This window comes from Apium graveolens, chromosome 1 (assembly GCF_009905375.1).
Source record: "Apium graveolens cultivar Ventura chromosome 1, ASM990537v1, whole genome shotgun sequence".
Taxonomy (NCBI): domain Eukaryota; kingdom Viridiplantae; phylum Streptophyta; class Magnoliopsida; order Apiales; family Apiaceae; genus Apium; species Apium graveolens.
Window position 1 is genome coordinate 197135760 of NC_133647.1, and position 285240 is coordinate 197420999.

Sequence of the window (285240 nt, forward strand, 5' to 3'; positions counted from 1 at the left end):
AAAAATGGTCGACAGGCAATATAGTCCAAGTAGCTTCATGCAAGCCCCACTCTGCTTATGTTGCTGGGTCACAGACAACAACATCTGCAATATAAGATTTGACGCATGTTTGTAAAGTCACCCTATTTTCGTTTTTTTATTGTCAAGCAGTTACCAAACACAAGTTAATCACTATCATCTGCAATGTAAGTTTATCAAGTCAATCCCGCGTACTGCCCGTGGCCTCAAGTGTGTAGATATCTCTGAGTTCTCTAAACGCATGTTTTTTAACTCACATTGTAACGATAATTTACTCGTTGGCAATGACGGAAGACTGGAGATTTCTATTTGGATATACAAACATTACAGTTAATGGGGTGATTCTCCTCATGATTTTGTTCAATTTGTTGGTACATAAGTTGCAGCAACTTCAAGAGGCGGAATTTGTTAAAAAGAACAAACGGTTCAAGTCACTGTCTACTCGAAAATTGTGTTATCGATTTTCAATTCAAGAGATACAGCGAGCGACGTCTAATTTTGATGAGGATTTGGTGATTGGAGAAGGGGGGTTTGGGAAGGTCTACAAAGGTATTTTTAATCCTGGACCAACTGTGGTTGCTATAAAACGGTTGCAATCTATGTCGAAGCAAGGATCAGTGGAGTTCAGGACAGAGATTGAGATGCTCTCCAAATTTCGACACAGTCATCTAGTGTCTTTGATTGGTTACTGTGATGATGGTTATGAGATGATCCTGGTTTATGAATTCATGCCAGTTGGCACATTAGCTGATCATCTGCATAAAAGGGTGAGACAAGGTGATACTTCTATGCTACCTTTGTCGTGGATTCAACGTCTCAAGATCTGCATCGGAGCAGCACGTGGACTGGATTACCTTCACACTGGTACTAGCACTCAGCACAGAGTGATTCACCGTGATGTGAAGACTACAAACATATTGTTGGATGAAAACTTGGCGGCTAAGATAGGAGACTTCGGATTATCAAAAATAACACCATCTAATCAGGCATCTATATTTGTAAGCAGCCATGTCAAAGGTACATTTGGGTATTTGGATCCATATTATTTCTTGACTCATAGACTCACGATGAAATCTGATGTATATGCATTTGGAGTGGTGCTATGTGAGGTTCTAAGTGGAAGACCAGCAATAGATCTGAGTTTGGACGAGGAGCAACGAGGTTTAGCTGGATGGGCTAAACGCTGTTTCAGAGACGGACTCTTGGACCTCATAATTGATCCAAGAATAAAAGGATTGGCCTTTCATGGTTCCCTAGATGAGTTTGTTAAGATTGCACTTCAGTGTTTAAAAAATGAAATATTTCGGTGTTAGGTTTGCAAAAGAGGACTAATGAGAACAAGAGAATCAACGATAACAAGAGGAATGAGGACTTGCTGAAAAAAGTTGAAGATGTTGCCCAGAGGAAAAGTCTAAAATTACGAGTTTTTACATTAGATGAGTTGAGAAGATCAACAAGATTCTTTGAAACCGGTATGCTGTTGGGTGGGAGAGAGTATGGAAGAGTTTACAAAGGATGGGTTCAGGAGAAGACGTACACCCCGTCTAGGCACGATGTTGGAACAACCATTGCAGTTAAGAGACTCGGGCCTAAAAGATCTCTGGAACATAGCAAATGGGAGGTAAATTGACTTTGAGCTACACTATTGATCTTTATTCTAATATTTCTCAGTCTTGTTTGTGATTATGTGGTTACAGTCAGAGATTAAACTCTTGCAAGAGTATAAGCATCCCAATCTGGTTAAGATCTTGGGATATTGTAAAGAGGATGGGGAATGTTTCATTGTTTACGAGTACATGAAGAGCGGGAGCTTAGATACTCTTCTTTTTGGTAAGCTGCAATTAGTATAAATTTTGGTAAACCATACAAAAATGTAATTTGAGCAGATCAAATGAAGTATTTGCTTCTTGCATCTTGAATTTGCAGATGGTGTGAAGCCACTGTCATGGGCTGTTCGGCTTAAAATATCGATAAGTGCAGCTCGATGCCTAGCTTACTTCCACACATTAGAGAAACCAGTCCTTCATGGCAACATTCAGGCCTCCAACATATTGCTAGATGGGGTACATTGTGATTGTATTAGCTCAAACATACCTTGTTTTCAAATTTGAATGTATTGAATCCATAATGATTGTCATTTACTGTTTCTTGGCTTTCTTGTAGGAATTTAATGCAAAAGTTTCCGGTTGTGGGCTGGCAGAATTTTGCCCAGTAAATAGTGACATATCTGCACCATTCGATTTTAGGGGGAGCTATAGTTCCGGTGCTCCTGAGTGTGTGTTGCTTGGTAAGTTTCTGTTTTGTTAATCTTACTGTAAGCATTTAAAATTATAGCAACTCTTGACCTCCCGCAAGGAGTACAAGAGTTCAACCACTGCACCAGCAGAAACTGACATATATGTCGGTTTCTGCCATTCAAATAGCTACAACTACAAACTCTGAACATAAAATCACTCAAAATGTGATCAGGTGATATGAGTCTAAAGAGCGATGTTTACGGGTTTGGAGTTCTATTGCTGGAACTACTCACAGGCATGCGGGCCTATAACGAGAAAGATGAGTTTTTGATAGACTGGGCAAAGTCTTTCATAGTTGATAGAAGAAAGGTGAAGAGAATTCTAGATCCCTCACTGAAGCCTGATTTCAGAAACATGGCGATGCTGTCAGTTGTATCTTCGCTTATTCTACAATGCATCAGAAACAACCCAAAGAAGAGGCCATCAATGGTAACAGTTTTAGAGACCTTGGAAAAAATTAATATCATGAGAGAGTATAATTTGTACGATAAAAGTGTGTGATTTATGCATGTCCTGAATATAAACTAGATCATGCAATTCAAGAGCCATCTGTAGTCACAAATTTCATTCCAGATTCAAGAATAAATTCAAATATGTACTGTGTTAGAGTATAATTTGGTATTGCTGTTGCTGGCAGCAACAAATTTTCGCTGAAAAGCAGTTAAAAAATTGTTTGGTAAAATTCAAAAACTGTTTTTTGGAAAAGTGTTTTTTTACCTAAAAACTGTTTTTCGGGAAGCAAATGCTGATTTCACCATCAAACCTTATAAAAAACATTATTATTTTTAATTTTTTGCATCAGAACATATACATATCAAAAAAATTACCAAACAGTCATCTGATTTTTACAACATTGTTTTCAACAATACATTTTCTAATAGCAAAACGATTTTTTAACAGTAATCTCAAACAGAGCCTAAGTTAAAAATTAAAGATATTGATCAACCTTTATGCACAATCAACACTCTGTGGAATATTTGTTATCCTAATGTTGTGAGATTGATTGGGCTAGATTTTATAAAGCTAGAAATGAAAATTCAATATAAACTTACCAAATTTCAAATGCAGTAGCTAGTTTTATGATTAACTCTTACTGATTCATAAACATCTTCATGAGTTTCAAATGAAAGCTTTTACATTTTAGAATGAGCAGAGAGAGGTTAGGTGGGATAGTAGTGTACTACTGTAATGTTCATACATATATGCAGATTACTGATTCTTCATCTTCATCAGTTTGATTGTATATGTTCTCTGTATGCAGAAGACTTGATCTTCATACTAATTTACAGTAAAAATTTCATCCAGTTTTACGATTTTCTGTATGTACATGAGTACTCTTTCTTACCTCCAATCATAATCTACAAGACAATTACAACAAAAGCTGTTGCAAAGATTAAACTACAAGTGCAAATAGATAAAACTATTCAGGTGCATTTCCACCTTGAACCCTTTTCTATGCTCTCTCTCAAAAGATCTGATAATTCTGACTTAATTAAGATCTCATGCCTGCCACGGGAATTTAAGTGTTTCTTCTCCTCCATAATGACGATGTATTTGGACCTGGAGGGTTTCCCTTATACTACTGTCCGAGTTCTACAAATTCTGAAGCTTATCTAATTCTTTGACCACCTGGTTTGCATCAGGTCTTATTTTGGGATCAATCGAGAGGCATTTAAGGACGAGGGAAGAAGCTTGTAATGCTGTTCTGACGGTATACTGGCCTTCAATGCGCACGTCCATTACATTTTTAATCTTACGCTTGCTGGTAAGGTGAGGCTTTGCCCAAGAAACAAGGCCCTGTGTCTGTCCTGGAAGGTTCCTGTCATTTACCCTTCGTCCAGTCAAAATTTCTAGGAGAACAATTCCAAAGCTGTAGACGTCGCTCTTCGTTGTTATGTGACCTTCATAAGAAGAGTTTGGCTTATATTAGAAGAGCTAAAAAATGAGAATGGAAAAAAATAATTCAGACAGATTATACAACAGAAAGAAGTATGCGCTTCATAGTGTTAACTGAGAAACATATAATATATGTGCATGGACATCGCTCTCCTACTTTCCCTGCTTGACTCAAGATACGGTAGTTAACCTTGAAGCTTATATTGTTCTCAGCCTATGACATTGATGCAAAGAAATGAACTTTAGATGTTCATGATGATCGCGATCTACTATACTCTTATCTTTAAGGGAGAGGAAGAAGGAGAATGTACAATGTTTTATTTATGTTGTGGTTGTGCAGCTGGTGAGGCCAAGTAACAAGAAGTACAATAAACTTTATCCAGAAAAATAATATCATGTTTGCATTACTGAACCATTTTTGACATCTGATTATGTGGAACAATCACCTGTAACCAAATATTCAGGAGCTACATAACCACAGGTTCCCATAACTCTTGTAGAAACATGGCTTCTTTCATTTTCTGGCCCGTCTTTTGCCATCCCGAAATCAGAGAGCTTTCCTTCATATTTCTATCAATTGATAACAGAACGTTTGTAAGACAAAGTAACTGGGAACACTAGTTGATCTTAATTTTAACATAAATTTGTTCTACTTACAGAATCAATCAAAATATTGGATGTTTTGAAATCACGATGAATCACATTTGCTTCAGGACTGTGAAGATACGCAAGCCCCTTTGCTGCACCAAGAGCAATACTTATGCGAAGATTCCAAGTAAGCAGTTGATCAGGACCCCCTGTTTTATTTACATTTAGTAGCCACATTACAAATCAGTTAATCTATCTGTATTCAGTATTTTATGGAACTTCAAGTCAATTCCAGATTTGGAGATGCATAAAACAGGTAATGGCACTTGATAATAACTGGTACTAGCCACATAGATATCTATAATTTAACTGGTTTAGCCAATAGATACTTAAAATTAATTCTTCTGAAACCCTGGTATCCTAATACAGTTATGATCAAACCTGTAAACTACGGGTCTCATCTCTTGTTTAAATTTAATCACTTCCATAACTTCTATAAACATACTAATAACATCGGTCTAGAAGGGAGCACTTGACTGAATAAGCACTAATGACACTGAGAAACTCACTTCTGAATAGATGATTGTCCAAGCTGCCATGAGGCATGAACTCATATACTAGAAACCGTAGCTCATCTTCTAAGCAGTAACCGATCAATTTCACAAGATTAGGATGACAAAGAGTGCCCAGGCAACTGATTTCTGCCTGTAGTCAAAGAGGTGGCAATATTATTTTAATGCTTACTTAAAATTTGAAAAGTAAAAAGTAAAATCTAGGACACACTGCAGATATTACAAAGTAAATGATTACCAGCCACGCTTCGTATCCTTGATATCCTTCTATTCTTAATCTCTTCACTGCAATAGCCATGCCAGTACCCCATTTTGCGGCAGCAAATGTGTTCTCGTCAATCCAACCCTTAAAAACACTACCAAAACCTCCTTCACCTATCATACTGTCACGACAGAAATTCCTGGTAGCAATCTTAAGATCAATGCACGCGAAACTCTTGAGATTTGATGACTTCAAAACATCATCCTGATTCCAAGGTTTTTGTACATTCGATGTCTTTGCATGTCTTTTGACTGAGTGAGAGAATTGTAAGTCATATAGTACATGCTCGAAACATTGTAATGACAAGTAAAAGGATAAAAATATAATTAATTCTACAAGTTTTTCTCATTATGTCATACATAGAAAACAACACTGCAACTTTTCTCTTGGTAAAACTGCATCTGTTCAGAGAATAATTTTGTTTTTTGAATCGCTTGCAGAGTTGAGAGAGTGTGACAATATAGTTTTAAAGATTAAAATGAGGAGATTATATCTTGGCTTGATGACCTTTCGGCCCCTAAAGTATGGGCCGTTATACCTATCGGCCCCAAAATTATGAAGTCATACCTCTTAACCCTGTAGTATTAGGTATCGTTCCTTTTAGCCCTTTTCGGCAATAAAAGGGCATATCGGCCAATGTTGGAGCTGATAGGTATAACGGCCCATACTTTAGGGGCCGAAAGGTCATTAAGCCTTATATCTTTTTCACAAAATAACAACAAAATGGTTTTTGGAAAATATCCATAGAAACAAGTACAACCAGCAGACATACACATCATCTTCTTTAAAATCTTCAAATCCTCATGGCTAAAATTATTAAGAATATCATATGGACAATGGCATCATTGACTAATTGCCACAACTAGTAATCTTCTTGTGGATAAGTATTGATGCAGAAGGACTTTAGGTTTACCTGAAAACACCCGAGCTGTAACTGAAAGAAGACCACCGATTTTTTTTGTCAATGTTATCTTCTGCTTTTTCCGTTGTGAAACATTAGAAAAATTTACAATCTTTTCTCCTGTAAATTCATGTTGCAGTTGTATTTAGAATTTCTTCCTTCAAGAAAAGAGCAATCTACAATTTCTTCGGTACTGTCTCAATCAAAGAGCAATATGTATCTTTTTTCTTGTAAAGTTATTGTATTCTATTTCAAGATAGGTTGTATGAACATATTGACATATCAAGAGTTTAGGATTACCTGAGAAAGCCTGAGCTGTAACTGAAAGAAGACCGCTGATCCTTTCTGTAAATGTCATTTTCTGCTTTTTGCTATGCCAACCATTAGAATCATTTACAGTCCCTACTCCTGTAAATTCATTTCCTTGGTTGTGGTCAATATTCTTCACCTCAAGCATTGAACAATCTCCTTCTTCCTGGGGATAGTCAGTAGGTAAAATCTCGAACAAAGAATAATCTCTACTCTTAACTTGCATTGCCAATGCAGACTCAAGGCCAACAACAATCTCAGCCATAGTAGGGCGGCGCTTTGGTTGGTATTGTAAACACTTGATGGAAATGTCCACATACGCATTTAAAGAATCGGAGGAAATGTTCACTTTAAGCCTAGGATCAATTATCTGGTCCAAGAATCCCTCTTTGAAGCAGTGCTGTGCCCATCCAGCTAAGTTCATTTGATCTTCATCCCGACTCATATCCAATGCTGGTCTTCCACACAAAACCTCAAATAACACTACACCAAAGGCATAAACATCAGTTTTCCTGGTTAATCTATGAGTTGACACATAATATGGATCAATATAACCAGGTGTGCCCTTGACGCGGGTGCTTACATAAGTACACGTCTGATTTGCTGGACCTATTTTGGACAATCCAAAGTCTGAAATTTTAGCTGCAAAATTCTCATCAAGCAAAATGTTTGTAGTCTTGACATCTCTGTGTATAACTCTGTTCTCAGTGCTTGTACCAGTGTGAAGGTAATCTAGTCCATGTGCTGCTCCAATACAAATCTTGAGACGCTGCTCCCATGACAAAGAAGGCAAAGAACTCTCACCTTTTCTAACCTTTTTATGCAGATGATCAGCAAGGGTTCCGCGAGACATGTAATCATAAACTAAGATCATCTCCTCACAGTCATCGCAATAACCAATGAGAGACACTAAATTGCTATGTTGAAACTGGGAAAGCATCTCAATTTCTGTCTGAAACTCCTTGCTTCCTTGCTTAGAAAGTAATTTCAACCGCTTTATCGCAACATCTCCCTGATTATAATCAATAATCCCTTTATAAACCAATCCAAAACCACCTCTCCCAATCACAAATTCTTCCTGGAAGTCATTAGTAGCGCATTGGATTTCTTTAAGTGAAAATCGACGACATAATTGTCGTACAGACAATGGCAAACGCTCAGTTTTCTCTGCTTCTCGGAGTCCAGTTTTTCGAGCTTCTTGGAGCTTGGTTTGAGCTTGTTGAAGTTGAGTTTGAGCTTCTTTAAGTTTAGTTTGCACTTCTTGAAGCTTGTAAACCAAGATATTCAACAGAGTGATAAGAATCGCAACACCATTCAAGTTGTCTGTCATTGAACCAGAGATTATGAAGAGTAATGGTCAAGTAATGTAAGAGTTAACTAGTGTAAAGGATCAAACTCATTTGATTAACAACAACAACCAAATTCAATAACAAAAATTATGAAAGATTTAGGTGATAAGATGAACTCTTGCTTCAGGAAACACGGGGTTGACCAGCATACTCATAAATTATGCAAGCCGACAGGTGACCTATAGTGCGAACGCGTAAAAATCTAACCAAAATTAAAATTAATCTAAAAACTATAAAAACTTTACTGTTTTTAAAAGTTTTTGAAATTTAAACGGGACATCCAACAAGGATAGTGTAAAGAAATGGGTGGACAGAGATACTGTAAATGGATTGCAAGTTTGAAACCGGTGTTACTCTACTCGTTTGACAACTAAAAGTGCAAAAAACAGTTACTTTATTTCAGTGAGATCAGTAGCTCTTATCTGCAGTCTCAGCATCCGAAAAGATTCTAGCTTCATATCATTAGTCATCACTCTCCAGCTTGCTCCTGAGATCAAGAAGTGATTGATTCTTAGATATCCGTGTGGACCATGTCACTGCCCCGGAACATCACAGAAAGAAATACCACTGTTTTTAAATTGCATTAAATTGATTTCGGTTGCAAAAAAACCGTATTTTTGCAAGAAAATTTGAAAAAATAGTATGTTTGCAAATAAAAAGGTATTTTTGTATTTTTTTAAAAAAAATGAATGTATCCTTAAAAAAAATTAAGTTTGAATATTTTTCAAAAAAGTCCTAAATTTCACTAGCATGTCAAACATTAGTGTGTTCTTTGCAGAAAAATCAAACCAAAAAAATATAAGGAGTACTTTTTATTCTTACTAAAATTAGCTCTATGGCATGGGTTCACAAAAAACCCGGACCCGAAAATCTGACCCGACCCGATCCGGTCAAAACTCGGTCAAGCCCGACCCGGTCAAAGCCCGGTCCCGACCCGGGCTTAGGGCCTTGACGGGCCCTATATTTTTAGGCAAAACCCGGCCCGACCCGGTTAAAAGCCCAAGATTCGGCCCGACCCGACCTGATTAAAAGCCCAAAAAACCCCGGTTAAAACCTGATTATTCTAATATATTTTCTTATATATTTATGAATTCACATTTACTATAAATATAAATAATACTTTAAACACATATATATTTACATATTTGTGATTAATAATATTATTTATATATACTTCATTACAAGAAGATATAATAAATACACTATATATATTTGGATAACAATGATAAAACATATTATTCTATAAACATGTTTATTTTTTGCCGAACTTAAATGTTTTCAACGAAGTAATGTTTTCATAAAATATTCCACGTAAACTAATACATTTTTACGATGATCTAGTTGCTAACATATGTAGTTTTCGGAATCTCTAATAAAACTTGATCCAATTTAAATTAGAAAAAGCCCCGCCGGATCCGATCCGGCCCGAAAAAAAACCCGGTTAGACCCGTCTCGAGAATCCAAACGGGCTCTGACATTTTCGGAAAGCCCGGCCCGACCCGGCCCGGTCAAAGTCAAAGCCCGAAAAGCTCGGCCCAGTCAAAGTCCGGACCTTTTAAGGTCCGGTCAAAACCCGGTCCGGTGGGCCTTTTGTGCATCTCTAGTTTTGGTTCCAAGGCACCCTGAGCCCAGGCTATAGGTCCGCGGTCCGCCCCTGTTCACACGCCTCACCAGGTCATTTCCTACACCTTCTCAATTTAAATTTGATAGACATGCATTATTTTCCTGCTAAGTGCATGTTAATTAGCTTGTAACAAATCGGTGATCTGCTTGTAAATTGTTACTGTCCTGTTAAACTATATTGATAGTTAAATTGTTTAAAGTCTGGTAAAAACTACTCCCTCCATGCCACTGAATTTTTTACATCGGGGAAAGAGGGATCGTGGGATCAGCATGTATTTTAAGACTTCCGTAAATTATGGTTATCTAAATAATTTTAAATATTTTTTTCTTTTAAATAAAAATATAATATTTAGATTTTTATACAGAAATAGAAAAAAAATTAAAATAAATTACAGGACTATATTTATAATAGTCTTAAAATGCGTTCAAGAATGAGTAAAAAATATGTAAAGAATCGGGGTGATGGAGGGAGTAATCACTTGGGTTGTCAGATATACCTTCCTGGAAGGCTCCATTTTGCATAGCTTTGGTCACTTCAGATTTAAACATGTGTTATTGAACTCCCTGTTGCCTAGAAACATAAAGTTCAAATTGTTTCTTGTCCTTGCTGATTGTATTGTTGCTGTTTGTTTTATTCAAATTGCATTTTTGCTATATTGGCTCTTAAATGTTCATGTAATTGTTATTTGTCGATTCACAATGTTGCTAAAATGCATGAGTTGTTATTTCTTTTTGTATGTGTGATGGCTGACCTATAATTTATTTTTATTATTCAGATTTAGGCTAAGAAATTGCAATTTTTACGACACACGTATAGCTTATAGTACGATGATATTATTGAGAATATCCTTTTATAGTACGATTTTCCCTTCGTTTTATTTGTTCCTTCTCAACAATCATGGATATTTTTTTGGAGAAAATGGAGATTAACTTTTTTGTAAATTGTTCGCCAACCTTTTCTTTTCATTCTTGGGATGATTGAGAGATAGATTCTCTGGCATAACAATTTCTTTTAATTTCTTTCGAGTCTCTACTTTTCCCTCTCAGCTTTGAAAAGTCAGCACACAGTTTGTGCAGAGTTGGGTCACAGTTGTCGACTGTGGTGGTCTTAAATTTCCGAGAAATTTCTGAGAAACTTCTGTACTATGATTCTCATTTGTTGTTGAATTGGTCTTCTTAAAAAGTCGAACAAATGATCTTGATGATGTGCACTAATAACATTTCAATCCGTGTTCTAGTCTATTTCTGATCAAAAAGCTTCTCTTACATAGATTCTTATTAGTTTGTCATACAAAGATTCCTTAATTGTGTTCCATTCTATTGTTCTCTGGTCCAATGACAGACAACTCAAGTGGGCTGGTGATCCTCATTACTCTACTGAATATCTTGGTTTACAAGCTCGAGAAACTCAAAGAAGCGCAGCAAACCAGTTGCTTACCTTTGTCTGTACGACAGTTATGTCGTCGGTTTACACTAAAAGAAATGCAGTTGGCAACAAAGAGCTTTCAAAAGGAACTAGTGATCGGAAGAGGAGGGTTTGGAATGGTTTACAGAGGCATCATAGACTCGGGAGAGAGGGTTGTAGCAATCAAGAAGTTAAAAGCTATGTCTAGGCAAGGAAGAAAGGAATTTCAGACAGAGATTGAGATGCTTTCCCAGTTTCGACACAGCCATATAGCCCCTCTTGTTGGTTACTGTGATGAGCGTGAGGAGATGATCCTAGTTTATGAGTATATGCCTTCTGGAACCCTTGCTGATCATCTTCATAAAAGAGTAAAAAATGGTGATACTTCTTTGCCTCCTTTAACATGGGAGCAGCGCCTTAAAATTTGCGTTGGGGCAGCACATGGACTTGATTACCTTCACACTGGCACAAGCATTGAGAACAGGGTTATACACAGAGATGTCAAGACTGCAAACATTTTGCTGGATGAGAAATTGGAAGCCAGAATTTCAGACTTTGGATTGTCCAAAATAGGTCCGGCAAATCAGACGTTTACATATGTAAGCTCCCATGTCAAAGGCACAACCGGTTATCTTGATCCTTATTATGTCTCAAATAACAGACTGACCAGGAAATCTGATGTCTATGCATTTGGTGTCGTCTTATTTGAGGTCTTGTGTGGAAGACGGGCAGTGGATACGAGTCTGGATAAAGAGCAAACAAATTTAGCTGGATGGGCACAACACTGCTTCAAAAAGGGATTCATTGACAAGATAACTGATCCTAATATCAAGGGGGTCATTTCCTCGGATTCCTTAAACGTGTATGTGGACGTTGCTATCAAGTGTTTACATTATCAACCCAAGGACCGTCCTACTATGGCTGAGGTTGTGGTTGGTCTAGAGTCTGCATTGACATTGCAAAGAAAAAAAGCACATTATCCTTTAGTCGAGATAATGCCTGTTCATTTAACTGAAGATATAAATTGTTTAATACCCGAGGTGAAAGATACTCACCAAAGCCAAGTACATGAATATGCAGGAGAAGGGATAAAAAATGTTTCTAATGGTTGGAACCACGGAAAGCAGTCTTCTGTTAGGATAGCATTCAGAAAAAGAATTACTGGCCTGCTTTCAGTTACAGCTCAGGCATTCTCAGGTAAACCTAACCTGTTCACTAATTTTATTTAACCTGTGAAGCCATCTTCCAGTTGGGATCCTAAATAAACTAATTAAGAGAAAACATTGGATTTTGACATTTCAAATGAAGTGAGTTAGCTTTTTATATTTGTCGAATGTGCTTGCATATGTGTATGTGTGTGGTATGCCATTGATATATTTCCTGAAATCAACACGTTATTGGTGAATATTACAACCCATTTGCATTAAAAAATATCTTTCAAACAATGTGAAACTCGAAACCAATTTCACCTTATTTACATGCAAGAGATCCCTAAATGCTATGAACAACAGTACTTCTAGCAATTACTAGCATGATATTATCGAGATACAGCGGTCTACTGTACTTTTTGCTAATTTTTATGCTGTTCTGTCAGTTACGAATAATAAATCAAGGGCCACCAATCATAAAAGATTCTTACCGGTACATCCATCAGTGAGACGGGAATTATTGGACCATAAAAAAGTTCTGCAGTCATCGAAGTTGAAGAGTTTTACCTTCTATGAGCTTACTGTGGCTACCAGGAATTTCCATCCTACCACTCTGATAGGGCGAGGAGGTTTTGGTTCTGTTTTTAAGGGCTGGGTTAATGATAACACATTTGCTGCTGCAGAATGGGGTACTGGACTGGCTATTGCAGTAAAGAGACTAGATGATAGAAGTGTCCAAAGTGACTACGAGTGGTTGGTTAGTATTTAGTATTAACCTTCTCTGAAATTTGAATTGTGTTAGCCTGTCACATTGAGTTTTGTTTATCTTATCTAGAATGTGCTAGTTTATTATTTTGATCTTATGTTCAACTTTCCTTTTTTCTTTTGATAATTAATCACACACGCACATGCCAGAAGACGAACTCGTGACCTCCCGCAAGGGGGGACACGAGCTCCACCACTGCACCAACACTTTGTTGGCCGCTTCTATTCAACTTTCAAGTAAGCTAGCTGAATAACTTTGTGTCACCTCTTTAACTACAGGCAGAAATCAACTTTCTGGGGAATCTTTGTCATCCTAATGTTGTGAGATTGATCGGATACAGTTTAGAAAAGAATCATCGACTTCTAGTATATGATTATATGCCTCATGAGAGCTTAGACAAGCATCTACTAGACAGTGAGTTCTTAATCTAGTAGTTCTGATGCAGTCAATTGTTCCCTACTAGAATCATGTATATGAAATATATAGCACCTCAGAAGGTGCTGAAGTGCTTTAGTAATTAGGGACTAGAAATTGTTACAGTAATGGAACAGAAAATAATGATTTGTAGATGTGAATCTATATCTCGATACACATGTTACCTTTCTTGGTTATAATTGAGTTCAATTGTTGTTGCCTAACACTTGATTTATTGGCATTGAAGTTTGGACAAATGAAGAAAAAAGACGGCCATTGGATTGGCCAATACGCTACAACATCATAAATGGTATAGCTAGAGGGATTCTCTATCTCCACCGGGACTCTAGACCAACAGTTATTCATAGAGATCTGAAAGCTAGCAATATTCTACTCGACTCTGAGATGAATCCAAGAATTTCAGACATTGGACTTGCAAGGATTTTGGGGGAAAGTGAAAGTGAATTAAGCACGTTATGTATTTGTGGCACATAGTAATTAACTAAACCAAACTTTCAAACTCTTTCCTTCCACTAATATGAATTAGCTAACATATTCATTGGGTTTCTGCAGTGGCTACCTGTCTCCAGAGTACGCAATGTGGGGGAAATTCTCAGTTAAATCTGATGTTTATAGCTTTGGCGTAGTACTGCTAGAGATAGTAAGCGGGATAAAAAATTCACTGTTTTATCGTTTAAATTCCCACCCAGCTGACCTTCCAAGTCATGTAAGTGCCCAGATTTTGTTCAAAATTAACTATGGAATGTGTAAATCCTCATTATATTTAAATTTAGAAATCACATTCATTGTATCCACTTATAGGCATGGAGACTCTTTCAACAAGAAAGATATTTGGAACTGCTTTGTGGGACAACCATTGGATCTTGCGATCAATCTGAAATGTCTCGAGCCATTCAAGTTGGGTTATTGTGTGTGCAACCAAGTCCAGAAGACAGGCCAAGCATGTCAATGGTAGTTTCGATGCTGACTAGTGATGTAAAACTGCCTAAGCCAAAACGGCCCGCTTATTCACCAAATTATTTCGATGGGTATAAGAATAGCACTCAAGGATCTTTACCAACGACCGGTGAATTCACTCCTAGGTAGCATACACAGGCAGCTTCTGGTATATCAGACATGTACACTATTAGTCTACTCAATGACATGTGTAATAACAAAGTCATTATTAAAAGATGTGCTTACTGTGGTTTAAAATGGTTTCTAATTTAAGGAAGTATCTCATCAATGACTTTGGATTCAGAGCTGTGCTGTTATTACTAGAGGAAACTAACAGGCTCTTATCATTGTGTTTTCGAGGATGGTGCTATTGCTTCTCACTTGAGCAGATGCAGCGGGCAACATCTAATTTCCACGACGGTTTAATGATCGGAAGGCAGGTTTTGGGAAGGGTTGCAGAGGAACTATTGAGCATTGATCAACTGTGTCTGCCATAAAGCGGTTACAGTCCATGTCCAGTCAAAGACCGCAAGGGTAGCCCTGATAATAGCTGAGCAAGACTTCCGCCTAAGGCTCCCAAAGCTTGAATCCCCAAGGTTTTCAAATTCATCATTTCGATTATTTACAACCTCAGAAGCTCACGAGGAAATCCAAACTCATAGACTCACATAAAGTCCACATTACGATGTTCAGTTATTTCGATAAAAAATATTTCCAAAACCATCTATTACTTGTATGTTTGAAAATATTTGAAAACGTTTTAATATCATAAATCTATATCTTTATCATGCATCTTGTTGTTTGATAACACTTAGTAGCCTCTTAATGGTTATTTTACTTATTCGGTTAGAGGTTTTTATTTTTTAATTGATTATCAAACATGCCGAAAGAAAACAAAACACACTTGTGTATGTTTTTTAGGATAGATGTCTATACCCAGTACCGAAAATCAGTTAATTTGATGAGATGTGTTGGAAATTTGAATGAGCTTTTACACCAACACTTTGATTAACACATGAACAACAGAACTCAAGTACAACTATATATTATATATTTGATTTTACACACTGGTTACGCCAAAGATAACGCCCTTGCATGAAGCTCAAGGTCCCTCGACCGCTTCTCTAGTAAGCTCGCCTTCTTTGTGTTACTATCATTACTACCTTTTAGTAAACCTATCTCTTCTGTTAGTTCAAGGTTTGCCTCATTTAATTGCATAGTCTTGTTTTCTGCAGCATCTGCCCGATTTTCTGCATCATAAATGTTTTCTTTCAAAGACTCGATTGTATAGTCCATTTCCTGAATATGCTTTTGATATTCTTTATTGGATTCGTTTGCTTTCTGCAGTTGTGACATAGATTCTCTCAGTTTTTCTTCGAGAATATCTACCTTTTCCCTTAACGTTATAACTTCAGTACCATTTGTCATAAGATGTGGTTCGCTAATGCTAAGCTTTTGGCCTTTTGTATAAGAATTTCTTTGGCTTTCAACTGTTCTATGCAATCCTGAAGTTTAAGTTTCATCTCCTCTTCTCGTTGAACTGAACCATTGCGATTGAATTGGACAACTTGAAGTCGCCCCACCATTTCCTTTGAAATTCCTATTAGTACCTCTGCTGTATTGCCTGCCTCTGTATAATCCACCCCAAACAACCTCTGTTCTTGTTAAATGTATGATCTTATTCGGGTCTTCCTCTAACACATTAAGGTTTTTGATGAGCTGGTTACTCAACATGGTATCAGAGCTTAGGCTGGCGGGAGAACTAAGGTTCGATTCTCAGCCACCCCCAACATTCTCAGCCACCCCCAACATTCTCACAATTTATTGTGGACACTAAAGGCAATTAATGCCCCAAAGATGGGCGCCGGTGTTCCACTCTTCGACCCATAAATGGGCTTTCGAGTGAGGGAGAGTGTTAAATATATGATCCTATTGGGGTCTTCCTCTAACACCTTAAGGTTTTAGATGAGCTGGTTACTCAACAAAACTTTACATTTCTCTGCAAGTTCCACAGTTTATTGAATCTGCAATTACAACAACCTCCGCTGCTTCTTCCATGAAAGATGATAGCTGCTCGGTTAGTACTGTTAGCTTTTTCTCAAAATCAAGCTCTCGTGCAAGAGACTTTTCCAACATTCTTAAAACATGTCTCTGTTCAGCTGTTTGCATTTGTGGCCTCGCAATTGACCCTTGAGAATCATCTTGCAAACCTGTGTTACTGTTGTATTTCCCTGTTAGAAAGCAAATATCAGAAATAATTTAGCATCATACATCTTCCCTGCTGATACACAATTAATATGTTTCTTTGTTGTCATTATTGCTTAACTTACAATCATTAGAATTCAACGCCAAAGAAGTCATTTGAAACTCTTACGATAATTATGTGTTATGTTCATACCCAGCTGCCAATACTTGAAAACCATGATTTACAGGAAGCTTATTTCTTGAATATAAACCTGTAGGATGAAATATAGAGTACTAATAGTTAATTATAGTAGAAATTTAGGAGTCTGTAATTGTGTTTCCAGGAACCTGGTGATAACAACTAATTATAATTCATGTAGTTCTAAGTATAAATATTGCATTAGATATGGAGACTGCGACTTAGGCTCAAAAGAAGCCTAGAGTGGTCTGAAAAAATGAAAACATTATTAAAACATTTTGAGAAGCGTGTATTCATGAAGCATCTGAAAACGGAAGGCAGGGTAGCAATCTTAGGCCACAGTCTGAGGAAAAAGTGAATAATAAAACAGGGCCTGTTTGGCGACAATCAAATAAGTTGCTTATACTTATAAGCCCGTACGTACTTATTGAGAAGTGTTTGTCGACCCAACTTATAAGTTGGATTTTCAACTTATAAGCTGATAAGTTGAATGTTAGTAACGACATACTTTTTCTCAACTTATTTTGATTTTTTGCCTTTTTATTAACTTTAATTTTAAATAATATATTTTTAAATGTTAATCTAATCTAAAATTCACCAATTAAGATAATTATATTTAAAAATTATTTATTTTGATTTATTTTAGTAAAAAAATCTGACTTATAAGTAAGATTATCCAAACACGTATATAACTTATAATGATTCATCTACTTATCACTTATAAGTCACTTATTTGTTTTAAGTCATAAGTTATTTATTTTAGGATTCCCCAAACAGGCACTAAAAAAACTCATAATTTTGTTGTTGACTAGAGACAAGCAAAAAATCGTTATGATTATACTAAATACAAGTATCAAGCTTGACGCAGACTAAAAAATAAGACAGGAAACTTCTATGATGCATCAACTAACATGTTGAACCTATCGGAAGAAGAATGGAAATAATAAATAAAGGTTAATTCTTTTTCTTTTTCATAGAAATCATTCGTAATTATATCATATTAATTTCCAATATAATTTAGAGAATTTACAAAAAATACTAACTTTTCTAAGTTTTTTTGCGATTTTACTATCTTCTGATTTTTTTTTGCAAAAATACGGAATAAACTAAAATTAACCAAAATCAACGAGATATGCAACTAGTTGAATAAAGTTTTTTTGGTTGATTTGAGGTTGCATGTAGTTGCAGAAACTCGTCAAATGTTACATGCAGTTGATTCCAGTTGCCAAAAAACCGTATTTTTGCAATTTTTTTTGGAAAATAGTATTTTTGCAAATTAAAAAGTATTTTTGCAAATTTTTTTAAAAAATGACAGTATTTTTGCCAAAATGTTTTTAGACATGGGTATTTTTCAAAAAAGCCCTATAATTTATCCTCTATTTTTTTATACAGGCAAATCTAAAGGCTGAGCCCTTAAAGACTTCACCTTTACTATTTCCAGACCTTTGTACTCAACTATATGATGATTTTACAGCTACCGGCATAAGCAGTTGGGGGCCTACAGCTAAAAAAAATAGGTTTAATTAGAGTCAAGAATCTGAGGTTCATGAAGTGGTCAATAGTCCTATTAATGTGGAAGGCCAGGACTTTTATTAACCTATGAATACTAATCCTATATTGGAAGAAGAAACACTACAAGTGCCAGAAAACAGAAACACTCCAAAAGAGGATAGTCAGAGGTCTAAATCCAAGCATCTGGTAACAAAATCCATTAACAACGAGTTTGAAGAAAAAATGTCAAAGGCGTTAGATATCATAATGCAGAGAAGCAATAGACCAACTAATAAAGAATGCATAGAAAAATTAAAAGGTCTAGAATGGTCGGCGGAAAACTCATTGTACCAACTAAAACTTGGAATTTTTTTGTCAGAGTGAAAGTCATAGAGAAGCATGGATGAATCTCGATGACGATGATGCTGAGAGCTGAATTAGAATGATTTCGCGAAAGTTGGGCCTATCCGTTTAGATTTCATTCTACAGGCTACTTAGTTTAATTTTCTTTGGACCTCTATGTTTAGGATTTACTATTAGATTTATTTTAGGATCTTGCTAAACTACTCAGCTTGTTTATTTCTTTGGACCTGTATGTTTAGTTTTTTCGCAAAATTAAATTCTGAATCTTTTTAGTCAATTCACCAGTTTAATTTTATTTATATGCGTGATTGTTGGACATCATAAAATTATATGTATTAATTTCATTTTTGTTTTATAGGTTGAATATAGATATCTATGATATATTGTTCTACATGATGATATATTATTATTTCACTCGACATCAAAAACAAAGGAGACCAAGAAAAAGAGACCTTACTTCTGCTTTCATAGGGCATGCTTCCACATTAAAGTTGTTGAGTGGTTTAGGCACATAATGCCATGATTTGATGTACTTATCTTGGACTGCATATATTCGACTATGTGATCATTTTAGACAAAAGAATTGGTTAAAGGATAGTCGCTATATTACGGTTGAAGAAAAAATGACAATATTTTTATAGTCATTGGACATAATGAACGCTGACAATATTTTTTATAGTCATTGGACATAATGAACGCTTTCGGGTGCTCAAACATGATTTTCAACACTCTTCTCAAACTATTCATAATTGTTTTCATGAGGTATTAAATGGAATGATGGAATTTGCAAAAAAAATTATAGTGCCAACCTCATTTGATCTGAACCCCGATGTTCCACGCAATCTAAAACATTAAGAAGAATTTTTCAGGTAAATAAATATTCTTTATACTACTCCATTGATACGTTATATTTATATATTCATATTTTTATATTACCATTTTTTGTTGATATAGGGAGCGGTTGGTGCACTGGATGGTACACTTGTCCATGCAATTATTCTTAATAATCAACAAACCTGTTACAGAGGAAGAGGAGGAGGTGAATGCTATCAAAATGTCCTTGAAATATCTGATTTTAACATGATTTTTATCTTTGTTTGGGCTGGTTGGGATGGAGTTGCACATGATTAAAGAATTCTAACAGAAGTTGCATTTGATCCGGACGCGGGCTTTCCCTTTCCTCCACCAAGTATGTAATTTTTTGTATACTTATTTTAGAATATACAATTATTATTATTTTTATTATTATTTAATATTCAAACTTATTGCATACAATTACAGACACAAGATGGTTTATGACGCCATTTCGAAATACAAGATATTGGGTAACAGATTTTAATGGTCAGCGTCCTTTAACAAGACAAGAAAAGTTTAATCATGCACATGCATGACTCGGAAATGTTATTGAACAGGCATATAGAGTGTTAAAATCAAGATTCTGATCCTAAAATAAATGTCTCCATATCCTTTTTCCATACAAATAGATATAGTTATAGCTTGTTTTGCGGTCCATAATTTTATTAGGATGGAGAAAATTGATGACACTTTATTTGTTGAATATGACAATGCCGCAAGTTCAGACGATGAAGAAGAGAAAAATAGAATTGAAGGTCAGTTGAATCGAGAACAACATTGTAGACAACAGTGGGGGTCTCAAGGAGTGCAATATATGAATAATCTTTGTGATCAAATCTCAAATCAATTAGAAAGAACGTAGATTTCATTACTAGTTCTTTTTTCTTAAGTACTTGTTTCACGTTGTAATAAATCATTCTAGATATTTTATGACATTTTTTATAATATTACATTTGGACTAGAGATTTAGAATTAATATTTTTTCAGTTCAATCGCTGATCACGTCAATCAGTATTAAATAAACAAGTTTGAGGGTTAAAACAGTAAATATATCATCATTCATATATTTTTACATGATTGTTATCAAACATTATTTTTCCTTCAGTAATTTTTTCATTCTGATTAATTTTTCATTCAGTATATTCAGATAATTTAATGTTTAGTGTGAAGGGGCGAAATGTATAATTTGAGTGTAATTTCTTTTTTTGGCTCAGACAATTTTATATACATTGCACTAGAGATTAAAAATAATATTAAATTATTATTTGCATAAAATTAAATCACATAATTCGTATGAGATACAGATCAAAATATAATAAATAAATGTTGTTAGATTATTTAGTTAAAAAAAATCAAAGTTAAGTGTAATTCTGAAATTCCAACATATAATTTTAGTTATGCACCTAACTATTTCACTTATATAAATCTAACAAGTTATCTCTTACTTATACGATTATTTAAAAGTAAATCGACGATTGGATATACACTAACAAGTAAAAATTAAAGTGAAAACAAAATTTACAAAGAATAAAAGTCAATTCATGTTAGTTGAAATTTATTTATATAAATTTTTAAAATTTGTTATATAATTTTTTATTGAGTACCAAAATTTGGTATTTCTGTGTTTTTATAGAACATGGTTTCACTTATTAGGCACATGGTTTCGCTTATTAGTAAAAACAGGTGATAACCGTGCGAAACACGTGCTCGAGATTAAAAATATCGAATTAGTATTTGTAGAGAATTGAATTCATAATCCGTACGAAACACGGATTAAAATTAATATATTAATATTAAATTGATATTTGCAAAGAATGGTTATGTAGGTAAACGAAATTGAATAAGTTATGAAATTTTTCGGTGTAATTTCTAGTTATGCGTTATTTTAATTGTTATAGAAATCTAACATATTAGTTTTATTTTTTTGTGAAATGAATTGTATATTTATCATATGAACCAAATATTTGTTATTTTAGATAATTTAATATTATTTAATAATTATCTTATAATTAATTCAATATAGTTTATTTAATATTACCTAATTATTGATAAATATTATTTTTCAAATTAAAAGTAAATATATGTTATTATACTTAATTTAATATTACTTAATATAATCCACATACTATCCATAAATTTGTTATTGTTAAAAAATGTTTTTTAACTTAAAAGTAAATAAACGTTGTGATGGAAAGTGACAAAACAATATTTAAATCAATGATTTTCAGTTTAAAGGTTGATGAATGTCATTAAAATCATTTACTATTACTTAATTATTTTTAAAATAAAATTTTCTAATTTAAAAGTAAATTGATGCTAGAATAGACCATAACTAATTAGAAAATAAAGTTTACGGAGAATAGACGTCAATTTGTGTTAGTATTTTACTTAGTAGCTAGTTGTTTTTCAAATTAAAAGTAAATATATGTTATTTTACTTAATTTATTGTAATTTAATGGATCTTAATATAATTCACAAATTCTCTTATTTTTTTTGTTTTATAGAATTAAATAAACGATTGGATGGACACTAACTAATTGAAAAAAAAGTTAAATAGATAATAGAAGTCGATTTGTGTTGAAAACTAAGTTTATAGAGAATATAAGTCAAATTATGTCAGGTGAGTACCAAAATTTGATAATTTGATACTTCGGTACTTTGATACGGAAGAAGTGGTTCGAAATGAGATAAGTAGTCGGTTCGAAATGAGATAAGTAGTCAGTTGAGGATGGCAGATGCAACATACCAGTGTACTTATTTGGGGCTTCCAAACAATATGGGTCGCAACAAAAGTGTCATTCTGGGATATTTGAAGGACAGAGTACGTAAAAGGATTGAAAGTTGGAATGATCAATTGTTTCTTATAAAGAAGGGAAGGAAATTCTTTTGAAGACAGTTGTTTCAAGCGATACCAACATATACTATGAGCATCTTTTTATTATCTATGCAATTGTGTAAGGAGAACGAGCAGCTCATGTGTAATTTCTGGTGGGAGTCGGAGACGAGAATGAGGAAGGGTAATCACTGGGCTAGCTGGGATGTTTTGTTTAAACCAAAAAGCATGGGTGGCATGGGATTCAGGAAATTACATGACTTTAATTTGGTTTTTCTTGTTAACAAGCGTGACGACTGTTAGGGGAAATACACACAAATATATAGGCAAACAAATAATGCAAAATACATACACAATATATGATGTAGAAAAATTCACGTCCCAGCTTATATTATTAATCCAATCAATTATCAATAATACAATCAATCTCTCCAAACGGTATTCACTCAAGCGATACTTAAGTCAAACAATACTCAAGCATACCTCAAAACAATAACATGACTATGTATATATAGCCATCACAAACTTAGCCAACAAGACATACCTAATCTGATTACAATAATAATTGTCTACCCATACAATTAGTATCCATTCCCATTATAATAATAATTGACAACACATACAATTATTACCCAACTCAATTATGACAATAATTATTTACCCATACAATTATTACCCAATCCAATTATGTTTTCTATCACCAAGCTCATACTACTTATTGGGTTTAACCCCAACAACAGCTTCCAAACAATTAAGAGTCCCTGGTTACAAAAAATTTTAAGGCCCGATACTTTCCTAAATGCTCTTTTATAGATGCAGAGTTGGGTAGTAACTCAAGTTTCATCTGGAGGAGTATATGGGCATCTAAAGAGTTGATTAAAAATGGCTCTCGATGGAGGATTGGTTCTGGGGATAAAATCCGAGTGCTAGAAGATGTTTGGCTGCAAGATTCGGAGCATCCGTTTGTCACTAGTAATCATCCTGCTTTACATAATCAGATGGTTAATGGTCTAATGAAAATGGGTCAAAGGAGTGAGATACAGAGATAATCACCGATCTTTTCAATGAGAGGGATCATGAGAGGGATCATGCATTGATTCTTGGGACGCCTCTCAGCTCTAAACATGAAGAATATATCAGATATTAGCATAAGGAAGGAAGCAGTCGTTACTCTGTTAAAAGTGCATTTCGGTTAGTGCAAGAGATGAAAGAAGCCTGGATGTCAAATGCTAATTCTGGTTTCTAAAGATCTCTATGGAATTTAAAAATCCCGCCTAAAGTCAATAACTTTTTATGGCGAGCTTGCAGTGAGTACTTACCTACAAAAGTTGCTTTAAAGATGAAACATCTTCCTATTGCATGGATTTGCCCTTTATGTAACGTTTGTGAGGAAACCACATTACATGGCCTTGTCAATTGTGGCTTTGCTCAGTGGTGCCTAAAAGAGATAGGCGTTGCTAATAATACTGAATAATCATACAAACTTTGCAGGTTGGCTGAAGATGATTGTTAGTGTTTGTGCCCTAGAGACAACACTATGATGTTTTAGTTTAAGACATTTGAATTATTAATGTTTATGTTATATCGATTATTCCCTATATAATTTATTAATTCTTAATATACTGCGATATAAATGTTAGATTAATAAATGTCCTTGGAATATGATATGCAATTCTATATCTCTAAGTACGTGACTTAGAAATGAGATTGTGAGAATAGTATCAATATTCTTAAAGGTCCCTAATCAAGTATTATTATTAAGGGACAATAATAATGCATTAAGACTGGTGTATTTGTTGACTGATGATCATATCTCATTGATCATAGGTATAGTGATACTAAAGTTAAAGACACAGGCATATGTATATGTACATGGTGCTGGACAGACCCAATGTGAGATTCTACATGTTTGTTGTGTCATAAGTAATTCTCACAGTGATAATGATGTAATGGTCCTTAGACCTGAAGTCATTATATTTCTATATGAGAATTAATATACATTAATTCCATTAAAGGTTATCCTTGACCGGGTAATGATAAAGTCGACATTAGGTATATTATGAATCGTATGAGAAATATGAATGATCTAGATGAGATTTAACCCTCCTATTTTAGGAGTGATATTATTGGCCTCTTGTGTGAGCTAGACTATGAAATGCGTGGTCACGCTCAAATGTTGATTTGATATGATAGTCTACTTATTGATCAAGGAAACCTGGATTAAACATTGATGAGGATGACACATTACATGTATCTAAATTAATCTATAATATGTGGTTAAAGGGATTATATTACATTGTACATTATTCACAAAATGTTTAATCGATCACCGATTGAATTATTATTACTTGGGTAACAATGATGTATTACTAGATACCGCTCATTGTTTACGATTTTAAATTAGATTTAAAATTCATTGCCAACATAATAATAACCTATAAGGTCACACACAAAGAATGCTTGAAGGATTATTTAATTTAAATTGGATTGAAATTATATTAAAGTAATTCGAATTATTTATAATATTCATTAAGTATGACTTAATTAATTAGATAAATAATGATATTCAAATCTACTAATATTAATTATGAAATTCAGTTGTTAAATAATTAAGTGTGACTTAATTATTATACAAATAGGAATTTAATTAATAATAACTCCTAATTAGTTAAGAATTATAATTCATTTTTCTACTCTCTATATAATATCTCTTGTGGATGATTTTAAAATAGAAGACTTTAACCTGTTGTGATTCAGAATAAGTTTGATGTGTTGAATGCTGAGGAATTTGTTCGTCCGAGTATTTTAGACAAATCAGGTACAGAGGAGGATGTTGTTTTGGATGGTAAGGAACAGGGAGGCCAACATAATTTGGATGGGATGGGAATAGAGAAGAGTGTGGATATGGGTGAGTTACTTGATGATAGAGTTAAGGAGTATATTTATAGTGGTAGTAAAATATCAGATGCTGAGAAGTTAGCTTTGGAGCATAAGATTGATAAGGCGGAAAAGGACCAAATTAATAGAAAGCATCAGGAAGTGGTTTTGTGTACTACTAATATGGAGCAGGAGTATAGTTTAGTGCAGGATGATACAGATAATTTTATGATGCAGGGTATTTCTATACAGGATAAAGATGGGGAGTTGGATGATTGGATTTCAGAAGAGGATTCTGATGGAGGGAAGCTGGAGATTTGAATTCATTTGGTGCTGGTATCTTTTTTCTGATCTTATGGATAAAATAGCTTGTTGGAATGTTAGAGGGTTTAATCAACCCACTAAAAAGAAAGAAGTAGAGAATTTGATTTTAGATAATAATATTGGTTTGTGTGCTCTTATAGAAACCCATGTGGCGAAATGTCGTGTTAATAATGTGTTTAGTCGTTTATTTAGAGCTTGGGACTGGATGTCGAACTATGAATGCTGTTCGAAGGGTTGTAGAATAGTTGTGGGATGGAATCCAGCTGTGTTTGAGGTTTTAGAGATGTTCTCTACAGACCAGGTAATTCATTGCATTGTTACGGTTGTGGAAAGCAGGATCTCTTTTCATTGTTCCTTTATTTATGCTGCTAACAAGCATGTTAATAGGAGAGAGCTGTGGCATTCTATTAGAGCTTATAGTATGTTGGTTGAATCTTCTCCGTGGATTTTAATGCTATCCTGTATGACTCGGAGATGGTGGGAGGGGTTGGAGATAATGTTGTTGCCACGCAAGAATTCAGGGAGTGTGTGAATTTCATTGAAGTTCAGGATATGGTGTATTCGGGGATTCAATTTACTTGGACGGGTACCCCAAATGGTATAGGAGTTGCTAAGAAGCTGGATAGAGTTTTAGCTAATTCTCACTTTTTCTCAAAATTTCAGGGTGCTTCTGCTAATTTTCTGCCTAGAGGAGTGAGTGACCATAGTCCTGCAGTGGTTTTCCTAAGTCAGGAGGTTAGGAGAATCAAGAGATCTTTCAAATTCAACAACTTCCTGGCTTACCGTGATAATTTTGTGGATCTGGTGGCTGGTGAGTGGAAGAAAAAGATTGTAGGTGTCAAAATGTTCCAGGTGACTAACAAGTTGCACAATCTTAAAAATATTTTTAGAAGCGAATCGTGGAAGGGAGGAGACTTATCAGAGAAAGGGGCTGGGTTGAAATCTCGGTTGTTGGAAGTTCAAAAGCAGCTGGATATTGTGCCGAATGATGATAGATTGAAGTTATTGGAATCTAATCTTTATAGGGAGTACCGTACTTGTAAATTGGAGGAGGAAAGACTGTTTAAACAGAGATAAAAAATTCACTGGCTTAGAGTGGGGATCATAATACTAAATTCTTCCATAAAAGTCTTAAATCTAGGAGGATGAAGAAGGTAGTGTTGGATATCTCTGATGAGGAGGGTCATTTGATTCAGGGGGAGGATTTGCCTTTACATTTTGTGGATTATTACAAAAGGCTGCTCGGGACCAGGGATGTTTGTGATAAATTTGTAGGATTGGAGGAGTATGCTAAGAGGATTGAGGCTTCTGCTGCTTCTGATTTAATCAGGGAAGTTTCTTCTGAGGAAATTAAGGCGGTGATTTTTGCTATGGGTGACGATAAAGCGGCTGGTCCGGATGGTTATTCGGCTTGTTTTTTCAAGAAGGCTTGGGATGTGATTGGGGACGATATTTGTAAGGCTGTGAAAGAGTTTTTCAGGAAGGGTAAGCTTCTTAAAGAGGTTAACGCTACGTTGATAGCTTTAATTCCGAAGGTGGAGCATCCTACTGTTGTTGGGGATTTTAGGCCTATTGCCCTCTGCAATGTTCTGTATAAGATCATTACAAAAATTATTGCGGATAGAATTAAAGGATGTTTGGGGAGTATAGTTGATGATACCCAGAATGCTTTTATTCCTGGTCGTAGGATCAGTGATAACATATTGCTAACGCAGGAGCTTCTTAAGAATTATCATAGAAAGGCAGGGGCCCCAAGATGTGCGATGAAGGTGGACATCAAGAAGGCGTATGATAGTGTGTCGTGGGAATTTTTAATTGATGCCCTTCAATTATTTGGGTTTCCGGATAAGATGGTGGGATGGATTAAGGAGTGTATATCGACGCCTTCTTACTCTATCATTTTAAATGGTCAAATGCATGGGTTTTTTCGAGGGGAGAAAGGTTTGCGACAAGGAGACCCTCTTTCTCCTTACCTTTTCACTTTGGTAATGCAGGTTCTTTCCTTAATGATTAAGAAGCGCATAGTAGAGGAGGGGAATTTTAATTACCACCCTAAATGTGTGAAGCAGGAGATTACACATTTGTGCTTTGCGGATGATCTGTTCTTATTTTGTGCGGCCAAGCCTTATTCCGTTCAGATTTTGAAGGATTCCATGGATGAATTTGGTAGGTGCTCTGGTCTTTGGCCTAACAACGAGAAAAGCAATGTGTTCTTTGGTAATGTTGATGCGGATAGTCGTTTGTTGATTCAGAACATTTTAGATTTTAAGGTTGGTGTTCTTCCTATTAAGTATTTGGGAGTTCCTTTAATTTCAACCAGACTTTGGGTGAGGGATTGCAAGCCGTTAATTCAGAAGGTGAAGGATAGAATCGAGTCTTGGGAGAATAATTGGCTTAACTATGCAGGGAGGGTTCAACTAGCCACGTTTGTGCTTCTGTCCCTTCAGGTGTACTGGGCTTCGATTTTTTTAATCCCTATAACAGTGACAAATCAGGTAGAGAATTTGATTCGGAATTTTATTTGGGGTGGTAAATCTGATGCTAGAGGAAAGGCCAAAGTTGCGTGGAAGGATATTTGTGTGCCGAAGAAGGAAGGAGGGTTGGGTCTTAAGTCGTTGAGGTGTTGGAATAAGGCTTTGATGTCTTACCACATTTGGAATATTATTTCAAATAAGTGTTCTTTATGGGTTAAATGGGTGAATGAGTATAGGATAAAGAAGAGAAGTTTTTGGGATATTCAAGTAGCCTGGGATTCATCTTGGAGTTGGAAGAGTATTCTGGAAGTCAGGGAGGATATTAGGCCTTTTATTAGATCAATTATTGGTAATGGTGAGAACACGAGTTTCTGGTTTGATATATGGTATCTAGATCAGCCTCTGTTTCATTTTTGTAGTCATAGAGAGATAGTGGAGATGGGTTCTCATAAGTATGCGAAAGTGGCTGATTATTTTCGTGATGGTAGTTGGGTGGGGCTTGTGGATATTATTAGGAAATTTCTGGGGCTGAATAATGTGCAGGCTCATTTATCTGAAATTAGTGATAAGGTTGCGTGGATCTCGACTGCTGGTACCCATAAAATGTTTACTGTTCATCAGGTTTGGGATGATTTAAGATCAAGAAGGACTGAAGTGGATTGGTGGAGTCTGGTTTGGTTTTCGAAGTGCATTCCAAAGCACTGTTTTACTCTGTGGCTTGCTTTGAAGAATAGTTTGCTTACTCAAGACAGATTAAAGGTCTGGCAAATTCAGCAAAATACCGTTTGTAGCTTCTACTCGGATTGTAGTGATTCGCGTGATTATTTGTTCTTCTCTTGCGATTTTTGTCATAGAATTATGGTAGCTTTTCAGCAAAAAGGATATTGCTTAGAATATCAGGGTAGTTGGTTGGAGTTTATTCGAGAGACTGCTATGCATTGGAGAGGGCGCTCTTTGCACGTGTTAATTAACAAGCTCGTTTTGACAGCTATTGTCTTTCATATTTGGCAGGAGCGAAACAGGAGATTGTTTCAAAACAAAAGTAAGAATCCCTGGCAGATTATTGCGGATGTAGAGGATGATATTCGTAAGAAGATCCTTGGTTTAACTGTGGTCAGGACACAGAGAGTTCAATTAGAGGTGTTGAATTGGGGCATAGATATTAATTCTTGTTCTCTTTAATTTATGGAGGGAAAAGTATTGTTTTTGATTTTCTGTGGGTTTTTGGTCTGCTTCTTTGTTAGGAAGGTTGATTTAGGAAGTTTCTCAGTGGGTGGTGAGGCTGTGGTTTATGTGTGGGATTTTATTTTTAGAGGTTCCTTCAATCCAAAAGGTGTGGTGGGGATTTGTACAGAGGGTTGGGATGGTTTTATGGTTAGATTGGATTATTATGCTGGTTCGTTCGGCTTTCTCAGGACATGTGTGAGGGTTAGTTCGGGAGTCTGGTTTTTGATTATCTGGAAGTTTATTTTAAGGAGTTTTATTTCTGGTGGCTTGAAGATCTTGCTGGATTTTTGGTTTGGTTTTGTTAGGAGACGCTGTTGGTTTGAATGTCTGTGGTGTAAGAGAATTCAAGCAGGGAGAGAGTGGTTCTTCTCAGGAACTTTTCATGGGGCTGAGTTTGCTGTTTGTAATTTTTGGGAGGGAATTCAGAGCTTTTGCTGCAAGTATTTGGCTGTTGGTCTCTTGGTTGTTATCTAGTGTGAGTGTGTTTGTGGAATGCGTGAGTGTGTGGTGTGTGTGGCTGCGTGTGAGCCTGTGTGTGTTAGTGTGTGTGTGTTTGAGCATGGGTGGAGTCTTGGGGCTGGGTGGGGGTTGTCCTTTCTGGGTAGAGAAGCTAGGTGGTGCTGGTTTCTGTGGGGTGGGTTTGGTTTTATTTTGCTGGTTTGGAGGGGTAGAGGGTGGCATCTGTTGGGGTGGGGTTTTTGGGAGTGGTGTGGGAGGTTATTTCCTTGGTGGGAGGATGGTGGTGAGTGTCTGGAGGGGGTGGGGTTTAAGGGTAGAGTTAGGCTGGGGTCTGCTTTTGTAGTTAGATTTAGGTGGAAGTTTTTGAAAGGAGGGTTGTGTGTATTGGAGCGTAGGAGGTGCTGTAAAGCTGCTGATTTTCTGCAGGTCTGGGAGCTGCTGCTTCTGTTCTGCTGGAATTTTCAGGGCGGGAATCTTTGCATTTCTGCTGCTATGGGTGGTTATACAGGAGGGGGTGGAGTGTGTGGAGTCAGGGAGTTCAAGGAGCATGGTGGGGACTGCAATTCTGGCAGAATCAAGGTGTTCTTGAGTGGGCGAAAGTACTCGGAGTTGCATGTTTGCAGAATTTTGTTGTTGTTTTTATTAGCTCTAGCTGGGTTCTGCTCTCTGGATTTGGAGTTTGCTTCATGGTGTGGTCAAGTATACTGCTGTAGTTTTTATCTCCAGTATAGCAGGGGTAACTCAATTTTGTTGATGCGTGTTTCCTGCTTCGTGGCTTTTGTTGATGCGTGCTTGTTGATGGAGTTGATTATTGCTTTTGGTATTGCATTTCTGGAGGTCTCTGTGGTGTTTTTGTTCTCTGGAAATTTGAATGCCAAGGTTTATTGGGCTGTGTGGCTTTTTCAGTTGGTTTGGGCTTGCGTTTCCCTTCTTTGGGTTGGTTCTATTTTGTGCTTATTGGGCTTGGTTAGATTCTCTTTGCTGGGCTTGTTAGTTGGACTTGGATTGTTTATTTTGTTTCCTTTGATTTCGATGTCTTTGTATTTTATTTTTGATTTTTTTCTTAACTTTCTTTGGAGACTTGTTCCTTAGAAGTTTTGAAAAGGGTCGCCCTTTGTACATTCTCTCCCCTTTTAATTTTATATACGAGGCTTAGACCTCATTTACCCCAAAAAAAAAATAGAAGACTTTTACTAAAACCCTAGCCACCAAGAGAGAAGATGGTGAAGAAAAAGAAGAAACGAGTTTGTGCCAGTACACATCCAATCCTTGAGTTCAAGCATCCGTGTGGATACCGATAGAGCGTAAATCGCGAGGGGGGGATGCGTGGTGATTGAACAATCTTTGAATCTCAATTATTTAACCAATTTGTAAAGTTTCTTAAGGTAAACAATCTGATCTACGAATTAAATATCTGTTTTTCGTATGGATCCTGCGGTGGGTTTCAAAAATTCTGACTTTTCACGTTTTTAATTACTGTTTCCGTTGCGTTTATGTGCTCGAAACCCTTCAATGATTATGGGTCAACACACAAATTCTATGATTCCTAAAATAACAATGCTTTTGTGGTTGGTCTGGAAAGCTAGAGACATGGTGGTCTGGCATGATAGATATCAACATATCGAGGAAGTTGTTAGAACTGCACAGTTTACTCTCGATCAATGGATTGAAGCTGAGAAAAAGAATTTTGTTCCGTTTATTAAAAGTCTTCACACAATGGATGGTAAGGAGCTCTAGACGAAACTAGATCAACAAACAATCGAGATAAATTTGGATGCAGCTCTCTTCGACTCTGATAACAGTGTTGGGTATAGATTCTGTGCTCGAGATCAATATGTAGATTGATAGAAGCCAGGGCGGCGTGTCAACAGGCAAGGACCTCTGCTGAGCTAGCCGAGACAATGACATTCAAGAAAGCGCTGAGCTGGATTAAATCGAAGCAATGGCACAATGTCCTTATGGAAATAGATTGCTTGAAAGTGGTACAATCTCTTCGCAGCTCTTTGACAGTTACATCTCCGTTTCATTTGGTTATTGTAGACTCCAAGCAGCTAATACAAGAAATTGCTAAAGTTGCATTTTATTTTATTAAATGATCAGCAAATATGGTAGCACATTGTTTAGCAAGGCAATTCATATTTCTTTCCGATCATAGTTTTATAGAGGCCAATGCTCCTCCTGAAGTGTTGTATCTCTGTATGAGTGATTTATTAAATTAATGATTGTGTTCTTCTTTTCGTCAAAAAAAAATCTCCGTAGAATTCAACCTACAAATTGTTACACTTTCCTTTTGAGACGTACTATCCAATTATTAACATTTCTTAGAATAACTTATTTTTCTTCACTAATATTAGTCTGTCCACTAACTTACTCATTTTATTCTTATATTTTATTTACCGAGAAAATGCAATTTGTACCAGTAAATAAATCGTACGACCTTGTAATTAGAAATGCATAAAAAAATTGATTCGAAAAGTCTGACCGATCCGATCCGGATAAAAGCACAACCTTGTCCGATCCGGTAAAATCGCGGACATAAAACTGGTCCAGATTTAATTTCGATCCAAACAAAATTACGACCCAATCCGGCCAGATAAAAACCCGAATTTTTTGGTGATTTTTAATTAATGTTCGAATAAAATTTTGAAAAATATATCCTATCCAATTTTATTTTATAAGTGAATATAATTTTTAATAAAAATCTTAAATTTATAATAAACTTTTTCAAGAACTGATATGTTTCACATCTTTTGTTTATATTAAGATCGAATTACTGAGATACAAATTTTAAATTTTATATTTTAAACTATTCTAAGATATAATATAAATAATTTGTTCTAAATTTTAATCAAGAGTTTGTACGTATAAATAAAATTTTAAACTTGCAAATACAATCACACATAAATACAAAAATTGTATGTTATTACTAAAAAAATAAAATAATTTAATATTAAAATTATTTGAAAAAATTATGCGCAACCCACGGGTAGAGCCGGCCAAACGAACGGTTTGGATCGGCCCGCTCGCGATTCGGCTCGCCAGAAATTCGTATAGGTCACCTCATGACGTGCCGATTCGACTCGAAATTAAAATTACGAACCAAGCACGAGTTGATATTCTGGAAACCGTAACTGGCCCGGAACCGGACCGGCCCGGCACGCAGAACACGCCGACGAACTCGAAGGCGCGAACCAGCACGGCTCGGACCGCGGTTAACCTGCTCGGCCCGCGAGTCCTGGCCACGCGCTTCGTCTTTCATTTTGCAACGGTCACCTGCTCGCTCACAGTCACAGAGCGGTCACCTGCTGCGCAACAATGTTCATCCAAAGACTAAATTCTCAACGTTCCTATTAATTTTCAAGCTCAATAAATTCTCTCCTCACTCTCAATCGCTCTTCACTCTTAAACTCTCTCTCGATCTCTCACTTCAATTCTTTTACAACATTAGCAGTCCATATTTATACACTCAGTTCACTATTAATTTTCTCACTTCAGTTCCACATTCACACACACTCAGTCACATATTTTCAGGCGAGGTTTCTTAATTTCCGGCGAGATTTTTTATTTTCCGACGAGTTTTTTAGGCAACATTACAGTTTTCAGGCAACAGCTTCAAGTAAATGGAAGAAGGGAGGGGCACCCAGTCATCCCAAGGCTCGAGTCAAGCCGGTAAGATTTATATATTATGTTTTTGTTTTTGGTAAATGTAATATCCCGTATTTTTTAGAATTAGATCAATAATTGAATAATAGAAAAAAAGGAGATTAAAATTAGATAAGGACTAAGATTTAAAATTAAATTAGACTAATGGGCCTAAAATTTGGATAAGATTCTAATATGGATAACTTGTAGGTTAAGATATAGGATTTTGTATCGTTATAAATTCACCATATTCGTCTTCCTTATTTTTAATATTAAAATTCGTAGGGCTTTTAGGTACAAAAATCAGCAGTCTTGTAAAATTCATATAAAATTCATCGTAAGTCAGAATTCGTTGATTCTGAACTTTTCAGAAAGGTCTTTTTGTTCTCTACAACTTTCGTGTTTTGTATTTTTCAAGATAACATCATTTAGATGGTCAAAAAGGGTAAATTTAGATCTGGCCAGGTTTTGAGGTAAGTTTTCGATTGATCTTGCTAGTGTTTTCAAAATTATCAAAATATGGGCTAAGTGATGATATTTTTGAAAATATTATATGTTACAAGTGTAAGTATTGTTGTATCTCTGTGATGTCTAGATGATAATTCAGAATCTCTGATTTGTGTAATGGTTTGTGAAAAAATCGAATAAGAACTTAGGACCGCAGTCACCGGTTTATAGTGACAGTTTTGTGAAAATTTAGGACCGTTATCACCGAGTTGTAGTGGTCGTGGCATGAATTATTGGTTTTGAATTATTGTTGTTTATATGTTATGTGTATTGTGTTTATAGAATAAGAATAAGAATAAGATGCCAGCTACTGGCAAAGTGTGGCCGTAGATCAAGACTGTGATATTTATAAGAATTATCGTTTCGTTCTGTTTTACTTTGTTCTAATCTGTTATAAAATCTGCTATGTTCTGTTTTAAATTCTGAATTTTAAAATATAAAACTTTGGGTTGACTTTATTTTAGAAAATATTTTACAAAATTATTATTGTTTTGAGAAAAGTCGTTTTATTAAAAATACCCATTATTTTTCAGGTAAATAGTTAGTCAATTTGTACTTGCTGGGCTTTGTAACTCACCCCTTTCAATTTCAGATTTCATCATAAGATTCGAGTTGGAAATCGTTGGAGTTCGAGGACTTGGAATTGGGGCATATTAACTGTTGGACATCCGTTAGCTGCGTTTTTGTAATAGTCATCTTTGTAATATAATTTTTGATTAATAATTGGATTTTGTATTAGTTTTGATTTAGAGTTAATAGTCCAGAAGTGCGGGTTGTTACAGTTGGTATCAAGAGCAGGCTGTCTTTCGGAGTGTATTAGGTATGAGACTAGGACATTCCCTAGGATTCGATCATGTGGACCATAGTTAAGTTTGACCAATAGGAGATTAGGGGGAGTAGAAGTATAGGATTGTTGTGAATTTGGGGACCAAATTCTTTTTAAGGAGAGTAGTATGTAATATCCCGTGTTTTTTAAAATTAGATCAATAATTGAATAATAGAAAAAAAGGAGATTAAAATTAGATAAGGACTAAGATTTAAAATTAAATTAGACTAATGGGCCTAAAATTTGGATCAGATTCTAATATGGATAACTTGTAGGTTAAGATATAGGGTTTTGTATGCAGTCTTGTAAAATTCATATAAAATTCATCGTAAGTCAGAATTCGTAGATTCTGGACTTTTCGGAAAGGTCTTTTCGTTCTCTACAACTTTTGTGTTTTGAATTTTTCAAGATAACATCGTTAAATGGACAAAAAGGGTAAATTCAGATCTGGTCAGGTTTTGAGGTAAGTTTTCGATCGATCTTGCTAGTGTTTTCAAAATTGTGTGATACATGTACATTTTATTATCAAAATATGGGCTAACTGATGATATTTTTGAAAGTATTATGTGTTACAAGTATAAGTATTGTTGTATCTCTGTGATGTCTAGATGATAATTCAGAATCTCTGATTTGTGTCATGGTTTGTGAAAATATAGAATAAGAACTTAGGACCGCTGTCACCGGATTGTAGTGACAGTTTTGTGAAAATTTAGGACAGTTATCACCGGGTTGTAGTGGTCGTGGCACGAATTATTGGTTCTGAATTATTGTTGTTTATATGTTATGTGTATTGTGTCTATAGAATAAGAATAAGAATAAGATGTCAGCTACTGGCAAAGTGTGGCCGTAGATCAAGACTGTGATATTTATAAGAATTATCGTTTCGTTCTGTTTTACTCTGTTCTAATCTGTTATAAAATCTGTTATGTTCTGTTTTAAATTCTGAATTTTAAAATATAAAACTTTGGGTTGGCTTTATTTAAAAAATATTTTATAAAATTATTATTGTTTTGAGAAAAGTCATTTTATTAAAAACACCCATTGTTTTCAGTTAAATAGTTAGTCAATTTGTACTTGCTGGGCTTTGTAGCTCACCCCTTTCAATTTCAGATTTCATCATAAGATTCGAGTTGGAAATTGTTGGAGTTCGAGGACTTGGAATTGGGGCATATTAACTGTTGGACATCCGTTAGCTGCATTTTTGTAATAGTCATCTTTGTAATATAATTTTTGATTAATAATTGGATTTTTTATTAATTTTGATTTAGAGTTAATAGTCCGGAAGTGCGGGTTGTTACAGTTGGTATCAAAAGCAGACTGTCTTTCGGAGTGTATTAGGTATGAGACTAGTACATTCCCTAGGATTCGATCATGTGGACCATAGTTAAGTTTGACCAATAGGAGATTAGGGGGAGTAGAAGTATAGGATTGTTGTGAATTTGGGGACCAAATTCTTTTTAAGGAGGGTAGTATGTAATATCCCGTATTTTTTAAAATTAGATCAATAATTGAATAATAGAAAAAAGGAGATTAAAATTAGATAAGGACTAAGATTTAAAATTAAATTAGACTAATGGGCCTAAAATTTGGATCAGATTCTAATATGGATAACTTGTAGGTTAATATATAGGGTTTTGTATCGTTATAAATACACCATATTCGTCTTCCTTATTTTTAATATTAAAATTCGTAGGGCTTTTAGGCACAAAAATCAGAAGTCTTGTAAAATTCATATAAAATTCATCATAAGTCAGAATTCGTTGATTCTGGACTTTTCGGAAAGGTCTTTTCGTTCTCTACAACTTTCGTGTTTTTATTTTTCAAGATAACGTCGTTTAGATGGTCACAAATGGTAAATTCAGATCTGGTCAGGTTTTGAGGTAAGTTTTCGATCGATCTTTCTAGTGTTTTCAAAATTGTGTGATACATGTATATTTGATTATCAAAATATGGGCTAAGTGATGATATTTTTGAAAATATTATGTGTTACAAGTATATGTATTGTTGTATCTCTGTGATGTCTAGATGATAATTCAGAATCTCTGATTTGTGTAATGGTTTGTGAAAATATCGAATAAGAACTTAGGACCGCAGTCACCGGATTGTAGTGACAGTTTTGTGAAAATTTAGGACCGTTATCACCGGGTTGTAGTGGTCGTGGCATGAATTATTGGTTTTGAATTATTGTTGTTTATATGTTATGTGTATTGTGTGTATCGAATAAGAATAAGAACATGTATCGAAAGTGTTTGTTTCGTATGTCGTATATCGTATCGTATTTTGTTATATGTGTTCATGTTACTTGGACGACTAGTTGGATCGATTGGTCCCTTGCTGGGTTGTATAGCTCATTTTTACAATTTCAGGTTTCGCCTAAGAGTTCGAGTTAGATAGTATTGGAGTTCGAGGATTTAGGTTTGGAGTAGATTGACTTTTGGACTTCCGCTTTTAGATGAGCTTTCGTATTGTAACCTTTGTAATAGAATTTTGGATTAATAATTGTATTTTGTATTAGTCTTTGATTTAGAGTTAATAGTCCGGAAGTGCGGGCTGTTACAGTAAATTTATAAATTTGTGTTTTTTTAAAATATTAAAATCGATTATATGTGTTATTTTGATCTTGTGATTTTATGTATTTTATGATTTTTATGTATTTTATGATTTTCTAAAATATAATTTTTAAAATCGATTATATGTGTTATTTTGAAACAGGAGAACTGAGAATTGTATGTTCGAAGGTTGTGTGTGATTTTCAGAATTTTGTATTTTTTTGATATTTTTATTGAAAATTCAAATACTTTGCTAATCTGTTTTTATTAAAAATTTGCAGGGAGTTCTGGTACTTCGAGACATTCCTCGCATGTTTGGAATTATTTTTCGAGACAAGCAACACCGGACGATCCACAAGAAGAAGAATAATTTGAATAGTTGATAAAATATTTTTGCCATCTATTTTTAAAATTTGTTATGTTTTGTATTTTATTTAAAATGTAAACACGGTTTGTTCCGTTTTTTTAGAGAGGAGTCCTCTCAAATCAATTGTAACATTTTTTAATTAATAAAATTTATAGAGGTACCGTCCTCTTTTCCTTATTAACATGTTAGTTTTATAAATTCGAGAAAAAAACACAAATTTGAAAAGAAAAATTGAAGATAGAAAAAAAAATAGGTTCCTCTTTCTGCACCTTCAGTAATATAGTCACTCATTGCAAAACAAACTTTGTTTTTCAAAAATAACAAATTTGTTTTGATTATTTTATCAAATAAAAATGTTAAAATGTGTTAAAAATCGAAAATGATATTAATTGAACATAATTGAAAATGTTATCTAAATATATAATTTTGATTCTAGCCGTACAAGTTTACATAAATAAAAATATATATTTATCATTTTGTGATTGAATCACAGACACAGTTGACACTTGATAGTTTGTACATGTACATTCATAATAAAAAAAATTAAAGAAACAACTGAGTGGAGTAGGGGACCACTTGCTTTGCTGCCACCAGTTGCCACTTGCACTACCATTTTCTGCCATATAGAAACAGTCAACAAGCACCACAAACTCGTCTGGATTCGCCAATTCGCGGTTAACCGGCTCGTATTCGTGTAATTCGCCTAGCTCGCCTAATTCACGAGCCGATCCCGGATTACCGTTTTATCAAACCGGCACAGCTCGGCCCGGCTCATTCACTTCTACGTGCCGTTCACGAGTTACTTGGTAATTGAATCGTACCGCGGAAACTCGGCACGGCACGGCCGGCCCGATCGTCTGGCCACCTCTATCCACGGGTGGAAACGAGTCTTATCATTTTGAACGAAATTAGGCACGACCGACCCAATTTTTAAAAAAGCCTGAATATGTCTATTATGCCACGTTTTGGCATGACAAATACGCAGGAAGATATCACAACGCTCAGATTAAATCAGATAAAATTGGTAATTACCATATTAACGAAACTTATCCCTAAAGTCTCTTAAGGATAAGCCCAAATTTCACAGAACTGCGTAGGCTTGATCCAATATAAATTGGTACGCAGGCATCTTGGCAAAGGGATCCGATACAACGAGACAAATCGAGACACCTCCCAAGTCCAGCCCCTCTTTTTCATAAACCCTAATCTCACAATTACACACAAATCGCTCTAATATTCCAGTATCCCTCTGATTTCGTGTTGTTACGAAATTCCTCCAACAACATTTGGCGCTAGAAGGAGGGGCCTTTAATTATTCGTGGAGGACTGATAATATTTAAAAAATTATACACACATGATTCCACGCTTTGGGTGAATGACACGGGGGATCGATATGGGCGGCGGCTGTCCTACACGCTGGTGAATGACGTAAGTCCGAATAGGTTAAGGCGGTTGAATAGTATCAAAGTGTTACTCTATGGTCAACCAGGAATGACGGCTACATTAAAATAAAAAAAAGGCAACGGCGCTGATTTCAATTTCGGACCAAAACTCACCGGGGAGTCAACAAGGTCGATGCTTCAACAAAACATTATTACGTACACGGACAAAGGAAAAAATGAGATAAAAGTTTATGGTGGCGGGACCCAATAGCAAGAAATTGCTGATAAATAAAGGAATTGCTCAGGTTATATACCACCGGAAGAAAAACAAAGGAAAAATACCAGCAGCTTGGAGATTGGCGATGATCAATTCGCATGGAGGTGGCTATCACGCGATTCCAAAATCTTAGCAGCCCACTGAAGTCGACGAAAAATAAAGATAAGTTCAATATTAATTTATTTTTATTGTCCGATTTATTTCTGCGTATTAAATATTATGTAATCATGCATTAATATTATGTTTTTGAATATTTTATGCTAACAAATATTTATTATTTAAAATTCGGCGCGGGTGATATTTGTTGTAGTTAAAATTATTGCGCCATTTTAATTTTAGACGACGCGTATATTTTTGAAAATATCGTACGAGATATTTATTTGAGAGAATTGTTGATTTTTAGAAGATCGTACGAACTGCATCTTTTGGAAAAATATATTATATATGCGTGATGCATAATTTTGGGAAAATATTTAAGAAAGAGCATTATTTTTGGGAAAAATAAATATTGCGACAATTTTAAATTGGCATATTTATTATGTTTGAATTGCGTTTAAAATATTTTGCATATATTGTCGCGATAATACATATATGTCGAAAAATATTTTCAAACTTGTGAATGGAAATTGCTATGTTGGGTAGCTGAGACAACCACTTGGAACGATATACACTACCGATTGTGAACTTGTATTGTTGACACCTTACGCCTAGATAGGCAGAAAGATTACAAACGGAAAGATTGAAGGTACGAGCTCACCTTATCTCAAGTATGGAAAGAGATTCAAGGTGCGAGTTCACCTTATCTTAAGTACAGAAAGAGATTGAAGGTCGGGAGTTCCACCTTATCTTTTGCTGAAGGCATGTTTGTTGATTTTGGTGCATTCATATAATACTAGTAGTTCACCTCAATAATACTATTTTACAATCGGCTGTTATATCTATCTTGAAGTGTGTACCAAGGTCCAACTTAACATCATTGTTCGCAATGGATTTATAAATTTGTGCTCGCATAACCACAAACAAGGAAAATATGTGTCTTTTTCGGATCTTGCATGGTCTCGCACGTGCATTTGCATAATTGTTTTGAGCACGAAGGTGCTCTATGTTATGTACTAAACTCTGATTTTTAGTTGTTTCAGCGATCGAAGAATGTTTAGTTCTCCACTGCAGCAAGCTACACTGAAGAACTGGGGGTAGTTGTTATACCACGTTTTGTCATGATAAATACTTTTTAATAATTTTATAATTTATTAATTATTAATTCTGTTTAATAATTAATTGCTTAAGGCCCAAGTTATCCTCTCTCTGAAACGAGAAAAAAATCAATTTCAATAAATCAATAACGGAAAATATCTTTTAATGATATTCTTCAAATCAGGAAGATATCACAACGCTTAGATTAAATCAGATAAAATTGGTAATTACCATATTAACGAAACTTATCCCTAAAGTTTCTTAAGGATAAGCCCAAATTTCACAGAACTGCGTAGACTTGATCCAATATAAATTGGTACGCAGACATCTTGGCTAGGGCTGTCAAAAAAATTCGAAAAATCCGATATTCGTCCGAAAAATCTGCATCCGTATCCGAGAAAAAGCGAATATTATTCGTATCCGAGAAAAAACGTATATTATCCGTATCCGAATTCGGCATATTCGAATCCGAAACTAAATACATATATGATATTTAAATTATATAAATATATAATTATATATAATTTAAAATTTATTTTTTTAGTTTATAGTGTGTGTAAATGTATTAAATAATAAGTTTATACAAATTTTATATAATGTACACATACTTTATACATATATAAATATATTATTTGTATTTAATCATAAAAAATATTCTATTATCATCGTCAAAACGGTAAGGGCAACAAAAAAATTCAAAAAATCTGATATTCGTCCGAAATATCCACGTTCGTATCCGAGAAAAAACGGATATTATCCGTATCCGAAATAAAGCAGATATTATCCGTATTCGAATCCGACGATTGCGGATGCGGATACAGATATAGGCATATCCGTATCCGAATTATCCGTTTGACAGCCCTAATTCTTGGCAAAAGGATCCGATACAACGAGACAAATCGAGACACCTCCCAAGTCCGACCCCTCTTTTTCATAAACCCAAATCTCACAATTACACACAAATGGCTCTAATATTCCAATAACCCTCCGATTTCGTGTTGTTACGAAATTTCTCCAACAACAATGTCCTTTTAAAAATCCGGATTTTTTAAAATCTGGCTCATCCGATATCAATATTTGTGCATATCCAAAGTGTAACATATAGATTTAATATGTGGCTGAGTTGGGCTGAATGGAATATGGGCCAAACAAAAGAAATCAATGGCGCGTTAATGTCTTGGCGCCTTTGTTAGTAAGCCCCCGCTTTGTAATTTTATAGGAATAGGGTGGTAGGGTGGGTTCCTTCGAGAGGGAGAGAAACTCGCTCAGTGACAGTGGGTCAACTCGGAGAACTCGCTCAGTGAGCAGACTCGGGAGAGAATCGTGTGATGACTCGAATTTGTACGAGGAATGAATAGGGTGATTGAGCAACTCAGTGTGTGGACTCGGACTGAGTCGGTTGATTTTCTGGTGCACACCACCTGTTTGAGCAAGTGTCTCAAAGACAAGCGAGGTTGGGTGACTCAAGATGATATATTCAACAAGCTGAAATGGATGAGTTGCTGAGTCGACTCGTTTCTCATCTGGGTTTGCCGATAGTTTGGACTTTGGTGCAGCGGATATAGTGAGAAAGCAATGAGATAAACCGGGAAAAAATACGAGGTTCAATGAGATTTTGAATAATATGTTCTGCGATTTCCTACTCGTAAACTGTACGTGTTTTGCAAATTTTTATTAAAATAATGATGTTTATGCCAGATGAATCACAAAATAATATATCTTGCATTATTTCACGTAATATTTAATAATTACAGAACTTAAATATATTCCACGAGTACACGAAAAATAAGGACTCCATGTAACTTGACTCGTGATATAGATAATGTCCGTTTTAACTAGAACCATGCTTAGTTAGTTAGTTGGAATGTTTTAGTTTTAGTTTTAGTACTAAAATATGAAAAGGACAGAAAAAAGTTGCATGACATGTCTTCAAGATTAAATTAGTTGACTTCTAGGTTTTAGTCTACCCCGCGTTTTGCAAAAGTTGATCGACTTGAGAACTGGTTCTTGTTTTTGTGCTCAGTCACACAAGATTTGTTCTGTACAGAAACCAAGTCTTCTGGATTGTGTTCCATTCTATTTCAGTATTAGCAGCGCGAGAAATTCTTGTTTTAAATTATTTTTTTTTAAAAACTTGTGTTCGAATGACAGAAAATTCTAACGGGATTGTGATTCTCATCACTTTATTGAATGTATTGGTTTATAAGCTCCAGAAACTTCAAGATGCGCAGCAAACGAAAACGAAGCTCGAAGAAGCAGAGAAAACCAAGCTCCAGGAAGCAGAGAAAACAAATGTCCAAGAAGCAGAGAAAAGCGATGGTTTGCCGTTTTCTTTACCAACATTGTGTCGTCGTTTTCCACTTGAAGTCATCCAGTCGGCAACAGATAACTTTTCGGAGGAACTGGTGATTGGAAAAGGTGGCTTCGGGAATGTTTACAAAGGGACGATGGACTTTGGAGAGAGAAAAGTTGCTGTGAAGCGGCGGAAATTAGATTCTAAGCAAGGAGTTGAGGAGTTTCACTCGGAGATTGAGATGCTTTCCAAGATTCAACACTGTAATATAGTCTCCCTTATTGGTTATTGTGCTGACAATGAGGAAATGATCCTAGTTTATGAATATATGCCTCGTCAAACCCTTGCAGATCATTTGTATAAAAGGACCAGAAAAGGTGACAAGTCTTTATCCTCGTTATCATGGGTGCAACGCCTTAAGATTTGCATTGGGGCAGCTCATGGTCTAGGCTACCTTCACACTGGTACAGGCACCGAGAACAGAGTTATACACAGAGATGTGAAGGCTGAAAACATTCTGCTGGATGAGAACCTTGCAGCTAAAGTTTCAGACTTTGGATTGTCCAAAACAGGTCCAGCAAATCAGACATGTACATATGTAAATACTGGTGTCAAAGGCACACACGGTTATCTAGATCCGTACTATGTCTTAGCTCACAGATTGACCAGAAAATCTGATGTCTATGCATTTGGTGTACTATTATTTGAGGTCTTATGTGGAAGACCAGCATTGGATAAGAGTCTGAACGAAGAGCAAATCAAATTAGCTGAATGGGCCCAACACTGCTTCGGAAAGGGACTCCTGGACCAGATAACTGATCCCTATATCAAAGGGGACATATCCTCTGAATCCTTAAATGTGTACGTGACCATTGCGATGAAGTGTTTAAATTTTCAACCCAAGCTCCGTCCAACTATGGCTGAGGTGGTTGTTAGTCTTGAGTCTGCATTGACATTTCAAGAAAAGAGTAAAGAATATACTTTAGTTGAGATAATGCCCGATGATTTTATGGAAGATGAAGATTGTTTAATTCGTGAGAGGAAAGACACTAATCACAAACATGAATATACAGGAAAAGGAAATACAGATTTTTCAAATGGTCTGCATCACAAAAAACAGACTTCTGCTACAAGAACATTCATGAAAAGGGAATATTTAGGAAAAGGAAATATAAAATTTTCAAATGATTGGCATCGCAAAAAGCAGTCTTTTGCCACAAATAGGATCAGTTGTTTCCCTTCAGTTGCTACTTGGATATTCTCAGGTAAAACTAAACTCTTTATTTATCAATTGTTTACTCATATGCTGGGTGGCTGAAGGATTATTAGTGGTTTCAGTTGACTAGCCTGTGAATCCATCTTCCATTTGGAATTTGAAATATCTTTAACCACAAAAAATTATAAAAAAAAGGTAACCATATAAAGGAAATGATTTGGCTCGTTATACTTATAGAAGAAGATTATGTGGATCCTTTGGTTGTATGCCATGGATATATTCGAGAAACTAATCCCTTAGTAACGATGGTAAAGATGATTTACTTATTTGTATTCTAAGATTATCTTAGAACACTCTCCAAACTATGTAAAAGTAGAACAAAAATCTCCCTACTAAAACTCTCCAACAAACTTCTCCCTAGAATTCCCGAAACTTAAGATGAAGATGACAAGATACCAGTCCATAAACACAAGTATTTCTACCAGGAAGAATAATGCTAGAGTAGTATATAGTATATACTCTTGTTGACAACTTACAACAGTAATTTTTTTTTTCTCTTTTTACTTGTCATTATGATATTTTGAGCATTTACTGGAATAATTCTTGTTAATGAGGTTAATTCCCTTTTTCAGTCAACCAAAATGCAAAGACATTACGAAACAGCACGGATGTGCTTCCAAGTACCACACTTGGGATCCAAGAAGAAATTCTGCAGTCATTAAAGTTAAAGAGGTTCACATTCAGTGATCTTAGTGCAGCCACCAGGAAGTTTCATCCTGACAGTGTAATTGGGAGAGGTGGTTTTGGTCCTGTTTTTAGGGGTTGGGTTGATGAAAAAACATTAGTTGCTGCAGATTGGGGCACTGGCCTTGTTATTGCAGTAAAGGAATTATCTTCAACAAGCCGCCAAGGTCACTTGGAGTGGCTGGTTAGTAGTGTTCTTTCTTTCTACTCCTACCGTGCTCTTTTTTTTAAGATATGCAGCAAAAAACACCTCAAGTCTTGGGTGTGAGAACAGATTAATCAGTAGAGTTTAGAGTAGATCTGCCATTAGTCAAACTTACCCTTATGAGCAAATATTATGATTAAGCTTTAAAGGATTATTAAAAGGCTAAATGACCTTTTAGCCCCCTTTTTACCGTTACCGGTATAAGTCGGATGGGCAAAAAAGACATTTACCCTCCGAGTTGTACCGTTATGGGTCAAAAGGTACATTTCTCATAACTTGAGGGTGAAAAAGTACATTTCTTACATATTTATCATATCTATTAGCCCTTAAAATATATTATGGTGTACCTTTTTTTTGCTAAATTACCTTTTAACCCTTAAGGTATAAGAAATGTATCTTCTTTTTTTTTTGCTAATAAGAAATGTACCTTTTAACCCTCAAGATATAAGAAATGTACTTTTTGACCCATAACGGTACAACTCGGAGGAGGGTAAATATTTTTTTTGCCCCTCTTATTTATACCGGTAACGGTAAAAAGGGGGCTAAAGGGTACGAAATCTCATACCTTTGGGTTTAAAAGGTACGAGTTCAAATATTTAGGGTATATTGCTTTATATTTTAAGGGTTAAAAGGTCATTAAGCCTTATCAAAATTCAAAAATATGTCATATTTGTACTAAACTTTAATGAGACAATCAAATAAATCTTAAAATTCTATATTTTGAATTCTAGAAAAATGTAATATTTATATATGATTTAAGAAAATTCAATATTTGGATGAATTTTTTTATTTAACAAATTATAGGATGTCAAATCAATTCTATATGTTCAAATCGTCAACTCAAAAAATATAGTAGGATATTTTTAACTTCATTTATTGTTGTTAATGCATAAGTAATGATGGGTCTTCAATTAATTAAAACTTGATATGATGAAATAAAATAACCTTAAAAATTAATAAATTATTCATCTTTTATATAGTATTTTTATATTAATGCATGGTCCATTACATGCAAGAGATTTTACAAATTTTGTGGATTAATACATGATTTTTTTTATGTAATTATATAGTTGTACAATCTTTTTAATTAAATTTTTAGATCCTTATCAAGCTCAAATTTTGAAATTACATTTCTTTCATTGACAGTAAAACCTAAACTTAAGAACTAATCTAGTAATTTGAGTAATTTTAAATAGGTGCTCAAACTTAGGGGTGTTTTCTTTTTGTAAGGAGGGGTATTATTATTATATGTCAAGAGTATTTGAAATTCAAGTACGCTAGCTGGATAACTCTGTGCCATCTCTTTGACTACAGACAGAAATCAAATGTCTGGTGAAACATTCTCATCCTAATCTTGTGAAATTGATTGGTTACTGCTCAGAAGAGGATCATCGACTTCTTGTATATGAGTTCATACATCGAGGAGATTTTAATAATCATCTATTCAGGAGTGAGTTTCACAATCATATTTCATCTAATCCAGTCAAATAATTCGTTTTAGAAAACCATTATGTATGTGCATAGACAATATCTTTTCCCGATATAGTTGAGTTGTGACATAGCTACTTTCTACTTGATTCAATTTGAAGCAGGGGGGTCTGACATTCAACCGCTCTCTTGGAAACTTCGTATGAGTATGGCACTTGGAGCAGCAAAGGGGCTTGCATATCTTCACAGTCCAGAAGTAAATGTGATTCACCGTGATATCAAATTATCCAACATATTGATTGATTCTGTATGTAGAACAGATGATGGTTAAAATTTACTGTCGACCAGTGTTCCCATAAAAAATACAGTATTCCCTTACGACTTTCTATTACTAGCAGAATTACAATGCAAAGCTCTCTGATTTTGGGTTGGCTAAAGACGGACCAGAACATGAAGAAACCCACGTGTCTACACTTGTTCGCGGAACATTTGGTTATCTAGATCCGCAATATTACCATTCAGGTTACTATTTCACATAAACTTATGTTAAAAAATTTAGCACATTGCAATTATATATCGCACTTTTGGTGGACAGTAGATTGCAATTATCTGGAATCATGCAGGGGGTAGAAAGATGTCACAGCACGCACTCCATTCAGTTTGTAGCTTTCCTGATCCCCAATCTCTTCTGATAAAATAGGCTCTATAACGATGAAAACCGATGTCTATGGCTTTGGAGTTGTCCTCCTGGAAATTTTGACAGGACGAAGAGCAATTGAGCACGACCTTCCAATTGAGCATAGGTCCCTGGTTTCTTGGGCTCACTCCCGCCTCAGCGAAGAGCATGTGATTTCAGATATAATGGATGCAGACATCAAAGGCCAATATACTGTCAGAGCAGCGATAAAAGCTTCTTCCCTCGCACTTAAATGCACCTCACTACGTCGCGAATCAAGACCTGATGCAAAGCAAATCGTAGAAGAATTAGAGCAGCTTCTAGATTTGGTGAACTTGGAGAATATGAACAACCAAGTAAACCCAACAGAGAACGACTTGAGCAAGTCAAGTGCCTCTTCTTCTACAGTTAAGATATAAACCCTTAACATGTCAAGACATACCGAATAGCATGTGCGCTAGACTAGCCCTAATTCATAATTATATTCAGATGGAAGATATTATTAATACTTGAAACTTATCAGCGTATTCTAGGATTTGCTTAAAAAATATATTTAGATAATATTCAATAAGGATCCTGGTCCAGGTCCCGAGCCATGTTCTAGGTAATAGATGGTGTTATGACTGTTAGATCAGTATTTTAGCAGCTAGAATTAAAAAAGATTTTCCAGACGGAATTTACTAAATTTTTGTGGCTCGTTTAACGAGCCTTGATAATTTATTTCCAGATGGACTGTACTAGATTATGGCGGCTCGTTTAACGAGCCATTATAATTTAGCATGGCTCGTTTGGGTCGGGTTTTTACAATGCTCAGCCAGAAACACAAAACAACAATAAAACATTCAAAGGGCGATAAAAGGCCGAATCTTCATTTTATTTGATCCAACAGGTATGATTTTTTTTTTGTTTTAGTGTATGTATATATGTATTCATGTACATTTCTTGGGTAAGATGGGTAGTAAGAGTCTTGTTGCTTGTGTATGTTTGTTGCTTGTATATGCTTGTGTATAGTACAATCTCTCAGCAAGTGGGAAGCATTTTTTAAACACGATATTATTGATTTGCCACAGCCTTCTCAACATGTTTCCCAGCCTCCCGATGTTGGTTTTACTTCCTCCATCAGGCCTTCAAAGATAGCATCACATAAAATGAGGGAGGGCAAGTGGAGCATCAAGAAGAGTTTAGGTATGAATAAGAGGGCTAAAATTAATGAAGACTGGGGATGGGGATCGAAAGAGAAGGTGAATATGCAAAGAGGAATCTCTCCATTAGGGCACTTTTTATCTGAGCGTGCGATGATGAGCCTAGCTCCAGGATCATGGGTTGATGACAGGATTGTCTACATGTATATGGTATTATTTTTAACTTGTTTCACACATTTATCTCATACTTTAGACTATTTGTTTTCATCATGTTTTTTGACATGTTTTTATGTTTTTTTGTCAGGCATTGTTACATCAGCGAGAGCAGGATATACAATATGGGAATATATGGGAAAGGAAGTCAATCTACTACTTCATGGATCCGTATTTTATGGTATTGGGAATGAAACATGTTGAATCCATTAAAACAGCGAAGAAGGGCGATAATGAAGAGAAGAAGGCATGGGATAAAGCACAGCATAACTTTAGTGGTTTTGTCACAGCCACCGTTGGTCCCTCGGCTATCGAGGCTGACTACATCTTCATCCCATGTTGTATACGGGAGGCTCATTGGGTGTTATTCATTTTCTCGGTGAAGTCATTTGAAGTTGTTCTTCTTGATTCAATGAACGACAACCCGGATTATCCTCGGGAAAAAGAAGTTGTGGTATGCCCTTGTCCTTCATTTTACACACAGTACCATGTTTGCTACTGAAATCGTCTTTTATCCCTTTCTTGGCATTGTTTTATATTATCCCCCTTATTGTATAGTTACTAATTTGCAGACATGGTTACTACCAAAATTGTTTGGGAAGCTGTATCCTAACCATGGCATTGAATATGAATGCGTACCATGTCATTTTGTACGTGACAGGCCTACGCAGCAAAACAGCGATGACTGTGGTGTTTTTGTGATGAAATACATGGATTTCATGCTTCAAGGTTATGATATAACGACACTAGAACCTTGGTCACAAGATTTGGTGGAAACGTTCCGGTATCGTATAGCAATGGAGCTTCAAAATGGGAAGGCAAGACAAATATCGAATGACCGTATGCGCAAGCGTCTTCAAAATTTTAACAATGGATGATTTGTAATTGACATTTGGTTTCATAATTACAAGTATATTGGTGCAAATCTTGCTGTTCAAAAGGTCATTAAGCCTTTATATTTTACCTTTGGTTTCGTATTTTACACTCCACTCCTACAGTTCTACTTTATGTTAATTTTTGAAATGCCAGCGAGATTTCTCACTTTTATGAAGTAGTCAGTGCGACGTTCTACCATTACTGAATTTGGTTGCTCGTTAGCCACATCATTCGCAACTACAAAATCAAGTGTTTTTATTTATTACACATTACAAATACAATGAGCATCTACAACTATTTCCAACTGTGCTAGTTGCAATCGTGTTGTGTATGTGTTTTTTGCTGGCAATGTGAATGGATTTGCATGGGTTTTGTTGGTGGCGGTAGGGCAGTGGGAGAGAGAGAGAGAGAGAGAGAGATTTGGAGAGAGAGAGATTAGAGAGCGAATTTTAATCTGCAGTTAAGGAAATTACGTCCAGAGAGAGAGAGATATGATGAGGGAGAGAGACAGGGGACATTGGTGGTGGTGGTGGTGGTGCACCAAGTGCTTGATCAATTGCCTCAAAGATTTTTTTGTTTTTTATAAATAAAATTAGGTATTGAAATTAATAGGTATGGTTGTGGATATTGTTCAGTCTCCTAATTTCTGGCAGCTATAGTGTAAGTTAGTGTAAATTATTATTTTTTCCGTTCACACGAAAATTTACATAAAAAGTGGTGGTTTATGAAATTTATCAAGGTAAACTGCATTTAAGCGACAGCCTCCTCAGCCCTGTGACCAGAATAGTTATCCTGTTTTTAACCAACTGAACCACCTTAGCGGACAATTTGCGGGTACATTTGACTTCTAAAATTTGTAAACCACTGTACTTTATTAAAGAGTCTGGACGCCATCATTGACTTCTTAGACCATCTCTGACTTTTCTCTCTGCTTGCTGGCCTTGCCCTGTATTTGTAAAATATAAGTGATTAGCAAAAAAAATTGGTTTTTTCTGATAACTATTCATTCCTCTGTTGCTGTTAGTATTGATCTTTGTTGCTGTTAGTATTGGTTCTTTTATTGTGCATAATCAAGATTATACATCCTGTGAACTGTGTTCTAGTCTATCTTAAGTATTAGCAGCTCTAGTAGTTCTTGTTTTCGATTAGTTTCCTTGTTTTAACTTGTGTCCTAATGACAGAGACTTCAAATGGCATTGTGATTCTCATCACTTTATTGAATATCTTGGTTTATAAGCTCCAGAAACTCCAAGAAGCGCAGCAAAAGAAAATCAAGCTCGAAGAAGCAGAGAAAACAGATATCCAAGAAACAGAGGAAACCAATAGCTTATCATTTTCTGTACCAGCATTATGTCGTCGTTTTCCGCTTAAAGTCATCCAGTCTGCAACAAACAACTTTTCGGAGGAACTGGTGATTGGCAAAGGTGGATTTGGGAATGTTTATAAAGGGATCATAGGATTTAGACAGAGAAAAGTTGCTATAAAGCGGAGGAAATTAGATTCCAAGCAAGGAACCAAAGAATTTCACTCAGAGATCGAGTTGCTAACCAAGTTTCAGCACATTCATATAGTCTCTCTTGTTGGTTATTGTGATGAGTATGAGGAAATGATTCTAGTTTATGAATATTTGCCTGGTGAAAGCCTTACAGATCATCTCTATAAAAGGGCCCGAAAAGGTAAACCATCTTTGCCTACGTTATCATGGGTGCAGCGCCTCAAGATTGTGACCGGGGCAGCACGTGGATTGGACTACCTTCACACTGGTACAGGAATTGAGAACAGAGTTATACACAGAGATATAAAGACTTCAAACATTTTGCTCGACGAGAATTTAGCAGCTAAAATTTCAGACTTTGGATTGTCCAAAATAGGCCCTGCAAATCAGACGTGTACTTATGTAAGCACCCGCGTCAAAGGGACAACTGGTTATATTGATCCATACTACTTCACAACTCACAGATTAACCAGGAAAACAGATGTCTATGCCTTTGGTGTAGTGTTATTTGAAGTCTTGAGTGGGAGACCGGTAGTGGATACGAGTCTGAATGAAGAGCAGATAAATTTAGCAGAATGGGCACAACATTGCCATAAAGTAGGACACTTGGATAAGATAACTGATCCCAGTATCAAGGGGGACATTTCCTCTGATTCGTTAAACGCATATGTGGATGTTGCTATCAAGTGTTTGCATTCTCAACCCAAGCACCGGCCTACCATGGCTGAGATTGTGGTTGGTCTTGAGTCTGCATTGACATTGCAAGAAAAGAGTACACATTATTCTTTAGTCGAGATTTTACCTAGTGATTCGACCATAGAAGATGAAGATTGTTCAATACCTGAGGTGAAAAGTACCAAACACAAACTTGAACAAAGTAAAGAGATGATGATAAATTCTTCTAATGAATGGCATCGTAAAAAGCAGTCTTCTGCTAGAATGAAAATCATAAGAAGGGTCAGTGGTCTTCTTTCATTTACAGCTCGGATATTCTCAGGTAAGCCTATACTCTTCCTATATCAATGTATATACATATTTCTACTTGATAAAGCAACATTGGTGCTGTTAATTAGTCTGTGAAACCATCGTCTTTGTGGAATCCTCTCCATCTTGCCATGAGGATTTGGCTATTAACAGGAAAATAGTTTTTGCGACTGTTGGTTTTTACCATAGATATGAAAAAGTAACTTGTTATTGGAGGACAGATGATATAATCATTTACTCCTATATCTTAAAATTTGCAGAATTACAAGCCACTTTCTATCTTATTTGTAAGAGATTTTTCGAATTAAATGTAACATTATCAAATTCAACTCTGTCTCCCCCCTCCCTCTCTCTGACAATGATTTGGTATACCACTGATATTTTTGCTCCTTCTACCTGTAAGTATAAGTAGTATAGCATTTACTACCTGATCATGTCTCAAGAGTTTATTTCCCCGCAGTCAATGGAGATGCAAAGACGTCAGGATACAGGAATCATAACAGCTTCTTATCCTTACATCATTGGGTGAGACGGACACCTTCGAACCAGGAAGAAGTTCTTCAGTCATCAAAGTTAAAGCGATTTTCAATAAATGATCTCAATAAAGCTACCAATAATTTCGACAGTGTGTTGGGGGAAGGAGGTTTTGGTCGTGTTTATAAAGGTTGGGTTAAAGAAAATACATTTGCTGCTGCTAAATGGGGGACTGGACTGGGTATTGCAGTCAAGACATTACATGAAAGTAGTAGACAAGGTTACAAGGAGTGGGTGGTAAGTATTTGTTATTTTCACATCTAAGCTTTTTTTCCTGTTAACTTTTGCTCTCTCTTGTTTAAAGTTTCAAGCTGGCTTAATAACTCTGCGCCACCTCTGACAACAGGCAGAAATCCAATTTCTGGGGTTACTTAGTCATCCCAATTTATTGAAATTATTTGGGTACTGCTTAGAAGGTAGACACAAACTTCTAATTTTCGAGTTCATGCCTCAGGGAAGCTTGGCCAACCTTCTCTTCAGGAGTGAGTTTCTTGATATTCTCATCTCTTATCCAGTCAAATACTCCCTACTAGAGGACTATTATATGATATCTAATTTAAAATTTTGAAAGTATACTACGATGTTGCAAAGGAGCTACTCTAACTTTTAGCATTGCAGAAGGTATGCAATTGAAAAAAATTAATTGATTATAAAACCTGTCACTCTGGCATGACACTACTGTTACATTGTAAACAATGTAAAAAATGTGTTACGGTAGTAGTAACATATATGCTTTTGTAGATTTACTGATTTATGATGTGAATACCTGATTCAATTAAAAACAGGAGATTCTCACTTTAAACCACTCTCTTGGAAACACCGTACAAGTATTGCTCTTGGTGCAGCAAAGGGGCTTGCATATCTTCACGGTGCAGAAGCAAATGTGATTTATCGTGATCTCAAAACCTCCAATATATTGATTGATTCTGTATGTGGGACAATTTCATTGTTAAAATTTATCGTCATCTTGTAAATTAGACTTATAATTTGCCTGCCAAATTTTCTTTGACTGATTGACAGGGATACAATGCAAAGCTCTCTGATTTTGGTTTCGCAAAATTTGGGCCTGAAGATGACGAATCCCACGTATCTACAAGAATTGCTGGAACAATTGGTTACTTGGCTCCAGAATATGCAATGAGAGGTTATTTCTTCACATAACCAAATGGTCAAACTGGAAGATGATTATATTTATATATACGTTATTATCGTTTTTTAGCAAAAAAATGTTATAATCTTCCTTGAGAAAGTTTGATCACTCCTCTTTAGTTTCTTCCAGACCGTCTCCCTTGAGGACAATGAGTAGTATAATTTGATTCTTCTTTTAAACATCCTAGGCTGAGAAACTATTAACGCGAACACTTGCCAGCAATTTAATTTCACTTTCCAGCAATTTAATTTCATCCGCATTTAATTTCCAGGTCCTGTTATTGCAGAGTCTTTATCTCAACCTTTTGCTGCACTATTTCTAGGACTACTTAGTTTGTCATTTTGCTGAACTTTCTGTTATGTTATTGCCTGTAAAAGGAACCAATCCTTATCATGTTTAATTGTGTGGACTCTCCGCTATGTATGCAAGAGCACAACAACTTTTAGATCTCGAGTAAGGAATTAAATTATCTGTCTTGTGCTCTCCAGTCTCTTTTTTCTCAACATTGCATTTTATAAGCTCAAATACTCAAGCTTATTAGGAACCAGACTAGGGTTTAAGGCTAGCTTCTGTATCTCTGGTCAATCAAGGGTAGTAGTACACAAATCTCCATGTCCTTGTTGCGCATGTTTTCATATCTCTCACTTAACTTAAAACTAATAAAATGTCACAGATTAGGTGTAAGTTGTAACCCTTAGTCTCACGACAAAGTACGTGGGGGCATTGAGTTCAGTTTATAAGCTTAGGTACCACTACCATCAACTACAACAAAATGGAGGTCTGTAGTAGGTCACTCTACCAGGTTAGTGGGTTAGTGTACTTTACACTTATGTTCGATTCGAATTTGGATACTTTACACTTGTGGCTCCATCATATAGTGGGTCATTGTACTTTACACTTATGTTCAATCTGAATTTGGGTACCTTACAGTGAGCATCTCCAATAGAGGCACCCTTTGGGGATGCCAAACATGTCCAACTCATCATAAATAATAATATTTTATTTATTTCTTCATTTACATCACATTTAGCACCCTTCAAGTTCAATAGTTGGCACCTCATGTGAGGTGCCTAGATAGTCCCCAAACAAATAATATAAAAAGCTATATGTAATATAATGGATATAGACAATTTATACTTTTAATGCAAGTTTTGAGATTTTTCCATTTAGAGAAGGTGCCAATAGGGTGCCAAAAGTTGGCAACTTTTCTTGGCACCCCTTGGGCACCCTTGTAACTCCAATAGGAAGGCACCCAAGAGTGCCATGCCACGTGGGATTTGGCACCCCTCTTGGCACCCCTATTGGAGTTGCTTATGGCTCTTTCAGGTTAGTGAGTCGGTGTACTTTACACTTATGTTCAATTTGAACTCAGGTCTCATAGTAGTCCACTGAACTACCTAGGTTGATTAGTATAATTTATGCTTATGCCGGATTTGAATTCAGGACAGGACCGATTTTTCAAGCAAGACTTGCTACTTTAAAAGTTGTCGTATAGGTATATTTACGGACTCTAATCTTGAATATGTTAGGAGTTGTCCCACATCGTTTGTGGGAGGGGCAGTTTGCTAGAATATAAGCAGTCAGATAACTCCAATTAGAATGAGGCCTTTTGGGAGGTGCCCAAAAACAAATCCATGCGGGCTCGGCCCAAAGCGGACAATATTATACTAATGTGGAGTTAAAGCGAATCCCAGATATACCCAAATCTTTGATTAAGGATCAGGATTCAACCCAGTCTGTCACATTACGGAATACAGATCACACACACTTTTGTATAGTCCACATGCATACCTTTGTTCCTTCTTTATTTTGTAGCTCTCATTAGTGTGAAGCTAATTTAGTTACTATTCTTATGCAGGCTATTTGACAAAGAAAAGCGATATCTATAGCTTTGGAGTTGTTCTCCTAGAAATTTTTACAGGACGAAGTGTAAATGAGAGAAATCTCCTAGAGACAGGACAGGACCTTATTTCTTGGGCAATGCCTTACCTTACCAGCGAGAATGGAATTTTGTATGTTATGGATGCAGACATCAAAGGCCAATATACTCTAAGAGCAGCACTAGCAGCTACTTCCCTTGCAGTCAAATGCATCTCAGCAGATCCTAAATCAAGACCAGAGGCAAACGAGGTGGTGCAAGAATTAGAACAGCTCCAGGATTTGGAAAACTTGGAAAATATCAGAAGTGAAACCCTGCAGAGAGTCTTGTAGCATGGTGGTATAAGAACCTCTCTGGTCCAATATATGCCAGGCGTCTAGATTATTAATGGAAAATTTTGATGTTAATTGAGCTGGAAGTGTGGGATTCACTGATATAAGGATTATGAAGAAATAAGTATTTCATTTTTTTCTGATTTCTATTAGATTTAAATTTGTGTACATTATATAATGTATAATTTGTGGGTACATTTGACTTCTAAAATTTGTAAACCACCACTTTATTAAAGAGTCTGGACGCCATTACTGACTTCTTAGGCCATCTCTGACTTTTCTCTATGCTTGCTGGCCTTGCCCTGTATTTGTAAAATACTCCTTCGGTCCCCGCCGATTGTTATCATTTCTGAGAGAGCGTTTGACATGCATTTTAAGATGAATATAAAGTATAGTTTTATAATTTTTTAAAAAAATTTTCTTTTTCTGAATAAAAATAAAATGTTTAAACTTTTATTCAGATAAAGAAATTTTTTAAAAAAAATTATAGAACTATATTTTCTATTCATCATCTTAAAATGTGTGTCGGACACTCTCTTAGAAACGATAACAATTGGGAGCTACGGAGGGAGTATAAGTAATTAGCAAAAAAAATTGGTTTTTTCTGATAGATATTCATTCCTTTGTTGCTGTTAGTATTGGTCTTTGTTGCTGTTAGTATAGGTTCTTTTATTGTGCTCGATCAAGAAGATACATTCTGTACATAAACTAACTTTTCTGAACTGTGTTCTAGTCTACCTTAAGTATTAGGAGCTCTAGTAGTTCTTGTTTTGGATTAGTTTCCTTGTTTTAACTTGTGTCCTAATGACAGAGACTTCAAATGGCATTGTGATTCTCATCACTTTATTGAATATCTTGGTTTATAAGCTCCAGAAACTCCAAGAAGCGTAGCAAAAGAAAACCAAGCTCGAAGAAGCAGAGAAAACAGATATCCAAGAAACAGAGGAAACCAATAGCTTATCATTTTCTGTACCAGCATTATGTCGTCGTTTTCCGCTTAAAGTCATCCAGTCTGCAACAAACAACTTTTCGGAGGAACTGGTGATTGGCAAAGGTGGATTTGGGAATGTTTATAAAGGGATCATAGGATTTAGACAGAGAAAAGTTGCTATAAAGAGGCGGAAATTAGATTCCAAGCAAGGAACTAAAGAATTTCAGTCAGAGATCGAGTTGCTTACCAAGTTTCAGCACATTCATATAGTCTCTCTTGTTGGTTATTGTGATGAGTATGAGGAAATGATTCTAGTTTATGAATATTTGCCTGGTGAAAGCCTTACAGATCATCTCTATAAAAGGGCCCGAAAAGGTAAACCATCTTTGCCTGCGTTATCATGGGTGCAGCGTCTCAAGATTGTCACGGGGGCAGCACGTGGATTGGACTACCTTCACACTGGTACAGGAATTGAGAACAGAGTTATACACAGAGATATAAAGACTTCAAACATTTTGCTTGACCAGAACTTAGCAGCTAAAATTTCAGACTTTGGATTGTCCAAAATCGGTCCTGCAAATCAGACGTGTACTTATGTGAGCACCCGCGTCAAAGGGACAACTGGTTATATTGATCCATACTACTTCACAACTCACAGATTAACCAGGAAAACGGATGTCTATGCCTTTGGTGTAGTGTTATTTGAAGTCTTGAGTGGGAGACCGGTAGTGGATACGAGTCTGAATGAAGAGCAGATAAATTTAGCAGAATGGGCACAACATTGCCATAAAGTAGGACACTTGGATAAGATAACTGATCCCAGTATCAAGGGGGACATTTCCTCTGATTCGTTAAACGCATATGTGGATGTTGCTATCAAGTGTTTGCATTCTCAACCCAAGCACCGGCCTACCATGGCTGAGATTGTGGTTGGTCTTGAGTCTGCATTGACATTGCAAGAAAAGAGTACACATTATTCTTTAGTCGAGATTTTACCTAGTGATTCGACCATAGAAGATGAAGATTGTTCAATACCTGAGGTGAAAAGTACCAAACACAAACTTGAACAAAGTAAAGAGATGATGATAAATTCTTCTAATGAATGGCATCGTAAAAAGCAGTCTTCTGCTAGAATGAAAATCATAAGAAGGGTCAGTGGTCTTCTTTCATTTACAGCTCGGATATTCTCAGGTAAGCCTATACTCTTCCTATATCAATGTATATACATATTTCTACTTGATAAAGCAACATTGGTGCTGTTAATTAGTCTGTGAAACCATCGTCTTTGTGGAATCCTCTCCATCTTGCCATGAGGATTTGGCTATTAACAGGAAAATAGTTTTTGCGACTGTTGGTTTTTACCATAGATATGAAAAAGTAACTTGTTATTGGAGGACAGATGATATAATCATTTACTCCTATATCTTAAAATTTGCAGAATTACAAGCCACTTTCTATCTTATTTGTAAGAGATTTTTCGAATTAAATGTAACATTATCAAATTCAACTCTGTCTCCCCCCTCCCTCTCTCTGACAATGATTTGGTATACCACTGATATTTTTGCTCCTTCTACCTGTAAGTATAAGTAGTATAGCATTTACTACCTGATCATGTCTCAAGAGTTTATTTCCCCGCAGTCAATGGAGATGCAAAGACGTCAGGATACAGGAATCGTAACAGCTTCTTATCCTTACATCATTGGGTGAGACGGACACCTTCGAACCAGGAAGAAGTTCTTCAGTCATCAAAGTTAAAGCGATTTTCAATAAATGATCTCAATAAAGCTACCAATAATTTCGACAGTGTGTTGGGGGAAGGAGGTTTTGGTCGTGTTTATAAAGGTTGGGTTAAAGAAAATACATTTGCTGCTGCTAAATGGGGGACTGGACTGGGTATTGCAGTCAAGACATTACATGGAAATAGTAAACAAGGTTACAGGGAGTGGTTGGTAAGTATTTATTCTATTCACATCTAAGTGTTTTTTCCTGTTAACTTTTACCCTCTCTAGTTTAAATTTCAAGTAAGCTGGCTTAATAACTCTGTGCCCCCTCTGACTACAGGCAGAAATCCGATTTCTGGGGGAACTTAGTCATCCCAATCTATTGAAATTAATCGGGTACTGCTTAGAAGGTAGAGAAAAACTTCTTCTAATATTCGAGTTCATGCCTCATGGAAGCTTGGACAAGCATCTGTTCAGGAGTGAGTTTCTCAATATTCTCAGCTCTTATCTAGTCAAATACTCCCTACTAGAGGACTATTATATGATACTTAATTTAAAATTTTGAAAGTATACTATGATGTTGCATAGGAGCTACTTTAACTCTTGGCATTGCAGAAGGTATGTATTGATAAAAAAAATTAAATGAGGTATAAAATCTGTTAACTTGGTAAGACTCCAGTGTTACATTCTAAACAATGTTAAATAATGTGGTAAGGTGGTGGTAACATATATAATTTCAAAAGTATCTCCAATTTTAAGCCGAGGCTGTTTACAAAATGTATGCTTTTGTAGCTTAACTGAATTATGATGTCATTACCTGATTCAGATAAAACAGGAGGTTCTCACTTTAAACCACTCTCCTGGAAACATCGTACAAGTATTGCTCTTGGTGCAGCAAAGGGGCTTGCATATCTTCACAGTGCAGAAGCAAATGTGATTTATCGTGATCTCAAAACCGCCAATATATTGATTGATTCTGTATGTGGGACAATTTCATTGTTGAAATTTATCGTCATCTTGTAAATTAGACTTATAATTTGCCTGCCAAATTTTCTTTGACTGATTGACAGGGATACATAGCAAAGCTGTCTGATTTTGGTTTTGCAAAATTTGGGCCTGATGATGATCATACCCACGTATCTACAAGACTTGCTGGAACAATTGGTTACTTAGCTCCGGAATATGCACTGAGAGGTTATTTTTTCACATAATCAAAGAGTCAAACTGGCTGAACATTATATTTATATATATGTTATTATCTACTACTACAACAAATCATGGAGGTCTATAGTAGGTCACTATACCAGGTTAGTGGGTCAGTGTACTTTACACTTATGTTCGACTCGAACTTGGACACTTAACACTTACGGCTCCATCAGGTTAATGGGTTGTTGTACTTTACCCTTATGTTCAATCTGAATTTGGGTACTTTACACTTATGGCTCTACCAGGTTAGTGGGTCAGTGAGCTTTACACTCATGTTCAATTCGAACTCAGGTCTCATAATAGTCCAGTGAACGACCTAGGTTGATTACTGTACTTTGTGCTTATGCTGTATTTGAATTCAGGACAGGCTTGATTTTTCGATTATACTTTACAAGTGTTGTCTAGGTATATTTACGGACTCTAATCTTGAAAATGTTATTTTGCTAATATCAGCTTTGTTACCCACATGATACCTCTCATGGCACAGAACACCTCATTTAAAAAACAGTTCTATCCGTTTAGGCCTGACGATGATGTCATTTAGAAAACAGTTCTATCCGTTGGGGCTTGCTACATTTGGAATAATGTACTTTACGCTTCTGTTTTATTTTGATCTAAGATAGACCCAAATTTGTGATTAAGGATCAGGACTCAACCCAGTCCGTCACATTATGGATCACAGACTCTCTGCTTTAGTATAATCCAAATGCATACCTCTGTTCCTTATTTTGTAGGTCTCATTAGTGTGAAGCCAATCTTGTTACTATTCTTATGCAGGTTATTTAACAAAGAAAAGCGATATCTATTGCTTTGGAGTTGTTCTCCTAGAAATTCTAACAGGACGAAGTGTAAATGAGATAAATCTCCTAGACACAGGACATGACCTTATTTCTTGGGCTATGCCTTACCTTACCAGCGAGAACGGGATCTTGTATGTCATGGATGCAGACATCAAAGGCCAGTATACTGTAAGAGCAGCCGTAGGAGCTTTCTCCCTCGCACTCAAATGTATCTCAGAAGATTCTAAATCAAGACCAGACGCAAACCAGGTGGTACAAGAATTAGAGCAGCTTCAGGATTTGGAGAACTCGGAAATTATCAGAAGTGAAATCCTGCAATGAGTCTTGTAGCATGGTGGTAACCTCTCAAGTCCAATGTATTCCAGGTGTTTAGGTTGTTGATAGGGGTAAAAAATTGATGTGAATACCAGTAACTGGATCAGAGTTGTCTGGTAAACTCTAAAGATAATGAGTTATATATTTATGAATATATTAAAATTAAATTAATTCTCTAATTTCTTTTGTATTAATGAATAATATAAAAAGGATTTGAAAACTTTAAGTTTACTATATTTTTTTTATTATTGCACCTAAATTGTACAAAAATAAATTGGAAAACTCTAATTACATGTTTTTAGAACAGGTTCAAACTCAAACTCTAGATCAGCAGTGGATGTGTTCAACTACCGATGTGTTCAAATGTAGAGGTCAGAGCTACTTTTCAAATATGAAATAATTCAATTAGAAGTTTCAGATGTCCTTTACTTTTACTTTCTTGCATGCTGTAAACATTCTGTCTACGTGGGCTCATCTATACTCTTTATACTCTTTGTTAATAAACGAAACCATGTATAAAATGTTTTAGGTTCTGTAGCCTGTGTCATGGGTTTGAATGTTTGGAATCGTCACATTTGACTTGTCTTAAATTTTTAAGGTTTATAATGTTGCCTGATCTGAGTTCAATACTGACTTGTAGTGTCAGTCAATTACAGGTTGATATTTTTAAAGAGTTGGTACCCTTTACTAATTTCCATGAAGTGAATCTTGTATCATTGTACAGAGAGTGTCCAACTGTTCTTATTCTGGCTGCACTTGTGGTACAAATATTTCGGGGATCAATAATCTGTCCCATTGTCTTCTCTTCAAAGCAGTGTTGTGCCCATCCAGCTAAACCTATTTGTTCTTCCACCATAAATTCATAAACCAAAATCATCTCATTACCTTCATCACAATAACCAATCAAGACACTAGATGGTTGTGTCGGAGCTTTGTGATCATTTGAATCTCCACCAAGAATCACCTTCCCTGATCACTAATTTGTCGTGGAAGTTACATGTTGCTCGCTTCATATCATCAAAGGAGAACCAGTTACCCGATTTTGAATGGTAAGTCCTTTTCCCAATGACTTTACACAGTTGTGAAACCACGATGTTCAGAATCGTAATGAGAACAAGAACTCCATTAACAATGATGCTTGTCTAGCCAAATAGAAATGCTGAATTTTGTGTCATTGCACCAATATTACAACAATAATAGCTATATCAATACAATCTTCAAGTAAATTTATAATCAAAATAAACTGGAATAGAATCTCGAAGAGTTATATGATGTATGTATCAGGAATATTATTCGTTTGACAAACAACACAGGAAGCAGACTGACCAAAGAAAAATTCAACAATTTAAAATAATTCTACAAGTTAAACAAATATGTGGTGCTCTCTTCTCTCGAGAATGTTAAAAATAACAATTTTAATTTTTTGGTGCAAATGGCTGAAAATACTCATTCTGCAAGTATATGGCTGAAAATACTGTTTTGGATACGCATTTGTCATTTGGGTATCCTGTTTTGTACTAGATATCCATTTGTCAAATGAGTATCCAATTTTTTTTTAAGATACGTATTTGACAAATGCGTATCTCAATGGTAATACCCAAACTAAGACTGCGTATTTTTAATAATTTTCTTATATACCCCAAAACGGTATTTTCAACCATGTATTTTGAAAATGAGTATTTTCAGAGCCATTGAACCCCAAAAATGAGTATTTTTAAACGTGACCCTCTCTTCTCTGTCTGGTTTAAAAGTAGGCCCATGACATTCTGTTTTTTCATACTTTTTCTTTTCTCTTTTTTATGCTAATGAAACTTTATTTCATACTTTTTCCTTTTCACATTTTCGAAGTGTGATCAGATAACTTGAGTGATAAGAGTACATTGTGATCGAATAATTAATATAAGTGAAATAATTTCATTGTTGACGTGCCGTGGGTCAATCTAATGATACATGAATAAACTTTTGTTAACCTCCACACAAATTTGATCTTGTGCACTACTTCACTTTACCAAACCAAGTACTATATTCTGTTTATCTTGATTGTTGGGGGTTTTAGCTGTAGTGTTAGTGATTGTACTCTAAATTCAATGACACAAACTTGGGGATTTCTATTTGGATATACAAACATCATTGCAAATGGAGCAATTGTTCTCATTACCATCTTAAGTATCGTGGTTTATAAGTTTCGACAACAACAAGAAGCAGAATTCTTGGCGAAAAAGAACTACCTTTTATCATTGTCTGTTCGACAAATGTGTTACTGCTTCTCTTTCTACGAGATGAAGCAAGCAACATCTAACTTCGACGACACATTAGTGATCGGGAAAGGTGGGTTTGGAAATGTTTACAAAGGGACTCTTGCAGTTGGAGATACACCAACTGCAGTTGCAATAAAACGGTTAAATTCCATGTCAAATCAAGGATCCGCGGAATTCCTGGCAGAGATTCAGATGCTCACAAAACTCCGACACAGCCATCTAGTGTCTTTGATCGGTTATTGCGACGAAGGTTGGGAGATGATTTTGGTTTATGAATTTATGGCTGGCGGAACGCTAGCTGATCATCTGTATAAAAGGGTTAGACAAGGTGATACTTCTCTCCGACCTCTGTCATGGGTTCAACGCCTCAAGATTTGCATTGGAGCAGCACAAGGACTGCATTATCTTCACAGTGGTACAGGCATTCAGCACAGGATTATACACCGGGATGTAAAGGCCACTAACATTTTACTGGATGAGAATTTTGCAGCTAAGATTTCGGACTTTGGACTATCTAAAATAAGTCCAGCAAATCAGGCAACTACATATGTAAGCACTCGTGTGAAAGGCACCTGCGGTTACTTGGATCCCTATTATTATCAAACGCTTAGACTAACATGGAGATCTGATGTGTATTCCTTTGGTGTTGTGTTATTTGAGGTCTTGTGTGGAAGACCAGCCGTGGACCGCACTTTGGAGGAAGAACAAATAGGTTTAGCTGGATGGGCACAACACTGCTTCGGAGAGGAAATAATTGGGAAGATTATTGAACCCCGAATGAAGGAGGAGGCATGTCCTGATTCCTTAGAGTTGTTGGTGAAAGTTGCAATCCAGTGTATAGATATTAGACCAAAACACCGTCCCACTATGGCTGAGGTCTTGGTCTGTCTGGAGTCTGCCTTGGCCTTGCAAACAAAGAGCACAGAATATTATTTACCGGAGATAATACCTAGTCATGATGACCAAGTAGAGAAAGATAGATCAGATTTTGAGGTGGAAAGTGAAAATTACGGAACAGGGAAGGATAATATTGCCAACATTAGGCATCAGAAAAAGCAACCTTATGCTATGCAAAGGTTTGTTGCTTTTCTTTCAGTAACAGCTCAGACCATATCAGGTAAAGTTAAATATATCACAGGAACAGATTTAGAATTGTGCTAAGTCGTTTGATTCTCTCTATAATAACAACTTGTTAGAATTGCGATTTTGTCCTCCTACCCGTCAAAATCTTTCAGGAATATACTATAGGATTCAAGTTTTATGAGCTCATTTTCCTCATTCAGCCAGTAGAGAAGCAAAGACAGCGAGAGACAATGGTGTGCTGACAGCAATCCTCAAGTCATCGAAGTTGAAGAGTTACACATTCAAAGACCTTAATTTAGCTACGAGGAAGTTCAATACTGATGGTGTGTTGGGGACAGGATTTAACCACAGTGTTTATGAGGGTTGGGTCGATGAGAGCACATTTTCGGCTGCAAGATGGGGTACTGGCATGCCTATTGCAGTCAAGAGATTAAGAACAGAATCACGCCAGGTGGACAAGTGGTGGTTGGTTAGTATTAACTTTTCAAAATTTTCTTGGCAAATAAAACTTGGAAAAAGAGTTACAGTAGCATTTCCCTCAACTTAATAGTTTTTGTTTTAGACTTTGTCTTACAGTAGCTAACAGTTTGCCGCCTCTTATACTACAGACAGGAATCAATAATGTAGGGAAACTTTCTCATCCTAATATCGTGAAATTGATTGGATACTGCTGTGATAAGAAACATCGGCTTCAAGTATATGAGTACATGCCTCAGGGAAGCTTAGACACGCATCTCTTCAAGAGTGAGTTTCTCAATCAATTAATTCCTACTGAAGGGCCATAAGTATTATTTTAAAATTTGAAACTATACTATAATATTGAAGAAACATGAAGAAGGAACAGACCACTGAACCACTCTCTTGGAAACTTGTATTTTGTAATCTAAACTGATTTTTAAAGTAGCTACTTGATTCATAACAGGGGATTCTGACTCTCAACCACTCTCTTGGAAACTTCGTATAAGTATTGCTCTTGGAGCAGCGAGGGCGCTTGCATATCTACACAGTCCAGAAACAAATTTGATTCATCGTGATATCAAACCATCCAAAATATTGATTGATTCTGTATGTAGAACCGGTTATGGTTAAAATTTATTGTCAACCAGCGTTGTCTGTAGGTTAAGAACAGTTTTATCTTACAAATTTTCTATTACTGACAGAATTACAACGCAAAGCTCTCTGGGTTTGGGTCGGCTAAGGACGGACCACGACATGAAGAAACCCACGTGACTACACTTGTTCAGGGAACATTTGGTTATGCTGATCCTGAATATTTCATGACAAGTTACAATTTTACTTTAACTAATTTAGCACATTGAGATTATGTTATTATTTTCTTTTTGAAATTGATCACACTTTCTGTGGCGGAAGATTGCAATTATCTCGAGTCAAGCAGGGGGTAGAAAGATGGCAATTATATTATTATTGGTTCCCATTCAAATTTGGTAGCTTTCCTAATCCCTGATCTCTTCTTATGAAGTAGGTCAGGTAACGACGAAAAGTGATGTCTATAGCTTTGGAGTTGTCCTCCTGAACATTTTGACAGGACGAAAGGCAATATTAAGAGCAGAGGAAATGAATCTTGCTTCTTGGGCTCACTCCAAAGAGCATGTGATTTCGGATATAATGGATGCAGATATCAACGGCCAATATACTGCAGGAGAAGCATCAAAAGCTTTTTCCCTCGCGCTTAAATGCACCTCAGAAGATTCCAAATCAAGACCTAATGCAAAGCAAGTAGTAGAAGAACTAGATCAGCTTCTTGCTTCGATAAACCTGGAAAATATTAACAAACCAACAGAGAGCAACTTAAGCAAGTCAACTGCCTCTCCTTCAACAGGCAGGAATTGAAGCCTGCAAAAAGTTAAGATAAATAACTCATTATATATGCAATTAATGTATTCTATTCTTTTCATTTTATAGATTTATTGTACGAAACTTTTATTCTACCTCCTTCAAGAATGCTTTTCTATACCTCAATTAGTTATCATTTTGCTCTGGAGAAACTTGCACTAAAAATTTGCTTGTTACTAATTAAAATTTTATTATATTTATAAGTAAAAGATTCAGTGTTTTGTTTGCATTCACAGCTCGGGCATTATCAGGTAGACTTGAATATAGGCTTTAATCTCATATTGGTTATTGAAGTAAGGCACATGTATCAATATCTTGATGATACATATCGGGATCTCTAATGCACCTCTTTAGTGGCCGATAATGACATTTCCGTTAGTACTAAATGTAAATAGTGTTAAAGAGTATAAGATCATGTTCGGGTTTCCTCTGACACCTTAAGGTTTTGAGTTAAAAGCCTGTTACCAGGAGTTTGTTCAACGTATTGAACAATTCAATCTTTCAAATAAATAATAGTAATAATACGTAACACTAGATGATTTCATTCCATTACTTAAGTAAACTCAATGTCAATGATATTAAAATATAATTACAATGCTGAGGACTTTGAGGAGAATCATTACATTCTAACAATCTTAATACATATAAGAAAAATAAGGTTGTCACAATTGAGTTGCCTATAATAGTTTTTTCAGTTTAGAGTTAAGCAGCCACCAGGTTGTCACACTTCTGGTGTGTTGTTAGCACAGGTTAATCTTATACGAGTTGTTTCTTACAAGTAGTTCTTCATCTTGTTTCGAACTTTGCTTTTGGTGATTTTTTCATCAGACAAATGATACTGGTTCTGTCCCTCAACTCTCTTTTGGTCATATTTCTGGAAGATATTATGCGCGTTTAGTCTCCGCCTGTATTCTGGTGCAATGACACAAAACTGGGGATTTCTATTTGGATATACAAACATTATTGTAAATGGGGTGATATTACTCATCACTATCGTGAATCTTTTGGTTTATAAGTTCCAACAACTTCAAGAAGCAGAATTTGTGGAGCAAACCAACCGGCTTTTATCATCATCTCTTCGAGGACTATGTTATCGGTTCTCACTTGATCAGATGCAGCAAGCGACTTCTAACTTCGACGAAGCATTGGTGGTTGGTAAAGGTGGATTTGGGAAGGTTTACAAAGGTACTCTTGAACTTGGACCAGCTAATGTAGTGGCCATTAAACGATTACAATCCATGTCCAGACAAGGACCAACAGAATTCCGGGCAGAGATCGAGATGCTTTCAAAACTTCGGCACAGCCATCTAGTGTCTTTGATTGGTTATTGTGATGATGGTTATGAGATGATTCTTGTTTATGAATTTATGCCAGGTGGAACGCTAGCTGATCATCTGTATAAAAGGGCCAGGAAAGGCGACAAATCCCAGCCATATCTGTCATGGCTTCAACGCCTCAAGATTTGCATCGGATCAGCAAGAGGCCTGTATTACCTTCACACTGGTACAGGAATTCAACAGAGAGTTATACACCGTGATGTGAAGACCACTAACATTCTTCTGGATGAAAATTGTGCAGCTAAGATTTCAGACTTTGGACTATCTAAAACAAGTCCAGCAAACCAGGCAACCACGTTCTAGATAGTCCATGAGCACTCATGTCAAAGGTACCTTTGGTTATTTGGATCCATATTATTTTTCAACTCGTAGACTAACGTGGAGAGCTGATGTGTATTCCTTCGGTGTGGTGTTATTTGAGGTCTTGTGTGGAAGACCAGCAGTGGATAGAACTCTTGATGGGGATCAAATGTTATTAGCTGGATGGGCACAACACTGCTTCGGAAAGGATATATTGGACCAGATTATTGATCCTAAAATAAAAGGGGAGGTGTGTCCTGATTCTGTAGATGTTTTTGTTAAAGTTGCAATCCAATGTTTACATAGTGGACCAAAACAGCGCCCTACTATGGCTGAGGTTGTGGTTCGTCTCGAGTCTGCCTTAGCATTGCAGGAAAAGAGCATGGAGTATTATTTACCTGAGATAACAATAACTAGTGATTTCAACCAAGAAAACAGAGACTTTTCATTACATGAGGCGGAAAATGGAACTTCTGAGAAGGGTATGTTAGATGTTCGTAACGGTATGCATCAGGAGAAACAGTCTTCCCCTAGAATTACTTTTACAAAAAAAGTTGGTGGTTTTTTTGCTCGGGCATTATCAGGTAAACTTAAAAAATATGTTCAAGTACTAACATGTTAATATACAGAGTAATGGAGGTTGAAATGAGAGTTGTTTTAGAAATGACTTAATATTGAAAGAGAAGAGAAGCACAACTCATATGATTAATTGATTCTGATTCTTTAAGTTGCAGTACAAGTTATTTCGATTTTAGGTGTTTTAGATTTGTTGGAATACTAATATTTCGAGCTTGAGAAAACCGTCTCATAGGAGCTCACAAATCACAAATCAGTGTTGCTATGTGCTAGAGTAATTTTGTTAGTCATTGAGAACTCTGTTCAGAGTTATGACTTGATACTTCTTCTAGTGGATAACTTGCAATTATAATTGTTAAGTGGTATAAGATCTTGTTGGGGCCTTCCTCTAACATCGTAAGGTTTTAGAGCGGCTGGTTACTTAACATGGTATCAGAGATGGCATAAGATGATGTCGGGGCCTTCCTCTGACAACAATAAATATGTTTCTGGTATATTATAAGTACTTCATGTTTTAGGATGTTTTTTCTTTCTTGCAGGCAAGACCTCGAAAAACAGTACTGGTGCACTGTCACTGATAACAAGTTTGAAAGAGTTCATATTAACTGATCTGGAGAGAGCAACAAGTAACTTTGAAGAGGTGTTGGGCGACGGAGGGTCTGGAAAGGTTTATAAAGGTTGGGTCCAGAAGAACAATTATGCCTCCTCTACTCCTGATATCGGGTTGCCCATTGCTGTTAAGAGATTCATTCCAGAGCGTGCACAAGGGCAGATAGAATGGCAGGTACTTCACTTCCTCACTTCCCTAATTACAGGTAACTGTATACATAGCAAACCTGTAATTGTGCTGTAATGAAGCCAAGAACTGGGTACTGAGAGCTCTACCTCTACAGCACTACAACTGACTAAAGATTTTTGAGCATCCATACTGTCTTGTAGGGCTGAACATTCAATCCGCTCAACCGCAAAAACCACCCGTAACGTATCCGCATATAACGGATAACCACAAAATGCGGGTGGTCATGGATGCAATTTTAGATCACCGTTAATTTGCGATTTGGTTACGGATTCATTATTTTAAAAACCGTGAAAATCCGACCGCAACCGCATATATATAAAAAAATAATATATTTTAAAACCTGACCAAGTTTCTTGTATTGATTAAAACTTGACCAAGTTTCACACCAGTTTTTTTGTTTATGATGGTCCTTTAGATTGTTATTAATTTATGTATTTTGAATATTTGGTCCTTAAGATTATATGTGTCGGTTAAGTTTCCGACGCATATAACATGTACAGGCTACGGCTCCCTATAGAAACTGACACAAAAAGTGCGACGCAGAAAAGCATTTCTGACTTAGTGATGGATATGTGTGATTTATATGGCGTCGATTCATTTCTGACCTAGCGATGGATATGTGTGATTTCTATGGCGTCTATTGGACAAAATATAATTTCGTTACTATCTAGTGATGAATATGAGTGATTTCTGTCGTGTCTATTGGACTAAATTTAATTTCGTTAATACAAATCTACATTGTTAGTGCAGATGGAGATAGACCTCTCGAGAGTGTATAGTCATCCGAATTTTGTCAAACTTTTGGGATTTTGCTCGGAAGGCCAGGAGCGTCTTCTTGTTTATGAGTACATGCATAATAGAGATCTGGATCCTCATATTTTTAGTAAGTGAGAAATACCTCCAGAACTTGTTCAATAATTGGGTTTAACGGATGAAATTTGTTTCTTTTGGAACATATATTTTGAAACATGCTTGATGAGTTCTATTATAATTATGGTATTGCTACGGAAGTGCAGAATCGTCAAGTCGAGCAAAGAAAAACATAAGAGAATCACTTCGCTGGGAAGTTCGGCTAAAAATATTGATAGGAATAGCTCGGTGCCTTGCTTTCTTCCACACTGCAAAACAGATAGTCATCTGTCATGATTTCAAGACATCTCGCATCTTGCTCGATGGGGTACTTAGCGTTGTTTTTGACTAATTATTCTACTTGTCAATCATCATAAAGCCGGTCACTGGGCTTTAGTTAGTTCATTAACAGGTTACTTATTTGATGTTTCCAAAATTGATTTTTCCAGAATTTTAATGCAAAACTCTCCCCCCATGGATTGGCAAGATTAACAGTACTATCTAATAGAGACACGGAAGTAACTAGACGTGCTGCTTCGACACTTAGTTATGCAGCTCCTGAATATCTAAACTCTGGTAAGTTTCCTTAATCAAGCTTTTGACCAGAGGCATGGCATAAATATCCTATTTCCAATAAACAAAGTTCAATTTTGCCTCATACTTGCTGGTGTAGATGTGCAGATATACGATTCACTTTGATTAATATCGCATGGACTTTGATAAATATGGCATCTACTTTGATACAGAGTTTTGCATAGACGACATTAAAACATCAACACATTTGCAGGGGTAAGCAGTTTAGAGACGGACGTTTATGCTTTTGGCGTGGTATTTCTGGAAATAATGACAGGTATACGGGCAGATGAAATGCTGCACTTAGCAGACTCTGTTACATACTATAACGACAAAGAGAAGTGTTTGGTAGATTACGCAACTTCCCTGGATACTTATTTGGATCCCTGGTTGGAAGATAGTTTCCCAGGAGGTGCTCGCAGTCAACTGCTTCCTTTCATAGCTTCGCTTATTACTGAATGTGTAGACAGTAGTCCTAGCAACCGACCTTCAATGTTACAACTCTTGGAAAGCTTGGAACGTCTCGCTGTTTCTTGTGAGCAAAACTTTAAAATCTCTTTACAGGAATGAATTCGCCTTGTTTGACATACATGTTCATTTAGTTGCATATTTATATTTGCAATGGAAGAAAATGTGTTATTCTAAAATACTTTTGTTTTGACTATAGAAGGCAGTTGCTTTGCTTCATCAGAGAAATATTTATTTCGTTGTTGCATACAACGACAACCAGCATCACTTCAAAAATAGTCATCTACATTACTTTTATCATCGACACTACTTTTAACATTACAAGAAAACAAGGCTAAATACAACCGCTTAAATACAACCGGGGTCAAATTCAACCACTTTCGGTTAAATTTAAGGGGGGCGGCTAAATTAAACCACATGCGGTCGTATTTATTTACGGTCGTATTTACGCGGTCGAATTTAGCAACAACTACGACCGTATGCGGTCAAAATATTTATGAATGATCCAATCATAAGGATGTCAAGATCTATATATTTTAGTGATATGACAAAAATTTTAGAAAAAAATAAATGAATTTGGTTTGCTATTTTAACAGTCAACTAGTAGTTTGACCAGTACTTTTTACTAGTGTTTAGTCTCATACCGATGTTTCAAATTTTTACAAAATATTTATGAATGATCCAACCATAAGGATGTCAAGATCTATATATTTAAGTGATATAATAAAAAAAAATTAGAAAAAATAACAAATTAATTATAATTTAACATAATTCTAAATTTCACCGCATACTTTTGTGAATGGAATTTATCATAAAATCGATCAAAATCATGATTTCATTTCTTTTTATTAGAATAATGAGTTGTAAAAATAAATTATGATATTATAATATTTTTTAAAAAAAGTTTAGCAAATAACAATATTTTATATATAAATTATCCGAATTTTAATTTTCATAACAGAAAATACGTAATATATGAACTGATTTTATAAATTGACACTCCTAAATTCAATTGACTGCGGTCGTATTTAGCTCGGCCAAGTTAGCGATCCACATGATTTAGATCCAACGTGTCAAATTTAAGCACTAAAAATAATCCAACGGTTTGTATTATTTTTTATACAAAAACTAAAAAACAATATTCGCTTGTCATCATCAAAGCGCCCGCTCTCCTCTCCTTCCTCATCATCTCTCCCCACCGGAAAATGATTAAAGGTGCCGTCTTTACGTTTTTTTCAACGGTTTCTCTCCGCGATTTGATTGATTTGTGTGTGGATTCGTGTGAATTGTGATTGAATTATGTTTTTGTAGGCGGTGGAGATGTCGTCGTCGACGAACGAGAATCGGTCGGCGTCGGAGAAAACCACTCACAGCATGCCACCACCACCATCGGTGGTGGCTTCGTCAGTTCTCAGATTGCATACAATACGCGGACGCACTCCGATTGCTCCGATTGTAAAACAACTTAAATCAGTTTTGTAATGTATTGTTATGTTATAAATTGATTGGATTGGCTCTGCAGATTGATTGATTTGCTAAATTATGAACTGATTTGATTTTCAATATCGAGTTTTACATTTCCGAGTTTGACCGGAATATTTGTCATTTTGATCGGAAAATGGATTTTTTTAAACTCACCGGAATATGAGAATTTTCCGGCGAGTATTTTTTTTTAAAAACTGGTGCTCGTTAAATTTACCGCATTCGGTCGAATTTAGAAATAATATTTTGAACCATATACGGTCGAATTTATAATTTAGGCGGACGTTTCAAAAAATTTCAAAAATTCAATTTTTTTGGGCGGGATTTTCAAATTTTAGGTGAAAAACAAATTCGACCGTTTCGGTCGAATTTAATCGGTCGAATTTAGCCGCATGTATACTAAATACGACCGATTTACTAAATATGACTCGAGCGAATGAGACCGGTCCAAAAACTGGTCGTATTTAGTTAAATACGACTGTTTTCGGTCGTATTTAATAAAATACAACTCATTTTTAATCGGTCGTATTTACCCGTTTTTCTTGTAGTGTAACAAGTACACCACTATTTTTCTCCACAGTAAATTGCAACCAGAATTTATGACCTTGGAATGCAACATAAAATGCAATCGGAAATGCAGTTTAAAACAGTTACACAGTTTACACTAAATTGCAACTTATTATGTAACATCGTATTTTTGCAAATATTTTCAGAGTAAAATAGTATTTTTACAAATCTTTTCAGAATTTAGTAAAATCGCAAATAATTTTACAAAAAAAAAGTATTTTTGGTAAATTCCCTAGATTTAATATACATTTTTTGAATTAAATCTAGAAAAATGACAAAAAATAAAATACATCAATTACAGTTTCCTTTTTGGGATGTCCCATCCAATTATTTACATTTCAAAACTTACCAAAATTAGTGAATGTGGGTCCTACCACTTTCCCACTTTTCCTTCCTTTTCACGTTAATTTTACTCAACTATCTTCCTTTTATACATTAAAAGTGCTCAAACTAAACGTAAAAAATTGGTTGGGACGGAAGGAGTACATATTATTAACCTCTTAACTGTCGAATGACAGACCGTTGACTTGCTCTAGCTCCTCAACCACTTGATATGCAGAGGGTCTTGATTTTGAATCTCTTGAGGTGCATTCCAGTGCGAGGGAAAAAGCTTTTAAAGCTGCACTTTCAGTATATTGGCCTTCAATGTCCTTATCCAAATAGTATTTTTAAAGCTTTTAAAGTTTGTTAGACAAAATAGTATTTTTTTAATAGGAAAACTACTTGATGATAAATTTAAACAATCAACTTATCTTCATACAGAATCTATGAATATGCTGGATGCTGCAATGTCACAATGAATCACATTTATTTCTGGACTGTGAAGATATGCAAGCCCCTTGGCCGTACCAAGAGTAATACATACTCGTTGTTTCCAAGAGAGTGGTCGAAAATATGAACCTCCTGTGTTCAGATTACATCAAGTTAAAAGTAGCCTGATCATAAACTGGCACGCACCAGAAAAACTGATTTACCGTATGTAAATTACGTATACAACCTCAATTTTAATACTGATAATACGTGTAGGAGAAAAAAACTCACTCCCGAATAGATGCGTGTCCAAGCTGCCCCGATGCACGAACTCGTTTACTAGAAGTCTGATGCTGATTTTCATAGCAGTACCCGATCAATTTGATAATATTTGGATGATCAAGTTTCTGTAGAATTTTGATTTGTTCCTGTAGTATGAAACGTGGCAGAGAGTTACTCAGCCAGCTAAAATTGAAATCGTATAAGCAAAAGTAAAAAAGTAGTAAAAAAATGTAAGTTACAAAAAAACTACTGTAGATTTTGAAATGTTGAAACTAACCCCCCACTCCTGACATTCAATTCTAAATCTCTCTACTGCAATAATTAGTCCAGTACCGCATTGTGCTGCAGCAAATGTGTTCTCATGAACCCAGCACTTAAAAACATCACCAGAACCACCATGTACTATCAGACTGTCAGGATCGAGATTCGTACTAACTCTGACTAGCTCATCAAATGAGAACTCCTTCAACTTTGATGGCTGCCGGATGACTGGAAGTACACCTACATCGTCTTTTCTATTGTATACCCATTTTGTTGGCAGAAAATCTACATCATCATCGCTATAGTTTTTCAGCCATATCCATGGCACTTGCAGGTCACCTACACCATCATTGCTATTGTCTTTACATGTTGTTGTTGGCAATAAACCATCATCTCTGTATTTCAGCAACTCTGGCAGTACACCATCATCGTTGCTGGATTCCACCGTCTCTGGCAGTACACCATCATCTTCATCGCCATAGTTTTCCAGCCATGTCCTTGGCACTGGCAGGTCACCTACACCATCATTGCTACTGTCTTCACATGTTGTTGGCAATAAACCATCATCGCTGTATTTCAGCAACTCTGGCAGTACACCATCATCGTAGCTGGATTCCACCGTCTCTGGCAGTACACCATCACTGATATTGTATCGCTTTATCTTTCTATCTCTATTTCCTGAAAGATGTTATAAAACATTATATGACAGGTAAAACTAAGGAGAATATAATTATTATTCTAAGTTCGTCATATAAAAAAAAGGGACAGTACTCTAGCACATCTTTCTTAGGCTGAGCTGCTTCCAATCGTACAAGGAAATTTTGACAAAAATATGGTCTCTATTTATACATAGACTGTTAAGTGTTCAACATATAATAAAAAAAAAATAAAAAAAATCATAGATCTACTACATTTCAAAGCTCCTAATTCCAGTTAACAACATAACGTATGTCGATTTCTGCAATATATATCCCAAAAATGTGTTGTCTGATGAACTTAAATTAAAGTGTACCTGACAGGGCCCAAGCAACAAATCTTTTTATAGCAGAAGATTTCTTTTCCTGATGCTTATTGCTGCCAATATCATCCTTTCTATTTTCGTAATTTTCACTTTCCACCTCAGTATCTGATTTTTCTTCCTCTTCTTGATTATCATCACTAGGTATTATCTCAGGAAGATAATATTCTGTGCTCTTTTCTTGCAAGGCTAAGGCGGACTGGAGAACGACCACAACCTCAGCCATAGTGGGACGGCGTTTTTGTCTAATATCTATACATTGGATTGCAACTTTCACCAACGCCTCTAAGGAATCAGGACATGCCTCCTCCTTAATACGTGAATCAATAATTTGCCCAATCATATCCTCCTCGAAGCAGTTTTGTGCCCATCCCGCTAAACCTATTCGTTCTTCCTCCAGAGTGCAGTCCACTGCTGGTCTTCCACACAAGACCTCGAATAACACAACACCAAAGGAGTAAACATCAGATCTCCATGTAAGTCTAAGTGTTTGATAATAATAGGGATCCAAGTAACCGTAGGTGCCTTTGACACGAGTGCTTACGTATGTAGTTGCCTGATTTGCTGGACTGGTTTTAGATAGTCCAAAGTCCGAAATCTTAGCTGCATAATTCTCATCCAGTAAAATGTTAGTGGTCTTTACATCTCGGTGTATAATTCTGTGCTGAATGCCTGTACCAGTGTGAAGGTAATCCAGTCCACGAGCAGCTCCAATGCAAATCTTGAGGCGTTGAACCCATGACAGACGTGGGAGAGAAGTATCACCTTGTCTAACCCTTTTGTACAGATGATCAGCTAGCGTTCCGCCAGGCATAAATTCATAAACCAAAATCATCTCATAGCCTTCATCACAATAACCGATCAAAGACACTAAATGGCTGTGTCGGAGTCTTGCAAGCATTTGAATCTCCACCAGGAATTCTGTGGATCCTTGATTAGACATGGATTTTAACCGTTTTATTGCAACTACAGTTGGTGTATCTCTAACTGCAAGAGTCCCTCTGTAAACATTTCCAAAACCACCTTTCCCGATCACTAATTTGTCGTGGAAGTTAGATGTTGCTCGCTTCAACTCGTGAAAAGAGAAGCGGTAACACAATTGTTGAAGAGACAATGATATAAGGTAGTTCTTTTTCTCCTTGGCTTTTGCTTCTTCTTGTGGTCGAAACTTATAAACCACTAAATTCAGGATAGTAATGAGAACAAGCACTCCATTAACAATGATGTTTGTATATCCAAATAGAAATGCCAAATTTTGTGTCATCTCACCAAAACTACAACCAGAATAGCTACAGCTATACAATTTTCAAAAATTTATATATGAACCCAGAAGAGTTATACAGGATCAGGAATATTATTCCACTGATCACAACCAAGAACCATCCTATTGCCGCAGGAAAAACGCGGGGTTGACTAACTGAGAAAATATAAACAATTCACCTAATACCATATTTGGGCTCAAACAAATACACAATATACATGCAACTATATATTTAACAAGTTAGATTAATATTATTAGGGTCCTGTTAACAACAGTTTATGTGGATAAAAACTTAATTTTCAACACGTGTCACGTTATAATTTGTAATTTGTGCTCATATTGTGTATACAAGTTATATTTATGAAAGAAATAGTAAATTTTGATAGAAAAAACACATGTATTTAATGCTTAAATATAGCCCTAGGGTTGTGGTTAACATTTCCCATATTATAGGCATGATGATTAATTGTTGAACAAGGTAATTAATCAAATATTTATTTTTAATATTGGAATGCAACAACTATGCATATAATATTCATAGAATCAATTTTTTTATGGCCGTCTCTGCCGTTCACTCTAAAATTCCTTGCGCGGGAGCGTATTTTTTGGTCGAAAAGAAAATCACGGGCAACCATTTTTGGACTCAAACTGGACTAGGGTCAGGTCTCAAACAGGACTAGATGACCCTGCCCACCGAGTCTTCTTCGGGCTGAATCTAGCTCTATGTTAAGTAACCAATTACTCTAAATCTAAATCCTTAAAATATTAAAGATGTCAATTAACCGACCCCTCTAAACTCTTAAAGTTTGATTCCACTTTAAACACTTTCTTTCTGGCTAACTGAACACTTTAGACATATCCTTTTCAACTTTGGTAACTAGTTTCAACTAAATTAGAATTTAGAAATAACAACTAAAAAAGAAGTGCGGATGTATGGTTAGGAACAAGGGTTTGTCGGGGACCATCTTTACTTAGCAACTAGCGTTGTACAAACGAGTTGATATTAACTAGAGTTAAGATTCAACTCTTTGGTCAATAATTTTGATGATTACATTAAAATATTTGTCTAATTGCGTTGAAGAATGGGTCAGAACCATATGATTACTGCTCAAAATAAAGTTGAATCAGCTCCTATTAATTCTCCAGAAATACTCATATTAACTATATACAAGTTCCTATTAATTCTCCAGAAATACTCGTATTAACTATACAAGTTGTTGTATTTCATGATTAATAAATACTTAATGACCTTGTTTAACAACCAATCTACCTGCCCATAATAGTATTATAATCTGTTAATTGTATAGTTTCATGTTTGCATTCGTTTGACTTCACTACATGAAAAAAGGTTAAATTCGACTGGAAAAAATCGGTCGAATTTAGCTTAATTCGAACGCGCGCGGTCGAATTTACCTAATTTCGACCGATTTTGAATCGGTTGTAATAAAGGGAGTCGAATTTAGAAGTTCGGTCGTATTTAACTAAATTCGACCGTCTAATTACGACCTGTTAAATTCAACCGAAAAAATTTGATCGAGGACAGTCAAATTTAAATTTTCGTTTGAAATTTGAAATTCCCACTCAAAAAATGAATTTTTTGAAAAAATTGAAAAGCCCGCCCAAAACTTGAATTCGACCACATCTGATTGAAAATACAATTCTAAATTTAATCGTATTCAGTCTATTTAACTAACACCAATTTAAAAAAAAAAAGTTATTAATCAGAACCCAGTTTCCGGTCATGTGTTCCGGTAACCGCGAACAAGTACTGAACAAGTTTGTTTTGGCATCGAAATGAATTGGTTGCTCTGTTTTTCTGTCCATTTTTATATAATGGTAACATAAAGACAATCAACACAACAACAAACAACAACCCAACAATCAAAACAACAACAAACAACAGACCGAACCCAACCTTGAATCCAGCTAATTTCAAACAAAAACCGGTGACAACTTCGGAAAAACTCAATTTTTAATTGAATCTTAACTAAAAGCAATAATATCAAATTGTAGTTTACAGTCATACAAAGCTATCACAGGTGTAGAGTCCTATAACTCTTCCCTAGGAATAACTTTAACAAAATCTATTCTAAATTACAACATAAATAGATATATGTGCGTAGATAAAAACTGCGAACACCTCGAAAATCAGTTACTCATCTTCAAGCAAAATTTCCAAACAACCAGTTAACTTGGTGAATCGTCCGAGTCAACTCAGTGAGTCGGCCAAGTTGACCCATCTAATTGTGTTGTTTTGGCTCTGATATTCATGTATCTGCCATTTTAGCTTCTTAATCCATCGATTTCTTCTTCATTCTTCATTAATTCTGCACAAAAACACTCAAACGGAAATTAGGGTTATAATAATTTGAACATAAATCTAGTCAAAATATACATATATCTGTGTAATCGTGTGTGTGAATGTTGATTTCGAATCAAACTCAAGTTCTATCGATTAGAACTCAAGTAGATTTGATCGAAAATTATTCGATCTTACCAACCCAGCCAATTTAATGAACGATTCAACAGATATTGCAATTGAATAACTCGAATAGAGTATATAGTATCTGATAAAGAAAGATTAATTGAGATTTGGTTGGAATCATTGATGAACTCGTCGGAAAATAAAAAATATCGGCTGAGTTCTTTAGAGAAAATAAGAGAGAATTGAGACACGGCTGAGAGGCACATACACACAACTGAATTGTAAACCCTATTTTTAATGTATATATTTTGTTTTTGTTTTTAAGAAAGTAATTTTCAAAATGTTTTTCGAATAATATATTATATAAAATATAATTTTGATGCCTTTTATGTGTAAGAATATTTAATTTATATTTAAATAAATTTCTTTTCAGTGCACTTGATCTAACCGTAAGGATGTCAATAGATATATATATTAGTGATATAACCAAAATTTCATATCAATATAATTTTATTTGGTTTGCCAAAGTCAACATGAGTTTGACTAGTACAACTAACTAGTGCTTTTTCCTGAATTTGTGTTTCGATTTTTTTAAAATATTTTTCATTGATCCAACCGTATGAATGTCAATAGATATATATAAATATTAGTAATATAACTAAAGTTTTATATCAATATAATTTTATTTGGTTTGTTATTTTAACAATCAAACATGAGATTGACTGTACAACTAACTAGTGTTTAGTCCTGAATTTGTGTTTCGATTTTTTTAACAATATTTTTCATCGATCCAACTGTAAGGATGTCAATAGATATATATAGTAGTGATATAACTAAAGTTTCATATCAATATAATTTTATTTGGTTTGTCATTTTAACAGTCAAACATCAATTTGACTAGTACAACTAACTAGTGTTTAGTCATGAATTGGTGTTTCGATTTTTTTATAATATTTTTTATCGATCCAACCATATGAATGTCAATAGATGTATATATTAGTGATATAACCAAAGTTTGATATCAATATAATTTTATTTGGTTTGTCATTTTAAAAGTCAAGCATGAGTTTGACTAGTACAACTGACTAGTGTTTCTGAATTTGTGTTTTGATTTTTTTAATAATATTTTTCATCGATCCAACCATAAGGATGTCAATATATATATATATATATATATATATATATATATATATATATTAATTATATAACCAAAGTTTCATATCAATATAATTTTATTTGGTTTGTCATTTTAAAAGTCAAGCATGAGTTTAACTAGTACAACTAACTAATGCTTTGTCCTGGATTTGTGTTTCCATTTTTTCAAAAATATTTTTGATCGATCCAACCATATGGATGTCAATAGATATGTATATTAGTGATATAACCAAAATTTCATATCAAAATAATTTTTTTTGGTTTGCCATTTTAACAGTCAAACATCAGTTTGACTAGTACAACTAACTAGTATTTAATCCTGAATTGGTGTTTTGATTTTTTAAAAAATATTTTTCAGGGATCCAAACATATGGATGTCAATAGATATATATTAGTGATATAATCAAAATTTCATATCAAAATAATTTTATTTGGTTTGCCATTTTAACAGTCAAACATCAGTTTGACTAGTACAATTAACTAGTGTTTAGTCCTAAATTGGTGTTTTGATTTTTAAAAAAAAATATTTTTCAGGGATCCAACCGTATGGATGTCAATAGATATATATATATATATTAGTGATATAATAAAAGTTTTAGATCAAAGTAATTTTATTTTGTTTGTCATTTTAACAGTCAAACATCAGTTTAATTAGTACAATTGACTAGTGTTTAGTCCTGAACTGGTGTTTTATTTTTTTTTTATAAATATTTTTCATCGATCCAACCGTATGGATGACAATATATATATATATATATATATTAGTGATATAACCAAAATTTCATATTGTTAGGTCACACACACTGTAGAAGGGGGTTGAATACAGTGTTTACTACAATCAAATCGAATATAAGAACTCAAGTAATAGAAAACAGATTTTATTCAACACAATAAACTCTGTTACAATATGGAACTGTCCTCTCTCAGTGATGAACAAATTATCACGAGAGCTGTTAGGGTTATATCAAATAATGTTCTCGAGATTGATAACACATATAGTGTAAACCCTATGTCTGTGTTTATATACTACACAATTACAAAATAAGTTCTAATTGATATGGAATATAATTCTGCTTCCTAAAATATATCAATCAGTTATCTTTTCTTCCAAGTATTCTATTCTTCATAGAATTCTTCTCCATGCATATCTCTTCTTGTTTTAGTCTTGATCTTCTTTCCTTTCAATCAGTCTTTCCTTCACTGTTTGTCCTTCCGCACTTAAGTTCTGATATCCATCTTCTGATAATTATCTCCTGATAATTTAAGTACTGATATCCTTAAGTCCTGACTTCCAGTAAATGCTGATTTCAGTTAAGTACAAATATTTCCTATTAGTTAAGATCTGAAAACTAAACATGAAACACATTAGACATGACATTATCAAAAATATCTAACAATCTCCCCCAACTTGTAAATTAGCATAATATACAAGTTCAATTAGATATTTGATGATGTCAAAAACATTAAGTACAAATGCATGAGAATATAACTAGATAACTACAACTTACGGTCCTTAAAGCTATACCAACTTTATCTTCTGTATACACATCAGAACTTGATTAGTTGTAGATCTCGACTTGGCTTCAATTAGTGATCTCTCTGATGTCAGGAGTTGTTCTGAGATAGTTCTTTAACAAACATCTCTCAGCATATTTGAGTTCATCAATCATCCTCCTTTTAGCATCTTTAAGCTCTGCAGTACCTTCACCAGTTTGAAAGATAGCATATCTGAGATCATTAATTTTTGCTTTTCTCAACTCCTGATCTAGTCTGATGATATATGCTTTGTCAGACTCTAAATTGAACTCAAGCCCCTTAATACCAAGATAAGTTTTGATCTCTGCAGTATTAGGCTTCATCTCAACAATATCACCCTTGTGATCTCTGTACTTAGGACAATATGAGCTGTCAGACTTTACAGAGTAGAGCTTCTTCTGCCTTTGAATTTGAGTCTTCAAATAATCTGCAGCACTATCTGTAAATCTGTTCTTCACCTGAAGTAAAAATAATACATGTTCTAGTTCCTCATAATACTTCAGTGGTATATCTCTCTGCCTAATATGGTATACTCTTCCATCTGTCATAAAATATAACATGACATATTCTTTCAGGAATGTATGATAAACCATTTGTACAGATTCCAATAGGTTCAATCTTTCAGGAGTTGCTCCCATACCTGGTTCACTCAAGGAAGTTGGATCATTGGTAGTGTTGTTTACTCTTTTCTCTCTTGAACTACCCAACCCAGATTTATCTTTTGCTTCCTTTCCTATAACAACCCTTGCTTCAAAACCACTTGTTGCAGTATTCAAAGGTTGAGTTTGTTTGGCTTTAGTGAATCCTGGTAGAAGACTTGCAGTAGGTTTAACATGAGCAATGTCAGAGATTAATTTACCTTTAATGTATCTTCTGATATCAAGCCAACTTGAGCTATGTCAGAGGTTGCTTGCTTCACAATCATATCAGAACTTGCTATATCTTGCTTCCGAACAACTTGAGCCATGTCAGAGGTTGTTTGAGATATCTTCTTTGAACCCAGAGTAAGACTAGCATTTTCAACAGAAATTTCTTTATTCTCAGGAGGCACATAAACCTTTACAGGTTCACCAACTTTTTATTTGCCCTTGCACCTTGGATCTATCTCCATTTGTGATTTGGCCTTAATTGCCTTAGGATTTGTCCTTTCTCTTATCACAATGCCTTTAACCTTAGGAAGTTTCTTTTCAACTACAGAAGCTTCAGTTTTGGAGTTGACTTTTTTTAACTTAAGTCTAGCTTCTTCTTCCTTTAGATTCTCAAGGTCCATTCCTGGATTTTCTTTCAGAAATAATCGTCTTGATATTTCTTCATCAAGATCCAAAAGTTCATCAGAACTAATCCTTTTACTAGTATCAGAAGTAATTCTTTTCCAGTATCAGAACTTGTTCTATGTCTTGTAGCTTCAGCTCTTCTTGATGAGAGACTTCTACCTTGACCATGACCTCCACCCATTCCAGAGTTTCCCTGGTCGTCTTTTTCATCATCCTTCCCCTCCAGTGTCTTAACAGTTTTGCATTTGGACTTAATTACCTTCTCCCCCTTTTTGGCATCAGCAGGTAAAAGAAGAGAGACAAGCAATTCCACCGAGGATTGGATTTCATCGAGTTGAGATTGCTGAGAAGCTTGATTTTTCAAAATGTCATCAATCTAAGATTGTTGCTTCTGTTGAGTCTTCTCAATGTAAGCAACTCTGTCAAAGGTAGGTTGGAAAAACATTTTCTTGTCAAGTTTCTTAGTCATTTCTTGCTTGAGCAATTCTTCCTGAATTTTATGCACCTCTGCATGAGTTGTTGAATGTAGACCATAAAGATGTCTAGTACTCAATGCAGTAACTCGAAGCTGTTTCTTGAAATCATCATTAAGTAACATCTCATCAGCTTTTTCCAAGTGCTCAGCAAGAGTTTTCTCATATGGAACAAAAGTGACTGTGTTCCACTCCTTAGTCCACTCCTGTCCTCTAGGAGTTTCACTCCAAGGTACTGGTGCTTCCCTTGTAACAAACTTCTTAACTATTTCAGATTTAAGAACAGTTTGTTGAGGTGCATGTCCTGATGGACCAGCTGCATGATCAGCCTCATTTGTAGCAGTATCACCAGTATCATCAGTATTTGCAGCATCAGAGCTTACAGATTCAGCTTCCTCTGATAAAAGAACAGTATGAGAAGCTATGGAGACTTCAACATCATCCTCTAAGTGCTGATCTGCTTCCAAGTTCTGATCAACAGCCATATTCTGATGCTCACCTATAATCTGATCATCAACGTCTAGATGTAGAGAGGGTGTTTTAGACAATTCTGGAGTATCAGTAGCATCAGGAAGTGGTGTTGTTGATGGATTGAGTGGAGCTGATGGAGCTTCTAAGTAGAGAACCTCAGGCACAACCAGGTTGTTAATATCAATTTCAGCACTTGTGTCTGGGTCTTCAGTAAATACTGGTTCATGTACATGAGACACAGGTGGTGTAGATGCTTTATCTGTAGCAGTAGCTTCAGCAATTTCTGGCTCTTGTGAGATCAAAGATTCCTGATCTCCTTCCTTAGCTGCTGCGTCCTCATCATCTAAAACTGGCCTGTGAGCTCTCTATTTCTTTCTTTTCTTTGAAGATGGAGATTCCTTGGGAGTTTCAGCATAAGACATTCTTCTAAGCCTTTTGAGAAGCTTAGATCCCCCAATTCCAGTATCCTTCTGAGAAGAGACCTTCTCAGCTTCTGTGATAACAGGTTCTGATACAGGAACCTGTTCCTCACTGTCTGACTCATCTCTCAGAACAATTCTCCTTCTCTTCTGTGGTGTCTGAGGTACAGTCTTTGTCCTCTTGGGCTTGGAAGATGAAGGCTTCACATTATGTGCTGATGATGAAGGTTTGAGATGTGTTCTGATAGAGGGTTGAGTAGGTTGAAATGTATGTGTGGTATGTTATGATGGTTGTTTTGGTGTCTGGGATGTGCTGGTGGGTTGTATATCAGGGTAAACAGATCTGTAGGTTAGAGGATCAGCATTTACCAAGATCTATTTTACAGACTGAGGTATCAGTAAGGGTCTAACCACCTTTTTCTTAAGGTCAGCATTTACCAAGTCATTAAAAGCCCGTTTTACAAGTTTAAAGGGTGGAAATAAAGAACTGGCTAGTTGAGGTTCATCAGCACAACAAAAGTTATATATAAGCTGACAGAATCTAGCAAAATATACTACATTTCTATCCCCTGTCATCCTATCCCCTATAAAGCCTAGCACATCACTTGCAAAATTAAAATGAGTTTGGTTAATAATAGCATACCCAATTTGCTGACTCATAATAGGAATGGCATCAAAGTTGGAACACTTATTGCCGAATGCTTTAGTGATGCAGTCGAAGAAAAAGCTCCATTCCTTTATGATATGTGCTCTTTTCAACTGTCCAAGCTTGGCCAAACTCTTCTCATACCCCAAATTTGCCATCAGCTGCTGTAGAACTGGTTCCTCCGCTGTTGAGAAAATGCGGCCTTCTGGTAAATGTAGAGCTTTGCGAACTGCTCCAGGAGTTACCACATGTTCAACATCATTTACTTCAAAAATAATGCTCGGAGTACCAGTAGCACCACCTGTTATGGATTAAAAACTAATATATATAATTGCTGTATTTAGTACTAAGGAATGTGAGCTTCAAGGCTCGTTTTGACTGCTCTTGTGTTTCGTGACTCAATCTGCCTTAACAAGATGCCTACGTACCTTGCTGATTGCCAAGGATCAAGTCAAAAAACGTAGTTCTGATCTGTGGGGTGAGGCCCCTTATATAGATGTTGGGAGTCCTTGAATTGGACTTGGTATAGGAGACTTGGTGGTCAAGTCTCTGAATTAGGATAGACTTAGGAGTCCTAGGGAGTAGGAAGCTGATTCCTTATCCCATGAGGTTCCTTGGAGGCCAATCTACAAGGATTTATATCCTCACTAGGACTTATCTTAATAGCTATTTTTCTCCCTTATTTATAAATTACGAAATTAATAAATAATCAGAGTTTTTGGGCCTTCTTTGTTCCATCAGGCCTGATCTGGTCCATCAGGCCTGATCAACATGTTAACCTTTCTGGTCTGAATGTCATACATCTTCTTATTGGGCCTAGCACCCCATACCTTGTACAATTAATGCAATATTTAATTATACAATCAGGATTTATTTATCCCTATCATTTTCCCCCCAACTTTTGGGAAACATTGATTAGGTTTCGCAGAAGTTAAGTCTATTCATTCCCTTACAGGGTTTCGTTTTTGCGTAAAGTGTGGAGCGACCTACACGTTTACAACGATTTATCTTTTCCTTTAATTCTAGGATTTTTCCTTAATTTCCTGGATTTTTCCCTAAATTTCTTGGATTTATCTTTTACTTCCTGGATTTTTCCCTTAATTTTTGGGATTTATCCTTAATTTTCTGGATTTTTCCTTAAATTTCTGGGATTTATCCTTTATTTTCTGGATTTTTCCCTTAATTTTCTTTTTTTTTCAGATTTCGACCAGGAATCCTATTCGACCAGGATCCTGGTCGAATTAACCTCCATTCAGCCCTGGTCGAAGGCTTTTCGAGGAGAAACCATTCGAGCAAGAATCCTGGTCGAATTTCGGCCATGATTTTTTCTATAATTTTTTTTTTCGACTAGGAATTTTTCCCTTTCGGTCAGGATTCCTGCTTTTTGACCGAATAAACCATCTTTTGTTGCCCAGGTCGATGAAAATTCGGGCAGGGCTCGTTCGACCAGGATTTTCCCTTGGTTTCTAGTCGACAAGGTTTTCAGGTATAGTGTTCTCGATCAGAATCCTGGTCGAGGAATAAAAGGGTCGAGGAATTAATATTTTGACTGAATTAAGCTTTCTCCCAGCCTTGGTCGATGCCCTTTCGACCACAACTCATTCGAGGAGAAATACAGCTCGTGCCTTGATCGAATTGGGTCAAGAATATGTTAATTTTTGTGAATGCATATATTTACTTTGGGCCATACGTCTGAGCTGGACTCTTTTGGGTCCTTGATTTGGGCCTGGATTTTCTTGGGCCAACTTCTTAGTGGGTCTTAATCCTGGGCCCATTTCTTAAATCTGGGTTTTGTTTGTCAACTAATTGGGCCCCTTTTTTTGGGCTGGTTTTATTGGGCTATCCTTTGGGCCCATTGCTTTCAACTGGACTTTGGCTCATGGGCCTATTTTAACCCTATTCCAACATGTTGGGCCTTATCCATGGGCCTTTCTGCCTGGGCTTTTGTATTTGTGAGCCCAAATTCCAAATTCTTCTAGGATTGTACTGGATTCTTCCAGAATCTTCAAAAAAACTCAAGTTTTTTCTCTTGAATTTTCCAGGAATTTCCTGGATAATTCCAGAAGCTTCTTATTTTTGGGCCTGAATGGGCTTTTCTAGGCCAAATTTCCTCTTTTTCCTCCTATATAAAGGTGGGGGGGAGTGTGTTTTCACTCACACTCTTCACTCTTCATTTCATTCATTTCTAAAATTCTCCAACTTCCTCCTCTCTCAACCTTCCTCCCCTAGTTTCCAGCCTCCTTCCTTTCAAAGTTTCCAGGCTTTTCCCAGCTTTACTAATGGCTGACAAGAGTTTCGAGAGGGCGGCCAAGATAGCCTCGGCTTCAAAATGAGGTAAGGATATCGAGATCCGTTCTTCGTATATGTCTTTAATCGATATGATTAACACTAGGGGGATGAATATCCCTCTACTGCACATCTCAATTCTTTTAATCATTGTAATACTTGGCACAATATAGATTTCGATAAACTAAATGCACGTTATAACGTCCTTCCTCCTCTTAGATTAGTTTCAGTCTCTGGTGGTGACCGTACTTGCCATTGGAGACCCGACACTCTCTTTATTTACACAGATGCCCTTAATGCTGGGCTTAGGTTTCCTTTCCACCCTTTTATTCCTCATCTTTTAGCTGATTTAAAAATCAACCCGTGTCAGCTTCCTCCAAACGCCTGGAGGAACATTTTATGTTTTATGGTCTGCTGCCTTAGGGAGGGCTTTCCTCTTTCTGTAGCTGTTTTTATGAAGGTCTTTCAGTGCTATAATAGCTCTTCCAATATTTGTGGTTGGGTCTATGTCAAGCAAAGGCCCAAAAGTAAACACATCTTTAACAGCGCCTCCATTCCTGATAACAACCAAAACTGGAGGAATAGTTTCATTGGGTTACGTTGGGAGAATGGTGACTGGGGCACACTCTTCCGATCTTCCTTTGGGAAGGTCAGTGATGGTAGCCTCAAATTCATTCACTTAACTCCTGAGGAAACTATTATTTATAATGGGCTTACTCAGGACAACGGCACTACTACCAGCTGGACTCTCTTAGAGGAGTTCTCCCTCATTCACGTGGGACTATCCTCTGTTTCTCAACAGGGTATTTTTCTTCCCTTATCATCTTTATTTCATTTCATGCATTATTAACATCACTTATTTTGTTTTTTGCCTTGTTTTGCAGCTGCTAAGGAGATTAACGAGGACAATGTTCCTCCCGTTGAAGAGACTGCTAGGATGAAGAAAGCTCGGCTCGCAGGCCTAGACACCCGGGGAAAGGCGACAGAGCCTATCTTCTTGAGAAAGTACAATGAGCCTATGGAGGAGGCTTCAACTGAAGGAGCTGAGGGCCATAATGCTCCTATCACTGCTGCTGCCCCTGCTGCTGCTGCTACAGGTGCCTTTCAGCCTCTCTGGGGATTCCGCCGATGGGATACCGTGGTTGGTTCCACGAAACATGCTTGGGATTGGTCCTACCATAGCGTGACTCCCAAGGACTTTACTGACGTGGTGGCCACCCCTGACCTTGAGAGGATTAAGCTCATGGGAGCCCAGTCTCTGGCTTCGGTATGCCTTCTCTCTTTTGAACTTAACTTTCATTCTTGTAGCATTTTCTTGCCTTATACTTTGTTGATTGCTTTATTTCAGTCTAACGCCTATTTTCAAGGCGCTGTGAGGCAAGCTGAGTCATGGAAGCGGGCTTCTGATAAGGCCGATAATGCTTTCAGGAGGCAACAGAAGAAGTATGCTACCCTGGAGAAGAAGCTCAAGCGTAAGGAGGAAGAACTTGGGGAGTCTAACGCCGAGCTGGTGGTACTTCGGGCGGAGAAGGATAAAGCTATAGACAACTATCTGGACTCGGAGGAGTTTACCCAGTCCATGAGGATTAGGGACGATTCAGTCTTTCCCGGGTTTTTTAGGACTGGTTGGGATACGGCCCTTGGGACCGTGAACGAGGCTTGTCCTGATATTAACCCGGCGGATTATGTATGCCCTGATGACGAGGCTTTGCTACAGAGGTTTCGTACCCGAGTAGTTGTCTCGGATAATGTTCCTCAGGATCCACTCCTTCCTCCTCCCGAGTCTTCTTCCAGACCTGCTGAGGACGACAGCTCTTCCTCCTCCTCCGAGATAACAGAGACATCCAGCGAGAGCGGAGAGGACGATGATATGGATGCCGAGGGTACCTCAGCTCCTTAGAGCTTTTTCAGCCCTGCGTGGATTATTTTCTTTATCTTATTTTCGAGACTTTATTTATCAAACTTCTTGTAATATTTATCCGATCTATTTTGTTTATCACCTTTTATGCTTGCATCCATGCATTTGGTTTTTATTTGTTAGGCCATAAACATACTTTGAAGAACTCATGAATTTCATAGAATTGTCTGGGATTCGTCCCTTACACAAGTCTTAATAAACTTCGTAATAAAACTAGAACATATAAATCCTAAGCAAGTAAAGCTTCAAGGTGCTTTTTAACCTACTCGTCATCCAGACGAGTGAGAATCGTATCCAGCTGCCCTACACATAGTAAACCTTCAGGTTTTGTGCATGCCAAGTTCTCGGGACTTCAAAACCATCCATAGTCTCTAGCTTGTAGGTTCCTCTACCCTGAACACTCTTGACTCTGTACGGCCCTTCCCAATTCGGGGCAAGCTTCCCTTTTTGTCCTACACCAGATGCTTCTATCTTCCTCAAGACTAGATCGCCTTGTTTGAAAAACCTTTCTTTAACCCTTAAGTTGTAGTAGAATGAAGCTTTTTTCTGATATTCTACTATCTTTGCATGTGCCTCATCTCGCACTTCATCGATTAGATCCAGGGCTAACCTCTGCCCTTCTTCATTTTCTTCTGCATTGAAAGCCTGAATCCTTGGAGAGGAATGTGATATCTCCACTGGAACTACTGCTTCTGCCCCATATGCCAACATGAAGGGAGTTGCTCCTGTCGTGACTCTACAGGTAGTCCTATAGGCCCATAATATGGGAAGTATCTCATCCACCCAATTATTTCTTGACTTCTCGATCCTCTTCTTTAGTCCATCCAGGATTATTCGATTTGCTACTTCCGCTTGCCCATTGGCTTATGGGTGAGCCACAGAGGTGAACCGTAACTCAATTTCATTTTCTTCACAATACTTCTTGAATTCCTCGTTGTTGAATTGTGTTCCATTGTCAGTGACGAGGATACGGGGAATTCCATATCGGCATATAATGTTTTCCCACAGGAATTGTGCAACCTGCTTAGTTGTGATTTTGGCCAAGGGTTTGGCTTCAATCCACTTGGTAAAATAATCAATGGCTACAATCAGAAACTTCCTTTGTGTCGTGGCCATAGGGAAAGGCACTAGAATATCCATCCCCCACATAGCAAAGGGAATAGGCGAGTTGATAGAGGTCAGCATCTCGGGGGGTTGTCTAACAACTGGTGCATGCTTCTGACAGCGATCACACTTTTTCACATATTCTTTGACATCAGTCATCATTTCTGGCCAATAGAAGCCTAAACGGGTTATCTTATGAGCCAAGGCCCTGCCCCCCAAGTGTTGCCCACAAATACCTTCATGCACTTCCTCAAGAGCCAAGCGTGCCTCATCGGGCCTTAGTGCTCGAACAGTTAACTTCCGTGCTTCAGTTGCATCGCTTGGCAACCAACCGGTTTGAATGTGAGCCTTGACGGGATCAATCCATGACGTCCCCAGGCCTATGGGAGCCATAAGCTTAACATCTATGCTTCGTGTCTTCAAAACACGGAAGTACACACTTCCTGAACTTTCTTCTATCTCAGATGAGGAAAACTTAGATAACGCATCTGCCTTAGCATTTTCTTCCCTTGGAATGTGTTCAACATGGCATTCATTAAATTGGGTCATCACAGCCCTTACTAGGCGGACATACTTAGCCATCGTATCATCCCTTGCCTCAAATTCTCCCTTTACCTGAGATATGATCAGTTTCGAGTCTCCACGGACCTTTAAGTTTTTGACTCTAAGTGTCCCAGCTAGGCCAAGGCCAGCTATCAGGGCTTCATATTCTGCCTCATTGTTTGTGGTTGGGAAGTCTAGCTTCATAGCATACTCAATTAAGAACCCATCAGGGCTTTGCAATACCAATCCTGCTCCACTGGAGTTTGTTTTTGATGCTCCATTAAAATAGAGAACCCAATACTCATTCTCCTTATCATCCTTCTCTTTGTCCCCATTATCGACTCCCTTATCTTGCGGTATGGTATCTTCCTGCCCCCCCGACTTCTTGGTTGGGTATGGTACATTCCACCACGAAGTCAGCTAGTGCCTGGGCTTTTATTGCCGTTCGCGGCTTATACTTGAGATCAAACTCTTTCAACTCTATTGCCCACTTAATCAATCTCCCACTTGCCTTGGGACTGTGAATGATATTTCTCAGTGGCTGATTTATTAGCACCTCTATCTGATGAGCCTGAAAGTAAGGACGCAGTTTTCTCGAAGCCATTACCAAGGCTAGAGCAAATTTCTCAATAGTTGAATAATTCAATTCAACACCATGTAGAATTTTGCTGACATAATATACGGGTTTCTGGACTTTCAGCTCCTCCTTAACCAATACCGCGCTCAAGGCGCTCTCTGAAACAGCCAAGTACAAGAATAAAACTTCATTCAAAGATGGTTTGGCCAACAACGGGGCCTGGGCCATATACTTCTTTAACTCTTCGAATGCCTTCTGGTTTTCCTCATTCCATACAAAGTCTTTGATGTTCTTTAGTGACTTGAAGAATGACAAGCACTTGTCTCCTGACTTGGAGATGAATCGTCCTAGCGCAGCGACCCTTCCTGTGAGCTTCTGAACATCCTTGACAGTTTTTGGTGGTTCCATGTCTAGGATTGCCTTTATTTTATCGGGGTTATCCTCAATTGCTCTCTTTGAGACCATCAATCCCAAGAATTTTCCAGATCCTACTCCGAAAGCACACTTCGTAGGATTCAACATCATTTTGTGGTACCTCAGGACCTCAAAAGCTTCCCTCAAATGGGTTATATGATCAGTCTTTACTAGACTCTTGACTAACATGTCATCAACATAGACTTTCATAGTCTTACCAATAAGATCCTTAAAAATTTTATTTACCAACCTTTGATAGGTGGCTCCCGCATTCTTAAGACCAAACGCCATAACAAGATAACAATAAACACCAAAGTCAGTGATAAATGATACCTTTGGAATGTCATCCTTGTGCATCTTAATCTGATTATTTCCGCAAGGCAAAGATACAGATGGATGTATCTATGCAGTGTGTGCCCCCTGTGTGGAAACTAGGGTTTTAGCCTTCTTTCTTCTTGACAAGGCTTTGATAGGTGAATGTGTGGCTTCAGTGTCCCTCCCTCTTTTGTTCTGTGTCCCTGGTTGGGGACTATTTTCAGAGATGCCCAGCAGTGGCATCAATCAAAGTATCAATCCTTGGCAATGAAAAATAGTCTTTAGGGCATGCATCATTCAAATCAATGAAGTCTATACACATCCTCCACTTTTCATTAGCCTTCTTCACCATTACAGGGTTTGCTAACCATTCCGGAAATTGAATCTCCTCAATGAAACCAGCCTCTAAGAGCTTCTCTACTTCCTGCTTTATAGCTTCTTGTCTTTCTGGGGTAAAGTTTCTTTTCTTTTATTTCACTGTCTTCCTACTTGGATCCACGTTTAACTTGTGAGTAATCAGCTCCGGGTCTATGCCTGGCATATCAGCTGCTGACCATGCGAACACATCACTATTTTCTTGCAAAAATTTCACCAACTTCCCTCTAAGGGGCTCCTCTAATGTGGCTCCAATGAAAGTCATCCTCTCAGGATTCTTGGGGTCTAAAGGAATCGAAACCAAGTCTTCTGCTGGCTTTCCTCTCTTCTCATCATTTTCTCGGACATCCATATCTTCAATAGGAAGAACCTGCCCCCCGACTCCATCTGCCCTCAAAGAGGCCACGTAACAGCTTCTAGCCATTTTTTGATCTCCTCTCTCCTCTCCAATCCCATTCCGGGTGGGAAACTTCATAACTGAATGGTAGGAAGAGGGGACTGCCTTGAAGGCATGTATCCCTGTTCTCCCCATGATAGCATTATAAGTTGAACTAGCCTTTACCACCACGAAATCCAACATCTGTGTTGCTTGCCTTGGTTCCGTACCTATGGTGGTTGGCAATTTAATTATCCCTTCCACAGGACATTCTACTCCAGCAAATCCATATATCGGCATGTCGGTTGGTGTCAACTGGGAGTTGTTATACCCCATCCTTAGAAAGGTGTCGCGGAGCAAGATATCCACAGAAGCACCATTATCCACAAGGACCCTCTTAACCGGGCTATTTCCTATTACTGGTGTTATGACCAGCGGGTCGTCATGAGAAAACTTCACACCCTCTAGGTCAGAATCATCAAAAGCCAATGTTACTTCTGTCCTGGCCCTCTTCGGGTTTCTCCAACAATATGCATAACCTCTCTAGTATATGCCTTTCTGGAATTTTTGGACAATCCAGCAGCAGTTGGACCTCCAAAGATCGTGTTTATCACAGGCCCTCGAGGTCGCGGCCCTCCAAAAATTGCATTTATAACCGGGCCTCTAGGCTGGGGGTTTCGCCCCTGATCGTCTTGGTCCCTCCTACGATCCTCAAAGTTCTTCCTTCCATTATTATTCCTGTCCCCTCCTTCTCCAGTGTATTTGTTCAATCTTCCTTTTCGAATGAGGAACTCAATTTCATCTTTCAGCTGCTTACACTCATCGGTGTCGTGACCAACATCTTTGTGAAATCTGCAATATTTGCTTTTGTCTAGCTTGGTAGGATCAGCCTTCAGGGGCTTAGGCCAACGAATATCTCGATCTTTCTCGATTTCCATCAAGATCTGGCTTCTAGGAGCATTCAGCTTAGCGTATTCGGTGAACTTTTGCCCAGGTCCTCCCTTCTTGGGGGTTGAATCAGGGTTTTGCTCGGTTCTAGGATACTTGTCCTTAGCGATATATTCCAGATCAGTTTTTCGCTTCTTGCCTCCAGTGGGCTCATTACTTACTACGGTCTTCCTCATGCTTTCTTCAACTTTGATATACTTCCCTGCCCTCTCCTGAAGCTGCAACATGCTTTTAGGGGCGCGTTTGGCCAAGGACATCTTAAAAAACTCATCCCTAGTTCCTTGTTGCAGCGCTATCATGGCTACCTTATCATCAAGGTCTGGGACTTTTAAAGCCTCCTTTGTGAAACGATTCAGGTAATCTCTCAAGGATTCCTTCGCCCCCTGGACAATGCTCATAAGAGATGCAGAACTTTTCTAATGAACTCTTCCACTGATGAATTGCTTAATAAAAGCCTGGCTTAATTCTCTAAACGACCCAATAGAGTTTGGGGGCAAGCGACTGTACCATCTTTGAGCCATACCCGACAGGGTTTGAGGGAAGGCCCGACACTTTATAGCATCATTCACGGGTTGCAACAGTAGTGCATTAGAGAATGTCCTAACATGATTAGCGGGGTCTCCCGTGCCATCATAGGCTTTGATAGTGGGCATCTTGAATTTCCTTGAGATATGGGCATTCATTATCTCTTCAGTGAAGGGCGGAGTTGGATCATCAGGATCTCCAAGGGGAAGGAGATTGCTTGGATCAGTTCTTGGGACAACAGCCCTTCTCCATACCGGACCATCCAGGTCTATGATAGGAGGAGGATTTCTCCCCCTAGGAGGTATCTGGGGTCTGGTGGCCTGGTGAGCCTCCAAGTCACGCCTCAGCCTTTGGATCTCGACCTCATGAGCCATGATCCTTTCCTGCACTTCTTGGGGATTCGCCCCTTGGGTGCTTCGAGGGCGTTGCCTTCCATCGGCCATCGGCTCTTTGCCAGGACGCCTCCTTCTTGGGGCCACTTCATCATCCGAAGATTCGGAGTCTCTCTCAGTATAAGGACCAGAAAATTCCCGATCCTCGGGGATAGGAGCCAAACCTCGTATATAGGGGGCGATTGCCCTCGTGCTTCACTTCGCCCAGCATGTCCACTTCCTCCAACCTCGGGGTAAAGGGGCATCTCATAAGGGGGGTTAGTAGTAACAACAGTTGAATATTCATACCCGACGGGTCGAGAAGTCACAGGTACATGTACTTGTTGAACTTGAGGATTCGTACCTTGAATAGTCAGGGGAGTCGTCCCTTGTGGCTGAGGTTGAGTTGCTCCTATCTGGGCTTCCCCTTGAGTAGATGCATAAGTTGAGTGGGGAGGAATCTCCACGGTTGACGAAATCACCTGGGTTGTCCCTGATGGTGTTCCTTCCTCCAGAGCTCTAATTGTTCTCCGTGTTCTCGCCATGGTTGTTGTTGTGCCTTCCCACAGACGGCGCCAAATGTTATGGATTAAAAACTAATATATATAATTGCTGTATTTAGTAATAAGGAATGTGAGCTTCAAGGATCGTTTTGACTGCTCTTGTGTTTCGTGACTCAATCTGCCTTAACAAGATGCCTACGTACCTTGCTGATTGCCAAGGATCAAGTCAAAAAACGTAGTTCTGATCTGTGGGGTGAGGCCCCTTATATAGATGTTGGGAGTCCTTGAATTGGACTTGGTATAGGAGACTTGGTGGTCAAGTCTCTGAATTAGGATAGACTTAGGAGTCCTAGGGAGTAGGAAGCTGATTCATTATCCCATGAGGTTCCTTGGAGGCCAATCTACAAGGATTTATATCCTCACTAGGACTTATCTTAATAGCTATTTTTCTCCCTTATTTATTAATTATGAAATTAATAAATAATTAGAGTTTTTGGGCCTTCTTTGTTCCATCAGGCCTGATCAACATGTTAACCTTTCTGGTCTGAATGTCATACATCTTCTTATTGGGCCTAGCATCCCATACCTTGTACAATTAATGCAATATTTAATTATACAATCGGGATTTATTTATCCCTATCACCACCATTATCAAAATGCCCAGTCCGCCAAAACGTCATAACTTGTTGGCTGGATATGAGTTGAGGCTGGGTCAATGCATGCCCAATCTCACTGTTTGCTAGAAGATCTTGCACGAAGTGCAAATCAGATGGAGCTTCATCATGGTTTAAGATTGTAGCATAGTTGTTGGGTACAAACTTGGCTCCATCTATAATCAAATCCTTAGGTGCCATGAGAAAAATTGAGAAATAAGTTTCCCTGTAAGGTGTTTGACAAAATGTCTGTATGAAAAAAAATGTCAGGAGATGAGAGAGAATACAAGTAAAGAAAGAGAGATAAAGTGTGAAAGTAAATAAAAGATTTTACAATCGTCTCTCTCTTTTACTTATACATGGTAGAAAAAGTAACCGTTGGACACATGTCAGACATGCAGCAATAAAGAATAATTAATGGGCACGGGAAAACAATAATCATTACTTATCACATGCAGTTTTTTCAAGGAAAAACCGTTCCACTCACCAAGTAATCCCATTAATTAAGATAATTAAGTTTTAATTTCAAATTTAAACTGTTCCCACTTAAAAAATTATTTTTACTGCGAGACCAATATTCTGTATAAATACACTAAGTGAGAGAATGACCAAAAAAAATAAATCAAGTAAACAGGTACTGCCACGTCAGAATCAGAACTTGATTTGTATCAGATAAAAACGGTCATCTGAATATGGGTGAATCAGGATTTAAACTTATATCAGTATTTCAAACAACTCAGAGACAAAATCTTGCAAAAATATAAAATTTCATTAATATATTGAGAAAATACATTCATGAAATTGAAATTTTAGCACAAAATTACAAGATTGTCCTAAGCTACAAATCTTAACATCAACAGCCTTGGTCCTAAGCTAAGAAGCCTAATGACTAACTCCTTCTGCTGCTGACGAAAAGCACTGCAAGACGGATGATCCGTTCTTGCTGACGAAGAGCACGAAGATGAAGATCGCATTGAACAGTCAACAGATCATTTTAAATGATCTCTGGAAGTTGAATCCAGAGATTATGAGGAATGTTGGTGATAGGATACGTAATCGGAACACCATTTTGAAAAATGTGTAGTGTGTCAGTGCCATAGTTATAAAACCAACCAAACTGAGCCATTATTTGAGAGAAGATGAGAGATGTATTGGCTGGACTCAGATGTTGATTTATATAGGCAATAGAATGCTAAGAGACGTAAGGAAAATTGAATGGTTATAGATATAAGTAATTCTACCTCGTCTCCCTAGACTGATGAGAACAAAAACAGACATTGGAAGTTTAAAACAGGATTAAATGCGCACATGAAACAAGTAAAAATTACTGTGTATATACGAATACCACTAACCCAAAATATGTGACTGTTTATATCTCACCTAATCATATTCAGATTTAAGAAAAGACTGTTTCAGATTTTAAACACAAATAAGTCAAGTAAAAAATCAGGATTTAATATCAGAACTTAGACTTATATCAGAACTTAACATTCATCAGAACATGACTCCTTAACTCGAAAGGTGAATGTTTTATTCTTGTAATTCTTCACACAAATTCTGATTTCCTTTCTTCAGAACTTAATCATCAGAACTTCCGTCATAATTTGTCCTCAGAATTTATGCAACTGACACTTAACCTGTTCATCTTAAACAACATTTATCACCACGGTAATTTTCATCATTCATATGGAGTTTATGTGTGTGCAGTAAGCTAAATATCAGATAAAGATTAAAGTCTGATTCACTTCAGTACATCTTAGAAATAAGGCATAACTAAGAACTGTGCTTAAAATCTGTCATGATTCTGAAGTCTACTTTAGATTGAGTTCATGCATGAGTCCACCTCAACTGTTTTGTGCTCATTTTATGCATCTTTTGGAATTCCTTTTTACAGTGGCTTCTCAGTGTAAGTGAGTCACGACTGCTTATCAGAATTTATGCTATTATCAGAGTATTTCTCCAGTAATCATAGAGTGTGAAAAGTCACCAAGAAAATATTTATTATGCGATGCATATTACTTAATACCAGCAATGCACTTGGGTCTTCCCTTCCACATTTTTACTCTAGATCTCAAAGGAGTACCTGATTTTTCTTTTCTTTTCTTTTCTTTTTCTTTTGATAAGTGTGGCTTATCGGCACTTAGTACATTCACCAAATTTACTAACATCAGAACTTAACAGATAAGAAGCACTATTCTAGTTTTTGACTTAGTAGCAAGATACACAAAGTAAACTTTAACTAAGCTCAATATCATAATTTTCTTGTGTTAAGAGATTTCCACATAAACAATTACTTCATACATGGGACTTTTAGTTTATTAGAGATTACTAGGTCAGCATCTAGCACAGTTATCCTCATTGGATTGAATAGTCACAGAAACATTCATATCACTATCAGAGTTTTAGAAATTCACATCAGATAACAATCAGTACGTAAGAAATTTTCAAGTTAAGCACAGAATTCACAAAGACTGTAATATCTGTAAATACTGATCACTAAATCTGATAAAACAGAACATAAACTGAGCAGACTTAGAGAAAGAACCTGAAAACATTCCAAGTTCATTTACCAATCTTGTAAAAGTAGCTTCACACAGTGGTTTTGTGAAGATATCTACTAGTTGTTGATCTGTTGGAACAAAGTGCAATTCCACTGTACCTTCATCCACATGTTCCCTTATGAAGTGGTACCTAATGCTGATGTGCTTTGTCATTGAATGCTGAACTGGATTACCTATCATAGCAATAGCACTTTGATTATCACAGTAAATAGGGATTTTGAAGTATGTTAACCCATAATACAGTAACTGATTCTTCATCCAAAGAATCTGTGCACAACAACTTCCTGCAGCAATGTATTCTACTTCTGCAGTTGATGTGGAAATTGACTTTTGCTTCTTGCTAAACCAAGAAACCAATCTGCCTCCAAGAAATTGGCAGCTTCCACTTGTGCTTTTCCTGTCAATTTTGCATCCTGCAAAATCTGCATCTGAGTAACCTATTAGCTTAAAGTTTGATTCTCTAGGATACCACAATCCCAGATCAGCTGTACCCTTAAGGTACTAAAAATTCTTTTTACAGCTGTTAAGTGAGGTTCTCTTGGATCTGCTTGAAATCTAGCACAAAGACAGGTAGCATACATGATATCAGGTCTACTTGCAATAAGATAGAGTAGTGAGCCAATCATACCTCTGTAATCAGTAATATCTACTGATTTACCAGTATCCTTATCCAATTTTGTTGCAGTGGCCATGGGAGTGGATGCACTTGAACAGTCTTGCATTCCAAATTTCTTCAACAAATTTCTGGTGTACTTAGATTGACAAATAAAAGTTCCTTCTTCATTCTGCTTGACTTGAAGGCCCAAAAGATAGCTAAGTTCTCCCATCATACTCATTTGATATCTTGACTGCATTAGCTTGGCAAACCTTTTACAAAGTTTATCATTTGTAGAACCAAAAATGATATCATCAACATATATCTGTACCAAAAGTAAGTCCTTGCCATGGTTGAGGTAGAACAGTGTTTTGTCAATAGTTCCTCTGTTAAATCCACTTTCCAGAAGAGACTGAGCTAAAGTCTCATACCATGCTCTAGGAGCTTGCTTAAGGCCATAAAGTGCTTTATCAAGCCTGTAGACATGAGTAGGAAATTTTGAGTCTACAAAACCTGGAGGTTGTTCAACATACACTTCTTCCTCCATTCTCCATTGAGAAAATCACTTTTTACATCCATTTGAAAGACTGTAAACTTTTTGTGAGCAGCATAAGCCAAAAATATTCTTATGGCTTCCAATCTAGCAACTGGTGCAAATGTTTCATCATAATCAATTCACTCCTGTTGAGAATATCCTTTTGCAACCAGCCTTGCTTTATTCCTTGTAATTATGCCATCACTGTCAGTTTTGTTTCTGAACACCCACTTTGTACCAACAACAGATCTGTTCTTTGGTCTTGGCACTAGGGTCCAGACTTTATTTCTTTCAAATTTATTTAACTCTTCCTGCATTGCTTGCACCCAATCAGCATCTTGAAGAGCTTCTTCCACTTTATTTGGTTCAGTCTGAGAGAGAAAGGAGTGATAAAGACATTCATTTGAAGTAGTTGTTCTAGTTCTGACACCTGCATCAGGATTTCCAATAATTAAGTCAGGTGTATGTGCTTTAGTCCACTTCCTTGCAGATGGAAGGTTTTCTCTAGAACTGGATGCTTCCCCATGATCCATGTTATCCTCATCAACATTTTCTGATGCTCCCCCTGAAATTATGCTCTCTGAGTTGGATTCTTCAAAATTCAATTTTTTAGAATTATCAGAACTTGGCTCATCAGAACTTGATGAATCAGAACTTAAAGAGCCAGTTGTAGGTTCTGATGTTTCTTGAGATGTGGTTAAATCTTCAGTATGCCCCCCCTGCACAGTTACATCTTCCGTATTCACCACAGTTTTAATAACATCAGAGTTTAATCCATCAGAGTTTACAGTATCAGGATTTAAACTGTCAGGTTCTACAGTATCAGAATTTAAGACTTCATTTTCAAATCTCAGCTGATCATGATCATTAAAATCTTCAAGTCCTGTAATCTTCTTATCATCAAAGGAGACATTGATAGATTCCATGACAACCCTTGTTCTTAAGTTATAGACTCTGAAGGCTTTTGTGGAAAGTGGATACCCAACAAAAATTCCTTCATCAGCTTTTAGTTCGAATTTCGATAGCTGTTCAGGATGAGTCTTAAGAACAAAACACTTGCATCCAAATACATGAAAATACTTCATATTTGGCTTTTTTTCTTCACCATCTCATATGGTGTCTTTCCATGCTTGTTAATGAGTGTTGCATTCTGAGTAAAACAAGCAGTCTGCACAGCTTCAGCCCAAAAATAGGTTGGCAGCTTTGCTTCATCAAGCATAGTTCGTGCAGCTTCAATAAGAGTTCTATTCTTTCTTTCAACAACTCCATTTTGCTGTGGAGTGCTAGGTGCAGAAAATTCCTGCTTAATTCCATGGTCTTTGCAGAACTCTTCCATGATCGAATTCTTGAACTCAGTGTCATTATCACTTCTTATTATCTTCACAGCATCTTTGACCAATTTATCCAGTTGCTTGACATGATCAATCAAGATAGATGCAGTTTCACTTTTTGTGTGCAAGAAGTACACCCATGTGTATCTGGTGAACTCATCCACTATGACCATAGCATATTTCTTCTTTGCAATAGACATGACATCACTGGACCAAATAGATCAACATGTAGTAGGTGATAAGGCTCAAGAATTGATGATTCAGTCTTGCTCTTGAATGAAGATTTCCTTTGTTTTGCTTTCTAACATGAATCACAAAGGCCATCAGGAGCAAATACTGATTTTGGCCTTTCTCTCACAAGATCTTTCTTGACTAGTTCATTTATATTATTGAAATTTAAATGAGAGAGTTTCTTATGCCAATTCCAGCTTTCTTCAATTGATGCTCTACTTAACAGATAAATTGCAGAACCATCAGTACTTGTTGAAAGCTTAGCTTTATAAATGTTACCATGCTTGTATCCCTTCAGAACAACTTTGCCTGTAGATTTGCTTACAACTTCACAGTGTTCTTCAAAGAAATCCACATGATAACCTCTGTCACAGATTTGACTCACACTCAGCAGATTGTGTTTAAGTCCTGAGACCAGAGCTACTTTTTCAATGACGACATTCCCCAGATTGATATTGCCATATCCCAAAGTCTTTCCCATGTTGCCATCTCCATAAGAAATACCTGGGCCAGCTTTCTCCACAAAGTCTGATAGCAGGGCTTTATTTCCAGTCATATGTCCTGAACATCCACTATCCAGAACTAGGATGTTTTTTCCTGTTGCCCTGCAATCATAAAGACCACTAATGATTAGTTTTAGGGACCCAGACTTGCTTGGATCCTTTGGCCTTATTAAGTTTGTTAACATTTGCAGCGGATTTTACATCAGAGTTTATGTTAACATTTTTCTTATCAGAGTTTACACTATCAGACTTTGAATCAGAACTTACACTAGAAGGAACAATGCTAACTTTCTTTAAAGAAGGTTTTATTTGATAATAATCATAGTACATACTATGATATTCCTTACAAGTATAAATGGAATGCCATAAACTACCACAATGAAAATAAGGATTTTGTGGCCTATATCTAACAGACTGACTCTTAACTCCTGACTTTGAAGGTAAGGAGTTTATGTTCTTATTCTTCCTGCAAAAAGAAGCCAGATGGTTAGAACTTCCACAGTTATGACATGTTTTTCTAGGAGCATTAGGAACAGGCTTATAATCATTGCTTTTATTTACACCTTCCTTTTCATTCCTATTTTTCCTAGGTGACTTTACCTTGCTTACATTCTTAACATCTTTCAGCTTGTACTTAAGCTGCTTCTTAGTCATTAAGCCTATGTTAACTTCAGTTGACTTTTCCTGTTTTAGTTTGTCAGAAGTTAATTCCTTTTTAACTTCTGATTTCTCATTATCAGACTTTACAACTACAAACTTAACAGGTTTTATCTTTGGCTTTTGTTTAACAACTATAGGCTCAATTTCTACAGTTCCCTTATCATCTCCATAACCTAAGCCCTCTTTCCAGTTTCCACTACTTAACAGATTCTGAGTTGTTCTGCCAGAGTTAGTCCAAGTCCTTATAATCTCTCTTTTCTTTTCTAACTCAGTTTTTAGAGATTCATTCATTTTAAGTACTTCATCCCTAACATAGAAAGCATCATCTCTATCTTTCTGAGTTTGATGGAACATGACTAACTCTTTTTCTAAATAATCATTCCTCTTTTTACAAGCAAGATTTTCAGAAGTTAATCTTTCACATGTTAAAGTTTGATCTCTATAACTAATAAACATGGTTTTAAGATATCTTCCCAACTCATTAATATCATCAGTATGAAAGGCATAAGTAGTTTGAGGTACCTTTAACTCAGCAGCATCAGAACTGCTATCAGCATTTGCCATCAAGGCAAAGTTCTCCTCACTTTCAGAATCTGAAGTGTTTGTCCAGTTCTTCTGCTTTGTGATCAGTGCCTTGCCTTTGTCACTCTTCATTTTCTTGCAATAAGGAGATATGTGGCCTTTCTTACCACAATTGTAGCATTTGACATTTGAGTAATCTCCTCTGTCAGACTTTCCTCCTTTGCCTTCAGATTTTCTGAAACTCTTCTTATCAGAACTTGCACCTTTCCTGGAAAACTTCTTTCCCTTCCTGAATTTTCTGTATGCAATCTTTGTGATTCCTTTCACCATAAGAGCACACAGCTTCATCATCTCTTTATCAACATCCATCTCAGGCAAGCTTTCAGTTTCTGAGTCATTATCACTATCAGAACTTGATGACTCAGTATCAGACTTTGTGATGAGCGCTTTTTCCTTGCCTATCCTTGAGGTAGGTGCTTTGGGAGATTCTTCCTCAGCCTTAAGAGCAACTGTCCTTGACTTTCCTCCTTTCCTTTTGCTTTTTTGTTCCATCTCAAGTTCATGAGTCTTGAGCATCCCATAGATTTCATCAAGAGTTGTTTCTTCAAGATTATAGTTATCCCTTATAATTGTGGCCTTTAAATCCCAACTTTCAGGAAGAGCTAACAAGAATTTAAGGTTTGAATCTTCAAGATCATACATCTTATCAACTAGTAACAAATCATTCAAGAGTTTGACAAATCTGTCATATATATCAGTCAATGACTCATTAGACCTTGAGTCAAAGTGTTCATACTCTTTGGTGAGTATTGTCTTCCTGTTCTTCTTAATCGAATCAGTTCCCTGGCATCTTGTCTCCAAGACTTCCCATATCTCCTTTGCAGTTTTGCAGTTTATTACCCTGTTTGACATTATATTATCAATGGCACTATACAGCAAGTGTCGTACCTTAGCATCCTTAGCAATTGATGCGATATCTTCAGTAGTGTAATCACTCTTCTCCTTTGGTACATACTTTGCTGCTTCACGTGCAACTGCAATAGCGAGTTTGGTTGGCTTGTGAGGTCCTTCATTGATTTTATCAAGATATTCTGGATCTGTAGCTTCCAGAAACATAGTCATCCTCACCTTCCATATGGGATATTCAGATGGTCTCAGTATGGGAACTCTAATAGCCTCATATCGACTATGGATTTGAGTCTTTGGAGGTTCTTCAGTTTTGGTGGGCTTGGTTGGAGTTTCAGATTCAGACATGATTGTTTTTGGATCTTAAACTGTTTGTGTGTTAACAGATTGCTCTGATACCACTTGTTAGGTCACACACACTGTAGAAGGGGGTTGAATACAGTGTTCACTACAATCAAATCGAATATAAGAACTCAAGTAATAGAAAACAGATTTTATTCAACATAATAAACTCTGTTACAATATGGAATTGTCCTCTCTCAGTGATGAACAAATTATCACGAGAGCTGTTAAGGTTATATCAAATAATGTTCTCGAGATTGATAACACATATAGTGTAAACCCTATGTCTGTGTTTATATACTACACAGTTACAAAATAAGTTTTAATTGATATGGAATATTATTCTGCTTCCTAAAATATATCAATCAGTTATCTTTTCTTCCAAGTATTCCATTCTTCATAGAATTCTTCTCCATGCATATCTCTTCTTATTTTAGTCTTGATCTTCTTTCCTTTCAATCGGCCTTTCCTTCACTGTTCGTCCTTCCGCACTTAAGTTCTGATATCCATCTTCTGATAATTATCTCCTGATAATTTAAGTACTGATATCCTTAAGTCCTGACTTCCAGTAAATGCTGATTTCAGTTAAGTACAGATATTTCCTATTAGTTAAGATCTGAAAATTAAACATGAAACACATTAGACATGACATTATCAAATATATCTAACACATATCAAAATAGTTTTATTTAGTTTGCCATTTTAACAGTCAAACATCAGTTTGACTAGTACAACTAACTAGTGTTTAGTCCTGAATTGGTGTTTTGATTTTTTAAAAAATATTTTTCAGGGATCTAACCGTATGGATTTCAATAAATATATATACTAATGATATAATAAAAGTTTCAGATCAAAATAATTGTATTTAATTTGTCATTTTAATAGTCAGGCATCAGTTTAACCAGTACAGCTAATTAGTGTTTAGTCCTAAATTGGTGTTTTATTTTTTTATAAATATTTTTCATCAATCCAACCGAATGGATGCTATATATATATATATATATATATATATATATATATATATTAGTGATATAACCAAAGTTTCAGATCAGAATAATTTTATTTGGTTTGCCATTTTAAAAGCCAAACATCAGTTAGGGTACATCTAATTAATGTTTAGTCCTGAATTGGTGTTTTATTTTTTTTATAAATATTTTTCATCGATCCAGCCATATGGATGCCAATTGATATACATATATATATATATATATATATATATTACTGATATAACCAAAGTTTCTGATCAAAATAATTTTATTTGGTTTGCCATTTTAAAAATCAAGCATCGGTTAGACTGGTACAACTAGCTAGCATCAATTTTATTTTTTAAACAAATAAAGATATTTGAAAATTCTTATAGTGCATAATTTATTATTTCAAGAACTAAATTTTTTATTTGGATAACTTTTATTCTCTCCCGTATGCATAATTTCAAAATATTCACTAACATTTAAACAAATTTTTTTATTAAAAATTAAATTCTGAAAAATTATAAATACAACTGAATTTCGTTGAAATATACCTTCGAAAAGGGGGGGAAATTTCCCTTACTTTTTTTTTGAAAATTTTGAAAGTATGGGTAAATTTTCCGCCCTTTTTAAATATAAAATTTGACCGAAATCGGATGAATTTAGGAGTGCCAAATAAATTACTTTGCGGAAAAATTCCCTCCATTTTTTTTATGGCTAAATTCGACCGGAAAAATTTTTGGTCAAATTTAGGGGCTAAATTCGACCGTTTTGATTTCAACTGTTTTCAGTTAAAATTGATTGTAAATGCAACCGTTTAAATACGACCCTTTGAATTCGACCGAGGCCGGTCGAATTTAGCCGTGTCCAAAGGATTCGACCGCCCGCGGTCAAATTTAAATCAGTTGTATTTAACCTTGTTTTCTTGTAGTGCTTTGATCACAATAGTATTAGGTTAATTGTGTATAGGGCAGCAAATGAACAGAGTTGTTCGCGTACAAAACTCGGGATCGACTCGGTTAAGTGAACTCGGCTCAGTTCGTTTTTTTAAACGAGCCGGTCTTGAACATGAAAATGAACTCGGATAAATAAATGAACCGAGCCGAACTTTTTGTTTGTTCGGCTCAGACTCGGCTCGTTTAGTTCGGACTCGGCTCGAACTCGGTAACTCGACTCGGCTCAGATAAAGTTTATATATATATTATGAATAATAAATTATTACTAATCACTTAAATGTTTTTACTAGTACATTTTTTCAGCATTTATTAATAATTTAATTATTTTAGAGATTTTGTTTATTTTTCTAATTTTAACACTTACTTTTTTCATAAAAAAAACTATCAAATTGTTCTTATGATACATTCATCTTCAATTATTCATATTTCATAAACATCATTAAATAACTTGTAATTTACAAAAATCAAATTTAAGTAAAACAACAAAACATAATAAAATTTGACATCGTCATTTTAAAAAGTAATGTACGATTTATAAAGTTATGAATGTCTCAATAATTTAAAAAAAGTTGGATATATTTTTAAAATCGTCTTGAAAAATAAAATGATATAGTTAGATTAAGAAATAAGTGTAAAATGTGAGTGTGCATATATAATTTTAAGGTAAAACTAGTAGTTGATATCGATACAACTTGTAAAATTATAAATTATAATTTAAGGTTATTCGATTGAAAAATATATTCAAAATATTAGTGGACAACTCGACTCGGCTCGAGTTCGACTCAGTTCGGTTGTTCGTGAACAAACTCGTGTTTGGCTCGGGTTCGACTCGTTTATAAACGAGTCGAGCTTGAACATCACTTTCCGTTTGGTTATTAAACTTGGCTCGACTCGTTTTAAAAATAAATTAAGCTCGGCTCGGCTCGGCTCGGACAGAACTCGGCTCGACTCTGTTCGTTTGCAGCTCTAATTGTGTAGTTGCATGTCTATATTTGTTTGACTTTGATCACACTAGTTAGTATTAGTTTAATTGTTATTACTTGGTAAGTCTCTACCCCGCGTTTTACTTGTGGCAATAATTTGGTTCTTTTGTTGTGGTCAATCGAAATCTCTTAATACTACAGATATATCATATAAATCTTCTGAGTTTTATTTTAATTTATGTTGATTACAAGTTTTTAGAAGGTTGTTAGTTGTAGTTACTCTGGTTGTACTCTTGATACAATGACACAAAGTTGGACATTTTTATTTGGATTTACAAACATCATTGTTAATGGAGCAATTATTCTCATTACCGTCTTCAATATCCTGGTTAATTTTTTTTATTACAACTTCAAGAGGAAGCTGAAGTCTCGGAGCAAAAGAACTACCTTTTACCATTGTCTATTGGACAATTCTGTTATCGCTTCTCTTTTTACAAGATGAAGCAAGCAACATCTAACTTCTGATAAAGTTAGTAGACTGTTCAGTGTTAAACAAAATAAGTTTTAGTAAAAATTTACTTTGCAATAGTTGGCAAGATATGTAGGGTCCTGTATCATGATGGCAGCTGGTGTGGTCCTTGTGTTTACCCTTTCATGTGCTTAGGGGTAGAGTAGTATTTGTATTAACTTTGTTGGTAGTGCAGATTAGATGGATATATAGGAATATATATGCAATTTGAATCATTGAGCATTTCTTTTTGTGCAAGACATATTGTCTCTACTGTCTTTTTCTCAGAATATTGTAGTGTGCATTATTTCTTTTATCAATCTTTATGGTATCTGAGCTGTAACGACCGGGAAATTTACGTTGTATTATATCATATTTGTAATAAAATATGTATTAATATGTCAGTTATGTGTGATTATCTGTTAAACCCTAATTGTTATGTGTTACGTGTATTCCGTATCATTTCTGTATTTTTAAGGTATTTTTCAGATGTTTTATATCGTATTCATAGGTTTCATTTCAAACATTTTGCAATCCAAACAATGATTTTAAAGCCAGTATTTTAAATAAAATAATGGGCCTTATTTTTCATCAAACGGCTTTTACAATCGCAATATTCTGAACATCTAGATATTTTATAAATTTTCTCGTTTTACGAAAAATGACTTTTCCGGGCCCCATTGGGTGTTAAAAACCCCACAAAAATCACATTTTTATTTTTATAAAATTATAGGACTTTTATTTATACCATTTCTTTGTATTTTTGAATTATTCACAATTTTTGGGAATTTTTGGCGTATATATTGTATATATAAAATATTTATAAATTAAATTTTAATACCCAAAAATTATAAAAATTAGGGCCAAATATTTTTATTAGATGTATAATTAGCCCCTTAATTTTATTTAGGAGTATTATTTTTCATACTATAAATACCCTAATTATTATTAATTAATTCATAATTCTGCAAATTATTCCCAAATTCAGAAATTAGGGTTCTTGAGTTCTCTATTTCAAGCAAAGATTTGACAGTGATTCCGACTTCCAAATCTGACATGTGAGTACTCAATCGAAAGCTCTTGATCCCTACTTTCCAATTCTATCATCAATTTTGTGTTTTATTACGTTAATTTTCAATTCGTATTTTTAGGGTTTATGTCTGATTTAGGCGTTTTTGATTCTGGGGTCTGGAGGGCGTTACAGTTTGGCATCAGAGTTGTAGGTTTGGTCCCTGAAAACAAGAATATTAGGATTAAGATAGGATAGGGAGATCACATAAGATAGGAATAGTCAGATTAGGAAGAATAGTGTTAGGCTTTAGATCAGATTAGAATAGGGAAATATAAATCTTAGGATTGTTTAGTGACCTTTTCTTTCCTTTGGTATATTATCAGATGGCATCTTCTGGTTATTCTGCATCTTCCGAGAGGACATTCACTGGGCCAGCAGCACCAGCTATACCTCCAGTATCTGAACATATGTTTCCTCCTCTACTACTTCCACCACCATTGCCACAGGAGCCGGTACCACCAGTTCAGGGGATAGTTCATGACCCCATAGAGATGTTTGATCCTTTTGAGTTCTTTGAGCCGATAGTTCCTTTACCTATTGAGCATCAGTTAATACCAGGTATTGAGCAGGAGTTACCACCACTACCATTGTTACTTTCTATACCAGTGCATGCCCCAGAGCCGGACATAGTTCAGATGATTCCAGTCGAGGGGATGGGAGAGCATGATGTGGATCTACAGTTAGGCTTACCACAGCCGGGTGCAGGTATTCTGAGGGTTCCTTCCCAGGAGTCAGTAGGACAGATTGCTCAGCCGCATATGGTACCATACCATGAGTATAGAGTTATGAGGGATGATATGGAGTATTGGCGGGCACAGTGTCGAGAGATTATGCATCTGTTTGATCAGAGGGACAGAAGACCGTTAGCAGCCCTACAGCCAGATTACTACATGAGGCAGCGACTACAGTCAGTATTGATGAGCGCTACTTGGGAGCTTGATGAGTTGACCCATGATGGACCTTCTTCTTTTGCAGAGTTCTATCTGATATTCCGCTTGGCACAGACTTTAGTCCAGGCACTTAAAGAGGAGCTTAGGCGTATTCCGCCTGGGTTCTGAGATGGTTTGAGACGGCGACTCCAGAGTACATGTGTATATAGAGGCAGCATAGTATAAACTAGTGAGTAGTGTGTATGTGTGTATTAGTAGTTTAAAATGTAGTAGGATTTTGACTTGTAGTAGTAGTTTAACTTGTAGCGATAGTGTGACTTGTAGCCGTAGTGATGACCAGTAGCCCGAGACTTTTTGTATCAAGCATTTACACCTGAAGCTGGTGTCACATATATATATATATAAACTGAACTTTTCAAATTTCTTTACAGTTTACAGCATTTACTTTCATATTATTGTTTTACAGCTTTCCATATTATGATTCCTGTTGGAAAAAAAATAACAGAAAAGAAAAGAATAAACATTTTATTTAACTGTTTACATTTCCAGTTTTTACATTTAGTAACTGTTTTCTTTAAATAAACCATGTTATTAATACAGGATAAATTGTTTCCATCACATACTGTCAATTGTTTATTAAACTGTTAAATAAATATCACCTGTTTTATTATCAGAAGAAGATGGCACCAAAAAGAAAGACTAGGGCTGAAACCTCTAACAGCAATTCCGAAGGTCAGACTAAGGAGACCATGAACCAAATGTTCCATCTGATGCAACAACAGATGGTAATGATGCAGCAACAGATGCAGCATCAGCAACAATAGATACAACAACAAATGTTACAACAGCCACCTCGTCCTGAGCCTCAATTACCACCAGCATTACCTGTTGTTACTTTCAAGCAGTTTCAGTCGGTTAAACCTCCAGAATTTGATGGGTCTACTGATCCTATTAAAGCTACCACCTGGTTAAAAGAAATAGAGAAAGCGTTTGCACTAGTGAAGGTAGGTGAGGGCCAGAAGACTGATTTTGCTAGTTACTTGTTGAAGGGAGAGGCAAATTATTGGTGGGAATCTAAAAAGGCTTTAGAGGGTGAAGATGTTATTGCTTGGGATAGGTTTAAAGAGTTATTTTTAGAAAAGCATTTTCCTCGCTACGTAAGGAATCAGATGCAGATAAAATTTTTAGAGCTGAAGCAGGGAAGTATGTCTGTAACAGAATATGAAGCCAAATTTAATGAGTTGGCTAGGTTTGTTCCAGAACAGGTTAACACTGAAGAGAAATGAGTGCAGAGATTTCAAGAGGGATTACGACCATGGATACGCGGACAAGTTGCAGTTTTTGAATTAGCAACATATACCACTGTAGTCCAGAAAGCTTTGATCATCGAAGGGGAAAGTGAAAGATCTCAATGAGACAGAGGACAGGGAAGTTTCCAAGACCGTTCCAGCAAGAAGCTGGGATTTCAAGCCCGGGCAAATTTGAATTTCAAAAGGATAGGATAGGGTACACAAAAATCAGGTAATCATTTCCAAACCCCCAAACAGTATGGAATTGTTAAGGTTCCAGTGCCATATTGCAAAACTTGTGGACACAAGCATACTGGAGTATGTATTAAAGCAGATGTGACATGTTTCAAATGCAAGCAGAAAGGGCACTAATCTAACGAATGTCCAATAGGAAAAACAGCAGAAATCACTTGCTATCAATGCTGAAAGAAAGGGCATATCGCTAGGAATTGTAAAGGACCAGCAATGGCAGCCAGTATTCCAAAAGTATTGGCATTACCTCCGCCACCACCACCGAATCAACCCAAAGCAAGGACTTTTAACATGACAATGAAAGAGGCAGTGCAGAATGCAAGTGTAATTGCAGGTACGCTTTTGGTGAACTCCGTAGATTCAAAAGTATTAATTGATTCTGGAGCTACTCATTCATTTATTTCTGAAGAATTTCTTGATAAGTTACATTGCGAAATCGAATGGTTGGGCGAGACGTTAATTATAAAATTAGCGAATGACGACCAAGTTCCAGTAGATCGAGTATGTCCTGCATGTGATGTAGAAATAGCTGGACATCATTTCTCTGTAAACTTAATTCCTTTTAAGCTAGGAGAATTTGATGTGATTTTGGGAATGGATTGGTTAGCGTATCATAAGGCTCAAATAGATTGCGCGAATAAGAACGTGAAATTGCGAACTGCGGGAAATGCAACGGTAATATTCAAAGGTGAAAAACAGCGGAAGAAATTTCTCACTGTAGTACAGACCAAACGATTGCTTCGACACGGATATGAGGCGTATATAGCTTACGTATTAGATACTGAAAAAGGAAGTCCTATAATAGAAGACATTCCAGTTGTATGTGAGTATCTGGACGTCTTCCCAGACGAGCTTCCAGGATTACCGCCAGATCGAGAAATTGAATTCATATTGATCTAGTACCAGGCACAGAACCAGTTTTAAAAGTTCCGTATCGAATGGCTCCAGTCGAGATGAAAGAATTGTCAACGCAACTGCAAGATCTTCTAGACCGAGGCATTATACGACCTAGTGTATCCCCATGGGGTGCACCAGTGTTATTTGTGAAGAAGAAGGATGGCAGTATGCGATTATGTATCGACTATCGGGAGTTGAATAAACTCACTATTAAGAACAAGTATCATTTACCAAGAATTGACGATTTGTTTGACCAGCTAAAAGGAGCTGCATGGTTTTCGAAGATAGATTTTCGATCAGGCTATCATCAATTGAAGATTAAAGCTGAAGATATTCCTAAGACTGCGTTTCGTACGAGATATGGACATTATGAGTTTCTTATAATGGCATTCGGTCTGACAAACGCGCCAGCTGCATTCATGGATTTGATGAACAGGATATTCAAGAAATATTTGGACAAGTTCGTGATTGTATTCATTGATGACATTTTGATTTACTCCGAGACAGAAGAAGAGCATGCAGAACACTTGAGGATAGCTTTGGAAATCCTGAGGAAAGAGCAATTATACGCAAAATTCTCGAAATGTGAATTCTGGTTAAGGGAAGTACAATTTATAGGGCATATCATCAGTAGAGAAGGCATCCAAGTCGATCCAGCAAAGATTGAAGTTGTGTTGAATTGGGAAAGACCGAAGACACCCACAGAAGTTCGAAGTTTCTTGGGATTGGCAGGGTATTATCAAAGATTTGTTAAAGATTTTATGAAAATAGCAACGCCGCTGACCAAGTTAACTCGAAAAAGTGAAAAGTTTGAATGGAATGATAAGTGTGAAGAAAGTTTTCAAGAGTTGAAGAATCGGTTAGTGACCGCACTAGTACTGGTATTGCCAGACGAGCAAGGGAATTTCGTTATTTTCAGCGACGCTTCGTATCGCGGGCTAGGATGTGTATTGATGCAACACGGTAACGTCATTGCATATGCTTCGAGACAACTTAAACCTCATGAACAGAAATATCCTACGCATGATCTGGAATTGGCAGCGATTGTATTTGCATTGAAGCTTTGGAGACATTATCTCTACGGTGAAAGATGTGAAATCTACACGGATCATAAAAGTCTGAAGTATATCTTTAAGCAAAAGGAACTGAACATGCGACAACGTCGATGGCTGAAATTGATTAAAGATTATGATGTTACAATCAGTTATCATCCAGGAAAAGCAAATGTTGTAGCGGATGCGTTGAGCAGGAAAGAAAGATTGAATTGGTTAACTTCATGCGAAGAATTGACCAAGGAATTCGACAAATTGGAAATTGAGATTCGTATTCCCAATGAATCTGCAGAAGCTATCTATACTATGACTTTCCAACCGGAATTGTTAGAGAAGATTCGCCGCTGTCAAGATGAAGTGATGAGTCAAGATGACGATTTGACGGGAGAAGAGATCACAACTCAGAAAGATGGTGAAGGAATTTTACGCTTTGCGTCGAGAATCTGGATCCCTAATGTGGTAGAATTAAAAGAAGAAATAATGCGAGATGCGCACAATTCGAAGTATTCCATTCATCCAGGAAGTATAAAAATGTATCGCGGTCTGAAAGAAAACTTCTGGTGGCCGAACATGAAGAAGGAAATAGCAGAATGGGTGAGTAAATGCTACACATGCCAGCGAGTTAAAGCAGAACATCAACGTCCGAGCGGGTTATTGCAACCGTTAGACATTCCAGAATGGAAATGGGAACATCTAGCGATGGATTTTGTGGTAGGACTGCCAAGGACTAAGGAAAATCATGATGCGATATGGGTAATCATTGACAGACTTACGAAGTCGGCACATTTTCTACCAATTAACGAAAGATTTTCGCTCGACAAATTAGTGCACATGTATCTTAAGGAAATTGTAATGCGACATGGAGTTCCAATATCTATCGTGTCTGATCGAGATCCCCGTTTCAATTCAAGATTTTGGAGACAATTTCAAGAATGCCTTGGAACGAAATTAAACATGAGTACCGCTTATCATCCGCAAACTGACGGGCAAAGTGAAAGAACTATCCAAACGATTGAAGACATGCTACGAGTTTGTGCAATCGATTTTGAAGGCAGTTGGGATGAGCATCTACCCCTAGTGGATTTTTTTTATAATAACAGCTATCACGCCAGCATTGGAATGCCACCGTATGAAGCACTATACGGGAGAAAATGCAGATCACCAGTACACTGGGATGAAGTTGGGGAACGCAAGATTTTAGGTCCAGAATTAATTCAGCAGACGAAAGAAAAGATTGAACTTATTCGGAAACGACTCGATGCAGCACAAAACAGGCAACGCAAATACGCAGACCAAACGAGGAAGGATATGGACTATCAGGAAGGAGAACACGTATTACTTAAAATATCGCCATGGAAAGGAATTGACCTGATTTAGCAATAAGGGTAAATTGAAGCCACGATATGTCGGACCATTTAAAATTTTGAAGAGAGTAGGAAAGCTTGCATACGAATTAGCTTTATCGCCTAATATGCAACATATTCATAATGTGTTTCACGTGTCAATGCTTAAGCGATATAATCCTGATTCTAGGCATGTAATAGAGTATGAACCGATAGATATCCAACCCGATTTGTCTTTTGTAGAACAGCCGGTAAGAATTTTAGATCGGCGAGAGAAAGTGTTGAGAAGTAAGTCTGTATATTTAGTGCGAGTGTTGTGGAGAAATCCGATGATTGAAGAATCAACCTGGGAACTTGAAAGTGAAATGTTAGAGAAATACCCTCATTTGTTTTCATAGAAGATTCTGAGGACGGAATCCTATTAAGGGGAGGAGAATGTAACGACCGGGAAATTTACGTTGTATTATATCATATTTGTAATAAAATATGTATTAATATGTCAGTTATGTGTGATTATCTGTTAAACCCTAATTGTTATGTGTTACGTGTATTCCGTATCATTTCTGTATTTTTAAGGTATTTTTCAGATGTTTTATATCGTATTCATAGGTTTCATTTCAAATGTTTTACAATCCAAACAATGATTTTAAAGCCAGTATTTCAAATAAAATAATGGGCCTTATTTTTCATCAAACGGCTTTTACAATCGCAATATTCTGAACATCTAGATATTTTATAAATTTTCTCATTTTACGAAAAATGACTTTTCCGGGCCCCATTGGGTGTTAAAACCCCCACAAAAATCACATTTTTATTTTTATAAAATTATAAGACTTTTATTTATACCATTTCTTTGTATTTTTGAATTATTCACAATTTTTGGGAATTTTTGGCATATATATTGTATATATAAAATATTTATAAATTAAATTTTAATACCCAAAAATTATAAAAATTAGGGCCAAATATTTTTATTAGATGTATAATTAGCCCCTTAATTTTATTTAGGAGTATTATTTTTCATACTATAAATACCCTAATTATTATTAGTTAATTCATAATTCTGCAAATTATTCCCAAATTCAGAAATTAGGGTTCTTGAGTTCTTGATTTCAAGCAAAGATTTGACAGTGATTCCGACTTCCAAATCTGACATGTGAGTACTCAATCGAAAGCTCTTGATCCCTACTTTCCAATTCTATCATCAATTTTGTGTTTTATTACGTTGATTTTCAATTCGTATTTTTAGGGTTTATGTCTGATTTAGGCGTTTTTGATTCTGGGGTCTGGAGGGCGTTACATGAGCGGTAGCTGTCATCCTAAGAGTAAATTAAAGATAGTTTTTGTGACCTTGCAGATAAGCTCGATTCCCCGTGTCTTTGTAATTTTCAGTATTTGTGTCTCCTGTTTGTGTAGCTTATTTTAGACTTCTTTTTTAGTGTACTGTCTCTAGATCTAAAAGTTTGTGTTTGTTCTTGAGTTATGGCCTCTAGAAGTCGCTTCACATTTGCAGATCTTCAGAACCCACTCTTTTTGCAATTAGTGTCCCAAAACATTAAGGTCCTGGAGACTATGGAGCTTGGAGAAGTAAATGGAGATCCAGTTGGCGTCGAAGAGAAAACTGAGTTTTGTAGATGGATCTGTGACCAAGAGCACCACTAATGAGAATGATGCAGCCCAATGGGAGACTTGCAATAATATGGTAGTTTCTTGGCTTCATAGCAACATATCTGATACTATCAAAGGTTATATCTTGTTTATTAATCTTGCTAGTGAGGTTTGGAAACAATTAGAACATAGGTTTATATTGACAAATGGGTCAAGAAAGTATAAGTTAAGCAAAGATCTCTTTAATTTTAAGCAAAATGAAATATTTATTGTTGATTATTATACTACTATGAGTAGCTTGTGGCAAGAAATTCAGTCGATGAATATTTTGCCTACTATTAGCACTATGTCTGTAGAGATAAATGCTCTCATGAAAGCTATAGAAGTTATGAAAGAGGAGTCAAGGTTGTTTTAGTTTTTAAATGGTTTGAATGAGGTTTATGGAGCGTAGAGAAGTCAATTGTTGGTTTCATCGTTGCCTATAGTTGAAGTAGCTTGTGTTGCGTTACAGCAAGAAGAGTCTCAACGACAGGTGTTGAAGTTATTTACTATTTCTGAGGCAGAAATGTCAGCTATGTACAGCAAAGGTCCTCAGGACAGATTTAATGTTTATACCACGTGTGGAATGAAAGGGCACACCTCTGGGAAATGCTGTACCGTAAACGGTTACCCTGGATGGCACTACAAACATAAAGGCAGTTTGAAGGCCAACGTAGGAGCTGGAAAGTGGAATGGGAAAAAAACCAAAATGGCCAACGCTGCTCAACTAAGTAGTGAGGCTTCTGAGCAGAAAAACATTGTGTTGTCACCTCAACAATTGCAGCAGCTGCTTTCTATGATCCCTGGAAACTGTGGCAAAGACTCGAATTATGATGAAGCTGATAGCCCATTCTCTGGTATGATCAACAGTGGAGAAGGGGGAGAAGATAATAAAAGGTGGATTGTTGACTCAGGAGCGTCGGATCACATGACTGCTAGACTGAACAACTTGTTAAATGTGAGAAAATATCCACCTAATTTCAGTATAAAGCATTCTCATCCAATATAGGATCTAAACAAGACAAGTTTTAGCCGCGTGGTGCTCCGTGTGTATTTGTGGGATATCCGCCAACACAGAAAGGTTATTGGTTGCTTAATTTAATTATAAATGAAATGTTTGTCTCTCGGGATGTGTTATTTAAATAAATTATCTTCCCGCTCAACACCGATAAGTCCAGTCCATATATGCATCCACTACCTTCGGGAAATGCCTCCTGCAATAACAAATACTATCTACGATGATGTATTGATTGTGAAAGATTTTTCTAACACAGAGCGAGATGGAAATACTGAAGAAATTGAAGAAAAAGTCTCAGATGATGAGGAAGAGGCTCAACAAGTTGTTGTTCCAACAAGACGCTCTACAAGACAGACAAAGCAGCCTTATTGGACGCAAGACTATGTGTCACATCCTAATGTTCATGTTGTCACTACACAATATTTAGAGCTCCAGTTTCAATGTTTCTTATCAACACTTGTTAAAACTGAAGATCCACTCACGTTCAATCAAGTAGTGAAATATCCTCACTGGATTGATGCCATGAACACCGAGCTCTTTTATGGACCTCACTCATTGCACGGTCAAATAAGCATATTTGTGTTGTTTTTATGTTGTGAATAAAGCATGAATCCATGTAAAGCTCCGATATAAGAATTGAAGTGCTATAAGTTATTTTGAGTTTAGCCTTTATTCTATTTATAACCTTGCGATTGCTTTGATGAGTAGCGAGTCATGATTATTGATCTAGTCACGATAGTATATCTGTAAGCAGTTGCACACACGCACGTTTCTGACATGTAGGTTGATTTGTAGGTCTTAATTGATCTTTGTGCGAATAACTGCATTTGTTGAGATGTTGCTTGTTGATTGGTTTAGTTAATCTATGGGGATCGTTGCATTCATATAGTTTGCATTTATGCATTCTTGTTTCTTGTTCTTTGAGTCTGTTTATGCTTGAGGACAAGCATTGGTTCAAGTTTGGGGGTATGTTGAGGGGCATTTATGACACTTTATAACGCTCCGTGAAGCTTTGAATTGGTGTTTTATACTCAAGTTATTTGTGTTTTTGATATGTTTTTGTAGTGTTTTGCATTTCAGGCATTAATGAAAGAATCAGGAGATTTAGCCTTGTTTTGGAGCTAAATTGGTGTTAGGATGTTGCTTAGGAAGAATCTCATAGATCGCCAGCTCAAACCAGCCAAGAAAACAAGAAAAAGAAGATTTTCCAAAAGGTTAGCGCGCCCGCGCTGTAGTAGCGCACGCCCGCACCGGGATGCAGAATTACAGCGCACCCGCGCTGGTGAAGCGCGCGGCCGCGCCGTGTCGGGATCACAGAATCCTGATTCTATTATAATATTGATCAGCTGGACTTCTACTCCGCATGGGCTGCTATATATACATAGCTTATGTTCCTTTTTCATAGAGAGACGTGCCAGAGCTTAAGGAGAAGGTGTAAGAAGACCGAAGAGCACAAATTCAACCAAGGCGAAGAATATCTAGTTTTTACTTGTGATTCTTTGTTTAAGTTGTAACTTTGGATGCTAGTTTTCTTATTCGTGAACCTATACTCTTGTTTTGTACTTGGTTTTATTTAATCAGTATAAAGACTATGTTTATTATACCATGCTTTCATTGGAACCCACGTTGATGATGAGTCCGATCATGGGCTAATCGTTATTGTGGGGTGCTAGCGGATTTATTTATGGATTCTTTAGTTAATTCGTTTTGATGCCTTAGTGTGTGGTGATTGTATAATAACCTAGTATTGGTTGTGCTTATTCATCTTATGAGCGTTGCGAACTTATAAGATAGTGTGTTAATTCTTAATGAACCGAAAGTGAATTTAGGGGTTTAGAACTTGTCATGCTAGCATAGGTTCATGTAGTTGATATGCATGATTCGTAGGTAATTTTAACCATCTTACTTGCCCTGTGTAATCACGATAGATAACTTGTGCATTAAACCGTTATGTTGTCAAATTCTATAGACATATAGGGTCTCAATATAATTGGTGTCTATTCAGCTTCTATCTCTTTTGTGGATGTCTGGTAGTATGGTATTCGTACAACGAAAGTTGGCGTTTATCAGCTTCGTGTTATCTGATTAGTGTCATCACCATTACATGCTAAGGTTAAGAACAAAAAGGCTATTGAATGAAGTATTTAATAAAGTTAGGATCCCATGTTTGTCATATATATTAATTCAACCAATCTTATTCTCTTAGTTATAATTGTTAGTTTAATTCTTAGTTATAAACAATCTCAACTTGTTAATCGTCTTAGCATTGGATAATAACCATACCATTGTTGCATAGATACATTGATTAAAGTTAATTAACTGGTCCCTGTGGGAACGAACTAGAAGATATTTTATATTACTTGCGAACGCGTATACTTGCGTGAATATTAGCGTGTTTAGCGACTAACAACTTCATATAAGTATTGCTCTTGGAGCAGCGAGGGCGCTTGCATATCTACACAGTCTAGAAACCTATGTGATTCATGGTGAAGTCAAACCATCCAAAATATTGATTGACTCTATTTGTAGAACCGATTATGGTTAAAATTAACTGTCAAAGAGTGTTCCTATTAAAAATATACAAAATTGTCTAACAAAACTGTTGGGAAAAAATCACTATATATGTGAAGGCCAGTTATATATAATCACAAGAACAGGCAAAACCAAATAATGAAACAAACAATGAAGGCAAATAACGAGAAGTAATCAGCGATTAAAATTAACAAAGATCGAAAAGAAATCTTACTTTTATCGCTTTAATCAGAAATCGATAAGAGACAATTATCAACAAGCCGAGTCGCCTAGCCCTTCAAGAAGACTAGAATGTTCGTGAAGAGAATTTTGCCCCACTTACGCTGTGATGGGTTCGCAAAATCCGTCCAAGGATAAAACAGCTACAGACCCATTCGTACACAATCACGTCAAGGTCAATAGCGATCAACACCTCAGTTCAACTGAGAATACCTCTGAATTCGAGATAGAGGTCAGTTTTTAGAGAGAGTTAGAGTGGCTGCTGCTAGGGTTAGTGTATGTGTTATCCTTAGAATACCCTAATCACACACTTAAACATTAATTAAAATAAATAAATAAATATTTCAGTTTTTATTCATTTAATAAGTCAATCAGAAAATATTTATAAAATAAATTTTAAAACAATTTATGTTAAAAAATAATATTTAATTATTTTTTTAATTAAATCGGTAGTAAAATTTCTCGCCCAGGTCGCCTTGCGTACGTGAAACGCCAAGATATTCGCCCAAATCGCCCTTTTACCCGACCCGACCCGTGGAGAGGTGAGGCGGCGGCACACGTGTGTGCGCGCGAGGCTCACACTAACACCATAGACTCCCACATGGCTTAGTAGTTTTATAATACACTTGCACATATTGCTATATAAAGCCACTAAACCCACTTTACCAAAGCTATGTGGGATACAAGTTTTCATTAAGAAAACTAACCCACACACATTTCCAAGTAAGCACTTTCAACTCAAATTATATATGAATTTCACTAAAAAAAATGTCTTAGATCCAAACATGAAAGTTTGAGTCCTCATTATAATTAAAGAATAACTTTCAATCGTTAGTTTCCGAAAATTTCATCAAGAGCATATTGAAAATATGTCTCAAACTTCGCATTTTCTAACAAAAACTTCTATTACTAACAGAATTACAATGCAAAGCTCTCTGGGTTTCGGTCTGCTAAGGACGGACCAGGACATGAAAAAGAAACCCAAATGCCTAATTGTTCAGGGAACATTAGGTAATTTAGATCCGGAATATTTTCATTCAGGTTACTATTTCGTATTAATTTTTTTAGCGCATTGTTACTATTTTTCTGAAAGTTGATCACACTTTATGTAAAGTGTATACAGTATATTGCAAATATCTTGAGCTAAACAAAGGGTAGAAAAATGTCACAACAAACACTTTATGCTTTTTATATTATTTGGTTTCTCATTTGGTAGCATCCATAATCCCTAATCTCTTCTGATGAACTAGGTTATTTAACGACGAAAATCAATGTCTATAGCTTTGGAATTGTCCACCTGAACATTTTGACAAGACGAAAATCACTAGACATGTGTTATCAATCTTGTACGATATAGACATTATTATATATATTGAATATATAACTAATTCACAAGAACATTGCTAATTTTTAAATCACATAAGCATATAAGAGTTAACAATTAAATTAGGAGAAGGGTTTGAGAAAACAAACAGAGATTGGATTTAATCTCGAGTCCAGAAAACTGTCTCCTTAAAGCAGTTTCGCCCCGCTCCATCCGTGTTTAGCAACCTGCTTCCCAGGATAAAACGAGATACTAATATAATCGATAAATCGAAAATACTCTCAGCGAACTTGAACTGAGCCCGAGAACTATCACCGGAATATTTGGAAAATTTAAGACTAAAGAGACCGAGAATTAAAGAGATGACTCTTATTTCCTCGACTTGATAAAACTGGTGCCCTAAGACTTTATTTATAAAGAGAGACTTGAAAGGACTTGTTTTTTCTTTTCGATGTGGTACATGGTATTTATAAGAAAAACTAAGGAATAGGTTTGTGTTACTCTCGATGTGGTACAAATCCACTTTTCATATTAAAAGGTAAAACTTTGGAACATTAGTTCTCATTCACCTTGTACTCATTTTAAGCGTATAAATATGCGTTGGAATCCCCTCGAAGAGGAGAATATGTTCCAATAAATACACACCACTAACACATAATGTGTCTCACTCATATAGAGTCTCAAAATGATTCACAACTTAGTCTAAAATACTAAGTTTGTCCAACAATCCCCCACAAATGAGATTGATGGTCCAGTAGAACCACATAGACAGACAGACGCGGAGCTTGACTTGGTGATAGTTCCGGCGGTCAGATATAGCATACGATAGGTAGAGAATGCTCCTTGAACCTTCGCTCGAATAAGTATATCGACTTTACTGGTAGACAGTATGGCGCGATGTCCTTGAACTGTTCGACCATTTGTGTAAATGATGATATACTCATCACTATATCTTTCCTGACTCATTTAGTTCTCATGATTATGTCCATTTTGGTCCTGGAACATCGTCCAAATTCTGTAAGAGTTTATAAAGAATTGTGCCTCGCAATTCTTCTTTGAAGCGGCCATACTTCTCTCTTACATAGGTGATCTTTATCTTATAGAGTAACCCGTGTTTACTCAACCGAATATTATGTATTCAAACTTAAAATCCTTGTATTCATCAAAGATCATTAAAAGCATAAAGCTTAACCTCGTACCTTACGGGTCTCAATATTTCATCATCATAGAAATAGGCCAGGGGTTACCCCCACGATGATTTGGTCATCATGATTTAGTTGTCCCATTGAACCAAGTTCTTGGGATCTCCAGTCACCAAGGTTGGGTGTCCACCATGACGCCGTTAAGTAATAGGCAAGGCCCATTCCTCTCGATGATTTTACAACTAACTCTCGGTCTAACTAGATTCCCTTGGCTTAAACAGATTCGCTCAGTTTAACCATCTGGTTAGTGGATCCAAACATTATCATTTGACTTTACATAGTCAATCATGATAATTCTCGTTGAGAATAGTTGGTTAATGGTATTATATCCTCATCATAGATGTGAGACATACCATTTCATACACAATAATGTGATCTCCCAATTTGCAGTTTGATTACACAATATATGCATATTGAAGACAATTTTTCCTTGTCATTTAGGAATATCCTTACAAAGTGGCTATTCAGCCTTTTAACTGCATTTATTATATGCACCAGACTCGTATTCCATCATGAATCGAGCTAAGTTTAGGATTTCCATGACACGACTGCTAAGTGTGAAATGTATTCTCGAATGACTTTTAAGTTTTTAAAGTCAAATATCTAATTTACATACTATATTCACATAGTACAAATAGATATCTTTCGTATTAAAGTCCAAGCTCACGAGCACATTTCATACACCTTAATTCTCATTGCAATCACTTCCAAGTGACCAATTTTCATTGTACTCGTGCATCTACCCAGTTTACCAACTGTGTAGCCTATGTCTGATTTTGTACAATTTCAAAAAGTACAACAGATTTGCAATCCTTCTTGAGATACCTTGTTCATCTACGCTTGGATAAATATAAATCCATTCTAGCTATGACAACTTTAGCTTCGTTGATATCTTCAAGATTCACAACACCAACATGTGACATGTAGCATCTAAGACTTTAAAGTCACGAAGATTGTAATCTTCAAATCAAAACTTTTTAATCTCATCAAGATTTGCAGAGATGATCCTCTTGTCATTACTTCTCGTAATGATCAGATTACTCACATGCAATCAATTATGACTTGCATATCATATGTAAATAACACATGCACACTTTTCAATTCTCTGATTTTGAATAGTTTGACATCTCATATTGACATATTTCACATTTATGAAATAACTTTACTAGTTATTACTCAAGGCTTCCACTTGTTATTGATGTTACCAGCTTTTAGCATCCCAAAAACCGGCAATTTCAGTTTGCATCATTACCAAGTTTAAGCATCCTTAAACTGGCAATCCTTATTCACATAGCAACCAATTTTGAGCGTCCTCAAAATGGAAATCATATCGTTTATTTGAAGCCATTTCTTATCATAGCAATATCAAATTTAATATGCCATTATTTCGTGTCTATGTTGTTTCACTCAACATGATCACCGAAAATATAAACTTTCTACTCTTGCTTTATCTAGAGCAACCCTCAGCTTCATGTAAATAGATATATCTCCAAATATCTATTTAGAAAGACTGTTTCAATGTTGATTGATGCACTTTTAAATTTCACAGTATGATAATTTTAGTATCATCTTAATGAACCTTATTCTCAAAACTCGAGAATATTTCATAAATTATATAAGGTCGTCACTTTTGACTGTAATATTTTATTATCAGTCTGACCTTTTACTTCTTTCAGACCCAAATTTACTTTCCCAATTTGAAAATTCATTTGGGTCCTAATGTTTCTATCTCGTAAGAAGATCCATATATTTTTTTTAAACAAGATTCTGTCAAACAGAACCACTCTCTCTATTTCTTAACATCATTTCCCCCACAAAGGACATAGAGAGAACATACACAATCCATTTTCTAGTACACGTGCTAGAAAATCTTGATTTATTGACTTCTCAATAATAGTCAAATTTTCTCTTGATATATTCACTTATCACGGAATTATACGAGAAGCGCATTGCTTCTATTAAATTTACAGGTTTACCATCAAGCAAATTATCAAGACATTCGGGATTAGCAATTGCCCAAGTCTTTTGCTCTCTACAGGTTCATCCTCACATTTATCCAATAACTCGTAAGTTCATTTAGATTACTTTTAATTACAGATCTACTAGGAATTACTAGCTTATTGCATAAGCATTCCTAAACTCTATAATAGTATTTTTATGAATCTCAAAAATTAGATTCATATATCGGATATTATTATACTCAACCATTGTCTATGTATCCATCCAAAATATCTCAATTGATTTTGGATCTCATGTTACCAATAGAGGTATTGGTATCAAATTTCGAGATACCCTCACATTTCAATTATTTTCAAGAATGTTTCTTTATATTCCACTATTCATAGAAAATTCAATAATTTTCTATTCTAGATACCCCCGCAATTTTAATATTTTACAGAATGTCAGAAAACATTCCAAAACTAATGGGAAATTTAATTATTTCCTTTTGTGGTATCTTGTTTAAGGAACGATTTGCCCTTCGTAATTAATATCCTCAAATTCAGTGATAGTCTAAGCTGATCATAATCGTTTTGCATCTCCCTCAGAGCGCAAATCCAGCTTGCATCTACTCCATTTATTTAATGCGAGTAAGGTGCAACGACATCATGAATATTCACGTTGCAAACAGAATTCACCCAGTGATTATTCATCATTAGATTTATTCACTACCATCTTAATTATCTATATTTAGTTGGTTTTACCCTTGAGCTTATGGAGCACACATCTCTCTATTTAGCTTCAATATCGACTCGACTACGAGTACGAGTAACAAATGTTTTACTATCAAACCAGAAAATAAACACATATCATGTCACTACCTCTCATCTGAGCAGGTTTACGTCATTCATTAAAAACCTATAAGGTTTTAATATCATGTTTAAAGAACTTTCCGTAGTTCTTGTCATTAGAAATTCAATTATCGAATTTCTCTAAAAGTTTTCCATGGTTCACACAAACCTACATATCTGGCTCACCTATTGGTACAACCAGAAGAGGCCAAAAAAAAGAACATAAATTTTCAATAAACCCACATTCAGTGATCCTTGATCAACTGATGCGTTAGGGTTAACAACTTTTTCGGATTCTCTCTGAAGTTCAGCATAAATAGCTGATATCAATATTCGCCGTATTAAGTATCACATGGATCACTATAATAGGCTCGTGTGTCACTGCCGAAGCAGACCGACACCAACACGTGAAATTACTATTTAACTGGAGGAAAAATCCAACCAGAAAAATATAATTTATGTGCCGACCCATAACCTGTACTCCAGGCCCATTAGATTTTTTAATGTGGAGAATCCTGAGCAATTTTAAATCTGGTTCACTTCAGCTGCACAACTCGTCACATTGTTTAACAACAAACATATTACTTCATAATATCTAGTGTAGCACAAGTGAGAATACTAGAACAAAATTTTCCAGTCAAACTATTGTTAACTAACGAGACACATTACATAATAAAACAACTTATGCGTCCTTTAATAGCTTTCCAAAGTCTCCATATAGACTAAAAGCAATTTGTTAACAAATAAATCTATTAAAAATAAGATGTTTAGAACTACATAGTTTGCATCACATTTACTATCACAAACCTCTACTTGTAGTCTATTTTCTCCAATTAAATAGATATGCGGTAAGGCCTCTATTTATCCAGTATTATAAGTTTGTGATATAACTCCATTATTAAAGATTAAACAATAATAATTGATGTTTTCTCATCACTCAACAATGATTAAAAATTAATCACCAAATAATCAAATTTCATCTTGAAGGGTCACATCTATGTAGCCATATCATTTAATTGCATAACAATATCATATTATGAACTTGCAAACACGCATGGAAACTATAGCATATACGATTTTTGTATCAGTATACTAATAATTCTGAAATCCATTCAGAATTAAAAAACTCTAGCTCATATATATTATCAATCACCATGCTAATTAAACAAAACATAATAAGCTATCCATTAATAGCGAAAATATGGACAAATTATAAATTTGGGTTTAATCTACCAATTTATAATGATTAACCCGAGAAACAGAATTCACCAAATATGTCCACTTGAATATAAGTTGATCATTAATCAATAACCACTAAAACATCAATAGGCTTAAAAGAAAATCAATCATCCAGCAACTTTGTGCTTTTTTTTGCCTCGTACCTGTTATGCTTAAACAAAGTACCACTTAAAATCAAATTTATATTAATTTCAAGCGCATGGCAACGAAATTAATGCACTAAATTTAATTTAATTAATGATGCAAATAATGGCCACTTATATACCCATAAATATAGTATACCATTTAGAGCCTATCGGTGATAAGTATAAGGTCGTGCTCCAATTTAAACAATCAAATTGACTTTTGCGTCTACTCATAAGAAAGTATGAATATCGAAGAAAACTGCTTTAAGATTGTTATCAATCTTGTACAATATAGACATTATTATATATATTGAATATATAACTAATTCACAAGAATATTGCTAATTCTTAAATCACATAAGCATATAACAGTTAATAATTAAATTAGGATAAGGGTTTGAGAAAACAAACAGAGATTGGATTTAATCTCGAGTCCAGAAAACTGTCTCCTTAAAGCATTTTCGCCCCGCACCATCCGTGTTTAGTGACCTGCTTCCTAGGATAAAACGAGATACTAGTATAATCGATAAATCGAAAATACTCTCAGCGAACTTGAACTGAGCCCGAGAACTATCACCGGAATATTTGAAAATTTTAAGACTAAAGAGACCGAGAATTAAAGAGATGACTCTTATTTCCTCGACTTGATAAAACTGGTGCCCTAAGACTCTATTTATAAAGAGAGGCTTCAAAGGACTTGTTTTTTCTTTTCGATGTGATACATGGTATTTATAAGAAAAACTAAGGAATAGATTTGTGCTACTCTCGATGTGGCAAAAAACCTCTTTTCATATTAAAATGTAAAACTTTGGAACATCAATTCTCATTCACCTTATACTCATTTTAAGCGTGTAAATATGCGTCGGAATCCCCTTGAAGAGGAGAATACGTTCCAATAAATACACACCACTAACACATAATATGTCTCACTCATATAGAGTCTCAAAATGATTCACAACTTAGTCTAAAATACTAAGTTTGTCCAACAATCCCCCACAAATGAGATTGATGATCCATTCGCAACAAAATGATCTTTATCTCACTCATTCAGGTCTTAGAATAGCCAACTAAATGATATACATGGTACTGAAATTGGATGGTGAAAATTGCCGAATTATAATCAAGAGATTTGAACATTGTTGTTGGTGCCAGATTATATTAGGTAAACCTCAATTAATTCTTCGTAAGGCACATAATGGATTCGATTTGTCAAATTCGATTATTTTTTACGATTGAAGATTGGTCGGTCGGTCTGTCGGTCATTTTAATTATAATTGATATTAAAGTTATCTTCCGCTAACAATTTAAATTCTAATTCATATTGAATTCTGTATTATTATATTTAATATTAAAATCAAGTTTTCTATAAATTTAAATTATATTTATATTGATGTCTATATTATTCTAATTGGTACCAAAATCAACTTATGCTACTAATTTAATTTTTATTTAATAATTTCAATAACAAACTTTACTATAACAAATAATTTAATTATTATATAGATATTATAGATATCGATCTCTAATACTATCAAATGTAATTTTATCAAAATAAAATTCGACTAGCTAAAACAAAATCATATATATTATTTGTCCGGGTTAAAACAAAATTAGCATATTGAACCGGGCTTAAAAAAAATTAAAAAAAAATTAAAAAAAATAGTTAGATTTTGTCGGTGTAATTGGACTCGAGTTAAAACACAATAATATAAACTATTGATTCAGGATAAAATGAAATTAATCATCAAATTAAACCTAAAATGAAGTTAATATCAGATTAATTATAATTCAAATATTATTGATCTAAACTAAAATTTAACTTTTAATTAAAATATAATCAATTTTTGTAAAAACACGTATAAATATCAATAAAACTATATCATTCAGTTAGTATCATTGTCTCTTTCTAATATCTCTTATTAAAAAACATGAACATATACGGGTATTAATATATTTATCATGAAATTATATTATTTAAAAAATTAAAAAAAGAAAATTTAAGATTTCAATTCAATATCAATTTTTAAAAAATTATGTAATATTAAAAAAGATCCATGCATCGCACTGGTTTTAAGTTAGTATTAAGATAAATTATATCTAATATATAATTATTATAAGGAGGATATTTGGCTGGCTGTACTACCGCATAAAGCATTCGGAACATTAGATTAAAAATAAAATCAATGGTCAATATTATCTTATATTTGTTGCGAATGTGATAAGGAGAACTAAACTAAAACCACTTTCATTACGAAACAAACACTCAATACTATATATATAAGGAGACTTAATCACATAATAAATAAGGAGACATAAAGCATACAGACCGTTAAATTAAAAACAAAATCTATAAAACATAGCTAGCCTCCTCAAACCCTAAAAAAAGCTCTCCCAGCCTCTCTTTTTTTCTAGCCGCCCGTTCGGGGCTTCCATCGGTTTTCACCGGTGGAAAGCCCCAAATCATCTATTTTCCTTACTTTGGTCGTGTTTTTCAATAATACTCCTCCCCGAGTAAGGATTTTTATCGTTCAAGATTGTATTTTTGTTTGATAAAATCTTTGTTGGGTGAGATTTGTTCCCAATTTATTTGGGTTTTGTTTATTCTCTCCTTGTGAGAGCTTGGTGTGTTTTTTGGTGTGTTTTGGTGTGATTCGATGTCCAGGACGTTAGATCTGCCGGATTTTCAGAGGTTTGATTCTGTGATAAAGATTTATATGGGATTGCAATTACGATCGATAGCTCAAACTGGTTTTGGTGAAGGCGATACATGTGTATATATCAATTTCAACAAATCGCTTGATTGTGTCTTTATAAAGACTAAATTAATCAGCGATATGATCTGTTTTATGTTTGTTCGACTCGATTGTTCTTGTAGATGCCGTATGGCTTTTCATTATTGAATTAATTCTGATTTTTTTCAAAAAACAAAAAACAAAATCTATGATGAAGATTATCTGATATTTTTTACAAAGGTGGTAATAAGAACTAAACTAAAACCACTTTAATTATGAAAGAACACACCATGCTAAGTTAAATGCTAAATATTACCCTACACTAAATAAATAAATAAATAAATAAATAAATAAATAAATAAGGAGACACTAAATAACTATGTAACTTTAAGTAAATCAGAGGAGTTTGTTTTCTTTTTTCAAGGTGATTGATGTATTGGAATCTTTTCATGTTCTTATGCAAAGTTATAGAAATTTTACAACAAAATTGACATCATTTTCAAGTAATATTTTTTATTTTTTTTACTAAAAGTATTTTTTTCCTTAAATCAACTGAAATAATTTTTCTCCTCTATATATATTTTATGTGAAATAACTGATTTATTATGATTTTTGTTTCTTGTGTTAACTTTGCAAACCTGAGCAAATTCAATTTGTATTAAAATACTTTTAAATTTTAAAATAAATTATAAAGTTAATTTTTATTCCTACAAAATTTGAAATGAAATGCAAAATATTTAAAATCTCGTGATGACATCCATCATTGCTAAAATAATTTTTACACATAATTGTATAATATATTATATATTTATAGTAAAGTATTTTGTATTTAAAATATTTTAAAAGAACTTTTGAATTTTAGAATGTCGGAAATGAATTAAAAAAAGTTAAATTTTATCCCCGCAATATTTAAAATTGAATGTCAAATTAAAATTTTAAGAATTTTTGCATACCATATTTTTCTTAACTCTGCACAATGTTTAAATATTTTGTAAAGATAAAATATTTTGTAAATATTTTTATCACATATTTTCATATAAGATATTACAAAAGTTTCTTTAATACTTTATTTTTAATATATTTTTGAGAATATATTTACAAAAAAATAAAAGTTTTATTTTGTTTTTTTATATTCAAAATTATATTGACAATTCAAGAGTAAAGATGTATGGCGGTAGTTTTTACTTTTCTATCTTGCTAACATCAAAGAAATATGATAAAAGAAAGTTTTTTTATCCTGCTAACAGTAAAAAAAAATGATAAAAGAAAGTTAAAGTGTGAGGCATAACTGATCATAAAAAGGGTAGTGAGTTTGTAGTGAATAGCTATGTAGGCTGACTTGAAATCAATATAAGAATTGCAATTAAAAAACGGGTAAAATAATATGTATAATATTATAAGTCAAATATAAGTAAAAGAATAATAAAAATTATAAATTCAGAATTATAATAAATTCAAAAGGGGTGAAGCCAAAAGTTGAGGAAACGAAAGAGAAGATAAACTAAAGTACCACTTAAAAGAGTGTTTCACTTAGGTTATTAATTATAATAAATAAAATGATTATAACTATAATACAATTTCAAAAATTTTATTATTTCATTAAAATATAACTATTAAGTCATATGAGAAATAAGATTACTAGGTTGAAATCAATATAAGAATTGTAATTAAAAAATGGGTAAAATAAAATATTTAATATTATAAATCATAGATAAATTAAAAAAGAATACACGGGTGATATTTAAAAATCAAGAAGTATAATTAAAATAGTATTCTACTAATTATACTAAATCAAAATGGCTAAAAATTATATATTTTCAAATAGGAGTCTGTTACATTATTTATATTTATATATGGAATATTAGGATGGTCTGGGTATTGCTTAGAAATTAAGAAGTATAATAAAAAATATAATTCTAATAATTATTTTTAAAAAAAAATTATGATTCGAAAGGGCTAGAAAATATATATTTACGTTTGTTATAATACATCTTAAATTAGCAATTCCTAAAAAATATATATTTAGTTTGTTATAGTACATCTTGAATTAGCAATACATAAGGAAATTAGAAATATAAAGGTTAAAGCCAAAGGGTGAAACCAAACTCTCATAAGACATGTAAAATTATAATAAAAAATAAAACCAAACTTAATATAATCATAATACATGTAGAAGTATAGAAACTAAAAGTTATAGAAGAATTAAAGTATATACAAAAGTAGAATTATAAAATATATATGAAGTAAAACCAAAAGTTGGTGATACCAAAAATTGGTAAAACCAAAATTAATATTTGTATACCACTGGTTTCGCTTATTATTAATATAAAGGTTATTAATGTATAAAGGATTATTTTTATTATTTTAATAAAAAATTAAAAAAATCTACAGAAAATAGAAATATCGTAATTATAATATGATTCCAATAATTTATATTTCGTTAAAAATAACATAGAACTTTACATAAATTAGAAATTTATGGGTGATTTTGAATCTCTTGAGGTGCATTTCAGTGCCAGGGAAGAAGCTTCTAGAGCTGCACTTTCAGTATATTATTGGAATGTAGGGGTGAGCAAAAAACCGCACAAACCGCAAAAACCGCCCACACCGCACCAATCCACATCACAAAACGAGGTTTTTAATTTTCGTGGTGCGGTTGCGGTTTGAATTTTTAATAAACCGCGCGGTGCGGTGCGGGTTGTGGTTTTAAATTTTTGAAATGTGGTTCAAACCGCACCGCAATATTTAATATGTTATAAATAGTGAACTCATTTAATAGAATTTTAGAGCTACGATAGACTTAAGGTATTTTTCTCTCTTTGGTTACTTGCTCTCGTACAAGGAGATCGGTGACTTGGGAAAATGACTACTCTGCTACATTAGCTACCAAAAATATAAAACTCAATCAACCATTGTTGTCCACTAGTTATTTTTAATCATAACTTAGATTTTTGATTAGAATAATTATATCTTATAATTTATAAGTTATTTTTGTTTTGTAATTATATTCCTAAAAAAGTTCAACTTTCTAGTGTGTAATTTCTAATTTGTATTATTTTAGAATATTGGCGACTTTGTATTATATTAGTCGGAAATTTGATTAAATTTAAGTTTTGTATTTTATTTAAATTTTTAAAACTTGTAAAATATAAACCGCAGTGAACCGCACCACACCGCACCGCATTTTCGTGATGTGGTTTATGCAATTTTCGAGGGTATGCGGTGCGGGTGCGGTTTGGAAATTTGATCAAACCGCATGCGCGGTTTGATTTGCGTTTTGAGGAAAAAACCGCACCGCCCGCACCGCGCTCACCCCTACTTCAATGTCCTTATCCATTATATCTCAAATCCCATTCTCTTTCTCAAGGCAACGCTCAAACCAAAAAACAAGGTTCAGCTTCTCAGATGAACGGCACGGATCAACCGGCTCCAGCCCTGTCAAAATTACGAGGAGAACTACTCCACAGCAGAAGACATCGCTTTTCTTTGAGAAATGATCTTCATAGTAAGATATTAGTTTGAGATAAGCAAAACTACCAAATGAAAATTTAAACCAAGTAAGCGCCTCCTAATTTCTGATGACCGGTACTCTTCCATCCCTTTTTATTATCACGTTTGAAAAAAACACACATATTCAGAGGCGTAGCCAGAAAACCGAGTCAGCGGGTCGAAAAAAAATTGAACGATAGATGAAATTTTAATTATAAAAATGCAAAAAATAGTCAATTTTAACAATACCTTATATTATTGCATCATATTAACAATAACTTACACAATTGTTTCATTAAAAACACCTTCAAATACAATTTTTTCGATTTATATTTAACAAGAATATAATTAACGGTTTATCTCTTATCTGATATATTTAACCTGTTTTGTTGAACTTAAAAGATAAATTTATGCACCCCTTTACAAGTTATATTATTAAGTGGGGTCAAAAATAAAAAGGAAAATGAATTTTTTCGTCATCCAACTTATTGTGTGTTTAGAAACTTACCACTCAATTATAATTTTTTTTTGTTTTACTCAGTAATGTTAGGTTCGTATTTTTTTTAGTCACTAACGTTAGGTTCGGATTTGATTATTAGTATTTTGTCAACTTTTTATAGCATTATTAAAATATAGTGATAACTAGTAAAAAAATGTCATATGTGTCTATAAGAAAGCTTATATACGTCTGAGTTTGCTAGATGCATATGGATGAGTCGTATAATGTTTGAATTATATACATATGTTATAGGAATGACGCATATTATTTTAAACATCTGGTCAGAACAGATGTATATACATTATAAACAAACGTATAAAATCAGTTCATATACGTTTACTTTTTAGGTGGAGGTACTAAGCTCAAAACCAAAATATTAAGAAGAGGCATCTCAATCCATACTAAAATTATTGGGAAATAAAAAATAAAAAATTCAATACAATCAAATTAGCAAACTGATCATAAAGTACTAAAAACATTAAAAAATTATATATCAATATTTTACCAAACGATACTTTCAAAAACCCAATAAAATCATTAACCACGACTCCTTCATGCAACTCTTATCCTCTTATCGACCCAAAATCAAAACTATAAAACCATTCATTCTAATAGAATCGTGAAACAAGTATATATATAAACATAAAAATAGAATAATGTTGTAATAATGTAAATTTGATATTAAATCAAACAACTCTCACAAGATATTTTTCTTGCAAACATAGTTTTATAACTTTTTTTAAGATTTTCTTTTTGTATATAAAAATTTAAACGTTAAATTATTATTCAGAAGAAAAAAATTAAAATAATTTATGAAACTACATCTTTTAGGAGCCTTAAAATGTGTGTCAAACTCTCATCACTCAAGGTAAACGTCTTGGGGACATATGGTGTACTATATATAAAGATATAAACATATATTAAATCATTAAAATATTACAGACTACCACTATGTTTTAATAATCCTACAAAAAATTGACATAATGCTAATAATCAAATAACGTTAGTGACTAAAAAAAATATGAACATAACATTAGTGAGCAAAAGAAAAAAAAATTATAGTTGAATGGTAAGTTTCTAAAAACACAATAAGCTGGGTGACGAAAAAATCCATTTTCCCAAAATAAAATTTAAGTGGGGTCAAAAATATTAAATGGGGTCAAAAATATTTATTTTTTAGGGTCAATTATAAAATATTTAAATTTTATACAATAAAAATAAGAAGACACTTAAAAGTTGAGGGGTGCAAGTGACCCCTGCTTATAACATAGCGACGCCCCTGCACATATTAAGAAAAATTGAAGTATATAATTTGTTTTCATGTATATCCTTAATTATTGCATTAAATGATAAGTTTATGAGTGTATATTTTAGTTGTAAAGTAAAAATATTGGAAATAGTAACACGAGTATTGAAATGAAATTGGAGTGAGGCCACTACTTAGAGCCAAATTTTATTTTCAAAAATGACAACGAAAAAGGGGCAGAGGGATGTCTATTATTGTCACGATAATTTAGTTGAGAAGAGTATGTAAAAATGTACATCTTGGACATGGATATTACCCTCCTATGGAGGTCGGCCCTCGTTGAGAAGAAGGGCCTAGTAAAGAGTGTGTAACCACTAAGCACTAACCAGCTTTCAGCAATTTTGCATTATGTTTATATAAACCATTTGGAATTTGAATGTGGAGAATAAATACCTGTGGCCGTTTGGTAATCCAAATCATAAGGGTTAAATGTTCCTTCGAGTCTTTCAAACACTCGAAATCTTCCTAGTTGTGGTCCGTCATTTTCCCACCTGGAATGTGAGAGCTTTGCATTGTAGTCCTGTTGGAAAGAAAAAATTTGCAAGTCAAAAAGATAGTTTTTTAATAGGAAACTACTTGATAAAAATTTTTTAACAATCATTTGTTCTTCTTACAGAATCTATCATTATGTTGGATGCTGCGACATCACAATGAATCACAAAAAGGTGTTGGAACTGATCATCTCAGACACGCAAGGAGCTTTCTTACCAGGTCGGCTAATTTCTGATAACATCATGATTTCTTTCGAAATTATGCACTATCTAAAGAAAAAGAAATTCGGTAAAGAGGGGTATATGGAGCTTAAACTTGATATGGCTAAAGCATATGATCAAGTCGAGTGGAAATTTTTGAAAGATATGCTAATCAGATTGGGTTTTAGCAGTTGGTGGACTCACTTAATTATGCAATGTGTTACTACAATGGTGTATAATATTGTGCATGATCAAGGTGAGATTAGCCCTATCACTCCAACTCGAGGATTGAGACAAGGGGATCCGCTATCTCCTTATCTCTTTATTATATGTGCTGAAGGTCTTACGGCTATGATTAAAAGTTATGAGGAGAAAAGATGGTTGCAGGGGGTCAAGATTTGTCGAAAAGGCCCTGCCATTAGTCGCATGCTTTTCGCTGATGACATTTATTTATTTTGTAAAGCAGACACAACTGAGGCAGGCAAGGTTATGGAGTTGTTGGCTTTGTATGAGATGGCCTCTGGTCAGAGGGTGAATAAGGATAAATCCACGGTATTTTTTAGTGCTAACGTTATAGACTATAAAAGGATATAGACTATAAAAGGATATCGTATGCCAGCAGTTGCTAATTAAAGAAGCGGATGACACTACGAAGTATTTGGGTTTACCTAATGTGCTGGGACGAAACAAAACAGTGATGTTTGGTTACTTGAAAGAGAGATTGAAAGCTAGCATCAGAATTTGGAACGAGAAGAAGATCTCGAAATCCTCAAAAGAGATTCTTATTAAAATGGTGGCTCAGGCATTGCCGTCTTATGCCATGAGCGTATTTTTACTTCCTCTTGAGCTCACTAAGGAAATTGAGAAAGAAATGAATAAGTTTTATTAGGACACCTCCAGTAAGTCGAGGTCTAAAATTCATTGGATGTCGTGGGATAGATTAACTCGACACAAGCACGCGGGTGGTTTGGGATTTAAGAATCTTCGGGACTTCAATCTTGCAATGTTGGGCAAACAGTGTTGGCGATTAATTACCAATCCGGAGAGTCTGGTAGCTAAAGTCTACAGGTCTAAATACTTTGCAGATATAAATTTTTTGGAAGCAAAAATGGGAGGGAGTCCTAGCTTCATCTAGCGAAGTATCATGGAAGCCAGGAATGTGGTTTCAGCAGGGTCAGCTTGGAGGATTGGTACTGGAAATGACATTAATATCCTTAATCAACCATGGTTAAGTGACTGGGAGAATCCTTTTATTCTAACTCGGTCACCAGCAATCATTAATCAAAAAGTGGTGTCGCTATTCCACACTGGTACTAAAAATTGGGACTCAGAATTCATTCCAGACATTTTCGAGGAAAGGGATCAGAAGTGTATCTCTGATACGGTGGTAGAACACGAGCTCAGTAGTGATGTTCTGTACTGGAAAATGGAGACATCAGGTCAATACACGGTTAGAAGTGCCTATAAGTTGCTGCAGAAACAGAAAGGAGAATGGGGTACAACTGATAATGTGGAGTTTTGGAAAATGATGTGGAACATCTGAGCTCCTCCTAGGGTGTTAAACCTTATATGGAGAGCAATTAATTATTGTTTGCCAACAAAAACTCAGTTGCAGGCTAAACATGTGCAAATTAACAACTTGTGTCTTGTTTCTAACGAGGGCGAGGAGTCAATATTTCATGCTTTAGTCAATTGCAGGTATGCAGCTAGATGTTGGAAGTAATTCAACCCAGTTATTGACACAGACATGACCATGGATTTTCCTGTATGGTTGATATCGAGGTTGGCAAATCAGTCGAAGGAGAAGAAAGCGAAAATGCTCACCTTGTGTTGGTCAATATGGAGAGCCAGGAATAACCTGATCTGGAATAATAAGCGTTGGCAGGAAATGAGAATTGCAGCGAAAGCTTGGAAATATCTTACATAGTGGGAAGTAGCTCAAAATAGAAAAGTTGGACCATCAATTCAGCCTATGTTTCCAAGCGATGGTGCAGTGGTTTGGGCGAAGCCACAACTCGATGAAGTTAAGATATCGGTGGACGCTGCTATTTTTGAAAATCTTGGCAAGTCAGGAATTGGATGGAATCATTGCTCGAGGGAGAGAAGGTCAGTTCCTCTCAGCACAAACCAGAATTTATCCAGAGGTTATGAAACCATATTTAGCAGAGGCAATAGCTGTTAAGGAAGCATTGAGTTGGGCTAAAACGATGACTGGCACTCTATTATCATCGAGACAAATTGCTTGACTATTGCTCAGATGATTCGAAGCTCTGCTGCTATGAGATCGAGGGTTGGACAGGTAGTAGAGGAATGCCGGGATATGATTAGTGTATGAACAACGTTAAGTTGTATTTTGTTCAACGATCTGCGAATATATCGGCTCATGAATTAGCACGTGTGTCGTATATGTATCCTGATCGTATCTTTGATTGGAGGTCTGTTCCAATTAATGTTATGCAATGTATGATGTTTGATTTGGAATAATAAAATTTGCATTTCGTCAAGAAAAAATAAAAATAGTTACACAATTTACACTAAATTGCAACTTATTATGTAACATTGTATTTTTGCAAATATTTTTAGAGTAAAATAGTATTTTTACAAATCTTTTCAGAATTTAGTAAAATCGCAAATAATTTTACAAAATAAAAGTATTTTTGATAAATTCCCTAGATTTAATATACATTTTTTAAATTAAATCTAGAAAAATGACAGAGAATAAAATACATCAATTACAATTTCCTTTTTGGGATGTCCCATCCAATTATTTACATTTCAAAACTTACAAAAAATAGTCAATGTATCCTAACCACTTTCCCACTTTCCCACTTTTCCTATCTTTTCACACTATTTTTACTCTATTATCTCACTTTTATACATTAAAAGTGCCCAAACTAAACGTAAAGAACTGGCCGGGACGGAGGGAGTACATATTATTAACCTCTTAAATGTCGAATGACAGAGTTGACTTGCTCTAGCTCCTCAACCACTTGATATGCAGAGGGTCTTGATTCTGGATTTGTTGAGGTGCATTTCAGTGCGAGGGAAGAAGCTTTTAAAGCTGCACTTTCAGTATATTGGCCTTCAATGTCCTTATCCATTATATCTGAAATCCCATTCTCTTTTTTAAGGCAACGCTCAACCCAAAAAACAAGGTTCAGCTTCTCCGATGAACGGCACGGATCAACAGGCTTCAGCCCTGTCAAAATTACGAGGAGAACTACTCCAAAGCAGAAGACATCGCTTTCCTTTGAGAAATGACCTTAGTATTAAGATATTAGTTTGAGATTAGCAAAACTACTACATGAAAATTTGAACCAAGTAAGCGCTTCCTAATTTCTGATGACTGGTACTCTTCCGTCCCTTTTTATTGTCACGTTTGAAAAAAACACACACATATTTAGAGGCATAGCCAGAAAACCGAGTCAGGGGGTCGAAAAAAAAATTGAACGACAAATGAAATTTTAATTATAAAAATATAAAATATAGTGAATTTTAACAATACCTTACATTATTGCTTCACTAACAATAACTTACACAATTGTTTCATTAACAATGCCTTCAAATACAATTTTTTCACTTTATATTTAACAAAGAATATAATTAACATTTTATCTCTTATCCAATATATTTAACCTGTTTTGTTGAACTTAAAATTTAAATTTATGCACCCCTTTACAAGTTATATTATTAAGTGGGGTCAAAAATAAAATTTAAGTGGGGTCAAAATATTAAATGAGGTCAAAAATATTTTTTTTAGGGTCAATTATAAAATATTTAAATTTTATATAATAAAAATAAGAAGACACTTAAGAGCTGAGTGGTGCAAGTGACCCCTGCTTATAACATAGCGACGCCCCTGCACATATTAAGCAAAATTGAAGTATATAATTTGTTTTCATGTATGTCCTTAATTATTGCATTAAATGATAAGTTTATGAGTGTGTGTTTTAGTTGTAAAGTAAAAATATTGGAACTAGTGACACGAGTATTGAAATGAAATTGGAGTGAGGCAACTACTTAGAGTATCTCCAATAGGGGGTGCTTGCAAGGGTGCCAATATCTATGTGTCAAGCACCTTTGGGTGCCTTCCTATTGAAGAGGCAAGAGTGCTCAAAGGTTGCCAAGAGAAGTTGCCAATTTTTGGCAACCTCTTAGCACCCCCTCTTAATAGCTAAAATACATTTTGTACTAGATGTGTGCAAATTACAACTTCCTCTTTTATTGTATCATATTCATTTATTTATCAAATGTGGGAACCATTTAGGCAACTTGAAGAGGTGCTAACTATTGAAGATAAAAGTTGCTACATTTGACATGGAAGGAAAATAAAATAAAAAACTATTATTTTTAGTGAGTTGACAAGTCTTGACACCCATAGAGGGTGCCTCCATTGGAGATGCTCTTAGAGCCAAATTTTATTTTCAAAAATGACAACGAAAAAGGGACAGAGGGAGTGTCTATTATTGTCACGATAATTTAGTTGAGAAGGGTATGTAAAAATATGCATCTTGGACATGGATATTACCCTCCTATGAAGGCCGGCCCTCGTTGAGAAGAAGGGCCTACTAAAGAGTGTGTAACCACTAGGCACTAACCAGCTTTCAGCAATTTTGCATTATGTTTATATAAACCCTTTGGAATTTGAATGTGGAGAATAAATACCTGTGGCCGTTTGGTCATCCAAATCATAAGGGTTAAATGTTTCTTCGAGTCTTTCAAAAACTCGGAATCTTCCAAAAACTCGGAATCTTCCTAGTTGTGGTCCGTCATTTTCCCACCTGGAATGTGAGAGCTTTGCATTGTAGTCCTGTAGGCAAGAAAAATTTTGCAAGTCAAAAAAATAGTTTTTTAACAGGAAAACTACTTGAAAAATTTTCTTTAACAATCATTTGTTCTTCTTACAAAATCTATCATTATGTTGGATGCTGCGACATCACAATGAATCACATCTATTTCCGGACTATGAAGAAAAGCAAGCCCCTTTGCCGCATCAAGAGCGATTCCAATACGTTGTTTCCAAGAGAGGGGTAGAGAATACGAATCTCCTAAATGTTGTTTCCAAGAGAGTGGTAGAGAATACAAGTTTTGGTTAAATCATCATAAACCGGATATATTTACTTAAAAAGGATAATTCATCCGTCCCATTTTTCATTTCCCTTTTCAGAAAAATTACACATTAAAAAAACTATTTAGAAAAAAATTCACATATATCTTCAATTAATACATTAAAAAGTAAGAATAGAGTTAGGTTTGAAAAATAAATCAACTCCTATAAATGATAAATATAAGGATATTTCTAGAAAATTAATTTTATTTACATTGAAAAGTGTAAACAACAATCTGCGATTAATACATATAAAATTATGCGAATAATAGAAAGACAACAAAAAGGATATTAACGAGAAGTTTTCGAGTCCAGGCGTATAACTGTCTCCTTAAAGCTATTACGGCCTTCACCGTATGTGCGAGTCGTTAGCCTCACAAGATAAAACGAATTAAGAATTTAAAAGCCCAAGCCCAGTGGAAATTAAATTTAGCAAAATTAGTCTGTAATTATGGCTAAAATTCCACGTGTCACTCGTCGTGCGCACGCAACATTTGTCCACTCAAACTATGGCTAAAATTGACTTGACAATGTGAGACAACTACCCACATTTTCCAACAAAAAGTGAGAATAGAATTTAGTTTGAAAAAAATCAGACACCTAGAAATGATAAAAATATAGATATTTCTAGAAAATTACTTTTATATTTTTTTTCAAAAAAGAAGAGGTGTACCCTAGATAACTTTTTTAAGAAAAAGAACATGTAAAATTGAACGGGAACATGTAAATTAGGAGGAGAAAAAACTCACTCCTGAACAGATGCTTGTCCAAGCTGCCCCGATGCATCAACTCCTTTACTAGAAGCCGATTCTTATTTTCTTCACAGTACCCGATCAATTTGTGAATATTCGGATGATAAAGTTTCCTTGCAATTTTGATTTGTTCCTGTAGTATAAAACGTGATAGGGGGTTACTAAGGCCAGCTAAAATAAAACTTGAACAAGCAAAAGTTAAAAAAAAAAACTAAAAGTTACAATGTTGAAACTAACCAACCACTTCTCCTCCCAGAGGGACAGGGGACTTCCAATTTCAAATCTCTCTACTGCAATAGCTAGTCCAGTACCGCGTTCTGCTGGAGCAAATGTGTTCTCATCAACGTGGCACTTAAAAACATGACCAGAAGCACCATTTCCTATCAGACTGTCAGGATCGAAATTCCTAGTAGCTATACTAAGCTCATCAAATGAGAACATCTTCAACTTTGATGGCTGGGGGATGACTGGCAGTACTACATCATTGTTAATGTATTCCGAAGTCTTTGGAAGTACACTATCACTATCATTGTTTCTGTATTCCACTGTCTTTGGCAGTACACCATGACTGTTATTGTTTCGCACTATCTTTATATCTTTATTTCCTGAAAGACGATAATAAACTTATAAAACATTATTGACAAGTAAAAAGGGAATATAATTATTATTTTACCAAGCTCGTCATAGAGAAAGGAAAACGAACAGTCTAGCACATTTTTCTCATGCTAGAGCTGCTTCCATTCGTAGAGTGAAATAATGATAAAAATATTTATGAGCAAGCACAAAATGGTTTCTAGTTTTACAAAGAGCGTTAAGATGTTTTACACATATATGGAAAACTTCGTTCTTGTTATACTTGCACAACTAAATGAACATCATGATGGTAATAAGATTCTTAAGTGTTCAACATTCCATATATTTTCATGGATATATTACAGTTCAAAGCTCCTATATTCCAGTTACCAACATAATGTTGTATGTCGATTTCTGCAATATATAACCCAAAAATGTGTTGTTTGATGAACTTATATTGAAGTGTACCTGACTGGGCCCAAGCAACAAATCTTTTTATAGCAGAAGATTTCTTTTCCTGATGCCTACCACCCGAAATGCCTAACATCCCAATTTCTTTCTCTTCTTGGTTAGCAACAAACGTTTTCATAGCAGCAGACTCCTTTCCATTCTCGTAATTTTCACTTTCGACCTGAGTATCTGAGCTATCTTCCTCTTCCTGGTTATCATCACTAGGTATTATCTCAGGTAGACAATATTCTGTGCTCTTTTCTTGCAAGGTTAAGGCGGACTGGAGAACGACCACAACCTCAGCCATAGTGGGACGGCGTTTTTGTCTAATATCTATACATTGGATTGCAACTTTCACCAACGCCTCTATGGAATCAGGACATGCCTCCTCCTTAATACGTGAATCAATAATTTGCCCAATCATATCCTCCTCGAAGCAGTTTTGTGCCCATCCCGCTAAACCTATTCGTTCTTCCTCCAGAGTGCGGTCCACTGCTGGTCTTCCACACAAGACCTCGAATAACACAACACCAAAGGAGTAAACATCAGATCTCCATGTAAGTCTTAAGTGTTTGATAATAATAGGGATCCAAGTAACCGTAGGTGCCTTTGACACGAGTGCTTACGTATGTAGTTGCCTGATTTGCTGGACTGGTTTTAGATAGTCCAAAGTCCGAAATCTTAGCTGCATAATTCTCATCCAATAAAATGTTAGCGCTCTTTACATCTCGGTGTATAATTCTGTGCTGAATGCCTGTACCGGTGTGAAGGTAATCCAGTCCACGAGCAGCTCCAATGCAAATCTTGAGACGTTGAACCCATGACAGACGTGGGAGAGAAGTATCACCTTGTCTAACCCTTTTATACAGATGATCAGCTAGAGTTCCACCAGGCATAAATTCATAAACCAAAATCATCTCATAGCCTTCATCACAATAACCGATCAAAGACACTAAATGGCTGTGTCTGAGTCTTGCAAGCATTTGAATCTCCGCCAGGAATTCTGTGGATCCTTGACTTGACATGGATTTTAACCGTTTTATTGCAACTACAGTTGGTGTATCTCTAACTGCAAGAGTCCCTTTGTAAACATTTCCAAAACCACCTTTCCCGATCACTAATTTGTCGTGGAAGTTAGATGTTGCTCGCTTCATCTCGTGAAAAGAGAAGCGATAACACAATTGTTGCATAGACAATGATATAAGGTAGTTCTTTTTCGCCATGACTTTTGCTTCTTCTTGTTGTTCTCGGAACATATAAACCACTATGTTCAGGATAGTAACGAGAACAAGCACTCCATTAACAATGATGTTTGTATATCCAAATAGAAATGCCGAATTTTGTGTCATTGCACAAAGATTAGAACCAGAATAGCTATAGCTATACAATCTTCAAAAAAATTATAATCAAAATAATAAAGTGGAATAGAACCTAGAAGATTTATAAGTATGATATTTCAAGAATATTATTCGTTTGACAACAACACAAGAAGCAAACTAATTTCCCAGAAAAAACACAAGAAGCAAACTAATTTCCCAGAAAAAACACAAGAAGCAAACTAATTTCCCAGAAAAAACACACGAGGTTGACTGACCAAGAAAATTCAACAATTTAAAATAATTTATCATAATATCCAACAAACATGTGGTGCTCTCTTCTCTCTCCGTTTAAAACTAGACCCATGACATTCTATTTTCTCGTGCAGTCTCTTTTCACTAATTCTTTTAATTTCGAGTTTGAGCATGATTAGATAATTTGAGTGGTAAGAGTTTATGCTCTGTGCACCCTAATCATAATACTAATTTGTAAAACAAATAAATATATGTTTAAAAAAAATCTTTGAATCTCTCATTTTTCAAATTTTTAATCCTTAGCTCCCGAGTATTAAAAAAAAGAAAATAAGTGAAGAATAAGTAAATTAGTTTCACTTTCTTGCGTTGTGCTCCCGACTTTTTAAGAGTTTTTAAAGGAAGCGAAATCAATGGTTAATTAATGCAAATTTGATCATCTTTCACTCCAAACCTTTCTCTCCAAAAATTAATTGGATGAAAAAATACTTTATCTTCTAATTACTTACTTCCTTTTGATTAAAAAAATTCGGGAGCAAACTCTTATATTTCATAAGAAATGAATGTTTGTTACTATTTTGTTTTACAGTTTTACATAGTTTCTCATTTCACTAATTCTCTGGAATTGCATAAGCACTAGTGTGCACCTTGGAGATCTAACCTTTGCTATTGTGCAATTATAACTCCAGCAGTGGACCGCAGTACCCTGGAGGTAGGTTTAGCTGGACCGGCACAACACTGCTTCGAGGAGGGTATAATTGACCAGATTATTGATCCACGAATTAAGAAAGAGGCATGTACTGATTCCGTAGAGGCATCGGTGAAAGTTGCAATCCAATGTATAGATATTAGACAAAAACGCCATACCAACTATAATTAAGGATGCTGCGGTCGTTCTCCGTTACGTCTTAGACTTGCAAGAGAAGATCACAGACTACTTGTTTACCCACCGTAGATAATACCTAGTGATGATAACCGGGAAGAGGAAGATTAATCAGATATTATTATGGTGGAAATTGAAGATTAGATGATAACCAAGAAGAGGAAGACTAATCAGATATTATTATGGTGGAAATTGAAGATTACGAAACTGGAAAGGATGATATTGCCGGCGATAGCCATAAGGAACAGGAGTTCTACTTCACTTTAGTTGGATTAACCCTTTTATCTGTCTTCATGTAATCTCGCCCAAGTTTGGTCTGGTTTGACTTTTTGTTTTCGTTTCTGTAATTCAACAAAAAAAATAGGCTAGCCATTTTCTAGAGATTTGTGAAAATTTTATATTCACTTTTTAAAGAAATCAGATTCTTACCGAATCGGATTATTATCAAATCGATTTCATTTTTATACAATATATATCCATCTCAGATCAGATTGGACCTCCGGTTCATTAACAACTGTATCTAGGCACACTAAGGAACAAATTTTTTACATGAACTTAATCATTGATGGAGTTGTTACGAACACAGTGTCATTATTATAAAAATAATAATCAAATAATCAAATTGGCCTTGAATTATAAGAGTTAAATATGCTAATCTTTAAAAAATCACTAGAATGTCATCCTTCCATTTTACACCGGATGTTTTGCTAAAAAAAGTGAATGTTTGAAAAAAATATAAATAAAAATATGCAAAGCATAGTTAACTTTGAAAATATAAATTTGTATTAAAAATTAAAATGAATTATTCAGTTGCAACAATTTTTTTCTTAAAAATAAACATGTAATTTGAAACGGAGAGATTAATAAATTTTTATCTCATAAAATATTTTTTATTGATATTTTTCTTGTTAATAATGATGATATAAAAAAATTGTCACTAATAAAAATATGACATCTCATAAAAATAAATTAAATTTAATGCTTAAAAAAACTCAATACACGTAACTTGGGAGATCTGATGTGTATTCCATATTTTCATTGGCTGCTGTGTTATTGAAGGACCGGCAGGGGACCGCGGAGGAAGAGTAAATAAGTTAGCAGGAGCCATCTCAATGGAGCGAAAATTCAATATAAGTCGATATGATCCGACACTATTTTAGTGAATGTGAATTGACTTATTAAAAATCCGATCTAGTTAATGATTTGATAATAAAAAATCGAGTACAAATAAAGCGGATATGAATTTAAGCCAATCTAATCCAGTAATAATCCGATCCGGTTTATGTTATGGATTAAAACTAATATATATAATTGCTGTATTTAATACTAAGGAACGTGAGCTTCGAGGCTCGATTTGACTGCTCTTGTGTTTCGTGACTCAATCCGCCTTAACAAGATGCCTACGTACCTTGCTGATTGCCAAGGATCAAGTCAAAAAACGTAGTTCTGATTGGTGGGGGTGAGACCCCTTATATAGATGTGGGAGTCCTTGAATTGGACTTGGTATAGGAGACTTGGTGGATAAGCCTCTGAATTAGGATAGACTTAGGAGTCCTAGGAAGTAGGAAGCTGATTCCTTATCCTTTTAGGTCCCCTTGAGGCTAATCTTTAAGGACTTATATCCTCATCGGGACTCTTTTCAACATCTGATTTCTCCCTTATTAATTAATTACGAAATTAATTAATAATCAGGGCTTTTTGGGCCTTTTTTTTATTCCACCAGGCCTGATCTGGTCCGTCAGGCTTAACCTTTCTGGTCTGAATATTATACATCTTATTATTGGGTCCAGCAGCCCATTATTAATAAAATCAGGATTTATTTATCCCTATCATTTGCCCCCCAACTTTTGGGAAACATTGATTAGGTTTCACAGAAGTTAAGTCTATTCATTCCCTTACAGGGTTTCGTTCTTGCGTAAAGTGTGGAGCGACCTACACGTTTACAACGAGTTTTTCCTTTTATTCAGGAATTATTTTGATTTCCAGGAATTTTTCCCTTATTTCCGGGATTTTTTCCCTAATTTCTGAATTTTTCCCTAATTTTTCTGGGATTTTTCCTCATTTTCTGGAATTTTCCCTAATTTTTCTGGGATTTTTCCTTATTTTCTGGAATTTTCCCTAATTTTTCTGGGATTTTTCCTTATTTTCTGGAATTTTCCCTAATTTTTCTGGGATTTTTCCTTATTTTCTGGAATTTTCCCTAATTTTTCTGGGATTTTTCCTTATTTTCTGGAATTTTCAAATTTCCAGCCCTTTTTTCGACCAGGATCCTAGTCGAAATTTCGACCTGGATCCTAGTCGAAAATAGGGGTCAGCCTTATCATCCTGGTCGAAGGATTTCGACTAGGATCCACGACCTGGACTTCGACCAGGATCCTAGTCGAAATTTCGACCTGGATCTAGGTCGTCAATTCCCCACTTTTAGTTTCTGATTTTGAGCCCTTCGACTAGGATTTCGACCAGGATCCTAGTCGAAATTTCGACCTGGATCCTGGTCGAAAATTCTTTGGTTTTCTTGATTCCTGGTCGAAGAATTTCGACTAGGATTCACGACCTGGATTTCGATCAGGATCCTAGTCGAAATTCGACCTGGATTTTTAATCCTTATTTCTGTAAAATGCTTGTCTAATTCGACCTCATTCCTAGTCGAAGTTTCGACCTCAATTCAGTTCTATTTTTTCCGCTTTTTTCGTGAATCTAGTCGAAAAATTTCGAGCAGGGATCACGACCTGGATTTCGACCTGAATCCTGGTCTTTTTTCTCCGTTATTTTCGGGTGTCTGCTCGAAAGTTTTTGAGCAGGATTCACGACCTGGATTTCGACCTGAATCCTGGTCTTTTTTCTCCGTTATTTTCGGGTGTCTGCTCGAAAGTTTTTTGAGCAGGATTCACGACCTGGATTTCGACCTGAATTCTGGTCTTACATCTTTTTATTTGGGCCTTACATTTTTTAAGGCTAAAACTGAATTTTCCAAATCCTAATTGGATTTGGGCCTGGATTTCTCTATTGGGCTTTATCAAATATTACTGGGCCTCTTTATTGGGCTTTATCAAATATTACTGGGCCTCTTTACTGGGCTTTATCACAACCTGTTTAGAATGCCCTAGAATTCCTAGGAATATTCTAGAAGATGCTTTTTCCTGGGCTTTTTCTCATGGGCCTTTGTTCTTAATGGGCTTTTTGTCCCTTCAACTTCTTTTTCCTCCTATATAAAGGAATGAGGAAAGGTCACTACTCCTCACTTCCTCATTTCTTTGTTTTCTTCTTCATTCTCCTGCTAAGATTCTCAGAGCAATAACAGCAAGTCGGAGCTCAGAGCCTTTCTCAGGAGTGCTTTTTCAGGTAAGATTTCTCCCTTTGTTTTTTGTTTTTTGTTCATTTTTCCATTGTGTGCCATTTTAAGACAGCCTATTTACGTGCCTCATACCTTTTTTCAGATGGCTGACAAAAGAATGACTCGTTTGGCCAAGATGAACGTGGCTAGAAAGTCCAATAATTTTCCTATTCGATCGAGATATACTTCCTTAATCGACATGATCAACACTCGAGGGGACGAGTATCCGTCTGATGCGCATCTGGACGCACACGATCATATCAGCGCCTTACGGGATCCCAAGGAGCTGGAAAAGTTGAGCGGCTGCTTCAGAATCAAAGAACCTTTTAAGCTGGTTCTTGCAGGTCCGGCCGACAGGGCCTGTCAGTGGAAGAAGGACGCGCTATGCGTCTATAGGGATACTCTAAGGGCAGGTATTAGACTCCCTTTTCATCCATTCATTCCTTTACTTTTGGCTGATGTAGGCATCAGCCCTTGCCAGCTTCCCCCCAATTCCTGGAGGTTGATCCTATGCTATCTGTCGCAATGCGCCAAGCACAGCATCCCCACATCTGTTGCTGTTTTCAGGAAGATTTTCCAGTTCAAGAACAGCCCCGATAAAAGTCCGGGTTGGGTTTCTATCAACCAACGCCCCACTATCCCCCATATTGTGAATGGAAAATCCATCCCTGACAACAATTTGGGGTGGAAGAAGGATTTTTTGTTTATAGTTTGGGAGGGTGGAGACTGGGGTTCCCTATTTCGATCTTCTTTTGGGATTGCCGTGGATGGGAGCCCAAATGACATAGCTTTGTCTGAGGAGGAGGCTAGAGGTTTCAACCTCCTGACGCAAGACAACGGCACCTCCCATTCTTGGGATCTTATCCGGGAGACTGTCCTGGTAGAACGCGGCCTCTCGCCCGTTCATAAGAAAAGTAAGTTCCTACCTTCATCTACTTTATTTCCTGCATTTTTATTCCGTTAGTTTTCAACTGACTTTGCTTGCCGCAGTGGCTGAGAAGATTGAGGAGGCTACGAAGCCAAAGGACCTGGAAACGACCAGGATGAAGAGGGCTGGGAAGATTTTCAAAGATCCTAGGCTTGGTGATCGCTTCCCTGAGTTCCTCCTTCAGGCTATGGAGCCAAATGAGGAAGGTCCCAGCCAGGTTTTGCGCACCAAGCAGAGGCCAGGGGCCTATTTTCAACCTGCCTGGGGGATCCGGGGCAAGGACTCAATATTGGGCAGCACAGCCCTGTCCAAGGAATGGTCCAAACATTCCATCTCTCCGGTGGACTATCAAGACTTTGTCCTCCAACAGGACTTAGAGGGGAACGAGCTTTTTGGAGCCCAAGCCCTGGCGACAGTACGCACTTTACTTATGCCTTTTACACTTTTCTTTTCATGCTTCTTTTCTAAAGTTTTGATATTTCTCTTGCAGGCTAACGCCCATTTTCAAGGGGCAATTCACCAAGCTAAGGCTTGGAAGGTTGGCCTGGAAGATGCCAACAAGAAGTTGGAGGAGGCCAACCAAAAAATTGAGGCCCTTGAAGCTCAATTGGCTTCTTCCACTTCTGATCTGGAGACGGCCCGGGCTGAAAACGTAATCTTGAAGGCGCAGAAGGACAAAGCCTTTGACGGCTGGATGGATACCCAAGAATTCAAAGACCTGATGGTGGAGCATGATGCCCTTCTTCACCCAGTTAGCTACAAAGAGGGCTGGGACGCTGCTGTGGAGGCCATCCAGGATGATTTTCCAGAGGTCCTCGAGCAGTCCTCCTTTCCTTGCCCTGTGCGAGTTCCAGAGCTTGGAGGTGTTACTGAGAAGCTTGCTGATATGATCAAGGATGGAGAGGAGGAAGATTCTTCCGAAGAGGAGCTTGAGCCTGTCGCTAAGAAGGCCAGGGTGGAAGAGCCTCTAAGAGCAGCGCCTCAGCAGCCAGCATCTCCCGCAGAGGGAACCTCAACAGGGACTTCGGAGGGGACGACCGAGACGTCCAAAGGAACGACTGAGACATCCGAGGAGACTTCGGATAGTGGTTCCGAGGAATCTCAGTCTTCCAAGGCCTAAGTTTTTTTTTGTATATCTTCTTTTTGAACTTCATTCATATCAGAACTTGTTACCCTCCGGGGTTATATTTCATATGTTGCTTTTCTTGTCTCTTTCTATTTTAACTTCACAATTTTGAACTTTAAACATCCTTAGATTGAAATAATTTCAAACTCTTTAATATGAAGTCTGGTTTTCCAAAACCTTACACAGCATGGGTTCGACCCTAATCAACAATAACTAGACAATGTAAATTCTACTGGAATATAAAATCCTACGCAAGCAAAGCTTCAAGGTGCTTTTAAACCTACTTGTCACAATGACAAGTGAGAATCGTACTTCGCCTATCTTATACGTAGTAAACCTTCAAGTTTTGTGCGTGCCAGGTCCTCGGGACTTCCAAACCATCCATAGTTTCCAGCTTGTAGGTTCCTCTACCCTGAACGCTCTTGACTCTGTACGGCCCTTCCCAATTCGGGGCAAGCTTTCCTTTCTGTCCGACACCAGAAGCCTCTATTTTTCTCAAGACTAGATCACCTTGTTTAAAAACCTCTCTTTAACCCTTAGGTTGTAGTAGAATGAAGCTTTTTTCTGATATTCTACTATCTTTGCATGTGCTTTATCTCGCACTTCATCGATTAAATCCAGGGCTAACCTCTGCCCTTCCTCATTTTCTTCCTCATCGAAAGCCTGAATCCTTGGAGAGGAATGTGATATCTCTACTGGAACTACTGCTTCTGCCCCATATGCCAACATGAATGGAGTTGCTCCTGTCGTGACTCTACAAGTAGTCCTGTAGGCCCATAATATTGGAAGTATTTCATCCACCCAATTATTTCTTGACTTCTCGATCCTCTTCTTTAGTCCATCCAGGATTATCCGATTTGCTACCTCTGCTTGCCCACTGGCTTGCGGGTGAGCCACAGAGGTGAATCGTAGCTCAATTTCATTTTCTTCACAATACTTCTTGAATTCCTCATTGTTGAATTGTGTTCCATTGTCAGTGACGAGGATACGGGGAATTCCATATCGGCACATAATGTTTTCCCACAGTAATTGTGCAACCTGCTTAGTTGTGATCTTGGCCAAGGGTTTGGCTTCGATCCACTTGGTGAAATAATCAATGGCTACAATCAGAAATTTCCTTTGTGTTGTGGCCATGGGAAAAGGCCCCAAAATATCCATTCCCCACATAGCAAAAAGAATCGGTGAGTTGATAGAGGTCAGCATCTCGGGGGGTTGTCTAACAACAGGTGCATGCTTCTGACAGCGGTCACATTTCTTCACGTATTCTTTGGCATCAGCCATCATTTCTGGCCAATAAAAACCTAAACGAGTTATCTTATGAGCCAAGGCCCTGCCCCCCAAGTGTTGTCCACAAATACCTTCATGCACTTCTTCAAGAGCCAAGCGTGCCTCATCGGGCCTGAGACACCTCAAGTAGGGAACCACGAAAGATCTTTTGTAAAGAATCTCATCTATCAAAGAGTACCTTAGTGCCCGAACAGTTAACTTCCGTGCTTCAGTTGCATCGCTTGGCAACCAACCGGTCTGAATGTGAGCCTTGATGGGATCAATCCATGACGTCCCCAGGCCTATGGGAGCCACTAGCTTAACATCTATGCTTCGTGTCTTCAAAACACGGAAGTACACACTTCCTGAACTTTCTTCAATCTCAGATGAAGCAAACTTTGATAGCGCATCTGCTTTAGCATTTTCTTCCCTTGGAATGTGTTCAACATGGCATTCATTAAATTGGGTCATCACAGCCCTTACTAGGCGAACATACTTTGCCATCGTATCATCCCTTGCTTCAAATTCTCCCTTTACCTGGGATATGATCAACTTCGAGTCTCCACGGACCTTTAAGTTTTTGACTCTAAGTGTCCCAGCTAGACCAAGGCCAGCAATCAGGGCTTCATACTCTGCCTCATTGTTTGTGGTTGGGAAGTCTAGCTTCATGGCATACTCAATTAAGAATCCATCAGGGCTTTGCAAAACCAACCCTGCTCCACTGGAATTTGTTTTTGATGCTCCATCAAAATAGAGAACCCAATATTCTTTCTCCTTGTCCCCATTGTCGACTCCCTTGTCTTGAGGTGTGGTATCTTCCTGCCCCCCGACTTCTTGGTTGGGTATGGTACATTCCACCACGAAGTCAGCTAGTGCCTGGGCTTTTATGGCCATACGTGGCTTATACTTGAGATCGAACTCTCCCAACTCTATTGCCCACTTAATCAGTCTCCCACTTGCCTTGGGACTGTGAATGATATTTCTCAGTGGCTGATTTGTTAGCACTTCAATTTGGTGAGCTTGAAAATAAGGACGCAGCTTTCTTGAAGCCATCACCAAGGCTAAAGCGAATTTCTCAATGGCTGAATAATTCAACTCAGCACCATGCAAAATTTTGCTGACATAGTATACGGGTTTCTGGACTTTCAGTTCCTCCTTAACCAACACCGCGCTCAAGGCGCTTTCTGAAACAGCCAAGTACAAGAATAAAACTTCACCCAAAACTGGCTTGGCCAACAACGGGGCCTGGCCCATATACTTCTTTAACTCTTCAAATGCCTTCTGATTTTCCTCACTCCATACAAAGTTTTTAATGTTCTTTAATGACTTGAAGAATGACAAACACTTGTCTCCTGACTTGGAGATGAATCGCCCTAGCGCAGCAACCCTTCCTGTGAGTTTCTGAACATCCTTGACAGTTTTTGGGGGTTCCATGTCCAGGATTGCCTTTATTTTATCGGGGTTAGCCTCAATTCCCCTCTTTGAGACCATCAATCCCAAGAATTTTCCAGATCCTACTCCGAAGGCACACTTCGTGGGATTCAACATCATCTTGTGGTACCTCAGGACCTCAAAAGCTTCCCTCAAATGGGTTATATGATCAATCTTTACTAGACTCTTGACTAGCATGTCATCAACATAGACTTCCATAGTCTTCCCAATAAGATCCTTAAAAATTTTATTCACCAACCTTTGATAGGTGGCTCCTGCATTCTTGAGACCAAACGCCATAACAAGATAACAATAAACACCAAAGTCAGTGATAAATGATACCTTTGGAATGTCATCCTTATGCATTTTGATCTGGTTGTATCCGCTAAATCCATCCATGAAACTCAGCATCTCATGTCCAGCGGTGGCATCAATCAAAGTATCAATTCTAGGCAGCGGAAAACAGTCTTTGGGGCATGCATCATTCAGATCGGTGAAGTCTATACACATCCTCCACTTTCCATTAGCCTTCTTCACCATTACAGGGTTTGCTAACCACTCCGGAAATTGAATCTCCTCAATGAAACCAGCCTCTAAGAGCTTTTCCACTTCCTGCTTTATAGCCTCTTGTCTTTCCGGGGCAAAATTTCTTTTCTTTTGTTTCACTGTCTTCCGGCTTGGATCCACGTTTAACTTGTGGGTAATTAACCCCGGGTCTATGCCTGGCATATCAGCTGCTGACCATGCAAATACATCACTATTTTCTTGCAAAAATTTCACTAACTTCCCTCTAAGGGGCTCCTCTAATGTAGCTCCAATGAAAGTCATCCTCTCAGGATTCTTGGGATCTAAAGGAACCGAAACCAATTCTTCTGCTGGCCTTCCTCTATTCTCATCATTTTCTCGAACATCCATATCTTCAATAGGAAGAACCTGCCCCCCGACTCCATCTGCCCTCAAAGAGGCCACATAACAGCTTCTAGCCATTTTTTGATCTCCCCTCTCTTCTCCAATCCCGTTTCGGGTGGGAAACTTCATGACTGAATGGTAGGAAGAGGGGACTGCCTTGAAGGCATGTATCCCTGTTCTCCCCATGATAGCATTATAAGTTGAACTAGCCTTTACCACCACAAAATCCAGCATCTGCGTTGCTTGCCTTGGCTCCGTACCTATGGTGGTTGGTAATTTAATTATCCCTTCCACAGGACATTCTACTCCAGCAAATCCATATATCGGCATGTCGGTTGGTGTCAACTGGGAGTCGTTATACCCCATCTTTAGAAAGGTGTCGTGGAGCAAGATATCCACAGAAGCACCATTATCCACAAGGACCCTCTTAACCGGGCTATTTCCTATTATCGGCGTTATGACCAGCGGGTCGTCATGGGGAAACTTCACACCCTCTAGGTCGGAATCATCAAAAGCCAATGTTACTTCTGTCCTGGCCCTCTTCGGGGCTTCTCCAACAATATGCATAACCTCTCTAGTATATGCCTTTCTGGAATTTTTGGACAATCCAGCAGCAGTTGGACCTCCAAAGATCGTGTTTATCACAGGCCCTCGAGGTCTCGGCCCTCCATAAATGGTGTTTATAACTGGTCCTCTAGGTTGGGGATTCCGCCCCTGATCATCTTGGTCCCTCCTACGATCTTCAAAGTTCTTCCTTCCATTATTGTTTCTGTCTCCTCCATCTCCAGTATACTTGTTCAGCCTTCCTTTTCGAATCAAAAACTCAATTTCATCTTTCAACTGCCTACACTCATCGGTGTCATGACCAACATCTTTGTGAAACCTGCAATACTTGCCCTTATCTAGCTTGGCGGGATCAGCCTTCAAGGGCTTAGGCCAGCGAATATCTCTGTCTTTCTCAATCTCCATCAAAATCTGACTTCTGGGGGCATTCAGCTTAGCGTATTCAGTGAACTTTTGCCCAGGTCCTCCCTTCTTGGGGGTTGAATCAGGGTTTTGTTCAGTTCTAGGATACTTATCCTTAGCGATGTACTCCAAATCAGTTTTTCGTTTCTTGCCTCCAGTGGGCTCATTACTTACTACGGTCTTCCTCATACTCTCTTCAACCTTGATATACTTCCCTGCCCTCTCTTGGAGCTGCAACATGCTCTCAGGGGGTCGTTTGGCCAAAGACATCTTGAAAAACTCATCCCTAGTTCCTTGTTGCAGCGCTATCATGGCTACCTTATCATCAAGGTCTGGGACTTTTAAAGCCTCCTTTGTAAAACGATTTAGGTAATCTCTTAAGGATTCTTTAGCTCCCTGCACAAGACTCATAAGAGATGCTGAACTTTTCTCATGGACTCTTCCACTGATGAATTGCTTAATAAAAGCCTGACTTAATTCTCTGAATGATCCAATAGAATTTGGGGGTAGGCGACTGTACCATCTTTGAGCCATACCCGACAGGGTTTGAGGGAAGGCCCGACATTTTATAGCATCATTCACGGGTTGCAGCAGCAGTGCATTAGAGAATGTCCTAACATGATTAGCGGGGTCTCCCGTGCCATCATAGGCTTTGATAGTGGGCATTTTAAATTTTCTTGAGATATGGGCATTCATTATCTCTTCTGTGAAGGGTGGAGTTGGATCATCAGGATCCCCAAGGGGAAGGAGATTGCTTGGATCAGTTCTTGGGACAGCAGCCCTTCTTCTTACCGGACCATCCAGGTCTATGATAGGAGGAGGATTTCTCCCCCTAGGAGGTATGTGGGGTCTGGTGGCTTGGTAAGCCTCCAAATCACGCCTCAGCCTTTGGATTTCAGCCTCATGAGCCCTGATCTTTTCCTGCACTTCTTGGGGATTCGCCCCTGGGGTGCTTTGGGGGCGTTGCCTTCCATCGGCCATTGGCTCTTTTCCAGGACGCCTCCTTCTCGGGGCCACTTCATCATCCGAAGATTCGGAGTCTCTCTCAGTGTATGGACCAGAAAATTCCCGATCCTCAGGGATAGGATCCAAACCTCGTATATAGGGGGGCGACCGCCCTCGTGCTTCGCTTCGCCCAGCATATCCACTTCCTCCAACCTCAGGGTGAAGGGGCATCCCATAAGGGGGGTTAGTAGTAACAATAGTTGAGTATTCATACCCGACGGGTCGAGAATTCACAGGTATATGTATTTGTTGAACTTGAGGATTCGTACCTTGAACAGTCGGGGGAGTTGTCCCTTGTGGCTGAGGATGAGTTGCCCCTGTCTGGGCTTCCCCCTGAGTAGATGCATAAGTTGAATGGGGAGGAACCTCCACGGTTGATGAAATCACCTGGGTTGTCCCTGATGGTGTTCCCTCCTCTAGAGTGCTGGTTGTTCTCCGTGTTTTCGCCATGGTTGTTGTTGCGTATTTCCCACAGACGGCGCCAAATGTTATGGATTAAAACTAATATATATAATTGCTGTATTTAATACTAAGGAACGTGAGCTTCGAGGCTCGATTTGACTGCTCTTGTGTTTCGTGACTCAATCCGCCTTAACAAGATGCCTACGTACCTTGCTGATTGCCAAGGATCAAGTCAAAAAACGTAGTTCTGATTGGTGGGGGTGAGACCCCTTATATAGATGTGGGAGTCCTTGAATTGGACTTGGTATAGGAGACTTGGTGGATAAGCCTCTGAATTAGGATAGACTTAGGAGTCCTAGGAAGTAGGAAGCTGATTCCTTATCCTTTTAGGTCCCCTTGAGGCTAATCTTTAAGGACTTATATCCTCATCGGGACTCTTTTCAACATCTGATTTCTCCCTTATTAATTAATTACGAAATTAATTAATAATCAGGGCTTTTTGGGCCTTTTTTTTATTCCACCAGGCCTGATCTGGTCCGTCAGGCTTAACCTTTCTGGTCTGAATATTATACATCTTATTATTGGGTCCAGCAGCCCATTATTAATAAAATCAGGATTTATTTATCCCTATCAGTTTATATTTGATTTATTTATATTTATATATAATATTATATATTATATAATAAAATATTTTTTTACTGTTTCTAATTTTAAAAGTTTTGTCCTCGAATTAAGGCTCTGTACTTTATTCGGTCCGGTCTCTGAAATATAATTAATTTCTATAATCCTAATTCTTTTATCTTTTATGGCCGTATATCCTCAATATCAATTCATACATTACTTCCATTTTGATACGTCAATTTTTTTTCATTGCTAGAATCAAATACTCTATAATTCAATGATATGTTTATTTAAAATAATGAATTTCAGTTTATGATTTATCTCTAAACTTCATTTTATTCTATTTGTAATATTTTTTGAAATTATCAATTTTAAATAACTTTTGTAATAAGTTAAGTTAAAAAGTATATAAATAAATGGAGCGGATATTCGATTCAAAATTCGTGATCCGAACGGATTTGAATATAAGTCGTCTATAAATAATTCGGGATCGATGAAAGAATAAATAAATATAAATATGAATTTAGGTCGACATGATTCAAACCCGATCCATTGACGGACCTGGGCCTAGTTAGCGGGATTGGCACAACACTACATGGGACAGGATATAATTGATTGATCCACGAGTTAAGGAGGAGACATGATGTCCTGATTCCTTATAGAGGCGAGGCTTTGGTGAAACATGCAACCCAATGTAGTCCCGGGTTATTCCAAGTGCATGCTCGGATTTTAGCAAGGGGTTCGTGGCTTTGAGATTTTGTGATAGCCCTCCCCAGAATTAGTCGAGGTGCGTAAATTGACGGGACATGCTCACTATGACTGAGGTCGTAGTTGGTCTCGAGTCTGCCTCGATGGTAGTTGACATTAGCCCTTCACTTTTATCATTTTAAAACCATTTAATTACTGCTCCTTTGCAGTAGCCTATTTGATCCTTCGAATATTACATGCATTGTTTTTGTATTTCATGGTAAATAAAAACATGAAGACCTTGTTCAACAACCAATCAACCTACGCTTAATAGTATAATAACCTTTATGCATTTATTTGACTTTAATCACACTAGTGTTAGAAGATTGTATAGCTGTTGTTATTCTGGATGTACTCTTGATGCAATGACACAAAATTGGACATTTTTATTTGGATTTACAAACATCATTGTTAATGGAGCAATTGTTCTCATTACCATCTTGAATATCGTGGTTTTTATGTTCCGACAACTTCAAGAAGAAGCAGAAGTCTCGGAGCAAAAAAACTACCTTTCACCATTGTCTATTGGACAATTCTGTTATCGCTTCTCTTTTTACGAGATGAAGCAAGCAACATCTAACTTCCATGACAAATTAGTAATTGGAAGGTGGTTTTTTGGAAGTGATTCCATAGAGGTGTTGGTAGGAGTTGCAATCCAGTGTATAGATATTAGACCAAAACACCGTCCCACTATGGCTGAGGTCGTGGTGTCTCGAGTCTGCCTTGGCCTTGCAAACAAAGAGCACAGAATATTGTTTACCAGAGATAATACCTAGTCATGATGACCAAGAAGAGAAAGAGAGATCAGATTTTGAAGTGGAATGTGAAATTTACGAAACTGGGAAGGATGATATTGCCAACATTAGGCACCAGGAAAAGCAACCTTCTGCTATGAAGAGGTTTGTTACTTTTCTGTCAGTAACAGCTCAGACCATATCAGGTAAAGTTAAAAGTATAAGTTCATCTTACGTTTTGTTCTTTTGCTAAATATGACAGGAACAGATTTAGAATTGTGCTATAGGAACATATTGATTGATTCTGTATGTAGAACCGATGATGGTTAAAATTAACTGTCAACCAGTGTTCCCTCTAAGAATACAATATTGTCTTACAATTTTCTATTACTAACAGAATTACAACGCAAAGCTCTCTTGGTTTGGGTTGGCTAAGGACGGACTAGAACATGGACTCACATGGCTACATTTGTTCAGGGAACACCGGGTTATCTAGATCCGGAATATTTCCATACAGGTTACTATTTCATACTGCATTTATGTTATTATTTTCTTTCTTCAAATTGATCACACTTTCTGTGGCGGATTATTGCAATTATCTCGAGTCAAGCAGGGGTAGAAAGATGTCACAGCAAACACTCCCTGATTTCTATATTATTTGTATATGCATAATTGGTTCCCATTCTCATTTGGTAGCTTTCCTAATCCCTAATCTCTTGTCATGAAGTAGGTCGGTTAACGATGAAAAGTGATGTTTATGGCTTTGGAGTTGTCCTCCTCGAAGGACAAAACGTAATATTCAGAAACCATCTAGCACAATATGATGTCCTACTTTAATAATCTTATTATGTGAGCGACTAGTAGTCAGGGACCATGTACTATAAGAATCGTATTATGTCTTAGACTTGTAGTCAATTACAGATTTATGGTCTACAGCTAGTTTATATTGACTGTAAATGAAAAAAAAATGATGTTTAAAGTAATTAATCTGTCAGCATTTTTAGAATCGTCACATTTGACTTGTCTCAAATTTGAAAAGTTTAAAGTAGCCATCAGGTGCACCCTACTTCAGTTGCTAGGTCTGAGTTCTATACTTATTGATGGAGGCATTGTTGACTTAGGGAGCCAGTCAACTACAGGTTGATATTATAAAGAGTTGTGACCCTTTATTAATTTCCTTGAAATGAATCTTGTACCTTGTTCATCATTATATGTACTTATTCTAGTTGGATCTAAAGTTGAGTTGTAAGCTGTAAGAACAAAAATATATGTACATCTAGTGTCTTGCTGTGCTTATTCTGGCTGCACCTGTGGTACAATGACACAAAACTCGGAATTTCTATTTGGATATACGAACATCATTGTAAATGCTGTGATTCTTTTCACTGTTATCTTGAATTTCGTGGTTCATAAGTTCCGACAACTCCAAGAAGCAGAAGTTACAGAACAAAGAAATCAACTCTTATCATTGTCTACACGAGAATTGTGTTACCGTTTCTCACTTGATCAGATGAAGCGAGCGACAAATGACTTTGATGATGCATTATTTATTGGAAAAGGAGGGTTTGGGAATGTTTACAAAGGTACTTTTGAGGTTGGACCAACTGAAGTTGCCATTAAACGGCTTCACTCTGTGTCGAATCAAGGATCATTAGAATTCCGGACAGAGATTGAGATGCTGTCAAGACTTCGGCACAGCCATCTAGTGTCTTTAATTGGTTATTGCGATGAGGGTTATGAGATGATATTGGTCTATGAGTTGATGCCTGGAGGCACACTTGCTGATCATCTGTATAAAAGGGCTAGACAAGGTGATAAGTCTGTGCTAACTCTGTCGTGGGTTCAACGCCTCAAGATTTGCATTGGAGCAGCACGCGGGCTGGATTACCTTCATACTGGCACAGGAATTCAGAACAGAATAATACACCGTGATGTGAAGACCACGAACATTCTTCTGGATAACAATTTAGCAGCCAAGATTTCAGACTTTGGATTATCTAAAATAAGTCCAGCAAATCAGGCAACTACATTTGTAAGCACTCAAGTCAAAGGTACATTTGGTTACTTGGATCCATATTATTTCTCAACTCGTAGATTGACCAGGAAATCCGATGTGTATTCCTTTGGTGTGGTTTTATTTGAGGTCTTGTGTGGTAGACCGGCAGTGGACAAAACACAGAACGGAGAGCAAATGGGGTTAGCTGGATGGGCCCAACACTGCTTTAGAGAGGGACATTTGGTTGATATTCTTGATCCCAAAATTAAGGCAGAGGTGTTTCATGATTGCTTAGAAACATTTGTTAAAATTGCAATCCAATGTTTACATATTGGACCAAAACACCGTCCCAATATGGCTGAGGTTGTCGTAGCACTTGAGTCTGCCTTGGCGTTGCAAGAAAAGAGCACTGAGTATATCTTGCCTGGGGTACTCACTAGCGATGACAACCAAGACGATGTAGATTTTTCAAAACTTGAGGTGGAGAATACAGATTCTGAAAAGGGGATGCTAGTTGTTTCTGAAGGTAGCCTCGAGGAAAAGCAATCTTCTACTAGAATGCCTTTTACAAAAAGATTTAGTGTTTTTCTTGCACTCACAGCTCGGGCATTGTCAGGTAAACTTAAATATAACTTCATACATCAATAAGTTGGTACTTGGCATAATAAAACTTGAGATTTGAGATTGGAATAGATTTAGAAATTGACTTTTAATAGTTAATGAAATGAGAAGTTGAACTTCAGACAACAATCTTGATCACTTCTCTGATTCTGAATTGACATATAGCACATATTTTATATTCTGGAAAACTGAAAGATTTCTATTAGATTAATTTCTACAGACTCGTAGGCTAACTGTAAGAATCCCGGTTTTGTTAATCGGTCTCCCATGCCATCTGTAAGTTGAAGTCCTGAATGTTTCATGCATCATGAAATATTACAGTAATGTTCAGCCAAGAATTTTAATGGGTTAGGAGTCGGGTGATTTCATATTTGGGTGATACGTTCCTTCACTTGAGCGTCGACATTGGACTTGAAAATTATTGGTAAATATGAGCAGAGTACCAGAAAATCGTGGTTGCCCGTGTTCGTTTTGAAATCTGTTAGAATACCAGTAGTTCGAGGTTCAGACAGTCAAATAATAGAAGCTCTTCTTCATGTTAGGTGACCAACTGACCTTGTGCATTAGGAGAACTAAATTAATGTAAATCACATATTCTTGTCAATATGTGCTAGACATGAATTTTTTTCACTTGATGAGAACTCTTGGTAATTATGACTTGATTCTCCTCCTGGTTGTAATTTCAATTATGTTTCTGGCAGTGTATAAGTATATGTTTTACGATTTTTTTTTCTTTTATTCAGTCAATACAGATGCAAAGACATCAAAAAATGTCACTGGTTCAACGCAGCTAACTGCAAATTTGAAAGAGTTCAATTTAATTGATCTGGAAAGAGCTACAAGTAATTTCGAAGAGGTATTAGGCCAAGGATCGTCTGGAAAGGTGTTTAAAGGTTGGGTCCATGAGAAAACATATGCACCCTCTACTCCTTATATTGGATTACCCATTGCCGTTAAGAGATTCATTCCAGAGCGCGCGCAAGGACATGCAGAATGGCAGGTAATTTGACTTCCATATTCCCCTGTTTTCAGTATTGTTTAACATCACTATTTTCCACCGGAATAAAAATAGGCTCAGTTGAAAAATTAGGGTTCCTTAAAAGTAACTTTTATCTGTAGCAGGCCAGTAATATTGTTGTAATGAAGCCCAGAACTGGCTACTGGGAATTCTACCATACTGCAATGCAGTTATGATTTTTGAGCATCCATAATGTCTTTTATCTGCTGTGAGTTGATTAAGTTGTTGATTTATTATTTGTTTTATTAAGGTCCTTTATTCTATAGTCTCTCTATATTCTATAACAAGTATTGTATTCCAGTTTATTTGTGCCACAGTCGTGAAACTCTAGCATTCTGTATTCCAAAGTCTATGAAGAAGCGATATACACATGTCATGCCCAAGAACTATAAAAAAGAAGTTGCAGATGAAATGCAACGACAATAGTTCTGACACTAATTTAATAATCATCATGGTTATGTCATATGTGTGAAATCTATAATGTCTCCTGAACTGCGTTATGTACTTTTATTAATAGTAAGGTATCTTATTCTGGGTGCAGATGGAGGTAGACCTCTCGAGAGAATGTAGTCATCCCAATATGGTTAAGCTATTAGGTTATTGCTCAGAAGGCCAGGAACATTTCCTTGTTTATGAGTACATGCAGAATAGAAACTTGGATACCCATATCTTCAGTAAGTGAGAAACTGAGCCAAAAGTTGCCATAGTAATTAATTTCATATTTTTATGATGAATCTCCTAATTGCTGTAGGAAAGTTCTGAGAAGGGATTTGTATATGTGTTGTGGTATATTAGATCCTGATAATTTTAATTGTTTTATTTTTTCTCACAATAAGATGTGTTTAAAAGGGTTATGCATGAATATTATTAACGGTATTGCTGAGAAATTGCAGAATCATCACTGTGCTGGGAAGATCGGCTAAAAATATTGATAGGAGCAGCTCGATGTCTAGCATTCTTCCACACAGAAAAACCGACAGTCATCTGTCGTGATTTGAAGACATCTCGTATCTTACTTGATGGGGTATTGAGCATTGTTGCCAATTAGTAGTTGTACATCTTGAGGCCACTCACTTCCAGAATTAAATTTCATAGATCTAAATATAGTTGAGTAACAATTAGCTGAATATATGTTTCCAAACTTGAACTTTACAGAATTTTTGTGCAAAACTTTCACCCCGTGGATTGACAAGATTATCAGTATCCAGTAAAGACACAGATGTGACTACGCGTAGTGCTGAAACACTTTGTTATGCAGCTCCCGAATATGTAAAGTCTGGTAAGTTCCCTTATCCAGTAGCGGCTGGTAATCTTCTCACTTTGTCTGAAACACTTTGTTATGCAGCTCCCGAATATGTCGTCAGTAGACTGACAACATTAAGACATCAATCAATTTGCAGGTGTTATTAGTGTAGAGACAGACGTTTATGCTTTTGGCGTGGTTTTGCTGGAAATATTGACAGGTATACAGGCGAATGAAATGCTACACTTCACAGGCTCCATAACAGATTATAATGACAAAGAGAAGCGTCTGGTACATTATGCAACTTCTCTTGATACTTATCTAGATCCATGGTTGGAATATAGTTTCCCAGGAGGTGCTCGCAGTCAACTGTTTCCTTTCATTGCTTCGCTTATTACTAAATGTGTAGATAGCAGTCCTGGTGAGCGGCCTTCAATGTTACAAGTTGTGGAAAGCTTGGAACTTATCGCTGTTTATTGTGCACCAAACTTAAAAATCTCGTCACATGAGTGATTTTGTCTGTCATATATATGTTCAACTGATTATTATATATGTTCATTTGGTTATGCAAGTGTAACAGGAACAGAATTTTCCATATATACATGCTAAAAATTTAGCTTCACTTGCGAGCTAAGCATTGGACGTAGTAAAATTTTAAGCTTTTACCATCCAAGTGCTTCCGAGTTTTTAAGAAACAAAGAAGGAAAGCAGGGGAGAGATGAAAGTAGAGGGAAGTAGAAGAAGTGGAGTAAAAGGAACTTAATTAGCATTGTTAAAGAGTATAAGATCATGTCAGAGCTCGGTTTAGGGAGGGACTCGGGTTCGACTCCTCCTACCCTAGCGAAAAAGTATCGTACAATTGAGGGGGAGTGTTAAAGAGTATAAGATCCCGAACCTTAAGGTTTTAGTATAAGATCATGTTCGGGCCTTAACAATTGGAATCTAGTCTGGCCTCATATGATCCACTACTGCTGCTCTCAGCTTCAATGATCATTACTCATTAACATAAGGGCTGGTTAAAATTAACATGAGGTACGAACAATTGAATGCATAATCGGATTCATAAGAATTGAGTTAAATTCATTTTCTTCATTTACTTGCATAGATGCACTATGCAAATCCCATCCAGTGCAATGCATTTAGCTCCTCCATATTAAAGTGTTTTAAAAGCATACTTATACAAGATTTTTGTTTGCAGTTGCCTGAATTGTAACAAGATGAAAAGCATGTATTTGCTGAATCTTCACTGCTGTATTGCCTCTCAACATCCAAATAGGGAACTTCAGCATTGGTGCTTGGGACGATTCTATGGTACCGTTTGTTTTGTCTACATGATTGGTATTTACCACTCAGTGGTAGTTATTTATTAGTTTTATGTTGCAAATTGCTTACTGTGATGAGAACTTATTACTAGGAACAGATTCAACTCTGATACAAATAACTAATTGAAGAATAACTGGAAATTTATGTTGACTTCATGATATAAACAAGAATACCTATGCCCTACTTGAGGAGAATTATTGTGTTTGTACATGATTCAACAAGGTGATTTTTGTAACCTGCCATGGGTCGTCACAATTGACTTGTCTCGCAAAACAAACATAGCCTTGCATTATTAGAAGGGTTTGGTTATAGTTGAGTTTCCTTCCACTGATTGTAAGGAGATTCAACACCACAAGTTCATCTTCCAGAGATTAAGGCTCATCTGTCGTTTTCAGGAAATAAATCCAAAAGTTTTTATTAGCTGAATAAAAATTTAATCATCTGTTCCTGCATCTTGTTACCATATATTTTTTGGTGTTGATTTTTTCTGTATTGGCTAAATTATAGTTGTCCTATCCCAAAAAAAATATCTTCTGAATTCCATTCAAGTATAATCTAGTAATGAATTGTCATTGCCTTTTCACTTTCATTAGACTAGTCAAATGATAATAGCTTTTTGGCAAAATTAGTTCTTGTCTGACAGTAATTTCGATATCAGTCTGCAAATTTATTGAAAATCATTAGTATAATTGATTACTAGTTTTATATCGACCAAAATATCGGGCATGAGTAATAATCATTGGAGGTGTTAGTTCTGTAGCCACAGCAGAATGATGAAGCAAAAGTTGTAGAAATCTCAAGTACATCTAGTGTCAAGCTGCTGTTATTCTTGCAATGACACAAAACTGGTCCTTTTTATGTGGATATACAAATATAATTGTAAATGGAGTGATTATTGTCATGACAATCTTGAATTGTGTGGTTTATAAGGTCAGACAACTTCAAGAAGCAGAATTTGTGGAGCAAAACAACCGGCTCTTATCATTGTCTATACGAGGATTGTGTTTTCGCTTCTCACTTGATCAGATGCAGCAAGCAACATCTAATTTCCATGAAGAATTAGTGATTGGAAAAGGCGGGTTTGGGAAGGTTTACAAAGGTACTTTTGAACCTGGACCAACTGTAATTGCCATAAAACGGTTACATTCCATGTCCAGTCAAGGATCAACAGAATTCCGGACAGAGATTGAAATGCTTTCTAAACTTCGACATAGCCATCTAGTGTCTTTGATCGGTTATTGTGATGAAGGTTATGAAATGATTCTCGTTTATGAATTTATGCCAGGTGGCACGTTAGCTGAGCATCTTCATAAGAGGGCTAGAAAAGGTAACACTTCTTCACCACCTCTTTCATGGGTTCAACGCCTCCAGATATGCATTGGAGCTGCTCGAGGACTGGATTACCTTCATACTGGTACTGGCAATCAGCACAGAATTATACACCGTGATGTAAAGACCACTAACATTTTACTGGATGAAAATTATGCAGCTAAAATTTCAGATTTCGGATTGTCTAAAGTAAGTCCAGCAAATCAGGCAAATACATTTGTAAGTACTAATGTCAAAGGGACCTTTGGTTATTTGGATCCTTATTATTTCACAACTCGTAGACTGACAAGGAAATCCGATGTGTATTCCTTTGGTGTGGTGTTATTAGAGGTCTTGTGTGGAAGACCGGCAGTGGAAAGTAGTCTGGAAGAAGAGCAAATGGGGTTAGCTGGATGGGCACAATACTGCTTAAAGGAGGGAATCTTGGGCCAGATTATTGATCCCGGGATAAATGATGAGGCCTTTCATGATTCCTTAGAGGTGTTTGTAAAAATTGCATTCCAATGTTTGCATAGTAGACCTAGAGACCGTCCCACAATGGGTGAAGTTGTGGTTTGTCTTGAGTCTGCCTTGGCAGTGCAAGAACAGTACACAGCTTCTACTTTAGCAGAAGACTCGATTGTCAATCACGGCCATGAAATTAATGATTATTCATTTAATGAGGTATATAATGCTGTACACAACCAAGAAACTAGAAAACATGGAGCTGTTGCTGATCGTGGGTATCGAGCTGAAAAGTTTCCAAGAACAACAAGGAAACAAAAATATGTGAAGCCTGCTAATATCACTGGTTTGTCTCATTAGCCTGTGAAGTCATTTTTCAATTCTGGATCCTAAAAATTTTAACCACGAGGATTTATATGTTTTTACCATGAAACTTAGATAATTTAGATCTTTATCGTAAAACAAGAAGCTGGTGTAGTCATCTGCTGTTTGATTGCCATGGATATTTTTCAAAAACCAAAGTCATGTGTGAGTGTAACAGATTTAAAATGACAATCTTACTCCTTTAACATAAGTAGTTCTAGCATGATGAATTTGTGCAAAGCATTTATTTTCTCTCTGGTCAGTAATTTGTGCTCTTAAATTTTATATAATGTTTCTAGCCTTACTACATAATTTAGATTTTAAGAGTTTGTTTCCCTCTTTCAGTTAATAGAAATGCAAAAACGACCAGAGGCGATAATGGTGTACTTAATAGTGATCAAAGTTCTGCAAAATACCAACAATTAACAGAAAATCCACCGGTGATATCAACAGATAGGAACCGGGAAGAAATTATGCCGTCATTAGAGTTGAAGAGTTTTGCATTCAATGATCTTAGTGTAGCTACCAGGAAGTTTCACCCTAAATTTATGTTAGGGCAAGGTAGTTTTGGTTGTCTGTTCAAGGGTTGGGTTGACGAGAACACATTTGCTGCAGCAAAATGGGGAAGCTTCATTCGCAACTCCAGGAACCTGGTTATCGCTGTTGAGAGAATAAATCAAGGAGTCCAAGGTTACGAGAAGTGCCTGCATGTATTAACCTTACAAAATCTGCAGTGTTTTTTTGCTGTTACTTTGAGTTTTATGTTTTACTTTTTTCGTTCAAATCTCAGGCTGCTGAACTCTTTGCCACCTCTTTGACTTCAGGCAGAAATTAATTTTCTGGGGAGACTTTGTCATCCTTATCTTATAAAATTGATCGGGTACTGCTTAGAAGAGGAGCACCGGCTTCTAGTATATGAGTTTATGCCTCAGGGCAGCTTGGAAAAGCATCTATTTGGGAGTGAGTTTCTCAATTTATATTAAAATTAAATTTGTGTTAATTTACTGTTTTTTGATGTAGCTACTCGATTTAATTGAAACAGAGGATTCTTACTTCCAACCGCTCTCATGGAATCTTCGTATCAGTATTGCTCTTGGTGCAGCCAAGGGGCTTGCATTTCTTCACAGTCCAGAAGTCAATGTGATTCATCGTGATTTTAGAACATCCACTATATTACTTGATTCTGTATGTGGAACAAATTGATCGTTTAACCTTATTATAAATTATTGCTCCCAATATATTGGTTTAGCCTTGTCAATTCTCTATTACTGATTGACAGAAGTACAATGCAAAGCTCTCCAATTTCGGGTTGGCAAAAGAAGGACCAGAGCAAGGAAGAACCCATGTTTCTACAAGAGTTATGGGAACATCCGGTTATCTAGCTCCAGAATATGCTGCTACAGGTTATTATTCCACAAAATCGATTGTCAAAAGGTTTCAAAATGATGCATTTGTTGTTATTTCCCTTTTAAATTTATTAAACTTCCTGTGTGGACTCAATAGCTGCACATACCTGATCTCCCTTAAAAATCAGAGGACAGCAGATAGCAATTATCATAAATCATAAACTTATAGAGGCCAGAGGGTGCTTCTTTGTGTCAATATGGGTGAGAAACCATATTACGATGCAAAGGAAAATACAGTTTATCTCCGGTCAAGGAAGGTTTGGAACGAGGAGGTGCATCCACATCTATTCTTCTAATCCCGTGCCAATCTCCTTTTTATGTAGGTCATCTTACAAAGAAAAGTGATGTCTACAGCTTTGGTGTTGTTCTCCTAGAAATATTGACGGGACGAAGACTGACTGACGAGATTCTTGCAACAAGGGCATGGGCTAAGTGTTACCTTACCAGCAAGCATGGGGTTTTGTATGTCATGGATGTTCACATCCAAGGTCAATATACTGTCAAAGCAGCACTAAGAGCTGCTTCACTCGCACTTAAATGCCTTTCTGTAGATTCTAAATCAAGACCTGATGCAAGCCAGGTAGTAGAAGTATTGGAGCATCTTCAGAACTCAAAAAAATATCAGAAGTGAAGCCTTCCAGAGGTCCTGAAGCATTGAGGCATGTGAATTTTTATGTTCTAAGTTATGGCTATGGCCTCACAGCCTTTGCAAAGATCGTCAGGGTTCCTGGCGCTAAGGCTTTCAGAACATCCAGATGCCTTGCTTTTTTCAGAAAGGGCGCATGGCCTCCATGGTAACATTTCTATCTAAACGATGATTAGTGGACAATTAGGCATAACGAGAATACAAACTAGCCAGGGGAAGAGCTTTTTTGCTATGGTTTAATCTGTTCGAGTGTATGCAGCTTGTGTATCTGAATCAGAATTTCTGGTCTTCTCCTTCGGGGTCCTAGGTAGGGAGCCGCATATATAGTGTTCTTTTCCATGTCATTGTTAAATTATTAATCATCGGCATTTGAATTGTGCATGTGAACAGCTATTTGTCTGATTGAAAAAGTGCTAAATTTTGAAATTTAATTGTTCTTCCACTTCGAAAAAACCTATGAAATATTCTATTCTCATAGCTTTCTCCTGTTTTCCCATTCTTATGTTAGCTGATCACAGGTTCCGAAGTTTAGGCATATAATTGTAATTAATTGGATTTGGATTATATAATACTCGATCCCAAACCGACCCGTTGCCATCCCTGTGTATTAGGTAGTGCATCCTTTTATTTCATTCTATTATTTTTCACTTTTAGGTTGGCTTCCAACTTGGGATCCCCTTTAATGGAAACTTTAAGTTTCTCATATTTCTAGTAGAATTTTTCAAATTTTCTTGCCCCTCCAACAGGATACTATATATATTTTCCAGCCAAAAGTTGCAGACATTTCAATCTTCACCTGGAAGAAACATCTTAATGATTCAAGAACTCTATACGGAAGTAAAAATTCACGACTTATAAGAACATATCTATCATTAGCAAATTATGAAGGATATCCATGTCCTCGCCTTGTAAATATTGATAGAAAGGTTCAGGTTCCACTTAGAACCGCTTAAATTTAGAACTCTTAGAACTAATATCTGTTCTTCTAATTGAACCTAGCCCTGGATAGATATGTGTATAGTGAAAATGTATCATCATGCAGTAGCAGTACATGATTGATCATGTGTTAGATTAAAATCGAGAAAATTTGCTTAACAAATGAAACAATGAATTAGGCTGGCATTGATCTACATGATCTGCACTGCTTAAGCATATATAATGTATACTGCACACCTTGTATATAATTTGTATTCAACTTCTTATATGATTAAAAGAAAAGTTGAAGTTGTTGTAAGCGAAAGCATGTGACTGGCCTGTTGAGTTATCATCAGAATGCTTCTGAAACTCGGTGTTTGATGGTCTAGTAGTGAACCTTCCTTGCTTGTTCTTTCTTCTTGGTTGAGCGGAACGAGGAATAAATACTCCAGTTCCTTTGCATTGCTCTCTCTTACAACTTTGCTCGTAGAACATTTGTGATTGTGTCGGAGGCCTTGGATGAATCACGCGAGAAAATGGCTAGAAAAAAGGTATTAAATCAAAATGTTGTAGTTTACCAAGTAATGCATTAAGTGAAAATGCAGGAAAAAAAAATACATAAATGATTACATATCTGCTTATGTTGAATTGTTCTGTTTATTCGATAGAAAGATGCCAGGAAGAACCTGAAGAGAAGCAGAAGGATGTCGATAGCGTGAGACCGGAAATCCAATATCATCCTCATCCTCCATTATAAGAAGAGAAATCTGCTTGTTTAGCTCTGCAAAGAAAATTATCATCTTGGTCTATAACTTCCATAGAAACAGAGCTTTCACTGAAATAAAAGGTAGATATTTTGTAATTATTTTGCCTCTGAGGTTCTTTACTTTCTTTTCTGTTGGTTAGAACTGATATGGAGTTTATATAGGTATAAATAAGGAACTACTCCTTCCCTCCCCGTAGGTTCTTTAATAATGTTACATGATACGGAGTTTAAAAAAAAATGAAAGAAGGTAAAGAAAAGTTAAGAAAATGAGTTTAAGCCGGTGGAACCTTTTTATTAGCTAGTAAGGAGAAATATACTGTATTATTTAAGGAGACAGTTAAAAACGAATAGAACACTCCGAAAGGGAAAATGTTAAAAAAATTATCGAGACGGAAGATGGCTATATAATTATGAGGGAGTTGATGTACATGTGGGGTGGTAGGGTCAAGTTGCCAATCTGTTTAACAAAGTCCCTACAGAGATTTGAGGATTCATGTTAAGATTTTATCCAAATTCGAGAAATGGGGAAGGAAACAAACATCCCATATCTGATCCAAAAATAAGATAGATAGATTCATCATATCTTCAACACTGATTTGAAATTTGCATGTAGGACTGTAACACTTGCCTGCATAACACTCCACACAACTTAGAGGGGAAGCCCGAGATAAAAGATCGTATTCAGTGCACAAAACGTAACATTTTGACCTGAACACTTAATCTTACCAAAGGAGATAAACAAGTATAGCTTCATTCATAGCCTTCATAACGGTTGGGTCAAAAGTTAGTCAATATTATAAAGACACACTGTCTTTGTAGGACCATTTGAACTTAGAAGATGACTTTAGGAAACGTTGTGACTTGTGATTCATTTCTACATCAAGAACTTGACTATAATCTTAAAACATAAGGATTTTGCTAACTTTTACATAGTTTTTGGTACATAGTTACTTAACATCAACTTTGAGTAGACTTTTTTAAAGAAAAAACTCCATCTATTTTCAAAAAATCAAAGTTTGAAAGCATGGACCAATGATTGTTAATGAAGTACTCCATTAGATGTAGTTGGTCATTAGAGTGTGAAATTTAAGTTGCGAGTGTGAACCACAATATGCGATTAATACATACAAAATTATGCGAATAACAGAAAAACAATAAAAAGGATATTAACGAGAAGTTCTCGAGTCCAGTCATTTAACTGTCTTATTAAAGCTATTACGGCCCTCGCCGTATGTGCGGGTCTCCCGGAATAAAACGAGAAAACGGCGAAATTACAAGAACAACACCTTTGGCGAACTTGAACGAAACAAGAAACTATCACCGGAACAGAGAGAGGATAGGGTTTGTAATTTTAGGAGGCGGTTGTGTATATCGAAGGAATCATAATAACCCTAAACCTGATACGATAATATAACGTGTGCGCTATTTGCGTAATTAGATAAAACGCGTTAATCAAATCCGTATTGATAGAAGAATGCACAACGGATATCAATTTCCATTTCACAAGTCTCGCATTGATAGAAGAATCCATTTGTGGATAAGTTGCATGCTCTGCATTCGACAAAACTATAGAATGTCTTCGTCTTATAGAGATGGAGTGGATGTTGGGGGTGAAATGGGGATGCTCCTGAAGGCAACTCTCGTGGCAACCTAGTGGCGCAGAAGGAGTGGAGAAAGAAACTGCATTCAGTACAAGCATAGTAAGATGGATTGGAAGCAGTAATGGGAAGAATGCAGCCATCGCATCTGAACACTTTTCTGTTGTCATCGTTGTGGTCATCATCGTTGTCACTAAAGGTAAACTCGAGCTGTTCTAATGGATGGTTTTTGTGACTCCAATGTTCTTCAATTACGCGGACTTCTAATGGTAGTGTTGATCGAGTAATACTACCTCCAAGTTCACCTTGAAAATGACCTTGCAACTTGCCAGACTGAGTTACAATAAAGTCAAATATCAATTCCTCGCGAGGTAGAGGAAATTGTACCAAATCAGGTTCATTATCTGTGCCATCTGCCTCAATCTCATTTCTGAATATCACAAAAATAAAAATTAGTTAAGAGGTTAGAAACTCAGGATGACAAACAAACTAAAATTTAACAAAGAGTACTCACACGGTAGATGATTCGTCAGGCAATGCAGCACATCCCATATGCACAAAATATGTGCATAAATGACAATAATACAGCCACTTTGTTGCAGAAATACGTTTGCTGCAGATAGCGCAATGTCGATTGAAATAGAGATGCATGTCAGGAATGGAGTAGACAAGATTGAGAGAGTGATGGTGATAAACAGGGCAGGCCTCTGCATCAATGTTAGTGTGTGCTCCAGGTGACCTGGATGAGAAAGCTCTCTTTCTACAAAAGCACACTCCAAGCACACATCAAATTTACAATCGTAACATGCATAAGCCATCGAGAAGACACGACAACCACAAACATGACAACCATAACCACGTCGTGGTAGGAGAATTAGAGGGTGTCTCTTATGCTTATCAGTTATATAAGTGTTTGGATAATTTAACTTATAAGTCAGAATTTTTTTTATTTAAATGAATTAAAATAAATAATTTTTAAATATAATTATCTTAATTTATATAATTTAAGTCCCAACTGCCCAAAATACCCTGATGCGCGCGCACGGCCCAAAATACCGACAGATTGCGCATAATAGCAGTGCGTATACAACCTTCAGTTTTTGTGTAAAGAATACGCATGTGTGCTATGCGTATTCAGTTTTTGAAAAACAAGGAATACGCATGTCTGACATGCGTATTCCCTAAAAAACAAAAAACTTAATACGCATGTCAAACATGCGTATCCTTTATTAATTTTTAAAAAAACGAAATTCGCATGTTGGACATGCGTATTCAACAGGTAATTTGGGCATTCTGTCCCGCCAAATGGTATTTTGGGCACAAAGCCCCCAAATGGTGGGTATTTTGGTTTTTCACTCATCCAAATTTTGATCCAAATTTACATATTATAATAGGCAAATAACATATTAAACTCTTTATTCTTAAATTTTATATTTAAACATGAATAACTATTTATATTATATCTAACAAATTAATTAAATAAAGAATAATTTCTTTTACTACACTTAAAAAAATATTAAAATTATAAATTAAATTAGCTAAAAATATATTAATTTCATTAATTAACATCTAAAATATCATTAACATTCATTAATTAATCACATATCAATTTTAAATCTAATAACCTAAAAAAATAAAAGTAATAAAATCATTATTTTATATTAATGTAAATTTGATCAGTGAACAATGGTGATCCAAATTTGGATTCATACTATTCACTGATCCAAATTTGAATCACCATTTGGATCATTGTTGAAAGAGAATTTGGGATAATCTACCTCAAATTTGAATATTTGGATCAGTATTGGAGATGAGCTAAATGATTAAAGGAACCTTGTCATTAATAAACACTAAATTAACAAAATATTCTGCGGGGAGAATGATATTATCAAAGGAACCTTGTCATTAAATAATTATAATTTTATTTCAGTAGGTTGAATGAATTTACAAATGTCCAATGATAACTCCTACCTTTAATCGGGACCGTTCGTTGTTAGAAGCGGGAGACACCTGGCTGACGAAAGAGTCAAATTAAGTAGTTTTGGACGTGTTGCAGTCCTAGAAGGATGTGTGCTTGAAGGTTTCAAAATTTTAGTTCACTAGTTACTGTTGCTTAGTTGGCTTAGCCGGTTAAAGAGATCTTGGTCACAAATTCGAATTTGACGGTAGAAGAATTTACGATTATGCAGATTGTTGAAGTTAGCATAGAGGGCAAGTACAAAATAACTTCAAATACTTTCGAAATGAGTCTCTCCTACTAAATATATACACGAAAATGTTATTTACAGAGCCAATTTTTGTATCCGGAGCAAATAAATTTGGAAAGATGAATATGCCCCCTATATATACAATAACAAAGAAAGAAAAATAATAAGAGTAATTTCGTCTTTTTAAGATTTTTCAGTTTTGAAAACAAAATAATTGATTTGAAAATAATATTTTCCTATATATATTTTATATTTTTTTAATATAGCTAATTGTGAAGAAACTTGAAGTATGTCAATTGGTTAACTATGCTTAGTTAATTTCGATAATTCCTCCAAATTTATAACAACTTATTGGCTTATTGTATAAAATGCAAATTAATCTTTTCATTGAAAAGGCAAGTTTAATAAAAAAAATTGATTGAATAATTATTCAACCACTTTTTTCAAAATTTAACCATTTAGGCCGTGACGGTAACTCCGGTAGAAAACACTACTTTAGCGCCAAAATATAAATTTCGATTTTTAGTGCATTACGTGGTTAATAGAAATTTCTAAGATCTGAAATTAAATAAAAGAATCATCACTTCAACACATATTAAGATTTAAAATTTATATATTTAATTCTCTCCAATATTTCTATATCCATTACTCTACATGAAAAAACATAAACCCTACATTAGAATTTGTCATCATATATAGTTTTCTTTGTATCAATTCACGATTAAAATGTGACCATGGTATTTAGCAAACAAAATAATGACCATGTTTGAATGTATATTATATGACCGGTATAATGAATGTGACTATTATTTCGAATATAACGTACTAATCAATTCATAATTATTAATAAAATATAATTTCCTGAGATGTAATTCATAATTTCGGACTTCTTCGTAATATAAGATAGGGATTTCCTGAGATGTAATTCTTCGAACACCATTATCAACAATAGCTTCCACATCACAATCTTCAACCCATTAGTACGATATTTAAGATTTTTGTTTTCTTAAAATTAAAAGTAGCACCTTAATTATAGAAAACGCATATAGAATAAAACCCTCAAATCCTAAAATTCTCTAAACCTTGAAGCAGGCTCCCTATCATCTCTGAGGGGTTTCCATCGGTTTTCACCGGTGGAAAGCCCCGATCTCTTTCTATTTTTATTATTGTTAGTTCATCTCTTGTTAATCTTCAATAATTTCACAATTTATTTGGGTTTTGTTTGTCTCTCCTTGTGAGAGTTTGGTTTTATTTGATTTTTTTGCAGTTCATCATGTCCGAGATTACAGATCTGCAAAATTTTCATGGTGTTGATTCGGTGATAAAGGTTTTTATGGTGATGTATTTGTGGTCGATTGCTCAAAACAACAATTGGAGGATTACATCATGTAGATATCACTTCAAAAAATTGTTTGGTTGTCTATCCAAAAAGGAAGGATTCAACAGCAATATAATTATGCGTTTGTTCAATTTCGATTATATGTGTAGATGCCGTATAACTTTTCATTATTGAATTATTTTCATTTTTCAAAAAAAAAGTAGCACCTTAATTAAGATTGCATGCAAAGGTCGGTGCTGTAATATCAAAGCTATATTCATAGTCACCATGAGTATTCGAATCATAATCTATGACAAAAAATAACCCAATTAACATTCAATCCTGATCTAAAACGATAATTAAGAGAAGTGCTAGGACCCAAAATTGGATAAAAAAATAGTTTCAAAATGACGTGGCATTGATAATGTGTTATTTTGGATTTTTTTAGGGTCAATATTATAAAATTTATGATAAATAATCAAATTATGCTGCTAATCAATAATTTCTCTCAAATCAGCCTTTAAACTCTTATAAAAAAAATTCAAGTTCAATAAACATCAGTAATAGAAATTTATAAAGTTAGTTTTCTCCGATACTCTAATATACAGAACTCTACATAATAAATTAGAGAACATAAATTTACACAAGATTTTGGACTACTCCGAACATTTGTCACTATGTATATAGTTCTCTAAGTATTACTTCATGATTAAAGTATGACCATGTTTGTATGTTTATTATATGACTAGAGAACAGCTATAATAAGTGTGAATTATTTCAAATATAATTTTAAGTAATAATTAAATAAAATTAACGTCCGTATCATATAAGACACAGGATCCAAGTCCGGACCGTCGCGACTAGCCTTTTCGCACATATTATTAGCGCAAAGGAGTGAATCTTGACTGTTGGCATCGGTCAGTTTGGACGGTTTGGAGAAGTTAACGGTTTTCCTAAATTTCAAATCAGAATAAACTGTTATGCGAAAAAACCAAATCAAACCAGTCCGTTTAAAACGGTTTGGTTTGGTTTGATTTCGGTTTTAACCATTTTTTCTATAAAACAAAGTTAAAAAATTAAATTGAACTTGAACTTGTAAATAAGAATCGAAAATTTGTATCATATTATAGAATTATATTTTCTATTATAATCATATTCAGAAAGAATATATAAAAATTATGACTTTAAGAAATTAAAAAAAGGTAAGAAGACAAGAAAAATGTGACCAATTCTCATAATTTTATTGAATAAAAATAATAATAATAATAATAATAATAATAATAATAATAATAATAATAATGAAAACAGAACACAAATATAAATGTTAATATCTTAGAATAAAATATTAAGATTAGTTCTTTTATATGTTTTAGTTTACACATATTATAAATTATACATTTATTATTATTTGCACATTACCAATATATGTATGTTAATATTTCGTTCTAAATATGCGATCATGTTAGGTTATTTCGCTCGGTTTGAAGGTAAAAACCGAAACCAAACCGAAAAAAATCGGTTTTTAAAATGTTAATCCGAAACCGAACCAAACCGTAAGTAACCATAAAATTCAGTTTGGTCAGTTTAGATTAGGCGGTTTCAGTCGGTTTGACTAATTTATGTTCAGCCCTAATAACAAGAACAGAAAGTGTAGGCCAGAACATCAAACATGCATTCTGATCTTGAAATATGAGTGACTAGTGATCTTCATTGATCTAAACCAAATAGCAAAGGTAGTGATCTTCATTGATCTAAACCAAATAGCAAAGGCATTAATCCTAGGATACGATATTAATACTGTTATCTTACAGCACTTCCATTCTCCTGCTATCTTACAGCACTTCCATTCCCGAAAGACAATGAAAGTGTGTTTTTCTCAGCATTCTTGAGGGGAAGAACATAGCACCAAACACCACAAATGTTACGTTGTCTCCGGTCTGCAAGCTCTTTCACTTTTTAGTACATAATATAATTAAAATATGACAATCATTTTATATAATATGGAAAATCAACAATTTTCACCATCTAAAAACAGTCTACGGCAAAGTCATTGAGATAAAACGCAATACCAGAAACTGGTATGTATTCTACATTTGATGCATCCTCATGCACCAATATAAAATCCAATGACAAACAAAAACAGTTGAGCAAGCCAAATATAGTAAAAAGTTCCTCCTACTAAATAGAATGCATCGCTAGTAGCTAGTAAAGTACTTGATTGTTCTCCCCTAACTTGTGAAGTACTTGTTTGTTATCCCATGTATCAACTTCTTCTGCAGAGTCGACATTTTCTTCAAGAGCCCCTGCATTGTTCCGCAATCAACTTGTAAGTAAATCAAAACTACAGGAGACTAGGCAACAGAAATATATTGAACTACCACCAAGAAATCTGTAGAATTTACTAAAATGTCAAGAAATGTGTAAAAAACTGTGTTCACACGATTTGCGATCTCTCTACTACCTTTAACAAGGTTTTATTCTGACATAATCATTAGATGGACCTATATACGCATTCAAATATGTGTGATATAGGATACTTAAAACATGAGATGTCAATAGAAATCAGACAGGAAATTTGGTGGAAGCTTTGCATTCGGAGAAAAAGAAAAAGGGACATAGACAACTATTTAACATGATATCCCCATAACAACGATTTGATTAACTTTAAAGTTAAATGTATGTTGGTGCCAGTGGCACTTGGCAGATTTTTGTATGGATTTGCCATTTTGATAGTTAAATTCTCTCAACATCACTTTGGTGGTTTGATCTCCCATTTTTCACTTTGGTAGCTGTCGTTAAGTCATTAATAATATAAATATAAAAAAAGCTTACTAAATGGGTATGGGTTTAACCATACGTACCATCAATCATGACAATAAACCAACCCGACCCATATCATTCGTCTTCTTATAACCCAACCCAGACCAGGAATTCTCCAATGACCAGGAAAAAAAATAACTAATTTCAACAACAGGAAGTACTAATAGATCCTCAAAGATCTATACACACAAATATTAGATCGGCACCAGCTGTTTTTGCTTCTCTCTCCTTTTACTAGTTTAAAAAGGAAAGTTCTCGACTTCCGAAAAAGAGAGGAAGGTTTCCTGTGAACTGCCCGATACGTTAGTATCTATATGTATTAAATGGGTCCTTCCGAGAATCTTTATTGCATTATTCTTGATTACTTAACGGTGTTGGATAAAGATTTGACCACAGCAACCAAATTAATAGGCGGAAAAATATTTTAACCGCGAAATTCAGATAATAAAATTTAATCAGTGAAGTGGGCAGTTGTAAAATACAGCCACGGAACAAAAACATACAAAACAAATAAAAGAACATAGAGGTAATATCAATATGGTCTTCATTTACAGCAAAAATAATAGAACACTTACCTTAACATGCTTGAGGACCAGCACTACCACTCATTACTGGTCAGAGTCTTCAGGAGGTTGCTGTTGTTGCGGCCACATTTGCGGAGCCATGTAAGGACGAGGCTGCTGACCCATATACATAACTGGAGACCCAACTTGTGCAGCATGTTGTGGAGGCATATAGTTATAGTAAGGAACACCTTCAGCAGGACCTCCAATAGGAAGGGGACCTCTTGGAATTGTTGCAGCAAGTGCCTCATCTTTCAAATCATCTCTTGGAACAATATCAACCAGGAAATCAAATATGTCTGTCCTTGTAATGGCTGCCGCAATGTCATTTTTCTGAAGCGTCCTCCTTTTGTTCTCCTCTGTATGATTCCAAGCACGCATTGTCAATTCAAGGATGAACATCTCACAGGCTCGGGCAAATATGACTGGAGCTTCAGCTGATATCATTCTCACATCCTCGTCTGCTTTCATTATCTTCTTGATCCTTGCTAATGGCAGACTGTGATTCTTGAAATCAGTAACCTGCTCAATTTCTTGATACTGGTTTGCCCAGAAATTCTGGAGTTGCTGCTGCAATTGTTGTTGCTGCTGCTGGTGGATTTGCTGATAAGCAAGTTGGTGTTGAGCAAGCTGACCCGGAGTCTGCGCAGATGGAATTAATCCAGCTGGTGCAGGAGCAGAAGTTCCCATCATCTGGTTAGCTTGATATGGAGCCACACCGTATGGCATCTCAGCTGAAGTACCAACCACACCCATATTTGGGGGCTGTCCATGGCCTTGCTGGTCCATTTTTTATTTTTCGAGCTTCTTCAAATTACAAAATCAAACGAAACATAACCATTCATTAGGGTTTGGAAAAATAATAGGCAAAAAATCAAACTTCAAACATCTGTACCAAGAACTATATATTCATCAAACTAATTTGCTAAATTTACACAATACATTAAAACTGGTCTGCTTTTTTTACAGGTAAGTAGGTTGCAAGGCCTACATTTTAATCTGAAAAATCATCATGCACATATAATACGAGCTCTTGAGACTTTTGACACACTACAACGTATTCACCCTGTGATCAAGTCCATTACAGACAATGCATTCAGATTTACATTAAAAGAAACAAAATTTAACAAGTTCTTTCATTCGATCTTCTAAAGTATGATAGCGCTACCTAGTACATACTGTATGTCAGACAGGAAACCTTGATAATTCCCGAAAATGAAACGTTGAATTTCATTTTAAAAAATTTATCCTAAGGGTAAATAGGCAAAATGAGGAGGGTATTTACAATTTTGACTTGTTATAACGCGCAGCTGGACTCAAACTTATTAGCTTGGTTGTCTCTAATATTCCACCAAAATTTAATACCGCATTATTCTAGTTTGAAGTGGCATGTTTTTTATCAGCAAACTGGCCTTGTTCGACTTTAAAAGTCAAATTTAACCAGTCTTCACGAACTCAAGGTATAATGTTGTATTTGGCATTCCGGAGTGAAGAGATTTGCAATATTCCATGCACACGGACTCAATTAACATTATTCTTAAGATGGTAGAAAAAGAAACACGTTTCAACATATGCTTAATACTTTTAGCGAGAAAATAAGAGGCCACTCCTATATAAACAATATATAATATTAACTGTTTTAGCTTAATACTAAATTCGATATCATGAACAATAAAAACTCAATCTTTTAGTACTATGAAAAATAGTTGTTGCAGATGAAAACATACATGAATTAACAAAGCCATCTTTACCCTATATTGAAAAATCTTCTCGGCGTATATCAAATCATTTCCGAAATTCTCAAAAACTTCTCTATTACAACCAAAATTAAATCAAAAAGATCAAACCATCCAATCCATGTTACACACAACAAATTCCACTTTTCACCGCAAACTCGAAAATAGCCCATACATGAATTAACAAGCCTAAATCTTTACCCTATATTGAAAAATCTTCTCCACATATATCAAATCATTTCCAAAATTCTCAAAAAAATCCCTATTACAACCAAAATTAATTCAAAAAGATCAAACCATCCAATCCATATCACACACAATAATTTCCACTTTTCGACACAAACTCGAAAATAGCCCATACAGGACTAAATTCTCACATATTCCTAAAAACATAAAATTCATCAAAACAAGAACAGGCAACATAAATCACCAATCAATCAGAACAAAAAAACCCAAAAACACAAAAAATCACTTTTACACAACAACCCAATTACCAAACAAACATAAAAATCAAAACTTTTTCCTAAAAAACCTAAAAAGATCACAAACAATCACAGGAAAGTACTAAAGATCGAAAAGGGTATCAGATTCATACCTTAACAAAGCTTAATCACAGCAAAGTTTTGATCTTTCTTCACGATCCAAACCCTAAAATCAAGAAATTGAAAGTTCAGCTCAATTAGTATGTGTATAAACATCAAATATACAAAACATGTATAGATAAAGATAGTAATAGTACCTTTGATTAGTGAATAGAGAGAAGAAATAAGCTAGGGTTTATAATTTATAATAAAAAAATTGGGAATGTATTTAAGTATAAGTTGACAAGGAGAGAATAAAAAACATGTTTTGTTCGATGCGCTTCTACGTTGTTCTTTAACCTTAATTAATTTAGTTTTGTAATTAAAATAAGTTTTATGTTGTAATAAGGCTTTTAAGTAGAAAGTTTTTAGTATTGGGCTTTCTTAGGGAATAGAAATTTTTTACGTGGGCTCTAGCTACGACCTTGAAAGTAAGGTGGTTCTTACTTCTTAGCAAAGTAAGAATAAGAAGTAACTAAAAACATTTTTGGATGACTTATGTAAAAAAAATTACTTTTTCCGAACAATCAGGCTTTTATGTTTGTTCAAACAAGAGAACGGAAACTAGCCTCCTCCCACTAATATCAAGATTTTAGATTATTAATGTATTATAAAAAGTACTATCTGAAATCGAGATTCGAGATTCGAGATTCGAGATTTTAAATTATTAATACATAATAATGATGCTGTCTAATATCGATATTTTAGATTATAAATTTTTATAGTCGCCGCTCTCTAATATCAAGATTTGAGATAGTTTGATCTTTCCCGCCGAAACGCGTTAGCATTTTAGAAAGATTGCTTGTTGGCTATTTTAGAATATAATTATTTTTTGATGGCGCTCCCTGATATCGATATTTATATCATAAATGTTTACATGTAGTGTATTCTAATATCAAGATTAAAGATTTTGATTATGACGGCGTTCTTTAATATCGAGATTTTTTTATTATAAATACTTACATATTGCGCTTTTTAATTTTGAGATTCGAGATATAAATGTCTATCGACGGCGCTCTCTAATATCGAGATTTTAGATTATAAATGCTTAGAGATGGAGCTCTCTAATATCAAGATCCGAGATTTTAGATTTTAACAGTGATGGCACTCTAATATCAATTTTTGAGATTTTAGATTATTAATGTTTACAGAGGGCGCTCTATAATATCGAGATTGTTTATTATAAACGTTTACATGTGGGGCTATCTAATACCGAGATCCGAAATTTTAGATTATAAATACTTATTGACGGCGCACTTTTTAAACTTACTGATAACGCTCTCTAATATGGGTAATGGACCATTTTAGCACAATTTAGTGTGATTGTGTCCAAAATGGCACTCTTCAAACACCTGGCCCTCCACCGGCACATAACTAACGCATTTGTACATTGCGTTAAGACATAAACATATAAAAATAATGCGTTATCTTCGCTTTTCAAAAGTAAGATACAAGACTTTGAATTCAAAACGCATTTATTATTATTGTATTCACAGAAAATGCAAGTAATATATGTGTCTTAGTCAACACGTATATATTGCTCTCGTCTTCTCTCTATATTAAACTACAACTTGCATTTGGGAACGTGTGTGGCTGGGTCCACCCACGCGATTTCAGTATTTCCTCCGCGCACTTTTCAAGTAGCAAGGCGGGACCCAGTTAAAAACTAACGCATGTATAGTTAACGTGAAAAATGTGCCAGACAAGGGTCATAATTCGGCAGGGTGCTATTTTGGACGGATGCTCTTATTTTTGTGTCAATTTGGGCATTTTCTCCTATAATATCGAGATTTAAGATTATAAAGCAGAAATGTCATAGCGATCAAAGGCTTAGCTAGCCAATCGAAATAATTTTAGCCAAGCCATAATTGAATTAGATTGCAAGCCGCTATCTCGTTTTTCTCCTCACAAGATACATCGTCTTGGAATATTTTTATTTTAAACAAAGAATATTCAAAAAATGGTTATCTCCGTCAATTTATCCTTTCTTTTGTTCCTAAATCATGTATTATTACCTATTGGATAGCTCACGAGGGTTTGATTGGTAAGTTTCTGTGTAACTAGTTGTTGATCCTCCAGTATATCTTGTATATGAGAAGTGTTATGCGATGCTAATTTTAAGGTTGCAGCAGCAAACTGTTTTTTGTAAAAAAAAAGTTAGTTAGCAAATTTTTGTACTCTAAATGTGACTATCCCGACTAGCCCTTTTGACACTCACTCTCACTGTTGGCCACGAGCAAGACTTAACTTCACGTTAATATGATATCGTCCGCTTTAAATTGAGCCCGCACGAATTTGTTCGCTTTGAACCGAGTCCGCATAAATTTAATTTTGGACACATCCCAAAACATCGTACTATTAAAGTTAACATACTGCTTTATATATAAGTGAATCATCTCTTATCACATCGATGTGATACTTGGGTTGACACCACCCAGCAATCCTAACATCAAACCAAAAATCACGAATTCCGTGATTTTAACCCGCGATTAATTTGTCTACATTTTACACCACCGCAAGGAACCGACATATTTCTCAATCGTGTTCATACTGATGGAAACCACCCACATCGAACCACCACATCCTGATATCCTACAAGGTCCAGATCTGAACTTTTGGTTGTGATATCACTTGTTGGGCCGCGAGTAAGCCTTAACTTCATATTAATATGATATTGCTCGATTTGGGCCGAGCCAACATGGATTTGTATCGTATTAATATGATATTGTTTGCTTTGAGCCGATCCCGCACGAATTTGTATTTGGGCACATCACACAAGGCAAGTAAAATTAACCAACTGCTTTATTTCAAAAGAATCATCTCTTATCACATCGATGTGGTACTTGGGTTGACACCACCCAACGGCCTCGATTCCTGTAGGGAAGTCATAGTTGATCAACTTCTGTAACTAAACGTTACAAAACGCATTTCCCGACACATATTATAATTAATTATGGAGTAAATTGCAGTTTGCACCCAGTATCTTTGGGTGTTTTCCCACTATGATCTCAAACTGTGTTGGTTGACAATTTACACTCCAAATTTTAAGTATTCATTATGTTGGCACCCCTTCAGCCATTTGCCATCCAAACTTGTCGTTAACGTTAGTACTGACAGGAGTATACTTGGAAAATAGAAATAAAGTGTCTTTTATTATCCATAATCCCCAATTTGTAGTGTCGTTTTATTATCCTCTATACGTTAATTAAAACATATCCCCTTTCTTCTTGCCTAAAACATTCCTAAAGACGAAGAAAAATCGAGGTCCAAGTGACTGATTAATTACAATGTGAGGTCGTTTACGAGCTGTTGATAATGATCACACTACTTGGGCTGAAGTTTCAGACGAATATCGTATTTTGACATATGCTCAATTAAACATGGTAGGTGATTTTGGTTTGAAAGAACTTGAATCGATGTGTGTAGAAGTAGGGATGAAAAATGGAGGGTTTTGATTTATAGTATTGCTTACTGGAAGTAGACTTGTCTCATGGATTGATGTCAATTGAAAATGAAGAACATGTTGAAAATTTGATTAATATGTTGGTTTACACCAAAGTATTGCGAGTATATGCCACTGCTAAGACTATTATAAATTGGACTTGTGAATGTGATGATTTATGTTAAGCCTGGTGATTCGCCTAAGCAGCTCCGGGATTATGATTTGAGTACGATCACACATAGGAAGATCAACTCATCGGAAAAAACCGCATCTACGGTCAGGACATGATAAGAAACGATCATCAGCATTTGTCGAGATCCATGTTGTTTACTCAAATACCCACTTCCCACAGTTACACCTGCAAGCAATTAACAAAAAAATGAAGGTTAGAGAACATGTATGAAGCTTAGAAGGGATATGTATATATACTACTTTTATTTACCCTTAAATTACCTAGATAGTTGTTATAATGTAAGATTCCAGTTTTAACCTTCTGAATTCTAAACAGTACTGACGTTAATGGCGAGTTTGAATGGCAAAAATTTGAAGGGGTGCAAACTAAACGGATTCTTAAAATTTGGAGTGTAAATTGTCAACAAATATAGTTTGAAAAGAAACGTTCTCGGACAGTGAAAATGCAGCTGAAATTTTTTAAATTAAGAGTCAGATCCGTAATCTTCGTCAAGGAGATATGACTGTTACCTAGTATTTCAGTACCTTAACAAGGTGCTGGCAACAACTAGATATGTTTGAATGCATTGAATGGGATTGTACAAAGGATTCTCTAAAGTTCCAGAATATCATTGAAAAAGAGAGGATATTCACATTTCTTGTTGGACTCAACAGAAACTTGGATGAAGTTAGGGGAGAATTCTCTCGGTCAAGCCTCTTCCATCTATCCATGAAGTATGTTCAGAGGTGCGTAGAGAAGAAAGTCGAAAGAAAGTGATGTTGAAAGTTGTCTTGTCCCAAAGCCCCGTTAATGAAGGATCATCGCGGGCAACGAGAGGACATTTTGATCAATCACAAGATGAACGACGCAAGTCCAACAGACCTTGGCGTGATCACTGTCATAGAGTTGGACACACTAAGGACACTTGCCGGAAGATTCATGGAAAACCGACCAATTGGAAAGGAGGCCGAAATTCTGAAAAAAAAATTGTTATCACGTTGCTGCTGAAGAACTTATAGCATAAGCTGTTTCATCTCCATTTACCCAGGAACAAATGGATATCTTACAAAAATTGCTCAACAAAGAACAATCTAAAAGTTCACTCATTAGTAGTGGGTCAATGGCGCAAAAAGGTACAACATATCATGCTTTAAATGATACAAAAGACTATGATACCTCATGGATTGTTGATTCGGGTGCTTCTGATCGTATGACTGGTAATCCTACTCTGTTTCAGTCTTATCAACCTTGTTTTGAAAAACATAAGATCAAAATTGCTGATGGATCTTTTTCTCGCGTAGTTGGTAAAGGAAAAGTTATTTTGCCTAATAACATGGTGTTAGCCTCTGTCTTATATGTGCCAAATTTATCATGTAATCTACTTGCAATTAGCCAGTTAACACGAGACTTATATTGTTGAGTCTGAGTCACTTACCTCTTTATCTAATGAAAATGTTCCAAAGACTACACTACTGGTACTGATGTCTCATCAAATGATGCTGCACCGAAAAAAAAAGATACTCGTTTACTCACATCGTCGAAATACGGTTAATGATATAGAGTCCAAAGGAACACCTGGACACAACAATGAATCTGATCTGAAACTAGTTCATTCTGCAAATCAATCTAATGACACATTAGTTGAGCATGTTACAGAAAAAAATCTGGATGCCGATGATGGGCCAATTGCACTCGGGAAAGGTAAACGAACTTGCACACAACATTCTATCTGCAAATTTATTTCCATGGAGAAACTTTCACCAAAGTTCAAAGCTTTTACAACACAACTTGATCGTACATCAATTCCTAAAGATATTCATGAAGCACTTAAACATCTAAGGTGGAAAGCTGCGGTACATGAAGAAATCAAGGCTTTGGAAAAGAATGGAACTTGGGATATTACAGAATTACCTCCTGAAAAATCAGCAGTAGGATGTAAGTGGTTATTTACAGTGAAGTACTTGGCAGATGGGAGTATTGACAGGTTCAAGGCACGATTGGCTGCTAGAGGTTTTATTCAGACCTATGGAGTGGACTACAAAGAAACATTTGCCCCGGTAGCAAAGCTTAACACTGTTAAAGTTCTTGCAGTGAACAATGATTGGCCTCTTCAACAACTTGATGTAAAGAACGCATTCTTAAATGGTGATCTCAACGAAGAAGTATACATGACACTTCACCCTTCAACGAAGAAGCCTCCACAGATTTCTCTTTGACAAAGGACATAATGGTATGATGGCTTTACATATAAACAAGGATGTGTTTATTTATGATGTTAAGCTCCCTGTAAGCTCTATATTTGTTAATCCAAACTTCTTATTAGATTATAAACATCATACATGTGATCGAGAGCAAGGAAAACAACTAAAGGCTTCTATGAAAAGTGCAACTACAGAAGAAAGAAATTTAACAAACAAACTTGATCAGAGAACTTTCCAACTTGCTACTGCAACTTGGATACAAAACTACTCAGATTGTACTACAGGGTTACAACTTGCAAACTCTTATTCACTTATATCTACATGAGCCCCATTCTTAAAGTTCTATGCAGTCCCTTGTTTTCTTCAAGCAATGGTTGCGGTGTTTGTGAGATCTGGAGAGAAATTAGAACTTCTACTCTGTAGCTGCAACGACTGCTGGCCCTTCCACCTGAAACAGCATTAACATAAGCCGATCATAGTTAAAATTTTATAAAGAACAGAAAGTCCGTGATTTTATCTGTATGTAGTGAATTAACTCATTGATACGAGATTACTAGTACTGAATCATTAGCCCCTTGTTACCCTTGATACGACAGAACAGTGTTCAGCGAAAGACTATAGTGTGGTGGTGATTAAACTCATTCCGGAAAAAACATTGATATGCTGACAATGTTTCTCAATGCAATTGTTTTACAACATTACTAAAACAGAGAAAATTCTTGGTTGCCAATAAACTAGTTTTCTACAGAAGAAGAATAAAAATTGTCATCGCCTTAACACCGGTAGTCCACAAGGAATTTGTGATTTTGCAAACATAATAACATGATTATTAAAGAAAACATCTCAGGTAAGATACCAAGTTGGTAATTACCATGTATTTAGCTCCCCAGATTTCTTCCTCTGTAGCCGGAACAGCAGTGATCTTGTTCTTAGGATTTTCGTAACTTCTCAGCTCTCCAACATCTGTTGAGAAGAAACACCCTGTGCAATCCAATCCAAACACCTCAATTAGACCAGAGCTCAAAGTTGAACATAGACAGAGCATTAGTTACTGAATTATTAGTTAAATAGGCCAATATTGCATCAAATTAGACGTCACAATGTAATAGCAGACTATTGTACATCCTATGCAAATACCAAGTTACTAGATTAATGCAAAGATGATTACTGAACCAACCTTGAGGGAAAGAAGCAAGTGACTTGCCACAAGCCCCTTTAAGCAAGTCAGCATCATCAGCAATAGCAACATAGCCATCAGCAGTTATGCCCCAATACAGAGGAACCTTACCAGATTGATCCTGTCACCACATTGTTCTCTCGTTAGATCGTATAATTTCACATGACATAAACATGAAGAAAGACTGATTGATCTGGTACTTACAGCTGCCACAAACAATGTGGAGGTAGACTTATCAAATACAATGAACGCGAAACTCCCATCAAGATGACCAACAACATGGTTAGGAGGGTAAGGTGCGCGATCACGAAGAGCTTTATAAGCCTCAATCACCAAAACCACCTCATTTGCAGACTTAGCAAGCCCATATTGTTGCCTTAAGCTGCCTAAATTGTCAAGTGCACCCTCAAAGAGACAAAATATCTCATCCTTAACAGCAAATGATCTGACATTGCATTAACAGAATGTTGTTCAGTTCATTTGTTCATCAATTGTTCACTTGTTCTTGTCAGGAAACATGATCAGGGGATGCATTATAAGTTCCTACCAGTAAATTTCTTTAACTGCCAGTAAATGTGTATGACAATTTACCATAACAAACTCAAATCATACAGTAATGCTACTAATGATGTCAGACACTGATAGGTGGCAAACATGCAATAGAAAATGACAAGACTTCACTAACTTTTAAGGCCATCTCTCCTATCTTATCTTTGACATTATTGCACAAGCATGACTTTCAATGTTTGTCATTATTTTTCTATTGAACCCACAATGTATCTGGTCTATTTCATGATCTTTGTTCTTTATTAGTATAATACTTCCTCCGTCTTAAAAAAACATCTTCTTCTGTTTTGACTTTTTACAGTATTTATGATAAGCGATTGATTACTAATTTACGTCTAATTTAGATCAAATATAATCATGAGTGATGTTGTTCAATTCGTATTTATGAGTACTTTAATACAATGAAATTTTTATATTTAATACTAATGTAAAATTAAAAATATTAACAATCAAAATTGTGCATTGACAAACGTGTCAAACACAAAAAAGAAAAACATTTTTTTTAGGGACGGAGGGAGTATTACATTAACTAATCTTTCATTCCACCTTAAATGGCATTGTTAAAGTAATGATTTAGTCCAAATCAACCTTTTACTTTATAGAAACTATAATGTGGTGAATCATATTATTTTGATATTCAACATAGGCCACATCTTCAGACTTTAATCAATAAAAATTAACACAAATCAATTGTATTTTTCTCTAAAAATATTATATGAACCTCAAATAGCATGTTCATAACTTCATTAATATGCAGGGTGAAATATTCCACAAATTATACTCTTAATTTATCTAAATCTTCAGATTTACAGTAAGCTTTAACCGATCTGGTACATTTATTTACAAATCCCGCTAATCAATACTCTCTACGTTCCCCTCATTTCTTTACCTTTCTTTTTCACTGCTCGGCACGCATTTTAAGACTTTTATATACTATAGTTTCATAACTTATACTAACAGGGAGAGCTTGGGTTAAACGATCCCTGTTCCGAGTTCTAGTTCAGCATAAATATAAAGCACGAGACGATCTAGTAAGGCACATCGGAGAACATGTGTCCCCTAAAATCAAATTTTAAGTTTTTTTATCATTAAATTTTCTAAAAATAAATGAAAGTCCCCCGGAAAATTTAAATATATAAAAGCGTTTTCTCAAAATTTATCCGGTATCCATGAACGGAAAATCCTGCTTTCGCCCTTGATATAAAGTAGTAATAATCTAAACATGAACAAAATCATGATTTTAATTTAGAGGGACCAGATACTATTTACGGAGACCGATCCAAGTTACTTCAAATATATGTTTAAAGTTACTTTATTTTCGAAAATTTACATTAAAATTTTTATACGTTTATACGTTGGCAGAGACCGGGACTCACTCTGGTACACGTACCTCGGATTTATAGCAGATTCTTTAGAGTGAGTATAAGCCAAGTGAGCATCATCACCAATCTGCATAGAAACAGCTGAAGCGTTACTTCCAAGGAACCTTTTCATCAGAGCTGCAGATGTTATCTTCGGCGACGGTGTACGGCTGCCGGCGGCAACTAGCTCGTCCGGTGGGGAGAGTATGGAGCTACTAAACACACCCAACATGTTGATGACTGGAAAAAACACACACTCACAAGTCACAACTGTGTGTAAAAATGAAGGGAGATGACATGTGAGAGTTGTCAAAAGAGGGGATGGCCATAATATAGCAAGGGTGAGGGTAGTTTGGTCATTTTGAAATTGTCATTTGTCATACTTTATTTTATTGTTTGTTGTTTTGTGTTTAGTGGTCAATTTCTTTTTCATTAGTTGCTTTTTCAATTGCAAAATTAGATTTCACTTTGTATTTTATCTGGTTGTGTGTTGCGACTGGCTTTGTTTTTGGTTAAATTATATTCTTAAATAAAAAAGAACTAGGAAAAATGATCAAAATATATTATTTTATAATTTTAATTGTTGCAAATATCGTTCTGCGCAAGATTCCGTTTTAAATATTCATTAAATACACATGTGTAGCATGCGTATTTATATATTCTTTTAAATGCAAAATATGCGCGTTTCTTTTTAACTTTAATTAAAATACGCATTATAAAGATATGTATTCAAATGAAGTTAAAAGAAACACGTATGTTTCACATGCGTGTACTTTATTTTTTAAAAAAATGAATACGCATAAAAAAATTGAATACGCATCTCATGAGCATTTAGGACAAACACTCATGCAAAAAGGTATTTTAGGCATTTCCCGAAATGATGGGTATTTTGATTTTTTAGCCGAACTTTAATAATTAATAATTGCATCTTAGGAGCACATTATATTAATTAATCACTTTTTACGTGTTTTTCACTCTAGTTTGACATCGATAAAAGTGAACATTTTGGTTCAGTTTACGAGTATAAATATTTTTATTACTAAATTAAATGCAGTGCGATACACGGATTTACTTTAATATATAAGTATTTTAAAAAATATTTTTACAATCATTTAATATTTGTAACTTTAATATATATATATAAATTGATAAATTTATAACAAAAATATAAAATATTAAGAAATAAATTGTATTTGTATTTTAGTTGAATAAAATTTGGGTATAGTTTAGGTAGAGGAAATTGTGTGTAATAATTTAATAATTTAATAATTTAGTAGATGTAAATATATAGTACTATTTATTTTTATTTTTAAATAATAACAAAAATAAGTAAAAAATGGTTGAATAAAATTATATTTAATTTTATTTATTATAGTTTGATATATATGTAGACATGTCGTCTATTTTGAAAGACAGGGAGTAGTACCCTATTTCAAATTTGAATATGACACATGACCAAAATTTGAAGAAGAATTGGAATTTAATATTGATTGCCATATTCAAGGATGTAAAAATTGAAAATTGATTAACTCTATTTTATTTTAAAAAATTAAGTACTCGGAACTCGGCAAGTACTTAGAACGAGTACTCGGAGGACGAATCGGATATCAATTTCTTAATTATATAATAATACTAATAGCTTAATAACACATTAGCAATAACAGAAACAATATTCAAAATACAAATTGTTTCTTTGATTATTTTTGGAAATAGTAATTAAAATAAATTTAAATAATTAACCACATCATATAAAATTCGTATTTGTTTTTTTTTGTCAGGATAGCTTCAGAACTAACAAAAAAATTGAGAAAGTCAAACCCAATTTTGACTCCGAGTCTCTGAGTACTCGGAGTCAACTCGAATTTTGACCAATTTTTGATAAAATCGTTCTTACACTTGATTACTCGGAACTCGGATTGAAAGGGGCTAAAAACGAGTACTCAGTCGAGTTACTGATTTTTAAGACACTGGTTATATTATTAGAGCTCGGCAAACTAGTATCTATAAATTCAATTAATTTTTATTGAAATTAAAATATACTAATTTTAATAAGTTGGCATCGAAAAAATATACATAAAGAAACCAGTAATTATTTACCATAAAAAATAAGTAGACTACCTTTATGTAGACTTAGTTTTGTTAAAATTAAAGCTACATCAATATACATGATTACGGATTATGTGAAACGATATTATCAAAATCATACACCCCAAAAGGAGATACGTGATTAGGGGTGGGATTAGGTTTCACGAACTATGCATATCATAAATTATGTTAATTGGTCTATTTTAATGACATATATGTCTCATAATTTGATTGTATAAACGACGACTCTTTTATGATATTCCAAGTTCTATCTCAATTCCGGTGTCGATTCCAAATACCACACGGGATTAAGTCAGGGACGGAAGTACATAGGAGCTTCCCTGGGTTTAATCCAACAGGGTTTGAAAAAAACATACTATTATCTATACATGTTTTGAATTATTTCTGCCTAATTATATGTCAAGCTCGACGAGTAATTTGTTAAACCCAACTCATTTTCAATTTTCAATTCGGTCCTGGATTAAGCGAATCCTTAATTACGGTACCTAGTGTTAATTGTAATCATAAGAAAAGATTGCAACTAAATCTTGAATGTGACAACGAGTGTGAGTTTTTGGTAAGAATTAAAGAGTAAGATGATTATTACAACATAGGTAACTTTTATGTGAAGAAAATTATGAAATAAGATATTTTTCCATTTAATTTTATGTAATTTTATATATTATTATATATCACTTTAAATATAGAATATACATATTTATGTATACAGAAGACGGAGTCTTTTAAGAAAACAATTTTTTCATTATTTGAAAATTGTGACTGTGTACATTAATTATAATCTCTGCAGAAACTTAATTGATCGATCGAGAGTAATTATTTATCAAATAATGTTTTATTGAGATTCGTGCGATAAGCCTTGTAGGGTAGTAGAAAATATCTTTGGAACTAGTTTTAGGTTACAGCTGTTGATGTGGTTCTCATATGATTTATGACTTGTGAAAGTGAGGATTGATTAAGACTGTTCCCAGCAATACAAGAATTCATTACGAATTTTATAATAAATTGGCCAATTTTTAAAAATTATTGATAAACTATTTGAAAATATTTAATCAATTTAGTTAATTTCTAAAAGATTATCAAAATTTAATTTGATAGATAAATCATGAATATGCATCTCAATTAATCAGGAGATCTAATTTATAAAATATATAACCATGAAATTACCAATGAAATAACTTGAATTATGACCTTATACAGTAAACAATTTGATAGCCATTGGATGAACGACTTGTTAATTCAATGGCTATTATTGAAAAATTTAGTCACAGAAATCGCGAACAATGTCAGAGTTCTAGAGAAATTACTATTTTGATCTTTGGTCACGGACCACGCACATTGTATGCGGTTGAGACTTTAAATTGTCTGTTGATGTTAATGCAGCAGTGGAAGTCTATTTTAAATTCCAACCGCGGACGTCCGTGAACAGGGATAAAAAGTAATTTTTTGGACTCAGACAATATCCGTGGTCCTTGTGACAAATTTTTTGATAACAACCGTTGGATTAACCATCTAAGGGTTATAAAATTGTTTGTTGTATAATAGTTCCCTAACAAACCGTTGTCGCACCCTCCCCTTGTTTGTAAAATAAAATAAAGAAAATTAAACAATATCCACTCGGCAAACAAGGAAAAGTTAGCACGCGGAGTGGGACCTACATGGTAAGAGGCGATGATTCCCGTGTGTCGGCTGAGCAAGTATCTGCTGTTCCCCTCCGCAACGTTCTTATCCTACACCTGCGTACAAATTCAGCCACGCCGTGGGTAAGTAAATCGGTTTAAATTTTTTCAAAAACCGAACGAAATTATGTACGATAAATTTGTCAAAAATTATTTTATGTAAAAATTGATCGTTGCGTAATAAAATTTAAATTATCAAGTTAAAAATCAATTTTCAAAAAAGAATGTTAAAATTGACCCAATTAATGAAATTTAGTAAAACATAGAGAAACCTATTTTTTTTAAAAATATATATATATGAATAAAAAGCAAAGAAAAATATTAGAAAGTTAGATCACAAGCTCCTTTAGTTTGTCTTTCAAATGGATTCCAATTTAAAATAAATCTCATATATTTTATTGATTTCATTAATACCGTATTTCAAAAAAATCTTTATAAATGTATATTAATTTATTTATTTAAAATAAAAATAAAAAATTCAATAGGTATGTATATTGTATTATTAATTTAATTTCAATACTAATTCTGATTATTCTCAATTATCCGATTAATTTATAAAAGTTCCAATTTCCGCTTCTTACAATGTAAATTTAGAGTATCGATTTAAAGTATCGATTAAATTATATCGATTAAATAAATTTAATCGATACTTTAAATCGATTACAACATGTGTAGAATGTACCAATTATGTGTTGGAAATTTTTGGATCATTTTCTAGAACCCTGTATGTATTCTCATATTTTGCCTTGTTGTCGCCACACATTTCATTTGATTCCATGAATCTTCTAGTAAGGTCGGTATTTCATAGCTTCACGACTTAACCTGGATTTCGTAATTGTATACAAGTATGTGTCAAACTGACAATGTGATATGATGATAATTCCGGCTAAAAATAAACGGGTTTTGTAATGTCTGCCCAATATCACATAATAAGCACTAACTCTCATGAGTTTGGTGTATTTTGATTGGTACTCCGATCATAAATATTGATGGATCCTCCTCATTTACAATAACTCCGCCAATAAAAATGTATCAAACTCATAAAATTTAGTGCTTATTGTGTGCCCTTGGGCACATATTAGAAAGACCGAAAAATAAATATTATCTCCGTCCCAAAATACAAGTTCCTTTGACTTTTTACGTGTATTTTAAGGTGAATAAAAATGATAGCTCCACGAGAAATTTTTCAAATTTTTTTCCCTGAATAAAAATATACAGGTTAAATTTTAATTTTTTTAAAAAAAATTAGAAAAAAATATTCGGAACTATGACTTTTATATATCTTAAAATAGGCGTAAAAAGTCAAAGAGACTTGTATTTTGGGATGGAGGAAGTAATATACATTGAAAACATGATTTCGTGCATCTTATCAATTGATTTTTAATGGGATATACCGAGTACGTTTGATTTATTTTGATATATCTTATTTTAATAAATAAATATGTATATATAAATCAATTTTAGAATAGAAATTAGAAATTAAATAATACTTTTTTAAAATTATTTTGAAATATATCACATATGATATGCAAATCGATCTCTAAGAGATGGAGAAAAGTACAGCGAAGTCTGATTTTTTTAAAAAAACTTACTGTTGGATGGGAAAAATCAAATTAAAAATTGAGGGAAATAACTGAGACTGTGTGTGAAAATATGCAGATTAGTTGGATGTGGTGTTTTTAGGGGCTATTAGATTAAATTGATCTAATGGCTTAGATTGATTTTTAATTTTTATTTGATTATTTTCGCGCGCGCGCCCACACACAAATATATATATATATGGAGTCCACTATTTCATTGGAGTCCTTGGAGTCCATATATGTTCTGCAAGTAAAATATAACTTAAATTGTTGCAGAACGTATTATTTTTCGAATGATATTCTACAAATATCACAATTTTATTAAAAATCTTGCAGATTGCATAGATTTTATAAGTATAACGTTGCAAAATATATTATTCTATAAAACATACTTAGTTTGCAGAATATAAATGTTCATGTTACAGAACATACATATTGTACTTGTAAATATATGAGATTTGCATGATTTTATTGAAATGATTATATTTGTAAAATATGTTTTGTAAGATAACATGTTTTAGAAAATATTTTATTTGCAGAACATAGATGGACTCCGAAGAATCCAATTAAAAAATGAACTCCATAAAACTTTACTCTATATTATATAAATATAATTTCGACATTGAAAAATTAACCATTAATATGGGATAATCACAATTCGGGTTAAACCGTTTGATTCGTATAAATCGATTCAATGGTGAATCGATCGGACCGAAATCGAAACAATGATATAATTGGCAATTCCGTCTAGTTGTCAATTAACGATTCTCTGATTATTCAGCAATCAATCTGGATTTTGCTTTGTCTAGTAATAGCAAATACTCCATCCTTCCCTCTCAATTTTTTATATTAGGGGACGAGTCTCGACACACACTTTATTACTCTTATTAAATGTTGTTAAATATATTTTGTTTTAATTTTTTTTCTAAATAAAAATATAATGTACAAATTTTTATACAAAAAAGGAAAATTTTAAAAATGAGTTCCGAAACTATACTTTATACTTGCCTTAAAATGCGTGTCAAGAATTTGAAAAAAATGTAAAGAAATGAGAGGGACGGAGATAGTATATATTATATATATCCTCTACTCGATCAAAAAAATATGTTTGTAGCAGCTTGATTTTTTTGACACATAAAATTCAATTGACGGAATATGCAAAACCGTGGATGAACCACAGATTAATGAAATTCTGGTGATTAATTTCAACTTGGCTGCACGTTACACCTCCTATTTTCAATTCCCACTTATTGGAATTTTACTACTTTAAGATGATTGAACAAACATATTCCAAATTTATTATCTCCATCCCAAAATGTTATTCCCCTTTTGTCTTGTTTATGTTAAACGATCGATTACTAATTTACGTTTAATCTATAATATCAAACATATACATATTTACCCTTTTTGTTGAATTTGTATTTATGAGTTCTTTAATACAATAAATTTTTTATATTTAATATTAATACGAAATGAAATATATTAACAGTGTGCATTGACAAACGTGTTCAACACAAATAAGAAACGTTTTTAGGGACGGAGGGAGTATTAAAAAAAACTTACATTTACTTTTATCATCTTGTTGAAGTATTTGTTTAGTATTTTAAAACCCAGCTTAAGTGAGTGTCTAGTCATCTTAAGCTAAAAGTAAGGAGTAATTTCTTTCTTATCTTCCTAAGATTCTAAATTAATCATGAACATGGAATCTAATTAAATTCTACACATACTGACATGCATAGTAAAAGATATATTCTCAAATGGCGAAATGACCGGTATGACACTGATTATGAGTTTTCGACAGCCCACAATATCGTGGTAGTTTACTCCTGCTGGCCCATTGTTTTACATTTAATACCATCTGTAACACACAAACCCATAATCGAATGCTTACTGGACCCAACAACCCATCACAGGTCAATCCGAAAAAGTTGGTAATTTGTTATATATTAGTTGTTGACTTGTATCTATAAATGTCTCAAACACTCTTATTTTTATCGATGTGAAATGTTACAAACACCCCTCTTATAGAATCGACATCCTCGTCGATCTCACAAACACACGTTCGGAACCCGGACAGTGCCTCTGCACTTCTGATCGGGTAGAACTCCGATACCATTTATAACATCCAAGTCCACAACCGAATGCGTACCGGACTCAACAACCCACTACAGGTCAGTCCGAAAAAACTAACGATTTGGTACACATTAGTTGTTGACTTGTATCTTTAAAGGTCCCAAACACTCTTATTTTTATCGATGTGGGATGTTACACCATCATAAACAACTTTTTTTTTAACAAAAAGATGATGAGAAAATAAGGTGAGAAAAAATATAGGTAGTGTGTCATGTGCCCACTCTAATCATAATTTTTGAATGAAATGTTTATTTTTTATTAATGAGGATTTTTGTGTAGGATGACAATGGTTATTATAAAATCACCAATCAAAATTTGCCGCCTACTTTCTTAATGTGTGCACATGAGCCCATCACAGTAAAATCGAAAAAATAAAGTTCATTCAAAAAACATGACAATTAAAAACTTATTCGTGCAGCTTAGTTGGTTAAAACTAAGATTTTAGAATTTATCATCCTTGGCCCCTAATTTTTTTTATCAGGATATATATACTCGTTCAGAATTATGTTTCATAAAAAAATTCTTTTATTAAAATTAATTTGCCCATCTAAACAAAAAATTTAAGATAATTATGTATTTAAATTTAAATTAAAAAAATTTAAATAAGAAGAGAACAATTGTATTTAAAATTTAAGTTACTAAATAAATTTTAAGCATGTAATAAATTAAAAAATAATTATTTAGGCTTCAACACCAAGCAAATGTTTTCGGATCCGATGAAGGTGAAAAATAACATCCAAACCGTTTTGTGGGAATTGTTTTCGGGTCGGAACTAACGGTGATTTAACCCAATCAAGGTAAATCTCAATTTCTAGATGTATCTATGTGCGAAATCTTGTATAATCTCTCGTATATAATCTAAAATCATATAAAATATGGCTCGTGTTGTTTTCGAAGCAAATTTTTTATTTTCAGAGCTGAAAAAGCATGAAAAACGAAATTACTCCTCACATTGTTTATTTCTTTTGTTGTTATTGTGTATGTATGAGGGTAATTTTGTCTTTTTATGCTTTGTTCGCTCTAAAAATTAAAAATCGGCTCTGTAAAATAGCATTTTTTTATCATTTATTAAAAAGATGTTTTTTTCTAAATACCATCAGCTGTTTGATAAGATGCCTAAGCGAGCTTGCCAAAGTATCTTGTAAATGTGCATTGGTCATGGTTTATAATCACCACATTTAGTACAGTTCCGCAAATTTTAGACGAAAAGTAAGCTAAAAGTTGTCGTTATTAGTACTTGCGGAATTCAAATTTAAAACTCGGTTCATATTACATTTAGTACATTTCCGCATACTTAACATGAAACGTAAGCTAAAAGCTGTCGTTATTAAAGGCGAATTTAAATTTTAAACTCAGCTCATGTTACATTTAGTACATTTCCGCATGCTTAGATAAACATAAGCTAAAAGCTGTCGTTAGTAGTAGGTAAAGAATTCAATCATAAAATTCGGTTCGTATTACAATTTGCAATTGTGGAATAGGCTTTCATAGACGTTGAATTCCGGTAGAGTCGAGGATATGAAATACAAATGTTTGGAAGGCTAACAGCAGTTCTGGCTGTAGTATGTGAGGGTATGTCTAAATTTCGCTTTGTTTCTTCACTAACGCTTAGATTGAGTTGTTGAGGGGTTACTCCTATGATTCGGCAATGCATTTTGTTATCTATCTTAAGTCTTAGCATACAGTTCATAAACATGACTCCTATTTCGTTTTACTGGATTTGAATGACTCGTGGAAGCTACACAAATTGTGGACAGAATGTTTGTTGTATCAGTGGAACCAATATACTACGAGTGTATGTTGCACTTATGACTTATGAGCACAAGCTAAACTGTATTTCCTCGGGTTGTTCCAGTACATCCTGTTGAATGATATGAACTGAATGTAGGTTGTGATATCTTGCCTTATCAATGAAGTCAGGCAGGTATTATAAATTTGTCTACAATGCTTCGTGTTTGCTTTTTTACAATTGGATGTTGGCTGTGATGCATTTCAAATTTGGTGATTGTATGAATAAACAAATACATGTGAACCCTACTATATGGCAATCCTTCTCTAAGTCACGCATCTCTGGAGTTTTTGCTTTCTCTGACCCTTGTTTATCTGTGACAAGGTCTTGTTGTACAGATGCATTGGTTTCTAAGATTGTTATCATAATTATCGAAGTACAATCAGAAACTTAGGAACAATGGATGAGCTTGATGAAGCCTACAGGGAACCAATTGCATTACTCCTGAGAGCATTAGATGCGGCAAAACGAACAAGAGGGGATGTTCCAGATTAAATCGAAGAGGTAAAGAGAACTTTGCAGACAGTATATCATCATGGTTACGGTGTTCAATATTTTGCAATTTTTCGTTACTTTTTAGAATTTTAGGGTCTCTACTTGGGTTCTATTGGTGCTGCAAATAATAGGAGTGCTTTGAAAAGCTTGAATGTCACACACATTTTAACTGTGGCTGGTTCGATGCCTCCTTCTTATCCAGATGACTTTAAGTACAGAACTGTTGATGGTAGGTACTTTGACTTCTTCCAAATAGTATTTCATTTCTTAAATAAGAGTAATCTGTTTCTGGTCATAATATCTGATTGTTACTTGTGATGAGAATTTATAACTGTGTATCTTGAAGAAAAAAAAGAAGAAATATAATATCTTATGCAATATTTCTGTTGTTTAGACTTTAGATGTTGTCGCGAAATTTGGTACACATTATTTTTACCCTAAGATAAATATTACATAGACTAAAGTACATAGTTGTGCATTCTTATGCTCTCTCCCAAATAATATTTTTCTTATACTTTTATATGCATGGTTGCTGCCTCGCCTTTATAGTTATTTTTTTTCTTGTATAGTACAAATGTATCCAAAATAGATGAGCCATTTGCTCTTTGTTTTGGAAGACAAGAAGGCTTATATTCTGAAACATAGAAAGCATTATCTTCAAATGTTTGTTAAATGACATTTGAAAGTAGAATCATCTAATGTTTTATGAAGGTTGAATGGTTGACAGAATTCATATTTACTAAGCTTTCACAATCGATTCTTGAGCACAGAAGATTTATTTTATTCGTTTATAATATTTACTTTCTTTTTCACTTTATGCTAATGTCAGTCCAGGATCGACATGACGTAAACATAGCTCAGTATTTTGATGACTGCATTGGCTTTATTGATGAAGCTAAAGAAATGGGTGGTAACGTTTTGGTTCATTGCTTTGTAGGAAGATCCAGAAGGTGGTATATTAATGCCTCAACTCTCACCTTTTCTTTTATGATACCTGTATTTAGTTTTGCAAAATATATCACACAACAGCAATACAACATAAATTTTGCATTGTCAATATCCTTGTGATCACCTAAAAGTAGGACACCCATGCATAATCTTCCCGCACAGTCTAGAGAAACAAAATCATGGTATTAGGATTTTTTTCAAGGTTAATATCAAATGGTAGTAAATTCTGGGGTGATCTTTTTCTCTCTCTTATTCTGAGAGCGGGTGACTATATCTGCAAGTAAAGGCCAGCATAATTTCAATACTGCAGTGTGACAATTGTTGTTGCTTATCTAATAAAGAAGCATGGAATGAGCTATTCAGAAGCTTTGCAGCATGTAAAGAGTAAGCGAGCTATAGCATCTCCAAATTCTGGTTTTCTGTTGCAGCTACAAAATTTTGAAAAATCTCTTAGAGGTATGACTTCTGCCCTTCAACTTGAGATTACCTATTATCTTAAATTTTTATGTCTTAACTAATCAAATTCTGTACACTGTATATGATTTGTGGTAGTTCAGAATGGTGTCCGGTTCTAGAGGATACGGTCATCAATACTTTTTTAGTCTTAAATATCTTGAACTGGTGTGAAATTGTGAATTGCTGAATGCTAATAATAATTCTGCTGGCATGGTCGTATCCAAATTATCTAACTTAAACTTTATCTAACTTATTTCTGTGTCTTTAATAATCACATTCTGTACACTGTTTATGAACTTGTGGTAGTTCATAATGGTGTCCGCTTCGATGTTTAAAAATACCCATTTTTTGGGTGCAATGACTGAAAATACCCATTTTTACAACACATGGCTGAAAATACCGTTTTGGTTACGCATTTTGTAATTGGGTAAGTGTAATACGCATTTGAGAATTGGGTATCCAAAAAAATTACTAAAGATACGCATTTGTAGTTTGGGTATTACCATTGGGATACGCATTTGTCAAATGCGTATCTTAAAAAAAAAAAAATTGGATACCCATTTGACAAATGCGTATCTAGTACAAAACAGGATACCCAAATAGCAAATGCGTATCCAAAACGGTATTTTCAGCCATCCACTTCCAGAATGGGTATTTTCAGCCATTTGCACCAAAAAATTGTTATTTTTAACATTCTTTCTCTAAAGGATATGGTCATTAATACTTTTTTGGTCTTCAGTATCTTTAACTGGTAAAATTTTGGATTGCTGAGTGCTAATAATACTTCTGGTGGCGCAGTCAAATTTTTAGAAATACTATCTTTTGTCAAGGATAAGATAAAACTTCACTGACCTCTGAAAGAGTAACAATGTTTCATGTTACGGTTACGGGTGATTTGACCATACTAATGAAAAACAAGGATGAATCTGAAATAATTGACTAATATTCTGGAGCACCCAATTAACAAAAATCTTGAAACTATTATGTGGCTATAATATTCAATTATTTATATACAGTTTAATAGTATAAAATGGCCAAAGAACTGGGGGATCTATTGAGCTCTCCTTACCCTATCTCTAGCCTTGTCTACCTAGATTAGATCGTATATACTCTTAAAGAGAAAATCCAACATGATAGATTGGTAATCTATAGTTGATGTTTTGGTTACATTTCTGCAAAACTTCTGCATTGAGGTACTACGACTTTCAAATTCAAGTGGCAGGTTGTTAGATTGCTTTTAGCCTTATTTTTCTTAGTTTTTATTCCGGTTCCTCCTCACAACTCACCTGTTTGTTTAAGAGCACACAGTTAACTTCCTAACATAAAATTTCTGCCAACATCGTTTAGGAACTACCTGGCTTTGCTACTTACTACAAAACTATAGGGATTGTTATAGGGAGAATTTCGTATAACAATGTTGTGGAGATTAATGGGCGGAACAAAGATCAAGGACGGTGTTTGAGGGCGGAGGAAGGTTGTTTGGTGGTGGCTGAGCTTGTATGTGGACTCCTTAAGAAAGAATAGGGTTTGTTATTCTCTGTCAAGTGTCGACTCATGTCTCATACAAGTGCCTACGTACCCTATTTATAGGGATCAAGCCTTACGTAGTTCTTGGGGAACAAGTCACGTAGGCTAGGGTTAGGACTCTTCAGCCCGTGCAGCCCAAGCCCACGATAAAGTCAGGCCTTCAGCCAATTAGTCACGTAAATCTCGATCGGCTCCACACGCTTCCTACAATCTCGCGGCATCTCCGCAATCCTTCCCGTGATTGTAGGAACAACCCGTGTCGACCCCGAAATCTACGAGCAACTCAGTCATCTATGAGTCACTTTCCATGTTGTACACAAAGTCTTTCGATGCGGGCCGGCCTGGTCACCTCGGCCCGCACCGCCTTCAAACAATAAATATAATATTACCTCTGTTTCTATAAGATGTGGGCTCATGAGCTCAGCCCGCGTATGGGCAGCTAAGCCCACCTCGCATGAAGGTACCTGAGCCCAAATGACAAATATGAGCTCACCTTACATGTGTGAGCCCAGCTCGCATGTCCTCACTTGAGCCCAGCTCGCATGTTTGAGCCCAGCTCTCATGTCATGAGCCCAGCTCGCATGTTGCGAGCCCAGCCCGCATGTGCCGGCCCAAGTCATATAAATCCATGGTTCTAGCCCACACACAAGAGTCCAGCTATTTAGTGCACCCACAGGGACCTGTTTAGGGCCCATGGCCGAAAGCGGGCATAACAACTACCCCCCGAAATTCCTGGTCGCATCTTGAGGCTAGGTATTTTCTAATCTTTTTATGGCCTCGCAAGTGTGAGCCCACCAGGCCGCACCAAGCCGTCTCGCGTGTCTCGCCTCGCATGCCTTTCATCTTTGCATTCATTTTGACAGCCGTTGGACAGCTGGCGTGGGGATTCGTGTCATCTTATGAGATGACGACACGTGTCGCCTCCTCCTTTCTCTCTCCTATCTCCTATAAATATGTGAGATTTCAATTCATTTCTCACATTTTCAAAAACACTTCCTGAATTGCTGCTCAATTTGCTCAAGGATCTACCACGGCGAAGATTATCATTTCAACAAGAACCGTCTACCGGCGGCGATATTCTCCGGGACCAGATTCATCAGGATCTTCATACACCTCTCCCACAGGTACTCTTCGATTCGAGCCCGTTCTTTATTCATGCTTTATTCACGCACACCATGCGAGCACACACCACATGTTCGATACGAGTTCACACACAACCACAACGCGCGATGCGAGCCCTTTCGCTCGTTTAGATACTTAGGTGCGATCCCGTGTGAGATGTGAGGACACTTAGGTGCGATCCCATACTTTTTTTTTGTTTTCTTTTTAGGGCCACACACTAATTTTCACCATCTTTTACAGATGTCGAGTGCGTCTTCAGCCCGCTCCTATGGATCATCTCGCTCTTCCTCGAGCCCGGCTCGCACCTCTGCTAGCCCGGCTTGCTCTTTAGCTACTCCATCTCCATTAAACCAATACCCTCCTGAGCAGCGAGGCTCCAAGGACTTCCAACGCGAGCTGACCTCTCTTTCTGGTCGTCTTAGCCAACCTATCTCTCCCGGCTCGGCTATCACCCCTCAAGGGGCTTTGAACATTGCCAAAGTTGAGAACTCGATGCGAGCAGCTGGATCCGGCTCGCTTGATATTCACCTCGACCCGAACCCCGAGGATTTTACCAGGGAGAAGAATATATATAATTGGAGAAATAGGCCCGTGGACCTCTCTCATATTCCAGCCTCCCTTGGGGTAGAAGAGCTGTTAAACCGCGAGCCTGCTCCCTTGGATAAAGACCGAGCCGAGGAGATTTTAAGAGAAATGGCTGAAGAGAGGGCAGCCCGTCTGAGGCAAGCAGCAGCTAACCACCTCGACCCCATTCACCTTGACTCAGAATCAACTGACAGCGACCTGGGGAGTGCATACTATGACACCAGGAAGAAAGGAAAAGAGCCTGTGGCTGCTGAATATCCCATCCTGGGACTCGAGGGTGAAGAGGACGGCTCGCATTGGTCCTATGACTCTCCTCAGAGCGAGGAGGTGGCAGATGTTACAAGTCAGTACAAGATTTGTAACTATAATTATGCCCCCGCGGCCTCTCCTGAGCCTTATGTGCCTCCTGCCCAGCCCGAGCTCGAGGGTGAGATTGTTTTCAAAAGGCAGATCATTCCTGATGGGGAGGAGAGCTCAACTGCAAACGAGGAGGTTAAGGTGCTCGCTTGCCGCGACCTTCCTACCTCGCTGACTCAGAAACATCTGGCCGAGCACATTGAGCAGTTTCAGCTCGAGGGCCATATTGTCTTGCCCCTACCTCATATGAGATGTTATAGATTCAATCACTCGGAGAATGGAGGCAGGGTGCCTCGCATGGTCTTGTCCACCTTCCTATTAAGGCTGGGAATCTCCTCTCCTCTTCATCCCTTCATCAAAGATGTTTGCGAGTACTTCCAGCTCGCACCCCTTCAGATCAATCCAAACGGATACCGGGCCGCCCTCGCATTGTACATCATGTACCACAAATGCGGGTACCCTTCTCTAACCGCGAGGCAGCTGGGTTACTTCCTCCATTTGAAGCATTCTCCTAACGACTTTGGATATTTCTACTTCTCTGTCTGGCCGTGCTTCAACAAGAAGAACCTCATCCACAACGGGCCGAGCAACTCAGGGAAGTGGAAAAGCCCTTACTTCTATATCCACGAGGTGCCTCGAGTCCAGACTCATTTTTATTATAATCCATGTAAGTTTTCTCCTGCCCGCTCTTGTCTCTTCTACCATAGCTCATTTCCTTATAACAAGAATTCCTTTCATCTCCAGCCACCCCGCCTCGTACTGTCCTTGTGGGACAGGAAAAGATAAACGCGGACAGTCTTCTAAATCTTCCCAAGGCGGACCGGGACATCCGAAAACTCATAACGACCTCCAATCTGGTCGCATGTGGGTTTTTGAAGGAAGGAGTGAGGCTGACTCCTCAGAAGAAATCTAGGAAGAGATCCAGAAAAGGTAAGAATATTGGGCCCGCACGTCCGGGCCTGGATGCTCGCATGCGCGAGCTCGTGTGCTCACTTTTCCTGCATGCATCTAGTTTCACATCGCACTTTAATTCTCCGTATTTTTCACCTGCTCACATTACTTCTTTCCTTTGCATCATGCTGTGACTAATCTATTGCTTTGTTGTTTTCTTTTTCAGAAATGGCCATCTCCCCTATCCCCTTCATGGAAGAGGCTGAGCAGGCTGCGGCCTCGGGCCCAGTTCAGCCCGCAGCTGCGAGCACAAGGGCTCGATCTCAGGCCAATCCTCCGGCCCGCATGACTACTCTCTCCGAGCATCTCAAGGATTCAGGGCCCTCTCCTCGACTAAAGAGGCATAGAGGTAAAGAAGGAAAAACTGGCGAGCCTGAGCCAAAGAAAGCTGCTCCCTCTGATGCTCCTCTTCCCTCTTCTTCTTCTGCCAATGCGGTTGCGACCACATTCGGCCGGCTCGCCCAAGGTCACATCAGCGAGCAGGATTTAAAGGATTGGTCTTCTTCTGCTCTCGAGGTTAACCAGGATGCACTCTCCCGAGCCGCGGCCGAAGTATACTATCGTCAGTTATCTAAGGCTCGAGAGATGCGAGCCCTCAGCCAGACCAACACAAAGCTCGAGGCTAAAGTCAAGTCCCTTCAGAGTAAGGTCGCTGAGCACGGGCAAGAGAAAGTTACGCTGGTGAACAACTATAATCAGAAGATAGTTAATCTGAACGCTGCTCACGACAAGGCCCTAAGGGAGCAGAAGGAGGCTCATGACCTGGCTGCTGAGGCATGTAAGAAGGAGAAGGATGCCCTCGAGGAGAGGGTGCTTGAGCTGGAGGGATCAGTTTCTGCCCTGACCGAGGGCCATGAGGCCGCCCTCGCTGATGCTAGGAACCTGGGGGCCAGGAATTTCATGAAAGTCTTTATGAAGAAGGTTCCTGACTTCGATTGGGCGGCTCTGGGTGCGAGCACAGCGAGGCATGCTGACAAGTTGAAGCTGGAGATGGAGAGGGATGCCCAAATTGCTGAGGAGGCTAGGCTCGCGGCCGAGAAGGCCCAGGTCGCTGGTGAAAATCGTGAGGGAGCAGAGGCTGATAACCCTTAATGTAATTTTGATTAGAACTAGACTTTTGACTGGGTAAGCGGGCACCCCTCTCGCCTCGCGCTTGTATTTGAAATATTCTGCCTCGGGGCATAACTTATTTAACTTTTGTTTGTATAAAATGTCTAAGTTTTTTGTGCCCGCGTATGTCTTTACGGTGCTAGCTGTTTTTTTTTTTTACCATGCTTCTACTGACCAAAAAGTAATCATAACTCTGGCCGCTTATGGCGAGCGTTACCCCTTCACTACGAGCCCAATTTATTCAGCTCGTGTCATTTGTTCAATCAAACAACCATTGAAAGAGAATGCCAAGTGGAGCAAGCCCGCATCGACTCGCAGGTGTTGTAGGTGTGCTCGCACTAGGAGCTCGTATGTGTCTTCTCCTCGCATCATGCGACTTTGAGTATGTTTGATGGAGGGCTGGGCCCCCTGAGTCGCATTTATGGTTTTGAGGGCCAGGGTATGGGTTCGCATCGCGAGCCTATATCTCTATCCACATCTTTTATCTACTATGTGTTCGTATTTACCTAAGCGGGCCATGGCCCGGCTCGTTTCATGTTCTTGGCATCAAGCGGGTCGGGGCCCAGCTTGATTTAACATGTTAATAAAACAACTGTTCTGTCCTCGCATGGGTTCCCAAGGATGGGGTCCCCTGCTGGGTATTTAATCTATTAACAGAAGTTAAAATATCAAGTGCACAAATAGAGATCAATCGTTTATTCATAGATAATGGGAAGTGAAAGGAATACATGCTTGTGGTCTCAGGGAGGCACCTATATGGCACTACCCCCCGAGACTTAGGAATATTTGAAGATAATACTAAGTCTGAAAAGAATAATATTACTGATAATACTTGCGAAGGTGTTCCGCGTTCCAGGCTCTTGGGATCAGCTTGTCTTGCATATCATTGAGGTGGTAGGTTCCCTCCCAGAGCACCGATTTTATCTTATAAGGGCCTTCCCAATTTGCTCCCAAGACTCCGTGACTCACCACCTTGGTATTTGGCATGACCCGGCGCAGAACTAAATCTCCCACCTTGAAAGTTCGGGCTCGAACCTTACTGTTGTAATGCCTAGCTGTCCTCTGCTGATATGCCGCAATCCTGATCTGAGCCTCTTCTCGAGTTTCTTCGATCATATCCAAATAGAGCCGATGATTGACCTCGTTTGCCTCTGAGTCATAGTTGTCCCTTCGAAAAGATCCTGCTCCCACTTCAACGGGCACCATAGCTTCACACCCATACACCAAAGAGAAAGGGGTCTCTCCAGTTGTGGTTCGGGGTGTAGTGTTGTAAGACCATAGGACCTGGGCGAGTTCTTCTGGCCATGCTCCTTTCTTCTCTTCAAGCTTTGCCTTTAAGGTATGCTTAATGATTTTATTTACCGCCTCTGTCTGCCCGTTACTCTGGGGGTGGCAGACTGCGCTAAAGCTCTTCTGAATCCCCAGCTGCTCACAAAACTCTCGCATCTCCTTGCTATCAAATTGTTTCCCATTGTCAGATATCAGCTTGTAAGGGATGCCATAGCGACATACAATAGCCCTGTATACAAACTCCCTGAGCTTTCTCGATGTGATAGTGGCTAGGGGCTCAGCCTCTGCCCACTTAGTGAAATAGTCTACCGCAACTACCGCATACTTGACGCCTCCCCTGGCCTTCGGGAGTTCCCCAATCAGATCAATTCCCCACATGGAGAAGGGCCAGGGGCTCATGAGGGATGTGAGAGAGGCCACGGGGTTGTTGTAATAATTGGCATATCGCTGACACTTATCACAAGCTCGGGAGAATTCAAAGGCGTCCTTTTTCAGCGTTGGCCAGTAGTAGCCTTGACGGAGGATTTTCTGAGCTAGAGAGCTACCCCCCGAGTGATTGCCACAAATACCCTCGTGTACTTCCCTTAGGATGTAGTTGCATTCCTCCCCATGTATGCATTTGAGAAGAGGAACACTGAACCCTCTTCTGTATAGAATCTCGTCGTATATCACATAGCGGGCTGCTTTGTATTTTATTCTCCTTGCCTCGTTCTTTTCATCCGGAAGTGAACCTTCTCTTATGTATGCTAGAATAGATGTCATCCACGTGGGGCCGAACTCATTATTGAGGCTGCTCACCTCGTGCTCGGGCACACTAGGTTGCCTCTGTATATCAAGGGGCACGGTCCCTAGCAAAGTGCTCTCGCGGCGTGAGCCGAGCTTAGCTAGCTCGTCCGCGCCTTCATTCTGTCCACGCGGGATTAGTTCCAGCCTCACCTCGTTGAATCTGGCGATTATCCTCTGTGCGCACTTCAGGTAAAGCTCTGTTCTCGGCCCCTTAGCTTGATACCCCCCATTTATCTGATAGACCACAATCATGGAGTCGCTAAATACATTCAAATTCTCGACCTTCATTTCCAAAGCTAGCTTGAGACCGTTGATCAGGGCCTCATACTCAGCATCATTGTTGGTTGCATGAAAGGCCAGATGGGTCGCATGTCTGATTTTGTGAGCCTCTGGGCTGATTAGCTCGATTCCAGCTCCTGCTCCATCACCGTTAGAGGCACCATCCACATATAGGCTCCACCATGGGGCACTATTTTGTCTTTCCAGTCCAACTTCTTCTGTGCTAGGTATAACAATAAGGGCTCCCGGCTCCACTTCTTGATGAGGGGGAAATTCTAGCACAAAATCGGCCAGGGCTTGGCCTTTGATCACAGTCCTTGGCTTATAATCCACCTCGAATTGGCCGAGCTCAACCGTCCACTTCAACATTCGACCAGAAGATTCTGGTCTATGCATCACTTGTCTGAGGGGGTAGGAGGTTCGCACTTCTATCTTATGTGCCTGAAAATAGGGCCTGAGTTTTCGGGAGGCCAGAATCAGAGCATACGCTAGCTTTTCGAGGCTTGTGTATCGAGTCTCGGCATCGGCTAGCCTTTTACTCACATAATATACCGGGAGCTGGACACCATCCTCCTCTCGGACTAATACTGCACTTATTGCAAAGTCGGAGACGGCCAAGTATAGGATCAAAGTTTCTCCTGCTTTTGGGTTGGACAACATGGGAGGGCTACTGAGATGCTTCTTTATGTTCTGAAAGGCTTCCTCACATTCTTCGGTCCACTTAAAGTTCCTCCCCACTCCTTTGATTGCTTTGAAGAACTCTTGGCATTTATCGGAGGATTTTGAGACGAATCGGTTTAAGGCAGCCACTCGTCCCGTTAAGCTTTGAACATCCTTCACCCGTCGAGGGGATCTCATCTCGAGTAAGGCTTGTATCTTGGCTGGGTTGGCCTCAATGCCTCTATGGTTGACAATAAATCCCAAAAACTTCCCCGATTCAACCCCAAACACGCATTTCTGGGGGTTGAGTTTCATTCTGTACTCCCTTAGTATCTGGAACATTTCTGCCAGGTGGCGGACATGATCCCTCGCTTCTTTCGATTTCACCAGCATGTCGTCTACATAGGCCTCCATAGTCTTCCCCAATTGATGTTTGAACATCTTATTCACCAGCCTCTGATAGGTTGCCCCCGCATTAAGGAGCCCGAAGGGCATCCCGATGTAACAGTAAAGGCCCCGATCAGTAATAAAGGAGGTGTGCTCCTGATCTGGCCCATACATGGGGATTTGGTTATATCCTGAATAAGCATCCATAAAACTAAGCAGCGCGTGCCCAGCCGTGGAATTAACCAGCTGGTCGATTCGGGGTAGAGGAAAGCTGTCCTTCGGGCAAGCTTTGTTCAGGTCGGTGAAGTCTACACATGTCCTCCACTTGCCATTGGGCTTCTTGACAAGCACAGGGTTGGCCAGCCACACGGGGTAGAAGGCTTCTCTCACAAGTCCTGCCTCCATTAATCTATCCACTTCTTCTCTGAGGGCCTCTGCCCTCTCTCCACTAATCGGCCGTCTCTTTTGCCTAACCCCCTTCTTTTTCGGGTCCAAGTTGAGCCGGTGGCATATGTCATTTGGGTCAATCCCTATCATATCGGAGTGTGACCATGCAAAGACATCCAAATTCTCCCTTAGGAAGCGGGCTAGATCCTCTCTCAAGTCAGGACTTAGGTTAGAGCCTATTCTGAGTACCTTGGAGGGATCATTTGGGTCTACCAAGATCGGGATTGTGTCCTCTGCGGCCCCGGCCCTCTCGACCATTGAGGGCATTCTCGGGTCTAGATCTGCTCGAGCCTCGCTAGTTTTTTCCATTTCCGTGATTGCCAAACCTTCCGCATCCTTGAGCTTGGTTTGGTGAGCTTGGGTCGGGTTTATCAAGCGTTCAGAGGTCGCAGTTACAGTTCGAGTGATTCCGTCGGATGGGTCCATAGTGATTGTTGTTTCTTTGCGTGTCCACTTCCCTCTCCTAAGTGTTGCAGTGATTTGTTCTGGGCTCTCTTCTTCATCACTTGCTTCCTCTACAATCCCCTCTTGTATCAACATGATGGGCTGAGATGCTTCCATTAGTAAGGCCCCTGGGCGTGGTTCCACATGAATTCCCATGTGCTCGAAGTAGTTCTCGGGCAACTCCTCAATTGAAATCAAATTACAAGTCTCGTGGCCCTCAGGACGTATTCTTTTCCTGCCCTCTGCCTCTTCCATGGGGATGTCGCACTCACCTGCTTCAGCTACCTCCCTTGAGGCATTTCTTGACTCGGCCGCTTTGAGTGCCTGGTTGTAGCAGACCCTGGATTCGTATTGACAGCTCTTCAAGATGCCTACCCCCGTGGGGGTTGGGAATTTTATCGTCATATGATGGATCGAGGTCACCATCCTCATTGCCCTCATAAGGGGTCTGCCCACTATAACATTGTAGGCACAAGGCTGGTCTACGACTGTAAACATAGCGATCTGGGTGGCCACATGAGGCTCCTCTCCTATGGTCACCGGGAGCCGAATTGTCCCTTTCACTCCGATCGAGTCTCCCGTGAACCCGTACAGGTGCCCACCTGTTGAGGTTAATTCTCTATCCAATAATCCCAGTTTTTTGTAGGCATCATAAGTCAAAACATCAGCCGAGCTCCCGGTGTCCACCATTGCTCGGTGAACATTCACCGTCCCAATCTTCATTTTTATGACTAGGGCATCGGTATGAGGGTAATGCACCCATTTTGCATAATTCTCTTTAAATACGATATCATCGACCTCCCTTTCAAAGAGCTCCGGGGGCCTTTGGCTTAGATGATTGACGTTGGTGAGCGGCTTGTCCTTTGCTTCCCGGGCATATCTGTCCATCGCCTTCCGGCTGTCTCCACCAATGTGAGACCCGCCTAGAATAATATGAATACTACCAGCCCGAGGGACCCTTTCTTTGTCTTCTGGGGGTGGAGGAGGGACGGTATGATAATCCGTCCTGTGTCTTCGAACCTCCTTGACAACCCACTCCGTAAGCTTCCCTTGTCTAATCAAAGTCTCGATCTCATCCTTTAGTTGTCTACAATCAGCTGTATCGTGTCCGGTGGCCTCATGGTATGCACAATACTTCGAAGTATCTCTTTTATTGTAGTCTGTGAGAGGAGTTGCCTTCCTGAATACCCCCTTCCCAACATATGTAGCATATATGTGGTCGATAGAGGCTACCAGAGGGGTGTGTGTCTGCCATTTGCTTGTATAAGGCCTCCCCGAATCTTTTGTGGTCTCTTTGCCACGGGCAGACTTTTTCGGGCTCGAACTACGCCGATATGTCTTCCTCCTTTCGTCAGGGCTTGAGGATCGGTCCCTCTTGTCTCGATAGCTTTCGCTGATTTTCAGCTCTCTCATCGATTTCTCTACCCTCTTGAAGGGTTCGGCTTGCTCATAGAACTCGGCCAAGGTCCTCGGCTCACTCGCTTGGAGGCTCTTCCAAAATTTCGATCCTTCTTTCAGCCCTGCTATCAAGAAATTTTTGATGGTCTCCTCACTGGCTCCTCTCACCTTGGGGACCTCGGCGTTGAACCGACGAAAGTATTCTGCCAAGGGCTCCCCCTCCCTTTGCTTGATGTTGGCTAACGTGGCCACAGGAGGCGAATAGTGGAGGGTCGACTGAAATTGTCTGACGAACAAGTCCTCCAATTGCCTCCACGTTCTTATGCTAGCCGGTCCCAACTTGGAGAACCATTGTTGGGCACTACCTCTGAGTGATGCCGCGAAGAGTCTGCAACGGGTCATCTCCGGCACCTGATAGACTTCCATCTCAGTGTTAAATTGAATAAGGTACTCCGCCGGGTCGGCTTCGCCGTTGAATAGAAGGTCGGGGTTGTGCCTAAACACCCGAGGTAGGGGGGATGATCGGATAGCAGCCGTAAACGGAGAGGGGGCAGCCGAAGCAGGGGGCCCTCTCTTCTCTTGCTCCATCTCATCTAAGATCCTTCTCAGGTCCCTTACTCTAACAACTTCTCCTTCTCTGTCACCTCCCGCATTACTCGAATGATGTGAGCCCTGAGGTCGTTCGCGGCGTTCCCCTCCTCCAGCTCGGTCCTGCGACTCCTCTTCACGATTGTATCTGCGTCTATGTCGCTCCTCCCTTCTGGGTGAGGTGTGTTGACGTCTTTCCGGAGGGGTCGTTGCCCGTTCCCTTTTCGAGCCTCTTTTATCCACGGGCTCTTTCTCTTCTCTCTCCTTCTTACTATTCTCCAATTTGAGCCTGAGGTCATGTTCGCTTAGTTTTCTACCCACTCGGTCTAGCACGCTAGTTGACCTTGCCTCAGATGAAGCTGGCTTCGGCCCCGATCTCGTAGAGATTTGGCTGCCCCGCTCATCATGGCCTCGGGGTATATCTTCCTTTTCGCGTGATGTTTCTTTCTTCTGTTTGGTCTCGGTTGCCACGTCATCAAAATCGTGGATCAGCTTCTTCTGAGGGCCTTTGCCCTTCCAGCTACGCTGTGAGACCTTGAGGCGGCGTGCCTTACGCTTGGCGTTCCGGACCGAGCTTCTTTCTACCTTTGACATTCGGGCGTTGATCTGATTCATCTGATCGGCCAGCCCTTCGAGATACGTCATCACAGCCTGCCCGTCCACGGTTGCAATTGGTGGAGGTGGCGTCTGATTCTCTGGGGGCGTGTGTTCGAAAGTAGGGTCCTTCTTGCCTCCGCTCCCTGGTGTCGTTGCTTGCTTGCTTTCTTTGGTCATCTTTCTCCCTAAGATGAACGTGCCCCTCCTTCTAGCGCCAAATGTTATAGGGAGAATTTCGTATAACAATGTTGTGGAGGTTAATGGGCGGAACAAAGATCAAGGACGGTGTTTGAGGGCGGAGGAAGGTTGTTTGGTGGTGGCTGAGCTTGTATGTGGACTCCTTAAGAAAGAATAGGGTTTGTTATTCTCTGTCAAGTGTCGACTCATGTCTCATACAAGTGCCTACGTACCCTATTTATAGGGATCAAGCCTTACGTAGTTCTTGGGGAACAAGTCACGTAGGCTAGGGTTAGGACTCTTCAGCCCGTGCAGCCCAAGCCCACGATAAAGTCAGGCCTTCAGCCAATTAGTCACGTAAATCTCGATCGGCTCCACACGCTTCCTACAATCTCGCGGCATCTCCGCAATCCTTCCCGTGATTGTAGGAACAACCCGTGTCGACCCCGAAATCTACGAGCAACTCAGTCATCTATGAGTCACTTTCCATGTTGTACACAAAGTCTTTCGATGCGGGCCGGCCTGGTCACCTCGGCCCGCACCGCCTTCAAACAATAAATATAATATTACCTCTGTTTCTATAAGATGTGGGCTCATGAGCTCAGCCCGCGTATGGGCAGCTAAGCCCACCTCGCATGAAGGTACCTGAGCCCAAATGACAAATATGAGCTCACCTTACATGTGTGAGCCCAGCTCGCATGTCCTCACTTGAGCCCAGCTCGCATGTTTGAGCCCAGCTCTCATGTCATGAGCCCAGCTCGCATGTTGCGAGCCCAGCCCGCATGTGCCGGCCCAAGTCATATAAATCCATGGTTCTAGCCCACACACAAGAGTCCAGCTATTTAGTGCACCCACAGGGACCTGTTTAGGGCCCATGGCCGAAAGCGGGCATAACAGGGATTTATGATAACCTGCTAGTCTGTCTTCTTAACTGACAAAGTGAAAATGAAGTCTCCTGTGGAAAAGCATATCAAACTTTATCCTCGTCTTAGTTGCCAAACATGTTTGTAGGGCAAGCGTCTATGTCCAGCATGTTTCGACTACTGACCAAAGTCTAGATGTTTGTGGAAAAACTCCACTCTATCTTTTTGCTTGTCTGGTTTTCAAACTGTAGCAGGAAATTCAATTTTTTCCTGATTGTTTTAGGCGATTTTGAAATCACGAGACTATTATTTGATTACTGCCATAACACATAGCTTTCATCGTGGATTGTCACTGATACAGTGTTGAAATCTTACCGAGGACTGAGGAGTTTACTATGGCCAAATATATTCTATTTTAAAAAATTGGTTCCCATTTAGCTGCAAGTTAATATTTCTAAATATGAAGCCACTGCACCGTTTCCTTTTCACCACCATCTGCACGCGCTCACACACACACACACACACTGAGAGAGGTGTTGTCATTTACATGCTAATTGCATACATTTCTAATCCTAGCTTTGTTAGCTCCATATGGGGAGTTTAACAGGTGTTGTAATCTACATGCTAATTGCATACATTTCTAATCCTAGCATTTTCAGAATTTCAGCCCTATATGGTACCTTGACTATTCTTCTATGTACAACAGGGCAGAGAACAGAATGCTCATCTACTTCTTAACCAAGGAGGCTTGGTTGTTTGGATGAGAATCAAGTGAGCAGAACTATATGTTGTCTGTTAAAAAAGGTCATGGTTATTATGAACAAAATTCAAGGCAGAATAACTGTAAAATCCTGACTTTTTATTCAGGAAAAATCTCGAAAGTTTTAATTCGGTACTAATTAGATGTATCTGTATTCTCTACCAGGCAGTATAATAAACAGTCAGTTCAAGTATCTATTATTGTAAAACTGTAAATAACTGAAGGGAAATTTTCAGGAGCCAACGTTGGCCGGGATATACCAGCCGCAATGTTTCATTGTGGTAGTTCTCTGCCGCAAACCGCAATGAAACATTGCGGCTGGTGTATCCCGTTCAACGATGGATGGAGATAAGTTTCCGTAACTGAATAGTACAAATGCTTTAGAATACGAAATACATACAAGGGAGATTTGTGGACCATTTTCTCCGAGGATCATATAAGAAAATACAAATATGTATTTATTTTTTGGGGCAAAAATGAAAAGAAGAAAGTAAATGTACACAAGAGTCCCCCGGCTTATTAGGTAGCAATAAAAAGGAGAGAATAACAACATATTGTAATATGTGTGTGCGTGGTTAATTGAACGTGTGTTTCGTGATATAGTTTGGCTAGATGGCAGGTAGATAGCAGCAGGGTAATATGCATGACAAAGTAAGAGTTTACTCGTTTTTGCAATAAGAAATGCTGCCGAGTGCCAAACAAACTATACATCTATGTGAAATAAAAAAATATGCCAAACGTTCTGAAACTCAGAAATCGGTTGACTCAAACGAGATTCGGATGCTGAAACGAGTACTCGGGAAATTGTTAAATTTACTGAGTACTCCTCCGAGCGAACTGATTTTAAGAACTGCTAAGGGAATTTTTAGTTAATTCATAGTATACTTTTGATTTTTAAAACCCAAGGACAAGAATTTGATCTTGTTCGAGATCAATAGATTATATACTTCTGCTATAAATCGAAACAGGAACAAAGACAATTTTTTTTAATAATCTAGACTTGGGGTCTCATCTCAAGTATGTTCTAAGTCTTCTGTGCTAGATCTTCAGCTATATACATCGAAGAAGGCTTAAAATTCATTTCGTTCGTACCATACCACGAATCGACTCGGGCGTAATGAGGAAACTTCCCCGTTTGGTATTGTTGTTCCAAACAACTAAAGATCAAAAATGTGTTTGGTGAATTAAAAGCGCTTTAAAAGCTGCTATTAGCAAAAACATGCTTCCCATTCTTTTGAAAAAACTATTTTCAACTTTTATCGGTTTCACCATCAAATCTCTCAAAAACATTTTTTATATATATTATATCTCAAAATATGCATAAATTTAAAAAAAATTAACAAACAATCACTTTCCTTGACAACACTTGTTCTACCAACACTTTTTCTCACAATACAACAGTTTTCAACGGCACTCCCAAATGAAGCCTAAGTCAGGTGGGTCGGAAAAAATTGTACATTGCCTAAATCTTTGTTCATTAGTTGTGCATATTACCCTTCCCAGACCGATAACTATCACTTAAAACATCGATATCCGGCTAGATTTTGCTACTCATCAACAAGGCAAGGGGGGCTATGTAATGGTTGTAAGTTGATAAACGTGAGAAGTAATAATAATATAAACAAGAGTAGTAAAAATTATTAACCTCACGGGACTGCAACATACACCATTTATTAACATGCTTGATGCCTTACGTGCATGCATATAATAAAATACAATAATAACTCACGTACGTAGTCACTAGTCAGTCATAGTCCCTCACTTTCATGTTATCTTCCCCTATATATATATGTGGGTCATATGTAAAACCCAATTTATAAAACTTTTTGTTTTGCAATTATTAAGAAAATCATCATGTCTCATATTGCTGTGGAGAGGAACAGGAGAAGGCAGATGAATGAACATCTACAAGTTCTCCGCTCTTTGACTCCTTGTTTCTACATCAAAAGGGTATTATTAACCTGTATCTCCTTCGTTTCCTTTACGAGTTTATATGTTTTTAGGAAAATGTTTAACGTACTTAGCTGAGTACTTTAAACGATCGACTCACCCTCAATAATTTGTGATAAAATCGATAATTTGTCTATTAGTCGAAAGTTTAAGAATTTAAGGACGAATGAGCAAGTGATACACGATTGTCAGTTATGGGTTCTAGTTCTTGACAAACGAGTGTTGTAACCATCTGTTCGCTATAATTTTTCACGAATATGTTTGACACTAAAATATATATGAATTCAAGGGATCACGTTGTCTATCCGCTTAATTCACACACCTTCTAACATTTTTATCAGTATGCGAGAATTATAGCGGACAAATGGTTAGTAACAATCGTTTGATATAGGAACAACCTCCTTAAAACTAGTATATATTCTTGCCTTTGTTACAATATTACTTGTATTGATGTTCAGCTAGCTATATAACTCATTGTATGTAAAATGTACCAGTACTAGTTTGAATGAATCTTATTAAATATATAAAACTATGAACATGAAAATGGATTGTATAGGGAGATCAGGCATCTATCATAGGAGGAGTAATAGAATTCATCAAGGAGCTGCACCAGGTTCTTAATTCTCTGGAATCGAAAAAACGGAGATTGAGCTTAAGCCCTAGCCCTGCTCCTAGTCCGAAAGTACCACTTCAGCTTCTCAACACTCCTCCATCGGAATGTAATTCACTGATCAGAAATATTGCTAGTAGCACTGAGAATGTTAAAGAGCTTGGAGCAAGCTGCAACTCTGTGGCAGCTAATGTTGAAGCCAAGATCTCAGGTTCAAATGTTATCTTGAAAACCGTGTCGCGGAGAATTCCAGGCCAGATAGTGAAGATCATTAATGTGCTGGAAACACATTTTTTTGAGGTTCTTCATCTGAATATCAGTAGCATGGAAGACACAGTTCTGTACTCTTTTGTCATTAAGGTAATATTTCGAAACCTATCTATATCCTATCAATTCATGTTTAAATATGCTTAACCCGAAACTCTCCTTAAATCGAAGTCTGATATCATGTAAAGTAACCACACAACCGGTACCTCTAAAAACAAATCGAAGAAACCTTTATATACATTGATGCATGCATCAAACACGAAATGATAACAAATAATGCTAAATTTGTTTCATAATGTACGCACATAAGATATATTTCATCAAAATGTTAAATTATAATTTAATTGCTTTTATGTATTTATATGTACAGATAGGGCTGGAGTGTCAGCTGAGTGTGGAGGAATTAGCAGCTGAGGTTCAGAAAAGCTTTGGCTCTGACAAAGTTTAGTTTCGTAAAGGCCGTATACCATACTCCCTACGTCAGTTGGATAGTTTACGTTCACTTTTTACACGTATTTCGAGACTTTTTTTATAGTTTCATAATATTTTTTTCTATTTTTTTTGAATAAAAATTTAAACATAAAACTTTAATTTAGAGAAAATTAAAAAATATATGGAATTATACTTTAAACGAGCATTGAAAATCGTGCTGAAAAGTAACGTAAACAATTCAGTGGGACCGAGGAAGTAATATTTTAATTTGTAGCATCTGTCCTTTGTGTAATTGCAGATTTCTTTAAATTTTAAAACTGTGCAATCTATTATCTATGATAAATTGATAATTTATAACCAGAGAGTTGGAATTTGTAATCCAATTGTAGCCTGTGGTTTCAAGAAAAGTAATATCTCGTATACCTGGGGTCCATGAATAACGTCCGTTGTGATTTACTATTTACATTTATTTTGCGGAAAATATTAAAGGAGCGTTTTCGTGTCGGGAAACGGAATGAATACATAAAGGGAAAGGAGAAAAGGAGAAGAAAGAAAAAGAATTATCCTGAATTATTTTACTTGTTTTGTTCAGATCCCGAAACGGAATGAAAAAATTACATGATTATATTAATATTTGATTTTTCTAATATTATGTAATGTAAAAAGAATCAAATGTATTTATATTTATAACAATATAATTTTTTACATTAAAATAAATTAATATCATTAGTTTATAACATCTTTTATTTTTTTAATAAATTAATATATAAATCATATATCAAAATATTTTATTTTTTATAAAACTAAATAATAAATTATTTTTTTAAAAAATATTTATATATTAATCTATATTTTGGGTTGTAAGATTTAAAGTATAATTAAAATGAAAAAAAAAGAAACGGAAAGCAAATACCTGAGGAGGTGGGTAATGCCCATCGATTTTTACTAAACAAACGTCAACAAACGGAATTATACTTTGCCAACGTGTGCCTCACACCGTCACACGCTCTGTTGCCATGTTCATACCTTTGCATGCAAGTGTGCAGTAGCAGCGCAGGAATAGAACTTGCTAACATGCAAATGGGAAGGAAATCTTGTAGCTATACAACTATACAAGTGTTAATTTATGTTGCATGCAAGTTTTGCATGTACATGTACTTGTCAGTCTGTTACCCTTTCCACTTTTTGCTGTTTAACTCTTTGAACTAGTTAGCCTAGAATCATTGATAATTTGATACATACACAATATAACATCCAGTCCCACAGTGAAACACACAAAAGCTTTGATCAGAACAACATAAACTTGTGTTAAGTCCAAGTCAGTTGAATTCCCGCAAATCGAATTCCGATTTACTTCAAATTCGGATTCGGAATTCATTCATATGAACACGAACTGCATGACCCAACAAAAACCAGGTAGAAGCAAGATGATGTCCAAACCCATATTTGTTAACTTAATAAGTAATAACCATTCGTCAAAAAAAAAAGAAGTAATAACCACAGGCCAATGACAGGGTCTTGTATGTATAACAGTATACATAAACAGGTAACAAGGGGGGAAGGAGGGAGGGAGTATATATGATTAACTAATATTAACGGATTGTCTCAGGAAAACGAAACTGTATTATACAAAAGAATTAGCTTTAAGCTAAGGATCTCTCACTAATATATCTTGATCTCCATGAGCTCCTCGATGGGTTGACGACATATCGGGCACTTGTTCGATTGAAGCCTCAATGCTTTTGAACATTCACTGCACATACACTGAAACAGAGATCTTCGTCAGCAAAATTCTTAACCATTTATAAATACAAGAGGAAGATTCATGATTGGGAGACCTTTTCAAAAGGTGCATTCATTATATAGAGGAAGAACAGTAACACAGCTTTGCAAATGACAAAAAAGTCACTACTTCCTACCACAAATTAGTATCGCAAAACCGCAACCATATGAACACCAAATTTTTGGTTAATTTCGAATATCTAAGTGAATGAAGCAGTGGATAAATCTAAGCTAGTCACCTTAAGGCTGTGTCAGCATCTTTTATATTTTGAACCATCTATCCACAATCAGAATTCTAATTTTAAAGAGCAGCTATTTTCATCAGTCCTTTATTTACTCTATAAAAACATCAGCAACCCCTTATTGTGAAATGTACAGTTATGCAGGATTCACATTTGGCAAAGATAACATATAATAAAACACACAAAAATAATATACAGGGCATGAATATGTTTATTACCATGTGTCGGCATGGAAGCACAGCGGTATCACGGGGTTCCGTCATGCAAACAACACACTCTTTTCCCGAGTCATTATCATTAAAGGATTCTGCAGAGTTCCCAAGTCCGTAAATCTCTCGCAGTTCATAGCGAACCTCATCAATCCACAATATCTGTTTGACAACTCTTAATTTGAAAGGGTCCCCATTGTTCTTCTCGAGCACAGCTTGAGTAATTTGTAGGTGGGATGATGTATTAGGACAATGATCACTAAAATATATATCCATAGGAAAAGATGGCAAACATGTTTCGGCACAAATTACAAGTGGATAAACATCCTCTCCAGGCCATGGTTTTGAAAGATCATCCATCTTAAAGTAGCCTAAATTAATGCCTGTTCCTGAAGGCTGAAAAAATCTCTGCCCAAGCCCTTTCTGGAAAGGAATTTTTATTGGCAAATAAGATTCAGGAAATACTGGGACAATTTTACAATTAGCTTCTTCCTTCGCAAAGTAGAAGATGGTAATACTGCATAGCACAATAGTGAGCAAGAGTCAATTGACGTAAAAGAAAAGGGATATGTTCCATATGTCTATTCAATATAAATTATTAAATTTGGTAAAGGATTAACAAGTAAAAAAAGGTGCAAATTCTATAATGTGTCTAGCATTAAAACTTAAGCGAAGGAATAAAATATAACTCTCCTTATGCAAAAACTGATTCAAGTCTACAAATATAAGTGATTTAAAGATCTACTAACAAATTAATGTCCCTAAAGGACTCCTAGTTATTGTAATTCCTGGACACTGTAGTACTACGAGTATATTTAACAATGCTGGAAAGCTTTGAAACATATCTCCCTTCATGTAGTTTACAGCATAGCAGGGACAATATTTCAGCCAAAAATCTATCTCTCACATGCTGCATCGACATAAACATAAGCCTAACTTTAGGGATGAAAGTGATTGGAATGGTATTTACTTAATAAAGCTTCGCTTATCTTCACCTCAATATAGGGGCAACTAGTGACTAATTAAAAGAGGATAACTCGATAAGTATACATGATCAAAATTAACAAGGATTTCTTATATTTCAAAATGGTTATAAACAATACATGCAGATCCAGACCCGTTCTTACTTTCTTGATATGTCCCATATAAGACTACTATCTTCTCTTAAATGAACCATGACAATGAACAATCAGGAAGAAAAATACAAAATAAAAATAAAAATCGACTCCATGCAACAGTGAAACTGAATCCACAGAAGCAACACTTTAAACCTCTCAACAAAATAAAATACCCACAATTATACCATCCATTCTACATTAAGTCTTATTTATTATTGAGAATTTTTAGACTCACTGCTAGGAGAAACATCACAGAGGTAATGAGGGGTTTGGTATAAGGACCTTTAATCACATTTAAACCCTTAACATTCAAAATAAAGGTACTGCAACATACAGAAATAAGAAAGCGACAATGTGGAATGCCCCATTCGAGATATCAATTAGTTGCTACAGTACATTTCAGGCATTTATGTGAGACCTTCTACCATCTGGTATATAATAATGATCACTCAACAGACAAGATATGAAACATGAGTTGACTAGTTGTTACAGCACATATGAGGCGAGGCATCTTAATAAATTTATTTACAATCTTGTTGATAATTGTGATGCTCAACGGGCATTATATGAAACACCAGTTTTTATACAATATTTAGGCATTCAAATAAACTTACTTCCTAAACACCTCATGAAGCCCGTTATCCTATTCTTAAACTATTTGCGACCCAATATTTGCAACATGCACAACCTATTCCTACACTTGAACAATGACCACGTACAGTAAGCTCAATACCATAGTTCTGATCCAGTTATACTTATATATGATTATTACTACAGATATAAAATCTTAATTTAACTTGTTTATCTCATCACGCTGTAATCACTTTTTCTCATTAATTTATAATCTAATCTACCAACCATTTTGTAACTCGCAGCATCAATCCCGCAACTTAATTCACTCGAGAAATCTTAAAACTTCTCTATCCAAAATATGCAAAGCAAAAACATAATACGCCTCACAAACAAATTCATTCCAATTCCAATTCTTTAAGCTCTTAACTAAACCAGTAGAACTAAACAAGAAATTAAACCACACGGTCAACACAATATATAATGTAAACAACCCAACCCATGATCACATAATTTACAAACATATAAACGAAAAGTAAATTAAAATTCAAGCTAAATCATTACCTCCCATCAAACATTGCATCGAAAACAAACGACACCAAATAATGATCCGGGTACGCCTCATCCCTCAGAAGCCTTATCGTATCTTTATGCACATTAACATCATTTTTCACTTTCTTAGCCTCCTGATGCTCGACATAAGCTGGCGGTGGCAAAGCTGCCACTGCCTCAGCTGCCACCGCTATCGGGGCAGCCGGAATCCCAACCCAACCATTATCTTGATAACCATAACCATAATAAGGGCCAAAACTCGACATACCCATTACAGGAGTTGAATAATTACAAGCATTGTAAGCAGCAGAAGAGTAATAAGATGAGTAAATTGGTGTAGCTGGTGGTGGTGGAGGAGGGTGCGTAGGATAAGGGTATGAGGGTGTAGGATAAGGATCAAGAGGGTAACAATAAGAAGAAGATGATGAAGAAGGTGAGGAGATGTATTGAGATGATGGGTATGGGTTTTGATAATAATTTGGTGGGGTTCTTCTTCTAGAGGTGTTGTTATTGTTGCTCCAAGAAATACCCATTTGTGTTCTTGGAAAAAAGATTGAATCTTTATGGTGTTTAGAGGCAAGAAATCAAGAAAAGATGAAATCTTGGGGATTTTTAGTGTGTGTTTGTGTGTGTGTGAATTGGGTTGGAGTGAATTCTTGGTAAAAAGATTGAATCTTTATGGTGTTTAGAGGCGCAAGAATTCAAGAAAATCAAGAAATCTTGGGGAAATTTTAGAGTGTGTGTGAATTGGGTTGGAGTGAATTCTTGGTAAAAAGATTGAATCTTTATGGTGTTTAGAGGCAAGAATTCAAGAAAATCAAGAAATCTTGGGGAAGTTTTAGAGTGTGTGTTTGTGTGTGTGAATTGGGTTGGAGTGAATAGGGATGGAAGGGGCAAGAAATTTCGCAATTTGGAGTGTTTTTCTTGAATTTTGGTAGATGGGGGAAGGTAAAGGTGGGATTTTTATATGATGAAGGGCATGATTTCAAGAAAAGATCAAATCTTGAGGGTGTTTAGGATTAGGAGCAAGAAAAGAAGGAATTTTGGGTTGTTTTTAGTGTGTGTTTGTGTGTGTGAATTGGGTTGGAGTGAAGTGAAGATGGGGAAATTGGGTTGAAGATGGGGAAATTGGGTTGATTTTATGTGAGGAAATTAGAAGAATTTATGTTGGGAATGTAGCTATGAATTCTTGGAATTTTGTGATGAAAAAAGGTAGGATTTTTATATGAAGGGCAAAGGAAATAAAAGGGAAAGGGGAAAGAAGAAAAAAGAGAGTTGAATTGATGCCTTGAGATTTTGTATTTTTGAAAATATTCCAAGGTTTAGTTGGAGGACAATGGAGTTCTTGGGGAAGAACTGGAAATGGAATTGGGACAAAGTTGATGGAAATCTCAATAATGCCTAGTATTTTATACCACAAAAGAGTGCAAATAACTCTAAAGAAGAAAAGTGAAAAGTATGCAATGGGAATAACATGACTGTACTTTGAATGAATTTTTGTTTATTCTAAAATAACAATAATTGTTTCCAATTGTTTTTATATTTTCCCTGTAAATAAAACATTGTTTGATTACTGAATGTAAACATCACTGATTAACAAAACAAGCTAAAGAAAGAAAGTATTTTACTATTTACAACAAATAAATATTAATAAAAATGTGTTAGATAGAATGAGTTCATAGTAAATATTAATAAAGACATACGTTACAAAATATATTTGTTGTTTAAGCACGAGAAAATGATTGTGTACACGAGAAGTTGACATTAGATCAAAGATGCTAGATCAAATTGGTTTTTGGGTAAATATTAATACAAATATACGTTATAAAATATAGTGGTCGGTTGAGCAGTAACAGTTACATATGAGCACGAGAAGTTGGTGTTGGATGAACTATATAGATAATATTAATAAATAGCTATGTTACGTAATATATCCGTCAATTTTGATGACAACAAATTAACAACATGAACATGAAAAATTGACGTAAATTAACACGTTAAGTGATTTTCGAATATGCCGATATTAGCATTCGAACATTATTTTATCAATACGACTAAAATCAAATATTTATAAAGAGATGCCATAGATGATGCAGATGAGTTGCTGAAACAACACATAAAACAATAAAGTGGTAAAATCTACTCTAAATGAATTGCAATATATTGATTTACAATCAACTTAATTAGTAGTACATAACTACATATTGATAACATCCTACAACACACATACAAAATCCAAAAGTAACAGAAACATACAAACTTTAAAAGAGAAAATAAATAAAAATGAAAACAATGTTACAAAAAGCCGGACACTCTCTCAAAAACGATAACAATTAGCTGAGATTGAGGGAGTATCATAATTGCAGGCCCATTCACCAAATCAGCAAAACTCAGGCCTTGATTTCTTTCTGATAGAAATGCAACCTTTCAGATGATCTCTGTAAATAGTAATCTCAGAACAGTCCCTCAAGTCTTCAAGACTAATATACTGTTGCTTCACCATTCTTGAATAATCAGCACCAGTGTCATGGATCCAAATGTAAGGATGACAAGTCTCATCATAATAGTACAAGAAACTCTTTATTCCTACACCTCTAGTACCACCAACACTAGGCATATAAGCCTTGTAAATGCTCTTACATTTCAATCTCTTTGATGAGCATGGCTTCAAAGTGTGAGCTTTCTTTAGCATTGATCCAACCCTGATCTGAAGCTCCACCGGCTTGTCGCTCAGATTCCAGACTCTTGTACCGAGCCCCATCACTTGCGTTTGATCACGACATCCGTTGAAGCACCTTATCAACGATAAAAGCCCGAATCTTGGCATTTGTTGAGTTGAAGATGAAGGTGACTTGAGATGTTTTCTGAACTTGGACTTTGAAACAGACATTCTTCTCTGTTATAAATTGAACAATGTTCAATCAACTTTTGTGAAATGGAACATACACACCGTGACTTAAGGATTCAGTTTATATATTCCAATCTTGTTGATGAGGTTGTTATCATTAGGTTGTGGGTCTAAAGGTGGCTAACCAATTGACCATGCTTCTCCTTGCTTTTGGTTTGCTGACAGTGCATGCAAAGTTCTAGCAAACTTAGTGACATAGTTACATATTTCACTGGAGTAACTACATATCAATGGAAGTTTGGGCTTTGGGCTTCTACAGGAAACTTTTCGGACCCGACCCTGATACGGGGTACTGTGCACTCCACTCTGTTGGTATTGGCCCTGATACGGGGGTATTGTGCACTGAGTACGACATTTTTTTCTGACAAAGACATGGAGTACAGAATTTTGTTTGGAATGAGAAGTAACCCAGTACAGAATGCCTAGTGGCTAGTACAGATGATCACACACACAAGTAAAAATTAATCATAAAGAAAATACAGAAAAAATGAACAATACATGATAGGAGTTGGGACTCATATGGAGGGGGTCCCCAATGTACTTCCACAACCAACACAAGAAGACAGAGAAGAGCCAAGATTGTGCATCAAAAATCAACAACCAGGGGCAGCTCACTTTTTTCTTGTTCTCACAAGGACAATAAAAAAAGACTATTTAATTATAAATATAACTAACCACCACAACCATGAAAAAGCTTCATAATGAGGTATCTTTCATCATATTTTATGATGTTGCTTCACCTTTCATCATTATGTACTTTACTAACTTTTCATCCAAGTCTTGAACCAACAGCTCTGCCTCTTAAATCTCCCCTGCTAAAATTTGGCAACAATTGAACTATTCTTGTTTGTGAGTGCCCATGTTCTGCTCCACCATCAACCTATTTTTAGGCAACTTTGTTAATCAATTATGAACAGTGAGTTGTAAGCTTCTTCAACATATCCTTCTAAAATATCTGAACAAGTGAACAAACACGAATCTAAAAACTTCGAAAAGGACTCCTCTACGGAATCCAGAAGCCAAAAAAGTTAGCAAGTAAATAATTTCTAGCAACAATAAACTGACCTGTTATTGTTGAATACAGTTTTGGTTTCAGCAAAAGTATTTTCCTGTCTAAATTTACACGCAACAATAATATAAATGTACAAGGAACAGGCATCAAAACAGAAATTCCTATTCTGGAAGGTGATTTCAGATATGTCATATGTACATTCTTATTGTCTTGAGATGGATCTATCTTGACTACGTGTCTAATGCTTACTGGCTTTCAAAAATTATGGGGGAAGTGAGAGCTGTAGCGTGGGGGGATGGCTACAAAGAGTTTTCTCTATCACCTTCTATAAACAAATGTCTTATTTAAAACATGTCACATGTAGACTGAGATAATGCAATTCCAGATCTTAACATATATAATATCATGGCTCCAAGTTTAACATCAATATAAACCCAAAGCTGTCTTATGCATGCATGGGAAAAGAATCATTACACAAAATTTGCTGCTACTACTTCGTGATTTAAAAAAACTATTTCGAAATTCTCACAACACAATTCAGCTAAAGCAACCTCTAGCATATCGTCTTCTAAATAGCAAGAAAATTGCGGAGAGCCGCTAAGAAACTATATGAGCAAGATGAAATTTAGAAGTGACTTCAAGGTGCAGGGGGGGACCATTTGATTTTAGCTCCAAGGGTCGTCCCATCCAGTAGGCCCTCGCTTCACAAAGTCCATTATTGCTTGAACAGCTTCTGTAACTCTGTTAGACAAAGAGTGATTTCCATATTCAATCTCAACCTTCTCTGCACCACCCATTGCTCTACACAATCTGCATACAGTACAGGATATTATAATGGTAATTATTAGTTCAGAATCATACCCAGATGTAAATATGAAGTATTAGACACGGTGGTTAGCTTAAAATTAATGTAAGTTTTAACACACGTAATGTACACGTGATATAGAAGAGTGCACTAGCCTGTCAACCAACGCCTTCTTGTCTACGTATTCCGGTACGTACTCATCACCCATTGAGAAGATAACCTGTCACAACCAACTTCGATCTTTTCATTAAGCATGTAGGAGAAAAGATACAAGAAAGACTGGATGAAGATGTAACCTGGCATGGTGTGTTAGACATGTGTCCTAGCCTCTGTTTCAGCTGATCATCACTAAGGTCAGAGCTGAATAGGTCATCGTCACCCATGTATGCACAGAGAGAATGATATCTGCACAAGAAATAATGTTTCGCTATTTACAACTGAAAACTTAAAAGGCGGCGATAGCATAAATGCTAATCTCTGTCAAAATATATGATAATGTGTCTTTGCCACATCTTCAAACTGAATCCCTAAAAATGAAAGAGCTTTGCGCATAAGTAAGCATCTCTTTATCTATAACAATGGGATTAAAAGTTTTCGGCATACGGAAACAACAGGAAAGTAAAAAGATGAGCACTAACTGTTAGAAACTTCTTCGGTTCTTAATAAAAAATGTTTCATAGCATTGTCATGCTATTTCAGAAGAATTAAATTTTCACCAGTTACCTATAGGCAGTTATTGGTGAATCTGGATTTGCTTCCCTGGGCATTAATTCAGACCCTCGGCTTTCACTAATCATCTTTGAGGCCAAATCAATCATAGCTGCGGTTTCAGGAAGAGTTGCTTTATATTCCCGATCACTAACTGGAGCCTGAAACATAAACAAAATTACAGTTAGGCCCAATATAATGCATACTGTAAAGAGGTCTAGAAGACCAATAATATACTAAGCTAAAGGTAAAATCACGTCATCTTCTAAAAACAATTTTAACACGTCATTGTGGCCAGAGTATAATTTTTAAATTCTCTCTCCCTTTTATGAGCTCTGGTTGTTTCTAATTCTTCTCTATTCAGATATATTAGAGTAAATTATCAACCGATTAACATATAAAATACAAGTTAAGTTTGTTATCTAACACCTTCAAAACTTTAATGCAACTTTCAAGACGTAGTTGATAATCGTGAATAGCTACCCTACATATTTTTATGTTCAAAGATTCTGGAGAACTTGCGTAATATGCACACAGCCACTTGTAAAAGGCTACTTGTTAATTAGGTTTCAGGTTATTTATATCTCGAAAATATGCTCATAGCAGCTTGAATTTTGGCTCTCCCATAATCCAATGTCTTTGACTTTAATCTTCGAAAAATGTGTCCTCTGTTCTTTTCTGGTATTCTGACCACTATTCATTTCTCAAAGTCCCTATCTTTTTCCTCTACTCTTTAAAACCCAAGTTCTACGTTTTGTTCTTCTCACCATGTCTTTGACACCACGACTCCAAAACCAAAAGAATCAAAGACAGCTAAGAATTTTTTAACATTCTATTTGTGACTTCAGGGATGAGAAATCGACGCAGATAACATCACAGATGAAATGATACTATCTGGTTCCAACATCGTAGTCGGACCGTATACCAGTGACTCCAATATTAAGCAAGTGGAGTTCATAGGGAGTAGCTCTAGACTCTAGTCCCAAGGACAATCGAAAAGATGAGTACCTGAGTTTGTTATGCTTGGCCGCTCTAATGTAGGCATGTCTTCTCAATTTGATACTCTGGTTAAAAAAAAGAGGTGGCACGTGCACGTCCAAAAAACAAGGTTTCCTTCTTTGCTTTTGAAATTTTGTATACTTTGTAACAGAAGATTTTCACAAAATTTGATCTTTTATATGATATTGGAATATTTATGTACTCCCTCAGTCCCTTCCAATTGTTTACATTTTTGAGAAAGTGTCCGGCACGCATTTTAAGGTGCATAAAAAGTATAGTTATGTAACTTATTTTTATAATTTTCTTTTTCTGAATAAAAGTTGAATGTTTTAATTTTTATTCAGAAAAAGAAAATTGTAAAAAAAAATTACAGAACTATATTTTATATGCACCTTAAAATGCGTGTCGGTCACTCTCTAAAAAATGTAAACAATTGAAAGGGACGGAGGGAGTATATACTAAAATGTATGATATCCAGGAAAGACAGTAGTCAACTATTAAATTAGTACCTTGCGGATTTTTCTAGTTACCGGTGCGTGAGATCTTAGATTACTTCAAATAATCTCATTCCTGGTGAATTAATTACTACTTTGTTGGTTTAATGCCTGATTATTGCACGTGTAATTTTCAACTTAAGGGTAAGACGCAAAATCTTATGACTTAACTTATTTAGTAGTTATAAGTTTCCACGAGGAACACTATATAATTTGGATGTAAACACAATTAGCAAGAACGTGACAGATCATCATTTAGAAATGTAAAATGAGTGTCAAAAGTTACACGTTCCTTTCCAAAAAGTTATATACAACCGTAAGTACAGAAAAACCCTGTCTTCTTCAGTTCTTCTTAACGCTAAAGATGAATAGATGCTAAAAGCGCAAATTAAAAGCCAGAATCAACTGACATCCAAAATAAAATAATTCAAAAGCCGGTAATAAGCTGCTGCAGAAATTTGTAAAAGCATCAAAAAAGTAAAATAGGAGCACACCTGTAAAATGGCTCCGCGAACTGCTCTAGAGCATGCAAAATTCGTCCTCATGTAATATACAATATCCTGTGCATGACACATAATATGTAATTATATGTAACCTTCCAAATTGCAGCTGGAAAAGTTAAATGCCTAGTGAATGTGATGTACTTACCTGACAGCCAGTACTATGTCCAATCAGGACCACACCCTCAGAATCTTCTTTATTTATGAAGTAACTAATTAACTGGTCAAGCTCCATAGCATCCTTTGATACATACATGGCAAAATCGATTCAGCTAATCAGCTTACATATATTGCTTACAAATCTTGTAGCAGAAAGTTATAACACGCTGTAGTACAGATAAAATATTAAACATATTATTAAATTGCTGCTGTAATCAGGATGGATATATCAGTTTGGAAAATTATTAACTCTTCTAAGGATATAGTAACTGTGCACAAAGCTGAAGAGAAAACTATCTGACAGGGTGCTCCAAGAATTAAGCAAAATAGGAGTTGAACACAAAACATTACAAAAACAAGATTCTTAAAACACAACTTGGCCAACTATAATTTTAGAATTCTAATGCATTGAAGTTGTATATTATGCATAAACTGATATCATGTTACTTTCAAAAGATTACTGAGAGACTGAAATCATGACTCTTCCAAAAAGAATATTGAGAGTGGAATTTGAATCCACATCCTTTTATCTCATCTACCAGAAGACATAAGCTAACAGTTGAAAACAACTTCACTGCCCCAGGTTTATGTCTATTGATACCTATACATTATATACCTAAAACTCCACGAAACTCCAAGAGTAACGCTGGTCCCTCTATACCTAAGCCCCTGATCATACACATATTATTCTGCAGGATAACAAACACTTGACAGAAAAGGTCTGGAAATGTGTACCTTTTTTTTAAATACTATCACAAATATTCTCAACAGAAATCGAATATTTACTAGGTTCAGATAATGGCACTAATTCTAAGCTTAATATTTTTCTGTGGACATCTAAGTACACCATACAATTTGTCCAAAACATTTACAACAGATTTACAACCCACGTGATTATGCAAACAGAAGAACTCAAAAGATTTAGATGGTACAATGTTACCATTTGGCTGAGGACTCAACTCTAGACAATGAAGTAAATAATAACAAGGCACAGAGCATCTAATCTCACAGAAAATCATTCTAACATAGCTCAAAGAAAGAACAGTGACTTACTTCTTTTAAACTTGAGAGGCCATATCCACTGTAAGAAGAAGAAAGCAAAAACTGGACTAGTGACCATCTCTCCTTGTCAAGAGCAACCGCAAGAGGTTCCAAGTAACTGCATAGCTGATCTCATTACAAGTCCATAAAAATATTAATTTATTCATAGGTGCAATTTCCAAATGGTGTTTTATAACTATATAATACGTCTTTACATATGTGCGAACTTATATATATTACTGTTTGGTTAATATGAAAGGAAGGTTTCACTATTAATCATGGTTTTATCTGAATTGGTGTTCACTCATTCCGCTTCCATTTTTTGTACTCTAATTGATTTTGATTTTTTGCTTTCAATTCCCCATATTACCCCACCTCTATTGATTATGAACTAGATTGTGTACATAAACAGTCTATTCTGAGCTATATTCTCGTGTAATGTTTAATATAAACTTCATATTCCAGGAGTCCCTTTCTGATTACCTAATAAACTGGAGTGTTCTCTATTCAAAGAACAAATTTCTTTTTTTTACAATTTCTATGCTGATAAATTATGGAAATTCTGAAGGTACAGCCATCCCTGCCATCACCAAACATCCTACTTTTCCTGCTTATTAGTAGATCCATATATCTCTTATTCTGTATTCACGTGCAGCAGTCGGCGAACTATTTACAATGAGATGCAAGTATTCTAAAACTTACCAAGATGTCTATACTCTATAGTGCCATATTATACTCTATAGTGCCATATTATTTCAGTATACTAAACTATGAAAGCTAGGTGTGTTCTTTAGCTACTTCTTGAAGCATTTATAATGACTGTATAGTGTACATGTCCCGTTTAAATTGGGAATGGTAAAAGGTATTAAAATTTAGTGTAAAATAATTTATGAGCAAGGAAGCAAAGGTTTAAATCATCTTGTATGACGATAAAGAAATCAAACATATTGACATACTCTGTAGCCAAGAATCCATCTGTCAGTCCACCAATGAATATAGCCTGCTGTTTATAGTCACCCGTTTTAAAGGCAACCTGCATAAAGCAATGGAACTTCGATATTGGTATATAGAACAAATAAAATTCCAATGTAACACTTACCAATAATAAAAGCCAAGTGAATTTTTTCTTATACACTGCACAAGTTTACCCATTTCAAGCATGGAAAAAAGACTATTGATCATATACCAGACTCGAACATAACAAGTAACAGCCATCAAAATAAAAGGGCAGGGCATGTAGCATCATCTATCCTTCTACTTCTTATTCAAAGGCTCACATAAGATGTATTCCCTATTTTATTACAAGTCAAGGCTTCTTATCAAGTTGAAGTTTTCAGTGTTTCACAATCGACAATATATGTCTTTTCTAATACAATTAATAACCCCAAATGTACACCGGGAACAGCTACAAGAAAATATATCTACATCACTTTCTTCGTAGTAATATTCCAGAGAGTGCAGGAAAGCAAAGCATAGCTAAGTAATAATTAACCAAATCACCCCTCAATCTTCATATCTTCATTTTTTAACAAAGTAACACATTATCCACATTAAGCCCTCGAAACACCTTAACATCCTATCCGAAATCTTTTATCAATCTCAAAACTTTCAAAATCGCTATAACTTCACATCACCTCCCTTCTTTTATCATACCAATAATAAATGTCCAAATAGATCATCCACAATTTTTCATTTATCAAACATAAAGCTAACACATTTTCCAGCTATCACAACTAAAAATCACACATTCGGATAATCGAATCGAAAACGCAAACTCAAATCACATTTCAACAACAAACCCTTCAAGAATTCAGTAAAATAACAACATTAACTAAAAATCAAGCACCAAATCAAGAATCTAAAAACACATAAAAACACACACACACAAACACACACAAGAGTGTTAATACAGACCTGAATAGACTTAGGACCGTACTTAAACATAACCCCTTGAAACTGCTTCTTTTTATTAACTGGGCCAACGTTATTTCCGACAAGTTCTGTCGGATTATTGGCCATTTTAGGACCAGTAGTAGAAGTAGACTTGTCAAAACGACCTCGTACAATGCCTGAAAACCAAGAAGCACCAGTTGAAGGAGACCCAGTTGGTGTTGTAGTCATTGTAGAGTATATACATACAAACCCATATCAAATCTTGATTTTCTTGATTTACTCAATTAGTATCTCATGTTTTGTACAGATAGATTAAAATGTGTTAAAGAAAGGTCATAAATATGGAAGAGACAAAAGAAAATACAAGTAGTTTTTTCCATGTTAAGTTTTAAAGAAAATAATAAAAAAAAAGACAGGTAATGACCGCCGGTTCAGCTGAATTTATATTTAGGGGTGTATTCATTTCAGATTTTAAAGGATTGTTAATAATTTATGGATTTTAAAAGATTTTCGTTGATTTCAATTCTTCATGGATTTTGATGGAGTTGATCCAAAATCTTGTATAGTCTTGCAGATTTTGTGGAGTTTATTAGAAATCCATCAAAATCTCGTGTATTTTGAAGAGATTTCAAGATATTAAAAATGTACTACCAAATCCATCAAAATCCACAACTTTTTTAAATAAAAGAAAATCCATGTACTTTTGAATACCATCAGATTTTGATGGATTTTTTAAAATCCAAATTGAATACCACCAAATTTTGATTGACTTTTTAAAATCTAAATTGAATACATTCAGATTTTAAAAGATTTTTTCCAATCCTTATTGAATACCTTCAGATTTTAAAGGATTATTTAAAATCAAAATTGAATACCCCATGATTTCTAAAATCTATAAAAATCCTTCAAAATCCTAATTGAATACACCCCCCTTAGACGGGTAGAATTTATAATTTTTTGTAGGTTACGTAAGGACGTTGGTCATGATACCAACGACCGCAGGTAGCTTAAGGACGAGATTGAGTATCTCATCCGATGAGAAAAATGTAGAAGATTTGTCAAGGGCGATGATGGCGGAGGCCACAAAAGAAATTATGATCAACGGGCTAACAAGTAACAACAGAGGTCGAAACCCGCAGCCTAGAGGGCCAATGATCAACATGGTCTCCGGAGGGCAACGACCCTTGGAACAACAAAGAACTCTCGAAAGGCTTATACTAGAGAGGTGATGAGTATAGTCGGAGACGCACCTAAACGTGCCAAGACTGAGATGACACTTGAATTCGGCGACCCCAACCTTGACGGTTTGAAATTCCCTCAGTATGATCCCCTAGTTATCACCCCGATAATTGGGAATTGTCCGGTCAAAAGGGTCCTGGTTGACAACGGAGCTTCCGTAAACATACGGTTCCATGACACGATTCTAAGGATGGGGTACAGTGACTCTCAACTGACCCCCTCCGATGCACCCATTTACGGGTTTAACCAAGTGGAATGTCAAGTAGAAGGAGCAATGTGACAATTGGAGAAGAGCCCAGAGAAGCCACATAGATGCTAAACTTTCAGATTGTCAAGGCAGCCTCTACCTACAACACAGTCATAGGGAGAACAGGGATCCACGCATTTAAGGTCGTGCCCTTGACCTACCATATGGTACTCAAGTTCCCAACCAGAAACAACGTTGGAGAAGAGAAATGAGATCGGGAAATGGCCCGAATTTGCTATGTAGAAGCACTTAGGCCCGATGAAACTAGGGGCAGTTCCTCCTAATAGAAGACATGGATGTCCGAGAGAAAAATGAGTGTTGAGGGAAGCCAGTTGAGGACTTGATTTCATTTCCCTTAGACCCGCAAGACCTTGATAAGGTCACCTACATTGGAGCTTCCTTAGGGAAACCCCTGAGGGACCAATTGACAAAGTCCCTACAAGAGAACAATGATGTGTTTACTTGGACAACGGCCGACATGCCTGAGATCGACCCTAATTTTATAACTCATAAGTTGAACGTCGATCCAACTCGGAAGGCTGTGCAGCAAAAGAAGAGAACCTATGCATCAGATAGGTTGGAAGCCATTAAGCAGGAGGTTGAGAAGCTCCTTGAAGCTGGATTTATCGAGGAAGTACAGTTCCCCGAATGGTTGGCTAACCATGTGATGGTCAAGAAAGCCAATAGAAAGTGGAGGATGTGCGTCGACATAACTAGCCTCAACGATGCATGCCCTAAGTACTACTACCCTCTACCAGGGATTGACATCCTGATCGATGCCACTGCTGAGCACGAGATGCTAAGCTTTATGGATGGCTTCAACGGTTATAATCAGATTAAAATGTACAAGGATGACACCCGCAAGGTATCTTTCATTACTGACTTTGGTGTCTTTTGTTATCTTGTTATGGTTTTTGGGCTAAAGAATGCAGGAGCTATTTATTAAAGATTGGTGAATAAGATATTCACTCATCTAATCATAAAAACTATGCAGGTCTATGTTGATGACATGTTAGTCAAAAGCCTATCCAAGACCGATCACATTGATCACCTTAGAGAGGCATTCGAAGTGCTGAGACGCCACAAGATGATGCTGAACCCTGCTAGGTGCGCCTTCGGCGTTGGGTCTGGAATTTTTTTGGGTCACATTATCTCGAAGAGAGGAATATAGGCATACCCCCACAAAATAAAAGCTATCCTAGACATGGAGCCACCTCACTCCATAAAAGATGTTCAGAAATTGATGGGGAGAATTGTGGCCATGGGGAGGTTCATCTCGAAGTCTGGAGACAAGTGTCTACCCTTTTTCAAAACTTTGAAGAAAGTGAAGAATTTTGAATGGACTGTTGAAAGTCAAGAGGCCTTTGAACCACTAAAGGAGTACATGATTAAAGCCCCGTTGTTAGCTAAACCAAGTTTAGAGGACATCCTTTACATGTACCTTGCGGTCTCTGAAAAAGTTGTGAGTGCAGTTTTGGTGAATGAAGAACAAAAGGTTCAAAAGTCTGTCTACTATGTAAGTAAAGTGCTCCACGGAGCCGAGTTGAAATATTCTGCCACTGAGAAGTTTGCACTCACCCTCATAAATGCCTCCAGGAAACTACGACCGTACTTCCAGGCATAAAAAGTAGAAGTCCTGACAGACCAACCCTTAAGAAGAATCCTCCACATCCCTAAAGCGAGTGGAAGGCCCATGAATTGGGCAATTGAGTTGTGAGAATTTGATATCAAGTATAAGCTCGGACAGCCATCAAGGCTCAGGCATTAGTAGACTTCTTGGTCGTTACTTCGTGGTCGAATTCACCATTAACGACCAAGAAGTCGGGGGCAAAAGATAGTAATCCTAGAAGAAGGAAGAATGATAAAGAAGAAGACTTAACTCTAAAGGAGTATTAGGTTCTCCATTTTGACGGAGCGTTCAAAACAAAATCTAGTGGTGCAATCCTAGTCTTGCAAAACCCTGAAGGGTTCATGATCGAATATGATTTGAAGTTGGACTTCTCAACTACGAACAACGAAGCAGAGTATGAGGCTTTGATAGTCGGGTTAGGATTAACTAGAGTTGTCAGAGCCAAGAGTCTTAAAATTTTTGGAGACTCTAGGCTCGTTGTTGCCCAAGTTAGTGGGGAGTTTGAGGACAAAGATGATGTCATGGCCAAGTACCTAAGGGTCATGAAAGAAATACTGACTCAATTTGATAATTGGTATGCAGAAAATGTTCCGAGAGAGGAAAACACTACGGCCGATGCCTTTTCCAAGTTCGCTTCATCTGAAATCGAGAACTATCCCAGAAGTATCTACTTCCAACTCCTGAGGACCCCGATAATTCATGTCATAAACTTGATAGCACAAATTGGATTGACTGGCTAGTTGCTGGATTGAACCCATCAAGAACCACTTTGAGACCGGTTGGCTCATGGACGATGCCCAAGAGGCACGCAAGTTATCAGTGAGAGCGTTGAGGTACTCTCTAATCGAAGGCCTTTTATACAAAAGGTCTTTTGTGATCTCATATTTGAAGTGTTTAAGACCTCACGAGGTAGTGGAGGCACTGAAGGAAGCCTATGAAGGTATTTGTGGACAACACTTGAGGGGCAGGTCCCTCGCTCATAAAATAACCCGGCAAGGATTTCAGTGGTCAATAATGTTAGCTGATGCAAAGGCTTATGTGAAGAAGTGTGATAGATGCCAGAGGCACGCTCCTATAGTTCGACAACCCCCGGAGAGGCTTACGTCCATTAGCTCCCCCATCCCCTTCGCGATGTGTGGAATGGACATACTAGGTTCCTTTTCTGTAGCATCGGGACAAATGAAGTTCATCGTGGTCGCTATTGAATACTTCACTAAGTGGATTGAGGCCAAGGCACTGACCAAGATAACAATCAAGCAAATTTCTCAATTTTTCTGGGAGAATGTTATATGTCAATTTGGAATCCCACGCATCTTCATTACGAATAATGGGCGACAGTTCTACAACAAAGAGTTTAAGGAGTATTGTAATGACAACAACATAGAACTTCGATTCACCTCAGTTGCCCATATCCAAGCAAATGGGCAAGCAGGGGTCGCTAATCGTATCATCCTTGATGGACTCAAGAAGAGGGTTGAACGCTCAAAAAACACTTGGGTGGACGAATTGCTACCTATACTCTAGGCATATCGTATTATCTGCAAAGTTACAACTGAAGCTACCTCATTCATGTTGGCCTACGGAGCCGAGGCAGTGATGCCCCTTGAGATCACCCATGAATCACCTAGGGTTGAAGTATATGAACCTGAAACTAATGAAGAAGGCATGGGGCTCGCTCTCGACCTCATTGACGAGGTCCGAGACGAAGCCAACGCCCGTAATGCAGAGCATCAGTACATAGCCTCCCTCTACTACAATAGGAGGGTTAAAGAGAGGTTTTTCCAGTAAGGAGACTTGGTTTTGAGAAAGATTGAGGCATCGGCAGTTGGAGAGAAAGGGAAGCTAGCCCCAAACTGGGAAGAACCTTACAAATTTAAGAAGACACTAGGACGAGGACCCTACAAGTTGAAAATTTTGGGCAGAGATGAGATCCCCCGAACCCGGCATGCATCAAACATAAGGGTTTATCATGTCTAGAACAAGCAACTTATGTTTCTAGTACTTAGTAATATGCGTAGTAATAAGGTTGATGAACCCATTTTTTCCTATGTAAGGGTTGGACCCATTTTTCAGGATATTATCTATCTATGCAAGTTTGTTTTATCATCTTGTCTATCAATTATTCATGTATGAGCATTGGATAAGGCAAGACATGAAAGGCCAAATACCGAAAATAAAAGACAAGTAAATAAACAAGCTAGTACTGCATAAAAGATAAAAGATCCCGGAGGATCATAAGTCAGTCCTGAAGGACAATTAGGAAACAAATCTGAAATATCTTAAGGCCACACAGGGCCACGAATAAATAAGACTTAAATCAAAGCCACAAGAGGTGATTCAGGCCATGCAAGGCCAAAAGATTACTCCTCAGAAGAGCCTTCTTCTTCCTCACCCCCATTTTGCGCCATTTTGGTGACCTCTCTGTCATTTTCATCTTCACTGGTCTCGCTATTAGAGCCCCCCGAAGAGGATGATGAGGAACCCTCATTTTGAATCCTCTTTCCTTGAACGGGCTCACGAACCTTCCCATACAAGGGACCTTTGGACGGTGCCTTCCCATTTGGGTTCCTTAAGCAGGGGCTTTCCCTTTGGCCTTGTCATAAACATGCGCTTTTCCCCTTGAGCCAGAACGGCTTGAGCTAGAGTCGGAGTATTGAGGAGCCACGATTGGCCCTAAGTCAGGTACTTGGGCGACCATGGTAGTGTCGGATGAAGCCCAAGGACTAGGGAAGTCTTCTGGCAGAAAAACGTTAGGATAAACACCATGGTCCTTAGTAACGGCCGAATTCCAACCAAGTGACATGTACACGGGGCACATCTCATCATCATGCTGATCCATCAGCTGAAGGAAATCTTTTTCCTGATGGTAGAGATTAACCATCGTATCCCACTCCATCTTCTTCCTCCTCGCGAGGCAGTCATACTGTTTTTGGAGCGCAGCTTTGTTGTCCTCAGCCACCACAACCCTTGACTCCCACTCATTGAAATCTTTCTCCCACTTGTTCTTTGCTTTCTCTAAGGCAATGTTCCATGTCATCGGATTGTGCCCTTGAAGAGTTAAGGCGTTGAAATGAGCATTAGCCTGAAAGAGCTAAGGCGTTGAAATGAGTAAACAACATTATTAATGTTAGACAATATACATTTGTGGCTATGGTAACCCCTATACTATCGGTGTTGTTATAGAGTGAAAATTTCATACCTCTAGCAACATACGCTAAGACAACACCCCCAGATATAGAGATTGGACATCTATGGCGTGGTGCCATAGTTGTTTGGTTGATTGTGAATTAATAGTTTGCGATCAGTAAAACTTGTAAAGCAACTTATTTTGCAACCGAATTTTGAGTTGCAGTTGTTGATTTTTGGTTGATATAAGTTGCATATATGGTTGAAAAGTTGAAAATCGTATTTTTGCAAAAAAAATTAAAAAATCCGTATTTTTGTAATATATTTGAGAGATATTGTATTTTTGCAAAATAATGAAAAAACAATATGTAATTTTGCCAAAAAAAATTCTCCTGTATAGTTTTTTTTTGAAAAAACCTCTTCTTTTAGGGAAATTAAAGTTATTATATGATCAAATCAATAAAAATTTAAAAATATTTAAATATTAACGAAATTCGTGCATTGCACGGGATTTAGTTTAGGCGTAATGTAATAAGATATTTCCAAGAAATAACGGTCTTTTTTATTTAATACCTTGTTTTGGTCCCACATAGTCACCATGCAGGAGTACAACTCTCATAGGGGTATAAATTTACTTAAAGCCCAAACATTAGGGTTGTGTATTGTTTTACTGATAACTAGTTTACTAAGTCGCGCTTTGCAGCGATCTTTGAGAATTATGTTCTTTTTTTTAATTTCTTATAAATATTGGTCATTCTGAAATTATGAAGAATAAATAAATAAATATACTAAATCAAGAAGTTTGAAAAGCCATTTTTCTCATTATTCACAAATTTAATATTATAAATTATTTTATTTATTAGTCAATAATAAATGTTATATTTTTTAATTTAATAATATAAAAATTTGAGAAAATTACAAAAATAAATTAAAATAATATGAGAGGCGACACATCACAACCCTCATTTTCTCCTTTACATAAGTATAATATAATAACATCTAATGATTTTAAAAAATATTGTGAAAACATATTTATAAATATTTGTCTTCATAATATTTTATTGGCTAAAAACTAAAAGAATTTTTTTATGAAAATAAAATACACTAAGTTAATTTTAGAAAAAAAAGAAAATGGTTTAAAAAAGAATTTTAGAAGAATTCAAGATGGTAAGTTGATTTGAAGAGAAAAGATAAATTTTAGGAGAATATTATGATTGTAAGTTAATTTCAAAAATCTTAATCAAAGATGCAGTAGAATTTTTAGGAGAATATTACGAATGTTGATAAACATTTATTGATACTTGTCTTTGCAATATTATATGTGCTAAAAATTAAAAGAATTTTTTTTAGAAAAATGTAATATAATAAGTTGATTTTAAGAAAAAGAGAAAAAATGATATTTTAAAAAATTGAAGATGGTAAGTTTATTTAAAGAAAAGGTAGATGTTTTAGGAAAATATTATGATTGTAAGTTGATTTCAAAAATTTTAATGTAAGATTTTGTAGAAACTTTTGGAGAATATTACGAATAATGATAATATATTTAGGAGAAAGTAAGCTAATTGTAATTTTTGATATTTAATAGAATGAGATGATTTGAGAACGCCACCTAAATGTTTTCGTCTTCTTCTTTATATAAGTATATAGATGTCTTTGTTTTCTCCTTTATTTAAGTACTAGTCGACAAAGCCGCGCTGCACAGCGACTCTAAAAAAATTCTTAAAAAATTTATCACGAAGATTATTTAAGAAATATATGAACTATAATTAAAAAAAAATTATTCATAATTATTGCCCATTTTCTGTCACGCTTAGTTAGGCCGACACATGTTATAATATACATAACATAACAAAGTGGTGTACATTTTTCTTCGTGATATCAGTTTATATCACGTCTTCATAAGTCGATAATAATCGCACTAATTATGAGATTTTGTTAGGCCGACGTCTATTGTAATAAAAAAATATTAATTAGATGAATCCTAATAAAAACTAATATTATAATTTAAATAAAAACTAGTTTGATCCCTTTTCCGTCAAATACAATACTATTAAAAATTTATTATGATTTAAATAAAAATTAGTTTATGCCGCCCTCCCGTTAAACACAATGCTAATGAAAAAATTACTAAAATTTAGATAAAATTTAGTTTGTGTCGCATTCCCGTCAAACACAATACTAATGAAAAAATTATTTTAAATTTAGATAAGATTTAGTTTGATCCGCCCTCCCGTCAAACACAATACTAATAAAAAAATATTATAATTTAAATAAAATTTAGGTTGAGTCGTCCTCCCGTCAAATACAATACTAATAAAAAATTATTAAAATTTAAACAAAAAGTATTTAAATATTGAAAAAATAAACAGATGCAAACCTCTACAAATACAGAATATTGTATTGGATATCTTTATATACACTCAAGAGCAAACGTCCTGCAAAATTAAATAAAAAAATAGGGTTACGATAGACAATTTTAAAGATTTGTACATCGAGGGTATATCGGCCCCTTTTTAACTCCGGTGACCATGGGTCTTTCCTACCTCTTTGCATGCAGATAATTGTTTAAATATCATACATATTTGAAGAATCTTCATTTATATATAGTTGTTGAAATTTAATTATTTTCTATTTTGAATATGTTAGTAGCAACTTATTTTTAGAATAAATTAAAATAATTTTTAATAAATTTAGCCTTACCTAAAATTTAGGAGTTTACACTCGAGAGCCGGCGACCGGCAAAATTAAATAAAAAAACGTTACGATAAACAATATTAAAGATTTGTACGTGAAAGGTCTATCGACTTTTTTTAACTTCATGGGTCCTTCCTGGCTGTTTGTATATAGGGAATTCAGAATTGTTTGAATATCATCATTTTCGAAGAATCTTAATTTACATATAGTTGTTGTAATTTATTTTTTCTTTTATATTTCGAATATGTTAGTATTAACTTATTTTTCTTTTCTATTTCGAATAAGTAAAAATAAGTTTTAATTATTATAAGTCTTTTCCATTTCAAATATGTTAGTAGCAATTTTTTTTTCTTTTCTATTTGGAAAATGTTGAAATAAGTTTTAATTATTATAAGTTTCGAATAGAATTTTAATAAAATTCTTCTTCTATATAAGTTTGAATTTTATTTCTACTTCTACATGAACTTGAATTTAATTTTCTAGAATATAGAACCTAAATAAGTAAATTTTATACTCTATATAAACTTGAATTTTATTTCTATTTTTACATGAACTTGGATTTTATTTTATTTTCTAAAAAAAAGGACATAAATAAGGAATTTCCAATTTTTTAGCGAACTTCAAATTTAAATAGGATTGACTTGTAAATATTTATTATCTTTCCTATTAATTCGAAATGATTTGAATGAATAAATACTAAGTAGGATTGATTTCTCAATATTTATTATCTTCCCTATTAATTCAAAATAATTTGAATAAACAAATTTTACATAGAATTAACTTCTAAATATTTATTATCTTCCCTATTAATTCGAAAGTATAAAATGAAATTTAATTTTTTTGAATTAAAATAGAGGAGTTTTAGAAAAATACATAAATAATTTTCAGACGATTACAGAGTTTCCTTTATATATATAAACATTAGTTCCCGTCTCAAATTTGTTGGAGCTCTTTTCATCTATTGTAAACAATCATTAAAAGTTAAACATGCATTCCTCTAGGACGAGAGCAGAGCCAAGTTCAAGGCAATCAAGTATGTCAGTCTCAGCGTCGATTTTGCCAGTTCGAAACTCCACAAAACCTGTTGCAAACAATCATGTTCCTGAATCGATTTCCACTCATACGAGAGCTGCTGAAGTTATTCATCGTTCTCCGAGAAATCGAACCATCATTGATAATGCACCTACGTTTGTTGTAAAGAATACTACAACTGCAAATCCTGCTGCTAGTCACAACAATGCAGAAGCAAAGCCTGATCCGGTTAATAGGCGTGACTATGTTGTTATTGAGGTGAGAGATTTTGGTTATGACATGAACGATGATTCGCAGCCTACAAGGAAAAACATGCTAACTAATTTGGAAGAGTTCTCAGCAGACTGTTTATCTCGTTTATTCGATTAAGTTACTATATGATAATCACCAAACTTTGTCTTAGTTTGACTATATGCAGATGCAGTGATGGCTGTGATTTTGTCTTTTCAAGAGCAAATCTAGAATTCTTTTTCGGTTATAAACATGTAAAGTGTTATTTTGAATTCAATATAGTAATTGAATACGAAAATATGAATGGATTTTATATGATAATCACTAAACTATGTCTTAGTAAACATGTTTTTATGCCCTGATGCATGCATGTAAGCACATTTGCTGCTGATTCTTGTCACACAGATCATCTTTACTTTCACCGCCTGTTCTTATGTATCAGATAAGGAAGTGTCATTTGTCTTCTAAGAACATGAGGTTGTCTGGCATAAAATTCCACGTTTAATCAAGGTTGGTTCCATGTCAAAAAACATAGATGCTCTATTATTAACACTACAGTCCGAATTCACCTTCATAAACTAAGGCTCCGTTTGGGAGTGCTGTTAAAAATTGTTGTGCTGTAAGAAAAAGTACCGGTGAAAAAAGTGCTGTCAGGGAAATTAGATGACTGTTTGGTATTTTTTTTAATTTATGCATGTTTTGAGATAGATATAATATGTAAAACTAATGTTTTTCAGAAGATTTGATGATGAAACTGATAGCTACTTTCAACAACAGCTGAAAACAACTTTTGTTTTCAAAAGCATGGGGACATGTTTTTGCTAACAGCACTTTTAGACCAAAAGCGCTTTCCTGCTGTAATTGTCTGAAACAGCAATACCAAACGGAGCCTAAATAGGGATTTCATAAGTAAGGTTTTTCAATTTTCTAGTAATATTTTAATGCCAAAACTTCTATATATTAAGACTTGAACACTTCGCCTCATATCTGTCAGTGCAGTGATGGGAGGTGATCATTCAAATACAACAAAGTTCGAGATTTTTTTCTGCATTTTTTTAGATTCTTTCTCCACTATAATTTGCTAAATAATTTCAATACCTAGAAGTGATATCTCGGTTTGTGCTGCAGAACTTGCTGATATGAAAGAACAGTTGCCACATGAAGCATCTAATCAAGAAACAATACTGCAGTTGATTATAACAAGTTATATAACTTTGTCTGAACTGAAATACGCAGAATATTGTAACCATTTTTTTTTATTTCACAATAAAGATTCAACTATTCCGACATATACAAATCGATCCATGCCTGGATTGTAGTCGTGGCTACAATAATACAACACTAGGCCTAATACTTACAGTTCTTCTAAGAGCTTTGTAATTTTTTGCTTTCTCAAGAGTACAAGACATGAAGGTCAAATATGAAAACATAATCGACAAGCTATTTTAACAAGTGTGTTCCCTATCTGAAATTTACCAACTAAAACATGTTCAGAAGTATAGTTTGTTCTGCTGTATCAGGATTCCTAGTTTTCATGGACTACTCGAATCAGTCTGTGAAGAAGTAGCTTGCCTGCTATCGGCTTCTGTAATTCCTGGATAGAAACGAGTAGAGAAACAATTAAAACACTGAATCACAATCCTTCCAAAAATTTCTCAAGGTGTCTTTTAACTCTTGTATATTGTAGACATACCAGACTGAGTGCAACATGAGAATCATTGACATCTGTTCCTCTTTGCCATATGCCAGAACAACTTGAGCTGCATTACAACAATTGAAAATTTCAATATAGCAAAATGTGAAGATCGAACAGGAGTATCTATAATACAGATGTACTTCATCCTAAATATAAGAGAATACAACAATTAAATTTTATTTTTAATATTACCATTATTTTGAAAAAATTAGCAAGTTTTAAAGTAAAACTTAGTAACACCGGACTCGACCACAATCCTTCATTAAGAAACATGCAAATGTTAACGACTATACACTATATTAAAACAGATATCGCTAGCATGATAAAAATATGCATGTCGCATATGCCTAGGGCCGGGTATAAAGTTGTGTCCTATGTCATGAAAAGAATAGAGATCAAACTAAATGATGTGTGAAATTTGCGACCATCCAAGAAATCAAGTGCATAATTCAAGAGCACAGCTTGATCATCTTAGCATTTATTTGTTCAGAGTAGTATGCTTTTTTTCCAAAAAAATTACGTACCTCTAACTTGCCCGATTCTTTTTAAGGATTGAAGGTTCAGCCCCCGATTTGAAGTCTGCAGACCATTTAACGAATCTGATCCACGTCCTTTTAAACAGTTTAGAGAAATGTTCACGATCCTACGCCTAAACCAGCAGCTACGCATGTCGCTGCCTTGACAGAGCATGCCATCATCTTGACAGAGCACTTTTATCTCATCTTCAACCACAAATGATTCCCACTTGTTGGTATTTGTTCCAAAAAGTTGTGCACAAGCTGCTTGAATGGCAGCTATTACATCTGACCTGCTACTATTCTGACCTTGTCGCACTCTGCTACTTTTTGGCCTTTTAGCAATTCTCATTACAAGATCCTCCTCAAGAGACCTCATTCTCTTTTTACATAAACAAATACCTTGGTGATTTGGAACAAGGTGGAGATTCCAAAACAAAGTTAAAACAAGTGTTATTTATTTAAAAATATTATATCAGCATAAGATATAACTACAAATTTAATCTAATATCATTGGCAACTTGATAAGGATTTTTTATGTTTGATTTTTGCTGCAGTGTTCAAGGCCAACGTGGAGGAAATTGCTGGACTTTATGAGGAAGATCATGCAGATGAAAAGAAAGATAATTTTCAATCCATCAAATTTGAGCAAGGACATGGTGGTTCTTCTGGCAACAGTCCTGTGCATAGAGTTTTCCAAACTCGAACTCCTCAGTCTCACCAAGTTGACGAGCCAGTCTGTATATATATGTATTAATTTTAGAAATTTATATTATATAAATATATTATTTATTTATTTTAATAATTCAGATCGATTTCGGGTTTTTTCGGTTCGGTTGCAACATATAACCGAAACCGAAAACTGGTTTCGATTTCGGTTTTTTATTTTTCGGTTTCGGTTTCTGTACATCTAATAAACATTGTATCAAACTAGCATACAGAAACATAATAATACATATATATGAGATGTGTAAGATACATTAACTTAAAAAATATCAAAATTGTTACCTAATGAGGAGTGTGGGATCTCAATTTTTTTGGAGCATTATCTTCATTGTTTCCTGCAAATTTTTCACGAGTTTGTTAGTCATAACAGAGGAATATTATAAGAGACTTCATAAATAATCTTAAAAACATAATCCCTCTATCCCATTCATTTCTATAAACTTTCATTTTTTGGACGTCTCATTCAATTCTATACATTTCAAATCTTACCAAAATAATAAAGTTTTAAAATATAAAAATTAACCCATCCACTTACATCCACTCATTTCTTCCACTACACCAACTATATATATTAAATATTAATTGGATCCACCACTTTACCCACTATTCTTACCTTTTCTCACTAAATCACACATTTTCTTAACCTTCGTGCCCAAAAGATTTGTATACAAATCAATGGGACGGAGAGAGTATTCGACATGATGTTTTGAAGAATATTCATAACAGTAAGGCTTAGTAATATACATCTTTATCAGATCGATCAGGATCAGGATCGATCCAAATCTTGTTTCATTTTTTACGATGATTCCCCAAAACAATTAACTAAAAGATTTGTTACAAACAAATGAATATAAATCGACTTAGTTACAACAAGATTAACAATTTCAAATTTCAAAGTTGAGACGAAACGAAATATCATACTAGATTTGTTTTGAACCGGCATAGAGAATAAATATCAAAGCGATTTTCAAGATACAAATCGCCTTCTTTGGAGTCTGTAGTGATTCATCACTCATCATAAATTGTATATACCGAGTGATAGATATATAAATATTATATTGATAAAAATTAAAGCTACGAAGATGTAGAGAAACCCTAGACCCCTTCTTAGTTTTATGTCAATCACACATCTAACTTAAATATATATAAAGAAAATTATGTGATGGGCTTATAATTTGGAATTTGCAAAATATTGGGCTTCAAAACCTATACGAATTGTTGATCTAGATTTAATTGGGGCTTTGGTCTTGGAGGGTCGAATATGATTTCTTATACTCACAAGCTAAATTTTAGATCAATTCATCTCGAAGTAACAATGATCTAGATTTAATTGGGCCTTTGGTCTTGGAGGGTCAAATATGATTTCTTATACTCATAACCTAAATTTTAGATCAATTCATCTCGAAGTAACAATGAATTACAATGCTTGTGCTTGAATAAAAAGTTAATCGTAATATGTAATAAAAATATGTTAAGTTATGTAATTGGTTCAAATTTACATTAATTATTAGTTTTCGGTAATGAATTTAATATAATGCAACCTAGGATTTATATTAGATTTTCAGTTTTAATACATGACATTTCCTCGCATCCGAATTCCATTATATTCTTATTTGTCAAACCCACGTAATATTGTTTATATTTATCGTAATCATTTAGCTTTTACCCGTATTTAGTTGTATAGAGTAATTGGTTAGCTTTTAAAATAAAATAAAATGTCAAGTAGCTAAAATTTTTACTAACATGCTTGAATTCTACAAGGTTTATTCTCTAGTCGATATAAATATAATTTACGCGTTTGATAAATTTTAAAATCAAATAAACAAAAAATGTGAACTCGAGAATAAAGATATTGACTCAAATTTCAACCGTGAATTAAATAAAGAATAATTTTAAAAATAAAAGTACATGAATGTAAATGTGATGTGAGCCACTTTGCTAACCGGGATATGCAACAGTAACTTTTGATTTTAAAATTGAATAAAATAACAGTTTAAAAGTGTATCAAGAGCCCTTTTATTTGGGTATCTGAGTAACTCCATTGTAACTGTTGGCATAAAAGCACATAAACGGAACTTGTGTCTGTATAAGGCCCACGATATAAATCCAACCATTATTCGAATAATAAATAACAAGTGATATATTGGGCCCTAAAGTTCACATAGTTATGGGCTATTTGCATCCGGCCATTATTCAAATAATAAATTCTAATTGATATATTGGGCCTAAAGTTCATATTGTTATGACTTATGAGCTATTTGCAACACATTACGTACTATATTTATAGGATGAATATGAGCAATCACAATCAATATACAAGTCTTAATACTTTGTGGCAGTAGAAAGAACTTAAGTATCACATCTTGTTTCTTAAGTATCTTAACAAGAACAGTAACACGATACATAAGATGATTTGACACTTGCTGAAGACTTATTCATAAGAATGGGAGAAGTGCTACCTTAAAACTTTATCGATAAACAATTCCTAAACCTAAAGAACTTTGTAGACTTGATCCTTACCCGTATGCATCTTGAGAAGAGGGATATGAAAATTACCACTATGTTCTCTCTCAAGAACAATCTTAACAAACCATTAAAGCATACACTTTACATTTTTCTTCCTAAAACTCTAAACAAAAACACGCCAATAGATCACAATATTGGCACAACGTTCATGTAGTAACATTTGGATCAATTTTAAATGAAGGGTTCAGATGACATGTGACCATTTTTCAGGAGAAAGGAGTTAACTAGAGAGTAAAGGTAATCATCTAGTAGAAATATAACTTGAAGAAATTAGAAATCAATATTAAACATACCCAGTAGTCAAAAGCCTGTCAAAAGCCCGTCAGTCAGTCATAGCTCATTGTTTATAGCGATCTGTTTTAAAGGCAACCAGCATAATGCAATGGAACCTCCATATTAGTATATAAAAAAACGTAGCAATGTCTATTAATAAAAAAAGAACCAAGAGAATCTTCTTTTACACTGCAGAAATTAACTCATTTAGAGAGTGGAAAAAAGACTACCGGTTATATTCCCAGGCATCTGTGATTGAAGTAACATCAACCAAAACTAAAAGGCAGGGATGTATCATCATTCATCATCTATCCTGCTAGTTCTTATTCAAAAGGCTCGCAAACAATATATACCCTATTGTAGGAACTGTTGAGTAACCAGCTCATCTAAAACCTTAAGGTGTTAGAGGAAGGCCCCAATAGGATCATATATTTAACACTCCCCCTCACTCGAAAGCCCATTTATGGGTCGAAGAGTGGAACACCGGCGCCCATCTTTGGGGCATTAATTGCCTTTAGTGTCCACATTAAATTGTGAGAATATTGGGGGTGGCTAGGAATCGAACCTTAGTTCTCCCGCCAGCCTAAGCTCTGATACCATGTTGAGTAACCAGCTCATCTAAAACCTTAAGGTGTTAGAGGAAGGCCCTAATAGGATCGTATATTTAACAGGAACACCAAGACTTCACAAAAAGTAAAAGATTTCAGTTATAAGATTGCTAGTTCTATCATGCTAGTAAGGCTCACACCAATTGTTTATAGAAATATATGTCTTTTCTAAAATGGTGAACGATCGATAACTCCATATGCGGACTACAAAAAGGTACATGAAAATGTACAAGAAGGTCAAGACCCGTGAACTATACTAATAAACTAACCATTTTCATAATCCTCAAATCATCATCTATTAACACCAAACATGTAACAAATACTAAGCCTAGTAACACCTTGATATATTTACGAATGCAACACATAGAAATAAACTAACCATTTCCTTAATCCTCAAATCATCATTTATTGACACGGGAATATGTACCACATACTAAGCCCTCTTAACACCTTGATATATTTACGAATACAAAACACATACTAAGCTCCCGTAACACCTTGATATATTTACGAATACAACACACTAACATGCTATTAGAACTCTTCATATCCTTTATTTCAATCCAACACAATCATACTGGATCATTATTCATTCATCAAACATAAAGCTAAATAGATTTAATTAATAAATATATAATAAACCTTTCAAAATTTCAGTACAAAGACAATGCTAGCCAAATATCAAAAACCAATGCGAGAATTAAAAAAACATCAACACATACACACACATAGACACACAAGAGTGTTTATTCAGACCTGATGTGGCTTAGGACCATACTTAAACAAAGCCCCTTGAAACTGCTTCTTCTGTTCTTTTAATTAACTGGGCCAACGTTATTTCCGGCAGGTTCTGTCGGAATATTGGTCATTCTAGGAGATTGTTGGGTAGGCGTTTGAAGTTTGCCCGAAGATAATTCCAAGAACATGCATCATTTTTTCTTTTGTTTTACAAACCTCCAAACTTCCAAATGGGTTATGTTCTATGTATCCCCTCCTATTTTATTGGAGGAGTCCATATAATCCATATATCTTTTGTAAGTAAAATATATATCTTAAATGGTTGCAAAACGTATTATTTTTCGAATGATATTTTACAAATATCACAATTTAATTGAAAATCTTGCAGATTGCATAGATTTTACTAGTAGAACGTTGCAAAATATATTATTCTACAAAACATGTTTAGTTTGCGGAACATAAATGTTAATGTTGGAGAACATAACATAATTATGTTGCAGAACATACATATTGTACTTGTAAATACATGAAATTTGCAAAATTTTATTGAATTAATGAAACATGTTTTGCTAGATAACACGTTTTAGAAAATATTTTATTTGCAGAACATAGATGGACTCCGAGGACTCCAATTAAAAGGTGGACTCCATAGAACTTTACTCTTATTAAAAGGTGAACTTTACATTCTTAGAGTAAAGTTCTATGGAGTCCACCTTTTAATTGGAGTCCTCGGAGTCCATCTATTTCTGCAAATAAAATATCTTCTAAAACGTGTTATTTTGCAAAACATGTTTCACAAATATCATTACTTCAATAAAAATTTTCAAATCTCATGTATTTACAAGTACAATATGTATGTTCTGCAATATGAACATTTATATTCTGCAAACTAAACATGTTTTGTAGAATACTATATTTTGCAATGTTCTACTTGTAAAATCTATGCAATCTGCAAGATTTTCAATAAAATTTTGATATTTGTAGAATATCATTCGAAAAATAATACGTTCTGCAACAATTTAAGCTATATTTTACTTGCAGAACATATATGGACTCTAAGGACTCCAATTAAATAGGGGAATCCTTAGAACCTAACCCTACATTTTTAAACTTATATTAGAAATATGGTTAATTTTAATTTTTTTAATATGTATTAATTTCAAAATTTGTATTTTTTTTAAAATTATTTTACATGAAACTTATCTTTGTAACAACAGGCACAAGCAACTTGGACAGAAGATAATATAAAAATATGTAGTTGAAAAAAAACACTCGAAAAATAATGTAATAATTAATTTTATTATTGACTTAAGATGACTGAATACTAAATTAGTAAAAATAATTTTCAAATAATTTTTATTTATTTTAATCTCCAATTTGAATCTAAATTATTCGACACAAAATAATCGTATCCTAATAAATTCGGGTTTGACTTCTCAAATTTTATTAATTTGTTTATAACGAGGTCTTGCATCGTAAATTATTACACCAACAACAATACCAAACATGCCCATAATCTATTATACCTATTATAGGTGAACATGGGTTTTCCCCTACTTAGTAAATTATGTATATACCCTTTCAGCCATATTAAGTTAAAAAAATATTTTTGATGGGAATCGAACTATTATACCTATTATAGGTGAACATGGTTTCCCACCTACTTAGTAAATTACTTATATACCCTTTCAGCCATATTAAGTTAAAAAAATATTTTTGATGGGAATCAAACCCGTTACCTCATGAAATAAGAAAGAATATGTTAATGTAAACAACCATTACACTAACACAATCTTTGATACAATTATGTAAAATCATTAACTACATGTCTTAAACATGAGCTTTTAAATCTATTAAATAGATAAATAACACATATATCACTTTAACACCGGCTAATCCTATGAACAAATGAAATTATTATTCACATATATTATAATCATTTAATAAATGGGAGTTATAAATATTAAAATATTCATTTTTTTAGAATAAAAATATGTGTATTATACAAATAATAAAAATATGTTTAATAATTAAAATTCATTTGTACAAAAAATCATTTATATGAACAACGTTTTTGAGCCACTAATTTTCATCCTAGTAACAATTTTTTCATACAAATTGTTAAATTTTAACACAAATACAAAATTTTCTGATTTCACGATTCAGACAAAATCGAAATAGGTGGGAATATCACGAATTTAAACATGAATCTTCTCATAAATCATTTTTTCTCATTAATAATCATCATATGATTATTATATCCACCATCATCTTCATAATCACGATACTTTGAAAATAATCTAACCTAATCCAAATTTATCATAGATAAATAAGAAATGGTCGGAGTGAGGATTGATTGAACGAATTTAAAGCCGTTAAAGATGAAAGATAGGTGGTCAAGGGAAAGATAAATGTACCTATATAATATGATCGATGAATAAGCTCATTTGGAAGATTAAGGTAGACGAAGTGTAGTCGGAGGGTGACATAAATGAGTAGGTAGGGGTTATTTGAAATAAGTTATAGGAATAGTATGAAGTAGGAACATGCATACAAGTGATAATCGGTTCATTAAAAATGTCGTGACTAAAATTTAAAGTAATTAAAAATGTGGGTTTAAGATTGGTTCTCTTTTTCATTCAAAATTATAAGATATTTTAATCATAACTAAACAACTACAATTACAACGAATGCACCGATATTGTTGTCTCTAAATTTTGTCAAAAATGTGTCTACTAAGAAAATAATAACAAAATTGACGCTTTACTATAAAATTCAGTATGTTTAACACGTCACCATACTAAACTAGTATACAAGATTGTCATTAATATATTTAATTGAAATTTATAATCACAACTTTTGCGGTACACTGGGCATAAAAAAGTATTTAGTTTGCAAATCTTACCTGTAAATAAACTGTTGGACTAATTTTACTTTTAATAAACAAATAAAAAATGTTGAAATTATAAGTTTTCATATATTATGCGGTGTGACTGAAATAAACGGTACCTTGTGCTTTGCATTTTTACTGTGTTGACAATATCGATAACTTCTTATAATATATATATATATATATGATGAATTATATGAATTAGAATGCATAGTATTTTGTGCTTTGTAAGACTTTCCATTTTTATTATAATATTCTATAAAGAAAATAAAGAAATGACGGTACAATTATTATAATAAAAACCATTTGATGTAATAGCTGCTTGAATGGCAGCTATTACATCTGACCTGCTAATATTCTGACCTTGTCGCACTCTGCTACTTTTTGGCCTTTTAGCAATTCTCATTACAAGATCCTCCTCAAGAGACTTCATTCTCTTTTTACATAAACAAATACCTTGGTGATTTGGAACAAGGTGGAGATTCCAAAACAAAGTTAAAACAAGTGTTATTTATTTAAAAATATTATATCAGCATAAGATATAACTACAAATTTAATCTAATATCATTGGCAACTTGATAAGGATTTTTTATGTTTGATTTTTGCTGCAGTATTCAAGGCCAACGTGGAGGAAATTGCTGGACTTTATGAGGAAGATCATGCAGATGAAAAGAAAGATAATTTTCAATCCATCAAATTTGAGCAAGGACATGGTGGTTCTTCTGGCAACAGTCCTGTGCATAGAGTTTTCCAAACTCGAACTCCTCAGTCTCACCAAGTTGACGAGCCAGTCTGTATATATATGTATTAATTTTAGAAATTTATATTATATAAATATATTATTTATTTATTTTAATAATTCAGATCGATTTCGGGTTTTTTCGGTTCGGTTGCAACATATAACCGAAACCGAAAACTGGTTTCGATTTCGGTTTTTTATTTTTCGGTTTCGGTTTCTGTACATCTAATAAACATTGTATCAAACTAGCATACAGAAACATAATAATACATATATATGAGATGTGTAAGATACATTAACTTAAAAAATATCAAAATTGTTACCTAATGAGGAGTGTGGGATCTCAATTTTTTTGGAGCATTATCTTCATTGTTTCCTGCAAATTTTTCACGAGTGTGTTAGTCATAACCGAGGAATATTATAAGAGACTTCATAAATAATCTTAAAAACATAATCCCTCTATCTCATTCATTTCTATGCCTTTTCATTTTTTTGCCATTCAATTTTATACATTTCAAATCTTACCCAAAACAGTAAAGTTTTAAAATATAAAAATTAACCCATCCACTTATATCCACTAATTTCTTCCACTACACCAACTATATATATTAAATATTAATTGGATCCACCACTTTACCCACTATTCTTACCTTTTCTCACTAAATCACACATTTTCTTAACTTTCGTGCCCAAACGATTTGTACACAAATCAATGGGACGGAGAGAGTATTCGACATGATGTTTTGAAGAATATTCATAACAGTAAGGCTTAGTAATATACATCTTTATCAGATCGATCAGGATCGGGATCAATCCAAATCTTGTTTCATTTTTTACGATGATTCCCCAAAACAATTAACTAAAAGATCTGTTACAAACAAATGAATATAAATCGACTTAGTTACAACAAGATTAACAATTTCAAATTTCAAAGTTGAGACGAAACGAAATATCATACTAGATTTGTTTTGAACCGGTATAGAGAATAAATATCAAAGCGATTTTCAAGATACAAATTGCCTTCTTTGGAGTCTGTAGTGATTCATCACCCATCATAAATTGTATATACCGAGTGATAGATATATAAATATTATATTGATAAAAATTAAAGCTACGAAGATGTAGACTCTTCTTAATCAGAAACCCTAGAACCCTTTTTAGTCTTATGTCAATCACACATCTAACTTAAATATATATAAAGAAAATTATGTGATGGGCTTATAATTTGGAATTTGCAAAATATTGGGCTTCAAAACCTATACAGATTGTTGATCTAGATTTCATTGGGCCTTTGGTCTTGGAGGGTCGAATATGATTTCTTATACTCACAAGCTAAATTTTAGATCAATTCATCTCGAAGTAACAATGAATTACAATGCTTGTGCTTGAACAAAAAGTTGATCGTAATATGTAATAAAAATATGTTAAGTTATGTAATTTGTTAAATTTACATTAATTATTAGTTTTCGGTAATGAATTTAATATAATGCAACCTAGGATTTATATTAGATTTTCAGTTTTAATACATGACATTTCCTCGCATCCGAATTTCATTATATTCTTATTTGTCAAACCCACGTAATATTGTTTATATTTATCGTAATCATTTAGCTTTTACCCTTATTTAGTTGTATAGAGTAATTGGTTAGCTTTTAAAAAAAAATAAAATGTCAAGTAGCTAAAATTTTTACTAACATGCTCGAATTCTACTTGGTTTATTCTCTAGTCGATATTGTTAGAAAATTAGGATTTTAGAGCTTAATTTAATTATGTTCTTGATGTTAATCCTAAAATCTAATGATTGGAAATTGTTCAATGATATTTGAACTTAAATTTTCATGTATGGTTTTAAGAATTTTCTTAATGAAATCCATATGAAATGAGAGTTGAAAGTAGCTTGGAAAAGCTTGGAAAATTTGAGAATGTTTGTCCCACATTGAAATAAATAAAGGGGGTTGTGTGCTTTATATGGTATTACCCACATGAGTAGTATACAACTACTAAGGTGTGTGATGGTCCATTGTGTTGTTGTGTGCTTCACGCGCACACACACACACACACGCGCTCCCGCCCCGCCACGCACCGGGTCGGGTCGAAGGGCGATTTGGGCGAATGTCTCGGCGTCTCGCGTACGCGAGGCGACCTGGGCGAGGATTTTATTTATTTGAGAATTATTTTAATTCGAATTTATTTATCGGTGATTGGATTATTGGGTTGGGTTCTGAAATAGGCTAAGTAGTCTAAATATATTGAACCTGCAAATAATCTGATCTGTAACAAGTTCTGATATTAGAATCAGAACTTAAGAACTGATGAATAAAATCAGAACTTAACAAGTTCTGATATCAGAATCAGAACTTAAGTACTGATGAGTCGAATCAGAACTTAAGAACTGATGAGTTAAATCAGAACTTAACTTAAGTTCTGATAATAATGTGGGTGTTAATGTGAAAAGCTGTTACAAATAATTTAAATTCAAAAGCTGATCAGTTTTGATTTTTTCATTAATGAATTCAAAATCTGATCAGTTTTTATTTTTTATTAATGAAGCAGTTTAATTCAGATATTAAGTGTGTTGACAGTTTCATTTTTCCTCTCCTATAAATAGAGGCTAAACTGAATGAATAAAAAAAACAACACACTACATTCTCATCTCTTCTCTTCAACCTCTCTGCATTTCTCTCCCACAAGAACTGAAGTGCTGATATTTTCCGGCGACTGAGGTGCTGGTCGAAGTGGAGGTTTTGTTGCTGCTGTTAACATAAACTCCGAGTTGTTTTATCCTGGTGGAGATATTGCGCACATCCCAAACGCAGCAGGTAGGGGGCAATAATCTCTTCAAGAGCAGCCAGGACTTCAAGCAAGGCCTGGTGATTCAGCTGTAATCATTTTCTTGGCGTTTTGTATCTGTAAACCTTTATTTCAGTCACTGTTGAAAGCTATGGTTTCGGGTACATCTTTCTTTCTCTCTACGTTATTTCAGTTACTGATTTTGTTTACCTGCATGTTTTGTTTTGTTAACTGTGGTCTTGGCCTAAACTTGTTAAATTCTTTATACACTTGCCTCTATGTTGCTATACTTGTTAGTGAGATTCTCAACATTCTTGAAGAGATTATTAGTTATTTAGAATTTAGCATAATGGTTAACGAAAGTGAGGTTATCGTTGGTGGTGGTAGCAGTTCAGGTGTAACTGCTGGGGCCATTGATTGGACCACCTATAGTTTCCCACAGGCTGTTGAACTAACCGGTTTACCGGAGAAATTCAACGGTGGCATTGGCTTTTCTCGCTGGCAGAAAAGGATGCAGCTGTGGTTGACTATAAAGGGTCTGTGGCCGGTTGTGGAATATGAGAAACCAGTAGTGGATCAAGAGAAGGCTGACACAGTTAAGGCTTTTGTGAAGTGGGCTGAGAAGGATGGAGTGGCTAGAGCGGCCATTCTTGCGGCACTAACAAACACTTTGTTTGATGTCTATTCTTCTGATGCCTACTCTGCAAAACTCTTATGGGAGAAGCTGGACCAGACACATAATACTGACTCACAAGGTCTAGAAAAGTATTCTGTGGCAAGGTTCCTCGAGTTCAAGCTGGTGGACAATAAGTCCATGACTGAGCAGGTGCATGAGTTCGAGATGATAGTGCATGCTTTGAAGGAGTCTGGAATGAATCTCCCGGAGAAGTTCAAGGTAATGAGTGTGATTGAAAAACTCCCGAAGTCTTGGGAAGAGTTCTCTCTCTCCCTGAAAAGACAGAAAGGAGAGATCACCTGGACCAACCTTATGCTGGACATCTCGGTACAAGAACAACACAAGTCCAAACAGGGACATGTGATGCCAACTGAACACGGTACCTCGAAGGTAAACATAGCAACTGTAGGACAAAAGAGGAAGGCTTTTGCTAAGAAAGCTAATAGTAATAAACCTAAGAGTGACAAGGACAAGGCCAAGAAACCCAAGGCAAACAAACCATGCTGGTCTTGTGGGCAGGTTGGGCACTGGAGTAAGGACTGCCCTACGAAGAAAGCGAAGAAAACCGAGGTAGCACAAGCAAATGTTGTGCTTGGAACCGCAAGTGGGCCTGTAGTGAACATGGTTGTTGTTGAGGCTATGGCTTCTGAAACCAACGTTGACCGGTATGTATCCTACAACCCTGTGATATTTTCTACCTATCTGTCAAATGAATGGTTGATAGATACTGGAGCTAATGTACATATTTGTGCTGATATTAGTTTATTTGTATCTTATCAACAGAGTCATAGCCTGACTGTGAAGATGGGGAATGCTAGTGCTGCTCAAGTACATGGAGTTGGAAACGTGGATCTGAAGTTCCCTTCAGGACGTATTCTATCTCTGACGAGAGTGCATCATGTTCCCGACATGCGTAGAAATATAATAAGTGGAAGCTGTTTAGTTTCTAGTGGTTTTGAAATTTCATTCAAGTGTAATAAAGTAGTTCTTATTCACACTGGTACATTCTTTGGCAAGGGTTACTTGTCAAATGGTTTATTTGTTATTAATGCGGATCCCGTTTTGGGAAGTTTGAATAATAATGTTATTCCTACTGTTAATTGTATTGAATCCTCAAATATATGGCATGCTAGACTAGGTCATTTAAACTTTGGTGCTCTTAAGAACATGATGAACTTAGAGTTGATTCGAAAATATACCATAGAAAAGAATTCTAAATGTCAAGTATGTGTGTCTGCTAAACAGATAAGGAAACCTTTTCATAACGTTGTTAGGGATTCAGACTTGTTAGATTTAGTACACACTGATATTTGTGAATTTGGTGGTGTGTTGACCAAGGACCAGTTTAGATACTTCATTACTTTTATAGATGATAGTAGTAGATATTGTTATGTTTATTTACTTAGACATAAGGATTAAGCACTTAGTAAATTCATTATATATAAAACTGAAGTAGAAAAACAAACTAGTAAGTTACTTAAAAGATTGAGATCTGATAGAGGTGGTGAGTATACGAGTAATGCTTTTAATGAATTTTGTGCAAACAATGGTATAGTTCATGAAGTTACTCCACCATACACACCTGAGTCTAATGGGGTTGCTGAGCGAAAGAACAGAACATTTAAAGATATGATTAATAGTATGCTTATTAACTCTGGGTTGCCTAAATACATGTGGGGAGAGGCTCTAAATACGGCTTGCCATATTTTGAATAGAGTCCCTCTGAAACACATGGATAAAACACCCTTGGAGTTATGGAAAGGTAGGATGACTAGTCTTAAGTATCTTCGTGTGTGGGGGTGCCTTGCTAAGGTGCTTGTTCCTGAACACAAGAGAAAGAAACTAGGTCCAAAGACTGTTGACTGTATCTTTCTGGGCTATCTTGAAACCACTACAGCTATGAGATTTTTAGTGTTAAAATCTGACATAGATGGTATAGTGGCAAACACGATAGTTGAATTTCGAGATGCGACATTCTTTGAGGATGTCTACCCTATGAAGACTGGAATACCTGAAACGACTTCTGAGGAAGATCCTACTCACACATCAAGTTCTATTCCTGATCATGTGGAAAAGATGACAAATGTGGGGGCGGAACCTAGTAGTAGCTCTATTCCTAAGGAATTAGAGGAACCAAGGAGAAGTAAGTGTGCAAAAATAGTCAAGGATTTTGGAGGTGATTTCATCACTTACAATATCGAGGACGAACCTTTAACTTTCCGGCAAGCTATGGATTCTTTTGAGTCAAGGCACTGGAAGGGCGCTGTCAAGAGTGAAATTGACTCTATTGTTTCCAATGGAACATGGGAGTTGGTTGATCTCCCTCCTGGGTGTTCTACTATTGGGTGCAAATGGGTCTTTAAAAGGAAGTTGAACCCTGACGGCTCAATAGATAAGTACAAAGCTAGACTGGTAGCTAAGGGTTTTAAGCAAAAGGAAGGAATTGATTATTTTGATACATACTCTTCGGTTGCAAGAATGGTAACAATCCGAATGCTTATAGCATTGGCTTCAGTCCATGGTCTTATCATTCATCAGATGGATGTAAAGACGGCTTTTCTTCATGGTGAACTTGAGGAAGAGATTTATATGGATCAGCCTGATGGATTTGTTGCATCAGGCAATGAAAGGAAAGTATGTAAGTTGATCAAGTCCATCTATGGCTTGAAACAAGCTCCCAGAGATTGGCATAAAAAGTTTGATGAAACTATATTGCCTTTCAGTTATAAGATTAATGAAAGTGATAAGTGTGTCTACACTAAAGTTAAAGGTAATGAGTGTGTTATCTTGTGCCTATATGTGGATGATATTTTATTGTTTGGAACCAATATTGAGATTATTAACGAGACTAAAGAATTCTTGAAAAGGCATTTTGAAATGAAGGATATGGGTGAGGCAAGTGTGATTCTTGGAATCAAATTGATTCAGTCCATTGAAGGAATAACCTTGACTCAATCTCATTATATAGAGAAATCTATACTTGAGAAATATGGTTATTCACAGTGTAGAATCGCTAGTACACCTTATGATTCGAAAGTTGCCCTTGTCAAGAATACTTCAGGAGTGCCTGTGTCTCAGTTAAGGTATTCTCAGATTATTGGGAGCTTGCAGTATCTTGCTAACTGTACTAGACCAGATATTTCATATTCTGTGTCTAAATTGGCGAGATATACAAGCTGTCCAAACAGAACTCATTGGGATGCTCTTGATAGAGTACTTAGATATCTAAAAGGCACAATGTACCTTAGTTTACACTACAGGAGATTTCCTGGTGTGCTTGAAGGGTACAGTGATGCAAGTTGGATAGCTAAGAAGTCTTGTTCCAATGGAGTGACTGGATACGTGTTCACCTTGGCTGGTGGAGCAATATCCTGGAAGTCAAGCAGACAGACTATTGTTACTCGGTCTACTTTTGAGGCTGAGTTGTGTGCACTTGATGCCACAGGGACGGAGGCTGAATGGTTACACGGACTTATATCTGCAATACCTGTAGTAAGCAGACCGCTCCCTGCTATTGCTATTCACTGTGATAGTCGAACAACTAAGAGACACATCCAAGTTAGACTCAAGTCTATAAGGGGTTTAGTGACTGATAGGATCATAGCTATAGAGTTCATAGGAACTCAGAATAATATAGCTGATCCTCTTACTAAAGGACTGGAACCTGCAGTGGTCCTTAAGTCAAGGTTGGGGATGGGATTGTCAACCCATCATAATTCATCAACAGCCAATACACATGAGAGGAGATCCCTCGAAGTGTATTCAATGGGTAATAACAAGCTGTAAGGATGAGTTGGTAGTACCTTTGCTACATAGATGATACTATAGTATCTGAGTCTATCCCCTGTAAACCTAGAAGGTACTGACACTGCCAGAAAAGCAAGAGTGTTAAAACTCTGAATGGGATCAAGTCATTTGACGAGATAGAGGCAGTATATCTCTGGAGATGCCCAGCTAAGCGAATGTAATTGTGTGGTCGCAATTAGAGGATAGGGTTAATCCTTGAAGCATTCGACGAACAGGATCGAGACATGACCATTAATGTCTCAAAGCCGTAGATTGGCACCATAACCTTTGACTTGTCGTCGTCTATGGAATATGGTTATACTAAACGGATTAAGATTCAAGGTGAAACATTCCATCTGAGTCCGATAGCCATTGAAGTAGAGGAATTAGGAGGGTTCAAACCCGGAAGGGTACCGACTCTGAAAAACAAGTCATGATGGGAAATTGATCACATTTCTGTATGGATTTGTGGGGGATTGTTAGAAAATTAGGATTTTAGAACTTAATTTAATTATGTTCTTGATGTTAATCCTAAAATCTAATGATTGGAAATTGTTCAATGATATTTGAACTTAAATTTTCATGTATGGTTTTAAGAATTTTCTTAATGAAATCCATAAGAAATGAGAGTTGAAAGTAGCTTGGAAAAGCTTGGAAAATTTGAGAATGTTTGTCCCACATTGAAATAAATAAAGGGGGTTGTGTGCTTTATATGGTATTACCCACATGAGTAGTATACAACTACTAAGGTGTGTGATGGTCCATTGTGTTGTTGTGTGCTTCACGCGCACACACACACACACGCGCGCGCGCCCGCCCCGCCACGCACCGCACCGGACCGGGTCGGGTCGGGTCGAAGGGCGATTTGGGCAAATGTCTCGGCGTCTCGCGTACGCGAGGCGACCTGGGCGAGGATTTTATTTATTTGAGAATTATTTTAATTCGAATTTATTTATCGGTGATTGGATTATTGGGCTGGGTTCTGAAATAGGCTAAGTAGTCTAAATATATTGAACCTGCAAATAATCTGATCTGTAACAAGTTCTGATATTAGAATCAGAACTTAAGAACTGATGAATAAAATCAGAACTTAACAAGTTCTGATATCAGAATCAGAACTTAAGTACTGATGAGTCGAATCAGAACTTAAGTACTGATGAGTTAAATCAGAACTTAACTTAAGTTTTGATAATAATGTGGGTGTTAATGTGAAAAGCTGTTACAAATAATTTAAATTCAAAAGCTGACCAGTTTTGATTTTTTCATTAATGAATTCAAAATCTGATCAGTTTTTATTTTTTATTAATGAAGCAGTTTAATTCAGATATTAAGTGTGTTGACAGTTTCATTTTTCCTCTCCTATAAATAGAGGCTAAACTGAATGAATAAAAAAAACAACACACTACATTCTCATCTCTTCTCTTCAACCTCTCTGCATTTCTCTCCCACAAGAACTGAAGTGCTGATATTTTCCGGCGACTGAGGTGCTGGTCGAAGTGGAGGTTTTGTTGCTGCTGTTAACATAAACTCCGAGCTGTTTTATCCTGGTGGAGATATTGCGCACATCCCAAACGCAGCAGGTAGGGGGCAATAATCTCTTCAAGAGCATCCAGGACTTCAAGCAAGGCCTGGTGACTCAACTGTAATCATTTTCTTGGCGTTTTGTATCTGTAAACCTTTATTTCAGTCACTGTTGAAAGTTATGGTTTCGGGTACATCTTTCTTTCTCTCTACGTTATTTCAGTTACTGATTTTGTTTACCTGCATGTTTTGTTTTGTTAACTGTGGTCTTGGCCTAAACTTGTTAAATTCTTTATACACTTGCCTCTATGTTGCTATACTTGTTAGTGAGATTCTCAACACAAATATAATTTACGCGTTTGATAAATTTTAAAATCAAATGAACAAAAAATGTGAACTCAAGAATAAAGACATTGACTCAAATTTCAACCGTGAATTAAATAAAGAATAATTTTAAAAATAAAAGTACATGAATGTAAATGTGATGTGAGCCACTTTGCTAACCGGCACTGTTGTTACGTTGATGACTAGTTGTCGACTAGTCGGCGACTAGTCGACAAGTCGACAGGTGGGAAAAAGTCGAGGCTCGACTTGTGAGTTTGAAGTTCATGGGCTTTACCCGGATCCGACCCGTATCCGACCCGGAACCCGGCCCGAAACCCGACCAAAAACCCGGTTTATTACTGACCCGACTTGGAAAAAAAAGGGTTTGTTGGAGTTTAACTTACGTTTTGTTTGTCTCAAACACAAAGAAAGAAAGGGCACAGCACGACTTAAATCCTCTCTCTTCTCCGGCGGCGGCTCGTCTCCGGCGGCGGCTCGTCTCCATTTTCTCCGGTAAGTCTTTCTTCTCTTCGTCTCTTCTTCTTCAATCTTCTATCTCTTCTTCTCTTCTTCTCTGTGTTTCTTCTTCTTCCCTCTTCATCTTTTTAACTTCTTATCTCCATCTTTTTTAATTTTTTTTAACGTCGTGTGTGTATGTATATACTGTATATACATACAGGTATATATATTAAACTTTCTTTTTAAAAATTTAATATAATTTCTTTTTACTTTCTTTTAAAAAAAATTAAACTTTCTTTTTAAAATTTTGATTTTGATTTTTACTTTAATTATCAAAAATTGTTTTCATTATTTTCATTTTGATTTTGTTCACTGGTTTTTTCATTACTTTTATTTTTTTAATTATTCTTATTTCACATAATATTATTGTTATTCTTTCAAAAAAATTTTAATATTTACTGTAAAAAACAAAGTCCCCTTATTTTTTAATTACATCTGAATTTTAATTTATCAATTTTTCAAAAGCAAGTTTTCAATTTTATTTATATTTCACAATCAAACAAACTGTGTGTACATTTACACATCGTCATCAAATTACAGTGGGTCTTTCTTCTTTAACTATTTCTTCTGTTGCAAAAAAAAGAGCAGAATCAAAAAATGATCTTCTGCTCCCACTCTGCTTAACTTCACTCTGCTTCACTTCACTCTGCTTCATTACAGTACACCCACTGCTTGCACCTGCTTGCACCTGTATAACATTATAACATTAATTTCAACATGCTTTCTGCAGAAAAAAATGGATATCAAAACTGAAAGTACGCGGAGGGAATTGGCTAAAGATCCTAAAAGAAAAGCTAGTCGATCAAATGATCCCGGATGGAAGTATGCTTTTTATCCTATGCCGGAAGTTAACAAAGATGTTGTTAAGTGTATTCTTTGCGGGAATTCAAATCATGGGGGAATTAATCGGTTTAAACAACACTTGATTGGTGGTTATCCGGATATTGTTAAATGTCCCAAAACAACCAAAGATATTACAAAAGAAATAAACGACTTTGTTCAAAATAAGAAGAAGAGGAGTAAGAAAAATGTGCAGAATTTTGAAGAGGACAGCGACGATGATGATGTTCAGGAAATTCCATCAACCGCAGCATCAAATACCTTACCAAGTTCAAAATCTACTGCTGGAAGTAAAGGGAAGGCTGCTGCCCAGCCATCTAACTCCAAAAAGCCGCCGTTAGGGAGCAGCAAGTCAGTAGCTTATATGTTAATGAAGACCCCAGAACAGGTTGTGGAAGATAGGCATAGAAAAGGGGCAAGTCAAACCACTTTGGAGAACCGCCTAAGAACTCCGGAAGAGAAAGAAAGGGTCCATATGCATATTGCAAATTTTTTCTATGAATGTGGGATTCCTTTCAATGCGGTGAACTCTAGGAGTTATGAGGTGATGGTTGAGTCCATAGGCCAATATGGCCCGGGTTTAAAGCCTCCAACATATCATGAATTGAGGGTTCCTCTACTTAAAAAGGCGAAGGACGAAACTGAAAAATTGAAAGAAAAGCATGAAAAGGCTTGGAAGAGGTATGGTTGTACTCTTATGTCCGATGGGTGGACCGATAGGCGAGGAAGAAGTCTCATAAACTTCCTTGTGAATAGTCCCGAAGGTACTTTCTTTTTGGGTTCGGTTAATGCTTCAAGTGAATCACATGATGCACAAATGTTGGCAAACTTGCTTGAAAGTAAGATAAAGGAAATTGGTGAGAAAAATGTTGTGCAAGTTGTGACGGACAATGGGGCGAACTACAAGCTAGCCGGTCAGATCTTGGAAATAAGGATGCCTACTTTATTTTGGACTCCATGTGCTGCACATTGTGTTGATTTGATGTTGGAGGACATTGGCAAAATTCCAGCATTTAAGAAGACAATCAACCAGGCAAGAAGATGCACTACATTTATCTATAGGCATGGGCGTGTTCTTGATGCTATGAGGGAGAAGACTAATGGGAGGGACCTAATCAGGACTGGAGCTACGAGGTTTGCCACTGCTTTTCTTACATTGGATAGTTTGCAAAAAAAACAGGAACCATTGCGTTTCTTGTTTTGTGGGTCGGATTGGACCATGTCAAAGTTATCAAAATCAGAAAATGGAAGGAAAGTTTTTGACACTGTTCTCTCGTCCGTCTTTTGGAGTAATGTTGGAGATTGTGTAGATGCATCATTGCCACTTCTTCAAGTGTTGCGCATTGCGGATGGTGATGAAAGGCCTGCTTTGGCTGAAATTGCAGCTGCTATTGATTATGCAAAAGCCGAAGTCAAGAAGAAATTTGGAGGTGGAAAAATGGCAATCAGGAACAAAGTGGTGAAAATCATTGATGATCGTTGGAATATTCAAATGGGAAAACCATTACATGGAGCTTCTTTGTTTCTTAATCCCGGGAGATACTTTGATCTTCTTGAAAACGATCCCGACTATGCCTCACGACTTAGAGAAGATTTCAACGATGTGCTTGAGAAGATGGTCAAGGATAGGGATACAAGGAACAAAATAAGTGATTATGCGGATGCCTACAAAAATACTCGGGAAGGCTTTACAAGGGAAATGACAATTGAGCATAGAAAGTCAAAAAGTCCTCGTAAGTTCATTTCAAAACTTTGTAAATTTCATAAAAAAAGAATGCTTATTTTGTGTTATTCTTGTTTATATATTAGTTGATTGGTGGGATGCATATGGAGGCCGTGCGATTGAGCTTCAAGTATTTGCTAGGCGTATTGTTGGTTTATGTGCATCATCTTCCGGTTGTGAACGTAATTGGAGTACATTTGAGTTTGTAAGTGTCTCGTCTTTTTTAAAGTGTTTATTACTTTATTGCCAATTTGCAACTATTTCTCCTATTGTTGGCCTAATTACATTTAATTAATTTAGATACATACAAAGAAGAGGAATAGGTTGGAACATCAACGTTTGAATGACTTGGTGTATGTCCAATACAACCAGAAGATTGATTCAAGATTCAAAAAGGTTTATTCTAAATTTTTATATCGAAATAAACCGGAAGATTGATTCAAGATTCAAAAAGGTTTAAGCTAAAATTTTTACTAACATGCTTGAATTCTACAAGGTTTATTCTCTAGTCGATATAAATATAATTTACGCGTTTGATAAATTTTAAAATCAAATAAACAAAAAATGTGAACTCGAGAATAAAGATATTGACTCAAATTTCAACCGTGAATTAAATAAAGAATAATTTTAAAAATAAAAGTACATGAATGTAAATGTGATGTGAGCCACTTTGCTAACCGGGATATGCAACAGTAACTTTTGATTTTAAAATTGAATAAAATAACAGTTTAAAAGTGTATCAAGAGCCCTTTTATTTGGGTATCTGAGTAACTCCATTGTAACTGTTGGCATAAAAGCACATAAACGGAACTTGTGTCTGTATAAGGCCCAAGATATAAATCCAACCATTATTCGAATAATAAATAGCAAGTGATATATTGGGCCCTAAAGTTCACATAGTTATGGGCTATTTGCATTCGACCATTATTCAAATAATAAATTCTAATTGATATATTGGGCCTAAAGTTCATATTGTTATGACTTATGAGCTATTTGCAACACATTACGTACTATATTTATAGGATGAATATGAGCAATCACAATCAATATACAAGTCTTAAAGTCTTAATACTTTGTGGCAGTAGAAAGAACTTAAGTATCACATCTTGTTTCTTAAGTATCTTAACAAGAACAGTAACACGATACATAAGATGATTTGATACTTGCTGGTAACACGATACATAAGATGATTTGACACTTGCTGAAGATTTATTCATAAGAATGGGAGAAGTGCTACCTTTAAACTTTATCGATAAACAATTCCTAAAACTAAAGAACTTTGTAGACTTGATCCTTACTCGTAGGCATCTTGAGAAGAGGGATATGAAAATTGTCAAGAAACCAGTTACCCTAAAACCTCAAGTTCTTAGAGAATGGCCCTTTCCAGGATCTTATATTATTCTAACACTCCCCCTCACTCGAAATCCCATTTATGAAGGGCCCTTTCCAGGATCTTATATCATTCTAACACCCCCTCACTCGAAAGCCCATTTATGGGTCGAATAGTGGATCACCGACGCTCATCTTTGGGGCATAAATTTGCCTTTCGTGTCCCTCATAAATTATGAGAAATATTGTCAGTCTGAGCTCTAATACCATGTTAAGTAACCAGTTCATCTATTATTCTAACAAAAATTACCACTATGTTCTCTCCAGGAACACTCTCAAGAACAATCTTAACAAACAATAAACCTTACACTTTACATTTTTCTTCCTAAAACTCTAAAAAAAAACACACCAATAGATCACAATATTGGCACCACGTCCATGAAGTAACATTTGGATCAATTTTAAATGAAGGGTTGAGATGACATGTGACCATTTTTCAGGAGAAAGGAGTTATAAGAGAAATATATAACGTACTAGAGAGTAAAGGTAATCATCTAGTAGAAATATAACTTGAAGAAATTAGAAATCAACACATCCACACACATACACACACAAGAGTGTTTATTCAGACCTGATGTGGCTTAGGACCATACTTAAACCAAGCCCCTTCCTTGAAACTGCTTCTTTTGTTCTTTTAATTAACTGGGCCAACGTTATTTCCGGCAGGTTCTGTCGGAATATTGGTCATTCTAGGAGATTGTTGGGCAGGCGTTTGAAGTTTGCCCTGACATAATTCCAAGAACATTCGCATCGTTTTTCCTTTTGTTTTACAAACCTCCAAACTTCCAAATAAGTAGTATTTCAATACCAATAGCAATGTTATATATACGGGCTTAGATTAATATTTATATATTTTCGTTTTTATTTTTTATAATTTTATTAATATTCTATATAAATAATTAAATACTAAATAATGATTATATGATTATAATTTTATTGTGCATAATTTCAAGTTAGGTTTAAATAGTATAAATTGTATATAATTGATGAGATTTTATTCATAAATAATAATGTAAATATTTGTTGTTGTTAAGATTTGAACCTGATAAATTATATGTATTTTTATAAATAATAATATAAATGTTGTTGTTGACGGAATTCGAACCTAAAAATTTGTGTAATGTATTTTTTTAGTAGTTGAATCTAACGGCTCTGATTATTTGATGAAAAATATATAACGGTTGTGATGAAAATGGATAACCAAAATGAGGGTTAATCAAATTATAAATTACTATACATTATTCCGGTTATTATATTATAGTATATATATATATAAAGGCTACATTTTTAAACTTATATTAGAAATATGGTTATTTAAAATTTTTTTAATGTGTATTAATTTCAAAAATTGTATTTTTTTAAAAAAAATATTTTACATAAAACTTAATTTTGTAACAACAGGCACAAAGCAACTTAGACAGAAGATTATATAAAAATATGTAGTTGAAAAAAACAATACCAAACATGTCGATAATTCGTAATTAAACATCGCAGGTTGTTATAGGTTTAACTCGCACACATGTAGCTTAGACATTTTTTTTCATCATTAAAAATATTTAAATAAAAAAAACTTGAAAATAATAATAAAAAAAAAACTACAGTTAAAAAGTGCAGACCTATTTTCAGTAGTCACACTCTCTGAAAAACCTCTTCAGAAAACCCAAAAAGAGGCCTGGTCTGTAAAGAAATAGAAAGTGCTCAATTGCTCATGCAATTCCCATTTCAATGGCTTCTTGAATTCACTAGATTCTACCTCATTTCCAAACATTTAAGAAAAAAGCTTTCTGGGTTCTCCAAGATTCAACAAACCCAGTAAGAAAAAAGCTTCCTTTATGTGATTTGGGTGATATTTGGGTAAAATCTCTTATCTTACTTTGTATCAATTGCATTACATTTTGTGGGTATTATATAACTGTGTGTGTGTAATTTTATTGGTGCATTGTTTAATTCAGTTATATTGGAATTATTTGCTTGTATTTTGATAAATTTGCTGAAGATAATAGATACATATGTTTTTATTGCTTATGATTTGTACTGTATGGAGTAGAGTGGAGTATGTGTGTATATTGAGAGGTTAGGGTTTGAGAAAAAATTAGTAAGCTATAGGCTAAGTTTTAAGAATTTAGTGGAAAAATATGATTTTTACAACATGGAATATTGATGAATTTGTTGGTAGGTTTTTATTCGGACCTGAATCAAACTTGCGTTTCAAAATTTGTGTTAAGGCTGAGCTAGGACGATAATTGTAAATGTGTGAGATGAAATATTGTTGGTACTAATTTCGAACCAATTGTCTAATGACTGTGTAATCATGTTTTTGTTTTTTTCTACAAATACATTGTAAGATAAGGGTTTATTGTCAAATTAAATCTTTGTTCAGAGGTTAAGTACAAGTAGTGAATTTTCTAGCACTGGTTTTTTGCTTTGAACATTATTAAACTGTTATGTACGTTAGCTCATTGCAAAGTTAGTGTATCTTGCATTTATGAGTTTGTAAAGTTTGACACCTTTTGGGGTGTCCGTAGAAGCTGAAAGAACATTTACATACGATGGGAGGTGATTGATGTTGTTGGTTTTTGTTTTTTTCTAGTATAGTAGTTGCCGTGGATCAAACTGTTGACAGAGTTGGATAGGGTGAATGGAGTGCAATAGAGATGAAGCTGCAAGGGCAAAAGATATTGCTGAGAGGAAGTTGATTAAAGAAGATTTCGCAGGGGCAAAAAAATTTGCTTTAAAGGCCCATAATTTGTATCCTTGTATGGATGGTATTTCCCAATTGTTGGCAACAATTAATGTCTATCTTTTTTCGGAGAAGAAAGTAAACGGGGAGGCAGATTGGTATGGGGTACTTGGTGTGAATCCACGAGATAATGAAGATGCTGTAAGAAAACAGTACAGGAAGTTGGTTCTCATGCTTCATCCTGATAAAAACAAATCACAAGGAGCTGATGGGGCATTTGTTCTTGTTTCACAAGCTTGGGATGTGTTGTCTGATAAAACCAAAAGATCAGCATATGACAAGAAGATCCTTCAACATCAATTTGGTGGTTCAGGGACACCACCAGCACACAATAATTTTTGCAATTCAAAGAATGGTTCAAATATGAAAGTTCCCAAGGATAATAGCGTTCCTGTGGATTTGCATAAACAGAAACCAGTTTCTACTGATCCTCCTTCATCTGGTACGGAGAAACCCCATAAACGTGCGTCATCTCGTAAAGAGAAACCATCGACTCGTAAAACTGCTTCATCAGAAAAGCAGCCAACTGTCCCTCCACTTCGTAAACATGCTTCATCCAGTAAAGAGAAGCCAGATAATGTTCCTCCACCTCATAAACATGAACCAAGTGTAGTTTTCCCTTCATCTAATATACCAAAACCAGAAAAAGCTTCTGTTTCATCTCATAAAGGGACTACGCCATCTGTTCCTTCGCCTCATAAACACAAACCAAGTAGAGTTCCTGATTCATCTTGCGAAAAACCAGCTGTTACTCCTCCTCCATCTCATAAAGAGAGGCCACAAACTGTTCATCCAACTGATAAATATAACTCAAGCACAGTTCATGCTTCGTCCCATAAACAAGAAACAAGTACAATACATGCTTCTTCTCATAAGCAGAAAGTACCTATGGCCTCAGTTTCAGCTCATAAAGAGAAAATTCCGGTTGTTCCTCCATCTAAGAAACCTAAGCCAACTAATATTCCTGCTTCATGTCATAAACAGAAGACACCTAATGGTCCTGTTTCTCATGAAGGGAAACCACGTGTGGTTCCTGTTACATCTCCAAAAAGGAAACGGGTGCCTGGTAATCCTGATCAACCTAAAGAGCCAAAAGAAAGTGCAGAATTTCTGTGGAGATGCAATGGATGCAAGATGCAAATTGAGAATCCAAGAACAAATATCAAACAAAGTACGATCTGCCCCAAGTGCTTTAAACTAGTCTACAAAGTGAAAAAAGCTTCTTGAGGCCTTTTTATCCAAGATTTCAAGGTAAAATTTGTAATCTTCAGCGAAGGAGTTGCAAACTCTATCTCATTATTACATGTGTATATATTCTGCTGAGCTCAGTGTGATTGATCAAGCTGGAGAGAAAGGTGAACTTGTTCTTTAATTTTCCAAACCCTGTATACACTAGGTGTGCTCAGCTTCTTTCTCGTATACTTTGCTATTCAATTGACATGTGCTTTACTTTGTTAATGGTCTTTATGAATTGCCTGATGTTGACCTGAGCTTGTCAGCTAGTAGGAGTAGGACACTGAAAGGCAAAAGCTCTGTATGAAACTGTCTTTTAATGCCAGATGCTAAGCCTATGGGCCGCAATTCCAACTTTTTGAATAAATATGTAGATATACAAAGGAGTCACAGTGCAATTTAGACATTTCTTTTGCCTCACAAAAAAAAAGTAAAAATTAAGCATTTTGATTGTCATATGCTAATTTGATTTTACACAATTTTATCTTATAGTATAATAATTCTAATGTATTAATCAATTTGCATTAGTTCAATACTATTACCTCTTTATCTACATGACTCTAAACATCCATTAACTTGAAGAATTAAGGCCTTGTTTCACGTCATTAAGTATTAAGCAGGTGATATGATTGTAATCCTTTAAACTTTCTAATCTCATGTTTCTTTTGTAAAAATGACTATAATTTCTTCTAATACTTGGTAGAAAAGAAAGAGTTATTATTTTATCCTCTCTTACAACTCATTTAAAAAAAATTTATAATCCTCTCATTGTTATCCTTGCAAAATAAGATAAAATTTTAAAGGATTATAATTCAATTCTACGCTTAATCTTTTCAAACAAACATATTGTTACAAACAGAAATGTATGTATATGTGTGTAAACAATCAAGAAGATGATATGAATAATGAAGAAGAAGTGTAACTGTATTTACATAACTTGTTGTTTTTATAATTTGTCTCTTGCACTATATTTATACATTAACTCTGACTTAACTAACTAATTCTCCTGAGTTGTCATCTAGCTGGCATTGACCTGAGCTGTCTTGCTTAGTATTAGATGAACTTATATATCTAACAGCCCCCTCAAGGTAGGAGTATGGAAAAAATTACAAACTCCTAACTTGGAAATAAGATGAATGAGATGAGTGGAAGACAGGGATTTAGTAAACAAGTCAGCTGGCTGTTCAATAGAAGGTAAATGACTAGTGACAATCAATCCCTCCTTGAGCTTGTGTCGCACTAAGTGGTAGTTAATCTCAATGTGTTTGGTACGTTCGTTAAAGACCGGATTAGAAGCAATATATAAAGCACTCTTGTTATCACAGTAGAGGGTAACTGGAGTAACCCGAGGAGCATGAAGTTCTTTAAGCAGAGAGACTAACCAAGTGATTTCACAACACGTATCGGCCATGGCACGATATTCAGATTCTGTAGAGGACCTAGAGACAATATGTTGCTTTTTACACTTCCAGGTAGGACTGAGCAAAAAACCGAACAAAAACTGAAACTGATCCGAAACCGGTAAAATTCGCAAAAAATCGATCCGCACAAATCCGAACCGATCCGAAACCGAAAAGTTTAAAAATCGATCCGATGATAATTTTCCGGTTCCGGTTTTAGGTCCAAACCGATCCGAGAAAAACCAAACCGAACCTGTTATTTATATATATATATATATATATATATATATATTTCAGACAGTACATCATTAAGGCTGTAAGATAAAGAATGAAATAACAGTCAGCGTCGTGCATTACAATCAAAGTTCTATTTACATCATTACATATGGTTCTGCAAAATATTTCATTCGTAATATATGTTTGTTTCTATTATTTTCAAGATGTTTTTTGCAGTCTACAGATTATGCAGTTCTAGAAAATAAGATGGTTGTCGTCTTTGTTTGCTAGTATATAATACAAAATATATAAGAAAAATCGTCTTTGTACACGATGCCTAGACATTATGCAATACATTTTTTTAACCGGTTTTGTAACCGAAACCGAACCGATACAAACCGATCCAGAGTTTTTAAAACCGAAACCGATCCGATGGATCGGTTGCGGTTGCAGTTTTTAATTTTAAAAACCGAAGACTTCCGGTTCCGGTTCCGGTTTTATCTAAAAACCGAACCGATCCGAGGTTTGCTCCCCCTACTTCCAGGATACTAGTGAATCACCCAAAGTAAGTCAAAAACCAGTCAAAGATTGCCTGGAGTCTTTACAGGAACCCCAATCAGCATCAGTATATGCATTAAGAGTAAAACTTGAAGAGGAGGAAAGCAATATTCCCTGCCCACATGTGTGCTTAATATAACGAACCACCTTTAGAGCAGCCTGCCAGTGAGCTACCTTTGGTTGATGCATAAATTGAGAAAGGATTTGCACGGGATATGCCAAGTCAGGTCTAGTAATAGTGAGGTAGATGAGACGGCCAACAAGACGCCTATATCGAGATACATCATAAAACAGAGGAGACTCCATATCAATAGCAAGAATGTGATTCTGTTCCATAGGTAACACAGTTGGTTTAGAATCCAACATGCCCATATCAGTCAAAATGTCCATAGAATACTTTTGTTGGTTGTGATATATACCACCAGCAAACCTGACAACTTCAATACCTAAGAAGTATTTAAGAGGCCCAAGGTCTTTGATTTTAAACTTGGTAGCCAGGAAATCAAATACCCTTTTCATTAGAGTAGAGTTACTACTAGTAAGCACCATATCATCCACATACACGAGCATAATAACTATCTGGGATCCTTGTTTGGATACAAACAAACTAGAATCACTAGCTGTCTGAGTAAAGCCAAAATCTAAGAGAGCTTGAGAGAGAACTGAAAACCACTCTCTTGGGGCCTGTTTAAGACCGTAGAGAGACTTAATTAGCTTACAAACCAGATGTTGGTTAGGATATAAGTCTCTGATATGAGCATGAATCACATAACCAGGAGGTACTTCCATGTAGACCTCTTCATGTAACTGACCATGCAAAAACGCATTAGTAACATCTAATTGCTTGAGGGACTAGTTGTGTTTAGCTGCCAAAGTAAGTACAACCCTTAAGGTGGCCATCTTTGCAACAGGTGCAAAGGTATCAAAATAGTCAAGACCAGCAGTTTGAGTAAAATCCTTGGCAACTAATCGAGCTTTAAATCGATCAATTTCAGCATTTGGTAAATATTTTACTTTATAAATCCATTTGCAACCTACAACTGGTTTATCTGCAGGTAAAGGGACAATCTTCCAAGTAGCATTAGCTTTCAAAGCTGCTATCTCAGTATTCATTATTGTGCACCACTCAGCAGATGACACAGCCTGTTTGTACGTATGAGGTTCTGGAATTTTACTGATGTTGGCCAGAAACTGAATATGCGAGTCTAGAAACTGATCACATGTATGTGTATGATGAAAATCGTAAGGTTTGAGCTGAGAAGTAAGGTGAACAGGTAAGCCAGTATAATCCTTAAATCTGACAGGATGAACCTTATTCCGTTGAGGTCTGACTGGAATAATGGGAGTTTCAATATAATTCTGAGCTAAATCTGGAACTGAATTTTGATTTGAATGTTGAGAATCATTATGAGTAGAAGGAGTAGTTGTAGGAGAAGGAGGTGTAGAAGTAGGTGTAGAAGAAAATGCATCAGGAGATGGTGAAATTGGTTGAAAACTTGTGATTGGATCAGAAGCATAAAAGTCATGAGACTTAGAAGGAAACAACAAAGTGGGTGGAGTGGTAGCAATAGTGTGAAAAGGAAACTCATTTTCCACAAAAAACACATCTTTAGCAATGAAAACATGTTTAGTTTCTAGATTTAGAATTTTGTAGCCTTTCTTGCCATAGGGATAGCATAAAAAAACTCCTTTAACAACCCTTGGATTAAATTTGTTTGATGACTGAGGAACAATTGTAGCATAGCATAAGCACCCAAATACTCTAAGTAAAGTGTAATCAGGTGGTTTATGATATAACATCTCAAAAGGTGATTTACCTTGAAGCACAAAAGTAGGTGTTCTATTGATTAAATAGCAGGCCAGAAGAATACAATCACCCCACAAAGATATAGGGATAGATGCATGAAACCTAATAGCTCTAGCTACATTTAATAGATGCCTATGTTTTCGTTCAACAATACCATTCCGTTGAGGGGAATACACACAAAAAGTTTGATGATCAATACCCTGACTACTGAAGAAAGAAGTGAGTTTGTGATTCACAAACTCTATACCATTATCTGATCGAAAGCATTTAATAGTAACAGAGAATTGAGTTTGGATATATTTCACAAAATTCACAATAATAGACGAAACAAAAGTTTTATCACTTATTAAGAACAACCAAGTAGCTCTGGACATATCATCAACAAGAGTTACAAAATATCTGCAATTTCCATGGGTTTGGTATTGATATGGACCCCATAAATCCATATGAATCAAGTCAAATACAGCAGATGAAGTAGTAGTACTAGGGGGAAAAGGAACTCTACTTTGTTTAGCTAAGTGACAACTGTCATACTCATGAGAAAGATCAGAATTACAAGAGATAGGTAAAAGATTAAGTAAACTACTAGGTAGATGTCCAGTTCTAGCATGCCAAAGATCAACATTGGCAGAGGAGTTGTGAGCATGAGCTACAGAGGATGAAATAGATGAGCTAGAGAGAAATATGTATAGACCTCTGCACAGTTTACCAATCTCTAGGTCCCTCTTCAAGGTAGGGGCCTGAAGAGAACAATTGGTACTAGTAAATTGCACAGTTGTATGAGAATCACTTAGCAATTTAGAGATAGATAGTAAATTATAGTGAAAAGAAGGCACACATAACACATGATGTAATGTGATATGAGGACTCAAGACAACAGAACCAATGTGAGTGACAGGTGCAACATTACCATTAGGTAAGTGCAGAACAGATGTACAAGAAGAAGGATTATGTAATAAGTGAAAATATGGAGTAACATGATCAGTTGCTCCAGGATCAATAATCTTGTTCGATTGTAAAGACAGCACATTAGAGTTTACAGGACTAGCAAAGTGAGTAGCAATACCTGCAAACTGTGAACTGTAAAACACAACATTAGATGAAGAAGACTCGGCTGAAGTGAAAAGCATAGATTGCTGCAGCATTTGGATCAACTATTTACACTGACCATCAGTCAAGTTAAGAGATCCAGAATTAGAGGAAGCAGCCTCAGAGCTAACAGATGGAGCCATATTGTCAGAGACATGAGCAGCAACAGTAGACTTGTGAGATTTTGGCCTTGGCTTTGGCTTGCCATGTAAACGGTGCCATGGAGGATAACCATGAAGACAAAAATATTTTTCCTTTATATGACCAGTCATATGGCAATACTCACAGACAACAACACTAGTATCAACAGATTTCTGACTTGTCTTGGTCTGATATGATTTTCCAGAAGTATTTTGCCTAATTGACATTGCTATGTTGTCCTTGTTGAGAGATACATTACCAGTATATTCTCTCTGATTTTCTTCTTGAAGAAGAATGGAATAACATTGACTTAGTGAGGGCAGAGGATTCATAATCAGAATTTGACCTCGCACACCAGTAAAGTGCTCATTTAACCCCATCAGAAATTGTGTCAATTGCACAGTTTGATCATAAGCTTCAAGTTTTGAGTTGATTGTGCAAGTGCAAGTAGTGCAAGTACATCTAGGTTTAGCAGATAGACATTCCAATTCATCATGAATTGTCCTAAATTTAGTAAAATAAGCAGCAATTGACATCATTCCTTGAGTAAGATGTGACAATTCTTTACGCAAATTAAACAGCTTAGGAACATTAGTATGATCATATCGAACTTTCAAATCCTCCCAGATTGCATGAGTAGTTTTCATATACACAACACTTTGGCGAATATCAAGTGAAACAGAGTTAAGAATCCATGAAGTTACCATATTATTGCAACGTATCCAGTAAATCAGAAGCATTGAGTTCACAGCAGGTCTAACATATGTTTCGTCAACGAAACCTAGATTCAACTTTGAAGAGAGAGCAATCTCCATTGATCGACGCCACTGACTATAATTTTGTTCAGTGAGAATCACTGTTGTAAGCACCATGCCTGGATTATCAGAGGCATGAAGAAAGTACGGATGATTCACATCCAAAGCAGTAATTGCAGGTATTGATGTGGAACCAGCAGCAACAGTTGAGTAAGAGCTTGGAGATGCCATAAGAGTTACACTGATGATGATTAAGAGGTTAAAATTGATTGTGAACTTTTATCAAACACCTTGTGAGCGTTTTTGATACACAGAAGTAAGAATAGAGATTCAGTGAAGAAAGAACGGAAATGCAATAATCAAGCGGAAGAACATGAAGATATAGATGAATCGATGAACATAAGCTCTGATACCATGTTACAAACAGAAATGTATGTATATGTGTGTAAACAATCAAGAAGATGATATGAATAATGAAGAAGAAGAGTAACTGTATTTACATAACTTGTTATTCTTATAGTTTGTCTCCTGCACTATATTTATACATTGACTCTGACTTAACTAACTAACTAATTCTTCTGAGCTGTCATCTAGTTGGCATGGACCTGAGCTGGCATTGACCTTCATTGTCTTGCTTAGTATCAGATGGACTTATATATCTAACACATATGATAGGATTATTTAATGCACAATACTAATTTTTATGGAATTAGTTATTCCCGAATTTTTATCTCGAAATTATAATCGCATGAAAAAAAGGGTCTAAATGTTATACAATTGAGCTAATTTGGAATCATGGATTAATAATTATACTAATATAGTCAAATAAAAAATTGAAAAAGAAATATGTGATACAAACTCCTGAATATGGCCGGACAACAAAAGAATCAAAATGAGGCAGCAAAAAGGTTTTCTATCTAACAGTCTTTGTGTCACCCCTTGGTTTACAAAAAAATTTAGCTTCCCCCATTGTCTTAAACACTGAACTTGCATTATATCAAATAATATGACTTGCATTATATCAAATAATATGATTATCAATATAAAATTATGCTAAAAATAAATCAATTTATACAGGAAAAATTATAATATAACCATGTGAATCATACGAAAATTCCCTGGTTATGTTTTACGAAAAACATGACAGTGTCACAATTAAATGTACATGATATGGTTGGTAAAACTACAATTGAATCTAAAAAATCACTATTTTTAAGCGTACATTTATCTTGTTAATGCTCCGTGTGAAACCTTACTATGATTTATAATTTTATATTCAATTCGCTCAACCGTAACGATTACTCGTATCGATTCGTATATTGCGAATCACCGCAAAATGCAGGGGGCTCCGATAAAATATTAAATAATCATAAATTTAGAAATTAGTTGCGAATTTATATTATATTATAATAACCGGAATGTAATATAATTTGGTATGTATTTTTTTGGTTGGTTTGGTTATCTCTTTTTATGACTCTCAGATCTTTTTAATCAAGTAATCAGGACCGTTAGATTGAAATACTAAAAGAATATACACCACTCAAACTCTCATATTCGAACCCCGCCAACAACAAATATTTATATTATTATTTATACAATACTAAAACTCTCAGGTTCGAACCCCATCAACAACAAATATTTATATTATTATTTATACATTACCCAAAAATTCAGGTTCGAATCCCGATAATAACAAATATTTATATTATTATTTATAAATATACTAATAAGATAATGATCTAAAAAGTAATTTATTATATTTTTAAATAATATAAAAATATTAATAAAGACCTGTGTATCGCACGGGTTGTAAAGTTAGTTAATTTTAAAAACTGCCAAAATTCAATAATAACCGCCAACCACTTTTTATAAATTAATATATTTTTATTATATACATACGTAAAAGATAACATATGTATATGTAGAAGCTGTTTGCGTGTTGCTTATCGCACCTATTCTAAGAAAAAGAAAAAATGTGAACGGGTATTGGATTGATGATAAAATAGAATCCTGGGACGCAAACAGTGATTCGATTGATGATGAAGAAAGAGAATTCTTGGTTCAGTTCTCCACCTTAACGACAGAAAAAAGGATTGATCAAATTATATTGAGTCTGACTCATAATGATCATTTATCAAAGAATGACTCTGGCTATCAAATGATTGAACAACCGGGAGCAATTTACTTACGATACTTAGTTGACATTCATAAAAAGTATCTAATGAATTATGAGTTCAATACATCCTGTTTAGCAGAAAGACGGATATTCCTTGCTCATTATCAGACAATCACTTATTCACAAACCTCGTGTGGGGCTAATAGTTTTCATTTCCCATCTCATGGAAAACCCTTTTCGCTCCGCTTAGCCTTATACATGATTTTAAGCGATAAATTATGCATTTCGAGGTAAAGCCTTATTATTCTTTTCGTAATGCCAAATATATTAAAGTGATTTATATTTAATTATTTTGTATTAGCTGTATTAATACGTTCATCTATGTTATGCCCAAAATTTGGTATAAACCCTGTTCGGGTCAAAACCGGGTCAATTGTTCAAAAATGAAGAAGGAACGCCTAAAATTAAGGAGTAGGTAAGATCATCTTTCCATAAAAGGAAAGAGGGTGTGCCCTATACGTAATCAGGACGCGCCCTATGGTGACAATGGTTGATGGACAGTTGCAATTGTCCATGCATGGAAGGCGCGCCCTCAAATATAGTGAGGAGGCGTGCCCAATTACTGAAGAAAGAGTGAGGAATTCCTTGATTGAATTCTTTCCTATGGTGAGCCTTAGGGTGCGCCCTAAGTGAGAGAGATAGCTTGGACAGGACTTCAATATGATTACTTGGATGGGATCTGCGGAAGATTCAAGGAAGATGGAGAATTATTATTACTAACATATTTGATGCAGGTACTCTATTGAAGAACTCCTTCTTGTAGCATATCTACAGGAAAGGCGGTGTCCGTGGTCAGAGACCTCCAGGGGTATGCCTGGACTGAAGGCCTCCTCCTGTAGTCAATGGGTGTCCTCATTGGGGATGTGGGGTGAAATCTGGTGTGTGCTTTGGGAGCTCTGTCTCTGTAGTCAACGGGTGTCCTCGTTGGGAGACTTTGGAGTATCCTGCACTTTGCACCCAAAAGCTTGAGATCACTTGTCCTGCAATCTGGTAGGGGCTCCTTATCGGGGGGACAATGATGCGTCCAACATTTGGGGTGAACCACGGCTATACCTGCGTCCGCGGACTAGAGAAACAGCTGGTAGCGGAGGGTTATCCTTGGCCAGGGAGATGCTTTATCCGTAAAGTCTCGAAGCCGCGGATGAGCCTTGGGCCTTTGTGGTGTAAAAGACGGTTTCCAGTGAGTTTCCTACTGGGCCTCGGGAAAAGAAATCTAAGCCCGTTAGGTTTCTTGTTCCCCAAGAACTACGTGGGCTTGATTCCCTATAAATAGGGATACATAGGCAAATTGTAAGGGGTCAGAAGCGAGAGCCTAAAGAGCCACGACTAACCCTAAGCAATCTCAGCCCCCAATAATTTCCACCACCAAACACTGTTCATACTTCCCGACGAACACTGTTCATCGGATCCACCGGGTACTGTTCATGTTTCCGACAAAGAACCACCGTCACAGATCTTGTTTCCGGCTACGAACCTCAAATTTTGTTGTTACTAAATTCCTCCGTCAACAAATTGGCGGTAGAAGGAGGGGCTAATCAGGATCAAAATCTCAGAAGGAAGAGATGTCTCGTCACGATGAAGGTTTTTTGACGCAAGAATTGAAGGATAGCCACGGAGGAGTTGCATACAATGGCCACAAAGGAGATCCATGAATAACTGTTTTCAGCAGGGGGGTCGAAGGAGATTTGAGTGTAGTATCTACTGCCACGAGGGAGATCCATGGATGATGATATCCAGCCATGGAGGTTGAAGTTTGCAGCCATAGCCACGAAGGAGCGAAGTTGGATGGAAAATTCGGATTTGATGGATTAAGCGATTTTCTTACACTGTTTGGGCCGTATCTCGAGTTCCGTAAGTCAGATTTGAACGATCTTGTAGTCTACGCGAAGCTTGTTGAATTCTCTTTAATTCAGAGATGATATGATTACGAGAATAAAAGTTGAGCAGTCCGAAAACAGAGGAAAACAGTAGCTGCGAATTTTTTCAAAAAATCCTAGTTGGTTTAGAAGATTGGGAGAATCATAGTTGGTTTAGAAGATTGGGAGAATCCTATTTGGTTTAGAAGATTGGGAGAAACCTATTTGGTATTGAAGGTTGGAGTATCCTATTCTAATTAGAAGATTGGAGTATCATATTCTAATTAGAAGATTGAAGAATCCTATTCGATATAGAAAATTGGGGAATCCTATTCTAATTGGAAGATTGAAGAATCTTATTCCATTAAGGAGATTGGAGAATCCTATTCCAACAAGAAGACTGCAGAATCCTATTTGATTTAGAATATTTGAGAACACTATTCAGTTCAGAGGACTTAACCAGGAGCAAATCTGAGGAGGATCGGGAGGAGAACACTCCAAGAAGAAGGCATTACTACCATGAGCTAGTCATCGCCGTTAAGATGATTCCTCGAGGTAACACTCGACTAGTTTTGTTGTATTTTTCGTTAATTATTTTTGGGACTTGTGCAGGAAGAATACTGTGAAAGAGATTTAACACGGAGGAGATCCCCACGAAAACTTAGAACGCGCCTTGATGAAGGCATTTGAGGCCCAGAGAACTTCCAACAAATTTTAGGAGAGTTCGTTGATTGGACACGTCCGTCCCTCTAGGACGCGTCCTCCAGTATCACAATCTATTAAGGCGCGCCCTCTGCATGTGAGACATTCAGCGAAAAATTTCCTTCTTAGGGCGCGCCCTCAGAAGAAAAAGTCTATGGAAGTTTTCAATGAAGATGTCTTGATGATCAGATGAGTCATAATCAATACTTGAAGAATGGCTCGACTGGAACTAATTCCTTGTCTTTCAAGACGCGCCCTTTCTTTAAGGCGCTCCCTCAGAGAAATATTGAGAGTATGATGCCCTTTATTGGGTGACACTTCGTGAGATGCCCAAGAGATGTTTCTACATTAGATGGTTTCGGCATCCCTTGAGCTTTGTAGAAGATAGAAGCCTTCTAAGAATATTGATATTTGATTTGGTTTAATTACATGAAGATTCTATAGAAGACCCTTGTCGAGGTAGATGCTCCTCTTACAGAGGACGCGCCCTCCAAGGATGATTCCCCTTGTCGAGTGGATGCTTCTCTTATAGAGGACGCGCCCTCCAAGGATGATTCCCCTTGTCGAGGTGGATGCTTCTCTTATAGAGGACGCGCCCTCCAAGGATGATTTCCCTTGTCGAGGTGGATGCGTCTCTGACAGAGGACGCGCCCTCCAAGAATGACTTCCCTTGTCGAGTTGGATGCGCCTCTTACAGAGGACGCACCCTCCAAGGATGATTTTCCTTGTTGAGATTGATGTGTCTCTGACAGAGGACGCTCCCTCCAAGGATGATTTCCCTTATTGATGTGGATGCGTTTCTGACAGAGGACGCGCCCTCCAAGGATGATTTCCCTTGTCGAGGTGGATGCGTCTCTGACAGAGGACGCGCCCTCCAAGAATGAATACCCTTGTCGAGGTAGACGCACCTCTTACAGAGGAAGCTCCCTCCAAGGATGTTTACCTTTATCAAGGTAGACGCGCCTTATCTAAAGGACGCGCCCTCCAAGGATGAACACCTTTTTTGAGCAAAACGCTCCTCGTAAAGAGGACGTGTCCTCTAATTCACAGATAATTTTATTTGAGGAAGACGCTGCCACTATAAAGGGCGCGCCCTCTAAAAGTATATGATTGTAGAAGATTGTAAAGGTTTTGAATTTGAGTTAAAATGAATCACACTATTTATGGAAAAGACGAGATCAATGATTTAGAGTTATGATTTGACAAGGAGCAAGAAATCAAATATGGAATGGTATTGTGTTGTTGATGGAAGGATCACTCTCACCAACAAAACACGTCCTCCTTTCATCAAAGATTATTTATTATTTGAAGATCAGAGAACTGGTCTTTTATTCTGATTATGCCTTCCCTTAGAGAGCGCCCTCTAATAATGACCCTTTCTGTTTAAGGCGCGCCCATGAGAAATCAATATTAGGATGAAAAAATTGAAGAAAACTCTCAAATCTTTGTTAATCGATTATGCTTTTTCAAGGTATGTGAGGTGCACACTTTTGTACAACTTCTCTTGTTTCTTACGGCGAGTTAGCTCATGTAAGCTTAGAGAAGTGGTGCATAAGTGGTAAACCTCCCTAGACAAACCAATGTTATAGCTATAAAGAAGAGAAGTGGTAGAGAGTGACAGATGTTACGTTGTGGGGTGTGAAGTTGTTGTATAGATTCATGATACGCGCATTCATCCAAGGCGCACCCTATTATGTTCAAAGAAGAAATAGAGCAGGATGAAGAAATAGAAATGAATAAGTTTGTAAGGGCATACCCTCAAATTGGTAGACGCTCATACAAATCTTTCAAGTTTGCTAGGGGGTTAAAAATTCCAATCCCATTTTCAATAGCATATGGAATTTGGGGGTAGTTGTTATGCCCAAAATTTGGTATAAACCTTGTTCGGGTCAAAACCGGGTCAATTGGTCAGAAATGAAGAAGGAACGCCTAAAATTAAGGAATAAGTAAGATCATCTTTCCATAAAAGGAAAGAGGGCGCGCCCTATACGTAATCAGGACGCGCCCTATGGTGACAATGGTTGATGGACAGTTGCAATTGTCCATGCATGGAAGGCGTGCCCTCAAACATAGTGAGGAGGCGCGCCCAATTACTGAAGAAAGGGTGATGAATTCCTTGATTGAATTCTTTCCTATGGTGAGCCTTAGGGCACGCCCTAAGTGAGAGAGATAGCTTGGACAGGACTTCATTATGATTAATTGGATGGGCTCTGTGGAAGATTCAAGGAAGATGGAGAATTATTATTACTAACATATTTGATGCAGGTACTCTATTGAAGAACTCCTTCTTGTAGCATATCTACAAGAAAGGCGGTGTCCGTGGTCAGAGACCTCCAGGGGTATGCCTGGACTGAAGGCCTCCTCCTGTAGTCAATGGATGTCCTCATTGGGGATGTGGGGTGAAATCTGGTGTGTGCTTTGGGAGCTCTGTCTCTGTAGTCAACGGGTGTCCTCGTTGGGAGACTTTGGAGTATCCTGCACTTTGCACCCAAAAGCTTGGGATCACTTGTCCTGCAATCTGGTAGGGGCTCCTTATCGGGGGACAAGGATGCGTCCAATATTTGGGGTGAACCACGGCTATACCTGCGTCCGCGGACTAGAGAAATAGCTGGTAGCGGTGGGTTATCCTTGGCCAGGGAGATGCTTTATCCGTGAAGTCTCGAAGTCGCGGACGAGCCTTGGGCCTTTGTGGTTAGGCCTCATCGCGGACATTCCTAAAGCTAGTAGAAGACGGTTTCCAGTGGGTTTCCTACTGGGCCTCGGGATAAGAAATCTAAGCCCGTTAGGTTTCTTGTTCCCCAAGAACTACGTGGGCTTGATTCCCTATAAATAGGGATACGTATGCAAATTGTAAGGGGTCAGA

The 285240-nt window shown here is 36.2% G+C and overlaps 23 protein-coding genes and 1 pseudogene across 40 annotated transcripts; 14 read left to right on the forward strand and 10 right to left on the reverse strand.

Moving 5' to 3' along the window:
* The first annotated feature begins 135 nt into the window (after positions 1-135).
* Positions 136-1332, forward strand: LOC141677200 (putative receptor-like protein kinase At5g39000). The gene has a single exon (XM_074482988.1). It carries the CDS (start codon positions 303-305, stop codon positions 1329-1331), a length of 1029 nt encoding a protein of 342 aa, XP_074339089.1. The 5' UTR covers positions 136-302; the 3' UTR covers position 1332.
* Positions 1332-2929, forward strand: LOC141677201 (putative serine/threonine-protein kinase PIX13). The gene is made up of 5 exons (XM_074483004.1): positions 1332-1639; positions 1716-1848; positions 1945-2081; positions 2182-2305; positions 2488-2929. The coding sequence occupies exons 1-5, from the start codon at positions 1493-1495 to the stop codon at positions 2814-2816; spliced, it is 870 nt and encodes a 289-aa protein (XP_074339105.1). The 5' UTR covers positions 1332-1492; the 3' UTR covers positions 2817-2929.
* Positions 2930-3473: 544 nt separating this feature from the next.
* LOC141677148 (uncharacterized) lies at positions 3474-8568 on the reverse strand. Of its 2 annotated transcripts, none has more exons than XM_074482922.1 (7): positions 6835-8568; positions 6547-6654; positions 5610-5884; positions 5369-5504; positions 4869-4951; positions 4658-4781; positions 3474-4216 (listed from the first exon to the last, which is right to left on the reverse strand). In XM_074482922.1, exons 1-7 carry the CDS (start codon positions 8171-8173, stop codon positions 3909-3911), a joined length of 2373 nt encoding a protein of 790 aa, XP_074339023.1. In that variant the 5' UTR covers positions 8174-8568; the 3' UTR covers positions 3474-3908. The 2 variants fall into 2 exon arrangements, with proteins under 2 accessions (XP_074339023.1, XP_074339016.1); XM_074482915.1 differs by having other exon boundaries at positions 3478-4216; positions 4869-5008; positions 6835-8567.
* A 2209-nt stretch (positions 8569-10777) lies between these two features.
* LOC141677161 (uncharacterized) lies at positions 10778-15295 on the forward strand. Its single transcript, XM_074482930.1, has 7 exons — positions 10778-12417; positions 12815-13125; positions 13413-13548; positions 13796-14042; positions 14122-14275; positions 14371-14651; positions 14866-15295. The coding sequence occupies exons 1-7, from the start codon at positions 11151-11153 to the stop codon at positions 14888-14890; spliced, it is 2421 nt and encodes an 806-aa protein (XP_074339031.1). The 5' UTR covers positions 10778-11150; the 3' UTR covers positions 14891-15295.
* A 26344-nt stretch (positions 15296-41639) lies between these two features.
* On the forward strand, positions 41640-49495 carry LOC141677107 (uncharacterized). Of its 6 annotated transcripts, none has more exons than XM_074482887.1 (10): positions 41643-42187; positions 42743-44093; positions 44677-44972; positions 46308-46443; positions 46583-46728; positions 46820-46943; positions 47122-47504; positions 48168-48449; positions 48544-48906; positions 49025-49495. In XM_074482887.1, the coding sequence occupies exons 2-10, from the start codon at positions 42983-42985 to the stop codon at positions 49328-49330; spliced, it is 3147 nt and encodes a 1048-aa protein (XP_074338988.1). In that variant the 5' UTR covers positions 41643-42187; positions 42743-42982; the 3' UTR covers positions 49331-49495. The 6 variants fall into 6 exon arrangements, with proteins under 6 accessions (XP_074338982.1, XP_074338965.1, XP_074338988.1 ...); XM_074482895.1 differs by having other exon boundaries at positions 42749-44093; XM_074482902.1 differs by having other exon boundaries at positions 41643-42137.
* Positions 49496-49959: 464 nt separating this feature from the next.
* LOC141677169 (uncharacterized) lies at positions 49960-55973 on the forward strand. Its single transcript, XM_074482941.1, has 6 exons — positions 49960-51820; positions 52268-52578; positions 52688-52823; positions 53127-53269; positions 53362-53485; positions 55350-55973. The coding sequence occupies exons 1-6, from the start codon at positions 50503-50505 to the stop codon at positions 55700-55702; spliced, it is 2385 nt and encodes a 794-aa protein (XP_074339042.1). The 5' UTR covers positions 49960-50502; the 3' UTR covers positions 55703-55973.
* Positions 55974-56344: 371 nt separating this feature from the next.
* LOC141677193 (receptor-like cytoplasmic kinase 176) lies at positions 56345-60854 on the forward strand. Its single transcript, XM_074482976.1, has 6 exons — positions 56345-57824; positions 58272-58582; positions 58695-58833; positions 59181-59332; positions 59425-59548; positions 60338-60854. Exons 1-6 carry the CDS (start codon positions 56939-56941, stop codon positions 60679-60681), a joined length of 1956 nt encoding a protein of 651 aa, XP_074339077.1. The 5' UTR covers positions 56345-56938; the 3' UTR covers positions 60682-60854.
* Positions 60855-61349: 495 nt separating this feature from the next.
* Positions 61350-65990, forward strand: LOC141677185 (uncharacterized). Its single transcript, XM_074482964.1, has 6 exons — positions 61350-64050; positions 64217-64485; positions 64625-64760; positions 64939-65081; positions 65177-65300; positions 65500-65990. The coding sequence occupies exons 1-6, from the start codon at positions 62763-62765 to the stop codon at positions 65865-65867; spliced, it is 2328 nt and encodes a 775-aa protein (XP_074339065.1). The 5' UTR covers positions 61350-62762; the 3' UTR covers positions 65868-65990.
* Positions 65991-66126: 136 nt separating this feature from the next.
* Positions 66127-71010, forward strand: LOC141677177 (uncharacterized). The gene is given in 7 exon segments (XM_074482951.1): positions 66127-67501; positions 67503-68091; positions 68623-68867; positions 69633-69769; positions 69894-70059; positions 70181-70307; positions 70519-71010. Coding segments are annotated over 7 exon segments (2331 nt in total). The 5' UTR covers positions 66127-66790; the 3' UTR covers positions 70875-71010.
* A 2087-nt stretch (positions 71011-73097) lies between these two features.
* On the reverse strand, positions 73098-144529 carry LOC141677143 (uncharacterized; annotated as a pseudogene).
* Positions 144530-158722: 14193 nt separating this feature from the next.
* Positions 158723-163151, forward strand: LOC141677240 (uncharacterized). Its single transcript, XM_074483070.1, has 6 exons — positions 158723-160263; positions 161012-161268; positions 161828-161960; positions 162180-162310; positions 162442-162565; positions 162687-163151. Exons 1-6 carry the CDS (start codon positions 158970-158972, stop codon positions 163040-163042), a joined length of 2295 nt encoding a protein of 764 aa, XP_074339171.1. The 5' UTR covers positions 158723-158969; the 3' UTR covers positions 163043-163151.
* Positions 163152-163301: 150 nt separating this feature from the next.
* LOC141677205 (uncharacterized) lies at positions 163302-169896 on the forward strand. Of its 7 annotated transcripts, XM_074483046.1 has the most exons (9): positions 163302-163561; positions 163728-163840; positions 164783-165971; positions 166334-166698; positions 166813-166948; positions 167031-167173; positions 167268-167391; positions 167718-169506; positions 169624-169893. In XM_074483046.1, the coding sequence occupies exons 2-8, from the start codon at positions 163838-163840 to the stop codon at positions 168023-168025; spliced, it is 2268 nt and encodes a 755-aa protein (XP_074339147.1). In that variant the 5' UTR covers positions 163302-163561; positions 163728-163837; the 3' UTR covers positions 168026-169506; positions 169624-169893. The 7 variants fall into 7 exon arrangements, with proteins under 7 accessions (XP_074339147.1, XP_074339161.1, XP_074339134.1 ...); XM_074483040.1 differs by lacking the exons at positions 163302-163561; positions 163728-163840 and having other exon boundaries at positions 163934-165266; positions 165342-165971; positions 169624-169894; XM_074483023.1 differs by lacking the exons at positions 163302-163561; positions 163728-163840 and having other exon boundaries at positions 163935-165971; positions 167718-168347; positions 169348-169506; positions 169624-169881.
* A 1273-nt stretch (positions 169897-171169) lies between these two features.
* LOC141715094 (uncharacterized) lies at positions 171170-172137 on the reverse strand. The gene is made up of 3 exons (XM_074518579.1): positions 172016-172137; positions 171834-171932; positions 171170-171749 (listed from the first exon to the last, which is right to left on the reverse strand). The coding sequence occupies exons 1-3, from the start codon at positions 172135-172137 to the stop codon at positions 171170-171172; spliced, it is 801 nt and encodes a 266-aa protein (XP_074374680.1).
* A 4744-nt stretch (positions 172138-176881) lies between these two features.
* On the reverse strand, positions 176882-180849 carry LOC141677245 (nuclear transcription factor Y subunit C-3-like). Its single transcript, XM_074483086.1, has 4 exons — positions 180703-180849; positions 180559-180611; positions 178240-179034; positions 176882-177147 (listed from the first exon to the last, which is right to left on the reverse strand). The coding sequence occupies exon 3, from the start codon at positions 179014-179016 to the stop codon at positions 178273-178275; it is 744 nt and encodes a 247-aa protein (XP_074339187.1). The 5' UTR covers positions 179017-179034; positions 180559-180611; positions 180703-180849; the 3' UTR covers positions 176882-177147; positions 178240-178272.
* Positions 180850-186559: 5710 nt separating this feature from the next.
* Positions 186560-189772, reverse strand: LOC141677251 (stem-specific protein TSJT1-like). The gene is made up of 5 exons (XM_074483096.1): positions 189494-189772; positions 187741-187981; positions 187537-187657; positions 187231-187340; positions 186560-186807 (listed from the first exon to the last, which is right to left on the reverse strand). The coding sequence occupies exons 1-5, from the start codon at positions 189694-189696 to the stop codon at positions 186772-186774; spliced, it is 711 nt and encodes a 236-aa protein (XP_074339197.1). The 5' UTR covers positions 189697-189772; the 3' UTR covers positions 186560-186771.
* A 7878-nt stretch (positions 189773-197650) lies between these two features.
* Positions 197651-215178, forward strand: LOC141723926 (dual specificity protein phosphatase 1-like). Its single transcript, XM_074525877.1, has 6 exons — positions 197651-197756; positions 199073-199252; positions 199337-199472; positions 200073-200193; positions 200502-200647; positions 214922-215178. The coding sequence occupies exons 3-6, from the start codon at positions 199427-199429 to the stop codon at positions 214951-214953; spliced, it is 345 nt and encodes a 114-aa protein (XP_074381978.1). The 5' UTR covers positions 197651-197756; positions 199073-199252; positions 199337-199426; the 3' UTR covers positions 214954-215178.
* Positions 215179-216815: 1637 nt separating this feature from the next.
* On the forward strand, positions 216816-218637 carry LOC141723933 (transcription factor MUTE). The gene is made up of 3 exons (XM_074525888.1): positions 216816-216925; positions 217482-217895; positions 218173-218637. Exons 1-3 carry the CDS (start codon positions 216830-216832, stop codon positions 218248-218250), a joined length of 588 nt encoding a protein of 195 aa, XP_074381989.1. The 5' UTR covers positions 216816-216829; the 3' UTR covers positions 218251-218637.
* Positions 218638-219665: 1028 nt separating this feature from the next.
* On the reverse strand, positions 219666-224076 carry LOC141677259 (putative E3 ubiquitin-protein ligase LUL4). Its single transcript, XM_074483108.1, has 3 exons — positions 222720-224076; positions 220477-220984; positions 219666-219998 (listed from the first exon to the last, which is right to left on the reverse strand). The coding sequence occupies exons 1-3, from the start codon at positions 223238-223240 to the stop codon at positions 219897-219899; spliced, it is 1131 nt and encodes a 376-aa protein (XP_074339209.1). The 5' UTR covers positions 223241-224076; the 3' UTR covers positions 219666-219896.
* Positions 224077-224830: 754 nt separating this feature from the next.
* LOC141677279 (uncharacterized) lies at positions 224831-225761 on the reverse strand. Its single transcript, XM_074483139.1, has one exon. It carries the CDS (start codon positions 225595-225597, stop codon positions 225088-225090), a length of 510 nt encoding a protein of 169 aa, XP_074339240.1. The 5' UTR covers positions 225598-225761; the 3' UTR covers positions 224831-225087.
* Positions 225762-226361: 600 nt separating this feature from the next.
* Positions 226362-233575, reverse strand: LOC141677268 (UPF0613 protein PB24D3.06c). Of its 2 annotated transcripts, XM_074483127.1 has the most exons (10): positions 233248-233575; positions 232290-232366; positions 231346-231451; positions 230282-230374; positions 230128-230193; positions 228156-228301; positions 227729-227837; positions 227588-227652; positions 227284-227437; positions 226362-226495 (listed from the first exon to the last, which is right to left on the reverse strand). In XM_074483127.1, exons 1-9 carry the CDS (start codon positions 233452-233454, stop codon positions 227293-227295), a joined length of 1014 nt encoding a protein of 337 aa, XP_074339228.1. In that variant the 5' UTR covers positions 233455-233575; the 3' UTR covers positions 226362-226495; positions 227284-227292. The 2 variants fall into 2 exon arrangements, with proteins under 2 accessions (XP_074339228.1, XP_074339220.1); XM_074483119.1 differs by lacking the exon at positions 226362-226495 and having other exon boundaries at positions 227016-227437; positions 233248-233573.
* An 11134-nt stretch (positions 233576-244709) lies between these two features.
* Positions 244710-268476, reverse strand: LOC141723935 (uncharacterized). Of its 4 annotated transcripts, none has more exons than XM_074525914.1 (7): positions 268276-268476; positions 254460-254512; positions 249182-249242; positions 246645-246697; positions 245646-246038; positions 245119-245185; positions 244710-245019 (listed from the first exon to the last, which is right to left on the reverse strand). In XM_074525914.1, the coding sequence occupies exons 5-7, from the start codon at positions 246013-246015 to the stop codon at positions 245001-245003; spliced, it is 456 nt and encodes a 151-aa protein (XP_074382015.1). In that variant the 5' UTR covers positions 246016-246038; positions 246645-246697; positions 249182-249242; positions 254460-254512; positions 268276-268476; the 3' UTR covers positions 244710-245000. The 4 variants fall into 4 exon arrangements, with proteins under 4 accessions (XP_074382015.1, XP_074381999.1, XP_074382007.1 ...); XM_074525898.1 differs by having other exon boundaries at positions 245646-246374; XM_074525906.1 differs by lacking the exons at positions 249182-249242; positions 254460-254512; positions 268276-268476 and adding an exon at positions 250526-250729 and having other exon boundaries at positions 245646-246374.
* On the forward strand, positions 253673-266638 carry LOC141715114 (uncharacterized). Its single transcript, XM_074518596.1, has 6 exons — positions 253673-253678; positions 253794-253872; positions 254009-254187; positions 264483-266325; positions 266402-266497; positions 266616-266638. Exons 1-6 carry the CDS (start codon positions 253673-253675, stop codon positions 266636-266638), a joined length of 2226 nt encoding a protein of 741 aa, XP_074374697.1.
* Positions 268477-269347: 871 nt separating the features above from the next.
* On the forward strand, positions 269348-272057 carry LOC141677290 (uncharacterized). Of its 2 annotated transcripts, none has more exons than XM_074483151.1 (2): positions 269348-269558; positions 270295-272057. In XM_074483151.1, exon 2 carries the CDS (start codon positions 270343-270345, stop codon positions 271669-271671), a length of 1329 nt encoding a protein of 442 aa, XP_074339252.1. In that variant the 5' UTR covers positions 269348-269558; positions 270295-270342; the 3' UTR covers positions 271672-272057. The 2 variants fall into 2 exon arrangements, with proteins under 2 accessions (XP_074339252.1, XP_074339260.1); XM_074483159.1 differs by having other exon boundaries at positions 270300-272057.
* Positions 272058-276812: 4755 nt separating this feature from the next.
* Positions 276813-277874, reverse strand: LOC141715122 (uncharacterized). The gene has a single exon (XM_074518606.1). The coding sequence runs from the start codon at positions 277872-277874 to the stop codon at positions 276813-276815; it is 1062 nt and encodes a 353-aa protein (XP_074374707.1).
* Positions 277875-285240: the final 7366 nt, after the last annotated feature.

Bases quoted from the DNA above. Each gene is read 5' to 3' on its own strand.
- LOC141677279 (XM_074483139.1), bottom strand. From the start codon at position 225,597: ATGTCTGTTTCAAAGTCCAAGTTCAGAAAACATCTCAAGTCACCTTCA.
- LOC141677259 (XM_074483108.1), bottom strand. From the start codon at position 223,240: ATGGGTATTTCTTGGAGCAACAATAACAACACCTCTAGAAGAAGAACC. The intron at 220,985-222,719 runs GTAATGATTTAG...TGTGCTATGCAG, and splicing joins GATGCAATGTTTGATGGGAG to TATTACCATCTTCTACTTTG. The intron at 219,999-220,476 runs GTAATAAACATA...TCTCTGTTTCAG, and splicing joins TGCTTCCATGCCGACACATG to TGTATGTGCAGTGAATGTTC.
- LOC141715094 (XM_074518579.1), bottom strand. From the start codon at position 172,137: ATGGCTTATGCATGTTACGATTGTAAATTTGATGTGTGCTTGGAGTGT. The intron at 171,933-172,015 runs GTTTATCACCAT...CGCTATCTGCAG, and splicing joins TTGATGCAGAGGCCTGCCCT to CAAACGTATTTCTGCAACAA. The intron at 171,750-171,833 runs GTGAGTACTCTT...TGTGATATTCAG, and splicing joins CCTGACGAATCATCTACCGT to AAATGAGATTGAGGCAGATG.
- LOC141677169 (XM_074482941.1), top strand. From the start codon at position 50,503: ATGACAGAGACTTCAAATGGCATTGTGATTCTCATCACTTTATTGAAT. The intron at 52,579-52,687 runs GTAAGTATTTGT...CTCTGACAACAG, and splicing joins AAGGTTACAAGGAGTGGGTG to GCAGAAATCCAATTTCTGGG. The intron at 53,486-55,349 runs GTTATTTCTTCA...ATTCTTATGCAG, and splicing joins TCCAGAATATGCAATGAGAG to GCTATTTGACAAAGAAAAGC.
- LOC141677240 (XM_074483070.1), top strand. From the start codon at position 158,970: ATGACACAAAACTCGGAATTTCTATTTGGATATACGAACATCATTGTA. The intron at 161,269-161,827 runs GTAATTTGACTT...TTCTGGGTGCAG, and splicing joins AAGGACATGCAGAATGGCAG to ATGGAGGTAGACCTCTCGAG. The intron at 162,566-162,686 runs GTAAGTTCCCTT...ATCAATTTGCAG, and splicing joins TCCCGAATATGTAAAGTCTG to GTGTTATTAGTGTAGAGACA.
- LOC141723935 (XM_074525914.1), bottom strand. From the start codon at position 246,015: ATGAGGTCTCTTGAGGAGGATCTTGTAATGAGAATTGCTAAAAGGCCA. The intron at 245,186-245,645 runs GTACGTAATTTT...GTTGTAATGCAG, and splicing joins AAGAATCGGGCAAGTTAGAG to CTCAAGTTGTTCTGGCATAT.
- LOC141677200 (XM_074482988.1), top strand. From the start codon at position 303: ATGACGGAAGACTGGAGATTTCTATTTGGATATACAAACATTACAGTT.
- LOC141677251 (XM_074483096.1), bottom strand. From the start codon at position 189,696: ATGTTGGGTGTGTTTAGTAGCTCCATACTCTCCCCACCGGACGAGCTA. The intron at 187,341-187,536 runs GTTGGTTCAGTA...TGGATTGCACAG, and splicing joins ACTTGCTTCTTTCCCTCAAG to GGTGTTTCTTCTCAACAGAT. The intron at 186,808-187,230 runs GTAATTACCAAC...ATGCTGTTTCAG, and splicing joins TCTGGGGAGCTAAATACATG to GTGGAAGGGCCAGCAGTCGT.
- LOC141677185 (XM_074482964.1), top strand. From the start codon at position 62,763: ATGACACAAACTTGGGGATTTCTATTTGGATATACAAACATCATTGCA. The intron at 65,082-65,176 runs GTATGTAGAACC...TATTACTGACAG, and splicing joins CCAAAATATTGATTGATTCT to AATTACAACGCAAAGCTCTC. The intron at 65,301-65,499 runs GTTACAATTTTA...CTTATGAAGTAG, and splicing joins TCCTGAATATTTCATGACAA to GTCAGGTAACGACGAAAAGT.
- LOC141677148 (XM_074482915.1), bottom strand. From the start codon at position 8,173: ATGACAGACAACTTGAATGGTGTTGCGATTCTTATCACTCTGTTGAAT. The intron at 6,655-6,834 runs GTAATCCTAAAC...ATGAATTTACAG, and splicing joins TACAGCTCAGGCTTTCTCAG to GAGAAAAGATTGTAAATTTT. The intron at 5,009-5,368 runs GTGAGTTTCTCA...TAAATAAAACAG, and splicing joins GGACAATCATCTATTCAGAA to GGGGTCCTGATCAACTGCTT.
- LOC141715122 (XM_074518606.1), bottom strand. From the start codon at position 277,874: ATGGCATCTCCAAGCTCTTACTCAACTGTTGCTGCTGGTTCCACATCA.
- LOC141677193 (XM_074482976.1), top strand. From the start codon at position 56,939: ATGATTCTAGTTTATGAATATTTGCCTGGTGAAAGCCTTACAGATCAT. The intron at 58,583-58,694 runs GTAAGTATTTAT...CTCTGACTACAG, and splicing joins AAGGTTACAGGGAGTGGTTG to GCAGAAATCCGATTTCTGGG. The intron at 58,834-59,180 runs GTGAGTTTCTCA...TACCTGATTCAG, and splicing joins GGACAAGCATCTGTTCAGGA to ATAAAACAGGAGGTTCTCAC.
- LOC141723933 (XM_074525888.1), top strand. From the start codon at position 216,830: ATGTCTCATATTGCTGTGGAGAGGAACAGGAGAAGGCAGATGAATGAA. The intron at 216,926-217,481 runs GTATTATTAACC...TGGATTGTATAG, and splicing joins CTTGTTTCTACATCAAAAGG to GGAGATCAGGCATCTATCAT. The intron at 217,896-218,172 runs GTAATATTTCGA...TTATATGTACAG, and splicing joins TGTACTCTTTTGTCATTAAG to ATAGGGCTGGAGTGTCAGCT.
- LOC141677161 (XM_074482930.1), top strand. From the start codon at position 11,151: ATGACAGACAACTCAAGTGGGCTGGTGATCCTCATTACTCTACTGAAT. The intron at 12,418-12,814 runs GTAAACCTAACC...CTGTTCTGTCAG, and splicing joins TACAGCTCAGGCATTCTCAG to TTACGAATAATAAATCAAGG. The intron at 13,126-13,412 runs GTTAGTATTTAG...CTTTAACTACAG, and splicing joins AAAGTGACTACGAGTGGTTG to GCAGAAATCAACTTTCTGGG.
- LOC141677201 (XM_074483004.1), top strand. From the start codon at position 1,493: ATGCTGTTGGGTGGGAGAGAGTATGGAAGAGTTTACAAAGGATGGGTT. The intron at 2,082-2,181 runs GTACATTGTGAT...GCTTTCTTGTAG, and splicing joins CCAACATATTGCTAGATGGG to GAATTTAATGCAAAAGTTTC. The intron at 2,306-2,487 runs GTAAGTTTCTGT...AAATGTGATCAG, and splicing joins TCCTGAGTGTGTGTTGCTTG to GTGATATGAGTCTAAAGAGC.
- LOC141677268 (XM_074483127.1), bottom strand. From the start codon at position 233,454: ATGACTACAACACCAACTGGGTCTCCTTCAACTGGTGCTTCTTGGTTT. The intron at 232,367-233,247 runs GTCTGTATTAAC...TGCTTTATGCAG, and splicing joins ACGGTCCTAAGTCTATTCAG to GTTGCCTTTAAAACGGGTGA. The intron at 227,438-227,587 runs GCTAGTGCACTC...TACTGTATGCAG, and splicing joins AAGAAGGCGTTGGTTGACAG to ATTGTGTAGAGCAATGGGTG.
- LOC141677290 (XM_074483151.1), top strand. From the start codon at position 270,343: ATGGAGTGCAATAGAGATGAAGCTGCAAGGGCAAAAGATATTGCTGAG.
- LOC141715114 (XM_074518596.1), top strand. The intron at 253,873-254,008 runs GTGGAGATTCCA...TTTTTGCTGCAG, and splicing joins CCTTGGTGATTTGGAACAAG to TATTCAAGGCCAACGTGGAG. The intron at 266,326-266,401 runs GTAAGTTCATTT...TTTATATATTAG, and splicing joins TAGAAAGTCAAAAAGTCCTC to TTGATTGGTGGGATGCATAT.
- LOC141677107 (XM_074482864.1), top strand. From the start codon at position 42,680: ATGACAGAAAATTCTAACGGGATTGTGATTCTCATCACTTTATTGAAT. The intron at 48,450-48,543 runs GTATTATTTTTA...TTTTTTTGTCAG, and splicing joins GGATTGTCTACATGTATATG to GCATTGTTACATCAGCGAGA. The intron at 48,907-49,024 runs GTATGCCCTTGT...ACTAATTTGCAG, and splicing joins CTCGGGAAAAAGAAGTTGTG to ACATGGTTACTACCAAAATT.
- LOC141723926 (XM_074525877.1), top strand. From the start codon at position 199,427: ATGCCTCCTTCTTATCCAGATGACTTTAAGTACAGAACTGTTGATG. The intron at 200,194-200,501 runs GTGGTATATTAA...TCAATACTGCAG, and splicing joins TTTGTAGGAAGATCCAGAAG to TGTGACAATTGTTGTTGCTT. The intron at 200,648-214,921 runs GTATGACTTCTG...TATGTACAACAG, and splicing joins TTTTGAAAAATCTCTTAGAG to GGCAGAGAACAGAATGCTCA.
- LOC141677205 (XM_074483017.1), top strand. From the start codon at position 164,687: ATGACACAAAACTGGTCCTTTTTATGTGGATATACAAATATAATTGTA. The intron at 165,972-166,333 runs GTTTGTCTCATT...TCCCTCTTTCAG, and splicing joins GAAGCCTGCTAATATCACTG to TTAATAGAAATGCAAAAACG. The intron at 166,699-166,812 runs GTATTAACCTTA...CTTTGACTTCAG, and splicing joins GTTACGAGAAGTGCCTGCAT to GCAGAAATTAATTTTCTGGG.
- LOC141677245 (XM_074483086.1), bottom strand. From the start codon at position 179,016: ATGGACCAGCAAGGCCATGGACAGCCCCCAAATATGGGTGTGGTTGGT.